At 42.0% G+C, this 288,358-nt stretch overlaps 1 protein-coding gene across 2 annotated transcripts; it reads left to right on the forward strand.

Annotated features, from left to right (window-relative positions):
* Positions 1-20,315: 20,315 nt before the first annotated feature.
* On the forward strand, positions 20,316-179,829 carry LOC309814977 (transmembrane protein 132D-like). Of its 2 annotated transcripts, XM_082641333.1 has the most exons (4): positions 20,316-20,448; positions 42,156-42,325; positions 53,338-53,481; positions 179,569-179,829. In XM_082641333.1, the coding sequence occupies exons 2-4, from the start codon at positions 42,161-42,163 to the stop codon at positions 179,623-179,625; spliced, it is 366 nt and encodes a 121-aa protein (XP_082497459.1). In that variant the 5' UTR covers positions 20,316-20,448; positions 42,156-42,160; the 3' UTR covers positions 179,626-179,829. The 2 variants fall into 2 exon arrangements, with proteins under 2 accessions (XP_082497459.1, XP_082497458.1); XM_082641332.1 differs by lacking the exon at positions 179,569-179,829 and having other exon boundaries at positions 53,338-54,065.
* Positions 179,830-288,358: the final 108,529 nt, after the last annotated feature.

The raw sequence follows: 288,358 nt of genomic DNA on the forward strand, positions 1-288,358 counted from the left end.
GCCAGAAAGCAATATTTGGAGGATGCTGCGGGGAGCACGCTAATACACGTTTACACAGAAGCCTTTGGATGGGATGTTGGGCGACAGATGAAAGACTGAGCTGTCATCACTGGTCTTCTTTGGCAGATCAGAGATCTGACAAATGTGCTGAAAATAGCCGTTCAGTGCGCTGGTTCCGTCAGGGTGTGGGGAGGGTGATTTCATGAACTATGGATCCCAAGATTCTCTCGAAGATGGGCCGCTTTCGACCGGAAGGATGATTGCTCGGTTACTGGCCTCCTTTTCTTGTAACTTTCTGCCACTCCATTTTTTTTTTTTTAACTTGGATGGATTTCCATCTTGACGGCTGTCTTTAGAGTTCTCTTTTTAGTCCGACCCTGTTTCACAGAAAAAGATGTTTCTCTTTTCATTTCTACCCCTTTAATGTGATCTTCTTGAAGTATTATGCTGTTTCATCCAAGGTGGGCTCAGAGAAAAAAACATCCCTCCACTTTGGGGCAATTGTGGAGCATTTTCAATTCTTCAAGGATTCAGCCCCCATCGACACCAGAATAATAAAGTGTTATTTAGCCAAATTCCCCATAAATCCCTGAGAGCAAATTACTGTTATATTCACTTTCAAAGCAAGCAAATTAAAAATCCAGAATGCCCGGATGATTACGTTTGAATTTCCACCCAATGCTCAGTAGTTGATCGATATTAACTCACACTAATAAGAAAATTTAAGACACCCCCTATCAAATAAATCTTGCCTCAAAAAGGAAAAGATAAATTCAGGTTCTGTTAGAAAAAATACATGGACTTTACTGAGAAAGATAAAGCAAGTGGAGTAAAGAGTTACTTATTTTAGCTAAATACTTTTCCAGAATTCTCCCTCTCAGAAGGCAAGACAGTGGATTAAGAAAGACAGAATATGCACCATAAATCAGAATAATTGCATTATTTCACTACCTTGTTGGCTCAGTTTTCTCCTGACAAAATGTTTAAATTAGGAGGGGGATCCTCTTTTGCATTTAAATCTTTTTTAATACACTCAGCCAGTTCTGAATCGTCGTAAAATATGTATCATTCTAAAAAGAAGGATGGGAATTCAGGTTTGATTCCAAACTCAATGGTCAGTAGTTCAGACCATTAGGACATAAATTATCATTTGCATGTGGTTGAAGAGGGAGCAGTTCTGGCAGAGATGGTAGTAAATCTGAATTAGAATAATGGCTTCTTGAGTCTGACTGTAAGCAGGCAGCCCCTTCTGAAATACACTCAGCTTTCCATATACGGTAAGTTCCCATCCACCAACAAGTATAAATTTGGGTGAAGAGGAAGATTACATTTTATGACGTTCCAGACAAATCATTTCCAAGTCCTAAAACGGTGCATGTAATTAGATTGAATTCTCAGATACTTTCTAATCAACTGGGGCTGTTTATGAGAAAATCAAGCTTTTAACAGCAGGGGAGCCTAAGAAGTAGGCTTCAACTGGCCTGTACATTAAGCTATCGATTTTTATAACTATTTTCAAACATTATTCCTTTTTGTCTTTTACATTTAAAAAAGCCAAATAGGCTCATATTATCATACTTTTAAATTCCATTTTTATTACCACTCTGTCCAAATCTTAACTCAAATGCATTGTGCTTGAAATATAAGATAGGCAGATAGATGGCATTTTTAAGATATCAGTCTAAAAAGAGTCTAAAAACTAGAGCTATGTCCATTTGCAGCTATTTTACTCAAGATTTATGAAAGCAATATTGGATAAAGTTTAATTAATGATGCAAATGACAACATAATGCTTTGGAGATCTTTAATTCCAACCATCTGCTTGGCACTAAAAAAAATTAATTTTCATCATCACAAAGGAAGGTACGGGGATCATTAAGATATTTCTTCAGTCTTTCTTCTTGGTCCAACATCTCTTTTAAAAATATGGACTGTTGGCAATTGGAACTAATTAAGATAAAAAGAACTAACATTTAATAGACATAGAAAACAAACTTATGGTTACCAAAGGGGAAGGGGGGGAGGGATAAATTAGGAGTTTCAAATTAACAGATACACACTACTATATATAAAATAGATGAACAACAAGGACCTACTGTATAGCACAGGGAACTATACTCAATATCTTGTAATAACCCATGATGGAAAAGAATCTGAAAAATGGTATATACATATGTATAACTGAATTACTTTGCCCTATACCTGAAACTAACACAACATTGTAAATCAACTATATTTAAATTAAAAATAAAGAATTAACATTTATTAATTGCTAGCTATGGATGTTCTATATACTTATTTAATGAACCTTTCCTCCATACATATTAGACAGGTATGGAGGACATCTCTCAGCATCCCCATGCCCCCGCCCCATCCTCTTGCTTACAACAGGGGGACGGATTGCATCATTAACCTCAGTCTTCATACCTGTTGCCATGGGATGATGTCAGTTCATCCCCCTGAAAGGTCCTTTTGACTTGGAGTTCAACCACAAGCCTTGCTTTGGCCAACAGAAGGAGACAGAAGTGTCAGTGTTCCACTTCTGAGCCTCGGATTTAAAAGGTAGTGGGTTTCAACTGCTCCCGGGGCCTCTGCTGTCTCCATGAAAAGAGCATGACAGGGCTAGCCTGCTGGTGCCAGAGGAACACAAGGGACACAGCTGGAGGGGTCACCTTTAGCAAGAGCACAGCCCGCACCAACGGGACCCAGCCAACACACAGACATTTGAGGGATAGTACATTAATAATTTAAATATTTTTTCTAGTTTGAAATATTCACAAAGTTATATAACAGGTTTTTTTTAAATAAATAAATTTACTTATTTATTTATTTTTGGGTGCATTGGGTCTTCATTGCTGCATGCAGCCTCTCTAGTTGAGGTGAGCAGGGGCTACTCTTCATTGTGGTACGTGGGCTTCTCATCGCGGTGGTGTCTCTTGTTGTGGAGCATGGGCTCTAGGTGCATGGGCTTCAGTAGTTGTGGCTCACAGGCTCAGTAGTTGTGGCTCGCGGGCTCTAGAGCGCAGGCTCAGTATTTGTGGCGCACGGGCTGCGTTGCTCCGCGGCATGTGGGATCTTCCCAGACCAGGGCTCGAACCCGTGTCCCCTGCTTTGTCAGGAGGATTCCTAACCACTGTGCCCCAAGGGAAGTCCCCTATAACACTTTTAAGTATAGTATAAGGAACTCTCTTCTCCCCTGAACCACCTGAGAGGAAATTGCCAATCTAATGCCTGATCACTTTGAATTACTGAAGTGCCTTCCTACAACAAGAATAAAACCTACAAACCCTCAGAACAGACATAAAATCAACAAATTCACATTGATATATTACTAATATTTAATTATGAAACCTCACTCAACTTTCACCCCATGTCCCAAGACTGCTTTATACAGCAAAGGGCCCAAGTCTGCATTATGGCTGTTCACAGGAGCCCTCGAAGTGTCTCTTTCTATCAGAGTTGCTAAGCTGGAAGGGAAACCTATAGATGCTGATGGTCATCTCTGTCAACACATGGGGAAAACCTGGAGAGGAAGAGTCTGGCACAGACAGTAGCAGAGCTCAAAGATGGAAAGAAGGAGAATGGAGTCCTACTGCCCATTCCCTGAACATCCAGATCCAAAGACACCCACAGGCGCTGGAGCCAGTGGCCACCAACTACCCTACTCAAGACCAGCTTCTCACCATATGATCCAGCAATCCTACTCCTGGGCATATATATGGAGAAAAACATAATTTGAAAAGATACATGCACCCCAATGTTCATAGCAGCACTATTTACAACAGCCAGGATATGGAAGCAACCTAAGTGTCCATCAACAGATGAATGGATAAAGAAGATGTGGTAAATATATATAATGGAATATTACTCAGCCATAAAAAAGAACAAAATAATGTCCTTTGCAGCAACATGGATGGACCTAGAGATTGTCATACTGAGTGAAATAAGTCAGACAGAGAAAGACAAGTGTCATATGATATCGCTTATATGTGGAACCTAAAAAAAAGGGTACAAATGAACTTATCTATAAAACAGAAATAGAGTTACAGATGTAGAAAACAAACTTATGGTTATCAGGGGGTAAGGGGCGGAGAGGGAGGGATAAAATGGGAGATTGGGATTGACATATACACACTACTATATAGAAGACAGATAACTAATAAGGACCTACTGTATAGCACAGGGAACTCTACTCAATACTTTGTAATGACCTATACGGGAAAAGAATCTAAAAAAGAGTGGATATATGTATATATAAAACTGATTCACTTTGCTGTACACCTGAAACTAACACAATGTTGTAAATCAGTCATATTCCAATAAAAATTTTAAAAATTAAAAAAAGAAAAAGACCAGCTTCTCCCTGGAATCGTAGAGCTGTTCCCTGGAGGATGGACCTGGATAGAACAATGTTCCTTTCTATTCTACTCAGGGAGTTTGAGTTTGCTGCTTGGGGTTTTATCCATTCTCTATCCTTACCAGGCCTATCTACTTATTTACCTATCAGGAAATGTTTCAAACTTAAAGTTACAGATACAAACCCTAGCTCAGCCTATGAGGTGGTAACTTCACTTTTCAGTGCCTCTGTTTACTCATCCATAAGATGGATGCTGGAAGGACTGAATAGCTATATGAAGCCCTCAGCAGAGTTACAACCCACCATAAATGTTCTCTGATGTTGCATGTTATATGGAACATGATGTGTCCCATATAATTACTGGTATTATTATCCCTACCCCTCCTCAGGTCATCCAAGAAAACCACAGGCTCATGGAGCCTTGCTGTGCAGGACAGGATAGAAAACAAACAAACAAAAAGAGTAGGGCTTCCCTGGTGGCACAGTGGTTGAGAGTCCGCCTGCCCATGCAGGGGACACAGGTTCGTGCCCCGGTCCGGGAGGATCCCACATGCCGCGGAGCGGCTGGGCCCGTGAGCCATGGCTGCTGAGCCTGCACGTCTGGAGCCTGTGCTCCACAACGGGAGAGGCCACAACAGTGAGAGGCCCGCGTACAGCAAAAAAAAAAAAAAAAAAAAAAAAAAAAAAGAGTAAAATTAGCTTCCAAATATGCGGATATTTACTGTAAATTAAAACTGATCAGGGAATTCCCTGGTGGTCCAGTGGTTAGGAATCCGAGCTTTCACTGCCAAGGACCTGGGTTTGAGGAACAAGCTGAGCAGCTCAGCTAAAAGAAGATCAAATCAGACATTTCTGAAAGAGAAGGGAAGGCTAAATCTGGACTTTAATCATCAAGAAGGGAGTCTCCCATGACTTATTCATTACATGTTGCTAGAGGGAATTGTTTTATGATTAACTCTGTTTTCCGTTAAAACAATATTGGTCTGCAGAAGGATCATTAAGCCAGTCATACTTTTGATGCACATAACAGAAATAAACAAGTGTGTTAGGTCCTATTCCCTTCCGTTACTCCATGAAAATATTACATTTGCTTAAGTTAATTAAGCTTATTTAATTTTTGTTGCATTTTAATAAGTTCATTTATAAGAAAATAAACAAGAGGACAGTATATTTCATGTATCAAAACAAGGAAAACAAAAGACTTCCAGATTAGAATCCAGTCAGGTAACAATCAGCAAATTCTTATTAAATTCATCATCTTATTATTTTTAAATTGCTTGGTATTTCAACTAATTTCAAGGATTAGGATCCAGATTAGTGATTCACATGCCATGTCTTCCAAAGCCATGAAATGATGCTTCAATTCACCATTGCCTGATCTTCCTTTTCCACTTTCAATAATGATTTATCAGCCCTTGAGTGGGATAAGCTATTCTAGCTGTTTCCTCACATCCTCCTTCTCATGGAAGAGAGGAGGTTCATAACCCCACAAAACCTAGATCTCTCCTGCTGGTGTCTACTAGGTTTCTGTTTAATCTGAGCTCAGCAGAGAAAAAGAAGGTGGTAGAATTCCCTGATGTCACATGATGGCATGTAATAATGTAATATGGTCTATCTATAATCCTTAGCATATCAGAAGGACTTGATTTTTACAAAGCTCAACCTGGTCTTGGTCCATGAAATGGCAGCCTAAAACAGTGATCCAAATTCTTTTCCAGCTCATTCTCCAACTGTGAATAGGCCAAGAAGAGATAAAAATTGTCTGCATCATCCATCTAAGTCGGCCACTGGTCAGTCCCTATAACTCAACTTCAGCCTCCTGGCATAACAGACTGTGATAATGTTGATTTGTTTGATCCACATATATTTATTAAGCACCAGCTATATGCCACACACTTATCTAGACATGGACGATCCTGCAGGGAGGAAAGCTAGACTTTGATGATAAAGAAGTTGTTTTATTTTTTTCCCCAGAGTGAAACAGACCACAATAAATAAATATACAACATGTCAAATGGTAATAAATGCAAAGAAGCCAAATAAAGCAGGATGAGGGAATCGAGAGTGAAGAGTTGTTTTTTTTCTTAAATTTGTTTTACTGAAGTATAGTTGATTTACAATGTTGTGTTAATTTCCACTGTACAGCAAAGTGATTCAGTTATACATAGATAGATTCTTTTTCATATTCTTTTCCATTATGGTTTATCACAGGATACTGAATAGAGTTCCGTGTGCTATACAATAGGACCTTGTTGTTTACTCATTCTGTATATAATAGTTTGCATCTGCTAACCCCAAACTCCCAGTCCACCCCTCCCCCACCCTCCCTCCCCCTTGGCAACCACAAGTCTGTTCTCTATGTCTGTGAGTCTGTTTCTGTTTCGTAGATATGTTCATTTGTGTCATATATTAGATTCCACATATAGGTGATATCGTATGGTATTAGTCTTTCTCTTTCTGACTGACTTCACTTAGTATGATTATCTCCAGGTCCATCCATGTTGCTGCAAATGGCTTTATTTCATTCTTTTTCGTGGCTGAGAGTTGTTATTTTAAATTGGGTGTTCACAGAAAGCTTTAACTGAAAATGTGACAACGAAGGATGAGGATGATGAAGAAAATTGATAATAACCATATGGGTCCTTCATTGGGATTATATTCACCTAAGCCTTAGGATTCTGCAAAGTAGATTGTTATTACCTCCTATTTTAAGGGGAATGCAAAAGTTGAGTTGTCTTTTTCACAAGGTCACCTCCACAAGTAACTAGCTATCATGTTGCTGAAGCATTTTCTTTCTGAATCATGGATTGAAAGGAGGAGCACATTTCCTGGCTCCAAGGTGTGGGGTGATAGCAACCAGACTCTGACTCTTTCTTGTTGACTATTTTGGAATGGGCTGAGTTGAACCAGCCATTGTTACAGATTGATGTATTTCTAGATAACAGGTGGACCCATCATAGCATCATGCATCCCTTCACAGACTCAGTGCCTTATCTGATCAATGTGTGAAATATGTATTAGCTGCCTTATTCTAATCATCTCTATCAATGTTGATTTTATCAATGCTATCTAGAAGTGCTGGGACATTTCTTCATCATACCTTGCTGTATATACTAGATGAATGACAAATTTAAATTTGATAAACTTTCTGGGCAATTGCTGGTAACCGGGAAGGAATCGGGACACCAGGATCTACAAGGATTGAGCAGCAGGGTTTTCTTGTTCTTCTATGCTTTTGTATCAGCTGGCTAATCACACTAGGAAACTGGCAAGGAAGGTGGTATGTGCTAGATTGGGAATGGTGGAAACAAATTCCAGGAATCTGGGGAGGAGTCATAGGCACATTTAATTAATTAGATGCAGTCAATTCATAAGGAGATCATTTGAATGAAAGTTCAGTCCAGATAAGGACGATTAAGTCCAACCCATGACAATGGAGAACCCAGGATGCTACAGGTGGGACACTGTTTTGAAATTTCTGCAAGAGGAGATATCCCTGAAATTTATAATTGAAGATATTTTAAGAAATCAATACATTCCCATCTCAAGGATCTTTGTACCATTCTGTCTGCCTGGAATGTTCTCACTCCAAATTTTCTTTTTTTTAAAAATTAATTGATTAATTAATTTATTTATTTTTGGCTGCGTTGGGTCTTTGCTGCTGCGTGGGCATTTTTTAGTTGCGGAGAGTGGAGCCACCCTCCACCGTGGTGCGTGGATTTCAGTAGATGTGGCTCGCGGGCTCTAGAGTGCAGCTGTGGTGCACGGGCTCAGTTGCTCCGTGGCATGTGGGATCTTCCCAGACCAGGGCTCGAACCCGCGTCCGCTGCCTTGGCAGGCAGATTCCCAACTGCTGTGCCACCAGGGAAGCCCTCACTCCAAATTTTCTAGAGCTGACTCATTATTCAAATTGCCACTCCAATGTTACCATTCTCCGAGGGGCTTTCCTCCCAAAGCCACAAGCCCCACCTCAACTATATCATCTGATTGTATTTGCATCAAATTAACCTTTGTTTTATTATTCATTTATTCATTCATCTATGTGTTTTTTGTCTTTGCTGCTAAAATATAGCTCCAAGAAATTAAGAATCTAGTCTACCCCCATGGGCTGCTCTTGTCCTAATGCCTAGAAAAATGCTTGCACATAGGAGTTACCCAATAAATGAATGGCTCACTTATTTTATAAGTGAGCAAGTGGGAGAAAAGGAATGTTAAATAATTTGTCTAAGGTCATGTTGTAATAGGGAAGAACAAATCTGACTCCATATTAGATCAGTTTCTTTTACTTTAACCTTTGTATTCCATCGTTTTGCTACAAGTTAAGAATGTTGCCTGTAGCCCAAAATATACAGGATAGCCCATCCTCAAGGCTGACCTTAAAGGTATAACACCTTTCCATTCACATAGAGATAAAAAGTTGCAGAACAGAGAATAACATGTGTCTTGTTGGAGGCTTACAGGAACGTGGTGCACAGCTGACCTGACCTAGGTGCACAGCTGCGAGAACAAAGGATTCCTGCACCAAGAAGTTAGCAACGACCAACCACACCTGCTCCTCACCTGGTCTTTAAAAATGCTTTGCTAAAACCCTTCGGGGAGTTCAGGGGGGTTTCAGGCACAAGTCACGTGTCTCCTTGCATGGCCCTGCAATAAGCCTTTCTCTGCTCCAAACTCCAATGTTCTGGTAGGGTTGGGCATTTGGTAACAATGCCTGATACCCAGAGGCAGAGTTAGGACTCAAATGTAAGACCCTTGACTGTTGGTGGATTCAGCTTTCCAGACTCCTAATGAAAAAATTCCTCAGAGTTGAATGTTTAATGGTGGATATTAAACTGAATGCTCATGCTTTGGAGATACACGAACATTGGAAAGACCATACTTGTTTTTTGTTTTCTTTTTTGGGCAGTCAAGCCTTGTCACCCATGAAAGTTTAGTGTGGAGACTTTTCTGAAGCCCATACATTTCACCTCCAGAAGGAAAACTGGAAATGTTTTTTTTTCCACAGACAACATGAGCAATTTAGAAAATAACTTGCTACATAAAGGCATTTTACAGTAATGCCAATAAGATTGAGCAAATCTCGTTAATGTAAAATATACTCACTTGGAAATCATCCCAATTCTATTTCACAGTGCAACTATTGTAATTAAGTCACAGTGTGTCTCCGTTATTTAGGGAAATAAGCAATTACACTATGCGTCCTTGCGACCTATTGCTAATTGAGTGCATTGAGCTTATACTCTTGCAGTCTTGTCTGGAACTAAATCTGATAATCTAATTCTGAGGACCCCGCTCAGGGCAACGGACTGCCTCATACAAAAGCATTATTAGTGTCTCAGCAACACTGCCTGATCCACTGCAGGTCACGCAGCAAAATGACCGCGGACATAGACTCAAGTTGTCTTTGATTATGAAACACACAAGTATACTCATTCAACAGAGAGTGACTGAGGAACTCCTACATGCTAGGCCTGTGAGGAACACAGGCCACACTGTGGAGCTTGCTACATAAGGGATTATAAAGAACCCCAAAAAATCAACTCAAAGATATAACAGCGTCACAAAATAGGGTATCTGAGGGCTGAAAAAAGAATTTCACTCTGTTATTCAAGGCAGACATGGCACACAAAGGGCAAGCATGTTAGAGATCTACAGAGCTAATGCACAGCATGATGACTATACTTGACACTACTGGATTGAATAATGGAAATTTGCTAATAGAGGAGATTTCAGATGCTCTCGTCACACACACGTCAAAAAATGTTAACTGTGTGGGGAGATGATACATGAATTACCTTGACTATAGTAATCATTTTACTATATATCTGTATCTATCAATAGATAGATAATTATCAGGTTGTACACCTTACATATGTAAGCAGCTTTTGGCAGGAAAGAGCTCTCTGCAGGAGGCCCCTTTTTTTCTCAACACTAACCTTCAACCAGGCACCCCCATGCTCCACTCATCTCCCACACAAGCACACTTTTCCAATATTTTGATCACACAATACCTTGCCTAACCTGTTGGTTCTTTCTGTAGATCAAAGTAGAAATGAAGAATAAGTAATTAACAGTTGACCAGATTTCTTTCCTCGCTTCCCTTTCAGTAATCTCATGAACAAACTGTGTGAACAAGAGAGCATCTAAAGAAAGATCACAAGAAGTCAACAAGCCTGCCCACAGTGGGGGATGGAGATGACTCTGACCCCCATCTCAATGATTAACTGAGATGACTTCCCTGTTTCCCTTTAAAAACTTTCATGGCTGAGCAGAATCTTCAGAGATGGTTTTTGGGGGACACTGAGTCCACCGTCTCCCCAGATGGCTGGCATTCTGATTAAAAGCATCTTTCCTTTCTACCAACATTTGTCTCTCTCTCTTGAGTATTGATTTTTGAGCAGCAAGCAGCCGGACCTGAGTTCGGTAACACATATATACAATTTTTATTTCTTAAAAAAAGAGGAAGGTGACCTGGCCAAGGATCTAAAAGACAGTCAACCTGTTGAACCAGTCAAAGAAAAGTTCAGACTCAAACTAACACTACCAGCTCTTGTCTCACTTCTGTCCAAGGCTTTCTAAGGTCTTGTGTCCCAGAGGAGATGATCCCTGGGGGTAGAAGAAGTTCAGCTTGTTTCTGGTTGATATGATTCACCACTAACATTGGGACAACCTTTCAATGAATGGGTATTAAGAGCTTTTGTCTGTGACTAAAGGGGAAAGAGGTAAACAGGCTTGTGTTCACCAGCCCTTCTAATTATACTCCTCCAGACGTTTTGGGCAGGTCATGGCTAGAAATCTTCTTTTTCAACAAGGAAAAGATGAGATTTCAGTGTCTCTGCCTACATGGAGCCAGATCTTTCTCATATTAGTTTTCCTATGAATTCATAGCCATGGAATGACTAGGCATCTCAATTACATACAGAGAAAATTGATTTCATAAATACGAAGAAAAATGTCCTATGATATGGGACAAATATCATATGAAAGACAAATATCATATGCTATCACTTATATGTGGAATCTAAAAGAATGGTTCAAAGGAACCTATTTACAAAGCAGAAACAGAGTCACAGATGTAGAAAACAAACTTACAGTTACCAAGGGGGAAAGGGGGGGAAGGATAAATTGGAAGATTGGGATTAACATATACATGCTACTATGTATAAAATAAGTAACTGATAAGGACCTACTGTATAGCACAGGGAACTCTACCCAATACTTTGTAATGACCTATACGGGAAAAGAGTATAAAAAAGAGTAGACATATGTAAAACTGATTCACTTTGCTATACACCTGAAACTAATACAACATTGTAAATCAACTATACTCCAATAAGAATTAATTTAAAAAAAAAGAAATATGAAAAGGGCTCAAATGGAAGAAAGGGATATCTATATCTATAAACAATCAGGAGTTCTTATTTTAAAGAAGAGGAAATGACATTCTGAAATGTCCATAATAGTGTAAACATTACCATCTATCCCTATTATGATAATATTAATGAGGGGGTGTAGACTATAATGTGAGTTCTCTTGCCAGCATCATGAATACTGGCAGATTACGAATATGCATTGAAAAAATATTCTTCCATCAACGAAAACCCACTTGTTTCCCAAGTAAGATGTGAGTTAACTACTGTGGATCAGGATGGGATTGGAAGAGTTATCAAATGGAAGCTTTATTGAACTCATCATAATAACGTTCTTCCTTTTTACAATTACTCAACATATAAGAGCTAAATTCTTACCTTGTTGTCTTTAAGCCAGGTGGAGCATGACACTCCTGAGACCAAGGTTTAAAATTTCAATCACCATGATGAGCAGTGAGCTTTATAGAGGAAAAGTTCAATCCTGAAGCACAAATTCCATTCCTAACCTTGGCTAGTTCGTTCACTAACAAGGGACATTGGATCTTAGGCAAGAAGATGTAGACAGTCCCACAGAAGAATCACCACCATCCATGGGAGGCCCAGTTTGAAGTACACAAGCTGCTGATGGTGAGGTATTTAAGCTTTTCATGCAGAGAAAGAAAGCACAATCGTACTGGTGGTACTCATATTCAGGAGTTCTCTAGAGTCATGTAACTCCTTTATTTATATATTACATATATTAATGTGTTATGTTATTATAATATACATGTTAAATATATATGTAGATATATGTAACATTTGATACATAAAATGATCTTTTTGGATAGTTTCTTTTGCTATGCATTCAAGTTCAACATTCTGCCATTAATCCCATCCAGTGTATTTTTCACTTGTAGTTTTCATCTTTAGAAGTTTGATTTGAGATCTTTTTTTATATCTTTCATGTCTTTAATTAACTTTTGAACATATGGAATACAGTTATAACTACTTCAATCTCCTTGTCTGCTAATTCTCACATCCATGCCAATTCTGGCTTGGAATTGATTGATTGCTTTTTCTCATATTGGGTTGTATTGTCTTGCTTCTTGGCATATCTGGTAATTTTTTTTTTAATCCAGTAATTTTTCACTGGATGCCAGACATTGTGCATTTTATCTTATTGGGTGCTGGGTATTTTTGTAATCCTATAAATATTCTTGAGGTTTGTTTTGGGACACGATTAAGTTACTTGGAAATAGTTTGGTCCTTTGAGGTCTCACTCTTGATAGTTTGTCAGGAGTGGAGCAGTGTTCAATCTAATTATTCACCACTACTGGGACATGACCCTTCTGTGTGCATTATTCAATCTCCATGGGTCAGGAGGTTTTCCAGACTGGCTGGTAGAAACAAGAACTATTCCCAGCCCTGTGTGTCACCACTGTTCTCATTAATCCATTGTGCTGGTTCTTTCTCCAGACTTAGGTAGCTTTCTCACACCTTGGTGCTGATACCTACTCTTAAGAATATGCAAAGGAACCTTCTGCAGATCTCTGGAATTTTATCTTTGCGCTTCTTTCTTCTCCCCCATACTCTGAAAAATGTAGTTGCCTTTGTCTTCCTTGACTTCAAACTCTATTTCTTCAACTCAGGCAGTCCACCAGGCTCTGTGTGGCTTCTCCTCTCCCATGCTGTGGTCTTGGAATGCTCTCAAGTCAGCATCCCGGGGCAACTGAGGTTTTACCTCCTTTGTTTTTTCTCAGGGATGAACTTGCAATAATGACCGGTACCCAGGGTCTTGAAAACTATTATTTCATATATATTTTGGTTTTGAGTGTTTCAGGTAGAGGGTAAATTCATCTATATATTCCACCCTAGCTTGAAGGAGAAGCCTTCTTATCATAATTGTAGTTAATTATTTATGTCTTTAAGAACTTCTTTTTCTACTAGAATTATCCTGAATACAGGAACCATAGCTGGATTGTTCAGCAACATACATTATAATTCAGTGGAGGGGCCGGCACACAGTAGGTACTCAAGTTTTAAAAAATGGAATAAATAATGAATAAGAGACTAAATGATTACATATCTCTTTGGGAATTTAAATGATTAGATTAAACATAGCAGTTTATAGACTCTAACCTAGCATTACTAATTTAGATGATGATTCAAGTGGACAAAGGTCTATAGTTTTAGCCCACCTGGCAACCCATTTACTTTCTTCTGACAGCAGCATATTAAACTTCCCATGGCAAATGGCCCCTTCCCCATTCTCAGTCCAGGAAGCTAAAATGGGAGGGACACCACTGCCAGCTTTGGGGTTAGGCTGGAAACCCCGGATACGCCAATCAGTGGGTCCCATTCTATCATCACAGTTCAAAGAGAGACATAGGGTTCACCTGGATCCATAAAATTAAACCTGATCTTTTAAGTAATTATTGAAAAAGAAAAGCTTTGCTTCATTCTGACTATACTAACCTGGTTGAAAGAAAGCTTGGAGCTTCTGGGGGCTCACCTTCCCACAGTAAGGAAAAATAATAAACCCCCAGAAAGCTGAGCAAAAGAAGATTCTAATAATATTATCTCAACATCTTGATCCACATGAATTTCTTATCATGTGAGTTAATGAATTGCCCCTCTGCATTAAGCCAGTTTTAACTGGGTTTCTACCATTTGCAGTCTTAAATAATATATTAATGAAGCTAGAAAATAATATGAGTTAACATATAAACTGTTTCTAAAACATGTTGTATACATAGTGAAGGGTAAAATATTGAAGAGACAGTAGAGATCAATGTGGGTGTATCAGTTAGCTGTGGCTGAATAACAAATCACCCCCGACAAGTTGGCATAAATAATAAGCATCTATTATCATGATCACTGGTCTTCATAATAGCTAGAGCAGCTCTTCAGACTACAGATCTATGCATCTGTGGGTCAACTGAAGATGCACATATATTGATACTTTGACCCAGTAATTTCATTCCTGGGAATACTCAGGCATATCCAAGGCAACAGGGGCAACAATGTTCATGTAAGGAACAACCCCATTGCCAAGCTCTCTGGAGGTATCTAGTCCCCAGGCAAGAAGTCTGTTAGCTCAACTCCCACTTCCTTTGGCGTGGCATTAGCTGTTAGAACACTTTCAAATGAGCTCATTCTTCTAATCTCTTCTGTCCTCCTCTGTAATCAGGTGGTTTTCAAGTTCATTTACTCACATGGTCTCACAATGAATGTTCATTACAATACTATTTAAAAATCAAGATTTTTCTGCCTTTCTAACCCAATGCACTGGGTTTTTGCATTGAACAGCTTTTAGAATTCTTATCACAGTATTTCAGGCGGTTTCTATGTTATATTCTATTAAGATGATTCCACCCAAGGTTGTCACAATTCAGAGATTACAGCTTTTGCAGGCTGTTTTGTTAGGAATATATTCATATACTCACTCTGTCAGACACATCCCATGAGCCTGCGTTTAACATCTCATCCGATAGCATAATTCAACAAAAAGGATAAAATAAGCAATATTTATTAATATTATGGAATAGATTTTGCAGGAATGTTAGATAGGCACACACTGTCTTCCCAAAGCAAACGTTTCTGCATTTCTAGCAGCACAAGCAAGGACAAAGAGGAAAAGAGAAGGAATAGAGGTAGGGAGGAAGAGGCATGAAATGTGAGGACTTCTCCTAATTGTATAACTCTGGTTATAGATTTACTTTTTCTCGTGCACTCTTTCTTATCTCTTCTAAAAAGAATGCAAAATTTATTCTCACAGAAGTAATAAACACCATCTGGGTTGTCCTCTGAGTTTGACAACATCACTACTTGATCAAATAGTGTAAGAAAATATATCCCCTACGCAAAGTCCACAGATATCACGATTTTGTACCCAGACAGTATTTTCTGAGGGTGTGGAGTTGGAAAATCACATTTGGACTTCTCAGGCCCAATACCTGGATCAGTAAGACCACAGTGACCGCCTGGCCCCCTCTTGTTTCTGACCTCCTAGTATCTTCCCAACTAGAACACCTCTGCTGATTTCTAAGCCCAGGCAGGGTCCATCTACCCCCCGCCCACCTCCCTCCACTTCCAAGGCTGGCTACAGAGATTGGTTCTGGGTGCGCCCATAAGCCAAGTTACTCCAAGCAGAGCAACTAATAAGCAGCCCCAGGACTTGTGCTGGACCTGATGAAGCAGAGCAGTGATCTCCCTGAAGTGACCAGGCTGGTCGGATGGACGCTGGGAGCTGCTAGTGACCAACTTGCCACCAGGAGGGAAGAGCCTGCAGGAGATGATGCCAACCCAGAGAAAAGACAAGGAGACCGGTCGCTAAGGATACTGCATCCAGACACCCCTGGTACCAATCCGCCCTTTCTGTTTGGGTTTTATTCGTGCAGTACCTAAGGCGTCAGTCGGACAAAGCCCACAGGATAAACACCGCAACAACCAAGAGGAAGTGTGGAAACAAACACCGAGGGCCTTTGTGAAAAACAGAGAATCAAACAGATACAACCTTTGGAGAGAGAGGAAGATTAGTGGCTACCTATCTAGCAGTCGATTCTTTCATTGACAACAGGGTCTGCTCCCAGCTACAAATCCTGCAAAGGTCCAATATTCACCTTACTAAACTCCTTTTAATCCAGGACAGTGGGATCCGAAGACTAGTGGAAGGCTTCGTGGAGAGGTTTTCTTTCCTGATAAAGAGATATACATGAGGAGAAACATCCTTCTTCCTGCCTTTGGATACAGCTGGGTGAGTGTGTGATGTCCAGAAGAGCTGCAGCTATCTTGTGATCATGAGGAAACACACTGGAGAATGACAGCCAGTGCACTGGGTATCATGGAGTGGAAAAACAAAAACATTTGGTGGATGCTGGTGTGCTACTGGATTAACAAACCACAGAACCAACCACCTCTGAACTTCTGGGTATGAAATATAATAAACTCCTACCATTTTAGACACTTTGGGGTGGTATTATACTAACTGTGTCTGACATCATGGTAAGTAATACACATATCTCAAGCCCTCTCCATATGTTTGCAACCGAGACTCGGGGAATGCTCATCAGATACATGCAGGTTTCCAAAAACCCCGTGGCATAACAAAGATGCTCAATGATCTTACTAGTTGAAAGAGATCTTCTAAAGCAGACAGAAAACTGTCCCAGACAAGATTCAGTGGAGTCAGCCAGGACATAGCCCTGCTGTATAATTCCACCGGGAAAGGAAGCTCCAGCCAGTCTCGCATGCTCTCATTCACTTACCACTCACAAATTCCTTCATAAGACAAGTACCTGCCAGTACTTCTTTGTGCTTTACCTCGTACAACTCAAATATTTTAAGGATGGAAGATGAAAAAGCGAAGTTTAAGGCTCTGTCACAACTACACAGCTCTTGTTGGAGCAGGAAATCAGCCAGAGAGAATGAATAAATGAAAATGTGCAGCTGTATTCTAAAAGTTGATCTACAAAACAGATGATGGGCTGGATTTGGCCCCTAACTGTCGTTTTCTGACTCCTGATCTCAGAAAAAGGAGGTTTCTGCACTTCTTACATGAAGATCCCTGGACAGGTAAGGTTGTGATGAGGGAAGTCTGTATGTGGATGGTGACACCTGGGGCCTCTGTTCCCAAAGGGGAAAGGAGGAAGTGAAATTCTATTCAGAATTATGAATAGGAATCTTGGAAACTGAGTTAGGTCCACAAGTAGTTTACAAATGAGCACTATAAATTCTGAACTCCATTTGGTTTGAAATGTCATATTCCTCTTGGGAACTGCCAACAAATGACTCTACAAGATCCAAGGGCCTATCAGAGTTTGGATGGGGCCATTCTTTTTTTTATTTTTTTGCGGCACGCCGGCCTCTCACTGTTGTGGCCTCTCTCGTTGCGGAGCACAGGCTCCAGACGCGCAGGCTCAGTGGCCATGGCTCACGGGCCCAGCCGCTCCGCGGCATGTGGGATCTTCCCGGACTGGGGCACGAACCCGTGTCCCCTGCATGGGCAGGCGGACTCTCAACCACTGCGCCACCAAGGAGGCCCCTGGATGGGGCCATTCTTGCCCATCTTCCTGATCCCACCTCCCTGGACTCCTCCTTCCTCTGCTCCAGCCACTTGTTCTTGCAATTTCTCCAACAGAGCAAGCTTAGTCCATCTCCACTTGCCCTGCTGTCCTGCCTGGACAGCTCCTGCCCAGTATTCACAGCTCGCCTCCCTCACCTCATTCATGCTTCCCTTCCAAAGTCTGCTTTCTCAAGGAAGCCTTCCAAACCACCGAATCTAAAAGAGCCAGATCTGGGAATTCCCTGGCGGTCCAGTGTTTAGGACTCTTAGCATCCACTGCCGGGGGCCTGGGTTCAATCCCTGGTCGGGGAACTAAGATTCCACAGCCTCGTAGCACGGCCAAAAACAAACAAATAAAAATAAAATAAAATAGGGATTTCCCTGGTGGTCCATTGGTTAAGACTCTGCGCTCCCAATGCAGGGGTCCCGGGTTCAATCCCTGGTCAGGGAACTAGATCCTGCATGCCGCAATGAAGAGCCCAAGCCACGTGCCACGACTAAGACCCAGTGCAGTCAAATAAATAAATTAATGTTTTTAAAAATTAAAAATAAAACTAATAAAACAAAATAAAATAGCCGGGTCCTTCGCTATTCATTCTCCTTCCTTCCTCTGCACCCTGATCCTGGAGATCTTTGCCTTTCAAGTTAACAGAAAAAAATTGCCTTCTCCTCACCTCCCCGGCCGGCCCCCAACCCACTCCTGCATACCTGGAGTTCCAGGTATTTAAATTTTCAACTTAAAAACGGTAGTGAGGATGTTTCCAAAAAGTGGGTCTAGTCACGATGTCTGAGAACCTGCAGCTTCAAAGAAGCTGGATTTCCAGGTTATTCCCGGCTGTGCCTAGTGACCTTGGGAAAGCAAAAGCAACTTTTTCATTTCACTTGGCAATGCCCCTTCCAATGCGTTTATAGGCCAGCTTTAGGCAGAAAGGCCCCCGGGAGAGAGGCCGTGATTCTCACGATGTGCTCTAGGCTTACAGCAATCAGCCCATCCTAGGACGGGGGCGGAACCTGCAGCTGCCCCGAAGAGGGCGCAGGGCGCAGGCGGTAACCAAGTGGGTTGAGCCTCCAGGGCCCCCCGCGCACTCGGAGTCCAGACCCGCAGGCCCTTCACCTCGGCGTGGCCATTAATCTCCCTTTTTCTGCACTTGGCCGGAACCCTGAGATCCCGGACAGGCGCCTGCATCCTAGGGGAAGGGCGCCCTCGGCTGACTGCTCCCGGGGCTCAGAGGGTGAACCCCTCCCCGCATCGTCTCGCCGCCGGCCCTGGTGCCCCCGAATCTACGCGGCCACCCCCGCCGCACGTGCCCATGATACAAACAGCAACAGTCACGCCACCAGCTGGCCTGCTAGTGGACGCTCCAGGCGCTGTGCTGTGTGCCCGACGTGCCCATCAAAATCCCTCTACTACACTTGGTCCATTTGCGCCGTGGAGTCCGGTTCCGGAGATTCGCACCCACCTCCTCCCAGCACAAACCACCTGGGAGCCCCCCAGTCTCCACCTGCACCCCCAAACTGCTTTGATCTCAATCTCAGATACCTCCGGGCGGTCCCAGATTTCTGGCAAGAGACTAGCGCTGTGATCGTGCCTTCCTCCGTGGGCCAACATCGGCTCTTGGGACCCCAGGGTTGGGGAGAAGGGGGCGCAAAACATTGGATTTCCAAGGGGCGATGGAGTGAGACCCCACGGCTGTAGGAATGGAGGCGCACAGATTGGCTCCATCCCCCGTGCTGACAGGTGGACTGAGCTGGGAGCAGGGCAGGGACCCCTCGTCTGGGATGAAGATGAGCAAGAAGCCAGGACACTCCTACCCCAGAACCGCAGTTTGACTGACCCAGGGGTAGGCAGCTGGGAGACGATCCACAGAGCCTTCCCCTTGGCCACACCCCCTCATCGACCCTGGGGCACCACTTAGAGATGCGGGAGCAGCCATAGTGGCCCCCAAAAGCCGCAAGACTCCGGACAGGACCCGTCCATCCAGGGAGGAGGAGCTGTCCCTGCACAGGCGCTCCCGGGGCGACCAGCCAGCTTCGCCAGATTCCCGCGTACAAACTCCCGGTTCAGGTGCCCTCCACCTGGAAGCACCCGGAGATCGGAGGGAGCTTCCCGAGCCGAGAGCGCCACCGCGACGGCCGCCCGCCCTCGCCTTACCTCTGCCCGGGGGCGACCTCAGAGAGCGTCCTGCGTCCCCCGCCGCTTCCCCGGACTCCGGGGCGCCACCCGCAGCCGAGTCACCGGCCCGGCAGCATCTCGGATGGGCGCGCCCGGCCCCGCTCCCCTCGGAAGACCCCCCTCCCCTCAGAGTATCTGCGCGCGCCCCTCCTGGCCCACTGCTTCTGGGAGGCTAGGCTTCGCGCGCTTTGGACCGGACCGCCCCGACCACGCCCATACCACGCCCCGGGCACGCCCACCGGCTCCGCCCCCCGCCTACCCCGCCTCTCCGGTCAGCCTTGTCTCAGTTCCAACGGACCTATGACTCTCCGTCCTCACCGCCTCCGGACCCCACCCCTCTCCCCACCTCCCGTCCCGCTCCGTCTCCGGAACCGTCCCTCCCCACCTCCCTCTGCCCAGTCTGTTACTTCCGGTCCCGCCCACCCGCCAGCCACCTGGTCCGGCGGTGAGCGCCAGGGCGCATGAGGTGAAGCAAGCAGAAAGGAGCATCCTCCCAGAGTCTGAGGTAACGATGCCTACAGGGGAGGACGCGGTGCTCCAGTAGGACGGGCTCCTCCGACAGAGGGACTTCATGTGGCCACTCCCTTCCTTCCCGCTCTGGGTCGCAGCCCTAGAGAGTTCTACCCAGATACCCAGGGACTCAGACCTGGAGATGGCCCTTCCACCTTCCCGCGGCCCTTCAGGGCGAGTGATCAGCACCTCGTAACCCCCAAATTTTGGGTGACACCCTGGGAGCGGGAAAAGTGTGGGATTAAAAGCCCCATGCAGGGACTTACCTGGTGGTCCAGTGGTTAGGGCTCTGCCCTTCCAATGCAGGGGGCACAGGTTCTGTCCCTGGTCGGGAAACTAAGATCCCACAAGCTGGGCAGCGTGGCCAAAAAAAAAAAAAAAAGGTCCCATGGGGCTTAAAATGAAAAGAGTTATAATTGCATTTTTTCACATTCTGCTTTTTAACAAATTATCATTATTGGGCATAATTGTATACAACATTATGTTTAGTTACAAGTGTACAACACAAAGATTTGGTATTTGTATACATTGTGAAATGATCACTGCAATGTCTGGTTGGCATCTGTCACCATACATAGTTAGAATTATGTGTGTGAGAATTATGTGTGTGTGTGTGTGTGTGTGTGTGTGTGATAAGAACTTTTAGGATTTACTCTCTAACAGTTGCATTTTTTTAAATAAGTTTAATTAATTAATTAATTAATTAATTGGCTGCGTTGGGTCTTTGTTGCTGCACGTGGGCTTTCTCTAGTTGCGGCGAATGGGGGCTACTCTTCCTCGCACTGAGCAGGCTTCTCATTGCAGTGGCTTCTCTTGTTGCGGAGCACGGGTTCTCGGCATGTGGGCTTCAGTAGTTGTGACATGTGGGCTCAGTAGTTGTGGCTCACAGGCTTAGTTGCTCCGCGGCATGTGGGATCTTCCCGGACCAGGGCTCAAACCCGTGTCCCCTGCATTGGCAGGCGGATTCTCAACCACTGCGCCACCAGGCAACATTCTTAACTGGGAGCAAAAGCAATAGAATACAAAGGTTAAAGTAAGCAACTAAGGCCGCGAGCCACAGCTACTGAGCCCACGTGCCACAACTACTGAAGCCCGTGCGCCTAGAGCCCATGGTCCACAACAAGAGAAGCCACCGCAATGAGAAGCCCGCACACCGCAACAAAGACCCAATGCAGCCAAAACTAAATAAATAAATAAATATATTTATTTTAAAAAAAGATTAAAGTAAAAGAAACAAATCCAATATGGTGTCAGATTTGTTCTTCCCTATTACATTGTTAGAGGTAGAAGGAGCAGATGGGAAGGCAGAAACCTGCCAAGAGAGGCTTAGACCCAAGTTGCTGCCACCTCCCCAAACCAGCAACACCTGGCCGTCCCCCACCCAGGGTCCCTGCTTCTCACCCACAGGGCTCGGGTGGCCCCGCTCCCACTGAGTTGGCTCAGTGGAATATCAGAAAGGTAGAAAGGAAGGCTGATTTTTGCATGTGTCATCCTTCCTGGTTACTAGAGAACCCCCAGGCATCCTGATTTCAATTGCTTTAAAAACAAAACAAAAAACAAACAAAAAACCCAAGAAGAAACAATAAAGAGATCCAGAACAACTGCAGATCCATTTCTTTTCCCCCAGACAGGTCCTCCTAGAGAACCAGGGGCCAAGCCTGGGAGGAGGGATGGATTTGAAGAGCTCTCCCCAGCATCAGTGGCCTCTCTCAGCTCCGCGGGGCTGGGATTCTAGACCCAGGCTGGGCGAGGAAGACAGGGCTGCTACTGTGCCCTTATCACTTTAAACCTTGGCAGTTCAGACAGAATCCAGCCACTGGGGATTTCAGAGTAATCTGGGAAGCAGGCTTCTGGGCTAGTCCTCAGTTTGTCTCAAATAAAACTCTTTTCTATGCTTATTATAGATTGTTTATTGATTATTTTCATTGACATTGCAGTGTCCAGGGAGTCCAGAGCTCCGTAGGCTGTATTTTGACAGCAAGAAGGAATGTTAATCTAGTCCTGAGACCACACTGTCATTTCATATTTTTGTCCATCCACATGAATATAAAGATTTGCATGCGTGTGCACGGGTGCATATGTGTGCATTCTGAGTTGTCATGCAAAATCTTTTTAACAATGTGAGTTACAGTAGAAAAGGTGATGCCAAGACTTTAGTGTCCGTACATAGCAGTAGAATCCCTGCATCCTTAGGTATACATGCATTTAACTTTCTGCGTTGCCAGATTGCTCCCCCAAATGCTTGTACCAGTTGGCAAGTTGTATTTGAAGTTAGAAGGTTTCTTTACTCTCTGAAATGAGAGAGTTTTCCGGAAGCAAGGGCATGTGTGTCTTATTTTGGGGTGATGCACATCTGGCTGGGTTTTATAGTTCTGCAGTTGTTGTTTTATTTTCCAGAGTAACACTCATGTTTATGGCTCACCGTTTAATTTCCCTACTGTCAAGAGGCAGAATGAATTTATTCCTCTTTTTAAAAGAATGATATAAGTAGGGAATAATGAATGCAAAATGCTGTAGTTAAACATCAGCAGATAAGCTGATGGATCGGCTCTCACTTAGATGATGCTATAAACAGAAAGAAAGTAATATTTACTCGTTTGCAAAATAACAAGAACGGGTGATGGATTTGGTGTTCTTTGACTCTGAGTGACTCATTACAGCAAATTGTTATTTTCCAGTTAATAGAGGGAATAAAAAGTACAAAGCAGAGAAAAGGCATTGCTTTCAAGAGCACGCCGGGTCTCTTGCACTGTTGAATCACGTGAACTATTGCAAAGTTAACTGTTATGGGCGGACCTGTGTTCTCGCCAAATTCACCTGCTGAAGTCTTAACTCCCAGGACCCTCAGGATATGTCTATTTTTGGAGATAGGGTCTTCAAAGAGGGAATTAAGGTAAAATGAGGCCATGTGAGTGGGCCCTGAGCCAATCTGACTGATGCTTTTAAAAGAGGAAGACATACGACACAGATACACACAGAGCGAAGACCATGTGAGGACACAGGGGAAAGCCAAGAGGGGAAAGTCCTGCCCACAGGAATCTTTCCTTTTCCAGTTTCTGGTGGCTCCTGGCATTGTGTGCTGTGTCAGCATACTTCAGTCTCTGCCTCTATCTCTATGTGGTCCTGCCCTCTTCTCTGTTTTTTTTTTCTCGTCTTCTTATAAGGACACTTGCTGTTGGATTGAAGGCCCACCTGGCTAATCCAGGGTGAGTGCATCTCAAGATCTGTCACTTAGTTACATCTGTAAAGACTCTATTTCCAAATACGGTCACATTCATAGGTTCCAAGTGGTCATATCTTTTAAAAAGACCATCCAACCCACTACAGGACCCACCTGGATAATCCAGAGCAGTCTTCTCATCGGCAAAGATTTGATTGCATCTGCAAAGACCCTATTTCCAGAGAAGGTCACATTCACAGGTTCTTGGGATTAGGAAATGCATGTGCCATTGGGAGCCATGCCCATCACATCCCCCAATAGATGTGCTGGGTGGATTAAACTATTTTATCCATGTAAAGTGCTTGCACCAGTGCCTGGCACAGAGTGAGGGACTTATATGTATTGACTAAATTAACATTTTTATTATCCACACTGTATCAAAAGTGGGGGAAGGCTAGACAGGAGAGCAATGCATTTCAAGATAAATGAGAAAGCACATTTCTTAGTCACAAAGAAGCATATCCCTATATGATTAATATGCAAATGCCGAATAAAATGTTGAAAGAATCGATTTATAAACCCATTAGAAATAAACCTTCGCACCACTGTGATAAATACTCAGAAAAGATAGTTGATGAAAAATGTAATGAACCAATAAAAAGGCTGGGATTTCAACAGGGCTGTTTTCTAAATGCAAATAAGTTGAGTGCTGTTTTCGAGACCCACACTTGTGTGTTGTATATGCAGGGGTCTCACCCTCTGAGGGTGTCTGCTGGCCCTTCTGGCCTTGAGACCCCCTGCACACCACCCAGCATCCTGCTGTGACAGAAGCAAACCCCAGTGGGATCTGGAAAGAATCTCTCAGATCCACGGAAATGGGGGCTTTTTAGAGGCAGGTGTAGCCTGGGGTTTGAAGGTAGAGAGCTGGGTTCCTTGGTGACACCCCTGTCTCTGAACAGCTGTGTGATATTAAATGACAAACTCTCTGAATATCTTCTATGAAGTGGCAATTTCCTTGCAGGCTCACTGTGGGGATTAAATGAATTAAAATAAAAAGAGCGGCCCAGCCTTCAAAACATTGTTCTTAAAGCTTTCTTCTTTCAGCGGAAATGGACCCTAAAGAATTGACTCCAAATGCAGTGTTTTTTGTTTGTTTGTTTGTCTGTTTAATTTCTTTTTCAACCATGAAGAAAGAAATTACCAAAAAGCTGATTTTGTAATGAAAGCACACAATTAGGTAAATGAAAATAGAGCCTCAAAGATAACTGCATGCTGTATTTTGTTTTTCTTCCCAGAAACCCCTTTGGGTTCTCATTTTACCTGCTTCAAGGCAACAAATAAAATAATTGCTTTGTCAGAGCCCAGACCACAGTAGAGTCAGCCCTTTTTAAAAATTTCATTGAAAAGGTAAAAGCAGTTTGGGTTAAGAGCAGAGACAGTGTCTGATGAGGGGCTTCACCCCCGTGAGCTGAGACCCTTGGAGGGTGTTTCTCTGTGGCAGCTTTTGATCATCATGTGTAAGATCATAGTGTGTCCTGTAACAGTGAAGTTTCTGACCAATAGAAATGCATAGCTTCATATGACATCTATAATTTTGACTTTGACAAATGCTAAGTAGGCTGAATGAAGAAGATCTGGGGGCCAGAGTTGGCCTCTGGTCTTCATTTGTCATTTCTTAGACACTGGCCAATTCCTATGTGTCCTTGACAGGGAGGAACAGATTTTCCTCTGCCCTTCTGGGTTCTTCTGGCTGGTCTAAGAATTAAACCGACATAAGACAGATTAACAGGAGAACATCAAAGTTTAAAAACATGTATGTATACATGGGAGAGACCCAGGAAAACTGAGCGACTCGCCAAAATGGCTGAAACCCTCACCTTAAATACCATCTGCAGCTAAAGGCAAAAGAGGATATTAAGGTAGGGGTTTGGGACCTCACAGGGGAGGAAGGCAATTCACGTGGAGATGGGAAAGCAAATGTTTGGTAAACAAATGTTTGCTGGGCCAGGCAGCAGTGACAAGGGGGCACAGAGTGGACTCTGAACTCTAGCCCCTGCTGAGTTTGTCACCCATGCTAAGCAGCCCGTGCCCCAGGCAAAGAAACTGTTTTTACTTATACCAGCTAGTGGTGTTTTATCAACAGGATGCCCAGAAGGCCTGCGGCAAAACCAGACTGAAGCAGCTAGATCTGAGATAGAGAGAGAGAGAGAGAGAGAGAGAGAGAGAGAGAGAGAGAGAGGAAGGGAGGGAGGGAGGGAGAGAGATAGACAGACAGAGAGAGAGAGACAGAGAGGGGGAGAGAGAGAGGGAGAGGGAGGGAGGGGGAGAGAGAGAGAGAGAGGGAGAGAGAGCGCACGAGAGAGAGCAAAGTAAGCTAGAGATCACCGCTTTCCTTGCCTTGATTTACCTCTGCGTTTGTTTCAAAAGTACATGGTGTTTGGCAAAGACGCTTTGCAGCTGTCCTTAGAGAGACGCAGTGGCTCGGGCTTGACCTCAGGAACGCACCTGCGCAGATGCAACCTGGAGGTGTCCTAAAGTCACCTTTGCTTCGTCACCATGCTGAGGTCTCTGCCCAAAGCGGGGTTTACACTCTGCACAATTTGTGCCATGTGGAAAGGAGCGTGCAAGGCTGTGCATGCCCCAACTGCCTGCTGGAAATCTCCACCCCTTTCCTAGAGCCCTGATGACCTGACTGCCTTGCACTCCTTAAATTCCCTTACTCCCCTTCTGATAGGGACCAGGGCTCTTGGCCTCCTTAATCAATAGAAATGGACTAGAGGCCAGGTAAGAAATTCAGGCAAGGCTTTGTTGGGGCCCCTGCTGCAGCAGTGGGGAGTGAGAACAAACAACAGCTTCCCGTGCTCACCTCAGGGGGGTGAGTTTATTCCTTATATGGATTGAGGGTAAGGGTGTGTCCAGGGGTTGGGCTGGAGGCGTGGCTTAGGTGGTCTGCCCACCCCTTTGGTTGAGTTGAGTGCAGGGGGCATGTGCAGGGCCCTGCTTTGGCTCCTGCCCCCCAGCTTTTGCTCCCTGGCTCTTCAGAAGTGGCAGCTGAGTTTTTTGGTCTTTCGTATCTTTTCGTCCATAATTTGCCCCAACTGCAGATGCACACAGTTATTTTTAGTCCCATATACTTTCTTTGTATGTTGTGGCTCAAGGAGAGATTTGTCCAGGTGCAAGCCCTGCAGCAAAGGGTCCCACGTCCCAGGCCCCAGCCTGCCTCCTTCCCTCCCGGGAGCTGGTGCCTTTAGAGCATCAATTCCCCTTCTTCATCCTCTGGCCATTGAGTAAAAACCCACCTTGCCTGTGGCAAACTCAGTTTCCTTCTTGGCAGCATAAATCTGAGCAGGAAAGAATCCCTGACTGACCAGGGGGGATTCAGTTCAGCTGGGGCCCCAAGAGGTAACCAGTTTCCCTCACCACACCAAGCCCATATTCTTTGCAGGTATCTCTGGGGATAGCTCTCTTCCAGGAATAGGTTCTTTATCTAAATTCTTTAGCCAGCTAAGGGGGAGGTAAAAAGAAAGGCTTCCTGAGTCTTCTCTTTCTTAAAAATAATCAGCCTAAAATAATCCTTATTCCAAGTGTTGCAGGAAAAAAAAAAAACAGTGCAAAAGGATGGTCACACCCCATGTCTCAGGCGAGTCCCTGGGAAGGCCACCAAGTGTGGGTTCTTGGCTTTGTGCAGGAAAGAATTCAAGAGCCAACTATACTAAAGTGAAGGCAGGTATATTCAGGGAGACACATACTCCATAGACAGAGTGTGAGCCATCTCGGAAAGCAAGAGGCCCCAAAATATGGGGTGGTTAATTTTTATAGGCTGGGTAGTCAGTGGGAGGATTATTCCAGCTATTTTGGGGGAAGGGGCGGGGCTTTCCAGGAATTGGGCCACCACCCACTTTTTGCCCTTTTATGTTGGCCTCAGAACTGTCATGGCGCCTGTGAGTGTATAATGAGGTTCAAGGTCTAGTGGAAGCCAATCATCTGCCATCTTGAACCTAGTTTGTTCTAACCAGTTTATGTCGTGTCCTCAATGGCTATGTTATTCTTTTAAAGGTTGTGCCCTGCCCACTTCCTGTCTCACAAAGAGACAAAATTTGGTGGCAAATTTTGCTGCCTCTATAGGGCTGAGCTAGTACTTACACCCAGATTTCATCATTATCCAGACATCATTCTCATTCCTTTGTGATGCACTAATGAATCTGTTTCCTCAAAATGAGGTTTTCCAGTTCTGCTAATGTGAGCTGAGCATCAGGGCTGGTTCACAAGCACTGGTCCCTGAACCCTTCTCTGGACCCTGCTTCCCTTTCCTGGAGCCTAGAGAAGTAACTGCTCTAATGATGAACACCGGGGTCATTTCCGATCCTGAGCCACCTCATTTTGGCTTTCTTTCACTGGCTTGAACAGGTTTGGCAAGACAAAAGAGAAACACACTTTTCTTTAATATGGTTTACCATGTCCTCCTGCATGATTCTAGCTGATACTTGATGAGCCAGACAAAACAATATCATAATCAACACATTCTAGATAAGACCACGTTTCCATCAAAAGAATGTTGGGAGCATTCGCATAGCTATAATTAGCAAAGAAGAAGTTAGAGAAATCAAATGCACGCAATCCTTTTAAGTATGGTTGACTTAAGACCTAATTACTTTGGAGTAATTGGCCTATACTACCAAACATAAAATAGATAGCTAGTGGGAAGCAGCCGCATAGCACAGGGAGATCAGCTCGGTGCTTTGTGACCACCTAGAGGGGTGGGATAGGGATGGTGGGAGGGAGGGAGACGCAAGAGGGAGGGGATATGGGGATGTATGTATATGCATAGCTGATTCACTTTGTTACACAGCAGAAACTAACACACCATTGTAAAGCAATTATACTCCAATAAAGATGTAAAAAAACAAAAAAATAAGGTAATAATAGAAAAAAAAAAAGAAAGCTTTGGAGGCTGTTGCAGTGAATACAATGGGCCAAGTAGGGGACGGGATGGAATCATTGAGTTTTAATTAATTGGATACCAGGGAATGCACACTTCCTGACAGAGAGCTCTTCACTTATGCAGATTTATACAGTTTGGGATTTCAGGAGCCTATAAAAGTTTCTTCCATTGAATTCCTGCCCAACTGAGAGGTATTGAAAACCAGCAGATGGGTTGAAAGTTACAAAAATAACTTCTGGTTTCTTACTGGTGACACTCAGCATGTAAGTGTGCTCCCAAAGTTCTCGCTCTCTCTCCCTTTGTGTCTCTCAATTTTTTTTTTATTGTGGTAAAGTAAAAATGTGATAAACTTTTAACCATTTTAAGTGTACATTTCAGTGATATTAAATACATTTATAATTTTGTGCAACCATTATCATGCTCCATCTTGATAACTCTTTTCATTTTGTAAAACTGAAACTCTATACATATTAAATAATGTCACCTTCTCCACCCCATCACTCCAACCTTTGGCAATCACCATTCTAAGTATCTCATATAAGTGGAATCATATAGTATTTGTCTTTTTGTGACTGGCTTATTTCATTCTGCATTATGGCCTCGAGGTTCATACATGTTGTAGCAGATGCCAGAATTCCCTTCCTTTTTTTTTAAATTTAACATCTTTAATGGAATATAATTGCTCTACAATGTTGTGTTAGTTGCTGCTTTATAACAAAGTGAATCAGTTATACATATGTTCCCATATCTCTTCCTTCTTGGGTCTCCCTCCCTCCCACCCTCCCTATCCCACCCCTCTAGGTGGTCACAAAGCACGGAGCTGATCTCCCTGTGCTATGCATCTGCTTCCCACTAGCTATCTATTTTACATTTGGTGTGTATATATGTCCATGCCACTCTCTCACTTCATCCCAGCTTACCCTTCCCCCTCCCCGTGTCCTCAAGTCCATTCTATATGTCTGAGTCTTTATTCCTGTCCTGCCCCTAGGTTCTTCAGAAGCTTTTTTTTTTTTTTTTTTTGGATTCCATATATATGTGTTAGCATACAGTATTTGTTTTTCTCTTTTGGACTTACTTCACTCTGTATGACAGACTCTAGGTCTATCCACCTCACTACAAATAACTCAGTTTCATTCCTTTTTATGGCTGAGTAATATTCCATTGTATATATGTGCCACATCTTCTTTATCCATCCACCTGTCGATAGACACTTAGGTTGCTTCCATGTCCTGACTATTCTAAATAGAGCTGCAATGAACATTGTGGTCCATGACTCTTTTTGAATTATGGTTTTCTCAGGGTATATGACCAGTGGTGGGATTACTGGGTTGTATGATAGTTCTATTTTTAGTTTTTTAAGGAACTTCCATACTGTTGTCCATAGTGGCTGTATCAATTTACATTCCCACCAACAGTGCAAGAGGGTTCCCTTTTCTCCACACCCTCTCCAGCATTTATTGTTTATAGATTCTTTGATGATGGCCATTCTGACTGGTGTGAGGTGATAACTCATTGTAGTTTTGATTTGCATTTCTTTAATGATTAGTGATGTTGAGCATCCTTTCCTGTGTTTGTTGGCAATCTGTATGTCTTCTTGGGAGAAATGTCTATTTAGGTCTTCTGCCCATTTTCGGATTGGGTTGTTTGTTTTTTGAATATTGAGCTGCATGAGCAGCTTGTATATTTTGGAGACTAATCCTTTGTGAGTTGCTTCGTTTACAAATATTTTCTCCCATTCTGAGGGTTGTCTTTTCATCATGTTTATGGTTTCCTTTGCTGTGCAAAAGCTGTTAAGTTTCATTAGGTTCCATTTGTTTATTTTTGTTTTTATTTCCATTTCTCTGGGAGGTGGGTCAAAAAGGATCTTGCTGTGATTTATGTCATGGAGTGTTCTGCCTATGTTTTCCTCTAAGAGTTGTATAGTGTCTGGCCTTACATTTAGGTCTTTAATCCATTTTGAGTTTATTTTTGTGTATGGTGTTAGGGAGTGTTCTAATTTCATTCTTTTACATTTAGCTGTCCAGTTTTCCCAGCACCACTTATTGAAGGGGCTGTCTTTTCTCCATTGTATATTCTTGCCTCCTTTATCAAAAATAAGTTGACCATATGTGTATGGGTTTATCTCTGGGTTTTCTATCCTGTTCCATTGATTTATATTTCTGTTTTTGTGCCAGTACCACACTGTCTTGATTACTGTAGCTTTGTAGTATAGTCTGAAGTCAGGGAGACTGATTCCTCCAGCTCCGTTTTTCTTTCTCAAGATTGCTTTGGCTATTTGGGGTCTTTTGTGTTTCCATACAAATTGTGAAGTTTTTTGTTCTAGTTCTGTGAAAAATGCCATTGGTAGTTTGATAGGGATTGCATTGAATCTGTAGATTGCTTTGGGTAGTAGAGTCATTTTCACAATGTTGATTCTTCCAATCCAAGAACGTGGTTTATCTCTGCATCTCTTTGTATCATCTTTAATTTATTTCATCAGTGTCTTACAGGTTTCTGCATACAGGTCTTTTTTTCTCCTTAGGTAGGTTTATTCCTAGGTATTTTATTCTTTTTGTTGCAATGGTAAATGGGAGTGATTCCTTAATTTCTCTTTCAGATTTTTCATCATTAGTGTATAGGAATGCAAGAGATTTCTGCGCATTATTTTTGTATCCTGCTACTTTACCAAATTCATTGATTAGCCCTAGTAGTTTTCTGGTAGCATCTTTAGAATTCTCTATGTATAGTATCATGTCATATGCAAACAGTGACAGCTTTACTTCTTCTTTTCCAATTAATATTCCTTGTATTTCTTTTTCTTCTCTGATTGCTGTGGCTAAAACTTCCAAAACTATGTCAAATAATAGTAGTGAGAGTGGGTAACCTTGTCTTGTTCCTGATCTTAGTGAAATGTTTTCAGTTTTTCACCATTGAGGATGACGTTGGCTGTGGGTTTGTCATATATGGCCTTTATTATGTTGAGGTAGGTTCCCTCTATGCCTACTTCCTGGAGAGGTTTTATCATAAATGGGTGTTGAATTTTGTTGAAAGCTTTTTCTGTGTCCATTGAGATGAGCATATGGTTTTTCTTCTTCAAGTTGTTAATATGGTTTATCACATTGATTGATTTGCGTATATTGAAGAATCCTTGCATTCCTGGAATAAACCCCACTTGATCATGGTGTATGATCCTTTTAATGTGCTGCTGGATTCTGTTTGCTAGCATTTTGTTGAGGATTTTTGCACCTATGTTCATCAATGATATTGGCCTGTAGTTTTCCATTTTTGTGACATCTTTGTCTGGTTTTGGTATCAGGGTGATGGTGGCCTTGTAGAATGAGTTTGGCTTGTTCCTCCCTCTGCTATATTTTGGAAGATTTTGAGAAGGATAGGTGTTAAGTCTTCTATAAATATTTGGTAGAATTCGCCTGTGAAGCCATCTGGTCCTGGGCTTTTGTTTGTTGGAAGATTTTTAATCACAGTTTCAATTTCAGTGTTTGTGATTGGTCTGTTTATATTTTCTATTTCTTCCTGGTTCAGTCTTGGAAGGTTGTGCTTTCCTAAGAATTTGTCCATTTCTTCCAAGTTGTCCATTTTATTGGCATATAGTTGCTTGTAGTAATCTCTCATGATCCTTTGTATTTCTGCAGTGTCAGTTGTTACTTCTCCTTTTTCATTTCTAATTCTGTTGATTTGATTCTTCCCCCTTTTTTTCTTGATGAGTCTGGCTAATGGTTTATCAATTTTGTTTATCTTCTCAAAGAACCAGCTTTTAATTTTATTGATCTTTGCTATTGTTTCCTTCTTTTTTATTTATTTCTGATCTGATCTTTATGGTTTCTTTCCTTCTGCTAACTTTGGGCTTTTTTTGTTCTTCTTTCTCTAATTGCTTTAGGTGTAAGGTTAGGTTGTTTATTTGAGGTGTTTCTTGTTTCTTGAGGTAGGATTGTATTGCTCTAAACTTCCGTCTTAGAACTGCTTTTGCTGCATCCCATAGATTTTGGGTTGTTGTGTTTTCATTGCCATTTGTTTCTAGGTATTTTTTAATTTTCTCTTTGATTTCTTCAGTGAGCTCTTTGTTATGTAGTAATATATTGTTTAGCCTTCATATGTTTGTATTTTTTACAGATTTTTTCCTGTAATTGATATCTAGTCTCATAGTGTTGTGGTTGATAAAGAGTCTTGATATGATTTCAATATTCTTAAATTTACCAAGGCTTGATTTGTGACCCAAGATATCCTTTATCCTGGAGAATGTTCCATGAGCCCTTGAGAAGAAAGTGTATTCTGTTGTTTTTGGATGGAATGTCCTGTAAATATCAATTAAGTCCATCTTGTTTAATGTATCATTTAAACCTGTGTTTCCTTATTTATTTCCATTTTGGATGATCTGTCCATTGGTGAAAGTGGGGTGTTAAAGTCCCCTACTATGATTGTGTTACTGTCAATTTCCCCTTTTACAGCTGTTAGCATTTCCCTTATGTATTGAGGTGCTCCTATGTTGGGTGCATAAATATTTCCAATTGTTATATCTTCTTGGATTGATCCTTTGATCATTGTGCATTGTCCTTCTTTCTCTCTTTTAATAGTCCTTATTTTGAAGTCTATTTTGTCTGATATGAGAATTGCGACTCCAGCTTTCTTTTGATTTCCATTTGCATGGAATATCTTTTTCCATCCCCTCACTTTCAATCTGTATGTGTCCCTAGGTCTGAAGTGGGTCTCTTGTAGATAGCATATATATGGGTCTTGTTTTTATTTCCATTCAGCCAGTCTATGTCTTTTGGTTGGAGCATTTAATCCATTTACATTTAAAGTAATTATCTATATGTATGTTCCTATTACCATTTTCTTAATTGTTTTGGGTTTGTTTTTGTAGGTCTCTTCCTTCTCTTGTGTTTCCTGCCTAGAGAATTCCTTTAGCATTTGTGGTAAAGCTGGTTTGGTGGTGCTGAATTCTCTTAGCTTTTGCTTGTCTGTAAAGCTTTTAATTTCTCTGTCGAATCAGATGAGATCCTTGCTGGGTAGAGTAATCTTGGTTGTAGGCTTTTCCCTTTCATCACTTTAAATATGTCCTGCCACTCCCTTCTGGCTTACAGAATTTCTGCTGAAAGATCAGCTGTTAACCTTATGGGGATTCCCTTGTATGTTATTTGTTGCTTTTCCCTTGCTGCTTTTAATATTTTTTCTTTGTATTTAATTTTTGATAGTTTGATTAATATGTGTCTCGGCGTGTTTCTCCTTGGATTTATCCTGTATGGGACTCTCTGCACTTCCTGGACTTGATTATTTCTTTTCCCATATTAGGAAAGTTTTCAACTATAGTCTCTTCAAATATTTTCTCAGTCCCTTTCTTTTTCACTTCTTCTGCTGGGACCCCTATAATTCAAATACTGGTGCATTTAATGGTGTCCCAGATGTCTCTGAGATTGTCCTCAATTCTTTTCATTCTTTTTTCTTTATTCTGCTCTGCAGTAGTTATTTCCACTATTTTATCTTCCAGGTCTCTTATCCGTTCTTCTGCCTCAGTTATTCTGCTATTGATTCCTTGTAGAGAATTTTTAATTTCAGTTATTGTGTTGTTCATCATTGTTTGTTTGCTTTTTAGTTCTTCTAGGTCCTTGTTAAATGTTTCTTGTATTTTCTCCATTCTATTTCCAAGATTTTGGATCATCTTTACTATCATTACTCTGAATTCTTTTTCAGGATGACTGCCTATTTCCTCTTCATTTGTTTAGTCTGGTGGGTTTTTACCTAGCTCCTTCATCTGCTGTGTTGTTCTCTGTCTTGTCATTTTGCTTAACTTACTGTGTTTGGGGTCTCCTTTTTGCAGGCTGTAGATTCGTAGTTCCCGTTGTTTTTGGTTTCTGCCCCCAGTGGGTAAAGTTGGTTCAGTGCATTGTGTAGGCTTCCTGGTGGAGGGGACCGATGCCTGTGTTCTGGTGGATGAGGCTGGATCTTGTCTTTCTGGTGGGCAGGACTGTATCTGGTGGTGTGTTTTGGGGTGTCTGTGACCTTATGATTTTAGGCAGCCTTTCTGCTAATGGGTGGGGTTGTGTTCCTGTCTTGCTAGTTGTTTGGCGTAAGGTGTCCAGCCCTGTAGCTTGCCGGTCGCTGAGTGGAGCTGGGTCTTAGAGTTGAGATGGAGATCTCTGGGAGAGCTTTCACCATTTGATATTACGTGTGCCTTCGAGGTCTCTGGTGGACCAATGTCCTGAACGGGGTCTCCCACCTCAGAGGCTCAGGCGGAGCATCAAGACCCTGTCAGCCACACGGTTGGGCAACAGCGGTCTGGTACTTCAGTACACAGCATTCCTCTCCCTGCTAGTGTTGCAGGGTCTCCTGCAGAGACGGGGGGGCGGTGGCTCACCGTGGTGACAAGGACACTGGCAGCAGAAGTTCTGGGAAGTACCCCTTGGCGTGAACTCTCCCAGAGCCCACCATTGGCCCCACCAAAGAGACCACCCTCCTTTTTTTTTTTTTTTTTTTTTTTTGCTGTACGCGGGCCTCTCACTGCTGTGGCCTCTCCCGTTGCGGAGCACAGGCTCCGGACACACAGGCTCCGCGGCCATGGCTCGCGGGCCCAGCCGCTCCGCGGCATGTGGGATCTTCCGGGATCGGGGCACGAACCCGTGTCCCCTGCATCGGCAGGCGGACTCTCAACCACTGCGCCACCAGGGAAGCCCCACCCTCCTTTTTAAGGCTAATAATATTCCATTGTATGGACAGACCACATTTTGCTAATCCATTCCTTGGTCTCCGAGGACGCTTGGGTTGCATCCATGTTTTATCTCTTGTGAATAATGCTGCTATTGTTCCTGGTGAATTTAAGTTTCTTGCTTTGTCGAGAAAGAATTGGGAGACTAAGTGATAGGTAAGAAGTGGATTTACTTAGAGAGAAACACACTCCACAGGCAGAGTGTGGGCCATCTCAGAAAGTGAGAGAGCCCAGAAATATGGTGTGGTTAGTTTTTATTGGCTGGTAATTTCATTGGCTGAGTGGGAGGATTATTCCAATTATTTTGGGGAAGGGGTGGAGATTTCCAGGAATTGGGCCACCGCCCACTTTTTGGCCTTTCATGGTCGGCCTCAGAACTGTCATGGCGCTGGTGGGTGTGTCATATAGTTGCTGATGCATTACAGTGAGCATATAATGAGGCTCAAGGTCCACCGGAAGTAGGATCATCTGCCATCTTGGACCTAGTTGGTTCTCACCAGTTTTTGGCTTGTCCTATGGCTATATCATTCTTTTAAAGGTTGTGCCCTGCCCCGTTCCCTCCTGTTTCACTATGGATATGAGTCCACATGTATTTCTTTGAGACCTTGCTTTCAATTCCTTTGGGTATCGAACCAGAAGTGGAATTTTGCTGGGTCCGATGGTCATTCTAATTTTTTGTGGAATCACTATAATGTTTTCTATAGCGGCTGTACCATTTTACGTTCTCACCAATAGTGAACAACAGTTCTAGAAGGGAACAGAATTTACCACTCCAAAATATTTCTTTGGCATGCAAATTATTTTGAGCTGAAAACAATCAAGGCCCATAAGACTCACACAAAGAAACTTTGATCTTCCCTCTAACTGCCTAAAAAATTTAGACAGAGGTTCTAGTCCCAGAATAGAGCTATCACTGGAGATGTCTGCAAAGAATATGGACTAGGTGTGGTGGTGGGGAAACAGGACCTCGAGATCAGAGTCCACTCTGTGTCCCATTGTCTCTGTCTGGCCCAGCAAACATTTAGTTACTAAACATTTGCTTTTGAATCTCCATGTGAATTGCCTTCCTCCCCTTTAAAGTCCTAAACCTCTACCTGCAACTTCTTTTGTCTTTAGCTGAAGATGGTATTTAAGGTGAGGGTTTTAGCCATTTTGGCAAGTTGCTCAGTTTTTCTGGATCTCCCTCATATATATAGGTTATTAAAGTTTGATTTTCTCCTGTTCATCTGTCTCATGTCAATTTAATTCTTAGACCAGCCAGAGAACCTGTAGTGTAGAGGAAATGTTATCCTCCCGGACAGTTCCTGCCTCAGCCAGGGCTGCCTTGTTCCCAAGTCCTGAGCGTGGCTCACCCCCTCCCCTCTGGACTCACAGAAGGATGGTCCTTGCTGGAGCCCGTGGTCAGATGGGGCCATGTGACTTGTTCTGACCTCACTTCCAGACCATAGCACTTCATTGCCAGGGAGAGAATGACCAGAGCTCTCCTTTCCCTTTGGGTGAGAGATCAGATGTTCTAGAGGCAGAACAGAGTGTGCAGTGTACACCGCTTCTGTAAAAACAAGGCAAAAAGAATCACTCATGTTCAGGCTTGTAGGTGCCCAGACTATCTGTGGAGGACCAATGAGAAAATGAATAAAAATTCTGTTTGGCTGATGGTTTGGAGTGTAGCAATGAAAGGGAGCGTTTTCAGTTATCTTCTTTTAGGCTTTTGGATTTTGAATCCTGAGAGTGTATTATTTTTATTCAAAAAGTGATACTACAGTATACAATTAAAAATACAAATCCCCAGCTCTGCTCTAAGACAAACCCCCAGACCCATGAATAGTCACCCCCAAATTTTTAGCCCAGGATCCTTAAGGAGAGTTAACAAGATCTGAAAGCCCTTTCCCTGTGCATGTTGCCAGCTTGTGCTACATCATTGCTTAAGTCACCCAGCCTAGGATGTTTTTCTGACTTAGGGAGATTCATTCAGAAATGGATTCCGTAAGTCTTTCTACATAATAAGTATTTTTTAATCAAGAGCAATAACAGGAGGAAACAAAAAGAAAGAGAGCTTCCAAAAATTGTATTTAGTGAGTTCATTTTCAATAATTTTGAACCATCACTTTCTGGGGAGGTTTGGGATATTGTCAGAAAGATAGAGGCAAAGAAAAAAATAATTACAGCAGTTGTCTTAGCTGTGTCAGGACTTGGTCCTGATGCTGCTGATAAAATCAGCTAGGCTGGAAGTGAGTGTGAGTTGTTATCATGAGAAATAGCTGTGGATCTGGCAGCCAAGAAAGCAGAAGAAAGCAGAGTGTTTGTTCATTATCAAGATTTATTGTTTTCAGCTCTGGGAAGTGTTGGCAAAGCAAAAATAAAGTCACAAGGTAAAGTTTACTTAAAGAAAAAAAAAGAGCGTGAGAGAGAAAGGAAAAAGATTATTTTCCTGTGGTTGGAAAGTAGGGCAAGGGGATGGATTACTTGTTAGGAGATAATTAAAGAGTCAGATGGGAAATTTCGTAGAGTACACATGCTGGAAAACTGTATTTGAGATTAAAATAATAACAGCAGAATCCACCAAACAAGAGAGATTTGGCGATGCAAGCTTTCCCTGTAACTACACATGGCAGAAGGGGCTTGGGAGCTCTCTGGGGTCTTTGTAAGGGCACTAATGCTACTCATGGGGGCTGCACCCTCATGACCAGGTCACCTCCCAAAGACCCCACCTCCTAACACCATCACCTTGGGGGTTAGGATTCAACACAGGAATCTGTGAGAGACTCAAACATTCAGGCCATAGCACCTGGCAGCCATGAATCTGTTCTTTACCTCTACAATGGTGTAATTTCCAGGGTGTTATATAAAGAGAACCACCCTGTATGTAACCTTTTAAGATTGGCTTTAAAATTTTCTTTTAGTCATCCTAATTCCCTTGATATCCATCCAAGCTGTTGCTTGTATCAATGCTGCTCCTTTTTGTTTCTTGGTGTTCCCTGGTATGAATGTACATACTACAGTTTTTATAACCATTGTATTTGAGCAACGTTCTAGTTTGGGGCTGTTTCAAATAAAGCTGCTATGAACCTTTGTATATAGGTTTATAAGTGATTCATTTTCTTTGAGCCCTTGACAGCATTTGGTTCTATCTATCTATCTGTCTATCTATCTATCTGTCCATCTATCTATCTTTAATTTTAACCATTCTGACAGGTGTGTTATGGTATCTCCTTGTGGTTTTAATTTGCTATTTAACTTTTTAATACAAATTAAACTCCTCTGTTTGATTTTAATGATAACAGTTACTGCTATTTGTGATTAATTTACATGATTGCTAAGGCAGGGACTACATCTCTTTTGCAGCTGCATCTGTATTTCCATTTTCTGGCACTTAGCAGGTGCTCAGTAAATATTACTGAGCAGGGAATTCCCTGGAGGTCCAGTGGTTAGGACTCCACGCTTTCACTGCCAAGGACCTGGGTTCAATCCCTAGTCGGGGGACTAAGATCACACAAGCCGCGGTGCGGCCAAAAAAAAAAAAATTACTGACCAAATAAATATACCAGTTACTAAGCTAACCCTGGAGTGACGAAGGTGTTCATAACAGGCTCTGACCTTTGAAAAACACAGTTCAGTGTAGGGTTGCTCAACCCTGGCACCATTAACATTTTGAGCCAGAACATGATCACGGAGGGTGTGATGCAGCTGTCTTGTTCTTCCTAAGATATTTAGCAGCATCTCCGGTCTCTACCCACCAGTAGTGTTACCCAAACTGTGACTCCCAAACTCATCTCCGCACATGGCCAGATATTCCAAAACTGCCTGCAGTTGACAGCTAATGTTCTTTTTTTCCCCTTTATTGTAATTTTTGTAGTGCTTTTATTTTTTTTTAAACTTTTTATTTCATGTTGGAGTATAGTTGATTAACAATGTGTTAGTTTCAGATGTACAACAAAGTGATTCAGTTACACATATACATGTATCCATTCTTTTTCAAATTCTTTTCCATTTAGGTTGTTACATAATATTGAGCAGAGTTCCCTGTGCTGTACAGTAAGTCCTTATTAGTTATCCATTTTAAACATAGCAGGGTGTACGTGTCAGTCCTAAACTCCCTACTGTCCCTTCCCCCACCAGAGAACTAATGTTCTAATAGGAGAGACAGGAGTCTCTCCTGGGAAGGAAAGTGTATCTAAATATACTTACCAGCCAAGCACAAGGATAGAGTTCAAGACTCAGTTGGCTGGTAGTTCTTTGCCTCCCAGAATGTAAATTACATCCCCAGAATTTTGCAGGATGTTCTGCCAGAACTTTGAGGATATTTAATTAATTAAACAAATACTGAATGAATTCCTGCAATCGCCAGGCACCATGCCAGCCCTTGAAGATGGAACCGGGAACCACACAGACACACTTTTGTTCTCATAAAGTTACTGTCTACAGACAAAGTCAGAGGTTGAACAAGTTACCTTGAGGATGAGGATCATTTGGGACATGAAGTCAAGGATGCTCTGGGTTCGTTCGATGTAAGTCATCATTCAGTATTTACCTTGCTCTTGGTCAGCTCTTAAGTTTAATGCTCAGGGAAAAACACTAAAGAAAAAGATATTAAGAAAAAAAATAGTCCTAGATACCAGAAGCAACCTCTCTTGTCCCATTTCCAGGACTATGCAAAGTAGGAGAACCTTTGTCATCTCAGCCTCAGCATGTCCTGAAATCCATCAGAGTGAAATAATCTATTAGAGGACGTAATCATTAGATCATTAGAGATCAAGGAACGTTTCTCTCTCTCTGTATCTCTCTCCCTTTTCCTTTACAAAACAACCTTTCTTGTCACTGTGAGTGATAAGCTGAGTAATGATGGCTGGAAGGGGTCCCTGAAGACAAGCTGGTGGGTTCGGCTGTGGTACCCACATCTTTTATTTTCTGTGTCTTCATGCTTTGACATCTGGGCCCTTGCTGACATGGAAGGGACCGCCCTTCCCAAGATCAGCCAATTTCTAAGATAGTAGGAAGCCCCGAAGGGTGCTTTGCAAATAAAACCCAGTCCCTCTGGAGCCTCTACCCCAACCACTTCCCTTATTGAGCTCTCACACTCAGGGCCACTCTCCACCCGCCTTCGTCACCCCAGGGCCAGGTGCCAGGCAACCTGGACAGTCTTTCTGTCCCAGGTCCTCTGAAATCGTTCGAATTAGTGGAACCTAAGCCTGCTTACTCTGCGTCACCCATTCCTTCCCATAGAAACCAGAGTAAAGGTCCTTGCTGTCATATTCCTTGGATCTGGGTAAAGCTAGAAACACGGTGATGGGCACAGACTTACGCAACAGAAGTCATTCACAAATCCTGTGCTGGGTGGATTTTTGTTTGAATTGTCTGTTCAGTGCAAGAGTCAGCCTACAATTTACAAGTCCATGTCCATGATGAGCGGCTCTCCCTGTGTAGAAAGGTGCTGAGAAGGACACTGGCCCTTTTCACATACACGTGCCCCGTCTGCCTCCTTCCCCCTCCTCCAAGCACACGTACAGTGTTGTCACTCCATGAATGAAGGCAGGCAGGGGTTATTTTTATTTATTTATTTTTGTGAAGTATAGTTGATTTACAATGTTGTGTTAATTTCTGCTGTACAGCAGTCATTCAGATATACATATATATACATTTTTAAAAATGTTCTTTTCCATGATGGTTTATCACAGGATATTGAATATAATTCCCTGTGCTCTACAGTAGAACCTTGTTGTTTATCCATCCTATATAGAACAGCTTACATCTGCTGACCCCAAACTCCCACTCCATCCCTCCCCCAACCCGGTCCCCTTGGCAACCATCAGTCTGTTCTCTATGTCCGTGATTCTGTTTCTGTTTCATAGATAAGTTCGTTTGTGTCATTTTTTTAGATTCTACATTTAAGTGATATCATATTGTATTTGTCTTTCTCTTTCTGACTTACTTCATTTAATATGATAATCTCTAGGTTCATCCATGTTGCTGCAAATGGCATTATTTCATTCTTTTTTATGGCTGAGTAATATTCCATTGTATATATGTACCATGTCTTCTTTATCCATTTCTCTGTTGATGGACATTTAGATTGTTTCCATGTCTTGGCTATTATAAACAGTGCTGCTATGAACATAGGGGTGCATGTATCATTTTGAATTACTAGTTTTGTCCAGATACATGCCCAGGAGTGGGATTGCTGGATGATATGGTAGTTCTATTTTTAGTTTTCTGAGGAACCTCCATACTGTTTTCCACAGTGGCTGCACCAACTTACATTCCAGGTGGGGTTTTCTTCCATTACATCCCATCCCACTGCAGGCTGAGGACAGGAAGTATCCAGCAGAGCTCCTTATTCATGTAGCTCATAGTTGATGTCACGGACTAGGCACCTTATGGGGTCCTTTCCCATCCTTGGTCTCACGATGCTTTCACAAGCCCACGTAGGCACCAATATTCTCCCCAAATTCTAAAACTCAGAGTTTGCACCACGGGTCCACAGCCACACAGGTAAGTTGAAGTAGAAACAGCCAGAATCCAGGCTGTGCCTCACGATTGGAGTAATGGTGGCCCTAGATGAAGGTGTCGGGCCATGTCCCGTGTGTGGTTCTTGGATCGTGGCGTCCGCAGGCGTGGGGTTGGGGAGGACTGAGCTGTGACAGTGACAGTGCCCAGAGAAGCAGTGCTGTCTGAGCTGCTCATTCAGGGAAGGACAGGGCCCTGAAGACGGATGGTCTGTCCACTCGGAGGTGTGGGCCGTCTGTGGGCAGCCTGTGAATCAGGCTCTATCGACACCGCCTTGTGACCTGTTGAACTTGGCGAGCCTTCTTTGGGTTGACAAAGAAGAATGTGGCAATTGATCGCATTCTTGACATTTTGCTGAGTCTCAGGTTTTAAACTGCACTTTACTGTGTGTTTGTTTTGCAGAACAAATGGCTCCTTCTATGAGATCTTGCAAGTGGACTTTGGAATTGACAACAGCAGTGGCCTGGCTGGCGCCCCGCAGATCACCTGGCAGGTGGAGTACCCGGTGGAGGACGTACAGAATGCATCTCTGGCAACAGCCCAAAGATGCACTAAGCTGTGAGCTGGTGCAGGTAACGGCCTTGGGAAGTGACAGAAGAGCAGGTGTTGAGGGGAAGGGCGTGTGGCTCTGAGCAGCCTGAAGAAGGCCAAGTGGGAGAGTTGGGGTCCTGCTCGAGGCAAGTGAGTCTCATCCAGCTGGCCAGCGAGGGTTCTGCTTGTAGACAGACCGTTCACTGAGCGCCAGCTGTGTCCGAGGCACCGCACTAGGTGCTGGAGAAACACCTGCTGAGCAAACAAGCAAAGTGCTTGTGATCCAATAGGGAAGCAAACAGGTAAGCATGCATTACAGACTGTGATGTGATCTATGAGAGGGGATTACAAGTGAGCGAGAAAAGGAGGAAATAATTTAGCCAGGTGGTCAGGAGAGGCCTCTCTAAAAGCTGGCCTTTGAGGTGAAAAGAGACAAAAAATTCAGCCAAGCACAAAAAATTCAGGGCCAAGGGGCTTATATATTGGGTTGGCCAAAAAGTTCGTTCGGGTTTTGTTCTGTAACTTTTCTGAACTTTTTGGCCAACCCAATATAAAGAACTCACAAAACTCAGCAGAAGAACAACAATGACAACAAATCCTTTTAGAATATGGGTGAAAGACATAGATATTTTCCCAAGGAGGGGATATGGATGAGAAATGAACACATGAAAAGATGTTCAACATCGCTCGCCATTAGGGAAATGCAAATTAAAACCACAATGATATACCCCTTCACACTTATTAGAATGGGCTAAACTAGAGAACACTGATACCACCAAATGCCGGTGAGGGTGCAGAGAAACCGCTTCTCTCTTACGTCACCAGAGGGAATGTAAAATGGTGTAGCTACTCTGGAAAACAATTTGAGAGTTTCTCACAAAACTACACATTCACTCACCAGACAACCCAGTAATCATCACACTCTTTGGCATTTAACACATAGAAATGAAAATCTATGTTCACACGAAAACCTGAATATAAACGTTTATACATAGATTTATTTGTACTGGAAAAATATAGGAAAATAACCCAAGTGTCCTTTAGTAGTTGAATGGAACATAGGCTGGTACATCCATACAGTGGAGTACCAATTTGTGAGGCAAAGGCATAACTAGGGACAAAGAAATGCCTTGATGGACATGCAGGAACCCTGCTTAGTGAAAAACAAATACCAATCTAAAAGTGTTACATACCCTAAGCTTCCTTTTATGTAACATTTTTAAGGGGGATTTAATATTATTATATTTTATTTTAAATTATTTTTATTTTAATTTTACTTTATATTATTTTATTGACCATGCCACACAGCATGTGGGATCTTAGTTCCCCAACAAAGGATCAAACCCTTGCCCCCTGTGTTGGAAGCATGGAGTCTTACCCACTGGACCACCAGGGAAGTCTCTATGTACCATTCTTGAAATGAAAAAACAACAGACGTGGAGGAGGGATGAGTCGTAGCCAGGGGAAATGGGCAGAAGGTCGGGTGGTTGGTGGGTGTGGCTACAAAGGGGCAACGTCACAGAGATCCTTTGTAATGATGACAGAGTTCTGCATCTAATTTACTGTTGGGTACACAGATCTGTACACAGGATTGAATTGCATAGAAATGCACACGTATACACACCAATGAACACAGGTTAAAAAATGTTGGAAGTTGAATAAGGTCTGTAGTCAAGTTAACAGTAATGTTACCAATGTCAGTTACCAAAATGAAAGGGGTGAAAGAATAAATTAGGAGGGTGGGCTTAACATATACCATATACCACTGTACAGCAGAGGGAACTATACTCAATATTTTGTAATAACCTATAAACGAAAAAATTCTGAAAAAGAGTGGGTATATATCTATTTCTATTTTTTTTTACATCTTTATTGGAGTATAATTGCTTTACAATGGTGTGTTAGTTTCTGCTTTATAACAAAGTGAATCAGTTATACATATACATATGTTCCCATATCTCTTCCCTCTTGCGTCTCCCTCCCTCCCACCCTCCCTATCCCACCCCTCCAGGCGGTCACAAAGCACCGACCTGATTCTGTATCCATCTATTTATAAACTGAATCACTGTGCTGTACACCTGAAACTAACACAACATTGTAAGTCAACTATACTCCAATAAAAACAAACAAACAAACAGTAATGTTACCGAAGTCAGTTTTCTGGCTTTATGTATTGTACTTTGGCTGCGTAAGATGTCACCGTTGGGGGCAGTGTACACAAGATTCTTTTTCCCATCTTTCAACTTTCCATGCGTCTATAGTTACTTCAACATAAGAAGATTAATTGTAAAAAGTAAAACAAGGGTACAGGGCTTCCCTGGTGGCGCAGTGGTTGAGAGTCCGCCTGCTGATGCAGGGGACACGGGTTCGTGCCCCGGTCCGGGAAGATCCCACATGCCGTGGAGCGGCTAGGCCCGTGGCCATGGCCGCTGAGCCTGTGTGTCCGGAGCCTGTGCTCCACAACGGGAGAGGCCACAACAGTGAGAGGCCCACGTACTGCAAAAAAAACCACAAAAAAACAAGGGTACAGAAGTCACTTAACTCTAGCTACAGTAGGCAGCATCTTCCAGAAGGCTACCATTCAGCAGTTTATGGGATTTGGAGACAGCCAAAAGAGCTGATTAAAAATTAACCAAGTTAAGAAGCAACACTACCTACTCTGGTCTCACTTTATTGAATAGCTCCATTGACTTGCAGCCATGTCACAGCCAGTTTTCACAGTGAACCCAGCAATGCAATGTAACACACATCGCCACCCCAGCACTGGGTAATTCAAACCACACGCAAGCCCGTGCTCTCGCTAGAGAGCCTCCCTAAGTAAAACTCGGCCCTGAAATGCGACAGAAATGCAGTGTGCACAGCACACATGAAACTGGCCTCCCCAGAGAAGCAAGAAACCCAGACAACACTGAAGCAGGAGGAATCATGCCTGAAGGGTAGAGGCAGCCTGTGGCTAGGGCAGTGCGGTTGTAAGTGATTCACTGTCAGGTCCTTTTTAAAAATTCTGTTCTATTCTATTCTATTTTTTTTTTTTTTTTGCCCCACTGCGCAGCATTCGGGATTTTAGTTCCCCAACCACCAGGGATCAAACCTGTGCCCCCTGCACTGGGAACTCGGAGTCTTAAGCCCTGGACTGCCAGGGAAGTCCCCACTATCTTGTGGTTTTTAATCTGCAAACTTACGTTAGGCATTCAGGCTGCTGGACCAGCAACTTGAGCCATCCCATTTGACATACTGGAAATTGTCTTCTATCATCAGGTTTGTTTCTTCCCTCCCTGAGCCCAAGTCATCCAGTGAATACTCTGTGCAAATAACCAGCATTAACTAACATTCTTGGATGATCTTGAAACCCTGCACTTTGTAAATGCTGCTGTAGAACCTCTGCACTTGGAGGTGTCCAGGGCGATTCAGCTACCCACAGCTAATGACCCAGCACGTGGACACCAGTGAACACATTCAGCAAAACTGTTACTCCAGTGTTCACTTAACGGGGGGTGGGGAGAGGGTGAGGAATGGGGGGTGGGGAGAGGGCAAGGTTATGCCATATACTAGCCCACAATCAAAAACTGAGGAGTACAAAGGGCTGCAGAGCAGAATGCAGGCAAAAGTCAGCTAAATCAAAAAGAAAAAGGAAAAACCCATTGAGATGTTGAATTCAGGTGACCTGTGTCCACTCCGGAAAACCTTTGCTGATGGAGAGTTTCTGAAGGTGATGGGAAAAACACAGACCCAGCTAAACGAGTTCAGGAAAGAAAGTGGTGGCTGTCAGTCGGAGGAGCAAAGTGACAGAATTCTGGGTGTTTCTGTTGCAGGAATGTGACATGAGAAATTTCTAAGGCTTTGTCAATACTATTAATATTTATGACGTATCTCACAAAAAAGTCCGTCAGGCGGCACATACATCAAAGACTCCTCTCAGGAATTGTTCTGTTGTTGGGTGATGAGCCCTGAATGACAAAATTGAGAGCGTTTATGTGAAGGGTTTTATGTTTCTCTTTGACTCGCCCTCAAAGGTGGTAAAATCATCAGGAGGCTGTATTCTGAGAAAATAATTTTCCTTTTGAAAAAAAAAATCACCTTGACTGTTGAGGGAGAAACTGAGTTATTTATCACAAGGTGGAGTCATAAATATGCAAATGTTTATGAGCGCTGAGAGACATCAACTCTCTCCCAAATCCACCTCGTTCTCCTTTAATTTAGGGATTCTGCTTAGAAATGCCAAACCTGGGCGCTGCCTGCAAAGTTTCTTTGCCCCTCTGTGCTCATCAGTAGAGGAACTGTCCCTCCTTCTCCTCAGCTGGGAAAATGAGGCTGCCTGTGTGGCCAAGTGAGGACATTTACCGATGCCATGGGATCTAAGACAGATCATCCTTCTGGAGCCCTGCTTTCCTTCTCTGTCAAGGGGGTAATAGGACAACCTCAACAGGTTACTTTGAGGATGAAATAAGGCAACATATGTACACTTCTTGTTACAATGTAAGAATATCATAGATGTCATCAACTTTGTTTTTTATTAGTATGCCAGCACGATTAAACGGGAGACACTTAAGAATAGTGGTGAAATTAAAAATATAACGGGGTGGCATTGTCACGTGACCCATGGGACTAGATGCAGCTTGTAATTGTCGAAGTCCCTCCCCTCCCCCCAGGGCACACCAGCTATACATCGGCGCCACCTGAGAGAAACGGCAAATAAATGTTGCAATGCTTTTTTATTTTTTTGCATAGCTTATCGCAGAGTCCAGCACATCTTTTTCTAGATAACTTTAATTTTGCAAACTGCCAAGATGGCGTTTTTGATGGGCTTGAACTCTTTCCGAGGAGAGGGGACCACAGGCGGCAGTCCCCAGGGTGCCCACTAGATGGCGCTCACAGACCGACCAGCTCGTGGCCGCGCTGGGCCTGCGCTCCCCTCCCCCAGAAGGCTCCCGAACACACCTGCCCCCCGGGCCCAGTCTTCTCCCCAGTCAGCTGACTGCTTCATCCAGCCCTTTGCTCACTTGCGAGTCCCGGTCGCCTCAAGTGTGAGAAATGAAGGCCCCTCCCGCAGCCCCACCCAGCGCTCAGCACAGCACCTGAGACGCACCTGGCCCGCACCTGGCCCGCGGCCTCCGGCCCCTTGGACAGGTGCTGCCTCTCCGCCAGCATCACCGCCCGCCCTGCTGCTGGATGGAGCCTGCGAGTAGCTGCTTTTCTCGAAAGGCTTTACCATTTTAATGTGAAATAATACATATTCATTATAAAAATGTTAAACATAATAAAAAAACCCAAATCCCAACACCCCCCCATATGACATTAGTTATATTGGAGAATCATCATTCGGGGCGGTCTACATCCATGAATCCACAGCGAGAGGAGTGGCTGGCTGGATAAGTAGACGGTGGTTGGACACCGTATTTTATAGCAACGAAATCCTACTCTAAAGCTGTATTTTATTCGTGAAGGTGTTAAATTCCTTTTTATTTATAGATAAAGAGGACAAAGAATCCAAAGCAGGGTTGTCGTATTTCATAAAAGAAATGAGCAAAAATAGAAAACTTAGCTGACCAGAAGAGATTTTGATTTTTAACACAGCTTGGTACATTTAAGAAAGAAACGTTTGTAGAAAACATCGTACCAAGGTTTGGAACGATTGTTGTCATTACTGTTCCTCTTATTACTGTGACTATAGCTGCTGTCGTCGCCTCCACGTCCATCGCCACACCGTCTCCAGTTCTTCCATGACACAATGTTAGCCGGTGACGTCGGCTCCTTGATTTGAAAGTAGAAGAAACGGCACGCTGAGATTTCTTGCCATTTCCCCCGTCCGGATATTTATTGGTTTTGCAAGTTTTACATTGTTAAAGTCTGTAACGTCGATACGCTCCGTGGAGCCTAGTTGCTACATTCCTTCATTGTCAACTCTCTGACTATGGGAAGCCGGTCTTGCTTGCTTCATCTGCTTCATCGGTTACCCCCCCGCCATCTGCTGCTTTCCATCCTCAGAGACGGTGCATGTCTTTTATCTGCCGATGGCCCTTTCTTCTTGTTGTTGGGGGATTACATTTTAATGCATTTATTGCCGCTGTAATGCGATCTAGAGGATAAATGAGGTTAGTCCAGTGGTTCATCCACCATAATCCCAACCTTCTTTAGAAACCGTAGCGTGCGGTTCCGGTTTAAGGGGTAGGTTGTCGGTCACTCCTTCTCACACCTGCCTGTGTGCCAGGCACGGGTGGGGTGGGGGGGAACCAGGACGGATGGAGGACACAGTTCTTGGCATCAGTGGTGTCAACAAGGACTTTGTGCCCAGGAACAGAATTCTGTGAGTGTGTGTGTGTGTGTGTGTGTGTGTGTGTGTGTGTGGAATTGCTTTAAAGGATGAAATAAAACGAGGACGACCCTGCCACGTCCTCCGCGGGGGTGTGATGCGCTGCCGCTTGGGGGGGGTGATGCGCTGCCGCTGGGGGGGGGGTGATGCGCTGCCGCTTGGGGTGGTCACACGTCAGAGCCGAAGCGAAGCTGCTGGTAATGAGGAGGCATCGTCCCCAGGGAGGAGGCCATCAGTCTGCATCTCCCAGGTGGAAAGGGTAAAGAGCCAGGGAAACAGCAGGAGGCGCAGCACGTGGCCAGGTGCCCCCGCCCAGCGGCTCCTCAGGGTTCTTGTCTTTGGGATCCTAAGCCTCCTGAGGACAGGCACACAGTCACACGTTTATAAAACGCTGCGGTGCCTGCAACGGCACTGCCGGCAGTGCAGGTCATGGGGCTTAACATCAGATCCTCCAGCACCCGGTTCCCACGTGGTTGGCTGGGCGGTGGGCATGAGAGCGCAGAGCGCGGATGGGGACAGAAGAACAGGGCTTATTCCCACCGAAAGCGGGCGCCGCCACTCAGCTCCACTCTCTTCACGTGAGAGTCGGAGCCCAGGGTGGCCCGACATTCCTGATGTCCATGACCAGCCAGAAACCTGAAGATGAAAAATGTTTCCAAGTTTTAACTGTTATCTAAAACTTTTAAAAAGAAGTCCAGTGTGGCCAAGTGGCAACATGTCCAGGCAGGTGGTTGACAATGGATGGTGCCCTCACTGAGGACAGGGACTATCCAGTTCTTCATTCTGTATCCTTCCTTCTCCTTCATTGGGAAAGGAAGGAGGGAGCTAGAGAGGGATTGATTGATTTCATCCCTGGCTGTTTCCATGAGATATAGGCAGAGGGAGGAACAGAGGTGGGGGGTCCAGTCCAGCTGCTGTCTTGGCCACTTTGAGCAGAAGAGGTGAAAGACGGGATCTATCAGAGAGACAGTAGATGGCAAAGCACTAAATTACAGCGATTAAGAGCGTCGGGACCTGGGGTCAGACCAAAACACAGGTTCAAATCTTGCCTTGACACTTTCTGGCTGTGTGACCTGGGGCAAGACCCTGGATGTCCCTGAGCCTCAATGTCCCCGTCTGCAAATGGAGATGATAAATCAATAAGGCACAATTACTCCAGCCAAGGATGTCCCCAGAGGCTGCTGGGAGGGTCCAAGGCAGCTTGGCTCCAGAATCCATGCTCCACCCCTGCCGCCCCAATTTTCTGGTTCTCTGCCCGGCCAACCCCACCCCATCCCTACCGGGCCTGCTTCACCCACTTTCACACACAGCTCTTGCTGACAATGGAATTTATATCTGTGTCTCAGTCAGGTGTATTTCAATAGCTGCAGGTTGACAGATGTTATTTGATCTGGATGTGGCATCATCGGAGACCATCTGATAAGCTCAACCTCCCACAGAAACTGAGGCATGGGGGGGTGACTTTTCCTGGTCACTTATTTGTTCTTCTCCAGATTCAGAGAGTATTTGTTTATGATACTCAGCTAGGCAGAGCTGAACTGACCCCAAAATTCCTATCTCCCAAGTCCCAGATCTTTCCTGGGATGAGGAGTAGCCACATGGAGTCCTGTGTGAAGAGGACCATGGCTCTGCTGGGTGGTTGTCCCTCCTTTTAGAGGTGCAGCTCCTGGACGCCACTGTCCCAGGCAAGGCACACAGACCTTCATCACATCAGACCAGCCAATGCCTCACAAGTCATTCATTGTTAAGACAGTCATTTGGACAGAGGCGATTTGTGTTTCCCCCAAAGTGCATTCTCTTTCCACTGCCAATTGATTATGTGTTTTATTCCCGGTCCGTGAGTGATTACTCTGTGATGCTGATGTGAGTTCCAGTTCAAAGGGCTTCATTTGTAACTCAGAGAACAAGCCTCTAATAGAGTGAAATTCCTGTTAATCAACTCTTTCAGTAGCATTGAGTTTTGGAAATCTAATTTGTAAAGGGTTTACTAAGCTTTTGGTCATTCCAGTGTTGACAGCGTTCTTCAAGTCCTATTCTTTGTGTTGACAGACAGAATTTTCCCACCAGTTTTCCCTGTCTCAGGAAATGGCGCCTCCCATGTGCTTGGAATAAAATTGAGTCACAGAAGTAGAAAACAAACTTATGGTTACCAAGGCGGGTGGGGGGGATAAATTGGGAGATTGGAATTGACATATATGCATGACTGTATACAAAAGATAACTAATAGGAACTTACTGTATACACAGGGAACTCTTATTTTTTGCTCTGTAATGACCTATATGGGAATGGAGTCTAGAAGAGATTGGATATATGTATAGGTGTAACTGATTCACTTTGCTGTACTAACACAACATTGTAAATCAACTATACTCCAATTTAAAAAATTAATTTTAAAAAAAAGGACTCAAAAATCAAGGAGACATCCATGACGGTTCTCCATTTTTAACCATCATGTGGAACCTCAAAGATCTATCCAGAATCCAACCATTTCACTCCATCTCACCTGGCAACACCTGAGCCCAATGGCATCATCTCTTGCCAGGGTGACCACAGTGACCCCCTGGCCAGTCTCCTTGCCAGTTCTATGACACCCATCCTTTTAATTTTCTTCATAGCACAACACTCCAAAATCATCTCGTGACCTTGTTGGCGAACTTATCTCTCTCCTCATGGGAATGTTTAGTCCCTAAGGGAAGGTCATGTTTGTCTTTATATACTTCTGTCTTCTCACTACCTGGAAGACAACTTGACATCTGGTCAGTGTTCAATTAATATTTGTTGAAAAAGAAGCATCAGAGAGAAGGACAGAAATAACTATTTGAGCCACTTTGGCTTCCTAAATGGATATGGTCTTCTGAGGAGTGTCCACCTCCAACTGTCTCCTTTTCTACATCTTCCCACTGCTTTTCTTCCCTTCTTTCTTTTGCTTTCCCCCCTTTCCCTCCTCTTTATGTTCTCTGCTCCCTCATCGGTTTTTTTGTTTGTTTGTTTGTTTTTATGACAGTGCATTTTGGTTTGTTCCATGGGTGGTAAAAGGAGCAAAAAGAATGTTCTCTTACAAAGATGCACACGGGACTCGGACGCAGAGAGTGCGTGAAGGGACATCATTATATCGTCATCTCAGTAAACATACGATCATAAACAGACTTGATGTCCTGCAGATGGCTGTTGAATTAATAAATGGAAACAGGACAACTAGACAAAGGGGATGTGGGGCGAGTATTCAAGGCCAGTGAGGATAAAGGCGAAGGTAGAGAGAGAGACGGGGAAAGACTGTGTCGGGCCTGGTAGGTCCTGTGATGGGCTCTTGACTTTTTTACTTATTTTATCAGTATTTTTAAAAATTGAAGTATAGTTGATTTACAACGTTGTGTTAGTTTCTGCTGTACAGCAAAGTGATTCAGAGATGTATATACATCTATATATACATACATTGTTTTTTTGGTTTTTTGTTTTTTGTTTTTTTGGCCTCACAGCACCACATATGGGATGTTAGTTCCCTGAACAGGTATTGAACCCGTGTCCCCTGCAATGGAAGCGCAGAGTTTTAACCGCTGGACCGCCAGGGGAGTCCCTACATTCTTTTTGAAATATTCTTTTCCATGATGGTTTATCACAGGATATTGAATATAGTTCCCTGTGCTCTACAGTTGGACCTTGTTGTTTATCCATTCTGTATATAAACGCTTACATCTGCTGACCCCAACCTCCCACTCCATCCCTCCTCCGACCCCCTCCTTCTTGGCAACCACCAGTCTGTTCTCTATGTCCATGATTCTGTTTCTGTTTCATAGATACATTCATTTATGTCATATTAGAGATTCTACATATAAGAGGTATCATATGGTATTTATCTTTCTCTTGACTTTTGATAAAGACCTTATGTTTGTGTGAGATGGGGTTTGAGGAGAGCAAGGTCTGACAGGTATCTTAATGGTCTTACTCTGACTGCCGTGTTGAGCAAAGACTGAAGGGGAATAAGGGCAAAAGCCAGATTCCCTAGGACTGTGCTGCAGTAAATGGTAGCTTCGGCCAAGGATGTAGTTCTGGAGGTGGAGTTGGTGAGGTCGGTCCTATTCTGGATGTGCAAAGGGAGATCTGAGAAGATTCACTGAAGAATTTCATGTGGGATGTGAAAGAATGATAGCAGCAAGATTTAGAACTCAGAAACAACAGAAAGGGTCGTCCATGGGCGGATGAATGGATAAAGAAGATGTGGGATATATATATATATATATATATATATATATATATATATATATATATATATATATATATATACACACATACAATGGAATATTACTCAGCCATCAAAAAGAATGAAATCATGCCATTTGCAGCAACATGGATGAACTTAGAGATGATCACACTAAGTGAAGTAAGTCAGACAGAGAAAGATAAATATCATAAGATATCACTTTTATGTGGAATCTAAAAGAAAGAAGAAAAAAGATACAAATGAACTTATTTCCAAAACAGAAAGAGACTCACAGACATGGAAAACAAACTTATGGTTACCAAAGGGGGTGGCAGAAAAATTAGGAGTTGGGATTAACATATACACACTACCATATATAAAATAGATAACCAGTAAGGACCTACTGTATAGCACAGGGAACTCAATATTTTATAACAACCTATAAGGCAAGAGAATCTGAAATATATATATATACCCCTGGTGACCCCTCCCGGGGCTCACGGGTGTGCCTGTGGCTGACACGCGCCCTCTTTTCTCCCGCGCAGGACACGGAGGTTCTGAACACGGCCATTCTCACCGGAAAGGTTGTTTCGGTTCCCGTCAAGGTCGTGGCCGTTCAAGAGGATGGTTCCGTGGTGGACATGTCGGAGGCTGTGGAATGCAGGTCTGCGGATGAAGATGTCGTCAAGGTACCGCGGGCGTTACCTCCAGATTCCCAGGTGTTCAGTCCTTTCCCTCCCCTTCTGTCCCGGGGCTGCCCTGAGCATCCCAGGCTCGAAGGGCTGAGACCGGGATGAGGATGCTGAGGACGGAGGGAGTGATGCCAGGGACTCGCCTGGAATCAGAGGAGGCTGCACGCGCCGTGCTGCTTCCTTCCCCCGGTCTTAATCGTGAGCGGAAACAATTCTCTTCCCCTTCTTTTGCTCAAAGGACAATATTTCCTGAATTTTAGCCAGCTACCTGCCATCTTCGCAATTTTTGCCAACTTCCTGTGCCAAATAATATAATTTACTCATTATATTTTCTTTAAATGCCTCACTTTTCAACCTTAAATATCTTAAATGTCTCATTAGAGGACAATAAAATCCATGAGCTTGATGTACTAATTTTTTCTTAATACACATGAAAATAAACGACTATTAACTTTTTAAAAAGTCCATCCATGTGCCCCCTAACTTCATTTGGGTGCCAGTGGGACACAGCTCACAGTCTGGGGAAATCTGGCCATGGCACATTTCTGCTGCATCCTCCATCCTAATTAGCTGGATTTAGGACTCCATATTCAGCCAGGAACCAGCCCATGATGTTTTCTCATATCTTTGCAGGGGTCTGTTTGAATCACTGAATTTAGAGTTTCTGCCCGTTTTTTCTTGGCGCCCTGATTGGCAGTTTCCTCTTGCAGCAGAGACCCTGAGAGAAAGACTTACATCTTTAGAATGATCCTTTCTCTTTAAGCTGCTAAGAGAGCTCCCAGGTCCTATGTCTTCATTCATTTTAGAAAAACACTGTAATGCTGAGTTCTGCCTTCTTTCTGCTCTGCTGGCTCCTGTTCAGAGGTGAAATGAAACTTGGTCCCCGTCTGAAGAACTTTGTGGTGGACAGAAAATCCTGCAGGGTTTTCCCTGTGGTGGAAAAGATCTGGAAGGGATTCCTTCCTTCTTACAGTGACCTGCAGGAGGCTGTGCCTTAAGCCGGAGATGGTTTTGATAAGGAAGAATTGATGTGTCTGTGAGGCCTAATTTAAAAAAAAAATTAATCCTTAGGAAACCCCAATTTGGCATCGCCTGCTTTCTGGGTGGAATGCTAATTCTCCCCTCGAGACCGAAGGTGGACTGGCTTCAAAGTACACACAGCCTTGCCCTGGGGCTCCTGGCAGCCTCGGACTCTGTGGGCAAGTTTGATTAAACAAATCTAAAGCCTTCGACATTCTGAGTCTAGAAAGATCTGAGCCAAGTCATACAAACTCATCTGCACAGAATGAAAAATATTGATTCATTGCCCTTGGTTGCCTTTGAAAATACATGTTATTTACCATCCCAGGAGGGAGACACTGGTGTGGCCCACGGAGGTGGCATCTGTGTGATTATGCCACCCTGGGCTCAAACAGATGGCTCAGCTCTGTAGACCCCTCAGCCTTGTTCCCTCCCGCGAGCCTGGCGTGGAGCCGCCCAGGGCGGGACCTCCACTGTCCTGCCTGGAGAGCTCTACCCACAGAGGCAAGCCCAAGTTCATGGGTCCCATTGCTGCCGTGTACTTGGTTGTCTTCCCTTCGCAGAAATATACTAAAAGTATCCTCCCCTGAGCCCGAGAGAGAAATTGCTTTGGAGGACAGTAGTTTCTGGCTCAGCGGTCGCGTTCGTGGCCTCATGAAGCTGGGGCTGTCTTCTAGCGAACGGTGGCCTGATCTTAGCAAACGAGAGCCTGCAGACCCCCAAGCGCAGAGCTGCTGTAAGACGTTTCTAGGGGAGCCCAGGCTCTGTTGCAGATCCCGGCGCCTGGGTCAATTGAGGGGGATTCACTAAATGGCTGTGATGTATTTGTCATTGCTTTCGTGTCAATATTTGTCATAAATTTTGTCATAACGCTAAGATGTACAGCGTCATCCTCAGAGCTGTCCGCTGGCCTGGGCGTCACCCCAGGGGCACCTAAACACGTGGATGCTCATTAGCACCCCAGGGAGAGACCCCCCTTGGTCTGTGGATTTGTCACCCGGTCACTTCCTCATGGTGCAGGAAACGCTGTGTGATTCCCCAGTGAGGGTCTTGCAGGTTTCACCAAAGGTCGTCATGCAATGGAAATTCTGAGCGTTGGGATTGTGACTTAGGTAAGGGACAAAGTATAAATTTAGGATGGTGTAAATTGTAGTGATACACAAATTGGCTTCTTTGACTTGGGACCGTATGACGTCAGGGGGAATAAATCTGAGGACATAAAGGATTTTGAAGGGCTGGAGCCTTGGCAAGATTGGAAGTGATCTGTGTCACATTTTTTTTTTTTTTGCTGTACGCGGGCCTCTCACTGCTGTGGCCTCTCCCGTCGCGGAGCACAGGCTCCGGACGCACAGGCCCAGCGGCCATGGCTCACGGGCCCAGCCGCTCCGCGGCATATGGGATCCTCCCAGACCGGGGCACGAACCCGTCTCCCCTGCATCGGCAGGCGGACTCTCAACCACTGCGCCACCAGGGAGGCCCTGTGTCACATTTTAAGTGGACAACTACTTCTACGTTAAAAAAAAAAAAAACATACATAGAAGATGCATATTAATTGCATGTGTGTGTGTGCAAGAAACCTTGGCAGTTTTGTTCACAGTGAGATCTGATGAACCAGCTGTGTTTTTTATTTGAAGTATAGTGAATTTACAATATTGTATTAATTTTAGGTGTACAACATGGCGATTCCATATTTTTACAGCTTATACTCCATTAAAAGTTGTTACAAGATCATGGCTCTAATTCCCTGTGGAACCACCTGTCTGAAGCAGCTGCCACAGGCTGATATGATTTTTGTTGGCATTAATGGGTGTGTGACCCCAGAAGAGAGGTCACAGGTAGGCAGACTGCAGGCTGCATCTGGTTCAGAGGAGTGTGTGTGTGTGTGTGTGTGTGTGTGAGTGTGTGTGTGTATTTAATTTGCTGCCATCCTGTAAAAGTTGGCAAATCACATAGAAATCTGGATTTCCAGCTTCTGAAATTCACAAGGTCGAGTAGCCCTGGGCCCACACTGCTTCCTGTGACCCTCAACCTGGAAGTGACCAGCGGACGCCACTGTGCGTAAGGCTGATGCATCCAGATCACCGCAGTCTCCACCCTTTCCTCTTGCCTCCCACATGGAGGTGGAAGGATATTTGTGATTTCTCGTCACACTTGTGCTGCTGGTTTTTTGATAGTAGTTTTCAGAGGAAAGGGAGCTATTTCTTGTCCCCTGGTCTCTATAAGTCAAAGATGGTACATGTCACTCGTTCCTCTGATGGAGAATTTTGTATCTTTCTAGGCATAAGAGGAAGGCTGGAAATTGGATCGTATTGGATCAAAGAGTGTCTGAGGGGCTGAGGGCCCTTGAAATCAAATCACAGGAGAAATGATTGAAGGAAGTGTGAGTGTTGAGCCTGGTGATGAGAAGAAAAGGCCCAGGGAGAAGTGAAGAGGGAAACATGACAGCTCTTTTGAAGTCTTTCAAGGGCCATCCTTTGGAATGCGGAGTAGATTTGTGCTTTTTAGGTTCCAACAGTGAAAGTTAAAGAGGAACTTTTGGTTCCCTATAAAGAAAAAGAATGCAGGGGGAGTGAATTCCTTGGTTAAGCTTTCAGGCAAATGATGTTGGTTCCAATCCTGGTTCCATCTTCTTTTCTGTTTGACCTGGGGAAAATGACTGAATCTCCTTGAGCGCAGTTTTCTTCTCTATAAAATGGAATGATAATAGGACAGTGGAAAGATCTGCAGAGACTTGTTAGCACATGTAAGGCAGAACTACCCATAATCAAAGTAATCCTTGAAAATCCTTTAAAGAACACCTGAGCCTTTACAAGTTCAAAAGACATTTGGGGTTTGTTTGTTTGCTTGATTTTGTTTTCAATTTCTTGCATTTGAGCCTTGCAAACTTCCTGTGGCAATGTATGGTGAGGTCTACTTTTACAGGTGGTGTTGAGGGGAATCTTAGATAAGATTTGGGAGAAGTTGAAGATAACTCGAATTTTTCCTTCTTTATTCTAGTCTTCTCTTCTTCATATCTTCTGATGGATGTGTTGTCAGATGGAAATCTACTCTTATTCTTATTTATTCTTATTTATTACTCTTATTCTTATTTATTAACACAAATAATTGAATTTTCATTAAATGGTTGAAATGGTGTGTGATACAATCTCAATGTGGAATTTTGGAAGAGGATAAATTATTATACTTTTTTTTTAATTTTTAAAAAATTTTATTGAAGTATAGTTGACTTATAATGTTATGTTAATTTCTGCTGTACAGCAAAGTGACTCAGGTATACACATATTCATTTTCATATTCTTTTCCATTATGGTTTATCATAGGATATTAAATATAGTTCCCTGTGCTATACAATAGGACTTTGTTGTTTATCCATCCTATATATACTAGTTTGCATCTGCTCATCCCAAATTCACAGTCCTTCCCTCCCTCACCCCCCTCCCCCTTGGCAACCACAAGTCTGTTTTCTATGTCTGTGAGTCTGTTTCTGTTTGATATGACAGATAAATTCATTTGTAGTATTTTAGATTAAACTCATAAATGATATCATATGGGGAAAATACCATTTTAGAGCGTGACTATATTGTAATTTTTAAGCATTTTATTTATCGATATTTATTTATTTATATTGAAGTATAGCTGATTTACAATGTTGTGTTAGTTTTAGGTATACAGCAAAGTGATATATATATATATTTTCTTTTTCAGATTCTTTACCCTTATAGGTTATTACACAATATTGAGTATAGTTCTCTGGGCTATAGAGTAGGTCCTTGTTGGTTATCTATTTTATATTATATTGTAATGTTTGAGTGCCTTTCTTGTTAGCTCATGCTGGTGGGCTCTTGTTTTTCTGCGATTAATAACTGTATTGTTGGTCAATGAACTGTAGTTCCCAGAACCCCAGAAGCCAGTCATGCATCACTGATAGGGGATGAACTCTTTACTCTTGGAGAGAAATAAAAATACAATCATGTGTACTGGTGGGGTGGGTGTACCGTCTCAAGGATGCTGCCCTCCGTCTTATCCCTGCAACAGTTCAGTTTCCCAGCTTCCAGCATCAACTGGACTAGCAGCAAAGAGAAGCAAAAGGACTAACAAAAGGGCATTCACATCCTAAAGCCCTCCCATCCCCTGGGAGGCATCGTATGTTCAAACTTGGCCTGCTAACGTTGAAGGCAGAATCTTCTGATGGATGGGCTGTCAGAGGGAAATCAAAATTTCCCTGCTGCTTACATACACTGTGCGGTTACTAGCGTCCCATGTCACCTCTGGAAGAAATATCAGCTTTGATAAATCAGCAGAATTTCCTGGGCTAATTTTCAGCAGCTGCCAAAGGGCTGTGGGACTAAGTCTTCCTCAAATTTGAATCTGGAGAGTTATAATATTATAGGGAATATATTTCTTGGAATCGGTGCTCTAGAGAGACATGATTGAACTACGCTCATTGCGTGAAACATAGCGTTATCCAGTGGGTGGGATTGCACAGCTGTGATAGCCCATGGGGTCTGGCAGTTATAACTTGAATTCCCTCCCTAGTTATATCTGGGCATTTTGTTTGTGGATAAGGAACAGAAACCCAAATCTCACTTACTTGAACCAGTAAAGAAAGTATATTGGTTCATGTAACTAAAAGTGGCCATAATGACCTCAGGCAAAATGGATCAGAAGCTCGTTAGGTTTTGGTTTCTCTCCATCCCTTAGTTCTGTTATCTTCTATCTTGTATTTATTCTCAGATGGACTCTTTCTATACATTTATTTTTTTCTTGAAATATAGTTGATTTACAATGTGTTCATTTCTGCTGTACAGCAAAATGAGTCAATTATACATATACATATATATATACACATATTCTTCTCATATTCTTTTCCACTATAGTTTATCGCAGGATACTGAATATAGTTCCCTGTGCTGTACAGTACGACCTTGTTTTTTATCTATCCTGTAGATACTACTTTGCATCTGCTAATCCCAAACTGCCACTCCATCCCTCCCCACCCCCCTCCCCCTTGGCAACCACAAGTCTCTTCTCCATATGTGTGAGTCTGTTTCTTTTTTGCAGACAGGTTCATTCGTGTTGTACTTTAGATTCCATCCATAAGTGATATCATATGATATTTGTCTTTCTCTTCCTGACTGACTTCACTTAGATGATCATCTCTAGTTGCATTCCCGTTGCTGGGACTCTTTCTATATATGGCCTCCGACGCCCAGAGGTTTATGTCATTTCATATTCAAGTCCAGAGAAACGAAGCTTCTCTTCCCTGATGCTTCCAACAAGATCCCAGAAGTGAATGGAACTGACTCTTGCGTCCATTCTTGATCCTGTAGTTCTGTGGCCATAGAAGAGAATATACGCCTTGGTCTTGCTTGGGTCAAACGCCCACCTGTGGGTCTAGAGGTGGCACCACTTTAGCCAAAAGCACCTGGTCTAAGCATGAGAGAGCGAGGGAGGGTTTATTCACCAGGGATATCCCTGTATCCCAAGAACACTGGACCCCTACCTAGGTCCCCAAACAGGTGGAGGCTTTGCGCATCTTTTTCCTGGGCCCGTGCTACTTCCTGGGCCCAGTATCCCTCCCCGACTCCCTGCATCTGGACACGCCCCAGCTGTGTCCTCTGGACTCTGGCTCAGGTGCCCCTGCTCTGTGCAGCCACCTCCTTCCTGCCGTTCTGCATCCCGCCTCCCACACCGGGGTCCTCACCTCTGTGCTTCTGTGCCCTGTAGATGCACGTATTAGGGACTCAGCATGTCGTGTGCCCCCGTACAGGTGGTAGGTTTGCCCCTTGAGGGCAGGTCCGTGTCTCACTTCTCTTCCTGCCCTGAAGGGTCTGTTAGAAGGAGCAGCGAGAACAGCCACAGCCCACGGTGACACCGTGCCAGACTCTGGTCCACTGGTTCTTTACACATTGAAGCCTCCGACCCGCCCAGCACCCCGACAGAGTAGGTACCACTCTTATGCCCATTTTACAGCCCAGGAAACTGAGGCGGGAGAGGTTTAAGTGTCTGGGCTCAGTGGGTGGTGAGTAAGCATTAATCCACTGCATGTGCAAATTCATGGTACCGAAAAGTGGACAAACAGTCCCTTCCTATTTCCTCTCTCCTGTGAAGACAGAATTAAAGACAGGTGTTTCTGAAAGTCCACATTTTATGTAAGACTTTTGGTTGTTGGCAAGTCATCCAGTTGAAAGAGATGTGCAGACGCGTTTTGCCCGGGGGCTGTGGTTCTCACCTTCCACGTGTCCTGCACTGTAGGAGATAAACCTAATGGAAGGTGAGGCCCAGGCACCTGGGGGGTGGGATTGAGGACCTCGTGGGGATCTCGCAGTGTTGATGAAATAAGTTCAGAACAGTCTCTCTGCACTGACTTCTCTCCAAAGGGTCCTTGTCTGCTGTGGGCTCCAACGGGCTTCCAGAGAAACTCTCAGATGGATCCTAATGTTCTTAGAAGGAGATGGAGAAAAATCCAGAAGTGGTTTAAGCCCATTTCTTTCTCTTTTGGCAAAGGTTTGGCACACATTCCTGCAGAAAACACTACTCTTCTGTTTCTCGGCATGAATTCCCTCCCCTTCGCCCATCGCCAGGAGCCAGGCAGCTAAGAATAAGTTGTCAGGCAGTTTGGATGTTATTGCCTAATTTTGTCCTTCTTGATGCTGGTAATTTGGACTTTCATTGTTCCATTCTAATGGGAGATGTGTCATATATTTCCTGTTGGCCAGAGGATAGATATTGCTCCATCCCCAACCTTTTGTTCCTGTCAGCATTGTTCAGATTTCAATATTAATGAGATCTTTTGTTCCTTTCTGTCTTTAGCATCTCTAATGAAGAACTAACATTCTGGAATTGTTTGGGCATCATGTGGAGAGACCTTGGGACTAGCCAGTGTAGATCTGCAGGCGCCGGGCTTTGAGCCCTCAGTTATCAGAGCTGCAAGCTCCCTCCTCCTCTCCTGGCTGCCTCTCCCCTGCTCTTCTCCATCAGGCCTGCTCAGGGAAAGGCCAGGGGCGGGCGGTTACTGGGGTCCTGGTCTGTGACTATCTCAAATATCAGGCAGGGTCAGCTACAGACACTACGCCTGTGTCCCCTGGAGACACATTTATCCTTTTTTTAAAAAAAATTGAAGTATAATTGATTTAAAATATTGTGTTAGTTTCAGGTATACAGCAAAGTGATTCAGTTATTATGTAATATAATATTAGTATAATATAATATAAAATGAATCTATTCTTTTTCAGAGTCTTTTCCATTACAGGTTATTACAAGATATTGAATATAGCTCCCTGTGCTATACAGTAGGACCTTGTTGTTTATCTATAGTAGTGTGTATCTGTTAATTACAAATTCCTACTTTATCCCTCCCCCTCCTTTCCCCTTTGGTAACCATATGTTTGTTTTCTGTCTGTGAGTCTATTTCTATTTTGTAAATAAGTTCATCTGTATCCTTTTTTTTAGATTCTACATATAAGCGATATCATATGGTATTTGTCTTTCTCTGCCTGACTTATTTCAGTTAGTGTGATAATCTCTAGGTCCATGCAAGTTGCTGCAAATGGCATTGTTTCGCCCCTTTATATGGCTGAGTAATATTCCAATATATATATATATATATATATATATATATATATATATATATATATATATATATATATATATACACACATATATATGCCACATCTCCTTTATCCATTCTTCTATTGATGGACACTTAGATTTCTTCTCTGTCTTGGCTATCGTAAATAGTGCTGCTGTGAACATTGGGGTGCAGAGATACATTTATCCTTAATGCTTTGGAGCTTGGTTCACAATTTCAACTCCTGACCTTCAGCTTTGATGGTGGGTATCAGTTCTCCTGATTAGGGAGTAGAAGAAAGCAACACCAGGACTGAAGCATCCGAACCTGGGCCCAGCGAGAGGGCAGGGCGGGGGAGTGCTCCATGGGTGATGTTTGTGCCATCAGTTTGGAGAATCAGCACCCTCATTTTCCAGTGGAGGAAACTGAGGCTCAGAGGTTAGGCCATCACATCAGCATTGCACAGCTAGAGAGGGATGGACTTGGACAGGAACCCACTCTTAGGTTATTCAGAGTCCTTCCAGAGGGCACTGTGACCTTGCTCAGCTGGAGACGGGCTCCATGAAGGAAGGTGGACTTGCCTTTGACCAGAGCCTGAGGTCAATCAGTGCCGGGCACTTTTTCCTTCGTAACATGGTCCCTGGGGACCTTGGGCTCCAGCTGATGGACACCTCTGGCCACCTCCCTCTCTGCAGGGCTTCCGGCTGGGACTCCAGCTGAAAGTGAAGGTTGAAGTTCACGTGTCCTACCCTGAATGTCACCACATGCTGACCCTTGCGGGAGGAATAAGGAGTAACTTGCCAAGGTCATGTGTAGGCAGTGGCTGAACTTAGGTCCAACAGAGGACTTTGTGAATCCATGTCCCCCCATTGAGGCTGGCAATGGCCGGTTTCTCCTTCCTCGGACCCATGAAAATACCAGACTCTTCTAACAGGTAAGGGAAAACCAGGAGCCAGGTCATCACAGCTGCAGGAACCAAAAGGATGTGAATCCACTGACCTCCTTGTCTCCAGCTGAGCACACATTCAGAGACGGAGCACCCCACTGAAGTCACACGGGCAGAACCAGAATCGGAACCCAGGCCGCCTGCCTCCCAGCCTGGGGCCTTTGGGCCACATGGTCTTTGGGGTTACCCTTGAGGAGGCTGGCTTTTCTTTCTCTTTCCTGCAAGAAGCCGGCAGGAGTCTTTCAAACCAGCAATCCTGAGTCTTCATCTGATTGCTCTGCCCACAGAGGTGTTCTAGCCAGATCGATTTAACTGGGGTGAAGTTCTGTGGCATGGGAGTACATTGCACAAAACCAGAAACACTTTAGGCCCTTGGATAACTTTTAAGAATGGAAAAGATTAAAAAGTTTTAGAACTACGTGTTCTAACCAAAGGAACAGGTCTTTTGAGACAGATATCTAGAATGGCCAAACTGCAGCCCAGTGTATAAATACAAAAATATAGTAATACAGTAATAGTAATCAGATAGTAGTAATACTGTAGTAACAATGATAGGTAATAAGAGTAACACTAATAATAGTTAAAGAGTAGTTCGAGGATTTACCCTGTACCAGATGCCCTGCTATGTGGGCGCCTGCAGGCACAGGGTCTCATTTAATTCTCGCCCCGGCTGTACCATCTGGGCACCTCATTATCCCCATTTTAGGGGCGGAGGGAACCGAGGCTCAGAGAGGTGGATTCCTTGTCCAAGGTAACACAGCGAAGGGAGGAGTTGAGATCCTAATCCAGGATTAGGATCTGCCTCCGAGACACCCCGAGACGATTTTGCAAAGGTCACTGGACTCAGTGCAAAGCTCCCACCAGCGACCCCAAAGGAAAAGGCGACCTCGGGATTTGGAAGAAGTGGGGTCTCTTCCCCTGGTGCGCGGGTCGCGGGGGGGGGGGGACCTCCCTCCGGCCCTCCGGCCCCGCCCACCGGCCCCAGGGCCGCGGAGCCTCCCTCCACCGGGAAGGTGGCCGGGCTCAGAGTCTCCGGGTTGGGCTCCGTCCGTCCTTATATAGCGCCCCCTGTCGGCCCCTTGGAGCGTCTCCGAGGTCCGCGCGGGGCGGGCTGTGCGCGGGCACGCCCTCTAGCGTCGGCGGGCGGTAGTGCACCGCGCGGCGCCAGGACCCGCAGGTGGGCGCACACCTGGGGCCGCAGCATCCGGATGCAAATTCCCGCCTGACCTCACAGCGCTGCCTTCTCTCACCATGCATGCGCCTCTTTCTTTCCTGTTCTGCCCTTTCCAGCCACTTCCCATGATCTAATTAAAGCAATGGAAGTTTCCCCAGGAAAAGGCACAAAATCATACAGAATTCAGCCTGTAATTTCAGGATTTCATAGGCCCTTCTTTATCTCAGCCATAAATGTCCTCACTCAGTACCTTAGCAGAGCTTCTTGGATGTAACAAAAGAACGAGGGCATTTTAAATACTGCTATTTCCCCCCCAAAGTCCAGTTTCAATAAATAAATGGAGAATAGACAAAATCAGGTTTCAGGATATTGGTATAGCATGACTGCCCACAATGAACAAGTGAATGCTCTTAAATGCAAACGTTACAATGAAAAGATGTGTTGGAGATACAGTTGACCCTTGAACAACACAGGTTTAACTGCGCGAGTCTACTTATACATGTTTTTTTTTTTTTTCAATAGTAAATACTATAATACTGCACCGTCTTCCCTTGGTTGAATCCAGGGGTGTGGATACAGATAAACCATTTATACCAGGGCCGACTATAAATTCTATGCAGATTTTCGACTGCGTGGAGGGTCAGTGCCTCTAATCCCCAAATTGTTCAAGAGTCAACTGTTCCAGTTTCAAGGGGAAATTGGGTCTCGTGATGGGTGCGAGTTTTAAGTAGCACGATGAAAGGATTTTGCAGCAATCCACCCTGTGTGATCTGTCACTGGGCTTGCAGCCTTTGGAGACAGATTCAAAAGTGTAATTCTGCCATCTTTCATGAATGTGAGGCACAAACCCAAACTTCTTGACGTCTCCAAGCAATGTGGTCACAGGATGAAGGAGTCTGGGTCTTGACTCCTGTTGCTAGCGGGGACCCAGCACGGGCTTATGGGAAGCTCCCTAGAAAATACGAGTGACCTCAGTGGAGCTTGGGGAGCCTTTGCTATGGGTCAGGTGAGCCCTCGAGTGTTTCACCTGTGTGACACCCTGTAACCTTCACAACAGGAGGTGTTATTGATGAGGAAGCCGAGGGGCTGAGAGATATAGAAAACTGCATCACCCCCCATCGCAGGGGCCACAGTGGGGTGAGGACTCGGACCCGCCTCTCTCTTACCCAAGGGTCACCCCGTGAGTCTTCAGGAGGAGGGGAGAGGGAAACACAGCACCTCACTGAGCTGCAATCTGAGCCACAGGAGGTGGGCAGGGGGCAGCTCCCCATCCTAGAGCCCAGAGGCAGACAGGTAATTAACAGAAGGACCCTGCTGGCTACTCTACTGGCCTGAAGAATATGCCTCCACTTTCTCCCTGGGATGCAGGGTCCTGGGAATAAACTACTAACTGCCCTGGGATGCAGGGTCGTGGGAGTAAACTACCAATTGCCCTGGGATGCAGGCTCGTGGGAATAAACTAAAACTGAGGCATAGGGAGTGGGGCTGGCTGATCTCACGGCAGACAGAGAATCGGCACCACCAGCAGCCATAGGCCCCTCGCTGGGGTGTGACTGGCGAGACTGTCAGTCTTGTTAGCGCTCCCAATGCAGTACTGATGACCACGCGTTTTTTCTGTGTTGTTATTTTTCTAACATAATCTCTACTGAAAACATCTGTTGTTGAACTCGGCACTGGGTGCAGAGCCTCGCTTGATTGGTCTATTAATTTCATCCATAAATTATGCATTAAAGTGGTTGCAGAAGCAAAGAGGAGTGGGGCAGGAGCTGGGGGAAAGTAAGTCAGCCACGGCCCCGGTAAGTTGCGGGAACCATGCTTCTGTTGGCTGATGGCTTTCCCTTAACTTGCATTTTCCTCCCAACTCAGGACTGATAAAAATCACAGACAACTAATGATCCATTAGGAGTCCAGGAAACACCAGGTCCCGGGAGGCTACTTCCCCAGCCTGCACTGTGCTCTGTGAAGATCCACCCAGATGCTGGGTCCTGAACCCCATGGGGAGGGCCCCTCCCAGCTGAGCTCTGAGCTACAGACATCACACTCAGTATCTCAGTTCATCCTCCTGATGCTACTGGGAAGGACCAGTCAACTCCATAGAATCAGCCACAGACTCTTCCTTCCTATTGGTCAAGGCCGAGGACCGGGCTCCCTGCCTGGGTGATGCCAACCTCTGCTGCATCCTGCAGCCTGCAGATCCAGCCTTGCCTCAGGACACAGACGCCTTCATTCAGGGAGTCTCCTTACTTGCACTTTCCAAGGCCTTACCCCGCTCACGCCTCCTCCACTGCCTGCTCTGGCCCCTGCAGCCTCTGAAGTCCGAGTTATCAGGCCCCCTCGGCGTTCTGCGGTTCATTTCTGGAAGAAATTCCGCACAGAGCAGAGCTGGGGGCCACGTGCAAAACCAAAGCACCCATTAGGCAGCACGTTATGGAAAACTAGGTGTATGGTATCGTCCTCAACTCTATACGGAGCTCCTAATTTATTTATTTATGGTACCTTTGTACAGTTGATGAACATACATGGACACATTCTTATCTCCCAAAGTCTATAGGAGCGTCTTTAGACTGTGATGGAGTAGCAGCCATGGGACACGAACCCCGCAGCCCCTTGGGTCTGAAGCAGCGATGAACAGCGTCCTGGGATCTGCACAGTTCTTTTAGCACTGTCTTTTGCATGGGGCATTACTCTTGTTGATGTATCTTCATTTTTCAAAGTGTGGGGTGACAGCCCAGGAGAGAATGAGAAGACAGATGTCCAGCCTGAGGGTCCCATCATGGGAAGGGCTTTGTCCTTGGGAATGAAACTATTAGCTGTGTTTCACTAATTATTAATGGAAATGTTAACTAGCACAAAACAGGGAAACTGCTGCTGTCTGGGAAGCAAACTGTCTTTACTGTTGTCAGAGCAGCAATTCTTTTTAGTTTACTGCAAAAGTATATATCTATATACATATACATACACATACACTTATCTCTACAGGAATAGACAGATAGATATAGTGTACAGGAATATGTATATCTATATGAATGTATATATAGGAGTATATATATATATTTATATAGACAGATAATAGGAATATATATTAGGTACATATTTAGGAATATATATATGCATACATATGTACACATGTATGATACACACATATGTGTATGATATAGGTCTCCCAGACACTGTACATATGACATTATCCTGAGGAAGCTGTGACATGGCAGCCAGGCACTCGTGGAGATGAGTGATGCCTGGGCAGAGGGAACCTTGACCATGAGGCAACCTGGCCAAGGGACCACAGTCTAAGGTCCCTAGGGAAGCCTTAATGAGCCTTAATGGAAATCCATCCTAATGATGCTTCCCTCTCTGTGAATGAGTGTGGGAATCTCCCACCACATGTCAGTAGGCAGATAGCATTTAGGCAGCTGATATGTGATCAGCATTTACTGATCGTCTAACACTTGGACCATCTTCCCCCAGGACCCCCATCCCTGCTGCTCTTAAAAATGAGTGATAGTGGGTGACCTGAGGTTTGACGTGGGCAGACGTGGGTGCGTGGCATGGCCTGCAATCTATCTGGTAAACAGTGTGAGATCCTTTCACCGTCCTGTGTAGAAAAGAACATTGTTTTCATTTTTAAAAAAAAACGGTTTAAATGGATTTTTCCTTATTACAAGGAATGCCTCCACACAGATGGATACAAACATTAAAATTGAACATTTTCATTGAAACAGTTTCAGTAGGAAAGTTCTAAAGGTAATATAAAATATTAAAATTAAACCGGAATCTAATATAAATAATTCAACTTGATGTGTCTCTACCTTATCCTAGCGCCCAACTGAGAGATAACCATTGTTGGCATTTTTGTGTGGATTATTCCAAATCTTTATCTGGGCATTTCTGCACATATATGGGCCTGTAGAAAACACAGATCATCGCTGTGCACCTCTGCTGGCCTTGTTTTTACATAAAACACACAGAGAGCATCCGTCTGTGTTTCTCTCCACCTGGCTCTCTCCACGTGGCGTTAGGGACAGAATTGGTGTCCTCATTCATGGCTGGTTATTACTCTACGCTCATTACTTGCCCCAGCTCTGCTGTTTCTATGAGCGCCTGACATCAGGAGGTGTGTCTTTCCTCCCTGAGTCTTATTCCAGGGCAGGGAACAACAGAGAGGTTTCTCTCTGGAGCAGGATGGTGGAATCACTGGGGAGGATGCCAAGTGCCCTCCAGGCCTGGCCCTGACCCAGCCAATCAGCTTCATCTTCACTCCATCATCCATCTGCTCCCTCCAGGGGAAGAGGCTGCCCCTGAAGCAAATTCACTAAGGAAGGCTTGGGTTAAACATTCAAGATCAAAGCACCCTTCTTAGTGACCAAGCAGGTTGCAGAGAAAAGAAACACACACACACACACACACACACGCACATTATAGTTATATTTGCCTCTGGGAAGCATATAGGGGTCCAGGATTGAGAGCTCTGGTAAGAAGCATGTGTGGACCATCTGTCGCGTTTCCTTTTCTGTGGTTTGCTTGTATAAATTGTCCTTGTGACGTCATGTGTCATATTGCAATGAAAAATTAAAATGCGCTTTCACGGTTGAATCCTGCCCAGTAAAGAACAGCATCTTGATCCTGTGTACCTGCAGCTACCTCACCAGTAAAGCAAGAATTGTTTTACTAAAGACTCAGGCGAATCAAGTTTGAACTTTTTATTTTATATTACTTTATTTTATTTTTTTTTGGCCTCGCCGCACGGCATGTGGGATCTTAGTGCCCCGACCAGAGATGGAACCCATGCCCCCTGTGGTGTAAAGGCAGAGTCTTAGCCACTGGACCACAGGGAAGTCCCCATTTTGCACTTCTTAAAGTGAAAGGCAAACTATTTGGGGTAATGAATGGATTGAAAAATCACAAGAAACGTTTTTAGATTCTTCATCTTTTCTCCTGCCTGGGGAAGTTTTCTGTGATGCCACAGGCTCCCTGACCTCAAGGTCCTATTCATCGTGTGATGTCACCTGCCTGGTTCTGAAAGCCACTTAGGTTCCTGGCCTGGCCCTAGGTGTGAGGGGGCATGAAAGTCGCTTCCCTCAAAGTAAGGGGCTAAAAGCAACAGGGCTGTTCAGGTGCATTAGGGCCACAGAATCAGACCCGGGACAGGTCAGATTTCATGACCTTAGCCTTGAGGTCTTTCCGATTTAATTTAATTAAAGTCTATATGAATTCATTCAATGAAGTGCAATTCATAATTGAAACAAACTTTGAATGAGTGCTTGCTCTGTGCCAGGCCCCATGTCCCCAGCACAGAGATGAATAAGGCTCCATCTCTGCCCCTAAAGTCCTTCCAGTCCGGGGAAAGCAGTGGCCACACAGATGGAGAGCCTCTGAATGTGCAAATTCCACACCATTTGCAAATCACCACTGGCTTTCCTACTCTCTGGAATAAATGCATAACCTTCTCCTGAGCAGGGTGACCCACTGTCCTGGCTTTCCCACGACGGCAGTGTTCCCCAGGTCTCAGGAATTTCCGTGCAAAAAAAGAGGAAAGTCGCAGGCAAACAGGAATAAGTTTTGCTCTATTCCTGAGGCTGTATTATAGTTCTAGTAATTTTTCCAGTAGGGGCTGGTTTGTAAGACATATGGCCTGATCAGTCAGCCTCATTAAATCATCCTTATTGTGAAACAGTTTCCTCGATCACAGCAAACTGTCAACCATGGGGCCAAGGCCATTGGCTTTCCCTTGGTCATTTGTCCTTCTTCATGATTAATTTCTCTTTCAACCAAGGAATCTATTATAGAAACAAATAAGAAGAGAGACCTATTATGTTGCTCTCTCTGTCCATTTGATTGTGAATTTTCTTCCCCTCCGCTACCCCAGTTCACATCCTCAGAGAGCCCACATCGTGGGCACTTTTGAGCAAAATCCTAATTATTGTTCCCAGGCTTGCAAGCCACTTTTTCCTCCTACGCTGTGCCACAAGGCTAATTTTCTGATTATTATGTATTATTCCAGAACACAAAGGAGACAATTAGGTGAACACGGGACGTGGCATGAGCAACATTTAATTATTACTGGGATAAATTCCCAGTAATAAGAGCCTCTTATTTATTTAATTTTTTTATTTATTATTTTATTTATTTATTTATTTAAAGAGCCTCTTCGAAAACCATCACAGAAATGGTGCAAAAGCGGATACACATTGAAAAGAAGAAAGAGAAGTCCCCATCTGTGAATCTTAGCTCGAGAATATGGCTTTCTTACCCACACTGTTCTCTTTAGGTTGGGGTAAAAGCATGGGTGTAATCTTTCTACAAACACAGTGGTATGGAATCATAATAATTTAAATAATTGTCATAATAGGTGAGACCTGTGAAGCATCTTCCTTTGTGCTAGGAGTTTTTTAAATATTTTAAGGTGTAATAATCATACCTAATAAAAGTCATGGCTCATATGTGTCACCTGCTGTCCAGCCAAGAGGACTCAGGTGAGAAATGACCATGGCAGAAGAATCCTGGGACCCTGGATGACCTCAGGGGGCAGTCACTGACCATATTGGACCCTGATATGAATGAGAAATGAACCTTTCTGGCGTTCAGCCATTAGCTTGAAGGCTTGTTATAGCAATTCATCTAGGTTGATTGAGATCATTATTATAGTCAATTTCCAGATGAGAAAATTGAATATTGAATAGGGTGAAATTTATTGAACCAAGGATATTTATATAGTAAGTGGACGCGTTAGAATTTAAATTTAGGCTCACTTCAATCCAGAGTCCACACTCTACCAAAATTTGAATCTGGTTTCTGTGCCAATGAGTGGCCTGTTTCATTTAATCTTTCACCTTTGGGTTATACTACGGTTGCAGATTTGGCCAGTAAAACTACTAGATGCTAAAGTAAATTTGAATTTCAGATAAACAATGCTTTTTAGTATAAGTATGTCCTATGTGATGTTTGGGACACATTTATACTGAAAATGCATTTGCCATTTAACTGAAATTGAAATTTTACTGTGTTATCTTATATTGTATCCAACGATCCTGGTACCATGTCCCATTAATTCTGGTTTCTATATCCCAGAAACTTGCTGAATCCAATATTTGCCAACATTCCTTCCCTGTGGGTGGAAGTGTTGCCAGAAGCTGTGGAATGGAAACATGGGGTTTCAACAGTTGTGTACTTCTGTTTCCACCTCGAAACCTACTGCTGAGACCTCACTGCCATGTGGACTTTTTTGTTTTGTTTTATTTCCTGCACTGCAAATCCTCCACATCTGCCTAGGGCAGGAAAGAGGGAAACTCCTTTGACTTACTGTATCCATATCCTAAGTACCGCCAAAAAATTCCCTTTTGAAAACGATGCCCGCTATAAACACTCGGATGTTGTTCTTATTATTTTAGATAAACAGCATTCTTAGGCTACCCATGAGTTCTGTGCCGTAAATAGGCTAGTGAAGGCACTTTATTTGTGGTGTTCATTATAGAGGATGTCTGATGCAGATGGTGGCTCTTTGGTACTTAAGTCTTGATGCCCCTAATTGAGACGGAACTTGGGGACAATGTGGACTTTTCATGCAGTGTGGTCCAGCCTAGGATTGCAGCTGCTCTGGTTATTAATAGACAACAGTCACGTGGGACAGACCCGGGGCACCTATTTGATCAGGAAGAGAGTATGATCATCAGTTTGTCATTGGTCTTGTCTGTATAACATCTACACACACTCCACTAATGACAAGCATTTGAACTTGGATTTCAAGAGGTAAAAGATGAGCAACAGATGGTGTTTAATAGCATCCTGCAGGGGTCAGAGAGGCTGTTTCCTCTCTACCTACTATCTTTTCCCCCAGCCTCAACCCCCCTCCCCCAACTGCTGCTGAGTGGGTTTCCCATCCAAAGACAGTTTAGGAGGGTTTGACTGTGGGAAGGGGCATCTCTGGGCAGAAGTGCAGTGGGAAGTTAGGGAAGCTGCCCACAGCTGAGACAGTATTTCCTTGTAATGCTGCTGTAATGCACCACCCAGACCCTCTCTTAAAGATGGAAGGAATTATTGCCCCAGATACTGGGTGTGCATCTCTTCCTGGGGAAGCCTGCCTCAGAGCTCCCCATGGGATTAACTGAGGCCAGTATTGATGTTACAAGGTAGCACATCTCTGCCTCTTCCAAATAATGCCACCATCCTTCTGCAGGTGTTCATCCTGGGGGCACTTGCAGGTAGACTTCCTCTGTGCTGATCTCCACCTGAGAGTTAACTTCCCATGAAACACAACCTTAACAGCTCGTTACTATTTTCTTCAAGCAAAGCTTTTATCCTCTTGTTATCTTTCACTTTTAGGTATTTTATTCTTCTTGATGCGACTGTAAATGGGATTGTTTTCTTAATTTTTCTTTCAGAAGTTTGTGATTTGTGTATAGACATGCAACAAATATCTGCATATTAATTTTGTGTCCTGCAACTTATAGAATTTGTTGATGAGTTCTAATAGTTTTTGATGCATCTTTAGGATTTCCTATATATTGTATCATGTCATCCTAAGCAGTGACAGATTTACTTCTTCCATGCCAATTTGAATGCCTTTTATTTCTTTTTCTTGTCTTGTTGCTGTGGCCAGGACTTCTAATACTATGTTGAATAAAAATGGTGAGAGTGGGCATCCTTGCCTTTTTCCTGATTTTAGAGAAAATGTTTTCAGTTTTTTACCATTGAGTATGATGTTGGCTGTGGGTTTGTCATATGTGGCTTTTATTATTTTGAGGTCTATTCCCTCTATACCCACTTTGTTGAGAGTTTTTACCATAAATTGATGTTGAATTTTGTCAAAAGTGTTTTCTGCATCTATTGAGATGATCATATGATTTCTATTTTTCATTTTGGAGAAATTTTGCTTCTAAGGATGAACATATTAGATGAAAAAAAATTAAGATTTGCAAATGTGTTGGGGTCATTCAGCTTGACACTTAGCACAAACACTTAAGAGGGGCAGTAATTAAATCACAGTGTTGTATATTTATATTGAACATCTCACACTTTCAAAATCATTTCATATCAATTATCTCATTCGCTGGCACATCAAGGGCAGCCTCTTTATGTCTAAGGATGACTCCCTTTCAGGTCTCTCATAGCTGCTTTTATGCTGCCTTCCCGATTTCATTACCTGATTTTTACCTGGCTGAAGTAAACAGCAAAGGTATCATTACCTTCGTTATAAGATGAGGAAAGTGAGACTCAGAGGCTGACTTACTCAGATCAGAGTCCAGCAAGGATTGAACCTGTTTCCTGTTCCCTACTCAACTGCTTGCCTTCCATCCTGTGCCACCTTCATGCAGATTCCTGACCCTCACACTACAAGGACTTGGCCAAGGATTGTCTTATTTTTTGTTCCCACCTCAGTCTTATGAGCTGAACAAGTATCTATTTGTGGTGGAGGTTTCAGAGGAGAAGAGGCAGGAGGAGATCATATACTCTTCTGAAAAAGACTATGGGAGTCAGGGCTTTGGATTCACATCCTCACCGCTCCACACACAATGTTGGGTGAGACATTTAACCTCTCTGAGCATCTGTGTCTTCTCTTGTAGCTATAGACTGTGACAACCACATCCAGTTCAAAGTGCTGTTGGTGAGGACCTGAGTGCAATCAGAAAATGAACCCCACCATTTAAAATACATCCCACAGTTTTTGAAGCAATGGAATACAAATCACAAAGTATATTGTATAGGAAATCTCTGAAGCATGAACTACAAATGGTCAAAGGATGCATTATTTAAAGTTCAAATTCAATAATCATTAATTAAATATAAATGAAAGCAATTACTAGATCTCAATTTATGCTAACCAGATTGCCAATAACTTTACAAAAATGCAGAAGTGCATTTCAAACCTTTTTGTTGGAAGTGCAAATTTCAGGAAAGAATTGTGACAATCTTTGTACCTATAAGTGAGCATGCCTTTTAACCAAGTAATTTTGTTTCTCTGGAATTATGCTAAGAAAATAGAGATGTGTAAAGACATGGACAGAAAGCTTATTTGTAGTGCTTTCTTATAATTTTGTACGACAGTACAAAATTTTAAGCAACATAAATGTCTCAAAATAGAGGTTTAGTTAAATATTATATTATTGATGTACATACATATCAATCAAGAAAAATAAAGATCTATCTAAATATATCTGGATAAATAGATAGGTGGATAAACTGATAAGTAGATAGAAAGATGATAGATAATAGATTGATAGGTAGATAAATAGATAATAGGTAGGTAGATAGATAACAGATAAGAAGATAGAGAGACGATAGATGGATGATAGGTAATACACAGATGGATGATAGATAGACAGATAATAGATGGATAGATAGATATGATGGATGGGTAGATAGATAGATGATAGATAGATAGATGATAGATAGATATGGAAAATGATGCCACCACCACAAACAACAGCATGGACTGTCAGGTTGTCTTCTAACCTGTGCCCCCATGGCATGACTGTCCCCCAGTGCATCCTCTGGCTGAGTCACCCAGTCTAAGACCCTTTCCAGAAGCTGCACCAAATAAGTCCACATATTCCTGTGGGCAGCTCTCAGCCCCAAACCTAGCTGTAATGGAGACTGGGAAATGAAGTCTATTAACTCAGCACATCTCCCTTCTCACCAAATAACTTTAATCTCAGTTACAAACGTAGAAGAGGAGAAGGGAAATTGTGGGACCAGCCAGCAGGCTCTGGCCACTCCTCTTTTCTCTGTTCTCCTGGACAATCAACGTTTTCTCCACCACAGAGACCACCCTTTGTTGTAATGTTCTAGGTTTCTGAGGAGTTGCATTTAAATCAATCATTTTGTTAATCAAATTAGGCTTTACAGATACCCAAAAGGCTTTAATGAATAAGGATATTTGGCCAAATATCTTCTAATTCAAATTCTCAAATTGAAATCCACAAGTACATTCCCCATAGCCCATTGTTTCTATGATGATTTTTAGTCACACTGCCATTATTAATTTTTCCCAGTAATACAAGCACATTTTGGATCACTTTGTTAATCTTTGTGGCAGATTCTTCTGGTGCCCTTTTCTGAGTACATAGCAGATTGATTTCTCCATTTTCCCTACACTCACCAGAGCCCTATCATTAGTTCTTACCAATGGGATGTGAGTAGAGGTCATGTGTGACACCTTGGGCTCAAGTAATTAAGAGCAGGTCTGACCTTTCCATATTCTCTCTCTCCCATCCATTGGCTGATTGTAAAAGAGGGTGAGTCCTAAGGACACAGCAGATGTACAAGATAAAAGGTGCCTGGGTCTGTGAATGATGCTCTGCAGCAGGAAACCCCACTGCCCTGCGCTGGACAGTGATGTGCTGAGAAACAGACCTGTACTGTGCTACGCCCCCAAGGCAATACAACCCCATATAACTGAGTACTGATGTGTGATTTCAGCACCCAAATTGGTATTTTATTCTACTAAGCATGTGGCTAGACCCAAGCAGTGGACTCTTGGGCTAACAAAATGTTAAAAAAAACTTTTGAATAGTTGTCAATAATTAAAAATTCAGAATTTTACATAAAATGTAGATGGCATTGGGTTTCTCAGAAGTTTGGTTCCTATGACTTTTTCCCCTGATGTCTCACCTGGGACTATGTTACCTTACACGCAAGAAAGACTTTGCAGCTATAATTCAGGTTACTAACCAGTCGCTCTGAAAATAGGGCAAACAGCCTGGAGGTGCCAGGTGGGTCCCGTGTAATCACTGAGCCCTTAAAAGCAGAGCTTGCTTGGGACTTCCCTGACGGTCCGGTGGTTAGGACTCGGTGCTTTCACTGCCGAGGGTCCAGGTTTGATCCCTGGTTGGGGGACTAAGATCCCACAAGCTGTGTGGCTTGGCTGAAGAAAAAAACAAAAAGCAGAGTTTTCTCTAGCCTGAAAGAGAAAGAAGTCGTAGGACTCGGAAACACGAGAAGGATTTGATGTGTGTGTGGTTGCTGGCTTGGAGACACAGAGGTCATGTGGAAAAGCCCAAGAGGGAAATTAACTCAGCCAACGTTGCAGATGAGCTGGTGAGCCGATTCTCCAGTAAGGAGAACCCCGCTGCCGACATCTTGACTTTTGCCTTGTAAGATGCACAGCAGAAAACCCAGGTGACCTGCCTGAGCTTCTGACCCAGGGAAGCCATGAGATGATAAAGAGGGCATTTTAACCCAGGTTTGCAGTAGAAAACTAATACATTTGTGAAAACACCTGGCACACCTGGAAAATACTCACGGGTGCTAAGTAGTGGTCTGACTTAAGGTGAGTCCTGAGATCCCCGGATTATCACTTTCCCTGGCCAACCTCATCGCTCATGCTACCTGCCTGCTCTTCTGACTTGCTGGTATCCACCCTAAAATAGCACGGAGCTACGATGCATTCAGTGTTTCCAAACTGTGCCTCTGAAAAGTGATCCTGGGTTCCATTTTTTCTCAGCTCATAAAAGAGGGTAAAAAAATAATTCCTAGGGGTTTCCCTGGTGGCGCAGTGGTTGAGAGTCCGCCTGCTGATGCAGGGGACACGGGTTCGTGCCCCGGTCTGGGAAGATCCCACATGCCGCGGAGCAGCTGGGCCCATGAGCCATGGCTGCCGAGCCTGCGCGTCCGGAGCCTGTGCTCCACAACGGGAGAGGCCCGCGTACCTCAAAGAAAAAAAAATTCCCAAATTTGTAAAACTGGTCTTCATTCTCCTCTTTTCCATGTCTGCCTTTCCCCACCTTACCTCTTTCAAAAATCAGGGATGCCCAGACATTTCTAATTTTCTAAAAGAAGTTTTGCTTGAATACAGACCCAGAATCCTTCATTTCATTTTGCTCTGTGTGGTCATACAGAACTGAAATTTTAGGATCAGTGAGTTAGCAGTGGGTTGCCTGTGCTGAGGTTATAAATATCTCCCACCTGGGTCCCCTATGAGACCTCCACGGAGGGTTCTCTTGATGCATGAATAAAGCAATTCATTTTTAATTGTTCTTAGAAATGGTTTTTCTGGTGTATCAGTTTAGAACAAGCTTGTTTATCAAAATCCACTGATCCAAATAATTCACAATCCAACTAAAATTACTTTTTGAAACAATAATGAGATTTTAAAAGAAGAGGTTTAGGGCTTCCCTGGTGGCGCAGTGGTTGAGAGTCCTCCTGCCGGTGTGGGGGACGCGGGTTCGGGCCCTGGTCCGGGAGGATCCCACATGCCGCAGAGCGGCTGGGCTCGTGAACCATGGCCGCTGAGCCTGCGTGTCTGGAGCCTGTGCTCCGCAACGGGAGAGGCCACAACAGTGGGAGGCCTGCGTACCACAAAAAATAAATAAATAAATAAAGAAGAGGTTTAGATGTAAAACACCCATAGGACTGTGATATAAAGCTTATAAACAGTGCCTTTTATTTCATGGGCAGCATCTCTTGGGGTTGAACAAGTGTTTTTGGAGATTATCAGGCTGCTAGCTTATATCCTTTCTATTTCTTAGTTTGCCTGTTCAATTAAAATCTAAAAATCACTTGCTACACCTTCCTTCCTTTTTTTCTCTTTTCTTCATCATTCCCTTCTTTCTTCAGTATTTTCTCATGTTTTAAAAGCCAGAGAGACCAAGATAAATATGTGGTCCTGACTTTATGGTATCATGTAACTATTTTGTAAGTGACACACAAAAATGGATATGGCTTTTAAAAAGGAGGATTTTTAGCTCAGGTCCTGGAACATCTGTTGGCAACCTGGATTGCAGGCACAGCTGTATCCAGGGGCTAATGAGACATGGTTTCTCTTGTTCTGTCTCCCAGGTCTTCCTTCTGCTGTGTTGGCTCCATTGTCAGACAGACTCCTCCAACATGTGGTAATCTGGGCTGTATGCAGATCCAGAATGACCTCTCTCCAGGCCTATGTCCAGTGGAAAAGAAGCTATTTTTCTTCCCTTTCACTAGCACCCATCAAATTCTGGGTTTCACTCTGATTGCAGTATGGGTCCGGCCTTCCTGGGCTTAGCCCTTCTTAGGTCTTGAGGTGGTGGTGTCTGTCCACAGACTGGGTATTGGAATTAGTTGCAAATCATCTGGGAAGATGTGCTGTCAATTAATCAGTGTCCATCACATGTGGGCCATTTAGAAAGATGGTACAGGAAGGGTAGTAAGAAATGGAGGGCTTCCCTGGTGGCGCAGTGGTTGAGAATCTGCCTGCTAATGCAAGGGACATGGGTTCGAGCCCTGGTCTGGGAGGATCCCACATGCCGCAGAGCAACTAGCCCCGTGTGCCACAACTACTGAGCCTGTGCTCTAGAGCCCGCGAGCCACAACTGCTGAGCCCGCGTGCTGCAACTACTGAAGCCCACACGCCTAGAGCCCATGCTCCGCAACCAGAGAAGCCACCGCAATAAGAAGCCCGCACTCCAAAACGAAGAGTAGCCCCCGCTCACCCCAACTAGAGAAAGCCCGCGGGCAGCAACGAAGACGCAACGCAGCCAAAAATAAATAAATTTATTCAAAGAAAAAAAACAGTTTATTTCTATCCTTCAAGTGGCAGCGATTTTACTTTGTTGTGTCTTGTTGTTTATACAGCTTATGAACATAACTTAGCATCCTTCCAATAAGAGTCATTTCCTTCTCACTGAGGATCTTTTTGCTGTTGTTGTCTTCCGTTTTGTTCAATGCTGGAGCCTTATAGTTTGAAGAAATTTTCTGCTTGTTAATAAATTCGTGCCCATTCTGCTTCTTGGTCCCCCCAGCTGTGCCCAGGCCAGGTTCTGCCGCAGGGCAGCACCATCATTCAAGAAAGATTTCCGTGACACTACCACAAACTGCTGGCTTCAGAAATAGTTTCGAAAAGTCCTCTGTGTAGAAACTTCCTTTGAAACAAACAATTCAGTTTATGACTTTAAATCAACTGTGGAAAACATCAAAACAAGCCGTAGAAATATTCCTTTTAATGGCTACATTTTCTTGCAGTGCAGCAGAGAATAATTTCACTACTTTGCCTCTCTTTACATCTCATCATTCCTAGTAAAGAGATTTCTTTGAAGTTTTTGCTGCATTTGTATGTGGAATCAAGAACAGTTTTCTCATTCCTAATATGGAATGATTCTTCATGACTGTATCATCAACTCTTTTGAGATCCACATGACTATTGGTCTTTGTGCAATTAATTTTATATCTTGATATGAAACCATATATTTTTAAGATAGTTTTGAAGTTGATTTTGTTGAAAAGAGTCCAGGTTATGAGCTCACACCCATGGATTGATGACTCAGTTGTCTGATTCACTTTTTCATCTTTGAGTCAACTGTGTTCTGACAGACCTTCAGTTACCTTAGTGGAGATTCCACCTGAGAAGGGAAAGAGATTAAGAGAGACAGATGAGTTCGTCTGACCCATACAGGGCTTTTCTGGGAGACTGTTCACATTAAACCCTAATCAACACTAGGAAACATCTTTCATATGATCATGTATGTGAATAGAGCCTTCTTAGTTAAGCAGTGCATGACCTGTACAACTGTTTATGTACAGTTACAACACCTCAATTTCAGACCCTTCCTCATCATGCTCTTATTATTTCCTCAGTGATAAGGTGCTTGGGCATTAAATTCATAAGCAGTTACTGAGAACCTGCCTTGCGGTCATCTCTGTGTTGGAACCTAGTGACACAGCCATGAATACAATATCGCCTCTGACTTTAAAGATTCCCAATCTGTTGGGAGAGGTGGACTAGTCAACAGAAATTTTCTATGAATTATGGTAACAGAATGGTTTATTGGGAGCTTGGACCAAGGTACCCAGAAGGGATAGATACCAGATCGCCCGGTGAATTTTGAGACAGGCCACCATGTGGATGTCTCAGAGTCGCTTACTGATGACCAGTGAGATGACTCTCCCTTGTTGGAAGTGGTAGTGGGCCAGGATGGGGTGATGGAGGAGAGGTGGGGAAGGTTCATTTGGACAAAGCTGGACTGTAACCCTAACCCTAACCCCAACCCTAACCTGGCCTGGTGAGAGCATCTCGACTAGGCCACTTGCAGAGCTGGAGGTGTATTCCCTGTGGGGAGGCGGGCATAGTGGACAGGGGTCCTACACACTGAGAAACCTAAAGCAGCCTTTGCTGGCAGCACAGAGAGCTGTTCCTGAGGAAGCAGAGGAGAGAGGGTGCCTCTCTCTGATGGGGGCTAAAGTTGTGCAGGTCCTGGGACCCATAATAGGTCCCACATAAGGGTAGGGATACTAGCCTGGGAATATTTCATATGAGACCCTGCCCAAGGGGGCAGCATGCCCAGGTGAGAGGAGTCCATTATTCTTCCTGGGACAGAGCTGAGCGGGGTTAGGTTTGAAGCGATCCGCAGAGAAAAGACCTTATCTGGTCCAGCGGGTACATGGCCATCTCCCACTGGACCAAAGGAGTAAGGGGCTGACTTACCTGCCTCACCTCTCTGAGTCATTCTGGTTAGCAAGCTGGGCCAGGAGGGGTTTGCTTAGTGGGTCTGTGATTTGTAGAGCCCTGGAGGGACCTGGTTTGTTGTTTATTTCTTCTTAGGGTCTCCATGAAATAAACTGGGTTTCTTCTTGGACTGCCTCACATTTGGCATTTGCTTTAGTTTCCCAACTGTGTCCCTCTTAATCCCCTTCTGTCCTTATATATTATATTTGGCCCTAAAAGAAAAATAAGATTAACGTATGTTCCCCTTAATCTTCATTTGGGGAGAAAGTGAAAATCCTGATTCCCTAAAGTCTTCACATTTTTGTTTGAATGATTTCAGTTATGTAGGTGATCTGAAAACAGCACCAAAAATGTGAATATCTAAATGACAGTTTGACTCACTGGTAGTTTCAAGCCTCTTCTTTCAGCTTGTCAAATTTCTTAGATTTTAGTGCCTACGCATCAGTATAAAGTAAAAACAAAAGAAAAAGAAAAGAGGAACAGAAATAACAAAAATTCAAGCCATGGATAAAAAGGAAAAAAAAAGGAAAAGAAGGAGGAAAAACAGAGCTAGCAAGGAAATAAACTCGGGTGCACTTATTAATTTTCTGTCTAGGCTTGCTAGAGTGTGTTCCCTATACACTCCAATCTGCTAAATAGACAGGCAAATCCGTGTCCAGCAAGCTACTCACGTGACTTTGCTCCCTGGAGGCTGCAGAACAGGGGCAAGGGGTAACTGCCTATACAGATTGCATTTTCCACCTAAAGCTCAGTTGGCTGGATGAACTTCTGTGTCAAATAACAATTAATCCCAAAGTCTTCAATTGCTAACACCACACAATGATGAATGACCCCATGTTAAATAGCAAATATTTGCATGGTCTGTAGAGATTCATCTTAACAGGGAAAGGAGATCACATTTGAATATGGAAACTGTCCAGGGAATAAACTGTTCATTTTACTTGAATAATTCAAATGATTAATTCTCTTGGCATCTTTTAAAGATTTTATTTCACTGTTATTACCCTATTAGTGTACTCAATCCCTACAAATTGATACATTCCATGTAAGATGGTGGGTTTGTGTATATTTCACAAGTTTAATACTACATTATTTCAATTATTTACAGGATTATTGGCTTTTTATTGACAAGATTAAAAGCAAAACATCAAAGGCGATGCATATATTTCTCCCTTATTTCCTCCCACACTCCTCTGCCACCACCTTCTTACCAAACACTTAGGTATTTGGTCTTTTTCCATGAAAAAAGTAGAAGTAGATGAGAGAGGGTCTAAGGAACCCTGATTACCGTTTTTTATGACTAGTTGACCTTGTGTCCTCTAACCCAGCTCTCACCTTTAATTTCAATTTCTATTTGAATTTTGGAAGGTCACACACTTTCTCACTCCATCTACTTTACCCTTTGAATACAGCCAGGATCTGAAATTCATTTTCATAAGAGTCACCTCTTTTTCCTCTACTTGACTTATTTGTGCAGTGATTGCTTTCTGCTTCCCTGGATAACAGAGGAGCTAATGCAATCTCACACAGTTAGGACTAATTGGTACCAATCTGGAGGATGCGGGTGAAAGTGAGATGAACCATCCCCCAGAATGCAGTTAGCCATGTGTCTGTGATGTCAAGAATCTGGGGTTTTAAACATCCTCATCCTGGGATTGGTAATACGTCGACCAATCATCTGAACACTGTGCTGACATCTGTACATTTCACATGGATGTCTGGAGTATTACAGAGACAGATTTTAGTCCTGCTCACATTTCTGGGTCAGGGTAGCTAGCAATGAATGTTTCAGAAAATTCAACGATATTCTACACATTGCAACAGTGGGCTTCTGCCTACCTTATAGCTAGGTGTAGTTCATCATTTTAGAACTCTTTTCTGGATAGCAATGTTGGCACTTAGCTTACCCCAGCCTGAAGATCTGTCCCCAGGTAGCCATGCAGGAATGGTTCTGCTTTTAAAAATAAGTTTAGTGATTTTAATTCCTAAAGGGAATATGCCTGACTGCCATCTGTTTAATTAAGTTTCCAATTCTTCTTCAGTTATAAACCTATTCCTGGAAACAAGTCCTCAGTTCCTAGGATTTGTTTTCTATTTATACACTTTCTCTGAAATGCCATTATGTCCTTTCAGTCATCTGCAGCATCGGGGCAGGGTGTGTGCGGGGTGCCTTCACATGCATGTTCCTCTGGTCTCAGCATGCAGGTTTGTGCTTATAGAACAAACATGGGGCTGTGGAAGGGTCTTCCAACCCTCATCTCAATCTTCCCATCCTTGATGTGGTGAATCAGTGGACACGATGGTATATCAGAGCCACTGGCCAAGTTGGATGGACAATAAAAAGTGTTCTAGGTAAAAATAGCCATGGACCTGGCATGCCATGATGACAAAAAGAACTAGACTCTTGTCAGATAATGATGAGAAATCTCCTGTTCCCAGCCATGTTAAAGCTGAGTGATCCTACCATGAACTCATTTACGAAACAGAAACACTCACAGACATAGAGGACAAACTTATGGTTACCAAAGGGGAAAGGGGTGAGGGAGATAAATTAGGAGTTTGGGATTAGCAGATACATACCACTACATATAAAACAGATAAACAACAAGGTTCTACTGTATAGCACAGGGAACTATATTCCATATCCTGTAATAAACCATAATGGAAAAGAATATGAAAAAGAATATGTATATATATGTATAACTGAATCACTTTGCTGTACACCAGAAACGAACACAACATTATAAATCAACTATACTTTAATAAAAAACTGAGTGATTCTATACATATTATAACAAAAGTGACTGCCTTTAAATATTAATCATGTTTCATGGAGAGTCAACCGACTTAAAAGCATTCCACTTCCTTGCCGTCTTAATGGAGGGAGGATTTAAGCTAAATTCAGGTGCAGGACTGAGGGTCACCCCGTGGGCACTGGTTATTGCTGTGACCCATGCAGAAAACACTGACTGTCACTGGAGCCATTGGTCTAAGCCAGCTTGTTGCCTTATAAATGACCCAAAGGATGAGCTCTTTGGAATTTCACCTTTGCTGTTTATGGTGTTGCTGCCCTCCACTGTCTGCTATCACTTCTCCCTACTCCTGTTTGTTTCTTCCCCACATCAGGTCCTATACTGACTGTCTAATTTATAAACCACTTTTGCCTAGGAAACCACACGACCTCTATCTAGACTGTAAGCTCCCCAAGGAAGAATCTGTGTCCAACTTGTTCAGCCAGCACCCAGTTAGTACAGCACCAGGGCATTTTTAATTCATCAATAAATGTTTGTTGAATGAATAGTCCAATGTGTCCCAACTGTGTGTGAAGTAAGAATACAAGGGTCTCAAGAATTCAAAGGAATGCCCTTTGTTCAAAGTTCAGGGGTTTAAGACACAAATTTCTTTTAAGAGGTTTTAAAAATGCTTGTTGATTTTTAGTTCTTTCCGGGGGGCGGGGGATGTGATATTGCACAGCATGGGTACCACAACTTTGCTGCACCCTTCTCCTTTCCACATCTCTTGGGAAATTATTTTTCCCTCTCCATCTATGCAATTCAGTACACATCTTCTGCGTCAATATCCCCAGACAACAATTACACTTTCCTCTGTGTGTTGTTTTGTATTCAGACTAGGGAGAAGCCCTTACAGAAAAATAATCACCCAAGCTTCATGTTTTTTTTTTCCTCCACAAAACATGACCTTCGTAACCATTCTCATATTTTAAAGTTTAAAGTATTTTAGTGTCTTATTTGCTGCCAGTTACATCAATTCAAATTTCTCCAAATCAACAGAACCCTCTTGCTTTCTTGCCAGTAATTTTCTGAAAAATTTGAAACTGATAACAGCATCAGAACCCGAATTAAAACTTTCTTGTGTTCTCTTTCAGAATGTCCATTTTCAGCACAAATGTTTTCTGCTAAAAACAAGGCCCTAGAGATAATGGGAAAGTTGCAGACTTGAAAATTGGCATGAAATCCAGCCAGTGTTGCTTTGACACATTGGGCTGAGAGTCTGCTGGGGAAAAAAATGGACATTATATTTTGCTGAATAGGTTCAGGTTCTGTACTAAAAGATATAAACCTGGAAAACGTTTATTTTTTCCAGAGCTGTTCTTTTTTTTTTTTTTTTTTTTTTGTGGTATGTGGGCCTCTCACTGTTGTGGCCTCTCCCGTTGCGGAGCACAGGCTCCAGACGCACAGGCTCAGTGGCCATGGCTCACGGGCCCAGCCACTCCGCGGCATGTGGGATCTTCCCGGACCGGGGCACGAACCCGTGTCCCCTGCATCGGCAGGCGGACTCTCAACCACTGCGCCACCATGGAAGCCCCAGAGCTGTTATTTTAACCACAAATAGAGACACTTTTCAGCAAGTTCTTTCTTGGGGGTGGGGCTGAGTAGCAAAATCCTGGAAGGGACAACGTTCAAAATTCGAGAAAGCCGTAAATTAAGCCACTTAACGTTACTGCCGGTGGTTGATGCCAAGCAAACGAAATCACACGAAAGGGTGGAAGAAAAATGGCCAGTCAAGATATTCAATTATCTTAAAATCATGTGCCATCATCAAACTAAAATATCTACCATGTGTCCCTAATTCACATTTTCAAATGTCATGGTTATCTTGCGAAGAGCATATTTACAAAAAAAAAATCTCTATGTGTTGAATTATTTTGGGAAATGTGTATATTTAAAATGTACCACGGTTTCTTAAACCATCGATTGCCATTTCTTCATTGAAACATTACAATATTTTCTGTCTTTAAATTATTGAAAATATTACTGCATCTTCAAAATGGGATTGTCCAGACCTCTCTAGACCCTGATATAGAACACAGCTGCTCACTGTGATATAATGTATGTGTGTAGATGATGTGGATGTCATGCTAGGAGAAGGTCACCATGAGGATGGATGAATCCAGTTGCCAGCAACAACTTGACCAATCAACAAGCAGGGTAGGCCCATGTTCATAGCAGCACTATTTACAAAAGCCAAGATATGGAAATAACCTAAATGTCCACTGACAGATGAATGGATAAAGAAGATGTGGTATATATATATATATATATATATATATATATATATATACACACAATGGAATATTACTCAGCCATATAAAAGAAGGAAATAATGCCATTTGCATCAACAGGGATGGACCTAGAGATGATCATACTAAGTGAAGTAAGTCAGACAGAGAAAGACAAATAACATATGATATCACTTATATGTGGAATCTAAAAAAAATGTTACAAATGAACTTATCTACTAAACAGACTCACAGACATAGACAACAGACTTGTGGTTGCCAAGGGGGAGAGGGGTGGGGGAGGGATGGATTGGGAGTTTGGGATTAGCAGATGCAAATTATTATATATAGAATGGATAAACAACTAGGTCCTCCTGTATAACATAGGGAAGTATACTCAATATCCTGTGATAAACTACAATGGAAAAGAATATGAAAAAAGACTATATATGTATAACTGAATCACTTTGCTGTACAGAAGAAATTAACACAACATTGTAAATCAACTATATTTCTATAAAATTAAAAAAAAGAAGCAGCACAGTGGTCAGGGTTCTATTCTTCCCACTCAGCAGTGAACTAAGGACACCTTCCCTCCAAGCACACCATGAAGCACAGCTGGGCAGCCCCTGTGTCCATCAGGCTCAGAGATGCCTGCTGGACCTCGATCCATAGACACAGGCAACCCTGGTCAGAGTCCACTGGTCCCTATACCACATTCACTTGTTGATTCCTGAAATATCTCTCTCGCAGAAATCAACATATGTTGTGAATTCCATTTGCGTTAAGAAGAAGACTTTGCCTATCTTGGAAATGTGGACCATTTCCAATGAATAGAATACTGACCACAGAAGCTTTTCAGTGTAAACTTTTAGCCTGGTTGAGGCTGAACAGGTTGGAAAGTGACTAGTGAGTATTGGTAACACTCTTATTGTTTTTTAAAGAATATTATTTCTAAGATCTGAAGAATTAATTGGGAGTTGATCCAATGGCTTCTGAACATGAAATGTCTAAGTGTAGAGTTGTTTGATCTAGATTTTGCCACTTTAAAGCATTTTCGGGCTGTTTCTATATAGCTCTCAAGTACTGAATAACAATGTCTCTAGAGAGAAACTATCCTAGCCATCACATCCCATCCTCCAAAGAGGAATATATTGGTTTTATGATCACATTTTTAATGAGAAAGTACTTGTTATTGTCTCTGAGGCTTAAATGTGTTGTTTCCTTTGAGTTCACAAAATAGTCAAATATTTTTAAAGGTATTTTTCACATATTTTCAAGGAGGTTAAGTGCTCCAAGGGGGATAACATACATATGTGGTCTCTGTCAACATTGAACAGGTCCCTGGATTGCTACTTCCCATGCCTAGGCTCAATAAATAATTCTTGGGTTAGAAAGAAAGAATGAAGTCAATACAGCCCTATTTATTCCAAAGCTGCAGCAGTAATTCATGGTGCTAAAAATTCCCAGAGCTTTCAATTTACCTATCTGAATACCTGAAATAAATTGCAATTTTTGACAAAAAAAAGTTACTCTGGGTCACATACCACCAACAATCATAAAGCTGAAACTAACATCTTTTTGCTGAAATAAGCAATGGGAATTCTCCTTGTAGCTTCCTGTTACTCAGACATGTTTTAATTTTTTTCCTCTAAAAGTTGTTTTTATTTCCCCTGGAGTATTTTTATCTATTTATTTTTATAAATTTATTTATTTATTCATTTATTTAATTTTTGGCTGCGTTGGGTCTTCGTTGCTGCACGCAGGCTTTCTCTAGTTGTGGCGAGCGGGGGCTACTTTTCGTTGCAGTGCGTGGGCTTCTCATTGTGGTGGTTTCTCTTGTTGCGGAACACGGGCTCTAGGCATGCGGCCTTCAGTAGTTGTGGCTCGCGGGCTCAGTAGTTGTGGCTCACGGGCTCTAGAGCACAGGCTCAGTAGCTGTGGCTCACGGGCTCAGTTGCTCTGCAGCATGTGGGATTTTCCCAGACCAGGGCTCGAACCCGTGTCCCCTGCATTGGCAGGAGGATTCTTAGCCACTGCGCCACCAGGGAAGCCCCTTCCCCTAGAGTATTTTTAAAAGAGTGGCTGGCAATGGCCTGTCCTTGGAGAACACCTACCCTCCCCCCTTTATTTTTGATGGAAGTGTGTGTGTGTGTGTGTGTGTGTGTGTTTGCGTGTGTGAGTGGTCAGCAAATGTTGCCATTTTACAGAATCAAATACCTGTCACGTTTGAAGGAAACAGTAATTATGAATTATGGATCATTTGCAAGAAGCGATACAAAATTAGCTTCTGGGCCTGTTTCCAAAGTTGGAGTGAATTTATGACAAACTGGATATTGATGAACGGTTTCTAAAATCTGTTGAATTTGTCAGCCTAGCCTGTGAATGAGGATTTTTTAGGTCAAATAAATGAAATGGTAATGAAATAGATTGTTTCTTTATGAAAAATGAAAATGCATGAGATCTGTCCATTGTTAATTCTGTATTTGAAATTTCAACTTTATGGGTACTTTTTTTTTTTTCAAATTGTGAGAGATGTGTTTAAGCTCTCATGCCAAGAAGCCCACCAAACCCTGAAGTTAAAAGAGCTACGAAAAATGACAAATATCAAATTCAGGATGGTGATGGACAGACAAAGCATATTCAAGTGGCTGTATTTGTATCGTTTTATTTATGAGTCACTATGGAAAGTCGCTACGTTATTCTGACACGTCTAATAGAATATTATAAAGGGATGCTTCAGGATTCAACAAAGCAATGGGGACGTGAGAACCCCAACTTTCCAAAGAGAGATGCTAGACCATCTTTGTAAAGATGGCGCGTACAAATCTTGAGGGTGCACAAAGAGTGACAGTCCAGGAAGCCAAACATTAGAGGGGATTCCTCTGGAGAACATCGTGTTGTAATCCCTGCTTCTCCCTGCGCTACCAGCAGGGGGCACCTGCCTTTCACCTTAAACTGGGAGTCAGATGGATTTTTGCCTCAATTTGCCCTCCCTCAAAATCAAACCTTGAAACAAGTATTCCAATACAAGTAATTTATGTGGGAGGTGTTCCCAGGAAACATCGGTGGAGAGAGGAGTGACTCAGGGAAGGGAAAGAAGACAAGCAGGGATGCTTTAATAACTTCTTTTTTAAAAACTGAGATAAAATCACCATTTCATAGGATTCACCTTTTGAAGTGGACCATTCCATGTGTTTAGTATATACCTAAGGTTGCCACCATCACCACTATGTAATTCCAGGACATTTTCATCACCCCCCACAAAAGGAACCTCACACCCATTAGCAGTCCCTCCCCTCTTCCTCACCCCCTCTGGAAACCACTCGTCGGTTTTCTGTGTCTCTGGATTTGCCCATTGTGGTCATTTCATATGCATGGAATCACATAACATGTGGCCTTTTCTGACTGGCATCTTTCACATAGCATCATGTTTTTAAGGTCCATTCATGTTATAATATGTATCACTAATTCATTCCTTTTTATGACTGTCTACAATTCCATTGCAGGGATACAAACCTTTGGTTTATTTTTCAGTTAATGGACATTTGGGTTGTTTCCACATTTTAACAATTATGAATAATTCTGTCATGAACATTTATGCACAAGTTGTAGTGGACATCCATTTTAAAATATCTTGGGTAATTACTTAGGGGTGGAATTTCTGGATAATAGGATAACTATGTTTAACTTTAAAAAATTTTAAATATAGTTTAAAAAACAAAAAATAAATATAGTTGATGTACAATATTGTGTGAGTCTCAGGTATACAGCAGTGATTCAGTTACATATATATATTTTTCAGATTCTTTTCCATTATAATTTATTGCAAGATATTGTCCTGTGCTACACAGTAGGTCCTTGTTGCTTATCTCTTTTATGTACAGTAGTTTGTATGTAAACCAAAATCTGTGCTATTTCTACCACTGAACTCTCCTACTGATCTCTGCACCCCACGAGGCTTTAATCATGATGGGCTTATGACAAAAACCCTAATGAAAGCGACAGCTTAAAACATGTCTCAAATGTCAACAAAAATGACTCCTTCCTCTATAGGTACAAGTAGACAACACATCACCTGGGAGCAAAGGTGTACTTTTCCCTTCCACATGGTACAGTTGAGGCACAAATCCCCAAACAGCTCTCTGTTTTGGTGTCACTGTAAACACAAGGTTTCTGGAAGATTCAGATTAGAGAAAAACCAACCTTCGCTGAAAATAGAGAGACATCGATAAAATGGCAAGTGACTGTTTTAATATTCCATATAGTCCAACATTTCTCTCTAATCCTTTATAAAAATGTGTTGGAGGAGGGGACACCCAAAAGATACAGGAAAAGCCTGGTGTCTATAGGCTATCTTAAAACACACATTAACATCTGAAAATTCAACACTGGAGAATTTTTCCAATGTCCTCAGCCTGATATCTGCTTTTCCACAGAGAGTGTATTTTATGATGGAACTACCTACAACACACAGTAACAGAGTCAGTTATGGACCAAAGTGAACTCAATTTATTAATTATGTATTTAGCATACTGTTCAAAATTGACTTGCTGTAATCTCATGATGAAGTCCCTTAGAATAAAATTTTATTTACTCCTTTGTATTCTAATTAAAGAAAACCTGAATTCCCAGGGTCTTAGTCTTGGTTTTCACAAAGCTATTAATTTGAGAATGGATTCCAACAAAGTACTAAAGGTAGAATTCAGTACCATTATTGGAAATTTTACTGAAAAAGAGTATCATCAATCATGTATCTAACATTTTCTCAACTATTATAATATATATATGTATATATATACACATACATATCCAAATTAGGATATGTATGGTCAAATATATGTTATTACCGATTTGGATACGTATGGTCAAAATTTTATATATATATATACATATATCTGTATATATTTAATATGTAATATATATTGTAATAGTTAGTTGAGAAAATACTCTTTTTCACTTTAGGGTTAAGTGTTAAGGGCCAAATGTCAAGTCCAGACCTCTTTTCAGGAAAATTAGTGGTATTCTGGGTATTCCCTCTTGGTATTTAATTTAGCTGTTTACTTGAGCCTATTGGCAGACATTCATTCCTGGGCTAGAATTGCTTGCTGATTCCATTCCATAAAAGGCCATCAGAAGCATCTTTTAAAATAAAAAGGACCAGGAAACTTTCAATGCGAGTAATCAAATCTTATCAGAAGTCTCTGTATCAGTGTCTCACCCACTCCCCAGAAGGCCCAATTGAACATTCATGAACAGCTGTCCAAAAAGGTTTAGAGATTAGTTTGCAGGCAACATGAGGGATTTTCTCCCACGAGGCTCTGTGTGTGTCTACATACAAGACCAAACACCTGGGCAACTGCCAATCCCAGCCATTCTAGAAACCTTCCTCTTGCTCGCTTAAAAAAAATAGTAATGATCCAACCTATAGCAGACATACCGTCTAATTCAGAGTCTGGGCTGCCAGGATGACACAGGGTATGTATTAGTACAAAGAGGTAGTAGGTGTGTTTTTCAGCTTTATGTTTGCAGAAAGGAAACCCACTTTTATTCTCATTTATGAGAGTAGAGAAAGGGTGTGCCACACCCCAACTTGATTGGAACCAAATGTGTATGGAAAGTATAGTCCCTATTCATGAGCAAAGCAAAGGCATCACGGTAGGGAAAGTTGTCCGTGCACAGAGAAAAAATAAGTAACCTTGGTCCTCTCTACTTTTATTTTATCACATATGGCCCTTGGCCAAATTCTTCTGACATCTAAGTATCAATTCTCTGATTGCAAGGGGTGAGCAGTGATGCTGTCTGTCTGTGCAGGAGTCATTATGGGGAGGAATGAGAGGAAAATGTTGTTTATTACCTGTCATACTGTTGGACTCTGAGATCCTTACTTGTTACTCAGGAGTTTAAAGCTCTTTTCAGCCCTGATGGATTATCTCACCACCCTCTACATTAAATCCTTTGCTTGTTAGAATGGTATAAGGGCTCTCACAGGAAATTTGCCTTTGTTAGCTTTTAAAACTCTTCTCTTTCCCTGTCACCACCTTATCAAATGCCCTAGTTGGAAAATCTGACTTCCAGGTCTGATGTTTAACTCAACAGGTACCTTTTTTTTTTTTTTCAAACATTTGAAAATCAAAGTATAGTTAATTTACAATGTTGTGTTAGTTTCAGCTATACAGCAAAGTGATTCATTTATATATATCACTTTCATATTCTTTTCCATTATAGGTTATTAGTGTGTAAGATATTGAATATAATTCCCTGTGCTCTAAGTAGGTCCTTTTATCTCTCTTTTTTTCTTTTATCTCTACAGCAAAGTGATTCATTTATATATATCACTTTCATATTCTTTTCCATTATAGGTTATTAGTGTGTAAGATATTGAATATAATTCCCTGTGCTCTACAGTAGGTCCTTTTATCTCTCTTTTTTTTCTTTTATCTCTTTTATATATAGTTGTGTGTATCTGTTCATCCCAAACTCCTAATTTATCCCTCCCTCCCCACTATCCCCTTTGGAAACCCTAAGTTTGATTTCTATGTTTGTGAGTGACTTTCTGTTTTGTAAATAAGTTCATTGGTATCATTTTTTTAGATTCCACATATAAGTGATATCGTATGATTATTTGTCTTTCTCTATCTGACTTACTTCACTTAGTATGATCATCTCTAAGTCCGTCCATGTTGCTGCAAATGGCATTATCAACGTGTATCTTTCTGATTGCCAGATTCTACAGCTTTCAAACAGTGATGATGATACTTTTCCTCGTGTGTAGACTGGTGATCATTTCATACTTATCTGAGTCTCTGGAAACATTAAGCATTCTTTAAGAAATGTTCACGTGAGAGCACGTTCTCTTTTACTGCTTATCTCTTAAGGATTGTCATTAACTAAATGCTTCAGTAAGATGCACCTTCACATCCTATTACAGCTGGTGGAGGGAGAGGAGATGATGGAAGTGGAAGATATGTCCTCTCCTTTTAAAGCTATGACCCAGAAGATGTGTGCATTGCTTTCCGTATCCAGAGGACCAGAATTTCATCACATGACTACATATAGCTGCAAGGGAGGTGGGTGAATGCAGTGTTTGTTCTGCACAGCCAGCTAAAATTGGGGATATTGTTAGTGAAAAAGAGAAGACCAAGGATGTGTGTATGATGGGGTGGCAACAAGCAGGCTACCACAACAATACATCAGCGTTGAGAGCATAGGTGATTGCTGGGTAAATACATGCTGAATGAGATAAATTATTATTATTAATATTATTTTATTACTATTATTATCTGATACTGGCAGACAATCTCTAGTGTTAAACAAACCAGGAACATTTTTCAAGCCACCCATTAGGACTGCTTACATCTACTATAAACCTGTGGATTTCACTGCACAAGAAGTTATTTTCTACATACTGAGAAAGCTACTATTTTCTATTTTCCAATGGTTGGCAGAAATGAAAGGTAGTTTTCCAGCTCATGATTAATAGAAAGTAGGAAAATTAAATGTGAGTTAATAAGATACAAATTTCAAAATAAGCTGTAGCCTCATTATTTTTTATACACTTTCAACACCACTGCTCTGTCACTGAGGAAGTGATAGGATTTCGAGAATGAGCTGAGTTCTACTGATTCTCATGATTAGAAATGCTTTCCTCAAGCTGCAAAATTGCAAGAACGGATAAAGCTAAACATGGAAGATGATGCATAACAGAACAAATGGACCAGATGTGTGCTTCCTGGACTTATATTTAGAAATAAGACTCTTGTATCAATTCTCCCATCTTAAAAAGAGACCCCTCTCCCCACCAAATAAAAAATTCCATGTTCTGTCATTGTTTGTATGCTCATACACACTAGTCCTTTTCTCCTTTGAGCGTAAGTGCAAAATTTAATTTGTGTGCCAAATTTAAATCTATTTCTATAAATTTAAGTAATATCACTGGAGTGAAAAACAGATATTTTAAAAGAGGGCTTAACATCATTTAAACGCAGAAATAGATTATTATTTAGGAATTTTAGAATTATTATATTTTTAGTATATTAATTAATTTATTATATTATTATATATGTAATATATATTATATATAATTATTATATAATTAATTATATTAATTTAGGAATTATAGGAATTTTCTGACAAACATGTGACCCTATTTAAAATAAGAAAACAGAGTAACTGATTTGCTTAATTTAACTTACTTTGTAGTTTATCAGATTAATATTTTCCATAGGCTACTTGTTTCCTTTTTTTAAAAATATTTATTTATTTATTTTTATTTTGGCTGCACTGGGTCTTAGTTGCTGCATGCAGGATCTTTAGTTGCAGACTCTTAGCTGTGGCATGTGGGATCTAGTTCCCTGACCAGGGATCGAATGCTGGCCCCCTGCATTAGGAGCGCCCAGTCTTACCCACTGGGCCACCAGGGAAGTCACTACTTGTTTCTTAAAAGAAAGACAATCAAATAATTTTCAGCTTAGGGTTGGGTTGACAAGTTTACCTTTCCGATGAGTTACCAAGGAACATGATTTTCATCTATGAACAGCTATGCAATTACATTGATAATATTACAGTCAGGGTTATTAACTGGTGTAGAAACACATCATTAACTTCTCAAAACATGCAGCCTTTGGCAAATATCAGTTAGAACAGCAGTCTCTCAGCTGTATGAATGCCATCATAGTATTCCTTTTTTTTTAGTATTTTATTTATTTTTTTAAAAATTTACTTTATTGAAGTATCGTTGATTTACAATGTTGTATTAATTTCTACTGTACCACCAAGTGATTCAGTTGTACATATATATACACATTCTTTTTCATATCCTTTTTCCATTGTGGTTTATCACAGGATATTGAATATAGTTCCCTGTGCTCTACAGTAGGACCTTGTTGTTTATCCATTTTATATAATATATACTAGTTTGCATCTGCTCATCCTAAACTCCCAATCCATCCCTCCCTCATCCACCTCCCCCTTGGCAAGTACATGTCTGTTCTCTATGTCTGTGAGTTTGTTTCTGTTTCATAGATAAGTTCCTTTGTGTCATATTTTAGATTCATAGAAGTGATATCACATGATAGTTGTCTTTCTCTGACTGACTTCACTTAGTGTGATCATCTCTAGGTCCATCCATGTTGCTGCAAATGTGAATGCCATCATAGTATTCTAAACTGGAGTTGAGAAGTCATAGGGTGAAGGCTCTTGTTCAGCCCTCCCTTGGGCCCGAGAGTCACCACCAGTCAATCACACACTCTTTGAGATCAAACCTGCTCTCAGAACCCCTCTCATCACCTAGCCTTAGGACAAGTGGACCAGAATGTGCCCAGGAACTTGTCCTGACTGCCCGTCCTAGATGATTCTGCTCAGGTTGCCTGCTCTGCCTGTATGCTTCTTGGTGTGAAAGATGTGACATCTCCTAGATCATTAGGACACTTAGTGAGAAAAGCATTGATGACAGAGTTCCTTCAACAGAAATCCTTTCTTGAATACAACAGTCACATATATCATCTTTGGAGAAGAAAATATTCATTGCTTTTAATCCCACCACTAACCTGCTGTTTCCGTCTCGGTGTCCTGGCTTCCAGTGGGACATGGTGGTGAGGGATGATTACTGTGCTCGTTTCGGTGAGGAGGGGCTGTGTTATGAATCTCACATTTCCTTGGGAGAGGTCACCTGTGAGGAAGTAAGTAAAGAAATAAACCAGATGGTTTCAGGGAATAATATACATGGGAAAACAGTAACATAGGGTCATGTGATGGAAAGCGGCTGAAGCAATGGGGCTGCTCTTATGTGGGGTTCTCAGTGAAGGCCTCTCTGAGGAGGGCATTGGAGCAGAGACCTGAAGGATGTGAAAGTCAAATATGCTAAATTCAGGGGAAGAGCGTTTAGACACAGGGAATAGCAAAGGCAACAGCCCTGAGTCAGCCACAGCCTGATGTGTTTTAGAAAGATGAAGTAGCCTGTTTTTCTGGCCCCAGAAGATGGTCAGGGTAGACAGGAGAGGTTGGCTAGAGTTGATACTTTAAAAGTGTATTGCGAAGCTGTTGATGGTTTCCCAGCAAGAGAGTGAAGTTAAAGACACTTTACAATTTACAAAGATCCCTGTGACCCCTGTGTGGAGAATGGTTTGATGGGACCAGAGTGGACTGTGATAGAACAGTTGGGAGGCTACTGCACTAGTCCAAGCATAAGAAGATGAGAGCAAAGAGTAGATGGAGAGAGGAGGACCTTTCACTGGTTCAAATGATAAAACTTGCTGCTGCCTTGGATGTGAGGGATGCAGGACTCAAGAATGACCCACAGACAGACAGGAAAGTGGCACAACAGAGCTAGAGGGACCTTAGGACGTGCTGTGGGTGTATAGAGGAAGGAGCATGGAAGATTCCATGCCAGGGAATTCCAACAAGGTTTCCCAAAACTTCATGCTGTGAATTAGGCTGAAAAGAAGACCAACAGAGACACTGACACACCCATCACAGCACTGATGTTCACATTTTAGCCACACATGATACTGGTCAGTGTAGGAAGCAAAACTGGGATTTGAAGTAGAATCCCTGTGTGAGAGAAAGGAAGAGCCCTGAACTCTGGGCCACAATGTCTTATCAGCTCCTTATTGTAGGCTGGCCTGTCCAGCCGTCTTCTCTTTGGGCTCCACAGTCTTTTTATCCTGCTAGGGCCTGGAGGAAAGCCTGTTGGCATGTACCAGCTGAGAGCCTGCTCTGGGATCCTGGGAAAGATGGTGGGATGACGCTTTAGGATGTCATTCATCTCAGAGGGGGGACCCCAGAGCAGAAGAGTAGGGCAGGTTCCAAGTAAACACCTACAGCCCCCAAGGAGGAGATGAGCCAGGTGTGACAATAGGGAGGAGTGGGGACTGTGGCATCAGAAAAGCAAATTCCCATCTGACTGTGGCCGCTGCTCGCAGCTCAGGATTATCCTGGGAACGTGAGCCCAGAGCACCAGATTTTCCTTCTTTTTAAGAGAGGCCTGAAATGTAGATTTTTATGTTAAACAGTGTGGTTTTCCAATGTTGGCTAATAATTGTCTAAATTAATACTCATAATGGAGTGGAAAACACATGTCACTGGATGACTGAGGACCCCTGAACAGTCTTTTTTTTTGCAGGTAATGTCATGATCACTCGGGGACCGTATGGCCTGGTGGGTGGAGGGCAGCCCCAGTGTACGGCCACCATCCTGCCGTGGTTACTCAGTGTGGCCCTTTCATTTTCACAAGTGTCCCAGTTTGGATGATGAAGCATTTGGTCATCCTAATTATAAAGTTCTTTCTGAGTCTACCTTCCTCAGTGGGTTTAGCATCATTTGACGAAAGAGGCTTTTCAGAAATGGGGTTTTAGTCTGTTTGGGCTGCTATAACAAAACACCATCAAGTGGGTGGCTTCTAAACAAAAGACATTTATTTCTCATAATTCTGGAGGCTGGAAGTCCAAGATCAAGATGCCCAGATGTTCCGTGTCTGGTGAGAGCCTGTTTCCTGGTTGATAGATGCCATCTTCTCGCTGTGTCCTCAGTGGGGAAGGGGGCAAGGGAGCTCTCTGGGATCTCTTCTATAAGGTCACTGAGTCCCATAAGGCGTGGGCTGTGCTGTCACTTGCTGGAGGTGGGATTGGAATCAAGGAAGTCTCGCAGGTGAGGGTGGAGACTAACAGTTCGGGGGAGTGGCGTTAGCTCTGGGGGCTGGCGTATTTATGCCGGGGTTGGTGTTATCCCTAAAGATGCAGTGGCTTAGCCAGGCCACTGGGAGCACCTGCGGAGAAAGCGGTGATGATGGTGGTGGTAGTAGCGTGGGGTCATGCTTCTGCCTTGAAAATAGAAGCTACGCCAATCCGTCCCACTCGCACTGGGGAGGAGAAGATGCTCGTTCCTGCTGTCTACAGAAGTGTAGACGAAGTGGCTGCTTCTGCTCAACTCATGCCACGGCTTTTACCAACAGCAACTCAGGCCCTTCAGTATCTCTGCAAGAGGATGAGTCATAAAGTTACCAGACAATGGAAGATCTCCTTACCTTTTGTAACCTTTTAGTCAGTGTCATCTACCCATCTAAAATTTCCAGGGAATTCCCTGACGGTCCAGTGGTTAGGACGCGGCACTTTCACTGCCCGGGGTCCCGGGTTCAGTCCCTAGTGAGGGAACTGAAATCCCACAAGCTGCGCGGGGCGGCCAAAAAAAAATTTTTTTTCCATGAAATTATGCATTTCTTACTATCTGCCTCCATCCTGCACTCCTTAGAAATTTAGAAATTTCATCTTGGTTTTTGAAGAAGAAGAATTTCGATTATAAGAAAACACAGGGCCTGGCAGAAGAAAGAATCACACAATTCCACAATGAAGAATCATAATCTGTCCTTGTTCGTAATTTTCCACAAGTGATCTATTTATATATATGTATTTTTTTCTTTCGAAAAAGGACATAGTTTTGTTATTTTGCTTGTTGGGTTTTCCAGTAGACTGTGCTTACATTTCTGATGAAAACTTTCCAGGATGGAGGCAAAGAAGCACATGGACATGGAAAAAAACAAACAGCATAACTACTTGTATATTAGCAATTTGTTAAAAAGCTGTCAGCCAGGGAGAAAAAGGGAAAAAAGCAGGGAAAACTGAATGGATATAAATTGCAGCCACCTGCTTACCCATTTCCAAACCGTTTGTGAAATACAGATCAATTTCTTAGAAGCAATGTTGTTGAAGCTTTGCTGTTTAAGCCCCATTGCTCACCTCTAACCTGACCCAGCCACGTCACTCTGTGAACAGCAAGTGGCCGTCTGTAAGTGGTCAGCTTTTAGGGCCAAAAGGCGTCTGGCTGAGACCATTTAAAATAGCATCACATTGCCCAGATGTAGAGAAACCAGACAATGCATTGTGTTAATGGGTTACTGATTTCAATCCTGGGGACACATTTATAAGATGTTGATTTGGCCTGTGACTAATTACAGAATGGCTTATAAAGCTGAGTTAAAGATGCGTAAAGCTGCAGAGAGTCATGCCTTTTAAAGCTGCTTCCAGAGATGTGGTTGAGCTCACACAGAAAAGGCAGAGTCGGTCTGTAAAATATGCATTTGTCACATCGACTCCAGCCCAGAACCCATCAGTAGGAAAAGTGAGAAACCACATCTGATTATTTTGTATTTGTGATATTATTCTTGAAATGCTATTTGTACACACCCTTATTTTAGTCACTGAAGGCACCCTGCGGTTAAAACACACATTTTATATATTTTATATCCATCCACATATCAGTGAAAAAGATTACTGGCATATAAACATCTTTTCCCCTGGATGGTTGGAATTTAATGATTTTCATTATCTTTTCTAATCTGTGTTTAATGTTATTTTTAAAATAAATGTGTATTTATGTATTAAATATTTTTTAAGTAAAATAAAAATATTTTTCAAAGTAAGGATAGAGGTCACTAATTTGCAGAAGGGAAGTTGGAGGCCTGTCTCTGTGGATGTTCACATCTAAGGTCTCCCCTGGAACTGAGGCTCATGGGCAAACAATGCTTGCCATGACCGTGATCCATTCAGGTCAATTTCCACCACCCTCCCCTGGACTCATGCTTCCTGTGACCTCGCTTAAAAAAAAAAAAAACTCCCTTATGGGCTTCCCTGGTGGCGCAGTAGTTACAAATCCACCTGCCAATGCAGGGGACACGGGTTCGAGTCCTGGTCCGGGAAGATCCCACATGGAGCGCCACAACTGCTGAGCCTGTGCTCTAGAGCTGGCGAGCCACAACTACTGAGTCTGCGTGCCACAAGTGCAGAAGCCCACGTGCCTAGAGCCTGTGCTTCACAACAAGAGAAGCCACTGCAATGAGATGCCCGCGCACCACAACGAAGAGCAGCCCCCGCTTGCTGCAACTAGAGAAAGCCCACTTGCAGCAACAAAGACCCAACACAGCCAAAAATAAATAAAAATAAAATAAATAAATTTATTTTTTTAAATCCCTTAAAAGTTGCAGATACATGAATCACTGACTTCACAACTGTTGCAGAAAGATCTGAATGAGTGTGATGATTATTTCCTGATGTCTCTCATCAGTGATTTAGCTATCCCCGTAACCACAATAAGCTCATCAAGGCTCAATCCACGTGGGTGAATTCCACATCCCATCTGAGTCATCCAGGAAAAATGAATGTGATCCTCCAAAATTAGGACCACCACAATGCATGAATTTTGCATATTATTTGTCAGGATATATTTGACTTAATTGCGAAGTTTATCATCATGGTTGTGTTTCCACTTCACAATGAACCACCCTGAACTCCTTACATGACTATGCTATATTCTTTGTCATGGAGTGATCAGAATTAATCTGGAAAACTCAACTGATAATGTAATTACAAATCATATCTCTTTATTTGAATACAAAATAAAATTTCCCCCTCTGCCTAAAAGTGCTTCATAGTTTCTTGGTTTGCTCAGGAAATCATGAAAGAATTTTATTTGTCCACACTTCAAAATCAAACTTTATTTTTAAAAAAATTTTATCATTTCACTCCCCCAAATCTCTCTGACTACTACTATAGACTGAATGTCCAAATTCACGTTTTGAAGCCCTATTCCTCAAGTTGATGGTTTTGGGATGTGGGGCCTTTGGAAGGTGATTAGGCCATGAGAGTGGAGCCCTCAGAAATGGGATTAGTGCCCTTATAAAAGAGACCCCAGAGAGCTCCCTCACCCCTTCCACCAAGTAAGGACACAGAGGGAAGGCAGCTCTCTATGAACCAGGAAGCAGGTTGTCACCAGACACCAAATCTGTGGGCATCTTCATCTCGGACTTTCGGCCCCCAGGAGTGTGAAAAATAAGGCACCCGGTCCATGGTTTTCTATTATAATGGCACAAGGGGACTAAGACAGATGTTAATGGATTGATGTAACTTTGGTGATCACATTTAATTTGAACAAAGAGCTCAGTTTTTTTAGATGAGACATGGCCAGAAAGGGAACTTCTATGAAAATGCAGGCTTAAATTAAGAAAGCAGTTCATTACCACCTGTATTGTTTTTCTCTTTGAGGGCAAAGAATGACTACAGGCAATGTTTTATCTTAATTGGTGATCGTGAATGGCCCTTTGGATAGTTAACACTCCTAAACATCTTTCTTCATCACCTCCCCATCCATCTGGAAACGAAATTGTGTTTAAAATTATTCAAAGCTACTATCCACCTGTGGCCAACTCCCAGAAGCCATTCTTACCTTCTCCCAGTTTACCAAACCTGATCAAATAAATTTTGACATGCTGCATTTCATTGTCATTCAGTTCAAAACACTAATGTCTGGTTTGAGTTCGTCTTTAAAATTGTGTTATTTAATTCCCAAATATCTGGGAATTTTTCATAGATCTGGTATTGATTTCTAATTTAGTTCCATTTTGGTCAGGGAATAGAAATCATATTATTTTAAAGCTTTAAAATTACTTGAATCTTCTATTAGGATCCAGAATATGATCTATATCCATAAATCCATGAATACTTGAGAATACGTTTTCCACTTGTGTCAATCATCAAAAGAGTTACTGAAGCATCTCTCTCTCTTTTTTCATCTCTCTCTCTCCTGAACCCAGTCCACAGATAGATCTAAATGAGGCCAAAGGGAGCACCGTGTTTAATAGTCTTCTTGTGCAACAGAGATAACTCTTATGATGAAGCCCAGACTCATCAGACGCCAGGCCTCTAGACTCTCAGCTCTTTCTTAAACCCATCCTGATCTTCTGAGTCTCAGTCCCCCCTTTTATCTCATTTTCTTCCTAATTTACCATAATGGAGAGTCAAAATAAAAGATTAAATTATTTATCATTATATTATTGAGCAGATTTATGTTCCTTGCTCTTCATTATGAAAACTAATGAGTAGGACATTTTCTAATTCCCTAAGCGTATCAAACTAATTTGATTTTTACTTTTATGAAGTCTATAATTATTCTCTTCATGGTTAATTGTCCACGGTAGGAAAAAAAATGATTTCTCACACCATTACTAAGTTGCAAAATCTCATTTATCAATAATCATTTACATTAATATTAATTCCTAGCTTAAATATGCCAGCTCTTACCAGTCTTATGCTAGACTTCAGTAAGCCTATTGCTTCCCAGGACCAGCCACAGGGTAGGGATTCATCAAATGAACTGAATCTAATTTCCTTTATGGATTCTGGTTCTTAGGAGACTTCTTTTATACTCTGATGGGCACTGAAGCACATTTGTAAATATTAAGCAAAGATAAGAAGATGGCTATTCTTGGATCAGCTCTTGCCTTTACTTAGAAATGTCTCATCTATTGTCTTGGTGCACAGCTGAAACTTCCATTTTTGGAATCCTGTATCATTTACACCATTATTTAGAACGGTTCATTTTCCTGCTGCCAAAAGACCCATACATGTAGTTTCCTTGACTTACTGTGGCCACATCTGCCCCTGATGGAAGGTGGGATTGAGTTCCCAGTATGTCAATGTGTCAACATCAAGGCTGTTACATCTCCCACCAGAGGTCAGCCTCTGAGTCAGGATTTCCGGGACAGTAAATTCTATGCAAGGCACACAGTGTCTTCTCTGAATTCTCAGAGAAGGAGCCTTCCCAGCAGCTCTACGAGGAGTGCAAGGATCGATGCCTTTGCTTTTATCTGTCTGTTCTTTCTGGAAGGATTTTCATGCACAACCCTCAGACTGGGGGGAAAAAAGCCATTCTAGTAATCAGATATCAGCACGCACGGATACATAGAAACAGAAAAAAGGTACAATTTTCATAAAAGTTCCAGGGGATGGAGTGAAATTCCTTAATCAGGTAAATTTGCAGTGGAAAAGGTTGACAGAAGCTGAAAGGCATTGTCAGTTTCACGTGGTCTGTGGGTGTCTGCTGGTGGCCTGGGACTCCGTGTCCTATACCATCATCTCCCCAACAGCAGCGAACTTTTGCCTTATAAAAGGCATCACTTTTCTTGGACAGGATATCAAGACGACTTTCTTTACTTTGCTTCCTTTCTTTCTTTCTCTCTCTCTTTCTTTTTTGCCGTGAGGTGCGGGATCCTAATTCCCCAACCAGGGATGGAACCCCTGCCCCCTGCATCGGGAGGGCAGAGTCTCAACCACTGGACCACCAGGAAGTCCCCAGGGTGAATTGCTTAACTGACCAACGAAGAGGGAAGTAACCTTTGTGAGACTACTCACTATCATTACATTCAATTAAATTTAATAACACAGTTGCTTCCTTGAACGATTTAACACAAAGAGACACAAAACACATGGGTGCTTAGAGATGAGGTTATTCACCCGCAAGCTGATCATGGCTTCATTGTCTCAGCCGTGCTATGATTTCCATGTTACTGCCCTGAAAGGTGATGATCACACCTGACAGATAGCCAGTGCATTCCCTGAAGATCGTGCACCTTGAATGTCTTGTCACTGAGAAAAAATGATCGCTGTGCCGATTTCACCGTGGCAAGGTTTACACAGGCTTGCTGTAAAACCAGCGGCATGTGCACCTTTAGGTAATTAGCTAAATGCTGCTTCCAGTCCTCCGTCCATTTATTCTTCAGAATCAGCCCCTGTCCAGTGCCGGGTACCATGTGATTCCCAATTGATACCATGTGTACGGGATAGGCATGGGACATGCTTAGACTAAAAATATATTCTCTGTTTACCTGAGATTCAAATTGAGCTGGATGTACTGCACTCTTATGTACGAAAGCCTGCAACCCTAGCCTTCCGTCAGTATGCAATCTATCGGGGACGGTCAAATACACAATCGAAGTGCCGTGCAATCACCAGTATGATGGCAGCTGCAGGTACAAACGGAAGTAGAAATGACAATGAGAACTTGTCCAGACAGAGGCAGTGAAGCTGGATCTTTAGGCAGAGGGAGAAGGTATAACAGACCCCGTAGGTCATCGGTCCATCTGCACTTCACATCACTCCTGGACCTTTCAGCCTGTACCATCCACTCTTGCCCTCGACTTTCACATTCTGGTACATGCCCCTCTGTGCCCAAGGGCTCTCCCTCCTACCCACAGCTGTGAAAACGTTTGCCATGTGACTGTGGGCTGGGCTGGGAGAGCCGGGCAGTAATTGCAGCCCCCGCCCAGGAGCATCCCTTCACCAGTGAATCTTAGGAGTGGAATATAAATACCCCCGCCCCCTAACACCGCAGATTGGATCATTCTGAGGGGAGTGTGTGTGTGTGTGTGTGTGTGTGTGTGTGTGTGTGTTGTGTTGCAGTTTTCCCCAACATGTCACCACCCGATTAAGGTCCAGTAACGCCCCGGGGCAGCTGGCTCGAGGGAGCACCCTTAGTGCCTGCCTTTCCTTCAAGCCCTCAGTTTTCCACTTCTCATCTGCTGCTTCCGGAACTTCCCGAAGAAGCCCTCTTCACTTGAATCCACAGTGTTGGATTTTATAGCCTAGGTGGAGAGCGTGAGGAAGAGAGCGGCCCCATCAGTGAGTTCCTTCCGTCTGTTTATCATCCATCTCTGGGCCAGGGAGGAGCATCCGTGTCACCTGCGGAAGCAGACCCTCCACTGCCCTGGAGTCTGGAGAAAAGACGACGCCAGGATGAAAGTCCTGGAGACTCTTTCATCTCCCCGCGCTCGCTGCTTAATCAGCATCGCGGCCTCGCTGCCAAGATGGATGAGATGCTTAGAAGCGTCCCAGCTCCTGCGCTCTATGTGCTGTCTGCGCTGGCAGCTGCCACCTCGTCCTACCTGTGACCCACGCGTGTCTTCCCGGAACGGCCAAAAACAAACTTTCTCCACCCATTTGGCTTTTTACACAGAGTTGCTCAAGACAATCAGTCATGAATCTCTGGAGGCCTAGTGAGGTGTTTAGCCTTTCTCATATAAAAGCATCCGAAACCAAGATTCTCTTTCTGAAAAGGTCAATGTTGCTTTGCATCCAGGAATTAACACCAGGTAACTGTGGTCAGTGAGGAAGAGGGAGGCGACAGGAGAGAGAGTGAGTGGGGTCGAGTCACTCAGAGCCTCAGAGACCACTTGGGATTTTTAAAAATTCTAAGTGGAATGGTACGTCCTTGAAGGCTGGGAAGAGGGATCGTGGCATGCTGCCATTTCCCATTTAAAGGTATGTTTCCAATGAACCTATCTACAAAACAGAACTACGGACATTTAGAGCAGAAGGGTGGTTGCCAAGGTTGGGGGGAGGCGTTCAGGGCATGGAAGGATTGGGGGTTTGAGATGAGCAGATGCAAACTATTCTATATAGAATGGATCTACAACAAGGTCCTTCTGTACAACACAGGGAACTATATTCAACATCCTGTGATAAACCAGAATGGAGAAGAATACGAAAAAGCATGTATATATATGTATAACTGAATCACTTTGCTGTACAGCAGAAATTAACACAACATTGTAAATGAACTATACTTCAATAAAAAAAGAAATTTTAAAATTAAAGTGATGTCTCTGTCAAAGGGCAAAAAAGGAATCATGGAAACAGATTGGGGGTTCTTATAAATGTCCCAGAAGGGATGATAGCGGTGTGGGTCTGGATGGTGGCAATGCCCATGGTGACATGTAGTCTGATTTGCCAACTATTTTTGAGATGGAACTGATAGGATTTAGTATTTTATTATATATAAGGAAGGATTTAAAGCCTACTTAATGTTTATACATTTAAATAAAATCAACATATCGTTGCTATTGTACGATGTGACATTATCAGGCTTCGGAATCTCAGCAGATGCTGACCGGTGACCTGAGGGGACTGTTAGTTGGTTGACCAGTGACACCTGCACACCGTTATTCCCTGACAACCACGGTTTATGATTTTGTCTCATTAAGTCTGCTACTCAGAGGTCACCAGGAGGAGCCCCAGCTTTGTCCCTCCTGAAGGTGGCTGCCATGCATCCAAGGTCCATGGCAACAGTGCTGTTCTCTGCTGTTACCAAGACAGGGATCGCCAGGGTAGGTCACAGAGGCGGAGTCCTAAGCCCTTGCCCTTCTGGGCTCCATCCCACACTTGGACATCTGAGTCCTGGGCAGTCAATCCCATGTCAGCTGTCCTTGCAGTTTTTCATTGAAAAACCTCAAACTCACATTTCCTTGTTTGTATGATTTAGTCTAAAATACATTATATAATGTTATTTTCAATATAAAAGTATATCGAGGCGCTGGGGGAGGGAAGGATTGGGAGGTTGGGATTAGCAGATGCAAAGCTATTATACATAGAATGGAGAAACAAGAAAGTCCTACTGTATAGCATAGGGGACTCTATTCAATATCCTGTGATAAACCATCATGGAAAAGAATATGAAAATGAATATATATGTGTATAACTGAGTCACTTTGCTGTACAGCAGAAATTAACACATCATTGTAAATCAACTAAACTTCAATAAATTTTTTTTTTTTTTTTTTGCTGTACGCGGGCCTCTCACTGTTGTGGCTTCTCCCGTTGCGGAGCACAGGCTCCGGACATGCAGGCTCAGCGGCCATGGCTCACGGGCCTAGCCGCTCCACTGCAAGTGGGATCTTCCCAGACCGCGGCACGAACCCGTGTCCCCTGCATCGGCAGGCGGACTCTCAACCACTGCGCCACCAGGGAAGCCCTCAATAAAATTTTTAAAAGTGTATTAAATTAACAATTTAAATGTTTTCAGTAATAACAGATAAACAAAGTGGGAGATAGAAGAAGCAAAGCTTTCATTTTTCTGGGGGGTAGTAGCCCCATTCTTCCTGCACCCCATAAACACATCCATAGGCCGAATTCTTTTCAAAATTCCTCTAAGGAATATTATATCTTTATTATCTTTGTTTCTCCATTGTTTTATTGTGGTAAATACACATAACATAAATTTTACCCTCTTAACCACTTTAGGTGGACAGTTCAGTGGTATGAAATACATTCACAATGTGTCTAGAACTCTTTTCACCTTATAAAACTGAACGTCTGTTCCCATTAAACACTAACTCCCCTTCCACCCTCCCCCCAGTTCCTGGCAACCACCATTCTACATTCTGCCTCTATGATTTTGACTACTGGAGGGACCTCATGTAACTGGAATCATACAGTATTTGTCTTTTTGTAATTAGTTAATTTCACATAATGCCCTCAAGGTTCATCTAAGTTGTAGCCTGTGTCAGAATTCCCTTCCATTTAAGGCTGAATATCATTCCACTGTATGGCTAGACCAAACTTTGCTTATCCACTCATCATCCATCCATGGACACTTGAGTCCTCCCACCATCTAGACGATCATGCTTGTTGTTACCATTTTTGTGACTGTTGATAAAATTCTCACCAGCACAGCCCGCCTTACATTCCCCAAATTTCCCTTTAAAATGGAACTCTGACTCCTGAATTCAATCAATCTGCTAACAGTTACTGAATAGGCTATTCCAAATAAATTGCCCTGTTACCAACTTGCCATCTTGGGAATGGAAAAGGGATATTGAGATGATACAATGAATGGATGAGTTTTGATGTGGGAAGTCACTGGGTAGAAAGTTGCAAATACCTCAACTCATTTCTTTTGAAGCTGTCAATATTTTGACTTCCCAGTAAAGTTTTGCTCTGGTTAACATGAAAGTGTGCATGTTCATAAGTGATATTTTGCAAATGAAGGGAATGTCAAAGTACTGGAGGAACCCCATCCTGTGATTTCTACTGCACGATATGGTGAGTTCTAACCTATGACTGACCCCCTCAGAGTGTCTGTGTTTGATGGTGGAAGAATTTACACTTGGGTTTCCTCATAATACAATAGCAATTAAGAGTCCTAGCTTGCAACTGTAAAACTAAAATTGAACAGGAAGGATTGATATTTTACCTTTGCATATGGAGGGTCTCAAGTGTGTGACTATGTCTTTAACTTTGAACATGAGGTAAGAAATTCCTTACATTTGGTGTTGACTTCGGTTTCTTACATGGGCCTTGGGCAAAATTTTACTAACACATAATGCTCTTCATGAAGCAACAGCTGGAATATACTTGGCAACAGCTGTTCATATAAATAATTCACCACTAATTGGTTCGAGGGGCACTCCTGAAATGGGGTGCCAAATTGGATAATAGGTGGATGGTGCAATGGAAAGTGATAATATTATGATTATTCCCATCTGCCCTCATTGGTTGCAACAAAGAGAAGGGTAACACTCTATTTCATACGTCTGTGAACCTGGCATATTCACAGGTTCTGGGGTTTAGGAAGTGGAAATACTTGGGGGACTTTGTTCAACTCAACTAAATGTCGCCACGTGGAAATGCAGGGTGGGTATTGATGAGACTTCTGATTTTTCAAGAGAAGCCAGGGATCTGGATTTTTGCATAGAACATTCTGATGTTTCAAATGTTATCAAGTTTTCTTTTTTGGCAGTAAGACATGGCCCAACAACAGGACACAAAACCAGACCTCATAGCACCATGTTGCTTCCTCTAATTTATAATCTCAGATTATTCTGTTTTGTTCTGGGGAATGAATCTTATCTTCTTTAGCAGAAATTGGGTTCCCTGAAGGCTGGAACTGGCTGGGATGCCCTCTGTGTGTTTTCCTCTTATCCTGACTCTTAATGGGCTTTGCTTGGGGGTTGGGGAGTGGTTATGGAGGGTCTAAAACATTGCTGAACTCCCTCCTGGAGGGGTCCCATGGTAACCTTAGAGGGAAGAGAAGTCCATCCTGATTGACAGGCACCCCTGGAAAAATTGATAAGACAGATGATCTTGTTTTCAAAACTGAAATCAAACCACCCAGCAATATCCCACAGGACTCCTGTTTGCTTTGAAATATCATGAGGAAGAGGGAACCTTCGAAGATGCTCTCCCAAATTATTGTTTATTTTTATGACAATAGGTGAAAATGTGACTTTTGCAAATACCAGTTGTGGGATTTATAAATATCAGTGAGTCTCAATGTATGCATATACTGTGAAATGATGCTTACACAAAAAGCAGTCTTTTTTATAATTGCACAAATTCAAAGTGTGCAGGTAAAACTAGTTGTAGAATGTGGTTAAGCCATCACTGCAGGGCAACACCACTTGGGCTGAAAAACAGAAACATCAGCTATTCCTGCACAGAATTGAGAGGTTGGTCGTTCTCCCAGGTGATTTCAATGTGTACCCAAAGGTAAGAACCAGTGTCCTGGGATATTTCTAATCAGCCTATCCCCTCATAATTCATTCTTATACCTAATAATCACATTATATTTATATAGGGAGATTTTTTAAGAACAGATCTTGTTTAAGATGGTCAATATAAAAGCAGTGGTTAAGAACAGGGACTCTGGAACAAGGCTGCTTGGGTTCAAAGCCAACATTTGCTCCTAACATGTTAACTAATAATAATATATGTATTAGGAACAATATATTATGTAGCATATTATATAATATATTATTATTTATTCATTAGGATTATAATATAATTATATGCATAAGGATATATATTATATAAATATTAGGATATATATATGTCCTATATATATTAATATGTATCTGTTCTATATATTATATATAATCACATAATTTGTCAAGTGTAATCTTGACAAATTTACCTCTTAGGGTTTCTGATTCCTTCCTGTAAGACAATGATTCTACTAGTGCCTATTTGTTGAACTATTAAAAGAATTGTTTAAAGTAATGCTTTTAGGACAGTGCTTGGTACCCTGATCTCTGACTTCCAGCCCCCAGAACTGTGGGAGATAAATGTCTCAGATCCCTCAGAACAGCAGACTGAATGGACATGGAGTGGTCGGCTGTGCTCCCCTAGTAATGGAGAGCTGAAAGAGAAAGGCACTCAGAAATCCTGGAAAATGTAGGAGAGTTTTTTCAGACAGCCGGGCACCTGACAGAGATCAAAACCATAAAGAATGTTAGATGGTACCTCCTCTCTCTCTCAGCATGTTATTTATTTTTATTATTAGAGTAGAGTTGATTTACAATGTTGTGTCAATCTCTGTTGTACAGCAAAGCGATTCCATTATACGTATATATACATTCTTTTTCATATTCTTTCCATTATGGTTTATCACAGGATTTTGAATATAGTTTCCTGTGCTCTACAGTAGGACGTTGTTGTTTATCCATTTTATGTACAATAGTTTGTATCTGCTAACCCCAAACTCCCAATCCTTCCCTCCCCTACCTCCCCTCCCCCTTGGCAACTGCAAGTCTGTTCTCTATGTCCCTGAGTCCATTTCTGTTTTCATAGATAAGTTCATTTGTGTCATATTGTAGATTCCACATATAAGTGATATCATATGGTATTCATCTTTCTCTGTCTGACTTACTTTACTTAGTATGAAAATCTCTAGGTCCATCCATGTTGATGCAAATGGAATTATTTCATTCTTTTTGATGGCTGAGTAATATTCCAGCGTGTGTGTGTGTGTGTGTGTGTGTGTGTATTTATATATCACATCATCTTTATTCATGCATCTGTCGATGGATATTTAGGTAGTTTCCATGTCTTGGCTATTGTGAATAGTCAGCATGTTACTGAGTTATTTTGTGGCCAGCCCTGTTCTGGAGGCTGCAGAAATTAAGGGGGCACAGACACCCTCTCTATCTTCTGTCACTCATAGTCCACTGGGATAGATCAAAGGCTTATGAGCCATAAAGAGGGCCTGTCAGCCCATCATGGGAGAATAGGAGAAGAGGTGGTGTTTACTTGAACCCCTGCTGCAATGTTTCCAGACTGAAAAAAGGGAAAAGCATCCTGGGGATCTTGGAAGTAGGAAGCAGTGCTTTCAAGGTACAGAAGCAGGAGAGAGTTGGTTGAGGGTAGTTAAGGCACAGGGTCTGCCCTGCGTGTATTTGTCAGGACTTCTCTATGCAAGTGAGCAAGACCTAACTCAACCATGAGTAAGCAAAAATCAAAATTAAATACATAAAAATGAAGCTGCATTGCTTGCTGTTGCTGAAAAGTGCAGGAGAGAACCAAGCTCTCAAAAATTGTTTTCAGGTAATGGGACTTCCATCTTTCTGGCTCTATTTTATGCTGGAATTCTCAGGTAGACCCTTCCCAAGTGAAAACAAGATAGGCCCATGCAATTCCAAACTATCCACCTATCAGATGAGAAACTTGAGTGAAATAAGAACAACTTCCTCTCAATAGACCCATTTATATAGTCTCTATGGGGTGTGATGCACTGATTGGCCAGGTTTGGGTCAGGTGACCTCTTGCATCCTGAGGTTGAGATCAGCCCCCCACTCTGAACCAGATCCAGGGAGATGCAGTGGATGGGGAAGGTGCATCCCCAAAAGAAATCAGGTGCTAATACCAAAAGGGGGATTGGCTATGGGAAGAGAGAAAAACTAGGAACACAAAACCAAACCAAATAAAGACTCCAGGGCCATGTCTTTATTTTAATGGAAGGGTGATTTAATACGGTCTTCAAAGATAGTATTAACACTTCAGGAAAGGACAGTGTGAATACAGTGAAACGTAATAGGCTACAAAATACAGGACATTGGAGACAAAAATGGATACATAGGATTACTCATTAGAGGAGTCTTTCTCCCTCCTTCAACAGGGACTATCAAGTAAAACAGGTTCTTATTGAGGAAAAAAAGCATATTTATTGATCATAAAATGTTTCATGAGCCTGGTCTGATCAGAAGGTTTAGGGGTAAGGAAAAAATAATAAAAAAGAAAAAAAAGCTTTAGTATTAAATTTCAAGGACTTTTCCTGATCACAGCAAAGAGGAGAATTTACACCTGTGACCTGTCCCATCACTCCATCCTCAAATTCTCTCTCTCTGACTCAGGCAGGGCTGGGCTGTGCAGAGACCGGGATGATCACTAGCCTGATGTACCACCCTAGTTAATTCACATGGGGACTGGCTCTCCTGGTTGGCTTTGTAAATGTAGACTCAATGGACCTGGAGACTGGAGTTTTACCCCAGAAGAAAAAGGGAAAAAAAAACACCCTATGTTTTTCTCTTTTGATATTTTATTTGCTCTTGTATTCTGATTGGTTTCTGGGCTGAGAAAAGGGAAGTTGCTTTTAATTGCCTCTGTTCTTAAATGACTAAAGTCACACTGTTATGCTTTAGATTGGGGGAATAAAAGCATTTAAAAATGGTTAATAACAGAAAAGAAGCAGACAGAGACACAGAGAAGAAACTAGTGGTTACCAGTGGGGAGAGAGAGGGAGGGGCAAGATAGGGGTGGGAGGTGGGAGCTACAATCTACTGGGTGTAAGGTGGGCTCAAGGATATATGTACATCATGGGGAATAGAACCAATATTTTGTAATAGCTGTCAATGGAAAGTAACCTTTAATGTTGTATAAAAAATTTTTAAAATAAAGTGACCACGAAAATAACCTTTAATAATGTAAAAAAGAATGAATAATGTTTACTTATTTTAAGGGAAACATTATTTTAGTCCTATTACTCTATTGCCTTCTAAGAAATCATAAATATAGATTCAATTTTAATCAGAAAAATGGATCCAGAAACTATTTAGGCCAGCAGCAAATAGCTCTTTTTTGCTCTGTTGCTCTGGGTTAACACACAGTAGGTGACTAATTCACCATTCCAGGCAGATCCATTCTCTACCTTAGTTTCAGGAGCAGAAATAGCCTTTATTTGTCTGCTTCGGGGGGCTGTTACATAAAGCTGCTGTTTATGCTCATTCTTGCTTACCTGCAAATATGCCTGTGGATGTTTTGTGCTTCACAAGGCTTTGGAAGAATAATTCCCATCCTTGAAAGTGAGCTTCTGTTTTAGCCCTATTGTGAGCCTTCAGGGTCTTGGGTGCACAGTGGGTTTATACGGGGAATCATTATGGGGGGGGCTGGTCTTAATTTTCTTTCCTTTCTCTATTTTCTCTCTTCCTTCCTTCCTCCCTCCTTCCCTCCTTCTTTCTTTCTTTTTCTTTCTTTCTTTCTTTCTTTCTTTCTTTCTTTCTTTCTTTCTTTCTTTCTTTCTTTTCTTTCTTTCTTTCTTTCTCTCTTTCTCTCTTTCTTTCTTCATTCATTCACATTTAGTTCTGATTCATTTAGAAGTTTTTCTCGTGCAGTGTGAGGAATGGATTATATGGTCTCTGACTGAATGCCTCTTCCCTTATTCTGACACCATTTATTTTAAAGACTATTTTTTGCCCTCATGTTTTGAAAGACAATGTTAACCATGGACTAGCTAATTACATGCAGTTAGGTCTATTCTTCACTTCCTATTCCATTCCACTCACCTGGCTATCATGTGTCAATGCCAGCCCCTCACTGCTCTTATTTATTTATTTATTTTGACTTGGTATGTCTAATTCCCCCTCAGACTTACTTCTCAGTAGTATTTTCCTGGTTATTCTTATGTGTTTACTTTCTATATAAAATTTAATGTCAGTCTGTGTCACTCCATGAAATGTATTAAAATTCTGATGAATTAAAATATTGATGATCTTGAGATGTCCTACTGAGAACAAGAGAGACGGTATCTATTCAAGTCTACTTTTGTCTTGAGTGGTTTTTTTTTCTTTTTTCATATTGGCTTTGCACATTTCTGCTTACGTTTATCCAGAAATATTTACCTACTTTGTTGCTATTACAAATGAGATTCACGGATTCATTTTATCTTCTAACTAGTTATTACAGATGCATATCAATGCTATTGATTTTTGTAAGTTAATTTTGTGTGTTGCTGTTTTGCTGGATTCTTACAGCCTTTGACTTAGTTTTAGCATTGATTCTCTAGGTATATGGTTAGGTCCTCTACAAATAAAGATGGCTTTGCTTTTTCTTCCCAATTTGTATACTCTTAACTGTTTCATTTGGTCTAATTGCCTTGACTATTACCTCAGGGGTATGATTAAATAATAGGGGAAATGGTGGACCCTCTTGCCTTGTTCATGATCTCAGTGGGAATCCTTCTAAGGTTCCCCCATGTTATAAATTATTGGCTATAATATCGAGGTCTACATAAACCACTTTTATTTTCTTGACATTTTATATTAGGAATGTGTGTTGAATTGGGTCAATATTTTGTGAAGCATCTGTGAAGATAACCACTCTATTTTTTCTCCTCTCCTTCTCCGCACTGCCCAGAAGGGATGAAGGGCAAGGGGATTCTGGGGAAAGGAGCCTGTGTGTCTAGGTGGGATGGGAGTCTCTGGGTCTGAGAGCTCCAAAGGGCAGAAGTGACCTCTGGACTTTCCATGCTGAGGGACTTCCCAGAATGCAACTTGTCAAAGTGCCATCGAAATAAAGGTGTACTACTGCTACCTTGGGATCTCTGTTCCTTGATCAACCCAGAAGTCCTTCCAACTCACCACCTCCTCCCTCCTCCTGCATCTTTTATGTTCCTGAAATCGTTGAAAGGCTTTAAGAACTATTGAACAAGTTCACAGTTGCACCTTTGAAAATCTGCATTCTGGTGTGTGGCCTTATTTTGGAAATCTTGATGTTTTGGTCGACACGTCCTGCTTCACAGATGTTGAGCATCTTCTATAGACAGTGGTATAACATCATAGGACACTTGTTTTACAGGATTAGTCCCTGATGCACAGGTGAGGTGTGACCCTAAATAACCTCACTGAATCTTCCCAACAAGGAAATGTACTAACATGTGCTGAGATTATAGAGGCTAAGCATTAAGATGGAAAGGAAGAAACCTCAGGGCAGGTTGGAATGCTTGGAAATTCTCCACCATCACTCACTGACAGCTAAGGACTTGATAGTTATCCTAAAAGAACAATTATCTGCACCTTTAAATGTCTGCTTACAGTCTTTGGTTTTATTTCTTTCTTTGTTGCGTCTCAGTGATTTCCACCTTTTATGAGCTTCATTACTACAAAGAACAATGTTATGTATACACCAAAACCTATGTACTGCATACTATAAGGATATTTAAAGGGATTTTCGAGGGCCATTTTCTACAGGAGGTTTCTACTTGAGTTCTGAATTTACAAACCACGCACCAGTGTACGATATGACCCGGTTGTGCCAGTGTGTAGGAAGCATCATGGAAGAAACAGAACTATATCAAGTGCTGTTTCTGCACCCAAAGGGCTTTTATGTTAACAGGGGAGCTGAGTTGTCATCGTAGAGGGCTTTATGCTGATAATTTGTCTACAGTGACCCAGTGGGGTTGATGCATATGAAGAAGTCGCTGTGGCTAAAGGCGGTGAGCAGAGGGTGAAGACGGAGATGCAGGTACAGGACGGGAGGCAAGAGTGAGGTCACCCCAGGCAGCCTGGTGGGTGGTGGCCAGGTCTTTGCATTTTACTGTAAGTGAAAATGATAAATCCGTGGAGTTTTAATCATGGAAAGACAGTACCTGACTTATGTTTCAAATAGATCACTTCAGCTGCTCCATGGAGAATGGATGGTGTGATATATATTAGTGAACAGGTTGGTATGTTGAAAGCCTTGGAAGACAGGTTACAGATCCGGCCTGAATTCAAGTCAAATGTGTGCTTCTTTTTTTTTTTTTGAGGTACTCGGGCCTCTCACTGTTGTGGCCTCTCCCGTTGCGGAGCACAGGCTCCGGATGTGCAGGCTCAGCGGCCATGGCTCACGGGCCCAGCCACTCTGTGGCATGTGGGATCTTCCCGGACTGGGGCATGAACCCGTGTCCCCTGTATCGGCAGGCAGACTCTCAACCACTGCGCCACCAGGGAAGCCCTGTTGGAAGATTTTTAATCACAGTTTCAATTTCAGTGCTTGTGATTTATCTGTTTATAGTTTCTATTTCTTCCTGGTTCAGTCTCAGAAGGTCATGCCTTTCTAAGAATTTGTCCATTTCTTCCAGGTTGTCCATTTTATTGGCATATAGTTGTTTTTAGTAATCTCTCATGATCCTTTGTATTTCTGCAGTGTCAGTTGTTACTTCTCCTTTTTCATTTCTAATTCTGTTGATTTGAGTCTTCCCCCCTTTTTTTCTTGATGTGTCTGGCTAATGGTTTATCAATTTTGTTTATCTTCTCAAAGAACAAGCTTATAGTTTTATTGATCTTTGCTATTGTTTCCTTCATTTCTTTTTCATTTATTTCTGATCTGATCTTTATGATTTCTTTCCTTCTCCTAACTTTGGGGTTTTTTTTTTTTTTCTTCTTTCTCTAATTGCTTAGGTTTAAGCTTTGGTTGTTTATTTGAGATTTTTCTTGTTTCTTGAGGTGGATTTTATTGCTCTAAACTTCCCTCTTAGAACAGATTTTGCTTCATGCCATAGGTTTTGGGTCGTGTGTTTTCATTGTCGTTTGTTTCTAGGTATTTTTTGATTTCCTCTTTGATTTCTCCAGTGATCTCTTGGTTATTTAGTAGCATATTATTTAGCCTCCATGTGTTTGTATTTTTTACAGATTTTGTCCCGTAATTGATATCTAGTCTCACAGCACTGTGGTCGGAAAAGATACTTGATAAGATTTCAATTTTCTTAAATTTACCAAGGCTTGATTTGTGACCCAAGATATGATCTATCCTGGAGAATATTCCATGAGCACTTGAGAAGAAAGTGTATTCTGTTGTTTTTGGATGGAATGTCCTATAAATATCAGTGAAGTCCATCTTGTCTAATGTGTCATTTAAAGCTTGTGTTTCCTTATTTATTTTCATTTTGGATGATCTGTCCATTGGTGCAAGTGGGGTGTTAAAGTCCCCTACTATTATTGTGTTACTGTCAATTTCCCCTTTTATGGCTGTTAGCATTTGCCTTATGTATTGAGGTGCTCCTATGTTGGGTGCATAAATATTTACAATTGTATATCTTCTTCTTGGATTGATCCCTTTATCACTATGTAGTGTCCTTCTTTGTCTCTTGTAATAATCTTTATTTTAAAGTCTATTTTGTCTGATATGAGAATTGCTACTCCAGCTTTCTTTTGATTTCCATTTGCATGGAATAAGTTTTTCGATCCCCTCACTTTCAATCTGTATGTGTCCCTAGGTCTGAAGTTGGTCTCTTGTAGACAGCATATATATGGGTCTTGTTTTTTATCCATTTAGTCAGTCTATGTCTTTTGGTTGGAGCATTTAATCCATTTACATTTAAGGTAATTATCGATATGTATGTTCCTATTACCATTTTCTTAATTCTTTTGGGTTTGTTTTTGTAGGTGTTTTCCTTCTCTTGTGTTTCCTGCCTAGAGAAGTTCCTGTAGCATTTGTTGTAGAGCTGGTTTGGTGGTGCTGAATTCTCTTAGCTTTTGCTTGTCTGTAAAGCTTTTAATTTCTCTGTTGAATCTGATGAGATCCTTGCTGGGTAGAGTAATCTTTGTAGTAGGTGTTTCCCTTTCCTCACTTTAAATATGTCCTGCCACTCCCTGTGGCTTGCAGAGTTTCTGCTGAAAGATCAGCTGTTAACCTTATGGGGATTCCCTTGTATGTTATTTGTTGCTTTTCCCTTGCTGCTTTTAATATTTTTTCTTTGTATTTTATTTTTGATAGTTTGAGTAATATGTGTCTTGGCATGTTTCTCCTTGGATTTATCCTGTATGGGACTCTCTGCACTTCCTAGACTTGATTGACTATTTCCTTTCCCATATTAGGGAAGTTTTCAACTATAATCTCTTCATATATTTTCTCAGAGTCTTTCTTCTTCTCTTCTTCTTCTGAGACCCCTATAATTTGAATGTTGGTGTGTTTAATGTTGTCCCAGAAGTCTCTGAGACTGTCCTGAATTCTTTTCATTCTTTTATCCTTATTCTGCTCTGTGGTAGTTATTTCCACTGTCTTATCTTCCAGGTCACTTATCCGTCCGTCTGCCTCAGTTATTCTGCTACTGATTTCTTCCAGAAAATTTTTAATTTCGTTTATTGTGTTGTTCATCAGTTTGTTTGCTCTTTAGTTCTTCTAGGTCCTTGTTAAACGTTTCTTGTATTTCCTCCATTCTATTTCCAAGATTTTGTATCATCTTTACTATCATTACTCTGAATTCTTTTTTAGGTAGACTGCCTATTTCCTCTTCATTTGTTTGGTCTGGTAGGTTTTTACCTTGCTCTTTCATCTGCTGCATATTTCTCCATCTTCTCATTTTGTTTAACTTACTGTGTTTGGGGTCTCCTTTTCGCAGGCTGCAGGTTCATAGTTCCCATTGTTTTTGGTGTCTGCCCCCAGTGAGTGAGGTTGGTTCAGTGTCTTGTGTAGGTTCCTGGTGGAGGGGACTGGTGCCTGTGTTTTGGTGGGTGGGGCTGGATCTTGTCTTTCTGGTGGGCAGGGCTGTGTCCAGTGGTGTGTTTTGGGGTGTCTGTGACCTTAGTATTATTTTAGGCAGCCTCTCTGCTAATGGGTAGGGTTGTGTTCCTGTCTTGCTAGTTGTTTGTCATGGGGTGTCCAACACTGGAGCTTGCTGGCTGTTTGGTGGAGCTGGACCTTAGCATTGAGATGGAGATCTCTGGGAGAGCTTTCGCCTATTGATGTTACGTGGGGCAGGGAGGTCTCTGGTCATCCAATGTCCTGAACTTTCCTACCTCGGAGGCTCCAGCCTGACACCAGGCCGGAGCACCAAGACCCTGTCAGCCACAAAGCTTTTGGGAAGTCTGAGGTCTTCTGCCAGTGTTCAGTAGGTGTTCTCTAGGAGTTGTTCCACTTGTACATGTATTTTTGATGTATTTGTGGGGAGAAAGGTGATCTCCACGTCTGCCATCTTGAACATCCCCCTCAAAGGTGAGTCACTGAATCACTGCAGAAACATTCTGGAAATGAAGCATGCTAATATCCTAAGCCCATTTAGAAATACCTTGGAGAAGAATCATGGAGTCCCCCCAGTCTGGTTTTCCTTTCTCCTTCTGTCTTACGGTGCTCTGGCCAGTTTGCCCATCTACCTCTCACTCAATTTATTGTTACGTGAAAAGGGTGGGCTCTAATTTTACATATACAGCATGATAAAGAAATGTATGCATTTATACAAATACTATAAGCATACAAGAATATACAATCAATACAGTTATTCTTGGTGGGTGTATGATTGATATCACAAGTTATTTACATTTCCTAAATTTTCTGCAATGAATATATTTTTCTTTTGTAGCCATTAAAAAAGTGTATGAAGGCTATTATTTCTGTAACAAAGTTTTTGAAACTGTTAATCTGAGGCTACAATTAAATTGTATCAGTGGTAGCAATTATAAAACCCCTTCTTAGCTTAAAATGTCCATGTTTGTTTGTTTGCTGTTTGGTTTGTTTTGCTTTTAGATGACTGCCCTTTCGTATATGACCGATCTGAAAGAAACAGTATAGATTTCACACCATATTAGTTATATCTCAATTTTATTTTTGCTGTGCATAAATCATTTTACACAGTTGGACTAAGATATACAGGTGGTTAGATTAATTTACCATGGTAGTGATAAATCACTTAAAATATAAGAAGAACCCTTCTTTTCTAGTTGCCATGTGCTGGTAGAACGCTGGATAAGAGTCTCTGAATGAATTTACGAAGCTGTTTTCTAAAATTCAGAAATCCTTCTGGGGCCATTGCCTCGTTCAGAACCCAGTTTGGTCCCAATGAGTCATATAAAAAGAAGGAGTCTTAATCTGGCTCTTTCCGCCAAACCTCAACATTGTAATTTAGTTCTTCCATGAACAGAGAATACAAATCGACACTTTCATCATGTTGCAAATATGATGTCATTTGAAACTAAAATACATTCTTTCCATTGCTAGAGTGAGGGTAATGAATACAATGGCCAGATGGCGTTGATGAATGTCACTTTTCTGGAATCCTGGGGCTGCCTCTTGTGGCTGGCTCAAGTTTTATAAAATCCCAACTCGGACTATTCAATTGACTCACACTGTCTGGCCAGTGGGAAGGTCAAGCCTCATCTCTAGATTTTGGCTTTCCTTCCTGTTAATCTCCATCCCAGAGAGCACTCTTTTTTTTTTTTTTTTTCCTGAACATTGAGACCTCTGCAAAAAGTCACCTGAATAGAATTCTCCTGGGCTGGAGCCTCGCGGGAGAGCAGCGCTGCTAGCGAGCGTGGAACACAATGGATCGACAGGTCACACCCAAAACTCTTGCCTTTTGCTGTCAGGTGGCAAGTAACAAGCTCTGAACACAATAACTGCTTTTTATTTTCTTCCCAGAGTTTCAATAGTGTTTTTTTTTTCTATTATAGAAAGTTGGTGGAAACTGACATGCTACTTTGAGATTTTTCTCTAAAGGGTCACCTGTCCAGAGCCAAGTGAATAGGGAAGGAAGAGTCCATAATTACCTTCAAACTCTGCAGCCTCCTGTGGTTGTATGAGGCCAACACATGCTTCACGCCCTTGAAATTCAAGGCACAGAGATAAAATGGGGCTTCTGAATTCCTTAGCCTAATTTCTTGACTTACTTTTAAACCTGGGTAGGGGAAAGTGGGTATTTAGTCTTGTTACATGTGGAATCTTTATCCTGGACATGCTGTCAGAAAAATGTTACTATTTTCCTCCAGCTGTGGTGCTCATTTGTTGAGTCAGCAAAGTGTTTTGGAGGGAATAATAGACATAAATCCCCAGGCATCTGAAGACAAGGAATTCAGGTGGCTTTTCTTAAGCAAGGTAGGTTAAATCTGAACATGGACAAGGTTTCCTAAAAAGTGACCTTGACTTTGGCCATGGCTCTTGGGCCCAACTGCTCCGCGGCATGTGGGATCTTCCCGGACCGGGGCACGAACCCGTGTCCCCTGCATCGGCAGGCAGACTCTCAACCACTGCGCCACCAGGGAAGCCCATATACATATTCTTTTTCATATTCTTTTCCTTGATGATTTATCACAGGTTGCTGAATATAGTTTCCTGTGCTCTATAGTGGGACCTTGTTGTTTATCCATTCTCTGTATCATATTTTGCTTCTGCTCATCCCAAACTCCCAAACCTTTCCTCTCCCACCTCTCCCTCCCTCTTGGCAACCACAAGTCTGTTCTCTATGTCTGTGAGTCTGTTCCTATTTCATAGATAGGTTCATTTGTGTCACATTTTAGATTCCACATATAAGTGGTATCACATGGTATTTGTCTTTGTCTGACTGACATCACAGTATGATCATCTCTAGTTGCATCCATGTTGCAGCAAATGGCATTCTTTTGTTCCTTTTTATGGCTGAGAAGTATGCGGAATCTCCAGCATTGATGAGGTGCTGTACAGGGAAGCTTGAGACCTGAGTGCTGCCTGGGTAAACTTAACCTCTCTGGGCTTCATTTCTATCATCTGTACATACGGCATCACAGCTTTTGATAATCGTGTCATTAAACACAGAGGGAAACACAGATCCATTTGGGTCACCTGCTTGATTTGTTAAGGACAGAATGAGGGGCACAAGGAGGTTATTGAAAGTAGACGTCCCTGGGCTTCCCTGGTGGCGCAGTGGTTGAGAGTCCGCCTGCCGATGCAGGGGACACAGGTTCGTGCCCCGGTCCGGGAAGGTCCCGCATGCTGCGGAGTGGCTGGGCCCGTGAGCCATGGCCGCTGAGCCTGCGCGTCCGGAACCTGTGCTCCGCGACAGGAGAGGCCACAGCAGTGAGAGGCCCGTGTACAGCAAAAACAAAACCAAAAAAAGGGAAAGTAGACATCCCAAATGTATTACACTACCCTACAGGCAAACTGCCCTCAGACACACTGGGCAGTTTCCTCTCCCTGCAACATGACAGGCTTTCTGTGCCTTTGCTTATATTCTTAGCTCAGCCATATTTCCCTGGGCCCTCCTTACCTGCTTGTAGAATTTCTGCTCTGTTTCTAAAATGAATTTTCAGATTCATTTCCGTAATGAATCTTCCTTGTCGGTCTGCATTCTGTCCTTCAGGTTTAACTTATCTTTCTTTCTGCTAGCACTTTGCCTTACGGTATTAAGAATTGTCTTTATATCCCCACCTCTGATTTAGTTGTGGGTGGTGTGGTAGCAAAGAGTAGCTTAAATACTTCCATGAATCACCACTGCCCAGCCCAAGACCTGGCACACAGTAGGTGCTCAGTAAGCACATGCTGATGTAACAGGAAACCCTTCTCAGCAGGGATGAAAACATGTGCTCAGCTTCTTGGCTCTACCCCAAGCAACCTTTCAATAGAACTCTTCCTGCATAAGTTCTGGTACTTTCTAACCTTCACTGAATCTTTCTCTCTCAGCGATAGCCATTTTACACAAAGAAACCAGAGTTTACTTTAGAGCACTTAAAGTAAAATCATTTCTGGAGAATCCTTGTCTGCTCAGCGGTGAGCAGAGAGAGGAGACTCAGTGAAAGGCAGTGGAGGAGAGTGGGGTCAGGCTGGACCACTGCCAAGGGATTTATTCCTGTATTCAATGCCTGCAGCAGGAGACCCAAAAGTATGTCCTAGCAAAATCCCAAATTACTCTTTCTCACAGTTCTGTGGGGTGACTCAAGAACAGTCTAACTGCAAATAAGTATATTTCATCTGTGAGTACAGAAGTACTAACACCTGTTTCACTGCAGATCACATTACTGAGAGCAGAGCTGAATTCATGGAAAGGTCTTAGAAATGCGTGATTGCTGTTTCATCTTGACAACAGCATTGTACTCCACAGAAACAAGCAGTCCATGTGATGCTGGTGGGTTCACTTTTTACACTTGTAGGTGTAAAGAAAAAATGCTTTTTCTCTTTCATTTACTTTATTTTTAAACAGCGTTATGGAGATCTAAATGACATATCAACATTGCATATGTTTACAAATGCATAACTTCTCTGCACAGCCAAGAGCAATGAAAACAGTCCCCTAGGTCGTAGGCTAATTCCTACAGAGTGGAAGGCAATCACTGCTGTAGTTCCCATAAAATAGTGGGCTGCACGCTGCAGAGAGGGGTGACAAAAGAGAGATGCAGGCCAGAGCCTGTAAAACTGGGGTCTGCATCCTTAAAAGGAACTCTGCATTCTCCTTATCAGCTTAAATAAAAAGTTGTCTTGTGGGCTTCCCTGGTGGCGCAGTGGTTGAGAGTCCGCCTGCCGATGCAGGGGACACGGGTTCGTGCCCCGGTCTGGGAAGATCCCACGTGCCATGGAGTGGCTGGGCCCGTGAGCCATGGCCACTGAGCCTACGCATCCGGATCCTGTGCTCCGCAACGGGAGAGGCCACAACAGTGAGAGGCCAGCGTACCGGGAAAAAAAAAAGTTGTCTTGTGACTTTCCAGAAACCTGGAAAGTTTTCTTATAAACTTGTATTTAAGTGTTTTAAGTTTTCTTATAAACTTATATTTGTATGTAATAAATATATAATCATGTATTTATTACATATAATAGAATCAAAACAAGATGATTAGCAATTTAAGGCATTTCTTCATTTTCACAATGAGAGGATAAGAAAACCTTGAAGGCGTCAACTTTAACCATATAGAAAAAAAGTCAAATATCTATTTCTAACAATTACTTTAGCAAGTGAATCACATAGATGTATTGTAAATTAGTACATGTGGAAATATTGTCTTTTCTGCTGCCAGCTTCCGTCCATGTTTTTGACATCATGTCAGTCTAGAGCACTTTAATGCAGTTTTGAGGAACACAATCATTTTCACGTTTCGCTAGATTGTTTGCAAGAGAGAACATTGGAAATCGGTATCTGAGTCGTCAAGGTGTCTCAAGCTATGCACACCTGTTTGTGTATGTAGACACATTTTTCATGCCCAGGAGGCATGCACATATGATTGTACTGCCATCACTTGCCTATTTCTTTCTCTCAATAATCTTTTTATTTTTATTTTTTGGCCTTGCCGCGTGGCTTGTGGGATCTTATTTCCCCCACCAGGGATCGAACCCGTACCCTCGACAGTGAAAGCTTGGAGTCCTAACTACCGGACTGCCAGGAAAGTCTCAATAATCTTTTTAAAGCTTGTGGATAGCAATAGCGTTGAATACTTCACAGTTGTGAAGTCATATCCCCAGAAAGTGCAAACTCTGTAAAATTGCAATCTCTCTCTCTCTCCTCCATCCGTCATCCCTTTCCCCTTCCTGTCTTTCCATCTTTCCTCGCTTTCTTCTCCTCCCTCTTCTCTCTCATCCCTCTCCTCTTCTTATTTGGCCAATTATATTATACGATCTCTAAGCATCTAAACCCCGCATTTAGGTCATTTCAGGTTGAATCTTCTTTCTCCACACAGTATTTTTTATTGCTGTCAACTAAGATAAAGTGTCAGAGAACTCAGCCATGTAAGGAGCTTTACAAAGAACTCTAATGTCAGATGCTTCCCTCTTTCTGGAGAGAAATATGGTTTTAGGAAGTAAAATCCCTCAGCATTTATTTTGGCTTATGCTGTAGTTATCCCATGTCAACAAGTTTTGAATCAATAAGGTGAGAAAGGCAGATGGAAGGCTGATGTGTCCATCCAGTGGGTCCCAAACCTGACTGATTTCAGTTACTTGGGAAGAGTGTGCAACATACAGATTTATATGAACTAAATCAGAATCCCCCAGAAACTGTTATTTCAGAAAATCCTCCATAGATGATTTCAGTGCTTAGCCAGAGTGAGGGTCCACTGGTCTGTGCTATAAAGGACTCAATTTTCCCAGCAGGGGCTACTATTTTCCCTGACTGATGCTCCTGGCTATCTGTCACCTTGAAACTCTCCAAAAGGGTTTCCTACTAGTGCTCAAGTCAGTCCCTCCTTCAGATGAATTATACTTTCCTGGAAATAGATCCTAGAACGATTACTTCAAGCTGGTTGCTCACCATGTGAAAAAAATGGGGATCCAAAGAATGAAGCAAAGACAGCAAGGTATTTATGTTGAAAATAAGCAATTAACAGCTCAAGGTAATTCCAGCAGTCAAAACTCAAATCAAATAAGCTTGAGAAAACTGAGGATATGCCTGTGAAAAACATTTTCTCTCATCCCTTTTATCCCAAGTTATTTCCGGATATATCTTGATGGAAATCCCGAGTGCTTAAAGTACAGCTGGTACCCCTGGGTTCTGCATCCCCAGAGCATATTCATCTTGTATCTGGAAGTTTTCACATCTTGCCATCTTCACCTATTATCATTAATCATTATCTACCTTTAGTCTGGGCATAAAGTAAACTTTAAAAATACCATTTGTTGCTTTATCATTCCTGTTCTCCATTCACCTGGTGACTTAGAGAAATATTTTTTTAGACGACAACATCTGTTCCTCTTTCTTTCGTTAACAGACACCTAGGTTTTTGTTTTGTTTTGAAATAAAACTCTCTCCACACTGAATTTTCTCTTGGTGGAAAAGGCCAATAGAGATGTATGTTAGCCAAGACACATCACAGGATTCTGTCCCCTGGAGCACAGAAACTTGAACAAAGTTGTGCAAAAATGGGAAAAAAAATGTAAAAAGACTCATTCCTTTAACATCAACCACAGTCCCAGCTCCACTTTTCCCCATAATGTTATCAAGCTTCAGATTCTGTTACATTAAAAATAAAGAAAAAGGACAAAATGCTTTAAAGAAGACTCTCTGGGTGGCCTGGGGCTGTGGTTGGAAGTAAATGAGATTTTCCAGAAATTGAGAGTAAAACGAAGTCTTTTTAAAAAAAAAATAAATTTTATTTATTTATTTTTGGTTGTGTTGGGTTTTCGTTGCTGCGTGTGGGCTTTCTCTAGTTGCGGTGAGTGGGGGCTACTGTTTGTTGCGGTGTGTGGGCTTCTCATTGCGGTGGCTTCCCTTGTTGTGGAGCACGGGCTCTAGGCGCACGGGCTTCAGTAGTTGTGGTGCATGGGCTCAGTAGTTGTGGCTCGCAGGCTCTAGAGTGCAGGCTCAGTAGTTGTGGCGCCCGGGCTCAGTTGCTCTGCAGCATGTGGGATCTTCCTGGACCAGGGCTCGAACCTGTGTCCCCTGCACTGACTGGCGAATTCCTAACCACTGCGCCACGAGGGAATTCCTAAAATGAAGTGTTGAACGACCGAACTGAGCATTGCTCTGTAAACATGATCATAAGATTTCACCATTTATAATTTTCTGGTTTTGGAAATGTTTTTGACTGTCCATTGTCATCGTTAGCACCCTCTGGTGGACATAGCTGCAAAGTGACTGGCGGGGGTTTAGGGGTCCATTTGTCTTCTTCACGTGGGGCTAAACCAAGGAGCTGGAGACTGTGATCCTTTCTCAGCCCAGCATCGAGCAGACCACAGAGAGGAAAGGTCATGGCCAAACATCTGTGCTCACTTGCACTGGGCCAGTGAAATGTCCTTCCGTGCTGATTCTTTACTGAAGTTTGATTTCTGTTGATAATTAAAAGCATACAGAGAGAGCAAAAAACAAACGCCACACTTAGGATAGATTTTACCTCTGGAGGAGAAGCAGCAGAATGAAATTTGGAAAGCGTATACAGAAGGTTTAATAGCACTTGTACTTTTTATTTTTATATTCTTTGAGGTCAGTGAAAAATAACTTTTCTGTTATATTCTTCTTTTTAAAACTTTCATTGAAGTATAATTTATTTACAGTGTTGTGTTAATTTCTGCTGTACAGCAAAGTGACGCAGTTATACATATATATACATTCTTTTTCGTATTCTTTTCCATGATGGTTTATCACAGGATACTGAATATAGTTCCCTGTGCTCTACAGTAAGACCTTGTTGTTTATCCATTCTATATATAATAGTTTGCATCTGCTGACCCCAAACTCCCAATCCATCCCCCACCCCATCTTCTATTATTTTTTATGTCTTTTTGTACACTGGATATTTTTCACAGTAACTTCTTAAAAAGGAATTTGGGGAACAAAGAGATAAACTTGGTTTGGCTAAGTAGTCAGTAAAACAATATTTTTAGATGGATGATCTTTGCAGGTTCCATTAAATGAATAAGGTGTTTCTGATGAACATAATTTTATTAGAGCAAAATCCTTCAGTCTCTGGAAACACATCCTTTACACTACTCCCCACATATTCAGGAGCTTTGAGTAGGGTTGGAACTTAATGGATGCTTCTGATTTTTCTCAGCAGTTTTCGCTTGATCGGAAGCACAGCGCTGTCAAAGGCAATGTGTTTCCCACACATCTCTTGAAAACATGAATAGGCAGGAAGTCAAAGACATCAATACACTTGATTGCTCTTCCCAACCACCTGTGAGAGTGCCGGGGAGAGACATGACTCATCCCTGCTGGTGGAAATTGGATTCTAAGTGTTGCTGAAGCCAAAAGATAATTTTAAAAGCCAAGTCCATTCCTCCCTTTACAGCTGGATGACCTACAGAGGATTTGTAATCACATGTGCCACAGTTTTTAGAGATGGGGTTTTAATTCTAAGGTGTGCTACTGTGTTCTTACATCTCTGAGTTTTCAGTTGTTTCCATAATTACCTAAACTTTCATTTAAAAATACCTTAAGCAACTATACTTCAATTAAAAAAATAAATTAATAAAATACACCCCCAAAATACTTAACATCATCTTTCTCACAGATACATCTCTTCAGCCTGAATGGAAAATGCTTGAAGAAGAAATTTGCATTAAATGAATGGAAAGATATATATTTGTCATCCGTTTGCAAAATGCAGAGTCCACCTGGTTATGTTTGGGTTTGCCTGGCCTCCAAAGGTCTTGGGGATCCCATCTCACTCTTGTTAAGGAATTAAGAGTAATGAGTTGGTAACAGTGAATAAAATGTGGAACAATATCTACATTAGCTTTGGAATAAAGTGATCAATAACAGTGGTCCAGGTGGCTGGGACATCCATCAGTGACATAGATCAATCCGAATTCAGTATCTAGTACCTTCACCCACTGGGAAGCAAAATCTACTCTACGCTGGGTGCCTTAGATATAGTAATCAACCTCCTGGTTGCCACTTGGAGACCTTTCACTTTGGTTGGGAAGACAAGACACAAGCACATAGATAGTGTAGACAGAACTCAGAAACAAGACCAGTGTAGACGGTGTGTGCCATTTGGAGTCACAAGGTTAATGGGGTCCTTTAAGAGTGGACGGTCCATAGATTCCTAGAGCGAACATTTCAGGTGGAAGAAGTGACAAGAGGAGAGGGATGGAGATGCTTTGGTGCAGAGGGCAGCATGAGGAAGCAGCTCACCCAGATGGGTCATGTGTGCTGGGCACAGAGAGAGGGGCAGAGAGACAGGGCAGCCCAGGTGGAATCAGGCACATAGGGCTGCCCAGCCTGGCATGAGTAAGAGGCTTAACCTCTAGTGCCCAGGCTATTACAACTTGACAACCTATATACTATCTCAATGATATTCACAAGTTAAACAGTGTTATCCCATGATACATAAGGATATTTTTAAGATTCAAGGTCACTTGGGAATTCCCTGGTGGTCCAGTGGTAAGGACTCTGCACTTTCACTGCCTGGGACACGGGTTTGATCCCTGGCTGAGGTACTAAGATCCCAGAAGCCACGCGGCAAGGCCCAAAAAAACCAGATCCAAGGTCACCTGGGTGCTGGCTAGCCCAGCAGGCCCCCAAGTCAGAATGTGGGCAGGAGCTCAGACTCCAGAGCCAGACTGCTGGGGTCTGATCCCAGGTCTTGCTCCTCCCGGCCCCGTGGACCGCCCTAAGCCTCTCTGCACCTCAGTGTTCTTGTCTGTAAAATGGGGGTGATAACAGCTCCACGTCGTTCCATGACATCTGGGGTTGTGGGACTTTGCCCTGGAAATTCCATAGACCCAGACAAAATTATTGTCCATTTCTCCCCTGTGGTTGTAATCCTTACCTTTGCTGGAGTAGCTGGAAACTTTGTGTTCAGTTCTATTGTGATGAAAGTTGATTTTACTTCTTCCAGTCAATACTTGAATTTTCCATAAGGATGGTGACAAAAAGCTTTTAGACAAAACCAAGCGTTGTTTTCTCTGTTGAGCTATTTAGATTAACTCCAGCTACAAACTAAGCTCTGTCAGAACAAGCAGCCATGAGCAGTTTAGAGAAAAATAATCTAATCCCAAGATTTGTTGAGTTTAAAGAAAACAAGCCTGACATTAATTTGGGTGGGGGGCAAACCCATATTATCAACTTACGATATAACTAAATTTGGGGTATTTTTTATATTTACAAGAAATTTGTAATACTAAGAAGTATTCATTTTCTTTTTTTATTGAAGTACAGTTGATTTACCATATTGTGTTAATTTCTGCTGTACAGCAAAGTGATTCAGATATATATATATATATATATATATATATATATATATATATATATATATATATATATTCTTTTTAAATATTCTTTTCCATGATGGTTTATCATAGGATATTGAATATAGTTCCCTTTGCTATACAGTAGGACCTTGTTGTTTATCCATTCTGTATAGAATAATTTGCATCTGCTAATCCCAAGCTCCCAATCCATCCCTCTCCCAACCCCTTGGCAACCACAAGTCTGTTCTCTATGTCTGTGAGTCTGTTTCTCTTTTGTAGATAAGTTCATTTGTGTCATATTTTAGATTCCACACATATCAGTGATATCATATGGTATTTGTCTTTCACTTTGAGAAGAATTCATTTTAAATGAGATAATTATATTGTGGTTATTTTCAGGTGTCCTTAACTTATAAGTCCTTGAAAGTATGCTTATGTGAATAGTTATATCAAATAACTATTCAAAAGATTTTCAGAGCTCATAAGAACCCATGGTCTCAGCTTATCACCAAGGTTTTCCTTTCTCTGGTAAGACTTATGCTGACCTGACAACTATATTGGGAGTTTAATGCAATATTTCAATTCTGCTACCACCCAGACCACAACCTTTAAGTGTTGAATTTAAACTTTGAGCTTCTCTTCTTCTTCAGAAACTGGTTCCTCCTTAAAGCCTTGAGCCACCATTTGGTTTCTGAATACACAGCACCCTAACATTTACAGCAGGCTCAGACTCCCATGTCCAGCTTCCAAATGGGTTTCAGCCATCGTGAGACCCCTTACAGAAAAGTCCTCTGAATGAAATAACTGAATAGACACAATTCCAGGGCTCTGTGCCATGTGAAATTGTAAGTAGCACTGACAATTTAATTTGCACTCATTTATGACACAGCAGCTCATAATGGCTTCACTTTTCATCCCCTTTATGAGCAAGCTCATTTGTTTCTCTGATAGAAGCCCATTTTGTATGAAATGTAGCTCTTTGCTCATAGAGATGCTGGGGAATGTAGATTGATGAGAAGTGGGCACGTGTGGTGGGATGGTGGGATGCATGGCAGAAGGGTACCCCAAAAGCGTGTTTCCACCCCATCCAGGTAGAAGCAGATATTATAGGACATGGTGTAAATCTTGTACACTGATTCATGTGCACTATGTTTGTTTCAATTGTGGGGAACTTGTATAATAGATAAATGATTAAATTAGCCACTTCCCTGATCTGCGTGCATCCTCTTGCAGAGGTAAAAGGGAGAGATTAGCCACTGTCCGGGTTTCTCACCAGACAGCAGGTGGGAAACGGCCAAGGAAGTCCATTACTGTGAAGAGACCCTCTTGGTCACTTTTACCTGGAGAAGGCAGGGAGATACACTGAGTCTTCTGCAATCATGTGGCGGGTGGAATTATAACAACTTTACCCTCTGCCACACCTCATTCCAAAATATCTACAATTGATAAGCTGAATCAGGTGGTCATGAGGGTGAAAATGGGCAAGCGATGCGGGAAGTGCCAGCTCTCTGAGCATCTCCACAGCACAGCACTCCAAGCCCCCCTGAACCACATCCCGGCCCTGTTTCTTGCCACTTTCAAGCACATTTACTGGAACGGGGTGGGGGGAGATCAGGGACGGGATTTTAAGACAGATAAGAGCTCAAATTCCCTCTGCCTGGCAGTTCTAACCCATGCCCTGCAGCTCAAGGTATTTAATTAGAGTTCTGGGAACTTGGGCGAGATCTGTAGCAACAGACGCATCTCAGGCATCCCTGCCGTCCTCTTTAGCAAACCCAAGGGTGCACAGAGTATAACCAAACAAGGTTTTATTGTGGCACTGGTTAATAATAAAATGCAAAGGGAATGCAACAGACTCAGCTGACTCAGTTTGTTCCATGTTTTATTGGCACAGAAATCTCCCTTGTTTACTGCTGAGGAGCCATATCTCAGCCATTGAGGATCTGCTCCCTGGTGAAGGTATTTTGGATGAACCTGGAGATTCAGGATCCCCCGAATTCCTGTTATTCTTCTTAGATTTTCTCGGCCAATGTCCCTACATGAAAATACATGGTTAGGTAAGGGTGTGTGTGTGTGTGTGTGTGTGTGTGTGTGTGTGTGTGTGTGTGTGTGTGTTACAGAGAGAGATTAAGGGGTAGGAAGACCAAGGCAGAGAGACAGACATAGAGAAATATTTAGGAAAATGAATTTCCCAAAATATTTTCTATGATTTTGTTTTTCTCTTATTTTTTTTAAAAGTCCGGTGTTTTTAAAAGTCCGGTGTTTAAATGCAGCACCAGGGGCATAGAGCTTGAGTGGGTGGAGGTCGCTGCCTACCCCTCCTTATATGATTTTCATATAAAGAAATGAGTAATTTAAAGTTCAACCAGTGCATTTTCGTGGTTATAAATACTCATCCCCTTGCAGTACCTGCATCCTAGGAGATAGCACATAACCACTAAAATTTCTGTCATTTTGTTTTTTTTGTTTTTTCCCCACCGTGATCTTGATGTCAGTTTTGGCTTCGACTGTTCCAGGCCTGAGATTTTCATTCTTCAGAGAATGATTTCTGCACTATTTTATGAACAGAATTTGGGGCCAAAGCTCTCTTCACTGGGTCATGGGTATTGCATGTTTGTTGCATGCCAGCCTTACAGAGTAGTGTAGCATCCGTTAGGTAGTATCCATAACTTGGTGCAGACGCCTCATACGAAGAAATAAGGTACTTGATGTCACTGTTAAACTGGATCAAAATCTCACTCACCAATTTAGGAAAATATGTTTATTTCCAAAGTGATTTAATCTTTACAGGTTCTTAGATCACACATCCTGTACTGGTTTTCTGGTGCTGTAGCAAATGGCCACAATCTTAGTGGCTTAAAATAACACAAGTTTATGATCTTATGGCTCTGTGGGTGACAGGTCCTACACAGGCCTCTCTGGGTTAAAAGCAAGGTGCCAGAAGCCTGCATCACTTCTGGAGGTTCTAGGGGAGAATCTGTTTTCTTGCCTCTTCCAGGTGCTAGAAGTTTCCCGCCTTCCTGGGCTCATGGTCCCTTCTTCCATCTTTGAAGCCACGGCCAGTTGAAACTTTATCATATTGCGTCTCTTGTCCACATTACTTAAATTCCTTTATCTTTATGATTACACGAGACCCACCCAAATAATTCTGGACAAGCTCCCTGCTTTAAGGTCAGCTAATTGACAACCTTAATTCCATCTACTCCCTTAATCCCCCCTTGTCGTGTAACATAACACGTGTATGCAGGTTCTGGGGATTAAGACATGGACGTCTTTGGGGAGGGGTTGTTATTTTGTCAACATTATTTTGTCACACTCTCCTTTTTCATCTCTAAAACAATACAATTTGTATTTCTCAGCCCAATTTCTCAGCTCCTCTATTGAATATTAGCTCTTGCTACAAATAGTAAGAAGTTTCCCCAGACCCTATAATTGAAGTAAAGCAGAAATCATTGCCATAGTTAAAAACAGTGGAGGATGGGACTTCCCTGGTGGCACAGTGGTTAAGAACCTGCCTGCCAATGCAGGGGACATGGGTTCGAGCCCTGATCCAGGAAGATCCCACATGCCGAGGAGCAACTAAGCCAGTGCGCCACAACTACTGAGCCTGCCCTCTAAAGCCCGTGAGCCACAACTACTGACCCACGTGCCACAACTACTGAAGCCTGCACGCCGCAATGAGAAGCCCGCACACAGCAACTAGAGAAAGCCGGTGTGCAGCAATGAAGACCCAATACAGCCAAAAAAAAAGAAAAAAAAAAAAGCAGTGGAGGTTTTTCTATGACTATTAAAAAATATGTTTTTGTGTTTGCACACTTTGTATTTGCAAAACCGTCCCTGACCTTTCCGACTAATCATGGAACCTTCACCATTGGAAATTAATGGTCTTAGAGTTTTACTGCTATAAAAATAATTCCTTTTAAATCACTCTAAACACAACGTCTTTTGTGAAGGTCTCATGAAGATGGTATAATCTCTGCTTTTTAGTTTTTCCTTTTTACATTTACATATAAGGCTCCCTTTGGCTTTTGCGATACAAATTAATGAGTTATAGTAAGTTCGGTTGTAAAGTGAAATTCCTTATGTTGAATTCTGTTTCCCCATTGAGTGCCCCTTTATAAGGACAGACGGGTTACAAAGGGCTCTTTTCTTCAGCCCCTACAGTAATACAGGGATGTAAACAAAGCCCCAGTGAAAGTTTATTCCTGGAACCCAGATTATGGTGCATATAACGAGTCCCTTTCAAGGCAATATGAAAAGAGTCTGTCTCTTTATTCATAAAGCCTTGCCCGCATCCTAAATTGCTGCTGATGGGGAATAACTTCATTGACTAATATACTTCTGAAACAACTTAGTTATTTTGTGTTACAAAATAATGATAATTTATGGAAAACGTCAGATAAAAGTGAGGTCTTATGTAAAATAATTGAATCAATTTTATCAGACAAAAAATTTCAGAAGGCAGACGTTTTGTTTAACAACTCATTTTGTAAGCTACACAAAACAGTTCAAAACTTTTCGACAATTTTTGTGGTAATGAGTTATTTGGAAACCTCCAGTTTAAAAAAAATAATCGAACAATCCATACTTTTTTTTTTTTTTTTAGATGTTGGGGTAGGAGTTTATTAATTAATTATCTTTTTTTTTGCTGTGTTGGGTCTTTGTTTCTGTGTGAGGGCTTTCTCTAGTTGTGGCAAGCGGGGGCCACTCTTCATCGCGGTGCACGGGCCTCTGACTATCGCGGCCTCTCTTGTTGTGGAGCACAGGCTCCAGACGCACAGGCTCAGTAGTTGTGGCTCACGGACCTAGTTGCTCCGCGGCATGTGGGATCTTCCCGGACCAGGGCTCGAACCCGTGTCCCCTGCATTAGCAGGCAGACTCTCAACCACCACGCCACCAGGGAAGCCCAATCCATACTTTTTTATTTTAAAAAATGGATTTTTTAAAATAATTGACATAGAACTGCACATATTTAATGTGTACAATTTGATGAATGTAAACATATGCAAACACCTGTGATACCATCTCCGCAATCAAGGTAACACTCATAATCAACACCTTGATGAGTTTCCTTTGTCCCTTTGTGTTTGTTTGTTTGGAGCCATAACTTTTTATTTGAATATCTTCTTTGTCTGAAGTACACTATGTTTCTCTACAACATAGGGGAGGAAATTCTATTAATCTCCGTAACAACATTGCTCGGTAGTAGTGAGCACCTCTATTTTACACATAATGCATCTGACATATCAAAAGATTAAAAGAAGTGTCCAAAATCATTTGGCCAGTATCTGCTGAACAGGGACTCAGAATCCTTTTACAGGAGGATTTAAACAGAATCAAAACAGAATCCTTTTAATTTGGTGGATTAGTTTCCACATATGTCTCGCTAATTTTTCATGCCTTCTGATACAATTCCCAAATCAGAAACAATATCCACAGCTGTGACTTTTGTCTAATTAAACCTGAGGATATTTGAGGCAAATTGTGCCTGAGTCAGTGTCTGATACATCTCCCTGGTGGGGAGTTCTAATTACTATTTGTTCTAGTTTTGAAAAAAATATATTATCCATGCCCAAGAATTGAAATTTTTCTGTAGGAGTGTAAAAAAGACAATTTGAATATTAGAATATATCAGGAGGAATACTCACAGACCCAGGAACACAATTTTTTTAAAAGGGAATATGCATTTTGCTATTAAAATTGCCTAGGTGAAACCTAAATTGTGTTTAAAATTTTAAGATTAACCACTAAGCTAATATAAATAAAACATAATTTGAAACCAGTGGGAAAAATAAAATTGAATACAGAAACTGTGGTGAAGCCATTAGAAATCAGAGAATAAGGAAAAGTAAATATACAGTACGCTTTGTGGCTCTAAGAGCCCAGATCCCCTTCTAGGGTAGGTGTCTGTCAAACCACAGTCCACAGCACAGTAGTGGTGTAAAATAAGTTAATGCGTTGGGACCAACATTGATTCTTCAAATCAGATAGAAGATCCTAGGTTAGAATAGAATAGAGCTGAATAGAATAGGATGTACTTGACAACCTTGCAACTAGTAAGGATAAAAACAGTTTTGCGAGATTTTGTTTTACTATGTGCATGTATACATTGTTGTGCAGACATGTGTTGCTCAAAGTATAAAATGTAGGGCTTCCCTGGTGGCGCAGTGGTTGAGAGTCCACCTGCCGATGCAGGGGACATGGGTTCATGCCCCGGTCCAGGAAGAAGCCATGTGCCGCGGAGCGGCTGGGCCCGTGAGCCATGGCTGCTGAGCCTGCGCATCCGGAGCCTGTGCTCTGCAATGGGAGGGGCCACAACAGTGAGAGGCCCGCGTACCGAAAAAAAAAAAAAAAAAAAAGTATAAAATGTATTTCTTTAGTGAGCTGTGGCCAAAATATTTGAAATCCACCTCTTTAGAACTTATAATCGGCGATATTCATACTAAAAGCACAGAAAAACTATGTGTTGAGTGATGGTGATAACACAGGTTCTTACTGAATGTTAAAATAATAATAACAACCTATAATGATAATAACAAATATATAAAATTCTCATGTACCAGATTTCTAACTGCTCTACATATATTAGCATTGAATTCTACAACTCAACTCTGAGGGGTAAGTCTATTACTATCCCAATTTTAGGGTCAAAAAATATCAGTATAAAGAAGGTAGCAAGTTGGGAAAACAGAATTCAAAAACAGGTAGAGGGTCTGTTTATCTTGTGATGTGGCTGTTCGTGCTGTCTCCTTGGCAGTGTTTCCTTCTGACCCAATGGAGACTGAAGGTTCATTCACTTGTTTTAGGTCTCGTTTATTTTTCATTTATTTATTTATTTTATTTTTTTGCAGTACGCAGGCCTCTCACTGTTGTGGCCTCTCCCGTTGCGGAGCACAGGCTCCGGACGCGCAAGCTCAGCGGCCATGGCTCACGGGCCCAGCCGCTCCGTGGCATGTGGGATCTTCCCGGACCGGGGCACGAACCCGTGTCCCCTTCATTGGCAGGTGGACTCTCAACCACTGCGCCACCAGGGAAGCCCTCATTTTTCACTGTTGAAAGTAGTGATCAGGAAGGACTAGGAATGACTTTAACATTCATACTAGCATCTGATCCATTGACGTTCTGCAGTTCTCAGTCACAGATATTAGACCTGAGACCAGCAAGGATGGTGTTTTCTGGTCATTAGCAGTTCCAGTGCCTTTGTGGTAGCTTCTGGGAGCACCAGGTGGGGAAGAGTTTTCAAATGATAAGCCGACCTAATGGGAAAATGGAATCATGCAAGTGATTAGACATGACTGCTCTGAGCACAGGTAGGAGAGAAGAGATACACATAGCATTCTTCCATTTTTCATTGGCTTAACAAACGTGTGTATCAAGGTCCCAGCCTGTGTCTGGCGTAGTGATGCTGTGATACACTGTGACTCAGAGGGACAAAGTCTCTGTCCTCATAAGGCTTATGTTCAAGTAGGAGAAGATGGTCAATAAAACAAATACACAGACAAATATGTAATAACCCCCAGAGGGTGATCGTGCTGTAAAGAAACATAAAGCAGAGGAAAGGTAGAGATGCCTGGAGAGGGAGTGGTCGCTATTTCAGTTAGGGTGGTCAGCAAAGTCTTTGTGAATGCAATATCGTTACCGAGTCCAAGCACGTACTGCTTGCCACACGACAGGCCGATAAATCGAGAGATGATGTGTTGAGGCAGGGAATAGAGACTTTATTCAGAAAACCAGCAGACTGAGAAGATGGTGGCCTCGTGACCCAATGGCCCATCTTCCCCGAGTTAGAATTCAGGCTTCTTTTATACTAAAAGGGGAGAGCATGTGGCTAGTTGTTGAAAACTTATGGTGTCAGAATCCTTTGTTCTCGCAGCTGTCCAGGTAGGTCTGGTCACTATGTTCCTATAAACCTCCAACAAGACAAACGTTATTCTCTGTTCTGCAACTTTTGATCTCTATGTGAGTGGGAAAGTGTTACACCTTTAAAGGTCAGAGCCTTGAGAATGAGCTCTCCTGTGTATTTCAGGCTCTAGGCAACATCCTTAACTTATAGCAAAAGCATTAGAATACAAAGGTCAAAGTAAACAAAACGGATCCAATATGGAGTCAGATTTGTTCTTCACTATTACAATAGTTTAGCAAAAACTTGAATGAAATGCAGGCGTGGGAGAATAATATATTTCAGGCAGAGGGAAGATCAATCACAAATATCTTTAGAGTATCTGACATAACACCATATAAATAAAACTTACCTAGCTCTGTTAATCATCTGCTTTTTTCTGAGTGAATTTGGGCTACAAGGATGCACACTGGAATGCCAGCAGTAGTTATTTTGGGGGGATAAGATGGTGGGGGAAAGAGGGACATCTTTTATTTTCTTTACTGTGCATTTGAAAATTGTTAGAATCTTTTCCAAAAATCACATCAGACTCTATAATAAAAACATTAAATTACTTACTTTATTTATGCATCACATACACTCTACCTCAGACTTAATGCAATTGGTCTTGAGATTGGACGAACAGATATTTGCCTGACTAGTTTTCCTATGACCAATAGGAAAGCTTCCAGGCAATTTTTTTTTTTAAGGAAAGGAAGCTAGTGGTTGTTTGCCAACTCAAATACTTGTGTTCCCACATTTCAGTGACCTGTGTAAAATTATTATGCCCTGAATTCCTTGCTCCCTGGCCCTGATCTTCTGATGCAGTTGCCATGGAAACACATACAGATTCAGTAGATGTGCAGAAGTTCTAAGGTCTGAGATAAGAGAAATAAGACAGATAGCAAATGGACTGGCACAAATGATGCTTGCAGACTGGGTCCTCAGGTGTAAGGATTTTGTCCATCACTTTGGAGGAGGTGCCAGGTGAAGCCTCATTTAAGCATCAGAAATTCTGAGTTAGCAGCTGCAAATCAGAGGATGAGAATCCATCCAGAAGAACCCATATTTTCTCCTTTGGACTCAAGTTCAAAGAAGACACAGTGCATGAGGGAGCTTAGTCCAGAGTCGACGTTAAGTGACCACAGTCGTCATAAACAGGGCTGTTAAAAAGCACAGATGACTCTGGCTGGGTGGAACTGTGTTTCCTGAGAAATCCATACAAACTGGAGACTTTGGTATTTTGATAACAAGAACTTTGAATCACATATCATTTTGGTAAATCTGCCATAGAGCCAATCTCTGTTGATTGTTCTGTCTGCTTCTAGGATCATTTTTCTATTTAAGTCTATCATTTCTTTTAAAAATTGATATTGATCTTTCCACCAGTAAAAGAGAGGAGCGTCATCATTTTCAGGGGTAGTTAATAATGCTTCAAAATGCTAGAATGAGAGAGTGGAGCAGTCTGATTATGTAGCATCAAAGTGTTAAATCTCCTCCGAAAAAGAAGAGCTAATGCACAGGTATAATTTTAGTGATGATTGAAATCTGAACTAACAGGCACTTGTAGGTTAATTCATATAATGAAAGGTCTTTAAGTATCAGGGACTCAAATCGATATTCATTATCTATTTTATATTTAAATTCCTTATAAAATTATTTTTAGATCTTTTATCTTCTCCATTTTAAAAGAAATGATACAGGGGTAGAAGAAAAATAAATTTGCATTATTAAACCATTAGAATCTAGAATAAAGGAAGCTTAGTGTAGGGTATATATAGAATCTCTTACTATCCTCTCAGTTTTCTTTAAATCTAAATTTAAACTGAACTCAAATCGAAACTAAAATTTTGAATTTGTTTTCATTGATAAGGTCCATTTTTAAAAATAAGGTAATTATCAACATGTATCAAAAGATTTTCAAATTCCATTTTCCAAAAATTTCCCTTACTGATATTTCTAGTTTCCCATTCTCTCCAGAACCTCATGACTCCTCCATCCAGAGGTGGACTCTGTTTTCCTTTCCCCTGAAACTGGGCTGAATTTGTGATTATCTCAAGGAAGAGAAAGCAGGGGACATGACAGTGTGTGACTTCCAAGGCTGGGCTGGGAAAGGAGATATGGCTTCCCCTCGGCTCTTGCTTAGCTCGCTTGCTTACCCTTGGGACACAGACCTCATGGTGTGAGGAAGCCAAGTAGCTTCTTGTCTGTGATCCCCACCATCAACGACCAGCATGTGAGAGAGTTACCCTCAGCCTCAGCTGATCTGAGCCCCAGCTGGGACCAAGTGAGCAGATACAAAGCTTCTCTTCTGAGCCCTGCCCAAATTGCAGGGGACTGCAGGAAATGGTTATGTAGATATATATACCACATCTTTTTTTAACGTTGTCTTTTATTGTGGTAAAAGTCATATCATATAAAACATATTATTTTAACTATATTTATCTGTACAATTCAGCGGCACTAATATGGCAGGCCTGGGAACAACTGCCTTACAACAGCTAAATAATCAAATACTGTAATGGCTTAGCATCTTAAAGTTGAAATATCAGGATTTACATCATTCTCAGCCACAGGCACATTGTTTCAACAGCTTTAAAACCCTTCAGAATAACTAGAACGTCCCAATCAGCCTGGTGCACACAACTTCTGATGCATATTAGCTCATGGAAATAAATGTATTTAGACAGAATAATATGTACATCACCAAGCAAAGATGAATCCCAATTTAATGGGGCTTGAAGTTCCTTCTCTGTGTCAAACACAGTGGGAAGTTTCACCTGCCAGCCGTGTCCATTGTTTATACCTTCAACCTGACTTCGTGGAATTACCAGGGGTTGAAACTGACCCAGGTAAGGTCCATCTTTTATATAACATGCTGTGCAAACTCCCTGTTGTTTTTTGTTTTTGTTTTCCCCTTTGTAGCACGGATCATGGGTGCAAATAATACACTATTTGTGGAGTTTTCTAAGGGTCCCCATCAGCCAAGAAGTGGCTTCAATGAATGAATGAACCAGGTAGACTGCAGTCAACTGGAAGATTGTGCAAACAATACAAGGTGTCTTATAAACATCACTTGAAGATGTGACATGTGCCTGTTTTATAGATAAATAGAAGTTCCAGAAAGAATAACTCCTACTCTCAGAATATTAATACCATATTTCACATGTATGCTCTGTCAAGCAACTCTCTATCTTAAATCATAGTTGGTAATTTCCTAAAGTAGAAAACATATTTTAAGGTATAAATACTCATGGCATGCCATACCTATACTCCATTAGACAGCTAAAGGAGCTTCAACATTCTCTACCTCCTCATTCACCTAATAAGCAAGGCTATCTATGAAATTCTGATACCATGTATTCATACCCATTAAAATACATATTTGTTACTTATTTGTAATTATTCATATATTTAAATAAGGTACCAGTAACTCAATATATCCTACCTTAGTAAACAACGGTACAAAGAAATGCCTATATTTTTCAGGAATTTACTACCTAGGAGAAGGGAAGTAGGTAATTCTACTACAAGGGAAAGAAGTTGCTATAAAAGGTCTTAATAAAATTATCCAGGAGCATAAATAATGGAAGACTCCCTGTTAAGTTGGAATCTTCAATGAAAGTGCCACGAAGTAAGAAACAAATGTACAGGGCTCTGAAAATCAAAGATAGGGAATAGCATCCTGGAGGTAAGGAACAGTCTATGCAAAGGTGCGGAGGTAAGAAGATCATGAGTATACTAATAGCCATGAAAAAAAGAAGATTTTTGAAAACATCTCTAATCCACTAAATACCAAGCCACAATAAACTCACATAAAATAATCATCGTTATTAAATATACTAAGCAAGACAATCAGTTCTTTCTAAAAATTGAATTATATTAATATTAACTACCGTTTTGAGTATCCATCCTAGACCAGAATCTCCTTCTGGCCAAAATTTACTTCTGATATTTAGAACACCTCAGCAAGATTTATATTGTAATATCCTGTTCACAAATGGAAAACAAAACACAAACAATCAAAAAACAAAAAGAAAAAACAAAAATGAGATTCAGGTTAAGAAACTTGTTCAAAGCCACTCTTATTCTGGTACCTTTGAAATTCAAACCCAAGTCTCCTTAGTACCAAAGCATTTAACCATTTTTAATGCTTCATGTTATTTTATGGTATAAGGGGAAGGAGAAATGAATGACCTACTTAAGAAAAGAAACTTTCTGATGACGCTTTGAAGCAATACTTGACATCAAATTGAAAGAACATTCTATTTGTATTGTTAATCTATGGATTTTCATTACCCTCCCTATGTCAATCGTCCAACCGTAGCAACAACTGAGAAATATCTGTTCTGCTGGGAATTAGCCAGTCCACTCTGGAAATAGGTAGCATCTGTAGGGACCTAGGAACAATATGTTTAAGACAGAGGGCTGGAGGATCTGATCATTATTCATATAATTTCTAAAATGAGCTTGGCTTTAGATTTAACAATCATCACTTACTGTCATGGCCAAAGTACAGCATCTTTATCTGCACTGTCCCAGTGGTGAGAATAGAGGTCGTTAGAAATACTTCTGGATTGATTAATTCCCATGGGTAGGATATTCAAAAATATAATTATCAGAAAATAGATAAAATGGCTACTAAGCCTATGGATAATTATCAATTTTATAAGAAATCATGATACGCTAAATAAAAAAGCAACGTGTACTCTGTATTTATGACTCTGGGAAGGCCATCCTCTCAGTGAAGACAGTTAGAAATAGATGAACAAAAGTAAACAAAGGAATAATTGAAAAATTTCTGTGAATGCAATAGGGCACTAAGACATTAATAATGAACTCCAGGCCTGGCTCTAGGGAACTACAGAGACCCCAGGAGGTAAGCACAGCTTTTCAGCTGTGGCTGGTGACTTTGCCTATCAAAATGCCAGCCCCAGTATTTATTATACTATTTTGTTTCATTAGTCACCATTAATTGTCTAGAGTGTTTTTCCAAAGTCATTAGCTGAGATCCTCCAGCTCACTCAATGATGCTTTCAACTAATGCACTAGAAGAGCTCTTTGTACAACTAATATGTGCTTGCAGATGGGCGATTAGTGAGTAGCGTCCAATTTTCTCCTTTCCAAACAGTACAACTAAGTAGGAACAGGGATGATTTATACACAACCAGAGAGGATTTTGTGAACTCCTTTTCAAAGCAGTGGGAAGAATAAGAGATTTAACAGCTATTTTTACATCTAAACCTTCCCGTGGTTTTTAGGGGGGAGAGAAGTCGGTATTGATATGGTACAGATATTAATTTTCAAATCTCTCTGCAGTCTTCATGCATGAAGTTGAGGAGGACCATAATAAAACATTGAACAGAAAAGCAGAAAGAGCCCTGTTTACCACCTTGCAATATTCTTGCATAAATGTGAGATGCGTCTTCTAATGAATTCTGGGCCTGCCACTGATTCATTCTCAGTAGCAGGCCCTTGGCTCTCCAAAGTTATTCTGGTAGAGATCAGAACTGGTAAATTTCCTTAGGGTGGCCAGACATAGAGCAAGACAGTCTGAAGTAGACAAGGGAAGGGCTGAGCTGACCATGTGCCAGTCAGACGGGGACACCAACCTGGCAGCAAATCAGCAGGTAGCTAAATGGGAAGCAGATCTGTGTAGCTGAGTCACTGAGCTCCCGGATTCTGGTAGGAAAACTCACAAATCTAAATTGAATTCCTGCTTCCTTTACTTATTAACCTCCCTAAACTTCAATTTCTTTCTTTCTTCTTTTTTTTTTAGTTAAGATTTTGTTTTAGAGTACTTTTAGATTCACAGCAAAATTGAGGGGAAAGTGCAAAGGTTCCCATATAGAAGAACCAGAGGGGCTTCCCTGGTGGCGCAGTGGTTAAGAATCCACCTGCCAATGCAGGGGGCACGGGTTCGAGCCCTGGTCCAGGAAGATCCCACATGCCGCGGAGCAGTTAAGCCCGTGTGCCACAACTACTGAGCCTGTGCTCTAGAGCCCGCAAGCCACAACTGCTGAAGCCCACACGCCTAGAGCCCGTGCTCCGCAACAAGAGAAGCCACGCAATGAGAAGCCCGTGCGCCCCTACGTAGAATAGCCCCCGCTCGCCGCAACTAGAGAAAGCCCGTGCGCAGCAACGAAGACCCAACGCAGCCAAAAAAAAATTTAAAAAAAAATTTCCTTGTGATGAGATCTCTTAGGATTTACTCTCTTGTATCTAACTTACAGCAGTGCTAATTATGTCTATCACGTTGTACATCACATCCTCAGTACTTATTTATCTTAGAACTGGGAGGTGCAATCTCTGCGTTTTAAGATAAATAAGTATTGGGGAGTACTTGACCAACTTCACCCAATTCCCCCTCCCCCACCCCTCCTTCTGGTAACCACAATTCTGATCTCTTTTTCTATGAGTGAGTTTGTTTGTTTTTGAAGTATAATTGACTTACGATACTATGTTAGTTCCTATTCCACGTCCTAGTGATTCTATATTTCTGTACATTTCAAAGGATCACCATGATTAAGTCTAGTGACATTAAATATGTCACCATACGAAGATATTACACAGTTATTGACCATATTCCCCACACAGTGCATTTTATTACCGTAACTCACTTATTTTGCAACTGGAAGTTTGTACCTCCTACTCTCCCTCACCTATGTCCCTCCCCCCACCACACCTCTCCCCTCTTGAACAACCACCTGCTTGTTCTCTGTATCTATAACTCTGTTTCTGTTTGGTTATGTTTGTTCATTTGCTTTGTTTTTTAGATTCCGCATGTAAGTCATATCATACAGTATTTGTCTTTCTCTCTCTGACTTATTTCACTTAGCATAATGCCCTCTAGGTCCATACATGTTGCCACAAATGGCAAGATGTCATTCTTTTTTATGGCTGAGTAATATTCCATATCCACTCATCTATTGATGGGCACTTAGGTGGCCCATCTTGGCAATTGTAAATAATGCTGCAATTAACATAGGGGTGTATATATCTTTTCTAATTAGTGTTTTCTTTTAATCTTCAGATAAATACCCAGGAGTGGGATTGCTGGATCATATGATAGTTCTATTTTTAATTTTTTGAGGAACCTCCATACTGTTTTCCACAGTGGCTGCACCAATTTACATTCCCATCAACAGTGCACAAGGGCTCCCTTTTCTCCACACCCTCACCAACAGTTTTGTCATCATTTGTTGAGGACTGTTCTGACAGGTGTGGGGTGATATCTCATTTTACTCTGGATTTGCATTTCTCTGATGATTAGTGACGTTGAGCATCTTTTCATTCACCTGTTGGCCATCTGTATGTCTTCTATGGAAAAATGTCTGTTCCGATCCTCTGTCCATTTCTAAAATTCTTTTTTTTTTTTTTTGCTGTTGAGTTGTATGAGTTCTTTGTATGGGTTTGCTCTATTTTCACTCCTGCCTTCAACCTTTCTCATGAGCATGAAGAGGAGGGTCTGTACAAAAGATTCTGCAGTTGCGTGCAAATTCCCCCATATCCAGGGCAGTTAGAGGTTCCATAATGTCACAGTAGCCCAACTCCCAGCTTTGAGCAATTTGTTAAAATTGCTGTTACACAGTTCAGGTAGCCATCCCTCCCCCTCAAGCTCTGCTACAATAGAAACAGATCGTGCCATCCAATTGTCCTTAGCTGAAGGGCTGACCCTGAGCGGACTTTAGGATGTATAACTACCCAACGATATCAGTTCTCTGATAGGTTAGATAAAAGTCGTGATTTTTGGTGTAGTTGACCTTTTTCATTGCCAAGTTGAAAGCAGTGCTCTTTCCAGTGAAGCAAAACCTCTTTCATGCTTTGAAAGGAATGAAACAGATGAGTGAAGGAAGAGCCCCAGCAAGGGTGAATATAAATTGTTGGAAACTAATTGTAGCCATGTAAACAGTCATTTTCGATTAGACTAAAATGCAACAGCAAGGAAGATACATAGGAAATATGTCATTGCTGTTTGACAAGCCTGCAGTTTTCTCCTTTCCAAATTAATGAAAAGCCTCTCTCCTTTAGAAAAAAAAAATGCTTTAAAATATTTTTGAAATTTAAAGCATTTCAATTAGATAACATATTTTAGAAAGAAATTGAAAATGAAAATTAGAAAATAAAAACAAAATTAAAATGATTAAAATCCTACCTCCCAAAGGGGAAACTGTATTAGTAATTGGCCAGTCTTCCCGTTCAGTAGTAAATGGTTATCTAGAGTTTTATGAACGTGAATGTTGGCTTCAGTTTCTAAATAATTTGGTTTCAAATAGCTTTTCCAAAATAATGGCATGCATACAAAAAGGTACACTTTCAGGCAAAATGTCACATGGGAAAATAAGAAAGTCAGACATTTCTTGGACTTATTACTGATGAGTACTGGACCTGAGTTTACAGGATAGATATCTATATATACATATATGTGTATGTATATAACATGACTACAGCATAGTTTGCTATTCCTTATGTACCTGCATGAAATCATATCCAAATTTAAAACTTGTAGCTCTCTGAACCTGTATCCCTCTTAACCCAGCTCTATTATAAGTCATACTGTAGTTTTCACAAGCCAGTCTAAGACCTTTTGGGCTTTTTTTTTAATCATTCTTTATTTTTTATTAAAGTATAGTTAATTTACAATGTTTCAGGTGGAGAGCAAAGTGAATACATATATATATTCGCTTTGCTTTTTCAGATTCTTTTCCATTATAGGTTATTACAAGACACTGAATATACTTCCCTGTGCTATACAGTTGGTCCTTGTTGTTTACCTTGTTGATATCTAGTAGTGTGTATCTGTTAAACCTACGTTCCCAATTTATCTCTCCTCCCCGCCCCCGCTTTTTCCCTTTGGTAACTGTACATTTGTTTTCAATCCAAGACCCTTTGAATCTGTCCTCCTATTTAAAATCAATAGCTAATTACCCAATGGCTTCTCTAGCTCCTCATGGCCTGGGGAGTGGATTGCCCTTTGAAATGGGGTTGCTGTTTTGACTTCTAAGTCAGTCCCAGATGCTCACATGCTGGTCAGATGGTGAAGGAGCCAAGTGGGCTGGATTCAGGAGATTTAAATAAACGCCTAAGCAACAAAGATGGCCAAGTGACTTTTCTTTCTTACAAAGAAATTAGTCCATTGCACACACAAAATCCTTTCCCTCGGAAATAAGATAAGCAGGTGGCTGCAATTTATATCAATTAAATTGTGACTTTGTTTCTGTAATTTGAATTTTTTCTTTCTTAATGATAGCTTTTTATCAAAACTGCTGATGGATAAGCACTTACAAGGTTGGATTTTTCTATGTCTGTCTTCTTTTTTGCACTACTTAGAAAAGTTTTAATAAGAAATATAACCACGCTCCAATTGAAACTTAATGAATGAAAGACTAATGCATTTTCTTTTGATTAAAAAAATTGCAAAGCCAAGTAGAGCACTTTTGGAAATGATGAATATGGAAATTAGGATTCTGCATGTTGGGCTTGAAAAAGTTTTGTCTGAGTGATCATTACAAATCAATGTATTTCTCTTGAAAAAAATTTCAAAACTTGAAATAGAGCATAAGGCAAGTTAGATAGCAGTGAATGCAAGGAGTTAATGCAAAATTGGATGAGTTGATTGAGTGACTAGTTACAAATAATCATGCGAGTTGTTTTTGTTAGGAACTAATTTTCCATGATTTTATTTTATTCTACTTTTCCTGCTGTAGTTATATTGATGTGTCCCAGTACCCTGGGCAACAACTTGGTTTGTGGAAGTCATTAAGGCAACAGGAGGATGGAATGAAAAGCTTGATTTGCAGTTTTGTAGGCATCTGGGATTCATATCGCCCTCCTCTCAGCCATGCAACGCTCCATTTTGCATCTAACAGTTTCACAGTTTACAATTTCAATCAACTCCACCATTAGCATCATCGCCATCAACATGACTTCTTTTTCCTCAAGTCCTGCCTAAATCTTCAAAAACCACCAGACAAACAAAGGTAGCCTAACTTTATCGCTAATACAATTCCTGAAAGCATTTTAACAACTGTATATACGTGTATACACATATGTACTTACACACATATAATATGCACGTGTATATACAAACATACCTATATGCACATGTAATATTCATATTTTAAGTATATAATACATGTTATAAATAGACACTCCATAATATGCATACACAACATATCTTTGTACTTTCTTTGAGAGTTCTAAGACTTATGTTCATCCACTCAGACAACAAATATGTCCTGGGGACTATCTATCTGCTGGCCACATTGTCACATGGTGTGAGGTGTTATAAAAAAAGGCAAAATCCCATCCCTTATGTCACTTGCAGTCACTGACAATTTAGTGCAATTGGATTTTGAGGGGCAAGTGAGGACCATGAGGCAGATAATGAGGGTGTTCCGATGGGAAGGAGGAATAGTATTACTAATGAGAGCAGTGAATAATAGTGACAGACAGTGATAGTGATTGTGATTATAATGGTGACATCATTCATGAGGAAGATCGTTCAGCAGAGAGCTCTTAGGGCCTCCCCCAAACACATGGGATAGGTATGCTTTCTGCCCCAGTGATGTCCAGCTTGACCGTAGATTTACTTTGGCCAGTGCAACGTGGACAGGAGTGGTAGGGTGCCAGTTAAAAAGTATGCCAAGTTTCTGCCAGTCCTGCTTTTAAAAAAGTCATTGACAACAGAGCTTTTCATCATATTTTGATGGGCAGAAAACTGCTGACTTTAAGGCACGTCGAATGTATTTGCTTATTGTCAATGATGAACAGGAAAGACCCACAGCAGGGTATCATTAAAAAAATGTTTGCATGTAAAGAAAATCGTTGGCCCACATATTGATTCCACATTTTCAAAATAAAGCCATCCCCTGGTACTGAAATTTGCAAGGTTCAATATAAAATAGTGAATAAATAGAGTTCATGTATAAGGAGATAGACTAAGAACAGTTTTCCTCTATTTCAGAGTTTCACAGTTTTGTTCAGCGTTCATTCCCTGGTGCCCGGTATACTGTCTGGTACAGAGTAAGTTGTTGATAAGTATTTCTCAGTAAGTGAATCAAGTTCGGAAACAGCACTCAGTATTTGATCAATTTGTTCATTCAGCAAGTATATATTTGTTGAGTATATAAGCAAACCTTAGAACTATTCACAGGTACCATTTCCGGTGTCCTTCTAAGAACATAGCTGGTCATCTGATTGCCCTTTTTTGCAGGGAGGTGGGACCATGTGAATTGTTTGAGCTGATGCAAAATGGAAAATGAAAAATGGAAGCACTTTCTTGCTTGGTCTTGACTCTCTACCTCACTTCTTTGCCTCCATGATTATGAAATCTTGGTGTGTTTTTTTTAATTTATTGAAGTATAGTTGATTTACAATGTTGTGTTAATTTCTACTGTTCAGCAAAGTGTCTCAGTGATACATATATATACATTCTTTTTCATGTCATTTTCCATTATGGTTCATCACAGGATACTGAATATAGTTCCCTGTGCTCTACAGTAGGACCTTGTTGTTTATCTACTCTCTATATAATAGTGTGCATCTGCTCATCCCAAACTCCTAATCCATCCCTCCCCACCCCCTTCTCCCTTGGCAGCTACCAGTCTCTTCTCTATGTCCCTGAGTCTGTTTCTGTTTCATAGATAAGTTCATTTGTGTCATATTTTAGATGTCACATATAGTGATATCATTTCATGTTTCTTTTTTAAAAAACTTTTATTGGAGTATAGTGGATTTACAATGTTGTGTTAGTTTCAGGTGTACAGCAAAGTGAATCAATTAAACATATGCATATATGCACTCTTTTTTAGATTCTTTTCCCATATAAGTCATTACAGAGTATTGAGTAGAGTTCCCTGTGCTATACAGTAGGTCATTATTTGTTATCTGTTTTGTTTATATTAGTGTGTATATGTCAGTCCTAATCTCCCAATTTATCCCTGGCCCCCTTTCCACCCTGGTAAACATAAGTTTGTGTTCTACATCTGTGACTCTATTTCTGTTTTGTAAATAAATTCATTTGTACCTTTTTTTTTTTTTAGGTTCCACATATAAGTGATATCATATGGCATTTGTCTTTCTCTGTCTGACTTACTTCACTCAGTATGACAATTTCTAGGCCCATCCATGTTGCTGCAAGTGGCATTATTTCATTCTTCTTTATGGCTGAGTAGTATCCCCTTGTATATATGTACCACATCTTCTTTATCCATTCATCTCTCGATGGACACTTAGGTTGCTTCCATGTCTTGGCTATAAATAGTGCTGCTATGAATATAGGGGAGCATGTATCTTTTCAAATTATAGTTTTGTTCAGATATATGCCCAGAAGTGGGATTGCTGGATCCTATGACAACTCTATTTTTGTGATATCTTGTTTTTTAATTGAGCCTTCACCACCCTGGGTCCATGAGCAACTACAGTGACAGAACCTCTCACCCCATTGATCCATGTTAGTCATTCAACACATTGGATAAGTATTCTTTTGTTGTTATATACTGGTGAGATTTTGATTTGGGGGCACAATCTGGTTCACTCTGACTGATAGGGGCTCTTCTCTCTGCTAAACGTTATATTAGATGCAATAAATAAGACAGGCTCCACCCTACAGGTGTTAACACCCAATAAAAATGCCTAGTAGAAAGTAAGCAAGAGATACGGTACAGTTGGCAGATGGATGTAGTTGATATCAATCTACCTGTGTATGTATGTATGTGTATATATATAGATACACACACACACATATATCATCTACTTTATATATGTATATAAAGTAAAGCTTATATATATATATATATATATATATATATATATACTTTATATTTATATAGAGAGTTGAAGTTTACCATTTTCTCTTCCCCAGCTGTGATCTTTTGCTGTAAGATAACCGCTATCCTGAATTTGATGTTTGTCATTCTCAGAAGCTTTTTATTTAACAGTTTGGGTGCTCCCGGTCATAAGAGCTTAAAGCACCATCTGCAGCTTGACTTAAGAGTATCCACAAAGGGGAGATTACAAATGTAGACTTACCATGACCAGAGTTAATGAATATTAATATTTCATAAGAAGTCAATCTATTTCATTACATTTTACATTGGTTCTAATAAATCTTTTCCCACCAGCAGTCCTGACAAATTTAATAGACTTTATAAATAATCAGCTAATACCAAATGTGTCATAAGTTCACCCCAACTTTGGAAAGAGTCCCAGTAACTACTTTTATGCTGTATTCTTGCAAACAAGCCATAATTCACAATTAACTCTGGTTTAAAATGTGACAGCTATTTGATGCTGTCAAACGACGAGTTTTGCTTAAGTGCAAAAAACCAGTTAAATTCCCTATAATGATAGGTCTGAAGAATGCTAATTTCAGTGTCCTCTAGCCCCTGTCACAGGACTTTGCTAAGAATGATTATAATGAAAGGTACTCTATGGGCAGGTGGGAGGGTGGGGATCCAAGTTCAGAGAAACAGCTGAAATGTCAATCAGAGTCACAGAAAGCTGCAGCTCTGTAATCGGTTGTACTACTTTTTCTTCCGTCAGAAATTTGGTAATGTCACCTCTGCAAAGTATTATATGCGTTTCACCTATTGTGTGCAGCTCTTCCATAAATGCAATATGGTGATGTATCCTTCAGATGCAGCCATGTCTTTTTTTCTTCTAATATGAACAAAAGCACCAATTAAGTTTTGACTTTTAATAAGCACACAGCATCTACATTAAAAAGGTTCAATTCCCTCTTCTTTAGACTCTGAAAGATGACAAAATCTGCCACCATATTATTATTTGAGATTTTCTAGGGAATAAGACAACCAATTAACTCTTATAAAGCTAAAGGAAAGATAGATTTTGTCATGTTTTGTTTCTCATTTAAAGGTCAAGCTAGATTTTTTTTAGTAGATTTGTTCCTTTCATGAGATAGAAAACTAGCTCCTAAGTCAGTTTCAAGTTTTTCAGCATTTTTATGCAGATTTTAAAGCTTTAGATTGAAAAAAGCAAATATTCAAATCTCCATTTCGAAATCCAACTATTCAACTTTAAATATAAGAAAACTATCTTATAAATAATATTCTGACATGTTAAAAGAAAATATTATTGAATCATAAAATCACTTTTCAGAAAAGACTTTTTGGAAAGAATTAATATATTGTTTCAAAATAAGGCAGCAGTGCATTTCTTGTCTTTTCTTACAGGTTCCAGGAAAAGTTTGTGTTTTCACAATAATGTTTTATTGAATGAAAGGGAAGTTGCAAAGATTTAGCTGGTAGAGCTAAAGATACATAGTACAAGCCCAGTGAGAGTACTGAAAATAAACAAAGTTATTCTCTGGAAATGTGCATACCTTTGCTCCGAATTGTCTACTTTAGAACATTTTAGAAAGCACAGGAACACACGGAGACATCCCATTAGTCTTGACAGTGGTGATGTCATCACACATCACGTAGCCTCTAGAAAATTCCACTGTATTATTATAAACATTTTTCTGATCTCACTATCTTCCTAAAGTGGTTTTCTGAGACCCTCAAGGGTTTCCCTAATCACATTTGGAGAAGTACTGTCCCAGCACATACAGTTTAGAGGGTTTGAATAATTAAAAATGCTTCCTTCCATTTATATGATCTTTGTCCATGTTTTGTCACATCCGATAACTTATTTGCTTCTCACGCTATTTCTGTAAATATGTAAGGCAGAGATCATAAACCAATTTCTAGGTGTGAAAAGTGAGGTCCCAAAACTTGCCCCAGTTTGCCTAGTAAGTCTCTTCCAAGACAAAGCTCCCAAGTTTCAGAGTTCTCTTTGCAACATTTATCACATCCATGATAGATGCCACATATGTGCACATGATGTCAGAATCTCAAAATCAGAACAGAAGTATCACAGGAAGAGCCCGCTAAACATACTAAAGCACACATAAAAATGCAAACAGAAAAGTTAGACATGAGTTCTCTTTTTACCTGACTTGAATAAACCCCTCATTCCTTTTCTAACTTCTCTCAGAGCTAATTCACAGTCTCTCAAATTGTAAAATATTTTAAGTGGTAAAATATTATAAAATATTTCAAAATTTTCCTAGTGTGTCATTCCTACCCCTGTAGCCCAAAGCATCACCTACCCATGAAACACCTGCCCCTTCCTACCACTTTTTCTAGCAAATATGCCAACAAGTCCTGCAAAATTATTTCCATCTTAGCTTATGCCTTTCTGGCGTCTTAGAAATGTCAGCCTACAGAGAATGAGATGCCTGGGAAAGGTAATTTAAATAACCTACTTCCATATCTGTTGTCTGCCAGCTTTATTCTCAAAGAATAAAAAAACCAAACAGGAAGAAAACATATAATCCATAACCCAAGGCAAATGTATTTCCTTTGACAAGAAATGGTTTAGAAAACTATAATTTATGAGACAATGTTTTAAAAATGATAACACACATATGTTCGACTTCCGGGTAAGATGGCGGAAGAGTAAGACGCGGAGATCACCTTCCTCCCCACGGATACACCAGAAATACAGCTACACGTGGAACAACTCCTACAGAACACCTACTGAACGCTGGCAGAAGACCCCAGACCTCCCAAAAGGCAAGAAACTCCCCACATACCTGGGTAGGGCAAAGCGGAGAGATTCCCGCACAGAGGATCGGTGCCGAGCGGCACTCACCAGCCCGAGAGGCTTGTCTGCTCGCCCGCCGGGGCACGCAGTGCTGGAAGCTGAGGCTCGGGCTTCGGTCAGAGCGCAGGGAGAGGACTGGGGCTGGTGGCGAGAACTCAGCCTGAAGGGGGCTAATGTGCCACAGCTAGCCGGGAGGGAGTCCGGGAAAACTCTAGAGCTGCCGAAGAGGCAAGAGACTTTTTCTTCCCTCTTGGTTTCCTAGTGCGCGAGGAGAGGGGATTAAGAGCGCTGCTTAAAGGGGCTCCACGGACGGGCGCGAGTCGCGACTGAAAGCGCGGAGCCCAGTGACAGGCGTGGGACGCTGGGGCTGCTGCTGCCGCCGCCAAGAAGCCTGTGTGCGAGCGCAGGTCACTGCCCACACCGCCCTTCCGGGATCCTGTGCAGCCCGCCACTGCCGGAGTCCCGGGATCCAGGGGCGGCTTCCCTGGGAGAACGCACGGTGCGCCTCGGGCTGGTGCAACGTCACGCCGACCTCTGCCGCTGCAGGCTCGCCCCGCACTCCGTGCCCCTCCCTCCCTCCTGGCCTGAGTGAGCCAGAGTCCCCGAAGAGGCTGCTCCTTTAACCCTGTCCTATCTGAGCGAAGAACAGACGCCCTCCGGCGACCTACATGCAGAGGCGGGGCCAAATCCAAAGCTGAGACCTAGGAGCTGTGAGAACAAAGAAGAGAAAGGGAAACCTCTCCCAGCAGCCTCAGAAGCAGCGGATTAAAGCTCCACAATCAACTTGATGTACCCTGCATCTGTGGAATACATGAATAGACAACACATCATCCCAAATTGAGGAGCCAGGAGTCAGTGCTGTGCCTCTGAGGTGGGAGAGCCAACTTCAGGACACTGGTCCACAAGAGACCTCCCAGCTCCACATAATATCAAACGGCGAAAATCTTCCAGAGATCTCCATCTCAACACCAGCACCCAGCTTCACTCAACGACCAGCAGGCTACAGTGCTGGACACCCTAAGCCAAACAACTAGCAAGACAGGAACACAACGCCACCCATTAGCAGAGAGGTGGCCTAAAATCATAAAAAGTCCACAGACACCCCAAAACACACCACCAGACGTGGACCTGCCCACCAGAAAGACAAGATCCAGCCTCATCCACCAGAACACAGGCACTAGTCCCCTCCACCAGGAAGCCTACACAACCCACTAAACCAACCTTAGCCACTGGGGACAGACACCAAAAACAACAGGAACTACGAACCTGCAGCCTGCAAAAAGGAGACCCCAAACACAGTAACATAAGCAAAATGAGAAGACAGAAAAACACACAGCAGGAGAAGGAGCAAGATAAAAACCCACCAGACCTAACAAATGAAGAGGTAATAGGCACTCTACCTGAAAAAGAATTCAGAATAATGATGGTAAAGATGATCCAAGATTCTATTTCCCAGATACAAAATCTCGGAAATAGAATAGACAAAATGCAAGAAACAGTTAACAAGGACCTAGAAGAACTAAAGATGAATCAAGCATCGATTAAAAACACAATACATGAAATAAAAAATACTCTAGATGGGATCAATAGCAGAATAACTGAGGCAGAAGAACGGATAAGTGAGGTGGAAGATAAAATAGTGGAAATAACTGCTGCAGAGCAAAATAAAGAAAAAAGAATGAAAAGAACAGAGGACAGTCTCAGAGACCTCTGGGACAACATTAAACGCACCAACATTCGAATTATAGGGGTTCCAGAAGAAGAAGAGAAAAAGAAAGGGACTGAGAAAATATTTGAAGAGATTATAGTTGAAAACTTCCCTAATATGGGAAAGGAAATAGTTAATCAAGTCCAGGAGGCACAGAGAGTCCCATACAGAATAAATCCAAGGAGAAATACGCCAAGACACATATTAATCAAACTGTCAAAAATTAAACACAAAGAAATCATATTAAAAGCAGCAAGGCAAAAACAACAAATAACACACAAGGGAATCCCCATCAGGATAACAGCTGATCTCTCAGCAGAAACTCTACAAGCCAGAAGGGAGTGGCAGGACATACTTAAAGTGATGAAGGAGAAAAACCTGCAACCAAGATTACTCTACCCAGCAAGGATCTCATTCAGATTTGATGGAGAAATTAAAACGTTTACAGACAAGCAAAAGCTGAGAGAGTTCAGCACCACCAAACCAGCTTTACAACAAATGCTAAAGGAACTTCTCTAGGCAAGAAACACAACAGAAGGAAAAGACCTACAATAACGAACCCAAAACAATTAAGAAAATGGGAATAGGAACATACATATCGATAATTACCTTAAATGTAAATGGACTAAATGCTCCCACCAAAAGACACAGAGTGGCTGAATGGATAAAAAACAAGACCCATCTATATGCTGTCTACAAGAGACCCACTTCAGACCTAGAGACACATACAGACTGAAAGTAAGGGGATGGAAAAAGATATTCCATGCAAATGGAAACCAAAAGAAAGCTGGAGTAGCAATTCTCATATCAGACAAAATAGACTTTAAAATAAGGACTACTAGAAGAGACAAAGAAGGACACTACATAATGATCAAGGGATCGATCCAAGAAGAAGATATAACAATTGTAAATATTTATGCACCCCACATAGGAGCCCCTCAATACATAAGGCAAATACTAACAGCCATAAAAGGAGAAATCGACAGTAACACACTCATAGTAGGGGACTTTAACACCCCACTTTCACCAATGGACAGATCATCCAAAATGAAAATAAATAAGGAAACACAAGCTTTAAATGATACATTAAACAAGATGGACTTAATTGATATTTATAGGACATTCCATCCAAAAACAACAGAATACACATTTTTCTCAAGTGCTCATGGAACATTCTCCAGGATAGATTATATCTTGGGTCACAAATCAAGCCTTGGTAAATTTAAGAAAATTGAAATTGTATCAAGTATCTTTTCTGACCACAATGCTATGAGACTAGATATCAATTACAGGAAAAGAGCTGTAAAAAATACAAACACATGGAGGCTAAACAATACACTACTTAATAACGAAGTGATCACTGAAGAAATCAAAGAGGAAATTAAAAAATACCTAGAAACAAATGACAATGGAGACACGACGACCCAAAACCTATGGGATGCAGCAAAAGCAGTTCTAAGAGGGAAGTTTATAGCAATACAATCCCACCTTAAGAAACAGGAAACATCTCGAATAAACAACCTAACCTTGCACCTAAAGCAATTAGAGAAAGAAGAACAAAAACATCCCAAAGTTAGCAGAAGGAAAGAAATCATAAAAATCAGATCAGAAATAAATGAAAAAGAAATGAAGGAAACGATAGCAAAGATCAATAAAACTAAAAGCTGGTTCTTTGAGAAGATAAACAAAATTGATAAACCATTAGCCAGACTCATCAAGAAAAAAAGGGAGAAGACTCAAATCAATAGAATTAGAAATGAAAAAGGAGAAGTAACAACTGACACTGCAGAAATACAAAAGATCATGAGAGATTACTATAAGCAACTCTATGCCAATAAAATGGACAACCTGGAAGAAATGGACAAATTCTTAGAAAAGCACAACCTGCCGAGACTGAATCAGGAAGAAATAGAAAATATGAACAGACCAATCACAAGCACTGAAATTGAAACTGTGATAAAAAATCTTCCAACAAACAAAAGCCCAGGACCAGATGGCTTCACAGGCGAATTCTATCAAGCATTTAGAGAAGAGCTAACACCTGTCCTTCTGAAACTCTTCCAAAATATAGCAGAGGGAGGAACACTCCCAAACTCATTCTACGAGGCCACCATCACCTTGATACCAAAACCAGGCAAGGATGTCACAAAGAAAGAAAACTACAGGCCAATATCACTGATGAACATAGATGCAAAAATCCTCAACAAAATCCTAGCAAACAGAATCCAACAGCACATTAAAAGGATCATACACCATGATCAAGTGGGGTTTATTCCAGGAATGCAAGGATTCTTCAATATACGCAAATCAATCAACGTGATACACCATATTAACAAACTGAAGGAGAAAAACCATATGATCATCTCAATAGATGCAGAGAAAGCTTTCGACAAAATTCAACACCCATTTATGATAAAAACCCTGCAGAAAGTAGGCATAGAGGGAACTTTCCTCAACATAATAAAGGCCATATATGACAAACCCACAGCCAGCATCGTCCTCAATGGTGAAAAACTGAAACCATTTCCACTAAGATCAGGAACTAGACAAGGTTGCCCACTTTCACCACTCTTATTCAACCTAGTTTTGGAAGTTTTAGCCACAGCAATCAGAGAAGAAAAGGAAATAAAAGGAATCCAAATTGGAAAAGAAGAAGTAAAGCTGTCACTGTTTGCAGATGACATGATACTATACATAGAGAATCCTAAAGATGCTACCAGAAAACTACTAGAGTTAATCAATGAATTTGGTAAAGTTGCAGGATACAAAATTAATGCACAGAAATCTCTGGCATTCCTATATACTGATGATGAAAAATCTGAAAGAGAAATCAAGGAAACACTCCCATTTACCATTGCAACAAAAAGAATAAAATATCTAGGAATAAACCTACCTAAGGAGACAAAAGACCTGTATGCAGAAAATTATAAGACACTGATGAAAGAAATTAAAGATGATACAAATAGATGGAGAGATGTACCATGTTCTTGGATTGGAAGAATCAACATTGTGAAAATGACTCTACTACCCAAAGCAATCTACAGATTCAATGCAATCCCTATCAAACTACCACTGGCATTTTTCACAGAACTAGAACAAAAAATTTCACAATTTGTATGGAAACACAAAAGACCCCGAATAGCCAAAGCAATCTTGAGAACGAAAAATGGAGCTGGAGGAATCAGGCTCCCTGACTTCAGACTATACTACAAAGCTACAGTAATCAAGACAGTATGGTACTGGCACAAAAACAGAAAGATAGATCAATGGAACAGGATAGAAAGCCCAGAGTTAAACCCACGGACATATGGTCACCTTATCTTTGATAAAGGAGGCAGGAATGTACAGTGGAGAAAGGACAGTCTCTTCAATAAGTGGTGCTGGGAAAACTGGATAGGGACATGTAAAAGTATGAGATTAGATCATTCCCTAACACCATACACAAAAATAAGCTCAAAATGGATTAAAGACCTAAATGTAAGGCCAGACACTATCAAACTCTTAGAGGAAAACATAGGCAGAACACTCTATGACATAAATCACAGCAAGATCCTTTTTGACCCACCTCCTAGAGAAATGGAAATAAAGACAAAAATAAACACATGGGACCTAATGAAACTTAAAAGCTTTTGCACAGCAAAGGAAACCATAAACAAGACCAAAAGACAACCCTCAGAATGGGAGAAAATATTTGCAAATGAAGCAACTGACAAAGGATTAATCTCCAAAATTTATAAGCAGCTCATGCAGCTCAATAACAAAAAAACAAACAACCCAATCCAAAAATGGGCAGAAGACCTAAATAGACATTTCTCCACAGAAGATATACAGACTGCCAACAAACACATGAAAGGATGCTCAACATCTTTACTCATTAGAGAAATGCAAATCAAAACTACAATGAGATATCATCTCACACCAGTCAGAATGGCCATCATCAAAAAATCTAGAAACAATAAATGCTGGAGAGGGTGTGGAAAAAAGGGAACACTCTTGCACTGCTGGTGGGAATGTGAATTGGTACAGCCGCTATGGAGAACAGTATGGAGGTTCCTTAAAAAACTACAAATAGAACTACCATATGACCCAGCAATCCCACTACTGGGCATATACCCTGAGAAAACCATAATTCAAAAAGAGACATGTACCAAAATGTTCATAGCAGCCCTATTTACAATAGCCCGGAGATGGAAACAACCTAAGTGTCCATCATCGGATGAATGGATAAAGAAGATGTGGCACATATATACAATGGAATATTACTCAGCCATAAAAAGAAATGAAATTGAGCTATTTGTAATGAGGTGGATAGACCTAGAGTCTGTCATACAGAGTGAAGTAAGTCAGAAAGAGAAAGACAAATACTGTATGCTAACACATATATATGGAATTTAAGAAAAAAAAATGTCATGAAGAACATAGGGGTAAGACAGGAATAAAGACACAGACCTACTAGAGAATGGACTTGAGGATATGGGGAGGGGGAAGGGTAAGCTGTGACAAAGTGAAAGAGCGGCATGGACATATATACACTACCAAACGTGAGGTAAATAGCTAGTGGGAAGCAGCCGCATAGCACAGGGAGATCAGCTTGGTACTTTGTGACCGCCTGGAGGGGTGGGATAGGGAGGGTGGGAGGGAGACGCAAAAGGGAGGGGATATGGAAACATATGTATATGTATAACTGATTAAATTTGTTATAAAGCAAAAAAATAAAATAAAATAAAATTAGAACATATGTTCACATGCAAAAAAAAAAAAAAAAAAAAAAAAAATGATAACACTGAATTATTTGACATTTACCATTTTTGAAGTGAATTTCTCATGGGGTAAGACAAATATAATATATTTAGGGGAACCATCTTAGCAATAACAATTGTTAGTAAAGCTCATTATCAAATAAAATATACTAAGATGCTTACTGTACATTTTTAAAGGGACAAATAACTTTATAGAAGACATGGAGTTGGAATCATCTTCAGTCTAATAGAACTTTAAGAAGACTTCTGAAATTGAAACATTAAATTGAACAAAGTAGATAATTATAATTGGATTGGACAAAACGATTGAAAGATAATCTTCCTTTTAACAATAAGAATCATCATCACATTACATCATTGCATTCAAGGTGAGAAATCTCCATCAGTAATATGAAAGGAAAATTCTCCAATAAAATGGAAAGTGTTGGCAAAAGAACCTATCAACTGTCCCCCCATAATGTGAGCTCCCCATGTTTTCTGTAGAAGAATTGATACACAGCGTAGAAAAGAAAAAATGCCAGACCTTGGAGTAACTTGCAAAAAATCTGCAAGCAGTAACATCTGGGCCGGTAAATTACCCGGACAAAATAAGTGGCTTTGTTGATGTGGAGAGATTTAAAATGGAATTAAACAGCTGTAAATAAGCCAGGAGGGCACTCAGAGAGTTTGGAGAAGTGCAAGGGAATTAAAGTCAAGTGGAGTAGGAAACAGATGCAAGAGGGAATGAGTGTTCAGATCTCTTGGAGGATCAATCCCCCAGTGAAGTCCCTGACTGGGAATCTCTCACAGGTCAAGCATTACAGACTTTTCTAAAACCACTTGGATGGAGAGGAGGAAGGAGAATTCCCCAGAAGTGGGCAAGGATATTTGGATAAAAATAAATACATAAAATAATAATAACAATGATGATAATGTTAGGAGAATTTGTGACAAGAAAACACACTTCCCAGTGGCATAACCCAAAACTGAGATTTTTCAAAAACCCCTTAGAGGCCAATATCGACCCACCAGGTTTGTGTTTAAACTCCTAAACTGTGAGCAAAGTAAAGCCACTTGGACAGTCAGAACTATTTATTCTTACTTTGCACACAAGTACAATGGAATTGGTTATCTGTGAAAGGAATATTAAAGGGCTCTCAGTATAGCCTAGCTATGTGTCAGGTCCTAGATGAGCAAGAGAAAAGAGATCCTTCTTTTTTGGAACTCGTAGAAAATAAATATTCTGAGGCCAAAGTCGTTTACAAGAAGCAGATTTGTATGGGTCGAACTTTTAAGAAAGCATGTTAAAAGCAATGAAAAGGGACAGCACATGGTAGTAAGACTGGGAGGTGAAACTATAAAAATCAAAGAGAAGAATCTGTAAGGCTTGTTTGTCCAAGACAATGGAATAAAGGAACAAGCAGGATTAGAGAATTAGCTCCAGAGGTAATCGCTGCATCCAAGTGATTATCCAGACTGCCAGTGTGTATAGTGATGATTCTCAGTGACACACACACACAGTCACATACACAAACACAAACCTTATCCTATAGTCATAAAATTCTGCTTAAAGAGCATGAAAGGAGAACACATTTTGGAAGGATACCCATGAAAGTGATTGAAATAGAGTTTGGTTGCTTAAAGGGTGTATGAATCCCTGAGGTTTAATGAATTATGTGTTTTTAATAATGATGGATGCATGGGTTGTCCTGCCTTTAATTTGACCTCTGTTTTGCTCTCTTGGCTGCTATGGCATTCCACATATGGCATTCCTATCTGACTCAGGTGTACAAAGATATCGAATAGGACTCACCATGCAGGCTGGTTGGCACGTCAGAAATAAGATCCAGAGGGGAGTTTGGCAGGAGGGCTAACACATGAAATCAACTTCACTGTTACTGTGGATTTAGGAAATAAAACTGCAAATCCCTGGGCAGAATACAGTGCCATCAATGCCAAGAAACCGTAATCCAGCCATTGGTTCCTGACTCCATCACACAAGGTCTGCCTTGATGTTCCCTGGGCTCTCCTAGGACCAGAGGAAATGCATTTGGAAGGATGGCATGAAAGGGCTAATGTCTTCTCAGAACATAGTTTTAGATGTAAAATGAATTCTGGTAACTGAAGGATGCATTTACAGAAATAAACTTCCAAAAAAGAGTGAATTGGACATTTTATTATGAGTCTATGGTAGAGAGATGCCATTTGGAATCTGAAGATGCTAGTAAGGGTTCCCCTTCCCACCACTGCAAATTACCAAATACGTCTAGTTCTCCATATCATTTATTGATGCTCCTAAAATCAAGAAAGGTGAGCTGAGTTAGCTACTCTCTTCATGAGACTCTTAAAAATCCATATGAAGAGAACATGTTCCCATCCCAATGTGAGGATAAATGCTCAGATGTTTAACAGCTCAGATGCTTCCTGCCCAGGTTCCCTCTGGTTCTGAGGATTGCTGTCCTTAGCCCAGCGCCTTCAGGTAGATGAAATCAGTCTCCTATGTGTGGGATTTCATCAGCTTCTCTTAACTCCTTTTTAATAAGGGAGGTATATAGCAATCATTGTAAAATTAAAATAGAGATTTGACTTCCTAGTAAATTATAAAACGTGACTCCTAAGACAGTAAAGGAAAGGAAGGCTTTAGGGAAAGGATAAAGTTGATGGAGGAAAACAAAGTGTGGCTAAGAATTTCAAATACTGGATACAAAATTAAAATCATGGCTGATTCATAAAACACAAGAATGAGTTAATTTGAGCAATTGAGTAGTTTTTCCTTTGGCCATTTCTTTTTTCTCTCTCTTTGTTCATTAAAAAAAATACTAAGGTGTATGTGAAGAAAGAGAGAAAGAGAAAAGGGGGTGGGGGAGGGAGGGGAAGGAAAGAAGGAAGGAAGAACCTTCCCTATGACATTGCACTCATAGGGGATTTTGCCAATAAAAAGCGTATAAGTCTTTAATCATTTAATATGAATCTTGCAAATCATAATAAAATGTCTTTATCCTGTAGAGAATGTATCACTTTCTTTGAAGCTAGTGACAGCTAATAGGATGAAAATAGTAATAAAGAGAAAAATGAGAAAAGAGTCAAGTATACAGACATTATTTTAATTTACAAGCTACAGTGGTGCTTTCATTCACTGGGTGAGCTGAATATCAAAAAACATTCTCTTATTTCCCTGTTGGGTTGGTGGTATATAGAAAATGAAAACGTTACTTATTCTTTGCAAGCTCATTAATCATGGCGTAGCATTAACATGATAAGACTTAGGGATTAGGTCTAGTTATATCATTACTTGGCATAAAATCCATTCAAGAAATATATCTTTAGAATGAAAATGTGCATTATGAATACATTTTGACCTTTTGCCTGTGCTCCACAGGACTTCAGGGAGTAAAGTTATGGAGGTACCTTGATTAAAATGGACTTTTTAGGGGTTCAGAGCATTGAAGGGCACAAGGAATTATGAATCAAGCAAGTGCAGGCAGGAAAAATATGTTAATATGTTTTTACATTCTTGTTCTTTTTCTCCCTCCCGCTCCATAACAGCTTGTTTTACAAACAAATTGTACCTACTAGGAGAAAAAAAAATGGATTTTGTCATCATGAACACTCAGTGCTTAATTTTTATGTTTTTTATTGGCAATTAAAAGGCACTAAAAGCTGAGAATGTGCCATAATGGAATAATCAAGAAATTGATAGTAATCAGAGGGGGCAGAAAATACATTAAAAGTTGCCTTGTGCAACCCATTATAATGTGGTCTGCACAATATTAAATTATTCAGATAAAAATACTTAATACTCAGTGAATCAGCTTTCAGTAAAACGTGAAAGTTAACAGTTTTTCTTCTCCCACACCTTCCCAAACACCACTAAAATAAGAGTATTGGTTTCACCTTTAAGGCATAAATCCAAGGGACAAATGGAAAGGGAGAAGATGTAACAGAAAAAAACAGCAACAATTATTGAAAGTTGATGATAGTAAGAAAGCAGAATCCTATCCTAATGGGGAAAGAGAAGGGAGCTACACAGAAATCTAATTTATTCCACAGAGTTCTACCTCCTTCCAAGTCCCATGCATCTGGGTACTTGCCCCTCCCTGATGCTGGGATTTTCACTGCAGACAGTCAAATAGAGTCTAGGGCACAGTGAGCATCCCATAGGGAACACAAGCTTGGGCATTGCCTCATGGAGTCATCCGAGTGGAGTCACAAAATGTGTACTTAATTCCTCCAGCAACATGTAACAATACAACTGAACTGTTGTCTACCAGGGAAGCTCATTAGTGACTCATTGCCCAGGTGTTTTTATCGGGGAGCTGGTCATGTAGGCATCCTCTGCTTGGCATATACCAAAATCCCAGACTCCCTTAAGGAAAGCAGGTTGTCAACATAAACTATATTGTCTACATAAATCATTTTGACAAAGTGAGCCATTCTTACCAGGGAATGGGGGGAACCCTCCTGAAATCCAACTTTCGACATACCATCCAAGGGCTAACCTTGTAAACTGGCCTTTCAAAGGACAGCACTCTCAGGACTGTGATGTTATTTTTTACTTCACCCAAGATATGTTCAAGCTCAGGGAAGAAAAATAACTTTCATTTCCACTAGACATTATGGCTGGAGGAGTGTGAGCCTGGAACTTTAGGCAGCCCATATTGCCTTTACTAAAAAGTGTATCTCTCCTGGGAATTGACACAACAGAAGAAAAAATTGAGAGATGGAAAAAGAGAAACCACATTCTGCTAAGCCACTAGGTACAGCCATACCTGCACCTCAAAGCCTCCCTGGATGCTTGTTTTGCAAGCCTATATATTCCCTTGTTTTGTGTAGACCAAATGAATTTTTTTTCAATTGAAAATGAGACAAAGTTTATTTATCCCATCGAGTCAGGACCTATTAGAATTAATCATGGGATACTGTTTTCTTAGAAAATAGGAGAAGACATTGAAGAAAGGTTTGAAGGAAAGGAGGGAGGAATAAGATGAGTGGTAGAGATGAGAGTGAGAATAAAGCTTGTTTTAGCTGAATAGACGATCTGACAACCAGGAGGGTTTAAACAGGAAGCCTGAAATTCTCCATAGAAATCTTATTCTTCTGCCCCAAAATATGCCACCCATTAAATAAAATGCACAGTCAAATACATTAATATATCTGAAACTAAAACACCACCCTCAAAGCATCACACTTATGAAAAAGTAAATTTTAATTGGATTATGAATAATACAAAGCAGTAGGTTTGGGTAAAGAAGCTTGTTCTAGTCTGATACCCTAGGGAAATAATTTCTAAAAACAATAATGAATTAGATTTCATGCTTCAGGAGAACCCTTAATCAAAGTCTCATATTGAATCTGAGATAGTGGATATTTATAACCTTAATACAAATGACCTATTCATTGGACATTGGTCCTGGATTTTTTTTAAATTAATTTATTTTAATTATTTTAGTTTTGGCTGCGTTGGGTCTTCGTTGCTATGTGCGGGCTTTCTCTAGTTGTGGCGAGTGGAGACTAATCTTTGTTGCAGTGCCCAGGCTTCCCACTGCAGTGGCCTCTCTTGTTGTGGAGCATGGGCTCTAGGCACGCGGGCTTCAGTAGTTGTGGTGCATGGGCTCAGCAGTTGTGGCTCGCGAGGTCTAGAGTGCAGGCTCAGTAGTTGTGGTGCATGGGCTTATTTGCTCCACAGCATGTGGGATCTTCCCAGAACAGAGATAGAACCCATGTCCCTTGCATTGGCAGGCAGATTCTTAACCACTGTGCCACCAGGAAAGCCCTCCCCTTTTTTTTTGGTCTTGCCACACAAGAGGAAAAGAGAGAAGAGTTACGGGTCTGGATTTCAACAAAACTTCTTTTAGGAAAGAAATTAAATGGTTAAGTCATCCCTTGCTTTTGAGTGAGCCAACTTTTAGAAGTGCAGACGTGGAAAAGAGATGAATGAAGCTTCTGTGTCCTAAAGTTAAGAAGCATTTAGGCTCCCTTTAAAGGGTAGAATAGAATTTTGATATCGCAGGAATAATTTTCTAATTACAAGTAGAGAAAAACCTGAATTACTAGTTATTCACTGTCAGTTTGTGGCAGGTGTCACAAAGTCAGGAGAGAGAACAGGGAATGGAATTGCGTGAGGGTGACCCTGAGTGGGTGAATGCGAAATTTAGTGTATTACAAGGCACTTGCTATTCACCTCCCATCATTATATGATCCTGATAGCGGCAAACTTTCCACAGAGTACTAGAAATCCATATTATGTATAAAATCTCTGGACTTTAAAAAATTTGTAGCTAATTCAACATTGTGCTGACTGAAGAGAACAGCTCTGAGGTCCAACCTGCTTCTGAGAGGTTGCAAAATTTATTTTAGGGCATATTTGGTACTAACATGACTCCAAATAAGATGCCAGGTGGGACACTGAGGTCACATAGGATTATTCAGTTATTGGGGACTGTATGATCTCACTGGATTCAATCAATGAGGTTGGGTTTTTGCTTACACTATAGCTCAGTGTGGGATGGTGGGCATTTCTGCTCCATTGAGTCACTCAGGGACCCAGGTTCCTTCCCTCTTGTGGCTCTGTCATATCTTGGGCTTCATCTTCCTCTGTAATCAACTGATGGAAAGAATAAAGGGAAAGACTATGGAATAGACTCAACTCTGTTACCCCAAGGGTGATATAATTTGTTATCACACTATTTAATTTCCATTTCATCATTTACTAGTGAATTTACATTTTTAAAATTAATTTTACTGGCCATGTGCAGTTCACCTTTCATGAGTTACTTATACAATGTACTTTATAATCTGTATTCAGTTTTTCAAATGTGGAATTCATTTATTTTTTCTTTTGAACAATTGGAATAAACTAGCTTGATTGCCTTCAAATCCTCACAAACTGCTTTATGAGTTACACTTGATCATCACCATCTGCTTTCACAGATGAGGGAAGTGGGGCTCAGATAGGGGACTGTCTTACCCAGATCATGTAGCTGAATGGGGAGGAGAGGGGAATGGAGCCCAGGACCCTAAATCCAGACTTTTCCACAGAATTTGATGTGTCTTTCCTTTCCTTCTCCATCTGCAATGCCCACCACAGAAGAGGGTAGGAGGGGGAGAGGAAAATAGTAAAACCAAGAACTCTTGATGGCCCTGTAGCGTGGGAAAAGGGAATGTGTGTGAAGACAGCAAAACGCCTCCAGAGAATTTGAGGAGTGTGTGACTTCAAATCTTGGTCCTATGGCATCATCATAGACGTAACCCTCCCCTCAAAAAAACTTAGTTCTTAAACCAGAGGTTCTTAACGAGAGAGTGCTTTTTCTCACAGGAGAATTTGGTAATGTCTGGAGAAATTTGGGTTGTTATAGCTGAATGGAGAGTGTTTGTGGCATCTGGTGAGTAGAGGTTAGGGCTACTTGTAAGCATCCTACAGTGCACAGGGCAGCCCCTACCACAAGAATCCTTCCCGAAAGCCAATCTTCTCAAGATTGAGAAACCTGCTTTATACCAGATATACACAACCCAGAGCCCTCTGAACATTAATATTTTTGTGCTTTGTATTAAACACATTTACTTAGCCTCAGGAAATTCTCCTTCAACTCAGCCATAAAAAAGAACAAAATAATACCATTTGCAGCAACATGGATGGACCTCGAAACTGTCATACTAAGTGAAGTACATCAGACAGAAAGATATAGATCATATGATATCACTTATATGTGGAATCTAAAAAAAGTGGTACAAATGAACTTATTTACAAAACAGCAATAGAGTCAAAGATGTAGAAAACAATTTTATGGTTACCAGGAGAGAAGCGGGGGGTAGGGATAAATGGGAGATTGGGCTTCACATATACACACTACTATATGTAAAATAGAGAACTAATAAGGACCTACTGTAGAGCACAGGGAACTCTACTCAATACTCTGTAATGACCTAAATGGGAAAATAATCTAAAAAAGAGTGAATATATGTATATTTATAACTGATTCACTTTGCTGTACAGCAGAAAGTAACACGACATTGTAAATCAACTATACGCCAATAAAAAATTTTTTTAAATATGAGCAAAATGAGACTTGTGTCATCAAGAACTTTAATAACCAAGTACACCCCCCTTCTACCTGCCCCAGTGATTAAGATCTTTGGGGCCCCAATAATTCCCAAAGGTCAAGAGCAATCCAGTCTCCATAAAGCCATTTTGTGGAGGTCCATACTTTGGTCCATTGAAAATGACCAGGAATGAAACACAAATCTGAATGCTGCTGATTCAGTTTCGGGAAGGATAACAACTCACGTGATTGTGGGAATGTGTACCTGTGCCTGCAAAACACAGTCTTGCATTTTGAAATCTATCTGGGTAATAAGGGTCAGGAATCCATTCACTGAGCTCCATCTTCATTAAAGAAAACGGAAATAGGTTCTTTGAGACATTATTGACTATCGCACAAGAGATAATACATACATCTGCATCAGATGACACAATTTGACCACAAGAAAATGACTTGAAATTTTATTTCTTTTGCCAACATTTGGTAAATTATAGGCATTAACTACATGATTGATGAATAAAGGAATGAAGTGTCCCCTATATTCACTCTCAAATATGGCAAATATTTCCATTTTTTAAAAGTGAAGCCAGATACCAGGGTTTAGAGATGAAACTTTACGATTTAAAAATTATAATTAAATAAATTATTTAGCAATAATATGTTGTGTGGCTTAAAAAAACCCAAATTCTTCTGATGGTCTAAGACGGAGTGACCCACCAGTATTAAGACATGTGTATTTGCTATGTTTGTATTTATTTTCCTCAAAACAAAGGACTATTATACTTCAGCATCATTAGTTGCAGAGAAGAGTCACTCTACTTAATTTAATCAGGAAAGGACTTATTAAGGAATACTAGGAGGCTTAAGAATGGTTCCAAGCAAGGGGAAACAAGATGAGGTTCTTGTTTAAGCTTCCAGCAACAACTTTCAGAGATACTCCGTAGAGCCAGAATGGCAAAGAAAGAATGAAGAGGGGCCAAGCCATGAGATGGGAGGGACCATGGGATAGGCGAGCCACCTTATTGGAGGAGCCCTAAGATGGAGGGGGCAATGGGATAGGGGGAGCCATCCTATTGGAGGAACCATGGGATGGGGGAGCCATTTTATTGGAGGAGCCATGGAACAGGGGAGCCATCTTATTGGAGGAGCCATAAGATGGGAGAAACCATGGGATGGGAGGACCCTCCAAATAGGAGGGAACCATCACAGCTATGACACTTGGAAAGCCACCACCACCACTGACCCAAGAAATGTGCTGCACATTCACCATGCCTGCATCACACCTGTCTATCCTAATATACCTCTCATATCAGAATCTCACAGAAAATTGTCTAATTAACAAAGCTCAAGTCACATGCTACACATTCTGGACAGTGAGGCTGGAAAATAGAGGGTTTTTTTTTTTCTATTTTAGGGAGCTAGATTCACAATGAACAGGTCAATCAAAATGTACAATGAATGTGTATCCTATATGTCTACAATATCGGGTTTTTTTCTTCCTGGGTACACAGGTAAACTACATTTCACAGCCTCTATTGCAGTAAGTGGAGTATGTGACCTGGTTCTAATTAGCTAAATGTGAGCAGAATCCGTATGTGGCATTATCTCTAGTAGCCTCCCAAATAATTATCTTACCACTCTCTTTCCTCATCCATTGGCCAAAGGCAAGGAAGGCAGCCAATGTCTTTGAGATCAGAGAAGATGCTGTAGTCACAAGATGGCAGAAACCTAGATCCCCAAGGAACCATATGGCACAGAGCCCCTCACACCCCAGCAGCTAATTAGAGTCTAAATATGCTTCCTTGGGTTGACAATGAATTTATCTGTTACTGCTGCTAGATTGCTTTAATTAATACAGAGTACAATGATTTAATCTAGTAATACACAATTAAACCTTGAAAGAATTAGGATAAACTATGACAGCACTGAAAAGACAATCTCCATCATCCCTCAAGTTTAATCACTAAAGTTTCATATAGCCGGTGGGGTTCAGTCTTTGTCTTAACACCCCATAACATTCATGATACTGTTCGTACTGCAGTGGTGAGAATCATCAGAAACGCAGATCACAGAATATAATACAACAAAGTCTTAAGCAGTCTCAGTAACCCAACTGCCTCTAAAAGCTTCATACAATTTCCATTAAGAAAATGCCATAAACTTCTTATTTTTGCATGCTCTACTAGATATTATATCGTTTGTATATTTATAACATTTTACTGAAAAATAATATTTCTTTTTTTTTTCTTTATGGGTCATTTACTTTACTGTGTTAAACTAAGGAGTGAAACAAATGTCTAAGATGCCATTCACCCTAATATGTCACCTGATACAAATATGCATGAGCTGCAGTGGTTTGGTGAAGTAGGCATGAATTCCAAAATGTGTCTCTCCTTAAGATTCAGAAAAGGTTCTTGGGATATCATGGTTATTGACCTTTTCCTGTGATTGACATTCTAGTTCAATTGTTCTTTTGTTCTCTAGATACTAATCACTCACCACCTTTTATTCATTAAAGAAATGTCACAGGAGGTTGCAAAACTGTAAAATGTCACCCATGCGGATGATAATGACCTTTCCTGGAATGTAAACCTCTACAACAAAACCATTAAATCTGAATGTCCCTAAACTTTGATTCCTTGATCTATTTGTATTTGTGGTAAGGTTGATGCAAGGTGGCAAGTTGGATTTACAGTATGTTAATGGATATCTATCTTTGACATAGCTGAGTAGTTAACAGTCAAGTTCTGGATTTAGAGGGCTTGGATGTGACTTGGGGTTCCAACACTTGCTTACTTTGTGACCTTTGTCAACTAATCATAGAACTGGTTCATGCTCCAGAGGATGTAATATGGACCCACACCCGTCTCTGGGAAGAGTGGCAAAGATTATGTGACCGTCTTTAATCTAACACAGAGTGTGAGAGCTAAATACCATCATCCCCCCCTTACTCCTTCTCCAGGATGCCTATATTCAGTGATCAACCTGAACCACTGTTCATTACAGCCCTGTCCATGAAAATCTCATGAATGAACATCTCCTCTCCTTCTCAAAATATTTATTCTTTGCAAGTGATTTCCCCCTGACTGATCAGGAAGGAGAGCTGAAAATCACAATATTCTAATCTCAAGTGTGGCCAGATCAAGAGACATTTGTTATTATCTAAATAGATTTATACAAGGAACATATTTTGGCTTCTAGAAAATCATTTTGGGTAATGACATCTAATGAACTTGATGAAATAATGAAGTCCCAGTTGCTGGCCATCCCAATCCATCTTCCCCCCTGGTTTAAGAGCAATTTTTACTTTAAATCAGCTGAATGAAACTAATGAGAAACTTACACATAGATAAAATTATACAATAGAAAATATGTTATGTCTGTGCTAAACAGTTCAAGAATAGAAATCTAATACCAGTCAGGTACAGAGTGTGTATGTGTGCTTCTCCTGGGTGGACCCTAGATGGTCTGGTCTCTACTGGCTCACTCCGAATTTGTGGGGTTTTATAATTCTTGATATTCTCTCTTTACCTACCATGGAAGCCAATGTTTTTTCACCAGGCAATGATCGACATGTTGGATTTCTGACATACAAGCATTGAGAAATTGCCTTAGAATTAATGCCTTTTGGTGACAGCCACAGTGGAGATGGTCAGGACCATGGATAGAGTCCTTTTAATTGTATCTGATACATACAATTTGGTAGTCATATCTCTGAGTATAAACACCCATTTAGACATCATGTTCTCACCTAGATGAGTGAAACTTTCAGCAAAGCTTGGTCCCTGTTGCTTCAGGGTACAGGGTGACTCTCTCAAGGGTTCTTTGTGACCCGAGAAACCAAAGGAGTATCCCAATGGATTAGAGCCCCATAGCAAACAGTACAGGAGCCATAATGCTTGAGTGGGTTGAGTGCAGCCCCAATATCAAGGCTGGAATGTCAATCAACATGACTCCATTCTCACCTGGTCTCCATGGCTGGTTGAGGCAGATAACCCAAGGTCATCCTTGCATAGCACTGCTCCGGCCATGGGACTAGGGTAGGCAAGTAACCTACCCTACCCTAGGGTCAGTCAGTGATGTCAATATTTTTCCTGTACTGAGGGAGGGGACTTCAGGGCAATGTGGTTCAGTGATGCTGGAACTGAAGCAGTAATGTGGACCAAGGCGGCAGAGCTAAGAGAATAACAGAGAAACTGAGCCAAACCTCTGATCAAGCATCACCTCTGGCAGCCTTTATTTTTCCTCATCTGGAAAATGGGCATCATAATTATGTCAGTTAAAATAGGATGACTGAGTCAACAAACAACCACAGACTCTCAATGGTTTTATGCAAGAAAGATTCACTTTTTTTTTTTTTTTTTGCGGTACACAGGCCTCTCACTGTTGTGGCCTCTCCCGTTGCGGAGCACAGGCTCTGGACGTGCAGGCTCAGCAGCCATGGCTCACGGGCCCAGCCGCTCCGCGGCATGTGGGATCTTCCCGGACCGGGACACGAACCCGTGTCCCCTGCATCGGCAGGCAGACTCCCAACCACTGAGCCACCAGGGAAGCCTGAAGATTCACTTCTTACTCGTGGTCCAGTGTGAATCGGCGAGGGGGTTCTACTCCATGCAGCCATTCAGGGGCCCAGACTCCTGCCATGTTTGGGCTCCTCTATCTCTTATGGGCTACTCAGGGCCGTCCCCTGGGTCAGTTGCAGCTGGCCAATCAATAGGGGAAGAGAGAGAACAGGATGGACTGAGCAGGAGGTTTTATAAATCCAAAATGGAGGTGACATCACTTGCACCTGCACTTCATTGGTCAGAAATAAGTCCTATGGCTTCTGAGAAATATTCTCTGCATGTGGCCCAGGAGGAAAAGGGAAATGGTTTGGTGACCTTGAAACCAGCCTGAGCCACAATAATATTACCTGCCCCATGGGAGTAAGGGGTGAGAAGATTAGAAGGAGAGAATGCAGGCCAGGGTTTCTTAACCACTATTGGCCTTTGGGACCAAATAGTTCTTTATTGAGAGGAAATATGCTATGCGTTGTACCATATCTAACAGCATCCCTGGACTCTACCCACTTGATGCCAGAAGCATCTCTCCAGTTGTAACGACCACAACTGTCTCCAGACTTTTGCAAATATCCCCTTGGGGACAAACTAGACCTCAGTTGAGAACCACCTATGGGTGACGTGCTTAGCACTGTGCCCGGCATATAGCCTAATAGATATTGTTATAGTCCTTAAGTGTGAGAATTAGATTTGAACATCTTTGTAGGAGGACTTATAATAAAAGACGATGCTTATCAGTATTAATTATTATTATGTTGTTGTGGTTGCTATAGACCCACTGTTGCTGTATTTACACCATGTCTGATTCAGAAACTTTTTATATAAACCACTTCCTGCAGGGTCAGGAAACCATAAGTAGCAAGAATAAACCCCTTTCTCCCTTCCTTCCTTCCTTCTTCCCTCTCTCTCTCTCTCCCTTGTTTTCTGAAATACTTTGATGCTAAGTAGTTTGATATTATTATTTTCTAGAGAGATTATTTAACACAGATAAAGAAATATTTCATTGCAATGAAGGCTCTTCCTTTATCATAATGCCAATTCTCTGATCATTTAACAGGTCCCAGAGCCAAGATTTTCTATTTTCCTCAAAGCCCAAAATTCTCCATGTAGAGCTAATGTATATATAAATAGATAATAGACAGATAGAGAGAGAGGCTAATAGACATTTCTATATTCCAGTGTAACTAACAGACCCAATATACTGAGATAGTAAAGAGGACTCATTTCAATTACTGCATGATCTCACTTGTGTGTGAAATCTAAAATAGTCAAACTCCTAGAAGGAGAGAGTAATATCATGCTACCAGGGGCTGGGAGGAAATGGGGTGATGTTCCTTAAAGGGTATAAAATTTCAGTGACGCAAGTTGAATAAATTCCAGAGATCTCATGTACAGCATGGTGACTATAGTTAACAGTACTGTATTGCATACTTGAAACTTGCTAGGAGTGCAGATCTTAAGTGTTCTTACCATACACACACACACACAAACACGCACACACATGCACACACTCAAACTATGAGAGCTGATGGATGTTAATTATTTTGATTGTCGTGATTATTCCACAATGTATATATTTAAATGTATTCCAAAACGTCAAGTTGTACCTGAAATGAGACAATTTTTATTTGTCGATTATACATCAGTAAACCTGAAAAATAATAAAAGTTTCCTTCTTCTCCAACAAAAGCATCCCATTTACGAAAAGATGCTGTTTCCTTCCCCAGGGGAGAATAACTACTATTAGAAATACAAACACTGATCTAAAAGTGTCCCCCACTGTCCTTCACGTGTCATAGTTATGCATAACAAGGTGAAATGTATGTTACTTAACTGGATTTGTTAGTGGTACTTTGGCACCTTAATTATTGTAAAATTGTATTCGGAGCCAACAGTGACTGAAATTGGATGTCAAGTTTGATTGTGGCTTAAAAATGAAATGTCATGTCCTAGGAGGCACTGTGTCCTAGAAGAGGTACCTGAATGTCAAGCTCCTCACATGGGCGGAGTTCTTCTGCAGGTCTGGGAAAACATGTTTTATGGTTGGTGTCGTTTACATATAAACAATGGAAAATTGGGCCGCTCCCCAAAGATCTGACCTAGCCAGACCATAGCATTCACACTTGAGAATCGGAGACGTCCTCTTCTGCCTGCCATGAAGAGACAGCACATCTACAGCATCACAGGGCAGTGCCAAGAGGGAAGAGGCAAAGATGAAAACTGCTGGGGTTCCTGCGCGCTTCCCAGTTCCCTGCTTCTGGGGCCACGTTTCAGCTTCACCTGCGTATCCCATGGGACACCCTGTTTCTTATAACTCATTCTGCTTCTGAGCTTTGCTAACTCGCTATGGTCTCTTTTACATGCAAATACAGAACTTTAAGTGGCCAGTGGGTCTCGGATTGGTAATGGCTAAAACCAGATAGCCTGGTCAATTAAACCCAGAGCCATAATCATTTGCCATAAATCAGCATAGTTTGCTTTTCCTTGCAAATTAGAGAGATTGTACACACTTCTCCTATAGATTCTAGCTTTAAATACTTTTTGCTTATAAACTTAGGAAGACATTTTGAAGATTATCTATTCTATAAAGTATCCAATTCAGAAGTGCTTTCTGTAACACCTCTCCCATTCAGGGATGTTTGGCTAGTTTGGGAAGGAAGGCTGCCTTGCATCTCATCAGACTTTCTTTGCAGGGTGAATCCCACCGCCTGAGTTTTGATAAGGACAGGGCTCTGCTTCTCTTTGAAGGGGTCCAAAGAGGCCAGCAATTCTCTTCCTCCTTTCTGTCAGCTCAGGAACAGAAAGGGGAATGAGACCTGACTCACCGAACATCCTGCCCTGATATTTGAATCCAGAAGGAGGAATATCAGTGTGGGACAAAGAGTGAGTGCCCAGTGGTGGCAGCTCTATAGTCAGGTGATGCCATGTTGCAGGTGTGATAGAACTAGGCTACATCATCTAACTACCCTCCAGCCCATGGGTCCCTCTGGTTTCCTGAGTCATGGTGTCTTCTACTCTTGTGGATTCTGAAAGCCGCCCATTAATTTCAATACATTCATTTTCTATTTAAGTTACACCAGCCCTGCTGCCATTGTCTGCCACCAACTACTCAGGCTGATACGATAGCAGGGGGTCATTCAGCCTCCCTGGGTCCTGCCAGAGACTCACAGGGAAGTCCAGGTCATCTTTAGGTAGCTCTTAAGAAGTTCTTTCCCTAACACTCTTTTTTTTTTTTTTTGACTTTCACAAACATAAAATAAATCTGTGGCTTTATTCATAGGCTGAGGTATGGGGGAAGGAGCATGGAACTTCCATGCCCTATCTGGACTTACCATCCTCCCAGCATCTCCACACGTTCAGCAACCAGGAAGCTCATCAAATCTCATTGTTCAAGAGTTTTTATAGAGCTAAATCTTCCTCTCTCCAACCTTCCCCTTCCCAGAGGTCAAAGCCCTAACCCTCTAATCACTTGGTATTTCTGGTGATCAGCTCCAACCCGAGGAGCTGATCAGTTCCAAGAACTATAGGTATCTTGGAATTACATAGTCATATATGTATAAGAGAGTGAGAGAGAAAGAGATAGAAAACAAGAACAACAACAGAGAAAGGGAAGCCATGGAAGGAGGAATCCATAAAGAGAAAGATGATCATCTAGGTGGTTTAGACAATGCTACCCACTCACTACGCAGTGAGCAAGTGCCCCCAGCTGAGCACAGAGTACGTGAAGGGATCCTGCTGCCCCTCTGTTTTGTTTCCTCGACATCTCTTAGCCTGATCATGGCATGTTCATACAACATGGTCCTGAGGTATCAGCCATCCTGTGCATTTGGGACTCGGCTGTAGATACAGAAATCTGCTCCAATATGGGAGGGGAAACTGGCTGCACTGGACTTGCAAAGAGATTCTCTCGTCTTGTCCTTTTTTTGAGATGCCCAAGGAAAATTCTGATTTTTAGCATCAATGCTGAAACAGTATTTTTCTGCAGATGGTCGCATGACTCACTCCCTTTTTCTCCTTCAAGTCTTTGTTCAAATGACACCTTACCAAAGGGTGTGTGTTGACAATTACTTTGAAATAATAATCCCTGCCCTGGCCGCCAGCTTTTCATATGCCTTTTTCTTGGTTAATTTTCTCAAAAGCACATTTTACTATCTGCCCTATCCATACATATTTACTTGCGAATTTTTATGTGTTTTTTTCCTCTACAAGAATACAAGCTCCCAGAGACCAGACATCTTTTCTGTCTGTTCTGTTTACTTTATATCCCCAGCACCTAAGCAATGGCGGTCAAAGGGCAGGTGTTCAATAAGCATTTATCATCGGACACATAAATATCTACCTCACAAACCCAACTCACCTGCAGTTTGGGAGATATGCCCTCCCCTTCTCTCTCCTGCTTCCAAAAAGGTCCCAATTCGGTATTATTTCTTCCTGTGAATTCTATTACATTTTCCAGCTGACTCATGAAAAGCTTTGATGCAGACTAAAGAAATTGCAGCTTCCATGAGGAAGAAGGGTTGAGGGGGCTGGCTTGAGAAAGCGGTTAGTGGGTGACCACAAACAAAAATATTCTACTAAGTCACAATGGCTAAAGAGATAGCAGCTTGACTTTCGACACAGAGCTGCATCTTTAAGAACCTCAAAGAAGTTGAGCAAATCTCCAGGCTGGCTTTCAAGGGTTGTTTTGATGGAAATATCACCATTGGTTCAAATCCCAACTCTTTCACTTACTGGTTACGTGATCATAGGCAAGTTAATCATTGCCCTGTGTCTCAGTATTCCTATCTGTAAAGTAGGAGTGAGAGTCTACTTCATAGTGTTAGTATGAGATTATATGCCTTCCTATATTCTGCAAATATTTATTTAGAAACTGCCATGTTCCAAACACCGTTTCGGTAATCAGAGGCACAGCTGTGAATAAGACAGTCTTTGCCCTTAAAGAGCACAGATAAATAAATGACAAGGGTTTTTCAGGTAGTAAGAAGGTAACTGGGGATTTCTTCAAATTGATGGTGATTTCTCTTGGGAAAATACCTAGAAGTTAAATTGCTAAGTCATAGAATATGTGTATGTGGTATAATAAGAAATATGTTTGGTCTTTGTGCCCACGTCCTGGCACAGAGCTCCCCAAACCCTAGGAATTTCCCAAGTGATAGAAGTATTTTTGGTAATTCATAAGAAGCTCCTTTTGAGCACCCCTGAGACTTTGCTAATGAGGTGACTTAGGGTGGGGCATCTAGGTAACCTCAGGTTGGAGCTGATCACCAGAAAGACCAAGTGATTAGAGGGTTAGAGCTTTCAGCTCCATCCACTGAGCTCTGGGAAGGGGAAGGTTGGAGAGCTGAAGATTGAACTCTGAAATCTCTTGAACAATGAGGTTTGATCAGCTTCCTGGTTGGGGAACGTGTGAAGATGCTGGGAGGATGGTAAGTCAAGATAGGGCATGGAAGTTCCATGCTCCTTCCCCCATACCTTAGCCTCTGCATCTCTTCCATCTGAACACTCCTGAGGGGTGTTCTTTTATAATAAATCAGTAAACGTAAGGAAATGTTCCTTGAGTTCTGTGAGCCACTGTAGAAATTATCAAACCTGAGAAGGGGATTCTGAGATTTATAGTCAGTGGGTCAGAAGTACAGGTGACAACTTGAACTTGCAATGGAGTCTGAAAGTGGGGGGAGACCTTGACTTGTGGAGTCTGATGCTGTCCCTAGGTAAATATTGTCAGAATTGAGTTAGATAGCAACACACCCAGTTGGGCTCTAGAGCATCAGAGAATTGTTTGGTGGTGTTGGAAACACTCCAGAGTATATGATTAACTTAAAAAGAAACTGCCAACAAATTTTCACCAGCAATAAAAGAGAGCTTCCTTTGATCCACATTTTCACTAACGTTTCTTGCCAGGCTTTTTAACTTTGGTTATTCTAGAAGATATGTTCGGGTATCTTATTGTAGTTTTAATCTGAATTCCCTTGGTGACTGATGTTAAACTCTTCTTTCTTGTGATTTGTGGCCACTTACATAACTTTCTTGATGGAAGATCTGTTCAAGTCTTTTGCTCATTTTTATATTTGCTTGTCTTTGATTATTGACCTGTAGGAGTATTTAAGAGAATCTGTATGAAATTTGTCTGATAGATGTATTGCAAATATTTTCTCCCAGTTTGAGTTTTGCCTGTTCATTGCTATGATTACATCTTTAATCAGCAGAAATTTTTAATTTTTTTAAAGGTCAACCATTCTATTCTTTTATCATTAGCAATTTTGAGTCCTGATTAGGAAACTTTTGCTAAACCCAAGGTAACAAAGATTTTCTCTTCTGTTTTCTCTTAGAAGCTTTATTCTTTTAATTTTAACTTTTGGGTCTATGACCTCTCTCAAATGAAGTAGTGGGTCATTTCAGTTCCAACTTTAACAATAAAAAGTAGAAAGCTGAAAATTACCTCTCTCCCTATAGTTTCACATTATCTTTGTGCAAAGACAGCAAAGGGAAATGTATCATGTAAAATGTGACTTAAACCATCTAATGAAGCAAAAATTCATAATCACATGGACAACAAAATTAAAAGCATTGTCCATTTTACTGTTTGAAAAGTGCTTTATTCCTATGGGTAATGCAAATGTATAAGAAGTTTTTTTTTTCCTCTCAGCCTTTGCAGGACCTAAAGAGACAGGCTCGTATTTTGAAAAAAATTTTTTTAATATGTATGTACATATATAAATATTTATATATAAACACACATATATATATATTTCATCTGAAAAACTGACCTAGTGTAGCAACGACATTTTGAAGGCATCTCATAGAACATGAAGATGGTCCAGTAATATGAATTGAAAACGCTATTGCTTTCTTGTACCGGGAGGATAATTTCCCTAATGGACTACAAAGCCCTTGGATCTTTATTTTCCATCTGGAAGATAGTAGTGACCTGACCATCTTGAGTCAGAGTGCCCTATAAAAACACTGAAGCCCAGGTCATATTGTTCTGTGAACTTTCCCTTGTATTTAAAAAATCTAAACTGTAAATATACCAGAATAACTTAAATAAATTTTATAAATTCATAGATATCATTGGTGGGTACTAACAATTCGTCCATAAGAAATCTAAAATGTAGTGTTTGCACTTTGTAAACAAGAAACCCTCAAAATAAAAGGTGTTCATTTTTTCCTGAATGCCATTTTCAAATTTCCACTTTCCCTTCTCTTTTTGGATCCACATTTACTTACAAGCATAGAGACACCTGTGAGGACTCACTGGTGTCTGTGGCTCAGGCCTCCAATATCCCAGGACCAAAAGGACGGGATAAAGCTGTTAGTAGGAGACAATTATATAAAGTGCTGAGGGCTTCCCTGTGCAGTGGTTGAGAATCCGCCTGCCAATGCAGGGGACACGGGTTCGAGCCCTGCTCCATGAAGGTCCCACATGCCACAGAGCAACTAAGCCCATGAGCCACAACTACTGAGCCCGCAAGCCACAACTACTGAAGCCTGTGTGCCTAGAGCCCGTGCTCTGCAACAAGAGAAGCCACCGCAGTGAGAAGCCCGCGCACCGCAAGCAAGACCCAACATAGCCATAAATAAATAAATAAATAAAGTGCTGAGCAAAAAGGTGGATGGGAGAGAGAGTGGATTTGCAAAATTGGGAGAGCAATTTGGTTCCTTTCCTGCCAGCTTTTTAGAAGCATGAAAGCATGCTGCTTCACAGATGAGTGTCACAAAGGCAATTTTTATGTTGTATGTCCATTATTATAGGATACCCGCAAGGTCTGGGCAAAGAGCCGAGCTTGGTAAGCAGCGATAATGAAGACGTATGAAGCTATCCAAACGCTGGATTGCCAGAGAGGCTCCCTTTCCATCATAACGACAAGGGACGGCATTGACCACGTGGCAGAGATGATGCTGTGATGCTGCCAGGCTCCTGAAGCGCACACATGGACAAAAATAGCCCGAGAAGAATTTGCTCAGTAACGTACCATGATCTTTCCGTTGAAATGTCTGCAGCAATCTTTGGGGATCCAAGCAGAACCCCCAGTAGTCTTGAGCTTTTCATATCCCTCCAGAGCTCTGCATGTCTGAACCACCAGCACCTTGTCACTCCCGGCCCCATACGAATTCCCTCGCCCTCCTCTTCCCACCAACAGACAAAACCAAACCAGTAACTCAAAGCAAGAGGGAAAAGGGGGCCATGACCTCATCTATCACTACACCTGAGTGGTAAGGTAGTTTGGTCCCTGGCCTGGAAAGTGAGAAACACTGGGCCTCTTTCTCTTATCGCCACGTTGGAACATCTGGAAACATTTTTACCCAGGCTGCTAGGGAAAAAAATGAAAGATCAGTTTTTAGAGGTGACATTTCTTTTTAAAATCTGCGTCTGTTATCTCAGGTTCTGAAACACAGGCGCTGAACTCTCTGGAAGGAAAGAAACGCATGCCTAGAAAAGTAGTGTCCAATCATATGGAGATTTGCTTTTCCTCATTTCAGGCAGCTGGAAAACGAGGAGCAAAAGCCCAGCTTCGTGATCTCTGGGCGTCTGGATGAAACAAAGTTCCCCTCCTGTCTCCCAAACCTTGAACGTGAGTACCCACATGTTACCCGTATTTCAGTGACATCTGGAGGGGTGTTCAGTGTTGGATGTAGACCTCAGCACTCCCCACAGCAGGGACGGTTCCTTTCTGTCTGAACTTCTGAGCCTCTCCCCTGCGTCCCAGGCTTGTGTGTGCCTCAGGCGTTGGGAGATCAGAGGGGTTTCTCCCTGTCGTGATGTGCTGGTGAATGGCTGCATTTGAAAAGCAAAAATATATGTGGATGGGATTCAATAGAAGAATGTTGAAATGTACATTTTCATGTTAAAAATGATGATTTACCCTGTGGTGAGAAGAAACATTTATCCTGGAAAATGAAGTCATTTGCCAGTTCCATCTACAACCCCGACACAGGCCACACCCTTTCCAGGTGAGAATCCCTGGAATCGGTGCCTTTTGTGATGTCCTCATCCAGTACGTGTCTTTCCCCCATCGGTTGAAGTACTGCAGAGTGGGATGTTGAAGGTTTAAAACACATAGCTTTATGGATACCGGGGGAGAAGGGACGAGGGGTGGGATGAATTGGGAGATTGGGACTGACATTATACACTACTATGTAGGAAATAGATAACTAATGAGAACCTACTGTATGGCACAGGGAACTCTACTCAGTTCTCTGTGGTGACCTAAATGGGAAGGAAATCCAAAGAAGAGGGGGTATATTTATACGTATAACTGATTCACTTTGCTGTACAGCAGAAACTAACACCACACTGTAAAGCAAATATACTCTAATAAAAATTAATTAAAAATAAAATGTATAGCTTTGCATGATATAATACAAAAATGTAATTATTCCAAGACATACACCTTTCAGTGTTTCTGTTTACTGCATACAAGCAATTCCATCATCGACATTTTGCCCTAACTTTTCCACCACCCATTTAATGCGCTGCTCTTTTGTACAAGGAATGACATGTATTTCATTCTACAAGGTGATTTTCCCAGAGGAATCGTCCCTTAGTTTAAAAACCTTTTACCCTGTGTCAACACAGAGACTGAAGGCAGGGATGTGATGAAATGATTGAAGTGGCTGAAATGAAGAAAAAACATAACCTTACGGGTTCAAAACTGTGTGAGGTGTGTGAGTGTGTGTGTGTGTGTGTGTGTGTGTATAGGTGTGTGTGTGCACACGTGCATGCAGAGTAGTTCTAACAGCTACAGCTTACCCTGGAATTCCCAAAATCTGCACATAAAACAGAACAACACCTTTACAAAAGGGTTAAATAAGAATTATGATAAGAATCTGCAATAGCTGGTTTTCAAATAAAGGTTAAAATTTTTTTAAATGTACATAGTCTAAAGATGTGGTAACAAGACAAAACATACATTTTTCTATCTGTGTTGATGTTCTCGATTTCCCAAATATTCTGTCTATATGGCATATGGACCTGTGATTCACATAAAAAGCATAGAAGAGGAAGCCTCACCACGTCATGGAATGCTGCTCTCAAAGACGTGCCAGTCTCAGCTGTGAGTCTATGCTGCCCCCCGACCTTGTGGGATATTAGAGTTGAAGGATTAGTTACCCATTATCCAAGGTCTCAGGATGTCTGGGAATCACACCTCTTTAGAAACTTGAAGATAATCCCAGGAAACCACTGTTGTCTTCTAGCCAAAACTCCGTCTCTGTACCCCGAATTGAATCTCAGAGACAGATTTTTGGGTAAAGTAGAAAAGAATGGCTTTATTGCTTTGCCAGGCAAAGGGGGCCACGGTGGGCTAATGCCCTCAAAACTGTGTGTTCTCCCCACCAGCGGATAGTGAGGAGTTTTATAGCAATGGTTCAAAGAGGAGGGCGTGGTCAGCCCGTGGACCTTCTTCTGATTGGTTGGTGGAGATGTAATTGGGAGTCAGCATCATCAACCTTCTGGTTCCTATTGGTCTGGGGTCTAGATGCTTGTGGGCAGCATGCAGTTAACTTCTCCCACCTGGTGGGGGTTTCAGCATCTGCACAACAGCTCAAGATATTGTTCTGTGTATCCCTTGAGGCTGAACCAGGACCCTGCCCCAAGGCTGCACTCTTGTCTCTTGACTGCTCCTCCCTTGTCTCTGCATCCCCTCCCTCCCCTGATTAGCAACTGTTTGAACGTGTGCTTTGGAACTCAGGGAAGATCTTGAAGGCTGAATGAAGCCTATTTCCTGTAATCAGAAAATGCAAGACACAGAAAGACTTTTGTGCCCAGGAGCCCCACAGGATCCTGCTTGGTTTCAGACGGCTTGGTGGAGATTCAAGGAGAGAGGTAAACCAGCTTCCAGCTATGTACCCAGGTCTGTGATGGTTACAGGTTTGTCAGGAAAATCACTGCATCTCAGCCACGATGGAGCTGGAGAGGGAGAGGGAACATTCAAGGTTGAGGAGGAAAGTGTCTGCTTCACATCGTCCTACAAACAAAAACTCCTGAAGCTGAAATTCAACGTGTAAGAAAATCAACCATTATAATCCCATGGATGTTTTATTTTTAATCACAGCTTTATTATAACCATTTCCAACTTTCTAACTGATATTTATACCAAAACAGTTTCCTAATTGACTGCCAAAAGAACACATTTGCTGAACTGGTTTATTAAAGCATTTCATAATTATCTGATTTCACCTGCCAAATAAAGGATTTCTAAAAAGAACAACCTACTTCATTTTTGGTCTTTGATTCAAACTATAATAACAGTGTCTTCTTTATAAAAGTTTTGGATTATTTTAGTGGCAGTAATTTAAAATTTCAAAAATAATACACATCTTGGCACAGGGTATTCAAAGTACATGAATCATTACATTAAAAAATGAATATGTATGCTCAGAGAATGATACAAGTGTAATAAATGTGTTTAAAGGATGGTGTTTAGCCATTGCCTTCTGCTTCTGTTTGGCTCAGATATTTATGAAACAATGATGGGCAAGCCCTGATGACATTCTTGAGTGCCCCAGGAAATCACAGCGGAGACGAAATCTTAATCACCTAAAGACATCAGTCCTTTCAGTTAAACATCTATTTGCAAATTAATTCTGGAGAAGAAGGCATCACCACTAAACTAGCTTTGGGTAAAACAGACGTTAGAAAACAGTTCAGTTGTGGACTAACATTTTGCAATATCTTTTTACTGTTTTATTAAGAATATCTAATATTCAATCTCCAAACTATTATCCTATCAATATTAGCCAGAAAAGATTTTCAGTAGTATAACAGAAAAGATAGAACATAAGACTCTGGTAATTTTTTAAAAATTTATTTTATTGATGTATAGTTGATTTACAATGTTGTGTTAATTTCTGCTCTACAGCAAAGTGATTCAGTTATACATATATATTATTTTTCATATTCTTTTCCATGATGGTTTATCACAGGATACTGAATAGAGTTCCCTGTGCTCTACAGTAGGACCTTGTTTTTTATCCATCCTATAGATGCAAGTTTGCATCTGCTCATCCCAAATTCCCAGTCCATCCCTCCACCACACCCCTGCCCCTTGTCAACCACAAGTCTGTGCTCTGTGTCTGTTAAGACTCTGGTAATTTTATATTTTGTGTGAAAAATGGAATCTTAAACTTTCAAAAAGTGGGCTCCACTGCCCAAGTCCAAGTACAGCAAAATGGTTCAGCTTCAAGGTTAGACAGTAAAAACATTCAGGGGTTCCCTATCTTTATTCGTAATACACAGATAGTAGAGAGTCATATTGGTGGGAACGTGCTGGTTTCATCTATGTTGTAACTTAGTTTTTCCTGAAAAATGAGGTCCCATCACCAGTGTTAGTTTACTGTTTCTAACCACAATCCAGTGGGATGGTACTGGCTCGTGTTATTACTCTCATTTCATTGCTGATGAAGGACTCAGAGAGGTTAAGGGTTTTGCCTAAATCACCCATCTGACCCATGACCTTGGAGCAACATAAACTTCCCAATTTTTTGAGCCCAAATCTTAAGTCTGCCCATGTCTCCACGTGGCCATATTATGAATCGAGTTCTTTAAAGCTGTTTGTTTCCTGAAAGTCAGTGATTTCCTTTGAGTCAATAACAAGCCTGAACTGTGAACCTGTCTGAAGGGCACAATCCACATTTTCTGAGCAGCCAAGTGCAACCAATGTCTTATACTGACAGCTGCATTCAAGATACTCTGTCTCTTTCTCAAATAAATGGTTTCCCTGACTAGAAAGGCTCAAGACCCCAGGACACAGAGTTGCTACTTTTTCTTCTCTGCTGCAAAGAGAAGCCTCTCTAATCAATCTCTAACTGTGCAGTAAGCCTACTTATATCACCAACGTAAAACACACCCATGATAAGATAGGTGGTGAATCAGTTTTCTATTCCTGCTGTAAAAAATTTCCAAAAAGTAGGGGGCATACATTAACCCCAGTTTATTCCCCTAGAGTTCTGGAAATCACAAGTCTGTCATGGGTCTCACTGGGCTAAAGTCAAGGTGTCAGCAGGCTGCGTTCCTTTGTGATATCTGTAGAGGACAATCTGTTTGTTTGCTGGTTCCAGTACCCAGAGGCCCCCACGTTCCTCCATAGAGGCCACTTCCTCCATATTTTAAAGCCAGTGATGTCTCATCTCTACAGCTGGACCCGCCATCACATCTCTTTCTTTGACCCTCCACCTCTGCCTCCCTGTTCTAATTTTAAGGGCCCTTGTGACTAGACTGGGCTCCCCTGGATAATCCAGGATACTCTCCTGACTCTAACATCAGTTTATTAGCAATCTTAATCCCATCTGCAACCTTAATTCCCTTTTGCCATGTAAAGTAACATAGTCACCCATTCTCCGAGTTTGGACCTGGGCGTGTTTGGGGGCTCTTATTCTGCCTACCAAGGAGGGAACTAAAACTTTGGATAAGTCATCTCACTTGGCTGAGATAGCAGTGGATGCTGCTCATTTGACCTAGAGCCCCAGCCCCTCTTCTGTCATCCAATAACAGGCTCTGCATACTGAAAGGAGTGGGCACAGGGCAGACCAATCATCGTGTCCACCCCCCTAGCCACCGTGTTGGGTGAAAGTGTTACCAAAAGTGGGGTCTGGCTGCTCACCACTCAAAAGCCAATGCTCAAGAGGCAAGGTTGGTGGAAAGGAAAGTTTGCTTTATCTTGGAAGCTGACAACTGGGGGAGAGGATGGACCCGTGTTCAAAGGCTGACTTCCCCCTCTGACAATCAGTGGGCAGGAGCTTTTAAAGGGGCGTTTCAGGGGTGCACAGGCAGAGGGAGGGGCCTGCGTGCAGAAACAGCAGAGGCAGCTCCGACAGGCCTCGTGAAGTTGGTCACGTGGTGGGCTGATCGGCGTCCTCTGGATTGTTTCCGGTACAGTTAATCTTTAGCTCCAGGGTCCATTTGAGGCCAGTTCTCGGAATTGCGGCAGCTTATGTCATGGCTACAGCCTGGTCATCATGTAGTTAACTCCTCCACCTGATGGGGGTTTCAGCATCTGCAAAACAGCTCACAGGACACGGCTCAGAATATGATCTATAGCCCTTGAGGAGGAACGAAAGGGCTTTGACTTTGCGTAATGACTAAACTATTATTACTTGGTCTTGTTGGACTGTTTACCTTGCCTTCTGCATTTTCTAACTTCTCTGATTAAACATATTCTTTGGCTAAAGTTTTTCTACAGACAAAAGGCAGGCGGAAGTCATGAGGGGAAGGACTGTAGGGTCCTGCTCTGTTTCAGAAGGATAGGCAGGGGACCCATGCTGGCTCACTCACTGTCCTTCTCTAGGATTTTCCAACCTGAAGCTGATAGAAATGACCCCCTTGCCCCCCACCCCCCGAATCCTGAAGGTTCTGCTACTATTTGAACAAAGGGCTTCATGCAGTCACATTTTCCTTAGGTTGGAAAGGGCATGTTTGCAGCACAGAGAATGAAACCAGTTTGTAGAAACGAGGAACGGAAGAGAGACAAGAGGGAGAGATGAGAAGAACAATTTCTAGCGTTGTTTAAGTCCTAGAATCTGAGGGAGTGTTATCAAGGCCAGCCCACCTCCACATAGAACAGCTTTATGAGGCAAGAAATTACCCAGTTTTGCTTAAGTTGACCTAGTCTAAGCTTTCCTCCTTTGCTACCAGAGTCCTGAGAAACCCAGACAGAATGCCAAGATGATTTCTTGAGGAACATCAGGGTTCCTAGAAAAAGTTGGAGAAATGCTGGCCTGAGGTGTGAAGGCAAAACAGGTCTCAGTAGGGGATTCCGTGATCTTCTAAGAGGAGGAGATAGACGTGAAATCCTTCCCACTCACAATCCTGAGGAAAAACTTAGGTAAAAGAAGCAAATATTATCTTCATCTGGGTTTTGGAAATCAAGGTCAGAGGCAAAGCATTGGAAAGAAAGACATTTAAACCAGACCTAGGAGGGGTCACTAGTTAATCTCAATCCATGAACCCACAAAGTAGCCTCTGCTCCCTGGAAAGGATAGTTACTAAGAGATTGATGCGTTGAGATGCTCAGAGTGTGAGTTCTGGACCACAAGTTCACGGTTTCAAATCCCAGCCTTTCCTGGAATAGGACAGCAGTGCACCTAAACTTCCTGGGCCTCCGTTTCCACACCTGAGAAATGGTGATAATGCCAGAACCTCAACTGAGGAGATTATTGGGAAGATTAACTGAGCTAATTCATACAAAATGCTGCTTAGAACAACCAAGCTAGAGCTGACACATCTTCAGAGCTCAGTAATGCATTCGTTTTATCATCCTTATCACCTAAACATCCCCAATGACTGGGCTGATCACAAAGCATGTGTCTGTTCTCTGCTATCCTTTTTATTGTTATTACTATTTTTAATCTGACCAGCTGCTTGAAGGGAGATGAGCAGGCCAGCCATCAACAGCAAGCCAGGCATTCTTAGACTGTATCATCCACATCAGGAGCTAAAGACCTTCACTGACACTTTCTTTTCCACTCACCCACTCTCTGTTTACCCAAAAGGTAGATACATTCATGCCTTCACTTAAGCTTTTCTCCTGCCTTAAAATTAGATATTCAGCCCCAGCAATCATTGTCTCCATATCTCTCATCTCACTCACCTGCTGGCGAATCCATTGATGCAAAACTGTTTGATTTCTTAAGCCAATAACTATTTCTAAAGCCAAAGCAAAAACAGCAACAAAAAACCACTAATCACATATTTCTTTATGGGATTTGGGGAAGTTTTCTTTTTCTTTTCTTTTTTCCCCTCCAATGTGTTGACATGAAGCTACCTGTCTTTAATAAGCTCCTTGAAATAATAGCTAAGGAAATACTATGAGCGAAGTGAATTGCTGTTACTGGAAAAAATTTTATGGCAAAGTTAGGAAGCAAGAAGTCACAAATGCACTTCAAAGCAATGAGCAAACTCTGCTATATAAGCAGCTGTGCTGTATTTTAGTTTTATAGCCAAGGTGATCGTGTGCCACACCAGCCTTCAGGTCAAAGGAGCATCGGGGACCATGCTTGGGTGCATTTCTTTTTTTAAGTTCTTTTTCAACTGAAGTATATTTGGTGTACAATATTATATGTTACAGGTGTACAATATAGTGATTCACAAGTTTTAATGGTTATACTCCATTTATAGTCATTATAAAATATTGACTCTATCTCCTATGTTGTACAATATATCCTTGTAATTTATTTTATACATAATAGTTTGTGCCCACTTCCCTCTCCCCGCTGGTAACCCCTAGTTTGTTCTCTATATTTGTGAGTCTGTTTCTTTTTTGTTATATTCACTAGTTTGTTGTCTTTTTTTAGATCCCCCATATAAATAATACGGTATTTGTTTGTCTCTGTCTGACTTATTTCACTTAGCATAATATCTTCCAAGTCCATCCATGTTTTTGCAAATGGCAAAGTTTCATTCTTTTTTTTGTGGCTGAGTAATATTCCATTTTATGTATGTGTGTGTGTGTGTGTGTGTGTGTGTGTGTGTGTGTGTGTGTATAAAACATCTTCTTTATCTCTTCATCTGTGGATGGATGCTTCCATGACTTGGCTATTGTAAATAGTGCTGCTATGAACATTAGGGTGCATGTATCTTTTTGAGTCAGAGTTTTGTTTTGTTTTGTTTTTTCAGATAGGAATGGGATTGCTGGGTTATATGGTAGTTTTATTTTTAGTTTTTTGAGAAATGTCCATACTGTTTTCCACATTGGCTGCACCAATTCACATTCCCATCAACAGTGTACGAGGGATTTGGTGTGTTTCTTGCCCTCGCCTAGTGGCAGATGGTTTTTGCTTTGTGCTGGATAAGGATCCAAGGTGTGCGTGTGTTCTGTGCCTGTCACCCAGCAGCATCTGTTCACCACCTGTCTCCGTGGACATTCTGGAACATGAGTCAGCTGCTCCAGGTGCTACTTCTTCATTCTTAAACCTTGGTACCTGAACCACCAAGTGGTCTCCCAGGCACCCTGCCTGGTCCCCAGTCTTTTTCATGAGCACCAGATGGAGACCTTTGAGAAAGAGATGGTCACTACATGCAAACTTCCCTTGTATCTGGGGCTCCAAGGACTTCTTAGGTATGATGTTATTCCACAGTTGGCCTTTAAGAATCAAGACTTCTCTTGTTGTCTACTTAGAAGCTTTCCCATCAACCTTTCCTCTGTGCTCTGACTGACTGTGGAGTCTGCAATGATGGCGTCCAGTTATCTCATATGGCAGGAAGTGTGGAGAAACGTGGTTCCAATGGGTTCAGCAGCTCTGGGATGTCACTTCCTGCCTTTGCATTCTGCCATTTTCAGAAAATGTCTTTGTGATATGGAGCTTCTTGTCTGGTGGTTGTAAGCTCCTGCTACAGTCCTATGATACTGACCTCAGCAGATGGATAAAGGGCTCTTTCTGACCAAGATTCTCCCTGTCCAGGAAGAAGATATTTCCCAGAAACCTCCCAGAGCTTCCCCTTGTATTTCATGGGCTAGAAATAGATTGCATGCCAATCTCTAGACCCATGGAGAAAGGAATGATTAGGACCAGTTAAATGTACAGATCCACGAACCTCAGTGAACCAAACAAGATAAACTTAAAGAAAACCACACCCAGACATATCATAATGAAAATGCTGAACACCAGAGATAAACCTTTTAAATCTTGAAAGTAGCTAGGGAAAAATCACGTTACATACTGGAGGTGGGGGAAGGGGGAAGGGGGATTTTAATTATTGTAGCTTTCTTATCAGAAACTATGGAGTCCATATATGTATAACTGAATCACTTTGCTGTATACCTGAAACGAACACAACATTGTAAATCAACTATATTTCAATTAAAAAATTAGAAAAAAAAAACCCAGAAACTATGGAGTCTAGAAGACATTGGAATTATGTTTTTTGAAATACATGTTATTTTATTTTAAAAACAAAATCTGAGGATTGGACCAGGGAGGGATGCTTCCTTCCTTGAGAACAAGATTCTCTACCTACAACTAAGCAAAATCAGAATTTGGTGGGCAAGAGAGAAGTGGAGTAAAATAATATAACAACAGGCACATGTATATCCTACGAAGGTCAAGAGACAGAACATTACAGATACGTGGAAAACTCCCGTGTGCCCTTTCTAACCTCGACTCCCACTCTCCTCTCCCAAGCAGTCAGTGATGACTGTCACAACACAGCTAAGATTTTATTAGGAATTTAAAACAGAATCTATGTTAGAGGTAATAAAGAGCTATTTCCCAAGCTTCAGATTCACCAAAGCTATTCTTGGTCCAGCTGCTGATTCTGAAGATCTCTCAGGTAAGATGCACCAAAAGAAAGTCCACTCAGCTAAACTTGACCACTTTCTTGGGTGTAGGAATCTTAAGTCCCTCTTTGGAAATTTCCAGCATGGAGTAGAGAGTGAGACTAAAGTTATAGGTTTTACACTCTGTTCTTTTTTCTTTTTTCCCAGTCTTTTTTCTCTCTGTGTTTCATCTTGAATTACTTGTACTGCCATGTCTTCAAGTTTACTGGTCTTTGCTATTCTGTATTATCTGTTCTGCTGTTAATCCCACTCAGTGTCATTTTCATTCCTGTTAATGTCATATTCATCTCTGATAGTTCAACTTGACTCTTTTTTACATTTTTCATGCCTCTACTCAATCTTTACCTTAAACATATGGACTATATTAATAATGTTTTAATATCTTAGTCTACTAATCCTATCATCCATTTCATTCTTTTTTGACAGATACTGAAATTTACATACTTTAAAATAGATTTTTTTCTATAATTATTCTTGAGTTGTGTTATGAGACACACTTAAGCTTATTCAAAACAATGTGATCCTTTCAATGCTTGCTTTTTAGCTTTGTTAGTCAGGACACAATTATCCTTTAGTCTACTCTTTTTCTGCATTTTCCCATAATGTGAGGTTTTTACCTCACATTTATGCACCGTTCAGGACTTTGCTGAAAGTTTGAAGAGGACCCCCTGCAGATCCCTGGGGAGTTCTCTCCTCCTGTACTCTGTTCTATGAGCTCTAGCTTCTTTCTCCTCCTCAGACCTCTATCTCTAACTCCTCAGCTCTGGAAACTACCAGGCTCTGCTTGGAGTGCCCTCTCTGTGCTGGGAACACAGCAACAAGGTAAGGCCATCACAGGACCCAATTAATTTGCATCCCTATATCAGAGATCAAAACCCTGTGTTGCTTTGTCACCAATGTCTGAAAACCATTGTTTCCTGTATTTTTCCCACTTTTTCATTGTTTCAAGTAGGAGGTCTAATCCAGTTCCTGTTATTGCATCTTGGCCAGAAATGGACTATCCCATTGCTCTTATAGTTATAGCATTTTATCCCTGGATTTGGACATTAAAACACCATCAACACGTGTTAGCTAAGGAAAGGATCCAAGCACTTCTTATGCATCAAATGATATCCTCAAAAGGGATTAAGACCCGTTTGCCTGGTTGAAACCCAGCATATGGTACCATGAAGCTTCTTGCACCACTCATATTGCTGTAAACATTAAACCTGTTTATAGAAACACTTTTAATTACGTGCTGTTGGCACATGTGCTGAAACCACAACCTTAGGGTTCAGAGTTTGCACATAAATTTATCACAGGAAAAAGAGAGAAAGATCTGTAGGTTTCATGTTTTCACACTTCTACCAAAGAGATGCTTTTAAGGGAGCACATCAGAAACACTTGACAAAGAGGCATAGTAAACCTGACTGCAGCCAGGAAAAAGTTGGACACCCAGCTATTTTTCTCTGAGCACCCCAAGAATTATCCTCTCATAGCACCCAGAATTTCCCAGCATAGTATTTCCACAATTTGCAATTATAAACTTAGTTTTGTTTTTATAAATCCATTCTTAGTGGCAATGATTATGTCTATGAAGACTCAGTCCCATAGCTTTCAATACCAGCATTGTGGCAACCCCTCAGATGCCATCTTCTCCCATTATCTGTGCACATATCCTGGGTAAGACAGAGCCCAGGGCATCCACTCACAGATTTGAGTTTGGACACATAACTCAAGTCTAAAGAATCACGGTATTCTAGTCCCTGATTGATGGGTTCAGGTGTGATCATGTGGCCTGAGTCAGATTAATGACATTAAGTCCTATGATTTGGGCTGGAACTATTTTGGAGAAAAACAAATAAGCAGTTATCTTTCAATGAGGCTTTCTAAACTCTAAGGGTACAGGTTGGGATATGCTAGAAGCCTTTCAAGGTAAAGATCTTGCTTGAATTCCAAATGAAGGAAGTCATATTCAAGGGGTGGAGACAGTCATATTCTTGGGAACAATGTCTGAGATGCTGGATCAATCTGTGTCTGAAGCCCTTATCTCTGGAATGTCAGCTGTGTGAGCTGCCTTGTATAAGTAGGTCTGAATTAAATTTTCTGTCATTTTCTACTAAAAGTATCCAGCCTAATGAAAGCTATGTGAAAGCATCATGCTAGGTATCAGGAAACAGAAAAATATAAACATTGATTTTTTTTCCAAATAAAAGTCTCCATCCAAGAGAACCTATATTAATGATCATTAACTACGATTCAAGTTAATGACTGATTCATGGGGCATATGACAGAAAACTCAGAAGTTTCTTGCCTCAGTGGTGGGGAATAATTATCCCATGATCTGTGCTTCCTTATCTATACTAGGGATTATAATATTCAATGACCTAAAAACTCAGGGCAATCTTAAATGTTTCAATTTTACTTCCAAAGGGTATATCCCAGGTAATGATACTTGTCTATTTTCATGAAAGGAGAGGACTCTTAACTTCTGTGTCTTCACAGAATAGCACTGTTCTCTCAAATGCTGTCAATTACACACACTTCTCTGAAAAAAAAATTCACACCTGGGATTCAGAGGTCAAAAACAACTGCCGGTTGGAGAAACCTGTTTTATAACATCCTCTCAGTGCCATACAGAGGGAAACGATTACTAACCTGTATTTAATAATAGGAATATTAACTCTGCTAAACTCCTGGGGAAAAGGAAAATGAAAGTATTTATGGTTACACGAGGGCCGGTCACCAAATGCAGCTCAGCAATTCCCTGTCCATTAAATCTGCCACCTCCTAGAGAAATGGAAATAAAAACAAAAATAAAAAAATGGGACCTAATGAAACTTAAAAGCTTTTGCACAGCAAAGGAAACCATAAACAAAACCAAAAGAAAACCCTCAGAATGGGAGAAAATATTTGCAAAAGAAGCAACTGACAAAGGATTAATCTCCAAAATTTACAAGCAGCTCATGCAGCTCAATAACAAAAAAACAAACAACCCAATCCAAAAATGGGTAGAAAACCTAAATAGACATTTCTCCAAAGAAGATATACAGATTGCCAACAAACACATGAGAAAACGTTCAACATCATTAATCATTAGAGAAATGCAAATCAAAACTACAATGAGATATCACCTCATACCAGTCAGAATGGCCATCATCAAAAAATCTAGAAACAATAAATGTTGGAGAGGGTGTGCAGAAAAGGGAACACTCTTGCACTGTTGGTGGGAATGTAAATTGATACAGCCACTATGGAGAACAGTACAGAGGGTCCTTAAAAAACTAAAAATAGAACTACCATATGACCCAGCAATCCCACTACTGGGCATATACCCTGAGAAAACCATAATTCAAAAAGAGTCATGTACCAAAATGTTCATAGCAGCTCTATTTACAATAGCCAGGACATGGAAGCAACCTAAGTGTCCATCAACAGATGAATGGATAAAGAAGATGTGGCACATATATACAGTGGAATATTAGCCATAAAAAGAAACGAAGTTGAGTTATTTGTGGTGAGATGGATGGACCTAGAGTCTGTCATACAGAGCGAAGTAAGTCAGAAAGAGAAAAACAAGTACCATATGCCAACACATAAATATGGAATCTAAGAAAAAAAAAAGGTCATAAAGAATCTAGGGGTAAGACGGGAATAAAGACAGAGACCTACTAGAGCATGGACTTGAGGATATGGGGAGGGGGAAGGGTAAGCTGTGACGACGTGAGAGAGTGGCATGGACATATATACACTACCAAGCGTAAAGTGGATAGCTAGCAGGAAGCAGCCGCATAGCACAGGGAGATCAGCTCAGTGGTTTGTGATCACCTAGAGGGGTGGGATAGGGAGGGTGGGAGGGAGGGAGACGCAGGAGGGAAGAGATATGGGAACATGTATATATGTATAACTGATTCACTTTTTTATAAAGCAGAAACTAGCACACCATTGTAAAGCAATTATATTCCAATAAAGATGTTAAAATATATATATATATATATATATATATATATATATATATATATATATATATATATATGAGATACTTTTCTAAGGCAAGGTTTGAGGCTCACAGACATGAACTCTAAATTCCATTTGACAGGGGAGGGGCAGACAAGCAGATATAGATATCTGCTCTAAGCTTATCTGGCTACCAGAAAGGAAGAAAAAAATCCATGCCCTCACTCAATACTTCAATTTAAGGAGTTGGTTTGTGCATTGAGAAGGTATGTGGACTGTGACCAAAGAAAAGAAATGAAGATACCGTGTCAAGTAATTGAGACCGTGTGACGTTCTGGAATCTCACAGACTCCCTTAGTGAATATAATCTCTATTTTAATTTGTGAAGATGGAAATTGGAAATGGATTTCAACAGTGCTGCTGAAAGTGTTGTGTTATAAACTCCACAGAGAGGAAGAAGGCAGGTGACATTATTTCAGGAGAAGGGGCAATGTCCCCATTTAGATGAGTGTGGGTAGGTCAGAGAAGCACTGTCCCCCAGTTTACCCTGATTTCCTTCAGCCTCAAGGACTTGGTCACCATGGACCCAGCTCCAAAAGTGAGGTTTGGGATCCAGATCCCAAATCAATTAGAGCCTGGAATTATTCTGGCCCTTTGTGATTGGTTCAAAACAGCATGTGGCTCCATTTATCCAATCAGAATGGGTTTCTTATTGTAACAGAGAAGAGAAATCCTGATCCATATGGGATCTATTCCTTTAGCTCTAACCCTTGTGTCCTGTTGCCTGTGCTGAGTCATGCTGGCTCTGCACATTTTGTAAAAGAATGTTGCCTAGAGCCTGAAATATACAGGATAACCCACTCTCAAGGCTTTGCCTCCCAGGCTTGATTGGTAAAAGTATAGCACTTTCCATTCATATAGAGATAAAAAGTTTCAGAACAGAGAATAACACTTGTCTTGTTGGAGATTTACAAGAACATCTATCTTGACCTGACCTACATGGACAGCTGCGAGAACAAAGGATTATCACATCCCCTCCAGGTCTGGCCGGCACCGGGAAGTTAGCAACAACCAGCCACACCCCGTTCCCTTTTAGTATAAAAGAAGCCTGAATTCTAAGTCACTGAAGAAGGTTCTTTGGGACACTAGTCCACCATCTTCTCTGTCTGCTGGCTTTCCAAATAAAGTCACTATTCCTTGCCCCCAACACCTCATCTCTTGATTTATTGGCCTGTTGTGTGGTGAACAGTATGAGCTTGGACTTGGTAATACCATCATTTGCCACCCAAAACTTTCTGCCCAAAGACAGGCCTTTAACCGACACTGCATCACCACCACCCCCATGCCCCACCAGAGATCTCACTATCTGATTTCCTATGGGGGTGCTGAAGATAGATCTGCTGGGTGTGCTGCCCAAAGCCACAAAGTCAGAGAGTGACAGGGCTGGAATTCACCGTCCGAGCTTCTGACTGGCTCCAAAGTGTTGTCAATTGTTCCAAATGTCAGCAGAACCAAATATGTCAGCCTCTGATCCAATTTGCCAGCAAACACAGGGAAACCCTCTTAACAAGTACTGGCACCCATTCAGTCACTGCCTAATTGAAAATGGAATCTTCATTTAGAGAGTCAGTTTCATTTAGAGGCAAGAGCCCTTCTCTTGGTTTTCTGTGAGTCCACACCACTGGACCTGCATGAACAAACAGCTACCACCCATTCCCTGACCTATTTGTACCTCCACTCACCTCCCACCTTCTAATAAGAGCCATGCCTTCATTTCCACATGTCACACCTGTCGAGCTACCTTCACATCTATGGGTCCAACAACAACCCTGGGAGGCAGGTCGGGAAAGTGCTATTGTAATTACCAGGTGAGCACATTGAGGATCAGAGACGTTGCCTGGTTTATTCAAAGTCACACAGCTTGTTAAGTATAATCCTGCCGAGGCAAGAACACCCCTATCTACATACAGTCATACCTCTGCAACCACCTGGGACTCTTTATCCCATCATTTGCTTCTGGAAAGACACTGTCACTTGCTCATCCTTGGATCTACCCTGGATAAGTCCACATGTCCTCTCCCACCATAGCTACTGTGGGCAGACATCCGTGTTAGCCTCTGAAACATGGAATGCAGAGCCCTGAGGTCAAATTTGTCCTCATGTTTCCTCTGACTCAAGAAATGAGTTTCTGCAGCACCTTTCCCTTTGAAGATGGGCTTATCCAGGGCTGGTCATGATGATCACAACAGAGACTGGCTGTGCTCTGTTGTCCCAGCCAGGGCTCAGCTGTTAGTATTTGAAAACATCATAGATTTTCATAAGAAGAACAGGTCTTATATTCAGGGTTGGAATGTGCGCTCATTGAGTATTTTTGCTCGTACCCCTGCGAATTAGTACTGGCATCACTGCCCTCGTTCTAGGCGACAACAGTACATGCACATGTGTACACACTCTCATGCCCCTATTTGTTCTGCTGGACAAGGGTGTCATGTAGAAAAGGGTGAAGGAATTTTTAGGCTCTCCATGAGGCTGCTCCCCAGATGCTCCTTTTGCTTAGAGTAAATCTACATTCATGACCACAGCCCACAAGGTCTCTGTCATCTGCTCCCTGCCCAGCACACTGTCCACACTCATGCCCTCCCTCCCTCTGCTTCAGCCACCTTGGCTTTCCGTTGTCCTCATGTAATGTGAGTGTACATGAGGCAGGGTGTTTGCCTTGGCTGTTTCCACTCTCTGCAAGATTCTCCCCCAGGTTATAGCATGACTGTCTTCATTTTAGTCTTGATTCAAAGGCCACCTGCCAGAGAAGCTGTGCCTGACCACTCACCTGACTTCCCTTGGCAAACTGTCATTTTCCTAGACATAACTTGTTTCCTTTTGCTTTTTCAGCATATCTATCAGTATCTGATGTCTCCACTGGCCTCAGGTTTTAGGCACTAGTTTCAACTAAGGATCTACTTCTCTTTCAAAGTACGGCAAGAAAAACCCCCAACATCCTCAGCATCAAACCTTTTTTTTTTTTTTTTTTTTTTTTGCCGTACGCGGGCCTCTCACCGTTGTGGCCTCTCCCGTTGCCGAGCACAGTCTCCGGACGCGCAGGCTCAGCGGCCATGGCTCACGGGCCCAGCCACTCCGCGGCATGTGGGATCTTCCTGGACTGGGGCACGAACCCGTGTCCCCTGCATTGGCAGGCGGACTCTCAACCACTGCACCACAAGGGAAGCCCAGCATCAAACCTTTTAATACAAAATGTGCAGCGCCTGGCATGTAAGACTGGTGTGATGCATGCATGTTCATTAAGAAGCTCTTATTTTCTTAATGAAAATACTGCTGGTCTCCTCTGCACTTCTCATAAGCTTCTCACATTGTGAATGCATGTTCCCTTGCCCCCTCTTCTTTCATTCAGATCAAATACTAAATGCTTCAAACTCTGTCCTTAAAGAGTTGAATGCACAAGAACTGTCTCTTAGAACTGGAACTAAGGCTGAATCTCTTTTTTTCAAAGGAAACAGTCCTTCTGTAATGCAAACAATGAACCCTAATTTGGAATTGTAAAATCTAAACTTTTCATAGTAAGCCAATGAAAACTGGAGCTGCTAAGCGTCTAAGATTGCAGTTGTTTTGTTTTTAAGCCATCAAGTTAAAAAAAATTCAGATTGCAATATCAGGAAGTGTTGATGTTACGGAACCAAATTTGGATCTGCTTGCCTAAGTGCAGTAAAGCCAAACTACTGACACTTGGTTGTCGTGAAGGAAGGAGCAGCGTTTACTGCAGGTATGAAATAAGGAGTTTAGGCAGCTAGTGCTCAAAAGACCCAAACTCCCTGATGGGTTTCAGGAAGCACTGTTTTTTGTTTTTTTGTTGTTGTTTTTTTTTTGCGGTACGTGGGCCTCTCACTGTCGTGGCCTCTCCCATTGTGGAGCACAGATTCCGGACGCGCAGGCTCAGCAGCCATGGCTCACGGGCCCAGCCGCTCCGCGGCATGTGAGATCTTCCCAGACCAGGACACGAACCCGTGTCCCCTGCATGGGCAGGCGGACTCTCAACCACTGCGCCACCAGGGAAGCCCTCAGGGAGCATTTTTAAAGGCTAGGTGACGGAAGGGGAGTCCCAGGGTATGTGATCAGCTCATGCACAATTCTCTGATTGGGTGATGGCGAGGTAACAGGGGTTAATATTATCAATCTTTAGGCACCAGTAGATTGTGGGCCACTTCTTATTCTGCGGATCCTTACCCTATAATTGACAGAACTCTGCTCTGTATGAGACGATTTGCTAAATGGTTAGTTGATAAACTTGGTAGAAATTCAGTTTCTCACGGAGGAAATGAAAACTGTGAGGTTGAGGAATGTGCCCCCAGCCATATACCAATTCAGCCAAGGAGAGAAACATAAAATGCATCTCCCGGCACAGTGCTTAGTGCCCTCCATCCTGTTTGCCTTTCCCATGATCCTTTAGATGAGGGTGATGAATGATCAGTGTCTCTGGAAGATTCAGAAGCTTTGTGCCACTTTTCTCCAGAGCATGGAGTGTGGAATATGGGGCAAGGAGGGGGTTGCTAGCATCCTTTTCCAACTTCTCTCTTCAATGGGGCAAAAACCCATAACCCTCCCTCCTAAACACTGTGAATAAGCAACTTGACAATGAAATCCTTAACTCACACAGCAGGGTCTGAAAGGAAGACTGATCTCAAGTTCAGATGGGCACAGGACACTGAACTTCCTCATCTCTAGTGCCATAGACCCAGGGAGGCAGGCACTCAGAGATGCATTCATCTTCATTAATAAAGGAGACTAACCTTAAAATTTCCTGGCAGCTGTTCCAACAGACTGTCTGTTATCACAGCGAGCATTTTTGTAAAGACCCACAATGATACCCAATATGTCACAACAGCTGCCAAAATGTCTCTCATGTAGTGACTTTCTGTGCACGTCTCAGAAGGGTTTCTTCTTAGAATCTTCCATGGGGCTCTTCATTTTCTGTTGGTTGAAGACAACTTTAAAGGGGATGCCCTGAACATAAACGTGACTGACCATTGGTGCTTTATTTCTACATAGTCCAGTCCAGAACACATAGGTGCTTGACTTTCATGTCAACTCAGGTCACAGAGACACCTGAGCTAGTGGTCAGGGTCTCCCCTTGAGAAGGGGTCTTGTCATAGGGAAAAACAAATCTGACTCCATATTGGATTCATTTCTTTTACTTTAACTTTTGTATTCTATTGCTTTTGCTACAAGAATGTTGCCTAGAGCTTGAAATACTCAGGATAGCCCATTCTCAAGGCTCTGACCTTTAAAGGCATAACACTTTTCCATTCATATTGAGGTAAAAGTTGCAGAACAGAGAATAACATTTGTCTTGTTGGAGGTTTACAAGAACATCTATCTTGACCTGACCTACGTGTGCACAGCTACAAGAACAAAGGATTCCTGCACCAAGAAGTTAGCAACAACCAGCCACAGCCCTGCTCCTAAGTATAAAAGAAGCCTTTCTTACAACCCCCAAGAGCTGAATTCTGCAACTACCTGAATGAAAGGGAAGCAGATGAGCCCCTAGAACCTCCAGAAACACAGCCTTGTCACCACCTTGGTTTTAGCCTGTTAAGACCCATTTTCAAATCTTTGACCTGAAAAACAGCAAAATGATATAGTCATGTTGTTTTAATCCACAAAGTTTTGGTAAATGTGGTAGAGTTTAAAAACTAATGCACTAGAGGACCTAACTGTCTCAGCCACCCTTGGCCTTTTGTTGTACATGATTTTATAAATAGCTTAGCAGGGCGATGCAGCAGTGGCCCGAGGTCTTTGCCAGAAAATCACAGTGATATCAACATGGTCCCTCACACCAAGCATCATGATAGGTGATGTGCAGGTACAGAAATGGAAAAAACAACCACACTTAACAGTTTGCAAAACTGGCCACTCATGGATGTTTGTGTTTGTTTGCTGGCTGAAGTCACATTTAATAATGGGAATGTTTCACATTAAAAACAATAGCTCGGGACGTCCCTGGTGGTCCAGTGGTAAAGAATCCGCCTTCTAATTCAGGGGATGTGGGTTTGATCCCTGGTCTAGGAATTAAGATCCCACGTGCCGCGGGGCAACTAAGCCCACGTGCTGTAACAACTGAGCTTGCGGGCCTCAACAAGAGAGCCCACGTGCCTCAAACTACAGCACTCACGCCCTCTGGAGCCCACGTGCCACAACTAGAGAGAAGCCCACATGCCACAACAAAGGGACACCCTGCTGCAACTAAGACCAGATGCAGCCCCCAAAATAAATATATAAATAAAATTAATAAATAAAATAAATATTTTTAAAAAGAAAAAAAGGATTATTAAAAATATAAAAATGAAAACAATAGCTCAATAATAGATTTCAGGTTTGTTTTGAAAGCCCTTGAAGGAACCAACAATCTTGGGCCACACATGGAAACAAGTGGTTATGTTCTCCAGGTCTCTGTCTCCTTACTTCCTATTTCCTCTCAAACCCATACTTGTCCTTCACTGAGATTACAAGCCTGGTTGCCTGGAGAAATGTTATTTTAAGCCCTGACCTATGGCACTCTCAGCACAGAAGGCAAAATGGAAACGCCAGTGAACAAGAGGAACTAGCCAGCCCCCGTGTTTGCCTATTTGAGTTTTCCTGTTCTTTTATACTTTAAGAAATCAGATTGATGTCATTCTCCTTGGTAAATGATGCATTTGAACTTTGACATCTCGTTATACAGTGCAGTCAACACCTTGTAGCAAAGATGGATGCATTTCAGAACACCTTGAGGGACACTGTTCTGAGCACCTGCCCCTCATGTCCCCAGCAGAGACCAAGCTAACAGGAAACAGGAGTCTCTTCTATAACCAGACCCAACTCATCTCCCTGCAGAAGCCAGCCTGGTTTTACATGACTGTCTCTCAACTGGGAATTTTGAGCAGCCCTAGAGGGGACCCCACAGGGCAAGTCAAATGTGGCTGTAAAATCCCAGAGTGGCTGCACAGATCTCCCAGGAATCAGACTGTGTTCTGTTCCATTAGGTTTCGTTGTGCTGAGTTACTGCCTCTCTCTCCAACCTCCCCTCCCCAAGAGAGAGAAGAGAACTTTACTTCTGTGTTTTTATTGAAGAACAGATGATTTACAATGTCTTGTTCATTACAGTTGTACAGCAAAGTGATTCAGTTATACGTATATATACACTAGTTTCTCTTTTTAATATTCTTTTCCATTATGGCTTATCACAGGATATTGAATATACTTCCCTATGCTCTACAGTAGGACCTTGTTGTTCATCCATTCTATATATAAAAGCTTACATCTGCTAACCCCAAACTCCCACACCATCCCTCTCCCAACCCCCTCCCCCTTAGCAACAACCAGTGAGAACAGAAGTTTATAATCATCATCTATAAATAGGCTGCCTCATCAGCCAAAGGTAACAATTTTTCAGAAGAAGAGATGTTTCTGGGGAGACTGAAAAGACTGGCAGATCAGCCCTGAGGTCCACAGCAATACCTGTTTCTTCTCCTCCCCCTCCCCCTCCCCTCTCCCCTCCCCCTCCCCTCTCCCCCTCCCCCTCCTCATCTCCTTCTCCTTGCTCTTCTTACTCTTTTTTCCTAAATATCCCTCATCCTTCCTTCTTCTGTACTCTGAAAAGAACCCAGCACTTCTCCACCAGATTCTGAATAAATGAAGTCACAGTTACTTCCCCTGGGGGGATCAGTGTTTCAGGCTCAGACTTTAATTATGGGATAATCCTTCATTTCTGATTAGAGAAATTTCCTCCAGATAGGAGGAGAAGTCTGTTATTGGGCAGGAAACACTTCTCAGTGCACTCATGGATGCCGACAACTGAGTAATAAACGTTGCCCTAGGCTCAGCCTGGCACACAGGCCACTAAGCAATGGTTATTGAACAGATGATTGAACGGAAATACCTTATCATTATATAGCATCTTACTTTTTAGACACCTTTTGAGATTTCCAATCCAACGCAGTGGATTGAACCCATGGTTTGATCTCCTTTTTGCCACATAAAAATGATGGTGAAGGGAAGAAATGATGAAATCCCCCTCTGCAAGTTATTTGAGGGGACTTGGTGAGGAGTCACAGTAGATAAAGAAAACACCTAAAACACCTCTGGCAGATGGAAAGCAGAGGAAGCCAAGGTCAGTGATGGAAGAGTCAGGATAATCTTCATATAGGACTAAGATTTCAGGAATGGGGCAATTGGAAATACAATACGGTATATAAAGATTATAAACTTTAACAAGTAATGCAGATCATAATGATTAGTAATAGAGGGAAGAAAGAAGAGGCTGGTCATCCCTTCACCTTCTAAAAATGGGACTCAGTTTATTAGCTACAGTGAGCTCAAGACATTGAAGACAGTAACAGAACCAACACTTTCAATGATGGCTCTAAACATTAATTTCACCATAAGCTTTCCCCGCCTCAGGCTTAGCAGAATGTTTTCAACACCAGTATCTCTGGGTTCAACTAACATTTACTTGAAGTTGAGCAATTTCATTTTGGATACTCTGTCTTCTGTGAGATACAAGCGATGCTGAATTTAGCACATTTTATCAAGCACACACAGAATATAATTTTTAAAACATATATTATGTCCTTCCCTCTATGCATTCATATCTATCTCCTTGTAGCCCTATGTAGCCAAATTATGGAAATGATAACTTGCTCATACTACTAATGGTTTTAGGGTGCTTTCATCTGAGAGAATTTTTGGTCTCACCTTGTGATGTTATTTAGAATTTTTTATAATAAAGCAATATTTTAATATAAGTGCTAACACGCCAGTGAAAAGTGTGTAAGTCCCCATCTATCCACAAGCTAGAAATGGGATAAAGCAAGCACAGTTAAAACAGTCATCTGTACAGTTTGTAAAATTGTTAGGGAACCAAGCTAGGGTCCGCTCACCCACGCACAGTAAAGCCAATCTACCATCACAGGGTTGTGGTGAAGGAAAGCACAGCGATTATTTCAGGGTGTCCAACATGAGGCCAAGCAAGGAGCACAGGCAGCTCATGCTCAAAAGACCCAAACGCCCGATGGCTTTCAGGGAAGGTTTTTTTTGTTTGTTTGTTTTTGTTTTTAATTGCTTCTTTTTTTCTTTCTTAAATTGAAGTCTAGTTGATTTATAATGTTTCAGATGTTCAGCAAAGTCATTCAGTTATACATATACATATATACATGCTTTTTCAGATTCTTTTCCATTATAGGTTATTACAAGATATTGAATACAGTGCCCTGTGCTGTACAGTAGGTCCTTGTTGTTTATCTAGGGAAAGGTTTTTAAAGACAGTGTGAGGAAGAGGGTTGCCGGGTACCTGATCAGCTCATAGACACTCTTCTGATTGGTCAGTGCTGAGGTTATCAGGAGTGAACATCATCAACCTTCTGGTTCCACCCGGTCTGGGGTCTCCATGCTTGTGGGCAGCATAAAGTTAACTTCTTCCGCCTGGTGCGGGTTTCAGTACCTGCAAAACAACTTGAGGATACGGCTGAGAATAGTATCTATAGCCCTTGAGGAGGAACTAAATGTCCTTGACTTTGTTTTATGGCTAAACCATTATTATTTTGTCTTGCTTGACTGTTTTCCTTCATTTCTGCACTTTCTCATTTCTCGGATTAAATTTTCTCTTTGGAACTAGGGGAAGCCTTAAGGAGGCTAAAGGTTTTCTACAAACAATAGGCAGACAGGAGACACAGGGGGCTGTCCCGGGAAGGCCCCATGGGGTCCTGCTCCGTTTCAAAATTAAGACCATGAAAGAAGTTTACCAGGCTCTGGAGTGCACTGTGATTGAAAGTGTTTTGCAGTCTTTCTCTGCGTCTCTTCTGGGCAGGGCTGATGCACAACCAGCAGCCGTGGTCACAGCTGTGCCACAGGCTGTGGGCTGGGGCCATTTCTGATTGGTCCAAGCTCTGGTATCTTTGCTGATAAATATCTTGGCAGGCCCTCCTCTTTTATAAGCACACAGAATTAATGATGAAAGTAATTTCATTATAAATTAACCGTGTTCCTCCTGCATATTGGGCATTTTGCCAAGAGCTATGCCTGAATTACCACATTTAATCCCCCAAATACACCAGTGGGGATATTCTAGTACGAATTATCTTACCCTGTTTAGAAACCAAGACTCCAGAGCTTGTGTAGATTCCCTAAGGTCATGGAGCTAGTAAATGGAGAGCTGGGATTGAATCTAGGCAGCTGAGTACAGTAAGTCCCCTACACACAAACAAGTTCCATTCTGAGAGGACATTCATAAGTCCAATTAGTTCGTAAGTCCAACAAAGTCAGCCTAGGTACCCAACTAACACAGTCGGCTACGTAGTACTGCACTGTAATAGGTTTATAATACTTTTCACACAAATAATACGTAAAAAACAAACACAAGAAATAAAGAAAACATTTTTGATCTTACAGTACAGGACCTTGAAAAGTACAGTAGTACAAGCTACATCACCACTGCCTTTATATTTGCTTCAGACATCCTGGGCTTGAAATAAAGGTACTGTACTCCTGTACTCTCTACAGCACTGCATCGTAAAGTACACAAAAGCACAGCCACTTGTAGAGGATGCAGGCACGTGACATGTACGCCAGACACGTGGACTAGCTTACGTGATTGGACATGCGCACGCACGTACGCATCTTTGAAAGTTCACAACTCGAAGGTTCGGATATAGGGACTTACTGTACAGGTTATCAGAGGTCAGCAAACTTTTCTCCATAATGAGCCAGTTAGAAAATAATTTAGACTTGGGGCCCCACCATCTCTCTCTCAACTACTCTGTGTTGTAGTGTAAAAGTAGCATAGAGAATAAATGGTCGTGGCTGTATGTCAATAAAACTCCATTTACAAACACAAATGTTGAAAGGATGTGGCACTCAATAGCGGTTTTTTGAACATATAAATATTTTTATTGGAATGTAGTCAATTTACAGTGTTGTGTTACTTTCTGCTGTCCAGCAAAGTGATTCAGTTATACATATACATACCTTGTTTTTTATATTATTTTCCATGATGTTTTATCTCAGGATATTGAATAGAGTTCCCCATCAGTATTAATATATAGTATCAATAAAAGCTCTAAAAATGTGTCACATCACATTCCTGCCATAGAAATACCCAGAATCTATCACTGACTAAGACAGACCAACAATAACCAATTTCTTTCCTCAACGTTTGAAACTGGCTTTGTTTTCCCTCTTCCACCTTGAAAAAATATGTGTTAGCAAAGGTTTGTCTGAATACAGGCAGATCAGTACGACCCACACCTTCATGGTTTTTGTCTGTCTTTGCTGAATCCAGTTCATTCTCTGGGAAAAATCCTTTTATGCTTTTATATTTTGATGTGTGCTAGGAAATTGCAAAACATCTAAACCTTATTATGTGCACATTGACATAATAAGTTTACTGAATACAATCATTAGGGCTCATATACTGAGGCAATGCTTAGCTGTAGAGAGTTGGATACTATGGGAAGATTTGAAGTGTAGCCACCCACTCTTGAGCACACGCATAAAAGAACACTTAGAAAGTGCACAGTGTTTGGGGCTTCCCTGGTGGCGCAGTGGTTGGGGGTCCACCTGCCGATGCGGGGGACGCGGGTTCGTGCCCCGGTCTGGGAGGATCCCGCGTACCGCGGAGTGGCTGGGCCCGTGAGCCGTGGCCGCTGAGCCTGCGCGTCCGGAGACTGTGCTCCGCAGCGGGAGAGGCCACAACAGTGAGAGGCCTGCATACCGCAAAAAAAAAAGAAAGTGCACAGTGTTTAATCTTGTCGGACAAAGGTGGTTATATCTGGTCATGTGTTCGGTGTACCCAGCGGACATCCACTCTCCTTGACATTTTACAATTGCTCCTTTCAGCTGTGAAATCATTTTTATATAACTGAGATAACAGCTGTTTGTGGAGCACCTCACTCATTCTGGTTTATAGGAGAACATAAAAGCACCACCTGCTTGAAGTTTATTCTGGAAACCCTCCCCCAAACAGCAGATAGACCACTAGCTGCTAGACGGCCTCAAAAAAATCACTGACCAGCTTGCTTTGCAGCAAAGAGAGATGCAGGCAGTATCTCAGTGGTCTTATGGAGTGAGAGTTAAAGTAAAATAAATTCCAAATATATAAAAACCTATTTCTTGTTTGACACACAGAATTCAGCCACACCACTAAAGGTAAGACTTTCTTATGGTTGTTGATGATCACTGGCTGCCTTTGGAGTCATGATTCTGAACGTTCATTGAGGGACAGGGAAGTGGGTCGATCCCAGAAGCAGATGCAGAAACAGCATGGCAGACACACGGTGCCAGAAGCATCATGGCTCACTTCCTGCAGACGAGGTCAGGATTGCTTATCAATCCTAGAGTTCTCTCCGTTGAACCCAGCGTAGACCTGAGAATCCTTCCAGCCCAAGTGTCAAAGTGCCACCCTTCAGCCAATTTTCTCCCCCCATCAGATAGGGCTTAACAAGACTGCACTGTAGCAGCCAAAAAATTGAAAACAGAAACAACCTAAATGATTATCAATAGGAGAAATCCGAATACATGTTGGTACAACTATACTCTAAAATACTATGCAGCAGGTGAAAAAAAAAAAGGGAGAGACAGATCTATTTATACTAGTAAGGAAATTCATCAGAAACATATCATTGTACCAAGACAAAAAAAGACAAAAATCTTTTTTAAATTAAAAAGAGGAAATTAAAGCAAAAATATCATATCATTGTACGCAAAGATTAATTCACATAGAGTGACTTATTTTAAAAATGTACATTACTTTAAAATGTATATTTTAAATAATATACATAATGTATTATTTCCAGCCTTTACACAGACAGCTCACTCCTCAGAGAGGGCTTTGCTGCCCCTTATTTACAGCAGTAACTCCTACCCCTTCCCTCTCAAGCCTCTCTCTCTCTGCTATTTGTTTCAGAGCTCTTACCACTATGAGAACCACATTTTCTATCCATTCATCTGTTGATGGTTCACGAACTAAAAAAAATAGGCTCTCCGGGCTTCCCTGGTGGCGCGGTGGTTGAAAGTCCGCCTGCCGAGGCAGGGGACGCGGGTTAGTGCTCCGGTCCCGGGAAGATCCCACATGCCACGGAGCGGCTGGGCCCGTGAGCCATGTCCGCTGAGCCTGCGCGTTCGGATCCTGTGCTCCGCAACGGGAGAGGCCACAACAGTGAGAGGCCCGAGTACCGCAAAATAAATAAATAAATAAATAAATAAATAGATAGATAGATAGATAGATAAATAAATAAATAAATAAATAAATAAAAAATAGGCTCTCCGCGAGAGTAGGGACTTTGTTTTGTTCATCTTTAACTCCTTCGCACCTAGATGCTTCCTGGTACATAGTAAGTGCTCAAGAAACATCGGTTGAGGAACTTCCCTGGTGGCGCAGTGGTTAAGACTCTGCGCTTCCAATGTAGGGGGCCCGGGTTCAATCCCTGGTCAGGGAACTAGATCCCACATTCATGCCGCAACTAAGGAGCCTGCCTGTTGCAACTAAGACCCCGCACAACCAAATAAATAAGTAAATATTTTTAAAAAATCCATTGAAGGGATGCATACACAGAAATGCACCCAGAGAAGGGAAGTCACAGGACAAGATCCCTCAGCTTGTCAATGGTCAAGGCACAATTAGAACTGGGTTGTGTCGAGAGCCCGAGGTCCTCCCTTAGGTCCTGGTCCCACGGCCCTGGCCGTAAGCTCGCATACTTCCCGTTTCCTCTGGGTGCTCTTAACTGCCAGTTGAGAGGCACGATGCTCTCCTTTAAAATTCCCCCTCAGCAATATTGGGGGGCTTCAGGACCCACAGTGAGTGGAGGCTACAGGTGAAGCGTGGAAAATTCTTCCATCTACTTAGGATTCATTCGTGGGAGTTTAGCTTAAGGAGATGACACGTGTCTCAGTCCAAACCACGTTCTTCCAGAGAATTTACAGAAGAGCTCCAAGGGGCAAAAATGCAGGACAGCATCATTCTGCCTTAAAATCCACAACCATCCATCTCTGCCCTTTACCAAGTTCGTTTCCTGCTGTGCCATGAAGTCAACAAAATCAAAACACAGATCCTGCTGATGGGGACATCTTCCCTCAGTCCCCAAGAACTAGGTGTCCCTGGAAGCTTGAATTAAAGCATGAGGTCCTCTCATTCATTCATTCATTCATTCATTCATTCAACGAATATTTACAGCATGCCTACCTGTGCCAGGTATTGTCGGAGGTGCTGAGACAATGGGGACAGCGCCCCACTGTGGGTACAAAACAGCCAAGTCCTTTTCCTAATTGATTTTACATCTAGGATGAGGACACACCAGGAACAAATCTCTTAAAAGACTCATGCAGAAAATAAAAAGTGTAATAAACTGAATAGAGCGATGAGTGAGGAGAGGCAGACAGAGCTATTTTAGCTGAGCAGGTTGGGGATGGCATGTCTAAGGAGATGGCATTTCTGCTGAGAGCTTATTAAAGAGAAGGGGCCAAGTCTGGGGAAATTTCGGGAAGCAAGTCTCTGGAAGAGAAAAGAATCAAGTACAACAGCCTGAGAATCGCTTTTGCAGAAGCAAGTCTTTATTTTTTAAAAAATTAATTAATTTATTTATTTTTGGCCGTGCTGTGTGGCTTGTGAGATCTTAGTTCCCCTGACCAGCGATCGAACCCGCACCCTCGGCAGTGAAAGCGCAGAGTCCTAACCCCTGGACAAGGGAATTCCCTGCAGAGGCAAGTCTTGAAACGTTACTTGATCAGTTTTGACTAGAATGCAAAATGGATCTCGATTCTGGCGTCTGACACCTGAGTGATGGTGTATTCATTTCCTAGAGCTGTCAAAACAAGGTGCCACCAACTTGGTGGCTTAAAACAAACAAAATGTACTCTCTCACCACCTGGAGTCCAGGAGCTTCAAATCAAGGGGTCGGCAAGACCATGCTTTCCAAGAAAGAATCCTTCCTGCCTCTTCCAGCTTCTGGTGGCCCCAGGCATCCTTAGCTGTGGCAGCATCCCTCCAACCTCTGCCCTGTGGTCACCCGCCTTCTCCTCCCTGTGTGTCTCTAACTGTTCTCGCCTCTTCCTGTAAGGACATCAGTTATCTGATTTAGGTACCTCCTTAAATCCAGAACAATTTCATCTCAAGATCCTGAACTAATGATATCAGCAAAGATCCTATTTCCAAATAAAGTCACATCGGAACTTCCAGACGGATGTGCATCTGGGGGGACACTATTAACTCTGTCTGAGTAGTAAATATTCTTGCTGATTCCGCTAGGATCATTTAGGTTTGTGACCTCATTCTTTGGTCTCATCCAGGCAGGGCAAGACAGGCTAGAATACATTTGGACACTTCTTAAAAGTCACAAAAGGCATTGAGCATGGAGCATTCCCATGGGTTTATTGTCTTTGTGACCCATCAGCCCCTTAGGTTTCAGGTTCTGGAACCTCATGCATCACTTTGTTCTCAGATGTGGCCTCTGAGCCTTGTTGTATAGGGAGCTTCAACCATGCTTGGGAGAAGAAATCTGGTCACACCCAGGCCAATGAAACAGAAACACAAGATGAACTCTGGGACCCTCTCCATACTCAGCTGGTCAGCTCCCCACAAGGCTCTTAAACTGCATTTGCATTTCAGACTTTTCCATTCCCTGAGAGGCTAGGAGATTCTCAGAGCAAAGCTGATTGCCTAGGGGCTGGTTTCTTGACTTATAAAACTGTTGTGTCTGCCCTGCGTCCCAAATACCTTTCAATGAAACCATCTTCAGTAATTGTAGACCTTCGTCTTGATGTACGTGAAGATGAAGGTCAAACAATAGGTTCTCTACAGGAGCCAGTTCTGTAGTATCTACAAATGAAAAAGGATTTAAACTGAAGAGCTGTATGGTTCCCAAAGTGCACTCATGGCATAAGTGGTAAATGAAATGCTACTGGAATGTATTTTTCTCGTTTAGACAACTTGCATCACCTACTTGGGGAAATAGGAACTATAAAAGATTTCATATTTCTTTTAATAATAAAAGAAGGCAAAAGAATTATTGTTATGACACATGCTTTTCAAAGCAAGGATGCATGTCCACGAATGTTATCTGATGCAAAATGCATAACAGTTGGTTCAATCATCAGACAATTCCCCTGCCTCCTATCCCGTGGGGTCCAGGCCAGGCCACTGCTGCTGTCAATTCCTAAGCCCACCATTCTGATCCTCTGGAAAGGGTCAGCTGTTCTGTGTCAGGATATCAGGTGCTGTAGACATTCTGCCCATATTCAAAAGGATTGTTATAACTGGTGTCCCCTGAATAAATGGAGAGAAAACAGAACTCATAACCCAAGACGCTAAATGACCTCATTCCACCCTAAATATATGTGCCTTTGCTCATGCCGAACACAAGGAATCCAGTCCCCAAGTAGCCAGGGGGTGCAGATCATACATACCAGGGCCCTGTAAAGCCAACAGGAGCATCAGCTCTTCCCAGGATTTTGGGTACCACGTCAGCTGTACAATTCAGCATCCATAGAGTCAGGTGTCAAAGCAAATACTTTCTCAGCACAGATGGACTCAGAGATTTCAGAGCTAAACTCTACAGTTAAGAGCCCCATGGGTCTTGAACAAATGTCTTCCAAGAACTCTCCCATCCCCAGCGTAATCATACTCTGAACCCTCGGTGGTAACTTCTGAATTCCTCTACCACAGAATTAGCTTGGTAAATTTTTAAAACTATAGTAACAAGACATTGCATAATTACCACCTAATTGCAGCCATTTCTTTGCCAGGAAGTCATATATTGTTTTCCTAAGACATTCTGATAAGCCTATTCACACAAGATTAAATACTTCTAGCGCCAAATGGCTATTATGCTTGACAGCCTGATTAGTAAGTGTAGGGAAATGCAAAGTACAATCTGAGTAAATTGGATGCTTTAAAATTCACTAGAAGGATGCTTTTCATTACACTGGCATATCTAGAGTCTATATATATGGTTTTTTTCTCAGTAAAATAGATTGTGGCACCATATGCGGTGCAATTCCTGACTAATAATGCTTAATGGAGGCATGTCAAGCCAACAAATTGTAATATTCTCATTGATGTTAAATCATCCCTTACTGGTTTTCTAATTGTTCTCCCAGCTCTATGGCCGGGACACTCTCCTATACCACAACAGAACTTCTGTGTCCAAACGAGCTGAAAATACATGGGTTCTTAAGAATTCAAAACCATGAGGTTAGGGGAACAAGCGAAGGGGTTTCTGATGGGGCCTGACTTCTGGCTTTTCCATTTTAATACTGACAAAGACTCCCTCCTTGATCAAACTTCAGCCAGACTACTTGGTAAAGGAGTTTTTTTCTCTACACGTTCTGAACGTTGGCCTCCCATGTCCTGAGGCTGCTAAATCAGTTCGTCAAGGATCTTCACACCCTCGATTTCTGTCTTAGTCTGTTAGGGTTGCCATAATGAAAATACAGTAGACTGGGGGGCTTAAACAACAGAAATATGTCTCTCACAGTTCTGGGGCTGGAAAGTCTAAGATCCAAGATCAAGGCTCTGGCAGATTTGGCACCTAGTGAAGGTCTGCTTTCTGGGTCACAGATGGCCATCTCCTCACTGTGTCCTCACATGGAGGAAAGAGGTGAGGGGGCTTTTGAGGGTCTCCTTTTATAAAGGCACTAATCCCATTCACAAGGACTCCACCCCCATGACCTAATGACCTCCCACCAACGCCACCTCCTACACCATCACATTGGGGCTTAGGATTTCAACATATGACTTTTTTTAGGTGGTGGGAGAGACAAACATTCATTTTCTGATCACATTCCTCTTCCCCCATCTTTGACATCTAGGTCTTTGGCTTGTCTTTAGCAAGAATCTTGTTAAGACAGTTTAGCCAGAAGACCCCTTCCCTTGACTTCCGATTTCCCACCCACTGATCCCCCTCAGCCTGTCCTTCAGCTATAAATCCCCACTTGCCCTTGGTGTGTTCAGTATTGATTTCAGTCTCTCTTCCCTATTGCCATAAGCTTTTTTTTTTAATTTTTAAAAATGTATTTGTTTACTTATTTGTATTGAAGTATAGTTGATTTACAATGTTGTGTTAGTTTCAGGTGTACGGCAAAGTGATTCAGTCATACATAGAGAGATAGATATATAGATTTTTTTTCAGATTCTTTTCCATTATAGGTTATTACAAGATACTGAATATGATTCCCTGTGCTATACAGTAGGTCCTTGTGGGTTATCTTTTTTATATATAGTAGTGTGTATCTTTCTCTTTGGACTGGGGTAGAAACCTGGGCGCTGAAAGCAGACCTTGTGCCCCACTGAGAATGAGTTTAACCCACAGGTCCCACCGAGATCAGAGCCAGGAACCTGCAGACCTTTCGCCCGGTGGCGAGGGAAGTGTTTTTCTCACCTCATGCCCGCGCCCAGGCGTCCCGGGACCCCTGAAGACCCACTGTGAGCGCAGCCTCAATCCGGATGGAGGCGAGCCTCTCTCCTCCCCAGCCCCGCGCTCACCCGAGCCTGAGCGGGGCGCGGAGGGCACAAGTGGTCAGCTGCTCCTGGGCGTGGAAGCCGCCTCCTTCCCTACTGATCTGGGTCTGCTCGGCTCCATCCTGGTGCCACGTGTGCATCATAAAAACAGCAAAGGTAATAAGCTCGCCTCTGATCTAGAGATGCACCCACTGCTCCCAGAGAGCAGCGCCACTGAGCCCCACAGTCCAGACGAGCGACCTCCCAACCGCCTTGGACCCGGGGAGTTGCCCGCGGGGATGATCCCACACCTCGGCCAAGAGGGGGGCTCCCCGCGAGCTGCGCTGGGAGCGCGAGTCATCTCCGAGGGCCTAGGCCGGCTCTCGCGACCAGAAGGCTGGGGAAAGACGGGTTCAGAGACCGGCTCACCCCTTGGATTCCCAGTCCCAGTTTGACATAACTGAGGTGAGAGACGGATGGGGCCCCGGGATTTGGGGAAAGAGTGCAAAACACTCGGCTCCCCATTCCGAGTCCCACAGTCCCTCGGGGTATTGGAGTGCGGGGCAAACCGTGTTCAGCACCCCTTCCTTCGCTGCCTTGTACACCCATGGATCAGGAACCGACCTGCAGGTGGTCTCAGGTGGGGGAGGCCGGGTACGCAGAGCCCAATGGAGTCTTCCAGGGATGGGGCCCCCCCGCCGAGGTGCTCCAAATGGGACCAACGCCCTTGCTGGAACCCGGAGACTGAACTCAAGTTCAGGTTCTCTCCGGTGCCCCTGGAAGCCCGGAGGAAATTGCCCAGCGCTGGGGGCGGGGGTGTGTGGGGAGAGACAGCCGCGCTCCTGCCTTGCCTTTCCGGCGCGCCAGCATCCAGCTCAGCGGCCGGCACGGCCTCGGGGCGCATCCTGAGGTCCCGCCATTCGCATCCCGCCGCTGACCCGCGCGAGTGGAGGACCCCGCGGCTGAGCCCCAAGCACGGCAGCCCGGTCTCGGATGCCTGCGCCCCGGTCCCGCGGTGCCCTCGCCGCTGCCCGCACTCCGCCACCAGCAACTTTTCTACTGCCGCCGCCCCCCGGTCCCACCCCCGTTTCTGTCCCCGCCTGGGGCCTCCAGGACTATCCCCGGCCCAGGGGCGGGGCCCAGCACCCGCACCATCCCGCGCGGATGTTGGGCTGGAGGTGAGCGGGGCGCAGGGGGAGAAGCGCGCGGGCGGGGATGCAGGGGGGCTTGTACGCTGGGGAAGTGGCACCGCCGGAGGCAGGTGGACGTGCCAGGGCGGCTCTCACCGGTGACCTGCACAGCTCGTCCGCGCAAACCGGCTCCACCCGCGAGGAAACTGCGAGTTCGCAGACTCGGTCCTTCGCCCCTGCGGCGCCGGAATTCTGCGCCGGGTACCTGCTACTCTGATGCGGATCCTTTCCCCACCGGCCGGCCGTCCCTTGGGGCAGGCGGTGGGCGCCTCCCACTTGTAAATTGCTCCGCTGTCTTGGGAGCTCGCGATTTCAGGAATTAAAAATCCCATTCGTCTGATGCGTAACCATCTTCGGGCCACTAAGAGAATACACAACAGTGAACAAGGGATCTATGCTTATATAGATGGACATGTACCTGTATTTTAGGTGTGCGTATGTAAAGACTCAAAACATACGTGTAGAAATACACCGTTAACTTCTAATGGAAGAAAGGTTAATTGTTCACTAGTGACCCTTATTTACTCATGGAGTTTTAACGCAATGTGCTTCAGTTAACTATTCAGGAGGGAAGAGCCCCCTCTCCTGCAGAATTGTTCCCGCAATAGCATTTTCAGCCCAACTTCCCACTGCCCCTCATCCCCTCTTCCTTCCCCCAGCTTTTCACCAGCGCCCTGAGCTTCTCCCCTCGCGGTGGCCTCAGGTGCCGCCCGATCAGGTGCTTCCTGTTCCTGTCGGTCTGGGGGTGAGTGGGAGGTAGAGCGACCCCCCCCCCCGACACTACAGCAGCGCACAGACAGCACTCAGACCCCTGCTGCCACTCCTTCCCCGCGCCCCTGGCCCAGCGCTGGGACAGCCACCTTCGTCTCCTGTTCTAGGACAGGGCTCAGGCCACCCTTCTCTCTCCCGGGAGGCTCAGTCCAGCCTCAGAAAGGAAGCCAAGCTGACTGTGCCGTGTCACCATCTTTCTGCAACGGAGGGCAGCCTGAGCCTAGGAAGCTTTTCAAAAGAAAAGAAAACTTAAAATCCCGTGAGTGGATGAGAATTAAACAGAGAGATTGAGCAACTGAAAATTCATCTGTGTCCCCAGACTCAGGCGCATGGAGGTGCCGGGCCTCGGAGGAGCTGGGGGTGGGCTGGGGAATGCGCTCAGCATGGAGCAGGTCCCCCAGGAGATCACCTTTGGAAATCCGGACCCAGGCTGGGGTGAAGGCAGCTCACTGGGTTTCCACGTTGATCCACTTGGTGGCGGTAGGAGAAGACAGCCTGGAAAACAGGACACAGGCCAGAGGGGTCATAGTTTAATGCCAGCTCTAAATGCCAGATTAATGCCATCTAAATGCCATTTAAATGCCAGCTCTAATAGGTCTGGGGAGCACAGACTTGCAGCTTTTATTGCTTGCTTGTCTTTGTTTTAAAAAAAAAAAGAGAAAGAAAACTCTTGCTGATAATTTCCCAAGATTCCTTCAATTTGGCTAGCCTAGATGTGACCTCAGAAGCAGATGCTGCTATAAAACACATGTGGGCTGTCTGGTGCTCCTAAAACAGCAGGGCTATCTTCTTCTGTATCTGCTTCTGCTACTCCTCTCTCTCTCTCTCTCTCTCCAGCCCAAACACACACACACACATGTTTCTCACCTTCTGAATTCATCCAGGAGTGCATTACACCTGGCTAGTGAATCAGGCTGTTCACCTTTCCGCCTCCTATGAACAACAAACCATAAAAATAGCCCTAAAAGTGTACCCAGCTTTCCCTCCTGCCTTTCCCTCTTCTTTGTAGGCTTACAATCTGCAGTTCCTGCTTCCCTGTCATCTCTAACCTTCCAGCGCTGAATATTACTCTCTCCAAGTTGTAGAATTAATGCAGTTCCCAGTCCAAAATACCACGGGCAAAATAACAAAACCCCTTTCCGACTGTCTGATACCCACGTTTAGCTTCCTCCTTCCATATCCTCACACCCTCTGTTTCTCTCTCTCTCTCTTTCTGGATAAAGATTTAGTACATCCTATGCCCCATCCAGTTGTAACTACGATTTACTGAGCACTTGTTATGGGCCTTCCTTGCTTCGTTATGTTGTTCATTTATTTGTTTACTTGCTTATTATCTGTCCCCAGGGCCACCCCTCCAGCCCTCAATGGAAGCTCCGTGGAGCATGACTCGATTCAACCCTGCTTTCCCATCTCCTGGAACCATGCCTGGCATCGTGTGTAACTCTTGACCATTTGTTGGGTGAATTATTCTTGTAAAGCTCTGCATATTATCCATTTTACCACTGAAGAAACTGGGATTCAGAAATATTAAATGAAAATGGCCTAGCTTGCAATGACAATAGGAGCACATAAGTTAGATGCTCTTCTGAGCATACTGAGTGAGTTGGCTCATTGAATCTTTATTCTACAAGTATATGCTCCCCTTAGAGCCATTTACAGGCAAGGAAACAAATGCTTAAAGACGTCCAGTCGTTTGTCCAGGGTCACACAGATGGCGGGGGCTGAGGCTGAATCCATCCCAGGCAGTAGGCTTCTGAGTTCACATTCACCAGGCAGCTCGGTGCCCGGGTGTTTCCAGAAGTTGTGTCCCACCCTTACTGCATGACACACCGATGGCTTTGTTACCCACCAGGCTCCTTGGACTCTTTAATAACTAGAAATTGATAAGAGGCCAGAAGAGAAATTCAGGCAAGGCTTTATAGGGATCCTGCTGCCGCATGAGGGAGTGAAAACAATAGCAGGCTCCCTTGGAGCACTCCCTGAGCAGAAGGGTGGGTCCAGGAGTCGGGCTGGAGGGGCAGCTTGGGTGGTCTGTGCACCCCCTTGGTGATGCTGTGTGCAGGGGGCATGCGCAGTATCCTGCTTTTGTTCCAGACATTTCAGAAGTGGCAGCTGGGTTTTGGCCTTTTTGTATCTTGTTCATAATTTGCCCCAACTGCGCCTGTGTGCGGTTACTTTTAGCCCCTTACAGTTTCTTTGTATCTGTTGCTTGCAGAGGTGGTTTGTCCAGGTGCAAGTCCTCCAGTAAAGGGTCCCAGGTCCCAGCCTGTCTCAGGTTCTGTTGCCTCCTATTTGCTTGCTCATCTCTGGGTCAGATTTTACGTGCTAGAACTTTCTACATCAAACAAAACTTTTTTGGGGTAACTTCTGCTTCTTTTCACACTCCTAGAACCAGCCTCATCACAAGCTTAGGAGACACCAGCCCACCGTGGGCAGGGCCACCTCCTCAGAAGTCTGGGTCTCAGCCCCAGAGGGGTTCCGTTTTGCACCCTCTGGAGGCAGCAGCAGCAGCCGGGTTGTGGTCTTTCTTCTGAGGTCCACACTCGTAGGTACCAACATATCCTCAGGGTTTGGGAAATTAAATAAAATATTTCATGCAAAGAGGCGTGTGTGTCCAGCAAACCCTGGTTCCATGTCACTCACTGAGGGCCCCTTTAAGAAGAAGTCACAAGTACTATATTTCCCAACATTTAAAGCACACCAGAGTGTAAAACATTCTGATTTAATGTGAAATAGTTGTAGGAGGATCTGAGTGATTTTTACGGTGAATTCGCTGAAAGAGCTATTAAAGAATTTTGTAGAGAAAACCCATGTAAATACATCATAATCTATTTTGGAATGTAGCAGGGAATTGATTGGAATGTAAAATAACAGTCCATTAGCTCTGATTTTTAAAAAGGTGTAAAATTACATAAAGAAAAGAAATATGTTGGCTTAAGTGGATATGGGTACAAATCAGGGGGAGAAATGCCACAAAATAATGCTGGTAAATGGATTCTTATATTTTATTTGTGGTATTATAAAAGTGAACGGCAGCACCGTGATTCAGAAAATATGGGTGCCTGAAAAGCAAGTCACAATATAAAATTGGATGGGATAAAAATGAATGGCTCTGTTGGCAAGCGAAGAAATTAAGCAAAACGAAAACATACTTTGGACTGAATTCCCACACAGGTTTGCTGGAGGAAATGTTGACAAGCCAATGTTTCTGTATAAATCAGTGCAAGACATACAGTAAAAAATCGAGTTGAGGAAAACCCAAGGTCATTCTTATGCATGCAGTAAAAGCCAATATTTGTTTGGCTATTATTCACACACTAACAAGTGGCAGGGCAGAAAAAAAAGAATTGTAATAGCAACTAGCTTGAAACCTAGCATCAAGAACATCCTAGAAATTCCATTCTTCTTGGAACCTTGGCTTGTAGTAGTGAGAAATTTAAATTTAAATCTCGTAAGGAAATAACCCAAATTTTAGCTCTGATTCGTTGGGTGGGTAACGGGGTGTTACCTATATAGAAAATCATGCTAGGATGGGAATCTGTCTCCAATCTTTGCTGTGATGTTTGTGTTTCCATTTTTTGCCACTAGAGGTAACGAGGTTACCATAGTCTGTAAACCCACTATTCCTGTCTCCTTCCCTGCTGGGTTTTCAACATGCTATCTTGGTTCACTAGACATGGGGTAAAGATGTTGCTTTTGGATAAAGATGGATCTTGCTTACTGGCAAGTAGAGTAGCTCTTTACAAAATGAGTGATACATACACTCCATTCAAAAGGGTGATCAGAGACACTGTAAGCAGGTAGTCAACAGATTGTTGTACCTCGCTAATTACTAGAGAAATGCAAATCAAAACTACAATGGGGCTTCCCTGGTGGCACAGTGGTTGAGAATCTGCCTGCCAATGCAGGGGACATGGGTTCAAGCCCTGGTCTGGGAAGATCCCACATGCCGTGGAGCAACTAGGCCTGTGAGCCACAACTACTGAGCCTGCATGTCTGGAGCTTGTGCTCCACAACAAGAGAGGCCACGACAGTGAGAGACCCGCACACCGTGATGAAGAGTGGCCCCTGCTCACTGCAACTAGAGAAAGCCCACACACAGAAACAAAGACCCAACACAGCCAAAAGTAAGTAAGTAAATAAATAAATAAATAAAATTAAAAAGAAAAAAACTACAATGAAGTACCACCTCACACCCATCAGGATGGGCATCATTAAAAAGTCTACAAATAACAAATGCTGGAGCAGGTGTGGAGAAAAGGGAACCCTCCTACACTGTTGGTGGGAATGTAAGTTGGTGCAGCTACTATGGAAAACAATATGGAGGTTCCTCAGAAAACTAAAAATAGAACTACCATATGATCCAGCAATCCCAATCCTGGGCCTATACCCAGACAAAACTATAATTCAAAAAGATACATGCACCCCTATGTTCATTGCAACACTATTCACAATAGCCAAGACATGGAAACAACCTAAATGTCCATCGACAGATGAATGGATAAAGAAGTTGTGGTACATATATACAATGGGATACTATGCAGCAATAAAAAAGAATGAAATAATGCCATTTGCAGCAAAATTGATGCACCTAAAGATTATCATACTAAGTGAAGGAAGTCTGACAGAGAAAGACAAGTATCATATGATATCATTTATATTTGGAATTTAAAATATGGCACAGATGAACCTATCTACAAAACAGAAACAGACTCACAGAGATAGAGAACAGACTTGTGGTTGCCAAGGGGGTGGAAGGTAGGGGAGGGATGGACTGGGAGTTTGGGGTTAGCAGAGGTATACTATTATATATAGGATGGATAAATGACACGGTCCTACTGTAGAGCACATGGAACTCTATTCAATATCCTGTGATAAACCATCGTGGAAAAGAATATGAAAAAAAAGCATATCTACGTGTGTATAACTGAGTCACTTTGCTGTACAGCAGAGATTGGTATGACATTGTAAATCAACCATACTTCAATAAAAAAACTAAATTAAAAAAATAAAAATAAATAGATTGTTGTAAACTAACCCAAATTTCTTTGATTCAGTCTGGGTTGAACATTAAATATAATACCAGCGGCTCAAATGTTTGTTTATTTTGTTTTGTTTTGGTGTTTCTTGAGTAAGCAACCTTGGGGACAACTCCAAGAAGCTATTGCCACAATTTTTTCAAGCATGCTATTCATTGGATTGATAATTAGCAAATTGAGGGATAGATAAAACAACACAAGTCACAGGAGTTTAAAACATTCAGGGCTCTTGATTCCTGGTGAACAATTTTTTGTTTGAGCCTGGAGGATTTATAGGGAAACAGTAAGAAATGCAAAATCATAAAGAGAGAATGGGTTTTGTAAGACGAAGTGTATTACAGTGATTTGCTGTGCCTTCTTGTGGCCTTTTTCTGAGCGGCTGCCTCTCCACATGTAAAAAGCAAAGTGATCTTGACTTCAAGCCAGTTTCCTCTCAAGCGTGGACTTGGGATGATCCCTAATTTAAGATGCTTCCTTCGCTGTCATCCTTTACCAACTTTCTTTAGGTGATTGTGATCCATCTGAGAGCTTAGAGGCCCCTTCATGTATCAGGGATACAAAGAGCACACACGGATACAGGCTACAGACATGGAAACAGCCTCTGTCCCAGCCACAGGCCTGAGACAGCTCAGAAGGTGGCCAGCCCATCCCAACTTACTACCACCATCCTCGCTACTCATGAAAGAACAGCTCAATATTTAGCACGCCTGTGCCTTTCCTGGGCATGTTAATAACATGGAGATTCTGATTGGGTAGGTTTGCACTGGGACCTGAGAGGCTGCATTTCTCATTAATTTCCTGATGGAGCTGATACCTGCATCCCATGCGGTGACCTCTCTTAGCTTGAGGCGGGAAATGAAACATTCTAGCCAGCTAGACGTCAAGCACTGAAATGCAGGCATTTTCTGCTCATGAACTGTAACCGCTAGTACAATACTGATAAGAGCCACCATTTGTAGACTCTGCATATTGTGTGGATATGTAACATGAATGCTGTGAACCCCACCCCACCCCTGCATATGATGTTGCAGATAACTAAGTACTAATACTTACTGACCTTTCCCATGAGCCAGGTACTTTTCTAAACATTTCATGTGCATGAGTCATTCTGACCTTCACAACAAGCCTACGAGGTGAAGGGTATTACTGTCACCGTTTCCATGGTAGTACTTTGAGACACAGATGTGCACATGGCTAAATCTCTCCTTTTCTTCAGGTTTTTGCTCAAATATATTCTTTTTTTTTTTTTTGAAGATGTTGGTGGTAGTTGTTTATTAATTAATTAATTTATTTTTGCTGTGTTGGATCTTCGTTTCTGTGCGAGGGCTTTCTCTAGTTGCGGCAAGTGGGGGCCACTCTTCATCGCGGTGCGCGGGCCTCTCATTATTGCGGCTTCTCTTGTTGCGGAGCACAGGCTCCAGACGCGCAGGCTCAGTAGTTGTGGCTCATGGGCCTAGCCGCTCCGCGGCATGTGGGATCCTCCCAGACCAGGGCTCGAACCCACGTCCCCTGCATTAGCAGGCAGATTCTCAACCACTGTGCCACCAGGGAAGCCCTCAAATATATTCTTAAAGGCTCTTGTCACCTCCTGTTTCAGATTGTCACCCACTCCCATCACTAGCAACCCCAGTGGCCACTATCTGTTCCCTTTTGATTCCCCACTGTACTTATGACCTTTCAGAATTTAACACCACTTAATTACTTCTAGGTTTATATTTTGTTGTTTACCCTTTTATGAAATGTAAGATCTCTGAGCAAGTTTCCTCTTTTTTTCCACTGATGTATCTTCAGCACCAAGGAGAGCGCTCTCAATACAGTGGACAATCCAGAAACTATATGCTTGTGGAAGGTTGAATGAAGCGGTGAGGAATGTGAGTGAGGGGAGGGTACATCTGGGAACGGCTGTCAGCCGTGGCTGCTGTGGTGGGCGTGGTGATGTGGGACTCGTTTGGGGAGCACTACTTACCTGGGTGGAAGCTAGGCTTGGGAAAGACTGAGAGTCCCTAGTCCCCCTGAGTGCCACTGGCAATTCTCTCTACATCACATGCTAACATGAAGAAGGTTGATTCCACCAATCCCCTGCAGGGAGAGAGGAAATCATTTAACTGAGTGGTTTAGCAACATGTAGATCAAAGAAATCAACCATAACATAAATTCCAACCCATTCAGATGGACAAATAACGGAATGCTCCCTGTTTCGGCCGTTTGTTTTGTAGCTACTTGTAGATCAAAGTGACTTCAAGATATACGGTAAGACCTCCCTGCCAAATAGTTTAACAGTCAAAGGAAAGAGACTGTTGAGTGCCCCCGCCCGTGGCCTAATGTACTGACTCTTGCAAAAATTCATGGTTGGGGGGAAATTTTCATCATCTTCACTCATTAGGGGCTGAGGATCTAAGCTGTTGAAGAAGTCTGCTTGGGTGGTTACACTGTGCTTGGATACCTGATTGAGCATCCAGGATCAAAGCACTTGACTAGTGACTGAACATCACAGAGTGTGAGCATCAATAAACCCTGCACGTTATTTGTGCTGATAAAAATAAGAAGCGTCTGATCTGTGCATCAGTGTTGCTAATGGAGAAGGACCCCTGGGAGTGAATATCACAGAAGAGGTACTGTATCCGTGAGCCAGAGGCGGGCTTATTATCAGGGTCAACATGAGCACACCCAGAAGGATGCCGGCATCCTTCTTGTAGCCCAGAGAGGGAGTATCTCTGACAGCACCTCCTAAATGCACAGAACAGGGACAGTGACAGCACCAGCAAATGTGTCCCCGTTGCGGGGGATCCTGGACACACCTGATTTCAGACCTGGGCGTGGTGTTTTTGTTTATGGAAATTTGAAATGCCAGAAGGTGAGTCAGTTGAGGTGAGGGGTTCAGACAGAGATGGAACTCAGACAGTATGAAGCCTCACGTGAGAAGGACAAGCCAACAAAGGCACACTCAGTAAATATCTAGTGAATGAATCAATGGATGGATGAAACTGGCTAAATACAACACTTATTCCACCTTTTAAGACAAACCCCAGGTGGTCAGCATCCTGAGTACAAGAAGGGGGCCCCCATGCTGCAAATCCTTCAGGCTACTTGCCTGACTATTTGAGCAACACAGAACATCTAATTCAAAATGGCATAGGTACAAAAGGGAGTTTACTGGTGTAACTGCCTGTGAGGAGCATTGCATTTAGACAGGGCAGGGACTGGGGCTCAAGCAAGGGCACCAGGGCTCATCTTCTCCTGGCTCTTCTCTCCTCCACGTTGATGTAACTGTCAAGCTTCACACGGCAGCAAGATGCAACAGGGAAGGGCTCTGTTTTTCAGCTCAAGTCCTGATAAAGGCATGTCTTCCTTCGCAAAACTAGCCAATAACTAACTAAATAAAACAAAATAAAATAGATTGCTTTGCTTCCTCATCTCATGGGGTCAAAGCCCACCCCTGGCCTTCTGGGGCCATGCCAATAAGATGCTTTGACAGCCTTCATATAAGGCACGTGTTTACTTCCAGAAAAGAATGTGGTTATTCTCTGTAATATAATTAGATATTATAACTACTGAGTGATTACTGAGTGATTTTTTTCAAATCTACTAAAATTAGTGAATGTAAAAAAAAAAAAAAGCCTGAATCTAGAATAACAGAACAAACATGAGTGAAATCACATTTGGAAAGGAATTATGCTCTGGCGCTGGAATAACCAATAAGTAGTTCTTATTAGGCTGGGCCTCATTATTAGTCAGTCTGATACTTTTCCTTCTAACTCCAGATGCCCCTTCAGAAAAATCTCAATACATCTCTGGGCACTGGACCATGCTTTTGGATTTGATATATGAACTGAAGTATCATTGTCACTCTTTATGGAAAGGATTGGAACTTGAGAGTTCAGTGGTTCTGAGTTAAAACACCAGCTGCCCCTGTCACCTGCTATCCAGGTGAATGTACACAGTACGACTCCTGTAAGTCTCAATTTTGTCCTTTGGAAAATAGGGACAATAAATCATTCAAGATTAAATGAATATAAATAGCCACGCTCATAACCCATGCAGTGCTAAAATACAAGCTATTTTCCCTTCCCTCTCCCTAAGAGGTCCTATCTGCACTGAGCGGGAACTCTCTTTTGGAAACTGTAGCCAAACAAACCCCAGCCTATGACCAAGTGACTGTAACTCTTCCTCTGCAATCCAAGTTTGAGGGTTTCAGCTCTTGCAAATCTATTCATTCTGTGCAAAGAGTCTTGGGACAAATGATAGACTTGGAAGAGCCAATGTGGTTTGGGATACTCAGTCCATGGTTGGAAAGATGCTGGCCAATTCAGTGCAAATAGTCGTCAGATTTCAGTGGAAAACACCAACAATGGTACTATTGATGCTGGTTTTCCGAATGCTTTAGAGGACATGGCAGCCTGCAGAGTACTGCCTGTCTTAGGGACCAGCCTTGCCCCTGGGACACGTAGAGAAAATCAGTACCTCCTTGATAAGTTTCTCCTTTAGAGCCAATTTGTAACTTACCTCTGAAAACACACAATCAATAAAACATGAGCAATTGCTGAAGTCTGAACTGGGCACCGGTTTCTTATACATCAAAAGTTTGGAGGAATAATTTCAATTCCAAGATGTACTTCCCGTAGCTTGTTCACCTGGAAGGTGCCTGTTGCCTTTGAGTTGAAATGTAGCCTGCCCCGGAATTTGGTAACAATGTTCAATGTTTAATAGAAGTGTGAAATAACATTTCTTTGGCTCATCCAACTTTTATTTGACAGATATTTTTGAGTATCAACAATTTTATCAGGCCCTCCATTATGTGTCAGGGGCTGCGCAAAACAATTGATTCCTGCCCCCTTGGTGAAATCTCCTATCAAGTAAAAAGCCAGATATGAAACAATGAATTTCAAAATTAATCATTTAATTACATTGGAGGTAAGACATCAACTAGAAGTGCATGATGCTTTTTTCTTTAATTAATTAATGTATTTTTGGCTGCGTTGGGTCTTCATGGCTGCACGAGGGCTTTCTCTAGTTGCGGCGAGCGGGGGCTTCTCTTTGTTGCAGTGTGCGGGCTTGTCATTGCAGTGGCTTCTCTCATTGCAGAGCATGGGCTCTAGATGCACTGGCTTCAATGGTTGTGGCATGCGGGCTCAGTAGTTGTGGTGCACAGGCTTAGTTGCTCCGCGGCATGTGGGATCTTCCCGGACCAGGGCTCAAACCCGTGTCCCCTGCATTAGCAGGTGGATTCTTAACCACTGTGCCACCAGGGAAGTCCCTCAGTTGGTTTTTGAATAAAGTTTGGACATTGTTAGCATGAAAGAAGCAAGCAGTCTGACTCTTCTCATAAAGATGAGAAACATGAGTTGCCATACCTCACCACTACCAGCACCAAGTAATTCCTCAAGAAATACAAGCTTCATTAGTAAAGATAACAATTCCTGTCTTTATTTCCTCCCATACTAAAGCCTTCAGTATCCATGGTTGCTTTTATAGTTCAGAAACAATCGTCTTGTAAGTATCAAGCAGAAAAGGAACTGCTGTCATTACTCCACAGGGCCACAGGTGGCAGTGTTGAAGAGAGGTTCTGTGAGGATCTGCAAACTAATTTGCTGCTGCTCAGATACCAAGGTTCAGGCCACGGTTGGGTGCCACGGTACCGGTCTTTTTAGTTCATGTGCAGTTTTAGCCATTCTTCTCTAGATCACCATTGTTGTTGAAACTCGGCCTCTGTTCACTGGTGCCAAATAGAAACGCAGAGACAGAGTTTTGGGTGAAGCAGAAAAGAGTAGCTTTTGCCAGGCAAAAGGGGCCACAGCAGGCTAATGCCCTCAAAACTGTGTGTCCCCCGCCCCTGGAGGGGGTAGTGAGGAGTTTTTTAGCAATGGTTCAAAGGGGAGGGCGTGGTCAGCTTGTGAACAGTTTTCTGATTGGTTGGTGGTGAGGTCATCGGGAGTCGGCATCATCAACCTTCTGGTTCCAACCTGTCTCATGTCTACATGCTTGTGAACAGCATACAGGTAACTTCTCCCACCTGGTGGGACTTTCAAGTATCTGCAGAACAGCTCGAAGGACATGGCTCAGAATATTACCTATAGCCCTTGAGGAGGAACTAAGTGTCCTTGACTTTGTTTAATAGCTAAAGTATTATTCTTTTGTCTTGCTTGACAATTTTCCTTTCTGCATGTTCTCACTTCTCTGATTAAATTTCTTCTTTGACTAAAGTTTTTCTACAGACAAAAGGCAGGTGGAGGACATGGGTGGGAGTCTATTCTGGGAAGGCCTCCTAGGGTCCTTCTAGGTTATACTATCTCTGATGAATACTCCCAGAATCAGCTGTGTGTTATTTTGAAAACAACTCTCTGAATGAATCTGTATGACCTTTAGCTGAGCCGGGTCACTGGCTGAGACTTGCATTTTCCATGAGTTGATTTTATTTTAGGTAAATGTACCCCTCAGAGTAGAGGAATGAGGGTATTCACTTCTACCTGACCAGGAGGTCCTGGATTCCTTATGAAAACTGAGCCCTTTACTTTCCAGAATTAACTTTGTAAACCAAGAGAGTGACGCCATTTTTGCTCAGCCATTGGACTAGAAGCTTTATGAGGGAATACACTCTGCCCTTTCATAACCCCTTTTACTGATTCAAGTAGAAGCCCAACCTTTCGATGAAATCAATGGATGATGAATGAAGTGACTTAGACATTTGTTATATGAGGATGTTAAGCAAATAGATATTTACATAACTAAGAGGGATGGTTGAGTGACCCTTGTTGAGTCTTCATTCCCATGGCTGGGTGAAGTAGGGCCAGTATCATTTTAAATACGCTGTCAGGAGAACGAACCCCTATAATCTCAGTCTAAGAGACATCCTGGTTGGTACTATAACAGTCTCCTAAAGATGCCACGGGCCCCTATTAAAAAAAGAAAGACATTTTCTCCTTTTAAAATACAAAACACAAAACCTAAAAACATCTCAGCCTGAAGCTTGTCATGTGGACTAGCTTACTATCTGCCCAGTAACAATGCTTAAGTCTGCGCCTTACATATGTACGTGTAAAACATTCTTGACAACACTCCAGACTCCCTGGCCCTTCTGTTTACAACCTTGAATAAAAATTATGATCTAATTTCTCTGCCTGGATCTAAGTGGCCAAACTCCACTGGGTAAAGTCATGCAAGGGGGCACATCTTCATCACTTGAAGTCAATGTCCTCAACGAGGTGCAGAAAGCCCGCCACGTTTTCTGCTCCCTCTCATGCTGAAAATACATTCCACGTCCCCCTCTATGCCCTTCTATCCTCACATACCATCTTATTTTCATCAGAGGAGTGTGTCTCTTATTTCACAGAGGTAATTAAGCACTTCAGAATGTTCTCCCAGCTTCCTTTTACTGAACTTAGAGTTCTGCTTATAAATGCTCCCATCCATCCTTCTTTCTGTTAAAATGAAGGGACTGCACTTCCCTGGTGGTGCAGTGGTTGAGAGTCTGCCTGCCAATGCAGGGGACACGGGTTCGTGCCCTGGTCTGGGAAGACCCCACACGCCGCAGAGTGGCTGGGCCCGTGAGCCATGGCCGCTGAGCCTGTGCTCCGCAATGGGAGAGGCCACAACAGTGAGAGGTCCGTGTACCGCAAAAAAATAAAATAAAAATAAAATAAAATAAAATGAGGGCTATAATGAATGCAACGCAGATACAAAGATTTTTTCAGGCAAGTCGTTACACACGCAAGCTGTGATATTGTTTACGCTGATGGGATTCTCCTCTCATTAATAATCTTATAGGAAGGATCCTGGTTAATGAGGAATGGGGCTGAAAAGGAGGCAATGAATGGAATAAAGAAATAAACAAAAATGCACGGTGTACATAACATCTTAAAAGCCAACTGGGTTGCACAGCTAGAAGGTCAGAAGGAATTTTGGCTGCAGTAACTGGATCTGGTCATACACTGAAGTCACATGAAGTCTCCAATTTTCCAGTCCTTTTCTGAATCTGGATGCTGGTGAGTAACCCAGGCAAAAGCTGACAGCCCTGTGTCCTCTGGTGATTTCCATAGCGCTGAGCCCTGTAAACATGCTGGGACCACCTGGGCTTTAGTCTGCATCTTGTGGTTTAAAAAGACAGAAAGCTTCCCCCAACTGCGACCTCTCTCTGGGCTCAGATCTCCCAGTGTGTGCCAAATTGTTTCATAATTTCTTATTAAGTAGCAGTGAAATAAAAACACACAATTAGGACCAATTTTAATTATATGCTGCTCTCCCAAAGAGGACTTAAATTACAGTTAAAACTTAGACAGTCAAATAAAACCCAGGGAAGTAACAAGGAACAAAGAGAAATCTCCAAAGATCCTGGCACGGAGAGCAGGTTTCAGATAATTAGAGATAAACTCGGAGATTTGACTGCTTGGCTTTACTTCTAAGAAGGTGATGTTCAATTTAGAACGTAAGTCTGATTTTTTTAAAAGAATCAATAAATCCTTGTAGTGATGGGAAGATATTAAAATAATTCATTATATTTAAATATCAAAATGGAAATTATAGCTTCATGCTAGCAAAAGTAGCATATGATAGCAACATTTACATTCAGGTATGAATCTTTCAAACCTGCTATCAAAAAGTCTCATGACCAGGCTTCCCTGGTGGCGCAGTGGTTGGGAGTCCTCCTGCCGATGCAGAGGACACAGGTTCGTGCCCTGCTCCGGGAGGATCCCACATGCCACAGAGCGGCTGGGCCTGTGAGCCATGGCCGCTGAGCCTGCGCGTCCGGAGCCTGTGCTCCGCAATGGGAGAGGCCACAACAGTGAGAGACCGGCGTACCGCAAAAAAAAAAAAAAAAAAAAAAAAGTCTCACAATCCATAACAGAACTTTATTAATTTTAACTTTATGAAATAGGCAATATTACAGTATTGTAAAAAAAAAAAAAAGTAGACAAAGGAATCCAACATTTGCATATAGATAGAAAAGAATTCAGCTTCAGATGACTCGTAGAAAATAATGATTTTCAATATTTCCAGCTAATTTTCAGTAAATTATCATTTAGGAATGTCACTGTCATGTTCTTTAAATATGTAGATTGATTCTCTCTTAGCTTATCATGTAAAAAATAAAAATGAGATTGCTTTCTCCAAGAAACTGCTACATGATGTGGTTGAACCCCAGGAGAACGTCTTTGGGTTTGCCACGTTTTAACCAAAACCAGACAAAATCTATAAAGTATGTATTTTCCCTTCACTTCATTTCACTACTTTTGACTCAAATTCATAGATTTTTTTTTAAGATTTCACTGTATATTTTATTAGTACATAAGCACAATTAATAACAAGTATAACAGGTACTACGTGCCAAATGCCAAGAAATCCTGCTTATGGAGGCATCATTGTACTTCATCCAAAGTCATGGGGTCGCTGAGTAGTGGGGGACAGAATCTGAACCCGGCTGGAGCTGGTTTCAAAGGCCTAGCTCTTTTTTGTTTGTTTGTTCATTTCTTTATTTTTTATTGAAGTACAGTTGAATTACAGTGTTGTGTTAATTACTGCTATACAGGTAAGTGACTCAGTTATACATATATACATACATATATATATATATATATATATTCTTTTTCATATTCTTTTCCATGATGGTTTATCACAGGATATTGAATATAGTTTCCTGTGCTATACAGTAGGACCTTGTTGCTTATCCATTCTATTTATAATAGTTGGCATCTGCTAAACTCAAACTCCCACTCCTACCCTCTAAGTTAGTTTCTGCTGTACAGCAAAGTGAATCAGTTATACATATACATATAACCACTCTTTTAGATTCTTTTCCCATTAGGCCATTACAGAGTATTGAGTAGAGTTCCCCGTGCTATACAAAAGGTCCTTATTAGCTATCAATTTTATATACAGCAGTGTGTAAATGTTAATCCCAATCTCCCAATTTACCCCTCTCTTCCCTCACCCCCAGTAACCATAAGTTTGTTTTCTACATCTGTAACTCTATTTGTTTTGTAGATAAGTTCATTTGTACCCTTTTTTTAGATTCCACATATAAGCAATATCTTATGATATTGAGAGACAAAAGTTTTTGACAATGGGAGTTCATATTTTCTAATCATAGGACATATTTAACTATAAAAAGAGGGCATCACTGGTATCATTTATTGCACAGACATTTAAGGAGCCCCTGGTACCAGGGTTAGGCTTGTGACCTTTGAACCTGCTGAAAATGACATGTGCCTGAATACACACTGTTGGCTTCTTGCTTTGTTCTGTTACAGATTTCTGCGTTCTTGACATTCTACTGAGATTCTATTAAATGATGGGAAAAAAGCACACAGACTGCCTGGTACTTTTTCCTCAAGAGCAAAGGTATTAAATACAACATCTGGGTATTCTCCAAGTATCATATGAGGGGCTGTGGAGGCCTCCAGCTGTGGCAGTCTAGACTTCCCTTGGGAGCCTTCTCAGGATCTTCGGAGCATGCCTCCCAGGGGTGGTGGGAAGTTTTCCACTTGGAGCTGTGCTTAATGTTTATGTGTCTGATTCTGGGCAGGCGGCTGGCTGGGACTGCTGTGCGGACCAGGAAGGGTTTCTGCAGGAACACGACTCAGGTGGCTCTGAGGACCCGATTCCCTGTGTGTCAGAGGCTCAAGCCCGTGGTGATCAGGTACAGGAGATGGTCAGCAGACCCGGAAACTGGCATCATCACTCTAAACATTCTGTGCCGTGAGTAAGTAGCACAGACACCACAGCACATGTGGAATAAGCCCGGCTCCTTCTCTCTGACTCGTGGAAATGTCAATATTGGGTACTGTACTCGACCAAGCAATGCAGTGCAAAGCCATCGAACTAGGCCCCTCAATACAAGGAGAAAAAGATATATTTGAAAACCAACGAAACCACTGAAATGAAATATGGGACGGAGCAGGACTGCTCTGATATCTCACACGTGCTTCCCAGGCCCCCGGCTACTTGGGCTGTCCTGCATATTAGAAGTGGTGCTAGGAGAGAATGAATTGAATTTGTTTCCTCTGAGCTGATGACTTGTGTTCTACAATATGCACTACCTACAAAATCAACTGAATCTAAAAATAAAATGAATGAATACTCTAATTTGAAGCACAAAATGGATGTAAACAATATGACTATCTTTTAGGCCAAAGAAGGCAAAATCCCTCCCCCCTTCCCCCTCCCACCTCCCCTCCCTCTCCCCCTCTCCCTCCCCCTCCCCCTCCTCCTCCTCTTTCCCTTTCCCCTTCCCCTTCTCCCTCCGTTTCCCCTTCCACTTCTCCTTCTTCTTCTTCTCTCTCTCTGCCAATCCACTGGTAAGCCACGATTCATTCATAAAGGTAGCCTCATTTAATGTCTTAGAAAATGCAGTTTATTTGGCCTTGTTATTTCTAACTTGGGGGAAAGGTTTGACAAATTACAAGTCCCTGTACTCATTTTCTGTAGAATAGGGAAATGAGTTTATTGCCTCCATGATGGATCATCCATAGGTCTCAAACATAAGCAAATTAACCCTATATTTATACATAGAGGTTCTGGCAATTTTTGTGCTATGTAGAGTGGAATACAAAGTACATCCATTTTGGAAGATGTGCATTGTATATTTTAATACCTGACAATATTATTCCATGATCTTCCTCGTTTTGCCTAGAGAGTTTGACTCAATTGTGCTCCAGTACACTGGGAAGGAAATACTAGTATTAAATATGTGCAACGTAATCCAGACTGACAGACCCTCTAATCTCAGGATTACTGACTGGAAGGGGCCGTGCCACCACCATCTCTCCCCAGAACTCATTTAGATTTAAATTATCAACATGTATTTATTTAAAAATTCACTGATTTCTTCAAACCCTTGCTTCTCAAGCAAAGCTTTTCTTCTCTAAAGGGTTTTCACAATTGGATTTGGCTTCATCAGCTCCAGGCAGCGCAGAGGATGGTGTACACTTAATCATAAATTAATGCATTTACAGCTGCTTTAACGGGATTACCGGGACTCTGTCTCAAATGCCTCACAGGTGTTCTCATATTCTCATAATTACCTGGAAGGGTTTTTTAGGTGGCTTGTGCCTTTTATGGGCCATAAAAACTTGATATAACCTAAACTTTATCTGCCACATTCCATTTATTTCTGTGGTAAATGCAAACTATCAGAGTAATTTAAGTTCTTAAGCAACACGTGAGAAAATGAGAAGACAAAAATGGGAACGGCCTGATTTCTGCCTTTTAAAATTCTAACGATATAAAATTAACATCTCAAGTGCACAATATAACACATGCAATGAGAACCAATGCTACATGAGAAAAACATAAGAACGTGCATTACTGAAAACCAAAGTAGGTAAGGAAGAATACCAACAAGGCTGTACTGATCTGGGTCTGATTACACTCGATCGGTCATGAGACCAGGTCTGGAAGGAGAGGAGTCTTGGGGGAGCAACCTCTGAGTTAGAAAGACTTGGATGGAACTTTGTCTTTTGGACGAAGGTGTCTGGATCCTGGACGCTGGGTGAGAGAGTGGAGGAACCCCAGCGCCGGAACCTTAACCTGCCCTTCTCCTGCCTTCCCATCAGCCTCCTGTGCAGAGGTGGGTACTTTGCAGATTCCTGGCCTTTGTCTACCCTCCAGTACTGTCAAAGGAAGAGAACCATCCTTATCACACACTGGCTTTCAATACTCAGAAGAACACCATGAAACAGGTGGTCCCTCAGTTTATGTACGATTAACCCCTGCAGGGGTGAACCTATGGGAAATGACCCATAATCACACAGCTGGCAAGACACCTTGTATTTTCATTTTGGGAGAAGTCAAAGAAAAGGAGGGCTTTGCCACAAGGGCCAACGGAAAGGCAGTGGGAGGCTCTTACCCTGACTTTTCCATCAGGCTTCTTGGTGGGGCATGAAGAGGGGGGTCTCATCAAGAGTGAGACCCCCTCCTTTGAATCCCACCTCTGCCTCGGGCTGGCTGTGTGATCTCACTCACGGTGCTTGACTCCCCTGTGTCTCGTCAGTAAAATGGGAACAGTAACAGCTCCTAGTCTATAAGTGTGCAAGGATTAAATTTAATGATATGGCATAGGGGAGGGGTCTCCTTCAAGGTGGGCTCTGAACACATGGTGTGCAGAGAAAAGTTATCATAGGGGGCCCGAGACTGTTATCCTTAGAACAGGATAATGCCTTGCAAGGTTGGCTGGCATCAGAGAGCTAAGCTGACTCTCAATGTCGAATGGCTCCTGGCCGATAGTTAATAAAAGGCTCACTGTGCCTAGGCTGTCTGTGCAAATGATATGGTTCGTGCTAAACACCTGCTTTCCTTGCCATTGTCTGGAATTTTGGGCCAAGCCAGGCAGACGTTGCCCTAAGTCACCAGCCCCCGATAAAAGCCCTGAGTCTGAGTCTGGGCAGAAACCCAGTGTGCATGCTGCTGCATTCTTAGAGCCGGGAGCAAGTGTGTCTGTGTGGCCCTCATTGGAGGGAGAGCACAAGGGGGCTGCACGTGGACACCCCCAGATCCACCACTGTCCCTTACCACCCCCCTGAATATCCTATCTACGTCACTGAGATACACCTCAGCTGTGCGAACATCTCTCTGCCGATTCCTGTGAGTCTTTCTAGAGGATCTCTGAACATGGGGCTGGTCTTGGGAACCCCTGAAACACATGGGGACCAGCATTACTTCCTTATTTTATTCTTTTATGAATCTCTCACAATTTTCTAATGGAAAAAAAAAGCTTTTGTAATTGAGCTGAATTTACTTTTTTTTTTTTTTTTTTTTTTTTTTTTTTTTGCAGTACGTGGGCCTCTCACTGTCGTGGCCTCTCCCATTGCGGAGCACAGGCTCCGGACACGCAGGCTCAGCAGCCATGGCTCATGGGCCCAGCCGCTCCATGGCATGTGGAATCTTCCTGGACTGGGGCATGAACCCATGTCCCCTGCATTGGCAGGCGGACTCTCAACCACTGCACCACCAAGGAAGCCCTGAATTTACTTTTTTTTAAAAAAAAATTTGAAGTATAGTTGATTTACAATGCTTCAGGTGTACAACAAAGTGATTCAGTTATACATATATATATATTCTTTTTCAGATTCATTTCCCTTATACGTTATTGCAAGGTATTGAATATAGGCTCCTATGCCATACAGTAGGTCCTTGCTGTTTAGTTTATATATAGTAGTGTGTATCTGTTAATCCTTCCTAATTTATCCCCCCCTTTCCCCTTTGGTAACCATAAGTTTGTTTTATAGGTCTGTGAGTCTGTTTCTGTTTTGTATATAGATTCATTTGTATTAGTCTTTGGATTCCACATATAAGTGATATTATATGGTATTTGTCTTTCTCTGTCTGACTTACTTCACTTAGTATGATAATCTCTAGGTCCATCCATTTTGCTGCAAATGGCATTATTTCATTTTTTTAATGGCTGAGTAATATTCCACTGTATGTATGTACCACATCTTCTTTAACCATTCATCTCTTGATGGACATTTAGGTTGTTTCCATGTCTTGGCTATCGTAAGTAGTGCCGCTATGAACACTGGGGTGCATGTAGCTTTTCAAACTAGAGTTTTCATCTTTTCCAGATGTATACCCAGGAGAGGAATTCCTGGATCATATGGTAGCTCTGTTTTCAGTTTTTAAAGTGACCTCCATACTGTTTTCCACAGTGGCTGCACCAATTTACATTCCCCTCAACAGTGTAGGAGTGTTCCATAAAACCAGTATTTTTAATCCTTATTTTACAGACAAGGAAACCAAGGTACAGAGACATTAAATTCAACTTGAATACCCCAGTTGGAAAGTGACACAGCCGGCACTCACTCCCAGGGCTAGGTCTGACTGCACACTGCTTGCTCTTCACTTCTATAGGGTCTTTTATCCAGTGATTTTAAAATACAAACACAGATTATAGATGGAACGATTATGTTCTCTTGTTGGAGAAGTAAAGCAGCAACACCAGTTTTCTCACACGTGTAGACATATACAACACTATTAGGAGAATAGCTCTCATAACCAGGGGTAAATATTCTAAAATACAAACCTTGGGAAAGCTGCCTCATGTTATACGTTGAGGCTCTTCCAGTGATCTTTGAGGTGACCTGCTTTATTAGTCCAGCTTCTGCAAAACCTTTGAGACAGAACTATGTCTTCTTGAGTTCAGAGCAAGGAATTGGAGAGAAATTATTTTTATCCTCATACATTGGCCATATCTTTGAAACTCAATATATATGGTGGTGATATTTTTTACAGCTCTGTAAATACATTTGAGTCTGGTGAAACACCAGCCACATTTTAAAAAATTTCTGTAGCTTTTTATGATAAGCATTTTTATTGTTAGCATTTTTCATATGATGTATTTCATTTTTTTTTGAAAGGGCAAGAGGAAAAGCCAGGGTCACCAGAACTCAGGGCTGGAGCCTTGGAGGAGGGATAATCTTCCTCTAGGGGCTGTAATCTTGGAGTGGTGGGATTACTGTCAGAGTCTTGTCACCAAATCAGAGAAGAAGGAAAGAAATACCCTGATATGTCTCTCCTCCTGCCGTCTGTGGTCTGGTTGGTGCTTCCCATTGGCCAAACCCAATTGGAAGGCAGAAGATAAAGGTTAACTTTCTAAGGTTCAGAAAGGCTGTACACTTCATCGTACAGCAGAACCTAACACAACATTGTAAAGCAATTATACTCCAATAAAAAAAAGAAGTATGTCATAGTTGCAGTGTAATAGAGTACATCTGGATTGGTAAATGCTAAATAATCAGGATTAAAAATCTGACATACAAAAAAAAAAAAAAAGGCCAGAAAATAGATCTTGGTAAGAATGTTTGGGAAAGGGAGACTGAGCTTTCCACGGGGTGTTTCCCACTTGGGGGCAGGGACACCAGTTCTGAAAAGCTTCTGAGTCACTTCTGTCTGCTTTCTGGTATTTGCTGGCTGAGAATCTCCACCGTTATTCAACTTCTCTGAGGTCCTGAATACTGGAGATGCTCACCCCAGCCTTGCTCAGTTATGGGTGTGAAATGCCTTATATACTAAAAGGGCTGTCTGTTCTAAGAAGATCACCGCCCTCACACAAACCGCTTTCCCCTGGGTTCAAGTCAAACAGACTCAGAAATTAGCAAGTCACTCCCACTGCTGATTGTGCATTGCTCATCTCTTAAATGTGGTTTAATGAGTCGATTTAACTTTAACTGAAAAGTCATTAAAATGTATTTGCTCTAAATAAATATTTAAGTGAATATAACACACACTAGGGAAGGAAGAAGCTTGTTTAATCCCGTCTGTCTTCTCTCTGGGAGTAATCTTGGTTTTCCCCTTATAGGCTGATTTTTCTATTAACCACAGCATCTCCTGCCCTGGGGGAGCCACACTGAAATTAACCAGGCCCCACCCAGATAGAGAGCATCTGGGTTTGGGATACAGAACTCTGTTGGAATTGGCTGCCTTCCAAGCATTTGTGGTCCTTCTGTCATCACACAACTACATCTGTGTCTGGATGATATGAAATATTAAACCAGGTATGCATTTTCCCCACATTCCTTTGCGCTTTTGTTCACAACCAGGCAGCTGGGACATTTCTGGCTTATTGCCCAAATGACAGCCGTTATGGAAGAGATGCAAATAAAAGGTAAAAAAAAAAAGTCTATGGCCAATTTTTGAGATTCATCACAGAAATTTTAAACTCAAGACAGAGCCAATGCTCTCCAGACAGCACAAAGTCAGAGGATGGGGAGAGGGGTGGGCGTTGAGTCAGAAGAATCTTGTTCTCTTGAATTTCAGATTTTAGGTTCTGATCTAAGCAGTAGGGAAAGAAGAAAATGTGATTTGTCAGAATGAGTTTCTCTTGTTCACCTGGAATAAACAATCCAGATGCCTGGGGGAGGGTGAGAGAGAGTCTGAGAGAAAAGCAAGCAAGATTAGGAGGTGTTCTAAGCTGATGGTAGTTGGGTGATGCATCCCCTAAATAGTTTGGGAGCCTGAAAACGGAAGCAGCCTGTTACCCATCCTGTTTGCTCTCCATTCCTACGTGGAGTCTCTCATGCCTCCTTGATACTGAAGGGTAGTAATGGCCACATGTGGGTCTCTGGCAGAGGGGCCTGGTGTAACCCTCCAGCCCTCTTGTTTCCCACCCAGAAGAAGGCACTAAATACTCTTTTGTGTGGCTGAGATTTGCCCACACGCATTAGCAAGAGCTGGAAGAGAAGCCTGGGTCTCCTTGCTGGGACTGGGTCCAGCACCATTGGCGAGGGGTGGTTGTCCTTCCCAATTATCAGGCAAGGAATATTGAAAGTAGAGGATTCACACGGACATAGAGAACAGATTCGGTTGCCAAGGGGGAAGGTGTTGGGGGAGGGATTGAGTGGGAGGTTGGGGTTAGCGAATGTGAGCTTTTATATGAGAATGGATAAACAACAAGGTCTTACTATAGAGCGCAGAGAACTATATTCAGTATCCTACAATACACAATAATGGAAAAGAATATATTAAAAAAGAATGCATATAACTGAATCACTTTGCTGTACAGCGGTAATTAACACAGCATTGTAAATCAACTATATTTCAGTTAAAAAATTAAAATATTAAAAAAGTGGAGGATTCAAACCTCTTTGACATCTAGTCAAAATGGAAATTCTCTATTATAAGAGTTTACCTGACTACGCAGCATGTACTAGGATAACACATCATATATTTTTTCTTCTTTTATGAAAATTGCACAAAATAAACTTTATCAGAAAATGCAAAGCCATACAGCAAATAGCAGACATGTCACATGTATTAGACATCATAAATATCAATGTTAAAAAATGTAGAGGAATGCTTGATTTGTATATCATTATACAAAAATTGTATTTCAAAATCATTGTCATGTAAAGAAGCTCTCAAGGAGTACTCAACAAAATATGTGTAAGAACAGTATGACAGAGGTGTGTCAGGCCATTACTTAACAATATTGCATTCATTTCCTGAAATTTTGTGATATTTGTGGCATTGATCAACTTTTTAAAATATTTAACCTGCTGTGATTTAGGTTCTCTTCCTAAGTAAATACGCACATCCATTCCTGATTTTTATTTGTAATTTTAATTTTTTCCTTAGAGATGGGCCCTAAAATTGTATACTCTCAAGACTTAAATGAGAAAGTCAATGGGATTAAAGTAGATTCCATTTCTTTTTCTAAGATTCTATTTTCTATACATCTTGGTCTTTAGATTCATATTTGCACCCCTCCTTTCCCAAAGTGTGGTCCTCTCCATAAGCAAAGGAGCCTTACAGTTTCACTTACAGAATTTGGAGATCACTTCAAATGAGACCACACTCTACAAAGTCTGGCTGCTGTATATGAATCTGTTTACTTCTTACCTCCTGGTAATCAGAGCCACAGAGTTGAGATTAGTTAGAGGGACATCCACAATATGTGAGAAATTGGCCTTTTCTGGTGTGTGTTAGGCTGCAGTGATTTGTGGGTTATTTGTTACTCTGTATATGCTTGCCTTTGCTGACTGCTACACTCCCTAAACTCACTTAACACACAAAGTAAACATAACTAACCTTTGCAGCTACTTAGAGTCAAGCAATTACTCAGCTATTATATAGAATAATAAGTTTGCTGTGAAATAATTAGGATGTGCAGAAATAAATATTGTTAATAGAGCCGTGTTACCTATAATAGTGTAATGAACTAATTGCAGAGTTTAGAAGCCTCGTTTGTTTTGAAGTAGTTAAGGTGACGATTTTTAACGTTGTCACTGCCCTGGTATAGTCTAGAGATGAAGCAATTTCTACCTCTGGTGTGGGTGTATCCTGGCCAATGTGCCTCTCTCCATTCTAACTCTATTTTCTAAAATGCCTGTCAAGGCATTTTAAAAAATAAATAGCCTCCATCCTTATGGAGACAGATTTACATACCTAAAAATTCAGCAAGGCACATACATAAACATCACAAAACTCAACAAAAGTACCTTTCAAGCTTTTGTCAAGCGCAGCCACATTTTTATAACAGTGCTTAAATCAAAGGTTTACGTGGCTTATTTTAGCCTTGGGTTTCCAAGCAGTTGACATTAACAGTGGTCATAGAATCAGCGTCTGTATTTTCGCATTCTAGATTATTTTTCTTTTTAAAGTCAAATATTCAAAACTGCATCAGTGAACATACAAACTTTCCGAAAAGGCCACTTAATTATCACCCTCATTGATTGAGAGTCCTCCCTTATGGCACCAAGACTGTTTCCTTTGTGTGGCCAGTGAGGTTTCCTGAAAGAGTTGTGCCTTGTTCATCAATTGCTATTCAGAACCAAATCTTTAGTGTCTGGTGATTTTTGCCTTTCTGAAGAGCTACCTGTCATTGTACAAGATTCTCTCGCTGTTAAAATGGGATCACCTAAGCATGCTAATCTTCCAAAGAGACTTGCGCCTGAAAGAAGGCCAATGAGTGACTTTCTTTATGTGTCAATTAGCAAGTGTCCGCTTCTCAGCTGGAAAGATGAGAAAGATGGGGAATCCAATATGGTCCTTATTCATCCAGAGAACAGCTACTGGGTGACTTTTACGTGCCAGGAACTACGGGACAAGGGTCCTTGCAGAAGGCTACTCAGGAAAGAGGAATTTTAAAGCTAAGTTTTGCATTTATTTAATGTTTCCATTTTTCTCCTTTGGAACTTGAAGGATCAGGGGGAAGCCTGAGGGGAGAGACAGCACGATGATGTGTGTTTCTTGCTTTGATCCAGAGAAAGGGAATTTAGAGAGATGAGAATATCAGGCATGCAAGCACAGGAAGCCTTATCATCTCAACGTCATAGGTGATTGTTTTCCTTTCCTACTTTGTTGTTTTTCTTAAATTTTCAGGAATAAAGATGTTTTACCTCTGTCAACTACAAATTGGCACTCACCATTGGCACTTGCCATCTACCTCTACAAGGATTTAATCATGTGATGCTGCATCTGTTGACTTTCAGCACCTGCTGAAAGGAATTCAGGGTGGAGAGCAGGAAGGAGGCCCTCTGTGCTCTGGGGAAAACTGGCAGAACAGGTCTTCAGAGAGTTAGAGATTTTCAGTAGCCAATTTTATGAGCCCAATTCTTGTGTCTCCTCGTATCTAGAAAAGCCCTAAAATCCTTCACAGTGATGACCGCTCCTCGAGACTAGAAGAAACCTTCTGCAAAAGAATATGTGCTCAGTTGCATGTACTCCCCCTTCACCAAAATCCCATATATTCTGACCTTCTCCCCGCCTCTTTGAGCAGGTCCTCAGAGCTACCTGGAACGTTGTCTCCCGGGCTGCAGTCCTCCTTTTCCCCCAAATAAAACTTAACTCACAGCTCTCACGTTGTGCTTTTTTTTTTTAAGTCGACACATCCAAGGTTAAGAAAAAAAGAAAAACAAAATCCCATCTGTATCCTGTAGGATGTTTCACCTATAACAATAGAACAACTTAAAGCAGTGGTGATTAAGCAATAGACCAAGAAATGTTCCCTTTGCAGGGAGTGCAGAGGGTGGTGGTTTTGTGACTGTTCAGCCTCTCTGTGATGTCACGTGGCCTGTTTCCTTCCTTTCTTGCTGTCATACTTACCCAGCTGGCCTTTCATCCTCATGCTGTCGCCCCACGGTAACAAGATGCTGGAAGCAGGTCCACACGTAACTTCCTGACACTTGTGTCTCCTGGAGAAGGAAACCTGAAGACAAAGCGTGGCCTCAGTTTTATCAAGTAGGGGCTGGGTCTCGGCCACTTCCTGCTATATCTTCTCAGGTCACCTGACCACTGCAAGGAAGGACAAGAAAATGTCCAGCAAAGCCATCTGGAGTGCCATGACTAACCACAGCCAATCAGAATCCACACCCTGAGACTGGACACGTCATTGCTCAGAGGCAGTTAAAGAGGGAGATAGATAATGGATGGGTTGACCACCCAGGGTCAGCTCCGTCTTCACCCTCCCTTTATCCAGAGACCTGAGAAGACCGCCAGTCCCTGAGTCCAGCCTGTGGCTCTGTCTTATGTGTGTGCTGCATCCACATGGCACATGAAGCCTTTGGTCTTGAGTCCATTGGCTCAGCTTTGCGACTCCACACCAATGCTCCCTCCCGGTCCCCATCACAGTGGCCTGGATAGACGGGCCATGGGCTGTGACTCCTGTGTCCTGCTGACCCCTCTGCTGTGTCTCTGCCACCTGAATACCTGTGGGTGGACCTTGAAGGTTTAGACAAGTGCCACCCTCCTCCCCCCATTATGGTCTTTGCATTCTTTAGTAAAAGAAAGCAATTCTCCTGGGCAAGCATGGGGGGCCTTCCCCAGGGGAAATGAGAAATTATGTCTCTTACCCACAACGTCCACCAGGAAATGCTCTGCTTTCCAAGAACCGAGGGAGAGAGAAATAGCATTCCCAGCCCCTTCCTGAAGATGAACCATTGTCTTTTCAAGTCTTCTCTCTTGAAAGCAAAAGCACTTCTTATTGGGATTTGGAAGAATAAATCATGCAGGAATTCCCTAACATATTTCAAGGGTGGAGATGAAAGAGGTTTGATTCCTCGTGGAAGAAATGGGCAGAAAGAGCATTCTGGACACAGTGAGAGGATGGATAAAGCTGCATCCTGTGACAGGTCTGGGTTCTAAAGAGGAAAATAAGGTAAACACCATGTCTAGTCAAAATAACTCCATAAGCCCAGCAGAACCAGGGTTACTGCTAAGGTGCAAATAGATCATTATTGTCATTGTTAAGGGATTATGTCGTATAAAAAATGCAGGCCTTTTCACTATCAAAAATGCACTCAGTGCAAAAAGTGCCTCCTTTCATGATACCCACTTCTGCTGCCTTTTAGTGGACACATCTACAGAAACTCATGGCCCAGGGAAAGTGGGTGAATGCAGAAATGTGGGGACCCATCTATCCTGGCACCAAACGCTGTCTGTGTGTGTGCTAATTGGTTAGAAATAATATCCCCAAACTAGGGAAATTCACAAACCTTAGATCCCTCTGCAGTACAGACTCCAAATTTATTTATTTTTTAAATAAAAAGAGCCACTTGTTCATGAAATAGATCGCATTTGGGAGAGTAGCTTCTCGTGATGTGATAACTACAGCATAATAGCAGTAATTATACTTCCTATTAACTGGCTTTCATTTGATTGTGGAACAGACCTATTAAGTCCAAAAAAGGCGCGCCATGATTTAATAACATACAAGAAAATCTGAACTGTTCTGTAATGAAGTTTTCAGGGCAAAGATGACTTCAGTAAGTGACCTAAATATTTCTTTTTGACAGAGGAGAATTTTTTTCTCAGCAAACAATTTGGGAAGAAATAGGAGGATTAAAAGACAGAGTAAATTGAATAACCCTGGCAGCAAACAGAGAAGTTGGATTTATTCAACCTGTTGAACAAATGTGATCTTAAGTGGTGCTCACAGAATGCATCTTGGGATTAAAAAAAAAATAAAGCCTAGGGCTTCCCTGGTGGGGCAGTGGTTGAGAGTTTGCCTGCCGATGCAGGGAACATGGGTTCGTGCCCTGGTCCGGGAAGATCCCACATGCCGCGGAGCGGCTGGGCCCGTGAGCCATGGTCGCTGAGCCTGCGCGTCTGGAGCCTGTGCTCCGCAACGGGAGAGGCCACAACAGTGAGAGACCCGCGTACCGCAAAATAAATAAATAAATAAAATAAATAAATCCTCTCCTTTAGCCCCATATGATTTAAAGAAATTCCTGCTATAAATTAAAGATTAGTCTATGTATTTGTTTTGACTCAAAATACAAGGTGACAGCCAATGGATTAACTTGACAGATGTGCAAGGAAATTGTGTTAGGTTTCCCCAGGTAACATAAAAGTGGTTATTAAGAAAAGTGGTAACATTCTAGGCAACGGTGTTCCCCCCAAAAAGCATTGATGTGACAGAATATAACCAACAAGCACACAGAGCACAGTCATAAAATAGCCCCTTCCAAGAGAAGCTGTCTTTTTACCCCACTGAAGCTGCTGCCATGCTCTGCGTCTGGGAAAAACCACATGGAATGAGAATTACAAGAGCCTCCAGAATCGGAAGCACCAAGTAACTGTAACAAGCCATTCTATACATGCCTTTTTCTCGGGGGACTCAAATGCCTGGAGGATCCAGACCCAAAATATAAGTAAATGATCCCCACGAAGTGACGAGTGTGAAACCAAGTCCCCCTAAAGCTGAGCTCCTCTGCTGAGTTCATGATTAAGCACTCTTCCCAAAATGTCACTCCCTTTCTCATCCAACACGGTTCCCCTCAAGACTGAGGCGTATCAGAGAAAAGAGGGGATGGAAATTGCACACAAGCCCCTGTGTCCCTGTGTCTAAAGTAAAGGCTTTTGCTTTAGTCTCCCAGGCCTCCCCTGAGTCTCAAAACACTGGCTCAGGAGTGAGTGATTAGGAGATGTGAAGATGGGAAAACAAAGAATGCCTGTTGGCCCAGGAAACTGGTAACAATTTAGACCACAAACCAGCCCCATAGTAGAGCCACTGAGCTCCCAGTTTCCTAAAAGATGGAGATAAAGGTCTAACACACATTCCTAAGTTGTTTTTTTTTTGTACCTCCACCAGCTGAAAACTTCTGACCGCAAGCACGTAGACCCCAGACCAGCTGAAACCAGAAAATTGGCGATGCTCAAAGCTTCACCTTGATGCCAGCCCATCCAAGAACTGAGCACGAGCTGATCATGCCGCCTGCAGCCCTCTCCCCCTCCCTCCCACTGCCTTTAAAACCTTTGTCTCCCAACCCGTAACTTGGAGGTGGTCTTAGGACATTAGTCCAACATCTTCCCGGGTTGCTGGTCTCCTGGATAAAGCAACTTTCCCTTTTCTACCAACACTTGCCTTCAAGCAGCGAGCATCTAAACTTGGGTTTGTTACCGGCCTCACCAGGTTACAAGTTTATCAAGTAGGGACCATGAACCATCTATAGGGGAGAGAGACTTGAGACCCAGTCCTGGGTCCCACTGTCAGGTGAGAAGATGGACACGGGGCACCAGATCCTATGATTTCAACAAAATCTAGAAACCTCGATTTTTATGTGACACCTCCCACCCTTATTTTTATTAACTAATTTAAAAATATTTTACCCTGCCCATTGGATCCAGACTATGGGAACCTCTCTCCATCGCCTTATGGCAGAAGACGTTTTCCATAGGAGTTGAGAAAGAGGACTTCCCTGGTGGCACAGTTGTTAAGAATCCACCTGCCAATGTAGGGGACACGGGTTTGACCCCTGGTCCGGGAAGATCCCACATGCCGTGGAACAACTAAGCCCATGTGCCACAACTACTGAAGCCCACACGCTCGCCTAGACCCTGTGCTCTGCAACAAGAGAAGCCACTGCAATGAGAAGCCCTCACACCACAACGAAGGGTAGCCCCCACTCGTCACAGCTAGAGAAAGCCCGCGTGCGGCAATGAAGACCCAATGCAGCCATAAATAAATTTATTAGAACAGGACAACCAGGTATTAAAAAAAAGAGTTGAGAAAGAAAGGCTGTGCTTTCAACTTCACAAGGATGTTGAGGATATCCTAATTCACCCTAATTCACCCCATTCTAGATAGCTCTGCTTTTTGACTCAGTTGATGAATATCAAGAGTGTTATTTTTGCCCCCAATTATCTATGGATTCTGTTCCACAGGAAGACAAAGGTTCCAGGTCGCCTTCCTTGTCCCCTGAAGCAGCCCTGTCTTCTAACTTCTGCCCTGTGTCCCCAGGAAGTGTGACCTTGGGTCGGCTGCCCAGCTTCTGTGTCTCCTTGGATGTCCCTTGGAAAGAGGACAGACGTCTGTCCTCTGAAGATATTTGCCATATTTGTGTGTCTGAGAAACATAGCAGATATTTGCTTAAGCCACTCAAAATAACTGGATTCCGTTCACCTTTGAAAAACCACATAAAATGAGTTTCTCTAAACACTTCTCATGAACAATGTGTAGAATTCACCATCCTTTGTTTGGTGGTACTGTTGACAGTTCAATGTCTGCCATTAGGGCTGAGACTAAACCACCCTGTACATTCAAGACAATGTTGACCGAAATTAGGAAAAAGCAAAAAACATTTCCTCTCTGCCACCTGCCACCTTCAACTTATATTCACTCTCGCTTCACCTCCTGGCCCTAGAAGAGTCTGCCTCATCTACTTTAAGAATAGTGCATTTAAGGAAGTGCATTTTCCACTAAGCTCTGACCAGGGCTATCAGGGTAATCCTCTCAATTTCAGCAATTGCACAAGTTCTCTTAAGTGCCTGCCTGTGTAAGAGGGTCCTGTAATTACAGATGTTATGCCAATCAGCTTTCAATTTTGAACACAAGGGGCGGGGGGGAGGATAAGTTTTCCACGGGGTCTAGTAGAAGTTTATCTGCTTGTTTATTTTGCTAATGCATTTCTATCCCTAACCACCATAACTTGTTGGGGAGCTCACTCTTAATTAAGGGAAAAGCTGGTTGGGCAGCATTAGAAATATTGCTGGATTTTTTTTTTTCTTTTTCCAGAAACAAGCTTACTTAGAGGATCATCAATGGATGACAATATTCCCAGACCCCAGCTTCTTGGTACCTAAGAGAACAGAAAAAAAGTATATCAATTAAAAAGCCTTATGAAGTAAATTAACGTCCAGAAACTTTAGGAAAATAAACTATTCATGGGGGTCTCCTGGGAGGCCCCAATGGGGGTTGAGTGTGTTGGAAAACGGCAAACTTTCTGCAGTTGATAAGAAATGGAATGAATGAAGCTGGTGAATATTGGCACAAACGACACAAGATGTTACAAAACATTTTCAGAGAAAAGACTTCCCTGTCCAATGTAAATCTTCTTCTGTGTTAGAGTCCATGGGGGTTTTATACTCTAGAAAGAATGGTTATACTATGGACAAAAATAGTAACAGTAGCCAATGTTACTTGAGCAGCATGTGAAAAGTACATTTCTACTAATTTTCATGGACAATCTCATTTAATTTTCTCATCCCTGTGTGAAGGAGATAACAATCACCTGGACTTTAGAGATTAGTTACTCCGTGATGTCAGATCACTCAAGGTCTCGGCTAATGAGTTAATGTGAGAATTCGAATCCGGGTATCCTTAATATCCCAAGACTCTTGTAGGTCATTGCCTCCCCAGAGTTCATGTAAATCCATGTCCCTTTCCCGTGTGATCTGTAAGGATTTATGGATGAACCAACCACCGGTCTTCCAGATCCACATCCCATCAGGGTGGGTCTGGGTTATGGTTCCCAAGCAGTTGCTATTATAAATATGCTTTCAACTTCCATTCATTTGTGTGTGTGTGTGTGTGTGTGACATTTGTTAGCAGGTGCATTTACGCATCTAGCCTACTCAAGCCTGATTGCCTGGGTCCAAAATTAATCATGCACTTTGACTGCAAACAGAGAGATGATATTGAGTAATTATAATAGATTCTTTCCTTAGGTTCTTCATTTTCTGTAAACACCTCTTCACTCAAATTGGGAAGTTTACTCACCCTTTACTCCCGAAATCTGTCTGGGCGAATAAATGTTAATATTAACGACTTGCACCAGATGACAACAAAAATAACTGCTATGACTTAGATGAGAATGAAGCCCTCACTGACCAGAAAGTCCTAGGATCTTGAGGTTATTGAGAAGATATCCACTTTGCAGAAATTAAAGCTAAAACCACAAATAGCCAACATGCCTAATATGTGATTTCTATACTGGAGTTTTCTCAAGTACATTCAAGTACATTTATTTTCTGGGTTTTCCACCCTGTCATGGTACTTGCAGTCATTTCTATAAGTGCCCTCAGGGAAGTTAAATTAGCATGGTTAATAAAGGCGTAATGAGCATTCTCAAGCTTGCTCTCAACCACAGACCCTCCACGACAGTACGTGAGCATCCAGAAATGAAAACTATCTTGATACAAGCCAACTCCACTCCCCAGGACCCTACTCCAGGCAAAATGAAAGAGGAAGGGTCATAGTCTCGACAACTCATGCCTCCTGCCTTTCCCTTGTTTTAGATCTGCAGATAACTTCTCTTGTTGAGATGCTTCTGTTGAGATGCTTGCAAGCTCCTTCCTGCTGCCTTGTAACAAGGACAGAAATGCTTGTTCCAGGGCCTTGTGGAGAAAGGAGCCTCCTTCCAGTTCCAGCCTATGCCTCTCCATCCTATACGTCCTATAGCTCCCAGTCACTCCAAGCCCCCAGACCTCTCCCTACTCCCAGCTCCTAGTGCATCAAGAGTCTGAAAACATTGTATTGAATCCTTCTGAGCATCTGGGGTGTATTGGGAATGCAACAGCAGTTCCATGAACATTTGTGGAATTATCTTATAAAACACCCGTTGTTTTCTTTTCAGTTTGGATGCTAGCTCCTTTATCAGATCGATGGTTTACAAATATATTTTCCCATCCTGTAGGTTGCCTTTTCATTCTGTTGATGGTTTCCTTGGCTGTGCGGAAGCCTTTTCATTTTATGGAGTCCCACGTCTCTATTTTTGCCTTTGTTGCCTGTGATTTTGGTGTCATGTTATTGCCAGGACAGCTGTGCCATGACAAGGTTTATTATGTGACACCACTTCCAAGCCTTGGGAACAAAGCACAGCAGGAGCTGAGGGGGATCCCTATCCAGCTGCCTGGGCTGAGTCAGGACCTCAATTACACCCAGACTCTTGAAATTCCTGAGAACGTTGGAATAGTTACCCCAGTCCCTGCCCCCCAGAACACAGACCCGGTCCCCCCATCAGTGACAAGGGGGCCACACGGTCAGATTTGTGGGTACTCTTGCTTCCAAGTGAGCACTTCCTGTGTGTCGTTGGATGCTAGGTCCTGCTGAAATTCACCTGCTCCAGAAAAACCACTAGGAAAGAAAATCTAAATCTAAAAAATAATTTTAACGTTTTCTGAAGTGTAGTGCAAGGGCATAGAGCATTCATTTTAATTTTGAAAAGCTTCTGTTTATAGGATAATATTGCATCACATGGAAAATTTGAGAAACTCAAAGCTTTTGTGAAATACCCTCTGTTTAAGATTCTTAGTTTTCTGAGACTCAGTTTCCCACACTGAGGTCATTCATGTGTCATACTCTGCTCTGTACAAGGACCACATGTTCTATTATTTACCTTGTTCTTATTTTTTTTACTATAAATTGACTTTTTTAAACTTTAATACTTATGTTCCCTTTGTAATAGGCCAAAAATCTAAACAGTTATGCATCTGATGTCCCAATTATGCTTCTTTTTATATAGAACAAGAATGAACGTGACCATAATGATGAAATCAAATGTTTATCCTTATACCTTAATACCTCTCACACCTCGTGGTCTAAATGTCACACTGGGCTAAATATTCTTTTAAGTTTATGCATGTCTGTAGAAGTCGGGGTTTTATCGGAGAAGAAGAGATAAAGCAAATGATACAAAATATAAGATGGATTGTAGGGATGAGATCACGTGAGTCCTAGGAACTGCCTAAGAATCCTATGTAAGGATTCAGTCCCTGCTTCTTGAGTTTGACCAGAAGTTGGGAGGAGAAGACACACAAGCACCTGGGGAGACTCAGGACAGACTAGCACTTCTCCTGGCTTCCTCTGTTGATTCATCTGAATTCCTTCTTTTTACATTCTCCAGGGTGATGCTTCAAAGTTGAATTCTGACCTCGACCATCTATTTTTCAAAAAATCTTTGAAGGCTCCTCATCACTCTTGGCTAGAGTCCAAACGCCTTCATTGTTTATAGGTCCCTGAAAGATCCAGCCCCTCTTTCCCGTCCTGTCTGGTGATACACAACTGTTTTCTTTGGAGCCCAGCCTCAAGCCACATTGAAATCTCTGCAGGTCCTGAGCTAAGCAACTCCCATCTTTGAAGAACGAACATGTCCTTTTCCTTCTGTCTGGTCCATGCTTCACTATTCAAATACATCCCCATCTGTTTCTTCTCCAACCTTAATTTTCTATTATTCAACCTAGAGGCATCCTCCTTAGAGGAATGCTCCCTTGACCCTTCCTAAATTTTTTTTAAAGAAATGTCAAAGTTAAAAATGCTTCTGGGCTGAATAATTTCATTTGTTTGGTCCCCAGGAAATGGAGACAGAAAGTGGTCCAACGGTGTTACCTTCCACTCATTTGCTGTCACATGCAGCACCCAGACTGCTACCTTCTCCATGGAAGGAGAAACTTCCAGTTGTCGGTCCTGAATCTCTGAGCTGGCTTTGCTTACAGCTGTGGGTGGGAGACGGGGGACACTGAAGCCCACTACCTAAGTGCCGTGGGGGACCCTCTGCCCTGTTGGGAAATAAAGGAACTTCTTCTTCCAGGGAAGAAGCTGTACCTCAGAGAAATTTGTTAACATCCTCTATCTAAGCCCAAATCCATTATTTCCTGCATCCATAAAACCCAGCTTCAACTTTCTTTTGCGTCATTTGAGACACAAAGAGGTATGTCCCTCTCTGATTTATTCAGGGCCACTTTTCTGCCAAAAGTGCTTGAACACATCAAAGGTGATTTAAGAAATGAATCGCATCTTATCCATGTGCCCTGTGTGTTGTAATATAGATATTTTATAGGAATGAGTGTGATGAGTTTGACACCATCTATTACCCTCATCTCTCCCCTTGGAGGGGTAAAAAAACATAAATAAAAGGTAGATGGGAGTCCAATTTGGGAACTGAGATTTTCCTGAGAAGCCTCCAAATTACATTCCTAGGGCTTCCTGAGATACCATGTTCAGGGTCTGGATAAAGTACTCACCGTGTAATAGAACCATCTCTTCACTAGTCTTCGCCCCCAGGAGCTTATGAATCAGGAAACCTAACCAGCAGGTAATATTAGACACTCAGTAAATGCTTAGAGAATGAATGATTGCATGAGATTGTTTAAATTCTTTGTTCTGATCAAAGACATAATTTTGTTTTAAGAATGGATGGTAGCTCTAGTTTTAGCTGTTTGAGGAACCTCCATACTGTTCTTCATAGTGGCTGTATCAATTTACATTCCCACCAACAGTGTAGGAGGGTTCCCTTTTCTCCACACCCTCTCCAGCATTTATCATTTGTAGATTTTTTGATGATGGCCATTCTGACCAGTGTGAGGTGATACTGTAATTTTGATTTGCATTTCTCTGATAATTAGTGATGTTGGGCATCTTTTCATGTGCTTTTTAGCCATAAAAGAATCTAAAAAAGAGTGGATATATGTATATGTATAACTGATTCACTTTGCTGTACACCTGAAACAAACACAACATTGTAAAACAACTATACTCCAATAAAAAAATTTTTTAAAAAGAATGGATGATCTGTGAGTCTCTTGCCTACCCTTAGTTCAAGACCACAGTTAGGCAACTCTTGGGTGTATTGTTTTTCCTAGTAATACCCCAAACATTTTATTCTTCCATATATATATATTTTTTAATAGCAGGAAGATTTCAGTAGTGGCTTCTGTTTATGTGAGAGATGTGCGGGCAGGAGCTCAAAGCATAGGCATCAAAAACGAGTAAAAAAAAACAAACAAGTTTTCATAGCCTATGAAGTCCCGTGGAATAAGGAACATTCCACCCATCCTGCTGGGTTGCCTGATTAGCGTTGGAGTCTGATCTAAAAGACAAAGAATCTAAATAAGAGGTTCCTTTGAAAGGGATGTACAAGCTCAGGAACTAGTTTAAAACCCTTGAAAAATGTGCTTCTGAGCTGTATGTAAGGGGGCTGGAGGGCACCAGGCCACCCCCATTGCACCATTGAGTTGGAGGCATAGGAAGTAATTTCCATTCTTTTTGTCTAATAACAAGGTTCTTGATGAATATGAGGATAAAATTGCAATATTTGGCAATCCCTTTCCTTCAAGAAGCCTGGATCCCTTAGCTGGACCTTAACTTGTTAGGAGCTAATGGGAAATCTGAGGGTGAATTTGACCTACGATGGACTAACTTTTGACACCTAATAAAATCCGAGTTCATAGAGTCTGTGGATGTGAGAAGTGTATCATTTTCATCATCAAACACCTTTCCATTTAATCGATTGCATTCCCTAAATACAATTGCAAATGAATGGCTTCAACCCAGCACATCCATCACCTGGAAACTGGGAGGAGGTGAGGAAGGGCAAGATCTCCTTGTTATATGTGGACCAGAAGAAAATCCTCAGTCAGTTTCCACGTCAAAGAGCTTCCATTTGGCTTTGCAGAAACAAGTCATAGCAAGCCTGTGATGGGGTCTGGAAATGTTCAAAATTGTCCTGCAGAAGCAGTCGTTTGGGGAAAATCCTAATTCTCTGAAGTCATTTATGCCACTTAAAGCCCCCAACATGCTTGTGGCTTCTTTGAAACACATAGATAATTTGCGTGATTTTAATTATAAAGGTACTTTTCAAATTTATTGCATTTTAACTGATTTTTATTGTTTGTAATTGCAGAAGTCATACCCAGTTGATTCATAGATATATAAGGAGAAAGTCACCCAAGGATCATTGGACCCAGAGCTCAACAATTGGGCCCAGAGCTCAACCAGAGCTTCCAACTCTAGTTGGAAGTACTGTTAAGAATTTCTTACATGTTCTTCCAAATCTCACTCTTTCACTCACTCTGCAGCCCACCCGGCCATTTCTAATAAAGCTCCCTTTCCCTAAATATTTACATCAATGTAATTTGATTTCTCATATACAACTCCATAGCTCACCCAAGTGGTACTTTTAAAGGGTGGATTAGAAAAAAAAAAAAAGACAAACAAATAGAAAAACGCCTTTCTCAAGAAAGTTTGCCACAGTCTGCCAGAATATTGTCCTGAGTATTTTGAAAATCTAAGATCACTGTGAATATGAACTATGACCCCCCAAAGTTGCTTGCAACCTGCACAACTGTACGTGGTGACCCTCGGCCAGAACATGTGATGCTCCCATCCCTGCACCCACAAACACCCCTCCCCAACTCACACACCCCATCTGAAAATACCTGAGGGCCTCACTTCCCCATGGTCACTTCTGTGCAATTCTTCTGTCCAGTGTTTCTTTCTCTTTTCCCTGTGTCAATCCAGACACCAAACTGAGCCCGATTTTCTGGTTTAATAATGTCCCATCCTAACAAGGATTTCAGAGGTTTAGTTCAGTGGTTCCCAAACGGGGTAAATTCTGCACCCTTGGCCAGAGAATATTTCGCACTCTCTGGAGACATTTTTGGTTGTCATGACCTGGAAGGGGATGACTGTAGGTAGATGGAGGCCAGGTATGCTGTTAAACAGCCTACAAGGCCCAGGACAGCCTTCCCACAACAAAGAGTCATCCAACCCCAGATGTCAATAGTGCCAAAGTGGACACACTCTTATTTAGTCCCTTTACTGAGGGCATCCAGGGCTGTGGGAAAAAGGTCCATCACTCTGCCTCCTGCCACGCCCCTGGTTCCCACCCCACCTGTCTCCACCCTCACATCCCTCTGCCCTCAGAGCTCTCCATTCCCCTTGACCTCAGGACAAAGGGGCTCTTTGCCAGAGCTCCCCACTGAGCATCACCTGGCCCTACATGAATCTTTATAGCCGGTCACTTAGTTACTGGTCCCACAGAGACGTCCCCAGCCCAAGGGGACTTGCCAAGACATTTTCCTGGGAAAGGTCTCATGTAAACCAATAAGGGAGCAGAAAACTTCCAGCTTTGCAAATACACATGGAAGTTATATTTTATTCAAATTTGAAACATAGTTTAACCAGTGTGTGATAGGAAATGCTAAATAGAACTGTATTTGAATAATTGGAAATAACGGGTATCACACAAATTAGTAAGAAATCTTCAAGAATCAAGTTATTTCACAGCTGATTGGCTGAATAGATTGTAAACTTAGCTAATGATACTGCTCCATTATGGTACCAATTTCGCCAGGAAAATAAAAACACCAGCAATTTTCAACTAATTCTCTTTGACGTCAGGGCTTGGGATCTGAACCAGAGAAGGGAGACATTATGTATGAGTCTTTTTAACAATATGATCTCAGTTTATCTTTATGCTACTCAGTGATGTGGGTGTTATGATGATCTTTATTTTATAGACCATTTAACCCAAATTCAGAGTAGTAAGATCACAGTTTCTAAATCAGTTCATATGATCTCATCTATATAAAATTAAATATTTTAAAATATATAAACATGTGAAAAGAAAATATTTCACCTGAGAGGATCATTCCTGGAAAAAAAACCCCAAAAACCTACAATTCAGAACATGAGTAAATCCGAAGTCATCCAGGAATGACTGGCATGTTTTCTTTTTACTGGCTAAATGGGCACCTCGCTGACACATTTAGCCTCGGGAGGGAGACAAGGAACCCCTTAGGCAAGGCGCGGAGATGAACTCAGAACCTCACCCCAGCCTGGCGTGTCCCTGGGAAGCCTACAGAATCCTACGGATCACATGTCAGACTTGAACCCTGTCCCACCTGCGCAGACCCTCACTGAGATGCTGTAACAGTGAACCCTCATCCCAAGTCACACCCACTCTAGGCAGCACCACTCTCGTGCACTCCTTCATTATATCTGCCCTTAAACCTCACAAAGCCCCATTCTCTTTCAACCCTTCCCTGTTTTTCCTGTGTGTTACATCCCTTCTTGATGAACTTTCTGTCCTGTGTGGATCTCACGAGCAATCCTCTTAATTATCCTTGTACAAAGACCATCCATGACCTGGTCCTCTCGTCTTTCCACTATGCTTACCCAGCCAATTAAAAACTCCTGAGGACTTCAAACACCTACCTAGGCCACACCCTGCCCAGGCCATCAGAGGCTAGAGGACAATCTCTCAAGATATTCTTGATTTCTCTACTAGTTCCTGGTCTCCAGCCCTGAGCTGACCCCCAAGGCCACTGAACTCTCCTAGGACATGAATCCAGGCATCTTCCTCACCAAGTCCCTTTCCCAATCTCTGAATCATTTCCCACACTCCCAGCTCTCAGGGAAACTCCTGCCTCCCAATTCTCGGAAGCAACAGAGACTATTAGGTGGAATGCCCTTCATTTCCTGACTCACTCCTTGTCCTTATCTGCTATCACATTTGGGAAATTATCACCTTGTTGGTTTCAATGGACCAGGTCTCACCTCAACATCCTGTCTTCTCATTTATTCTCCATTCTTCGCATTCTCATTCTCATGCTTACCATCCAGACATTCTTCTGAAATTGCCCCTAGAAGATCACTGATGACCTTCTGGTGGCCAAAGCGATGTGCCCTTCTTTTCTCTCTTCTCACATATCTTGCTCCTGCTTTATTCTGATTCCTTTCCCTCTCCCCTTCAGACACGTCACTTTGAGAAGTTGAGGGCTCAGACTCTGAGATCAGACTTCTTGGGTTCAAATCCCAGCTCTACTATTTTCTCACCTGGGGACTTTGGGCAAGTTATTTATTGTCTCAATGCCCCAGTTAGCTCATCCTGGAAAGAGTGGATAATAAGCAGTATCACAGGTCATGAGGTCGATGTGAATGTTGAATTCTTGGCTTTGATGGCTCTAGCCAAGATTTCTTTATCGAACACTTAGCCCCTGGGAATCCTGATGTGAACAACTGGTTCCATAAGTCAAAAGAATTTCCTGTCATTAATTTGTTTAAAAACCCAATTAATTAAAAAACATATCTTTACTCTTGTTCTCCATCAAACAGCCATCATGGCTCCTTTATAGATCTTCAAAGGTCACTCCTTTTTCTTCTTCTGCACAAGTACTGGGACTCCTTTTATTTTCAAAGGTATATTTGATCTCTTTTAAAAAAATACATTGACCTCCTTTCAAATGCGTATTAAATTTCATTGCAAAGCCAGCTTGTTGATGAATGAAAAGCTCTTTCTCCCCTGAAGATCACAAAGAATCTTTGGAATGAGTCAAGGAATGGGTGACATTTGGGGCAAATTCAGGTGGAAAAGAAAGTCTGCAATTTTGACGTCTTGGGATGTAGATTATAATGGACTCAACCTGTGGGTGGTGGGGACACCTCTCCTTTCTTACTGTTCAGTCTTTATCAATCAAAAGTATGTGTTTTAAATTCTGCACTTCCACCATCTATTCTCCCACAAGAATATAAATACAGTCGTTATATTGTAATATTTGATGTCTCTTAGTGTGTGACAGTCTTGAGGGCATCCTGTCTGTTGTCACATTTCTTTCTCGCCTTGGTTCTCCTCCAACTTTCCAAAGCCCCCCGCCTTTTTTTCTACCTGTATTTATCAAGGAGAAAGTTGAGAGGAGAGGAGAGAAGCACCGTGATCAAAGACATTTAACGGTGCTTGTCAAGGCCAAGTCTGAATCAAGTCTTCTCCATGCCAAAGACCGTGCTTGTGTTCTGACTCTGAACAAGGCATCAGGGGCAGCGGGGGCAGTGAGTAGCTCTATCGTCTAATTTCAAACCAAACTTTGACCCCAGGTCATGAAGATACAGGACGCACATCCTATTCCAGCAAAGATCATGGAAAGGAAATTCCATTACATCACATAGTTCAAGCCTGTGGTGTTCCCACTCTGTTGGCATGAGTGGGATGCCAGTGGTCAGTGACAAAGGTGGTCCGTGTCTCCCCTCTGTCTCCTGTCCTCCACCTCCAGCTGTGTCTGCCGTAGGCAGCACTGGGGGGACCCTGGAAACAGAACCCCCAAAGCATACAGCGACCTTTCAATCCAGTGACTGCGACTAGACTTTTCACGGTTTCCAATCTAGATAAATTTGACTTTCTTTTTTTTTAATCCTATTATATTCTCCAATATTTTGTTAATTTTCTAGGCTATTCTCTTATATTTTCCAGATCTGCCTTAATAGTCCAGGCCCTCAATCTGTAGACTTCTACAAATGTGTTTAACTACACACTCAAATGTTACTGATTTCATTCACAAAGGCCAATTATAGCCCAGAAGAGAACTGTTCCTAAAGACTTTGAAAACAAACAGGGAAACAGCTAACGTGGATTTCACTGAGGTCTTATATGGCATGCTTGAATTTATGCCAGTTGCATTTACTAGACAAAAAATATCAGATTTCTTTGAAGTAAAACACCTTTTATCTCTGGGGTTTAGTTGAAAGCTTAATAGAAAAGAATGTGCCAAACGTAGGGCTGGTAAGTCTCATTAAATTGGAAACTAGAGAATTATTGACTGTGTTAAATAATTCACCTTCATTAAGAGGAGAGGGGAAAACATCAGAAAAAAGATGTGCATCTTTTCACCCTTGAAATGCATGTGTTTGATTGTTTTTTCCAGGTTAACTTTTGTACTAAGGCACTTCTCCATCACTTCTGCAAATCATTCCTGACAAGTCTTTTCCTTCTTTCCACTGTTCTGAAGTGAACTGCAAGGGGCATGGCAATGGAAACATCTGAAGCTTTCTTAGAGGGTGACTGGGACTCCAGGAGCTCCACATCTCCTCCTTTCTCTGCAAATTGTGGGCCATCCTACAAGACTCACTCCCAAGAGCATCTTCACTATGTAACCTTTCCTGTCTCCTTCTGGATATACACACACAGGCAGAGCCGATGTCTCCCATATTTGTGTGCCTATAGACTTTTTGACATACCAACATTTACAGATGTGTTATATTTCATAATTTATACTGGGGCCCACCAGCTGAATCCAGCTTACAGCCTTCAAGTTTAAACTGGTAAAACAGCTTCTAAGGAACTCCTACAACTCAATAACAGAAAAAATAAATACACACTTAAAAATGACAATTAAAAAACGGGCAAAGGACCTGAATAAACGTTTCTCCAAAGACGATATACAAATGGCCACCAGGTTTATGAAAAGGTTCTCAACATCACTAAACCCTAGGGAAAAGCAAATCAAAACCAAAATGAGATATCACCTCGCATGTGTTAGGCTGGCTATTATCAAAAAAACAAAGATAACAAGTGTTGGTGAGGAGGTGGAGAAATTGTAACCCTTGTGCTCTGTTGGTGGCAGTGTCAAATGGTGTATCCACTATAGAAAACAGTGTGGAGTTTCCTCAATAAATTAAAAACAGAGTTACTGTATGACCCAGCAATTCCACTTCTGGGTATATATTCAAAAGAACTGAAGGGGATCTCAAAGAGATATTTTACACCTATTTTCATTGCAGGATTATTCACAATAGTCAAGACATGGAAACAGCCCAAATGTCCATTGACAGATGAATGGGTAAAGAAACATGATACATCCATACAATGGAATATTATTCAGTATTTAAAAAGAAGGAAGTCCAGCCATATGTGACAACATGGGATGGACCTGGAGGACATTATTCTAAGTGAAATAAGCCAGACACAGAAGGATGAATACTGCATAATCCCATTTATATGATGTATCTAAAATAGACAAGCTCATAGATGGAGGTGGGGAGAGGGGAGGGAAAAAATAGTGACTTATTGTCCAATGGGCAAAAAGCCACAGTTATACAAGAGGAATAAATTCTAGAAAGCTGCTGTACAATGTAGGTTCTATGGTTAAAAATACAATGTTGTGTACTTAAAATATTTTTAAGGGGGTAGATCTCATGCTGACACAAAACAAAACAAAACCAAATAAAAGGGACAAGAGGAAACTTTTGGAGGTGATGGACATGTTTAATACCTTGATGGTAGTGATAGTATCGTGGGTATATACAGTAAGTCTCCTACATACGAACAAGTTCTGTTCCGAGAGTGCATGTGGAGGCCCAATTTGTTTGTAAGTCCAACAAAGTTAGCCTAGGTACCCAACTAACACAATTGGCTGTATAGTACAGTACTCTACTAGGTTTATAATATTTTTCACACAAATAATACACTGTACATAAAAACAAACACCAAAAATAAAGAAAACATTTTTAATCTTACATTACCGTCCCTTGAAATGTACAGTAGTGCAGTACAAGAGCTGGCACACAGGGGCTGGCATCGAGTGAACAGGCAGGAAGAGTTACTGACTGGAGGAGGGAGAGGAGGAGGGAGATGGTAGAGCTGAAGGGTCGTCAGCAATAGGGGACGACGGCGAGCTGCAGTTGCACTCATGCCTGAACACACGTTCGCATGTTTGAAAGTTCTCAACTTGAAGGTTCGTATGTAGGGGACTTACCGTACATATGTCCAAACTCATCAAATCATATGCGCGACTCATGCACAGCTTCTTTTGTGCATCAATTACACTCAAGAGTTCTGCATGTAAAGAAGTTGTCCTTCCCTCCTAACAAGTAAAAACCGGAACAGACTGAAAAATCAACAACTCTCCTTGAATCCATAAGAAAGGGGAGGACACAGGTCAAACTGCTGTGGCCATTAGGACCACAATGAGGCCATGATCTTTCACCCTGACAAGTGTTCAACACATTCTTGTTAAACATTTCAGTCGTGTGTCATCAATCACTCCAAAAAAAGGGCGGAAAAGATAGAAATGACAATCCCTATTAAAATATAAAATAAAACTTCTAAAATTCAACCCTGGTGGCACAGTGGTTGGGAGTCCGCCTGCCAATGCAGGGGACACGGGTTCGAGCCCTGGTCCAGGAAGATCCCACATACCGCGGAGCAACTAAGCCCGTGCGCCACAACAACTGAGCCTGCGCTCTAGAGTCCACGAGCCACAACTACTGAGCCTGCATGCCACAACTATGGAAGCCCTGGCACCTAGAACCCATGCTCCACAACAAGAGAAGCTACCGCAATGAGAAGCCCACGCACCACAACGAAGAGTAGCTCCCGCTCGCCACAACTAGAGAAAGCCTGCGCGCAGCAACGAAGACCCAACGCAGCCAAAAATAAATAAATAAATAAATAAAATTCAACACAAGGAAATTAAGATTTGTAAATAGAAAATAATAACCTGAAAATGTAACATCCAAGTACTTTATTCCACCGTATTTTATAGCAGAAAGGATTTCACTCTCTGAACTATGTCCCTGCTTGGTTACTTCAACTCGTGATGCAACTCTAAGAAAATTAGGAATTATACCAGAAGCACAAGAGAGTCTCCACTGTGAAAATAAAAATTCTAAAACCATGATTTACAAGCCTGTTTGTGATAGTAAAGATTACTCAGCCATCCCTAATTCCAGATAATGTAATAAAAATGCCGGTAAGTTAACCATCAGTGAAGATGCCTATGTATAATTAAATTCATTTGATACAGATATGCATTGCAATAATGCCTGTCTAGGGGAAGCAGGCCTATTTTCAAATTCTTTTTCTTTAAGCCAGCTTCATGAAGGTACAAACTCTTGAAAAGCAGCACACTATTTGCAATCTTAAAATTAAATACGCCAAATAAGTAATTTTATTCACAGTTTTCCAGAAAGCCCCTTCACCCCGCATCTGATTGTAACCATGAATGCAAAATAGCATTTTACAATTTTATTGGCTGAATGAGCAGAACAGATTTAAATACATGTGTAATTCTTCTACATGGTACATACATATTGTAGCTCTGATTTCTCACACTGGATTTACTTAATTTTCTAACACAAAGTGTGGTTTCTGATAGAAATTGAATTTCCCCATATAACTACGTCTAGCCATATAAACATTTTTAAAAGTTGAGTACAAAGTACGTTGGAATCATTATATCAACTTCATGGGATGGAAGGGGAACTTTAATCTAATGATACCATAGTCTCTAAAAGAAGCTTTGGCTTTTTGAAAGAGTGAAAATATGGAGGTCAGAGATTGAAAACTGGCAATTTTCAGATAAATTATAGGTGCTCTATAAAGCACCGTTTAGGTGCACTGTGTTTAAACTTGATCTTAACTAGTTCCCAATTTTTTTTAAGAGTGAGATTTTAGATAAACAACCATATTTCAGCCCTCTCTCCTTCTGTTAGATTTCCTTAATCCTGGCCTGAATTCCTATGTGGCAACAATCAGCTGGATCTGAGAATAAGGACCCCCAGTTCACCCCAGTCCCGATGGTTTCCCATGCCTCCCACCCCTTGCTTCTCACTCAGGTATAAGTGTTCACTGCCCCAATAAGATTTTAAATTGTTTGTGGCAGTCTAGGAGTTAGGTGCACTTAGAATCAAACCCAATACAAAATTTGCCTGTAAACGGATGCCTATATAAGCCTTAGAGTGTATCAGAAGGAGAAATTAAGAAAACAATTCTATTTACCATCACATCAAAAAGAATGAAATACCTAGGAAGACACCTACCTAAGGAGGCAAAAGACCTGGACTCTGAAAACTATAAGACAGTGATGAAGGAAATTGAAGACAATCAAATGCATATTTTAAAATATTACATGAGCATGGTTCGTGCTGTCAGTTCACTGGAAAACTAGTGGGAGAGACAAACTAAACAGATAAACGGGGACATTAACAAACTAAGAACAAACTGTGAAAACTTTAGGAAAGATCTAAACGTGGTCGCTTGGGAATAGTGGTGTGCTATGTGGGAGGGCTTCCCTGAGGAGGTGACATTTGGATGGAGACCTGAATGGTAAGAGGGAGACACTGGTTGAAGACTGAGAAGAACTTTCCGGGAGAAAGAGGAGCACATTCAACTGGTTTTCAATTCCCATCACGAGCACCCATTCTCCTGCGCTTAACATGTCCTAGGGCTCCATTTTTCTTTCAGTGCAAATATCCTTCTCTTGTTGACCAAGGAAGATGAAGGCAACAGTGACAGAAGATTCAAAGGAACCTGACAGGTCAGCATGGGAACACACCACTTCAAGCTTCAGAAGACCTTGATTGATACTGCCAATTGGAGTCAAACAGCTTCTTTTAGAATACAGCTGGTGCTTTTCCAGAAACTCACAAATCATTTGTTCCTGGTCCTCACCTCCTGTTAATTATCATCCCTTTAAGCCATTCTACTGAGCACAAAAATACCTCCACAAAACAAAGATAGATGGTTGACCTTCAAAAGCAAAAGTGTAGAAGTTACCATCTGATTGCAAAATAAACAGAGTTCGTTCCACAGAAGCATCCCATCATGTTGGGGTGTATGACAGACTCTCTCAGAAAGCAGACTGTATTTAAATGCTGTAACACACTCAGGTCTCCACTGGATGGCAAAACATCATCCCACTGTTAGCTGCATTAGCTCTCCACACGTTATTCATTTATTTTTGAGTGGCGTTGAAGTGCTACATACCTAGTAATTAATGCCAGCAATTCTTTTTGCTATTTCTCTTTGGGCAGTGATTTCACATTTCGCAGTAATTCTTCATTTCTGTCTTCTGATTGTCTTCTCCCCCCACACACTCATTTTAATGGATGTGTGCCTCCCAAAACAATCAATTGCTTTTGGTTAATGGAATGCTGATAAAGGAAGCTGTCAAGATAGAGTTCCATCAGTATTCACGATCATTTCTAAGATAAGATGAAATCAAATTCACTGAAAGTAGAGATTAAAATTTTTGTTCACTCTTTCATGGTCTGGGAGCATTCCTTATTTTACTGTAGGACTCAGTTCAGTGGTAAACACTTAGAGTTGGCCACCTTACAGCCATCCTGTTCCTTCCCTGCAGTTCTATACCACAGAGTCCGGAAAGCAAAAATATTTTCTGGATTCTCTTGTAACTAGGCGTCATGTGACCCAGTTTGAATCAAGGTCACATACTTGAAATTTTTTAGGGAAAGCAAACCTATTCAAATAAAAAGCAAAGACCTGTGAGAAGAAGTCTATTGGCACCACCCCCTTTTCTCTCCCTGGAATATAGATGTAAAGGATGGAGATATAGCAGTCATTTTGTGACCATGTGGCAGGAATCACCTGTTGAATTGGGGGGAAAATGAGGGAAGGATCTGGACTCTTGATGACAACATGAACAACTACTTCATCTATAAACTGCCCATATCCAGGCTTCTTATTACACGAAAACCTAAGTTCTTTATATATTTATAAACTGTAACAGGGATTTATGTTACCCAGAGCTGAAAACATCATCTTACCATACCTCCCCCTCATTAAGAGCCTTGGACTTAATTTTCTATGTTCTCTCAATATAGAATCTCCCCAAAGCATACCTTTTCTTATTATCCTTCTCTATGGTTACTAGAAAACTCCATTTCCTACCCATCAACACACGTGCATGAGGTACAGTGGAAAGAGGACGATAAGTGAAGGTTGAAGTTTCCTATCTGCGTCTCCCTTGCAGTATCTGCCAAGTTTGTGCCAATTGCTTTATATCTTGGTTGTTCTGTGTTTGTGAAGTCTTATGCAGTGTACAGATCAAGGATAATTAAAATATTCCAGTTCTCTAAGCATTCAGTGTTGCCCTTCTAATCTGCAGGCATTCAAGAAGCCTTTTTTTATGTGATTTAGCTCAGAAAATATGAGCTTTCATGTTTGGGGGGGACACATCCCAGGAAGCCCTGTGGTCAGTTCCCCATGTCGTAGCTTTTTGTTCTCTTCCTACTCAGAGGATCCTAGTGGAAATTAACGAGTATTACATGGGAGATAGTAACACACCATGACTGCATGTCAATTACTGGCTTGTGACAACTGCCTCACAGAGGGTCTGTGCTTAAGAAATTAAGAAAACACCCATGTGAACTTGGCTTATCTAAGCTCCTGCAAAACGAGAGTTTTGGAAAACAGTATTAAATTGTCATGGGCCAATTTTCCCCACAATTTCATAAAATAATGGTTTCTATATTAGCCTGACTTAATAAAAATAGTCTCCTGATGAAAAATGTATGTGATGAATAAAAGATGAGCATTTTTAAATCAGTTCTTGCTCTTCCAAGCTCTAATTACAATTATTTTTTGTATTCACGCAAAGATTTTTATTTTCAGAAAAGTAATCATGGTTTAGTCAACTCAACAATGTTGAACAGTGATGCGGATCATTTTTTTTCAGTTTTGGTTTGCAAAGCATTTCATTAAAATGCCTTTTGCTCCAGGTTCCACCCAGTGAATGGAATCTGTGAAAACAGAATAAATGTGACACCTCCTCATCACCTATTTTAAAAAGTACCCTTGCATAGCTTCTAGGTGATCATTAAGCTACTTTCTGACTCTGTAGATTTACCTGTTCTAGACATTTCACACAAATGAAATCATACAATATGCGAACTTTTGTGAATAGCTTATTTCGCTTGGCATCACATTTTTAAGTTTCATCCATGGTGTAGCACATACTTCTTTCCTTTTTTTTTTTTTTTTTTTTTGCGGTACACGGGCCTCTCACTGTTGTGGCCTCTCCCATTGCAGAACACAGGCTCCGGATGCGCAGGCTCCGTGGCCATGGCTCATGGGCCCAGCCGCTCCGCGGCATGTGGGATCCTCCCGGACCAGGGCATGAACCCGTGTCCCTTGCATCAGCAGGCGGGCTCTCAACCACTGCGCCACCAGGGAAGCCCCTTCTTTCCTTTTAATAGCTGAATATTATTCCACTGTATTTTCATTATCTATTCATCACTGGTGGACATTGAGTTGTTTCCATTTTTGGCTATTATTAATAATACTATTATAAGCATTAAGGCCCAAGTCTTTGTGTGGATATGTGTCTTCACTTCTCTTGGGTAAATACTAGGTCATGTTGTAATGCTATACTTATTATTTTCAAGAATTGCCAAACTATTTTCCAAAGCAGCTGTACCACTTGGCATTCCTATCAACGGTGAACCCGTGTTGAAATTCTACCAATGGCTCATCAACACTTGCTGTTATCGGTCTTCTATTCCATTTATCTGTAAGTTCGTCCCTTGCTTCTGTCCTGTTGTTTTGTATTAAGTCTTGAAATTGAGAAATGTGAATCCTCCAACTTTGTTCTCCTATTTTCAAGATTGTTTGGCTATTCTGGGTCCTTTGTGTTTCTATCTGAAACTTACAGTGAGCTTGTCAATTTCCACAAAGAAGTCAGCTAAAATTTTGGTTGTGTTTAATCTTTAGATCAATTTGGGAGTATTATCATCTTAACAGTTGAACTCATTTACTATTTCTAAGAGTTTTTATATGGAATTCTTAGGATTTTCTATGTATAAGATTATGACATCTGCATGTAGGTATAGTTTTACTTTTTCTTTTCCAATTTTGATGTCTTGTGTTGTATTTTCTTGACTGTATGCCTGAGCTAGAAAATTAATTTCTTTCAACACTTTTTTTTTTCAACATCTTTATTGGAGTATAATTGCTCTACGGTGATGCATTAGCTTCTGTTGTATAAAAAAGTGAGTCAGCCATACATATACACATATCCCCGTATCCCCTCCCTCTTGCATCTCCCTCCCACCCTCCCTATCCCACCCCTCTAGGTGGTCACAAAGCACTGACCTGATATCCCTGGGCTATGCAGCTGCTTCCCACCAGCCATCCATTCTATATTTGATAGTGTATATATGTCCATGCCACTCTCTCACTTCGTCCCAGCTTACCCTTCCCCCTCCCCATGTCCTCAAGTCCATTCTCTACATCTGTGTCTTTATTCCTGTCCTGCCCCTAGGTTCTTCAGAACCTTTCTTTTTTTTTTTAAATTCCATTTATATGTGTTAGCATATGGTATTTGTTTTTCTCTTTCTGACTTACTTCACTCTGTATGACAGTCTCTAGGTCCATCCACCTCACTACAAATAACTCAGTTTTGTTTCTTTTTATGGCTGAGTAATATTCCATTGTATACATGTGCCACATCTTCTTTATCCATTCATCTGTTGATGGACATTTAGGTTGCTTCCACATCCTGGCTATTGTAAATAGAGCTGCAATGAACATTGTGGTACATGACTCTTTTTGAATTATGGTTTTCTCAGGGTATATGCCCAGTAGTGGGATTGCTGGGTTGTATGGTAGTTCTATTTTTAGTTTTTTAAGGAACCTCCATACTGTTCTCCATAGTGGCTGTATCAATTTACATTCCCACCAACAGTGCAAGAGGGTTCCCTTTTCTCCACACCCTCTCCAGCATTTATTGTTTCAACACTGTTTTGTAGCTTTCAGAATACAAGTTTCGTGATTCTTTTGTCACATTTCTCTTAAGCATTTTTTTTTCTTATGAAGCTGTTGCAAATTGAATTGTTTGCTTGATTTAATTTATATTATTCATTCCTAGTGTATAGAAATACAGTTGATTTTTTTGTATATGTATCTTATCTCCTGCAAGCTTGCTGCATTACTGAACTCTTTCATTGGTTCTAAAACGTTTTTAAAAATGAATTTCTAAGCAGTTTCTAAATACAAAATCTTGCCATCAGCAAATTGCACCATTTCACGCCTGGTGAAATCTGGATACCTTACATTTTTATTTTCTTGCCTAATTGCCTTGGCTAAAACCTCCAGTACAGTGTTGAAAGGAACCTGCAGGAGGAAACTTCTGTGTCTTTCATGATTAAGAAGAAACATTCAGAACCATCAAGTTTGATGTTAACTGTGGAATGTTTGTAGATGATATTTTCAGTTTCAAGGAAACTCTGTTACGTTCTTATTTTGTTTAGCTTTTTATTATGATAGGGTACTGAATTTCATAGAATATTTTCTGAGTCTATTGAGATAATCATTGGGTCACTGACATTTATTCTGTCGGTAGAGTGTACTACATTAATTGGTTTCCAGATGTTAAAATGACTTTCCTTTGCTGAGAGAAATCCCAATTGGCCATGGTATATATTATTTTCCATATGTCACTGGATTAGTTTACTACTACTTTGTTGAGGATTTTTGCATCTATACTGAAGAGATATTGGTCTGTAGTTTTCTTTTCTGGTGAGGTGCTTGCAGGATTTGGTATCAGGTAATCTGGGCCTCAAGAATAAACAGAGAAGTGTTCCTTCCACTTTAAATTTTGGGAAAGATTTTGTGAAGAATTAGTATTAATTCTTCTGAAATATTTGGAATCTACCAGTGAAGCTCTGTGTCTGGGCCTGGGCTCTACTTTATGAGAAGGTTTTAAATGTATAATTCAATCTACATAATCTATTCTCTTCCCTTATCTGCCTTCTCTCCTCAAGCTCTGTGTCCTGGTGACTCAGCACCCTCTCTGGGCTCAGCCATTGCCTTTTCCCAGTGCAGAGTAGGAAGGAGATCATTCTAAAAGTTCCCTTTTCCTCTGACTGTGTATGTTTTTATGACACCACCTTCCTTTTTATTTTATTTTATTATTATTATTATTTTTTGTGGTACGTGGGCCTCTCACTGTTGTGGCCTCTCCCATTGTGGAGCATAGGCTCCAGACGCGCAGGCTCAGCAGCCATGGCTCATGGGCCCAGCCGCTCCGCGGCACGTGGGATCCTCCCGGACCGGGGCACGAACCGGTGTCCCCTGAATTGGCAGGCGGACTCTCAACCACTGCGCCACCAGGGAAGCCCCACCACCTTCCTTTTTAATCTGGATACCTACATTTTTACTTTCTTGCATAATTACCTTGTCTAAAACCTCCAGCCCCTGAACCAACCAGCCATGGAACACTTTGCCTATTGTACACTGGACTCATTATGTGAAAAGACAAATTTCCTTCTTGCTTCAGGCAGTTTGAATTCAAATTTCTGTTAGTTCTATTTTTTTTTATATGTGAAATAACCTAAACTTATCAAAGCCAGCATTCTTCCACATACATAGGAAACAAAACAAAACAAAAGTTGTGTGTCTAGTACAACAGAGTAGATCTAGGAATTGAACTTAATTCTGCAGGTGAACTCAGATCAGAAGGAATACCCTTATATAAAATGGTTGAGCATATGGACTCAAATGTGCATTATATGCTGGTAGAATGGTCAGAAAATGCAGTAATTTCAGGCTCATGTTTCTCCATGGCAACAATTGCCTAGAACTAGGCCCAGCCCTCTTTCAGAAAGGAGCAAATACCTTTAGTTCAACATGGTGTCCACAATTCCCTAATTATGGATAATAACCCCATTTCCCTTCCTTGCATTGCCTTCCCTGGGACCTACTGGCATTTGAGTTTCCACAAGTAGGAGCTATTTCAAGTCAGCATCCTAATCTCTTTCCCTACTTGGTGGGATAACTAAACCCCCGATGTCCTGGATGGACTCTTCCTCACTGTGAGCCTGGGATGCCAGCACACCACATAAGGCAAGGCCGAGGTGAAGGCCAGACAGGTTGCAGTGATAAAGACACAGAAGCTGCATTTAGATTCAGACGGTGTATCACTCACATAGATGGAAAAGGACAAATAGATATAGTGAAACAAAGCAGGACCCTATGGTCCTTCCCCCCGATGTCCTCTGCCTGCCTTTTGTCTCTGGAAAAACATTAGCCAAAGAATAAGTTTAATCAGAGAAGTAAGAAAATGTGGAAACAAAGGAAAACAGTCAAGGAGACCAAATAATAATAGTTTAGTCACTAAGCATAGTCAAGGACCTTTAGTTCCTCCTCAAGGGCTAGAGATAATATTCTGAGCCATGTCCTGTGAGCTGTTTTGCAGATACTGAAACCCTACCAGGTGGAAGAAGTTAACTGCATGACGACCAGACTGCAGCCGTGACAACATCTGCCACAATTCTGAGAACTGGTCTCAAAGGAATGGGAACGAACCAACCAACTGTGCCTAAAACAATCAAGATGACACTGGTCAGACCACCGATGATCAGTTTCAAGATGCCTGTCAGAGCTGCCCGTGATGGTTCTGCATGCAGCCCCTTCCCTCCATCTATAAAAGCTCTGGCCCCCAATTGTCAGCGGCGGGGGAGTCGGCCTTTGGACGGGCGTCCCCCTCCCCAGGTTGCCCGCATCCAAAATAAAGCAAACTTTCCTTTCCACCAACCTGGCCTCTTTAGTAGCTTTCGAGCAGTGAGCAGCCAGTGCCCACTTCTGGTGACAGTAAGAGCTAGTTCCTCATAAGCCTTGTCCTGCACCTCAAGGGGCCAGGTGACTGCCACCCTGTTCCTGAGGCCTCCGCTCCATTTTGACGGAGGTAGGACAAAATGCCATGGGCGGTGGTCTCAGACCAGACCCTACAGGCATCCCACCCTCTTATGTTCTGGGCAGATAATCAGGGGTCCTCCCAAGCTCTTCCTTATGTGGCCTCTGGGGATAAATTCACGGATATTCACACTCTGGGGCTGTCCGCCTGTTTGGGAATATGGTCAAAATATCCATGAGTGTCCAATTAAACTATGATAGCGAGAAGAGTCCGAACAGTTCTTTCACTGTTTCACGCTAATAGAAAATTTAGGGAACTAAAATCAATAGTCGCCTGTCCCTTCTGTGAACTGACATTTTTCACCGAACTATCTCATGGTTGAAAAAAATATTAATATTTGGGCAGGAGCGTACAGGTTTCCTTATAACGTTTAATCATCTTTAGCTTTTCGTTCTCTGAAAATATCTGGTACTCGTGATGCCAAGGTTTGGTTTCTTAAGAGTTGAATTAGGTTTTTGCAAAATTTTTCCAGGGTCACGTATGGATATATTTTTTCTCCTTAATACATACATTTATGGAAGCAAAGAACATTGATTTGCAATTGGGAGCCCTTAGTGAAAGCTGTCAATTATTGAACCCTCCTTATTACCCAGACTAATCTTTAAAACCCAGTCTCAACATGGTCTACAGAGTAACTTGGAGCTTTTGATTACAAGTCCCTATACAAGTCGGTCACCCACTGCTAATTCTTGCTGCCAAGAAGGTGCTGAGAACTTAAACTCTTTGCAAAGAGGAGCACTTCACCTTTCTCTCGGGGAATGAACAGAAATTCGGTCATCGTCTCCTGGGAGGGCTTGGAGCAGCGATGACCACTGACAAGAACATGTTTTTAAAATAGTTTTCACCTCATGGAAAGAGAGTGGCTTCCTGATTCTCACATGGTCATGTCTCCCTCAAGTGAAAAATCTCTAACATTTAGATCGTTTAGGGTTTCCCAACACGAGCACTGGACACTGGGCTAGATGGTTCTTTGTTGGGGGCCGTCCTGTACATTGTAGGATGTTGCCAACATCCCTGCGCTCTACCCTGTACTCCAAACCCCACATGGGCACGACCAAAAATGTCTTCAAGTTGCCAGATTTTCTCAAGGGGACCAACTTTCCAGCCCCCAGGTGAGAAGCACTGGTTTCGATGCTTAGTGGTAGATAAGGCCACTGATTTTTTTTCCCATTAAATAACAGTGTCGTTGAACCCAGCTTGGGTCCACTCACCCGTGCACAGTAAAGCCAATCTACTGACACCAGGTTGTGGTGAAGGAAACTGCAGTGTTTATTGCAGGTGCCAAGCAAGGAGTCCAGGGCCACGAGTGCTCAAAAGACCCGAACTTCCCACTGGATTTCAGCAAAGCATTTTTAAAGGCTGGGTGAAGGAGGGGGTCCCAAGGTGTGTGATCAGCTCATGCACAGTTCTCTGACTGGCTGACGGTGAGGTAACAGGGTGGTGTCACAGGGGTTCACGTTATCGATCCTCAGGCTCCAGTAGATCTGGGGGCTGCATGCTCGTGGTCATCAAGTGGTTAACATCTTCCATTTGGTGGGGGTTTTAGCATCTGTAAGACAACTCAGGAATGTGCATCAGATACTATTATCTGCGTACTTCAGAGAGGAGTTAAAGCTCAGGATATGGGGGAGGGTCTGTCCCCAGAAGATCCCAGAGGGTCCTGCTCAGTTACAATAGCTGATACAGATTTGGGGTTCTGGTCGTTGTAAAGTTTAGAGACAGACAATGAGCAAGGTTCACCTTTTTTTCAGGCAGCAAGTCCCTCTGGTTTAGCAATTGGAATATCAAAGTGAAGCACTCAGGGTTTTTCTGCAAATAAATAGTACTTCTCACCAAATTGTGAAAGAAAAAGGGAAAACAAAAGTTCTCAATATTATTTACTGGAAATGGAGAGTTTAAAGGTGAAGCTGAAAGGTGGAGATGCAACAATGGTAAACAGTTTGTGCATGCTTTAAATTAGGAAAGTGAGGGAGAGTTATGAGCCACAGACTTAGAACACAGTGAGTATGAGAGTTAGAGTTGCATATACTAACAACATAGAACAGGAGAGGCTTAAATTAAATAAGACAGACCTGTTTTTTCTTCCTTTTATCTAACATGGAATCCTGCAGTGGGGAGTCCAGAGCTAGTGCAGAGGAACTTCATTGCCATTATTTTTTAGACTCATTCTATCTTTCCACTTTGCCATCTTTATCACCTGCTTTTATCCTCACAGTTGTCTCATTGTGGCAACAGGCTTCTATTGCACCAGCCATTGCATCAGCATCCCAAGGAATGGGCAGACTATAAAAGGCTAAGTGCCAAACGGAGTCAGCATTCTTTTTTTTTTTTTTTTTTTTTTTTTGCGGTACACAGGCCTCTCACTTTTTTTTTTGTGGTATGTGGGTCTCTCACTGTTGTGGCCTCTCCCGTCGCGGAGCACAAGCTCCGGACACGCAGGTTCAGCAGCCCTGGCCCACGGGTCCAGCTGCTCTGCGGCATGTGGGCTCTTCCCAGACCGGGGCACGAACCCGTGTCCCCTGCATCGGCAGGGGGGACTCTCAACCACTGCGCCACCAGGGAAGCCCAGGAGTCAGCATTCTTTTATGGAGCTTTCCTAGAAGTCCTACTCAATAGCTTCCATTTAAATCTCACTGTCCAAAAATAGTCACCTGGCCGTTTCTGTCTGTAAGCAAGACTGTGAACACTAGTCTTTATTTTTACCTTGGCCTATGGCTACCCCGACCTGTCAGAGCACCTTAACTATGACACCCAGGATGAATGGACATTGCTTAGGTAACATTGGAGCATTGGCCTCAAAAAGACTGAATGTTAAGGTAAGACTGGGAGGAATGTTAGAGTTAATTTTAATATTTCACAAGCATGTTAATTATGCACGACTTACAGATTTTTGACATTTTTTGAGTACCACGTCTCTCTTCCTTTTCTTAGTATTTGCCTTTGAATGTACTCATTTGTTTAACTTGATTTTGTTTGCAAAAAGAATTTTATATTACACAGTAAATGGAAAACCGCTTTGCCCCTAGGGCAGAATCACAGCCCTTTACAGATGTTTCCACACTTTACCAGCTACTCTCACAACTCTATCAGGCATAGTTTTTCTGGCAGTATTTTCAATATTTGAGAGCAGATAATCTTTGCTGTGATGATCTGTCCTAGACAAGGTAGGATGTTTAGCAGCATCCCTGGCCTCCACCATGAGATGCTAAATGCAGGTACTACAAGCAAAAATGTCTCCTGGGGGAGCAGCCGACGTTTCCCTGATGGAAACACTGGTATCACCTCTTATTCCTATAATTGATTCTTATTCTACAATACTCATTTTAGCTATGCTTCTCTGATGGGATTCTGATGGATAGAGAAGATAATCGTAAAATACAATAAAATTATTCAATAATATAAAATTCTTGTGGGACTCTTACATAGAAAAGATTCCAAGCCTGAAGTGCATCTCTCTTTGCTAAATAGGGAGATTAAAAAGTGTAAAAATCCTGCCAGGACCAAAGACACTCTCCTCTTAATGGAACCAAAATCAAAAGGTAATTGAAATGGAGATAATTTCTCTCTAAGTGATTTAATGTTATTTTATGCCTTGCCAAGTGCCACCTAACAGTAGCTTGTATGGTGACTGAGCCACGCTCCTCCATGCTAGGAAACACTGATCTGATCTAACAAGTGGAAAGGAAGCCCAGGAAGGGAAGGAGATTTATCCAAGATTTGGGTGGAGGCGTAACACATTTCCATAATTTCTGTATTTTCTAAATCTCGGACATCTCTAAATTCACGAACATCCCAATATGTGTTTAAGAGTGTCAAAGTGTTCAGGTATGCATGATGCTTGGACCCTAGAACACAAGCTAAGAGGTCCCAAGCAACCACAGCACGACATCACTTGAGTTTGGAAACCAGCTACATTCCTAGCATTCTGCAAGGTGATTTGCATTAGACTTTGGTTTATCAAATGGTTTTTGGTACCTGCCCTTGTGGAATGTAAAACCTAATGGTTGATTTCTTTAAAAAGTACAGTGAAACAAGATTAATAATAACCTAGCAACCACACAACACAAATTCTTATTCCACATCAAAGTAAAAGCACGTAGTTTACTTCAAATAAAAAAAAAAATTGCACTGACATTATTTTTTTTTCTTTTTGTGGACATTTATTGATGGATTTCAGTTCCTAAAAAAAAGACCATGACCCTCAATTCAACTCAGTCTTTCACTGAGATACGGAATCATTTTTCTTCTTTGGACATTCAATTGGAATTGGCAGAGAACAGTATTTCTTTGAGTTAAAAAAAACATGAGGGCCTCCCTGGTGGCGCAGTGGTTGACAGTCCGCCTGCCGATGCAGGGGATACGGGTTCGTGTCCCGGTCTGGGAGGATCCCATATGCCGCGGAGCGGCTGGGCCCGTGAGCCATGGCCGCTGGGCCTGCGCATCCGGAGCCTGTGCTCCGCAACGGGAGAGGCCACAACAGTGAGAGGCCCGCATACTGCAAAAAGAAAAAAAAAAAAAAAAACATGATATTACTTTATTTCTTTCCACAGGAAAAAAAATCAATAGACTTTCAAGTCAAACTTGATTTTATTTTCAGTGTTTTGCTAAAACATATGCCATGGTTCTATTTAGGATTACAGGAGAGCAGTGAAAGGTTAAATGGGGACAAGCTGAGGTCAGTGGCCTCATACAAGGGCAGCATCAGACTTTTGGACCTCATTTGTTTATGGACCTCATTCGCATAAGGACCGCAGTGGCACTTGCAAATCTTTTTCGTTTAATAGGAACTATGCCCGCTCATAGGCAAGGAAACTTGCCCTGAATCTAACCCAGGAGAAACTTGTGTACTTACTTAAACTTACTTTTCCCCATCAGTGGTATTCTTATGAAAATTTTAATTCAAAGCTGAGGTTTAAATTCCTCGCAGAGCTGAGACATTAGTGGAGAATGGAAAGACATCCATCCATCTTCAACTGATAATGCCCTTAATATGCTGGGAGGCTTTGTGCTCTGTGGCTAATGATCAATTATGCAAGTTCATTCTTCCACGCCTCTGGGCTCAGATGTGAAGTCCATGTCTTAAGTAGCTGGAGCCCGTCTCTATGGCTTTGAGTTAGGAGGAAGCCACCCAGAACCCACAGCCCCTGGGCCCATCCGGCTGTGCTCACAGCATGCAGACCACTCGTCTGAAACTATTCCCTGCAGCTCACATCCCAAACCAGACACCGTATCTGGAGGTTTTAAACTGATCTCCACAGGCTGTAATTTCTCTAAGGGCCGCTTTCTCTTTCTCATAACCCCTTCAGTGTTAACCTGTGCCATGTTAAAAGCCAAAAGAGAGTTGGATAGTCTGAATTTGAGACTGGGAGATTTCACATTCAACTCTGCTTCTCTTGGAGAAACGATTTTACCTGATAACCCTGGGAGTTCATATCTACAGAGCAACAAACCTGAGAAGTAAAGAGACAGTGTCTGTGTCTAGATGGCCGTGGGATGTGCCTCCCCAGGGGCCTTGCTGCTTTCTCTTTCGTCTGGTCAATTTACTTTTACTTGTCTTGTCCTAGCAAGCATGTGGGTTCAAAGTTCTTAATTCTCTATATACCACCCAGATGCAGAGTTTCATATTCACCTGTCTTATTTGAGTCCTGTTGGGCAGGAAGAAATTTTCCTCTCCCCTTCGAGGTCCTTCTGGCTGGTTTAAGAATGAAATTGACATGAGACAGATGAACAGGAGAAAAATCAAACACAAGTTTAATCCCATGTATACATAGGACAGACCCAGAGAAACTGAGTAAGTTGCCAGTATGCCCGAGACCCTCACCTTAAATACCATCGTCAGCTAAAGACCAAAGAAGATGTTGAGGGTAGGGGTTTGGGACCTCCGAGGGGAGGAAGGCAATTCACATGGAGATGGAAAAGCAAATGTCTGGTAAATAGATGTTTGCTGAGCCAAGCAGGGACAGTGGGACACAGAGGAATTTTAACAAACAGACTGCTGGGTGCCCCCCGTCTCCACGGCTAGTTCATACTATGGTTACCTATGGTGATGCTCCCTTCCTGGAACAGGTCTTCAATCTATAGTCTTTTAAGAAGTTAGGGGGAAGGTCAAAGTTTCTTCCTGAGTCTTTTGGGCCTTGCTTGTTTTCGGCTGGAAATCATCCACATGCCAAAACACTTCAGGGTGGCAAATTTTGTTCGCCTGCAGACCGATCACATATTCAATGACGTGATGTACAACCCTCTATTTTATTTTATTTTATTTTTTATTTTTTTAAAGAAGATGTTGGGGGTAGGAGTTTATTAGTTAATTTATTTATTTTTGCTGTATTGCGTCTTCATTTCTGTGCAAGGGCTTTCTCTAGTTGTGACAAGCGGGGGCCACTCTTCATCGTGGTGCGCGGGCCTCTCGCTATGGCAGCCTCTCTTGTTGCGGAGCACAGGCTCCAGATGCGCAGGCTCAGTAGTTGTGGCTCAAGGGCCTAGTTGCTCCGTGGCATGTGGGATCCTCCCAGCCCAGGGCTCGAACCCGTGTCCCCTGCATTAGCAGGCAGATTCTCAACCACTGCGCCACCAGGGAAGCCCCAACAACCCTCTATTTTAGAAAGCAACTACTCTTTGTGGTTAAGAGCAGTTGCTTAACTTTAGCTCAAGATGGTACATAGGCCCCAATTACCTTACAGCCAGGGAGTTTCACATTTTTATGGGGCACCTATACATACAAAATTTGTTTTTCTCCTATTACCGTCTTATGTCAATTTAACTATTAGACCAGCCATAGAACCTAGAAGGGAAGAAGGGAAATTTTTTCCCACCCTATCTGGTTATTCTGGAGCCTTTGCATTTCTGCATGAAATTAAGACTTGGTATAGCGGTATCCACTGCTGCCTAGCACGTTACCAGAGATGTGCAACTTAAAACAATTCATCTATGGTCAGACAGGTTCTGTGGGTCAGGAATCTGGCACAGGTTCCTGGATCCTCAGCTTAGGGTCTCACCAGACCATGATTGAAGGAGGCTGCCAGGGCCGGGTCCTCATCTGGAAGCTTGACTAGTAAAGGGTCCACATCCCTGATTCCTCAGGTTGTTGGCAGATTCATTTCCTTGCAGCTGGATTCACAGGAGCTTGCTCTTCCAAAGCCAGCAAATGAGAGACTGTAGAGCTAATCTAGGAACTACCACTAGCAAGTAGCAGTAATCTAGCAACATCTACTAGCAAGATGGAGTCCTACCTCATATGCAATTCAGAGTGGCGTCCATCACTTTTGTTAGAATCAAGTCACTGATTCGATCCACACTCAAGGGGAGAGAACACACAGAGGCATGAATATGTGGAGGACACAATCATGGGGGTGTCTTGACTCCTGACACCACACTCAGCTTGCAAACACCTCCCAGGATTGTGACTGGATTTCACTGAATGTGTAAATCAGTTTGGGGAAAAATGGCATCTTAACAATATTGAGTCTTCTGATCCCCATAGCACTATGTTTATCATTTCTCTTAGGGATTATTGTAGCTTTCCTTTTGGATCATAAGCTATAAAAATATCAGCAATGATGATCTGTAACCAACTGCATAGGACTTTTTGAACTTAAGATGATTATTTTTTAAATACACATTTTTTTCTCTGTTGGATCAGAAGCTATAAAGATGAAGTTTGGAATTCTCTGAAGACATCATTGCCACTAATTTGAAGGAACTTCATAGATTTGATGCCATCAGACAAAAGAAGGCAGATCTGATGATGTTTTTGCCACACCTCCCTCCCCTGGAATTTAACTTTGCCTGAAGCCTGTATCACACCTGGCTTTTCCAGTTACATGAGACAATTTGCCTTTTTTGATTTTAAAATTTAATAACATAGTTTCAGTACTAAATAGGATCTTAGAGAACTCTCACTTCATGTACAAAGAAACTGAGATCCAGCAAGCTGAATTGGCTGGACTAGAAACTCACTCAGCTGGTCCCCTAACTAGCAGTCCAATAATATTTCTGGTACCACAGGATATTCTTGAACTATCCTGAGGGAGTAATTCAGGGGCAGTGAATTTAGCCCTCCCCGTTTCTGCAGTATTTGACACGCCACATGGGATGTACTTGAAATTCAGGGTCTCTGCCAGTAGCTGCTTCCCGTTACACCTGAGCTGTGTCAAGGAAGAGAGAGAAGAACTTTTACAAGTAGCTTCAGAGGCAAAATGCATGACTAACATTGTCCCATTCTGCCTCTCCCAAAGGCTCAGATTTCTCTCTGTTTTAACCTAGAGTCTTTCTGGAAGACAGAAACTATATGATGAACGTGAATTTCCATAGAGTTTGAAGAAGTGGGTAATGAGGCAAAAAGAACAGACAAGTCCCTTTAGCTAAGAGTGGAAATATATTATTTCAAGGACTGAGTCTCCAGATCCTTCCATGGTGTTCACAGTTCATGTTTCCACAGTGGGAGAAATCACAAAAAGGAAGATAGTCCATTCGTAGTAAGATCTGCCAAAAAAGACACAAACCAGTCAACTACTGTGGTCGCCTCCGTTTATTTTGCTAAAATACTCATGCATATCCCATTGGCTTATGTCCTGGGCTCTGTGAAGGCCGCCATATTGCCACCAGGGCTTGGACAGGCTGATTGGAAAATCATCCCAGGTTAAACACTATTTAACACGGCCAGTTCAAGAGTTCTTCCTCACACCAGCCTACATCACCGCCCTGTCCAACGGTACTTCTGCTACTTTCCAGCATTCTCTTTGATGCTGTCTTCAAATGTACTCTGATCTCTATGATAGCTATGTGCTTCTTGTAAAATCTCCAAAACTGAGGTGTCCTTTGTCCATTTAAACCCATGACTACATTTTCAGCATGAGTTCTGCCTTTTAATGTGTAGTAAGAAAAAATCCTTCCATAGCTATCCATTTCCATTGTGTTTCTGCAGAATTTAAGTATTCTCTACACTCCAAGTGACAATATCCATGTTTGTGTGTGTACATAGATACACGTGTGTGTATGCACACACATACATATACGCATATCCATGTGCACAAACACATACAGAAGAAGCGTGGAGAGGCAGGAAGGCAGTGTAGGAGGGTTCAAGCCTGTTCACACTGGTTTTTCTTTCCTTATTTAGCCATGAATGGCACTGGCTGAAAGCGCATTAAAGAACATCCTCTCTCAATATCCTCCTAATCTCATTTATTTCCTTCAACAGACCTTGAGGTACAACGGAAGCCTCATCTATTGCTTAATTTTTCAAAAGAATTTATATGGTAGCACGGTAAAATAGAAAAAAAGCCCCACAGCCTTTTCATAAATATGCTACTATAAACACACAGTTTTGAGATTTAAACACATATTATAAATCTGCCCAAAGTGAAACTCTATGGTTGATTGCTTCATTTTTTTTTAAAGAAATGAAAACGAATGTGTTTTTAAAAGTTTTTCAAAGGTCACCGATCTGCATAGCACTTGCCAAGCAGAAGCTGGTATCCTACTCTCCCTAATTTTAAGAATAATGGAGATAAAGTAAATAAGTGATTAAAATGTGTTGAACATTTATATCTATGTATACACACAAACATGGAATTATTTCATTAAATCGTGAAAATAATCCTGAGAGATAGGTGCTTTATCCCTATTTTAAAATTAGAAGTTGTAAAGCAGCCATACTCCAATAAAAATTAATTAAAAAATAAATAAAATTAGAAGACTGAGGCAATCAAAGGCAGAAAATGCTGTCACGTGTTACAAAATTCTGATATTGATCCTAATGATCTGAAATTGGCAAGTCTAATTGTCCCACTGGCACCTTCACTTGGAAACTTTCTACTACATTGACACTGATTTTATGTAGCATGTTTTTAAAGAGTATATGATGTAAACATGGTAAGAACTAATGACCTGTGGTATAAAACCCCAGTAGGATAGCAGATTAAATTTACGCAGGAAGTGAAAGTATACCTTGTTTATCCTACCTTTAGTGCATATAGTTCTATTTTATAGTCATTGAAATATAGTGTGCATCTCAGTCAAAAGACTGCAAACAAGAAGAGAGTGCTGATTTTTATCAGTTGCTTATCATGTAGGCAATTCACCGTTTTGTTCTGATGAAATAAAAATTCATCAAAGGCAAGAGAAAAAACATTAAACAAAATTTTTTCTCTGCCCGATGTGGCCTCCTCCCTCCCCTCCAGTGTGCCTTGTGCAGCTGCAGTGTGCATTAACCAGACCTCCCCAATGGCAGAAATACCTGCTCAACCATAAAGATCAATTTTTCTCCTTCTGGCACCAGCCATGTAACTGGTTAGAAGCTAAGATCCCTCTTTCCATCCTATAAAGGCTCATGATGACCCACCATTTGCCTTGTCCATGCAGACACCTTTGGTGAGCTTTATGTATGATGTCAATGTATCATTTCCCTTAAAGATAAAGATTGGTGCAAAGCAGGCTGGTCAGACGACCTGGGGGGATACTGGGGCACACCTAATGGAAGTTCTTAGCTTAAAGACTTACTTATGACATTATTAGTGTCATTAGCTATATTCCTTGTATTCTGCCTATTTTACAGGATTATTGTTTCTGGCATTTAGCCTCCAATAAAAATAATGATGACTATGCAGCTTAGAACAATTGACCAATTATATATTTCTATGAGATCAATGATTGTAATAGTGTAACTCTAAATATGGGAGGAAGCAACAAAAGGGAAGCATTTCCTGGACCATAACAGACCAGTATGACAGGTGGCTCAGAGGCCTTTGATTACTATTAACAGGGGCCTAGTACAGTAAGAGCACACTGAATGGCCGATCAATGAAATCCTCACCTGAACTGGGAATGAGCATTCCTTGCACCGTGAGACAAATAGGTCCTGAAATGCCTCCCAAACCTTGGTTGAAATTAAGACCAAAAGGTGGGGGGGATTGTAACATAAAGAATGTTGCCCACCATCCAGTTTGACAAGAATCAAGTCATTAGTCACTTTGTTTGCTGACATACAAGACACCCTGAAAGGAATTCAGGGTGAAGATCAGGATGAGGCATTTTGTGCTCTGGGAAGATGCAGAACTGGCCATAAGACAATTAGGTATTTTCAAGAGAAAATGCTATGAACCCAGTTTCTTGCATCTCCCCATACCTGGAAAAGCACTAAAACCATGAACTAAAATATCTGTTCCTCATGAACATAGTAACATTTTATCAAGATGTGATTACACATACCCCTTGATTAGAGGTACCCCTTCACCAAAATCACATCTATACTGATCTTCCCCCACCACTTACCTCTTTAGAAATATCCTCAGAGCTTTCTAAAAGGTTGTCTCTCAGGTTATAACCTTCAGGTTGGCTCAGATAAAGTTTTGAATTCCTTTCTTAGATTGGCTCTTGATTTTTTTTTTTTTTTTTTTTTTGTGGTACGTGGGCCTCTCACTGTTGTGGCCTCTCCCGTTGTGGAGCACAGGCTCCGGACGCACAGGCTCAGCGGCCATGGCTCATGGGCCCAGCCACTCCACGGCATGTGGGGTCTTCCCGGACCGGGGCACGAACCCGTGTCTCCTGCATCAGCAGGCGGACTCTCAACCACTGCGCCACCAGGGAAGCCCTCTTGATTAATTTTTGTGTCTACATTTTTCATGCCAGATGCTCACCAAATTCAGTCATTGTTTTTCCCGAGCACAGGAAGATTGTATTCTGTAGCTCTTGTGATTCTTTAAGGTCCATATGACTAAATTCTAGTCAATGAAATATGGGCTGAAGTGATACATGTCACTTTCAGCCTTCAAAAATGCATGGGCTGCTGCCCTATGCTGTCCTGTCTCTTCTGCATGCACGGTTGGACTAAAGGCTGGTGAGATGGTGGAGCCACACAATAGAAAGAGTCTTATCTCTGAGACACCACTTGGAAGGGAGTGCATGGAACAGTCCCCAGCAGTGTTACACCCAAACGTGTGCCTGGCAGAGTTCCAAGGCATCTGCCTCCCTTTGCAAAGGCCACAGCTCCTGACGGGCGTCTCATTGCATTCTGGGAATAACGTTTTCCTGTTGCCCTTTAAGCTTTGGAGGAGTAACTGCTTCCCACTTTTGCTAGGTCTTGGGGACTTCATCATACTTTGGTTACCTTAATCCTGTCCACACCCGTTTAAGGGGTCCTGCATATTAACATTTGATCATCCACTTGAGTATGACATACGGTCTTTCTAGGATCATGACTGTTACATTTCATGTGCAATTGCAATATGGAGGAACAAATCTGACTCCATAATGGATCTGTTTCTTTTATTTTAACCTTTGTGTTCTATTGCTCTCCTTACAAGTTAATCACTAAAGGGATGTTGCCTATTGCTTAAGGTATACATAATGGCCCATCTCCAGTCCCCTGCCTCCCATGCCTGAGTGCTAAGCTAAAATATCTTCCTTTAAGCTCACAGGAAACATCCTGATCAGGCCCAACTGTGAATGGCTGCAGGAAAGAAGAAATGAATGCATCGCCTCTGGAGTCTGATGAGAACCAGGCGATATATGCAGCAATGTATTGCCTTTTTTACTTTACTTCCTTCCTCACTTCCACCTTTTTGTTCTGTAAAAGAAACTAGCATCCAAACCTGGGCAAGATGGTTCTTTGGGACACAAGTCCACCATCTCCTAGGTCTGAGAGCTTTCTGAATAAATTTGCTATTCCTTGCCCCAGCACCTCCTTTCTTGATTGATTGGCCTGTCATGCAGACAGAAGGTTGAGCTTGGACCCAGTAACACAATGATAACTACAGCTGGCACTTGCCTATCACTTACTTCATGCCATGTTGTCAGAAATGCTTGGGAACTATTGATACTACACCCATTTTACAGATGAGGAGACTCAGGCATATAGATTGTAATTTGCCTAAAGTCTAGCAGGTTAAGTAAGTAGCATATCTGGGATTTGACCTGGGACAATTTGGCTTCAGGAAATTGCAGTTTTCTACTTCTAAAATCCGAAATGGGGACTTCTCAGGCTAGTGATTTTTCCAATTGCAATGTCAGTGGTAGAATTTATTACACAATTTACTTTTCATTATCACCATTCACTGTGAGAAGTGCTTGTTCAAAGTCATTTGCTGAGTTCTCCAAGCATCCAGTGATACTTTCAATGAATCCATTAGAAAAGCTTTTGCTGCGCACCAACCAATCTGCTCTTATGAATGAATAATTAGTGTGCAGCGTCTAACTTTCTCCTATCCAGACAATGAAAAAACAGGCAGGAACAGGGATGATTTCTATAGAATCAAAGAGGATTATGTAAACCCCTTCACAAATTAATGGAGGTAATAAAAAAATTCACAGCCATTTTTATGCCTAAGCCTTCCCATATTTCAAAATAAAGGCAACTGAGTTGGTAAGAGTGATATGCTGAAAGCCAGGTCATGCCAGCTTGCAAGAGCTGATTCCCAAGCATTCTGTGAGCTTGTTGTAAATACAACCATCATCAACTAATTTAAAACCAAACTATGATCCAATCCCCTGCAACTATTCCAAAGGCAATAGAGATAGTTAGCGTTACTGCAGTGAGCTGTGCTGAAGCTGAAAGAGGTTTCAGTCTAATGAATCTAAATCATTTGAAGGTGAAAAATCATTTCAGGTAGATCACAGATCAGATACAGTGACAATATGCTTAATGGAAGAGCAGAGTGAGATGCTCCACCATCAGTGAAGTTGTAGTTAAGCTGCAACCATGTTCTGTCTACAGAAACACAAGATCCACAAAAATCCACAAAAATATTAACTGAGTATCAATTAGTTATATGGAATTTACAATAAATAACATCATATGTTTATTATTAATTGTAAATGGTGTTTTACACATATTTTACATCAGAACAACTCATAATAAACTTATATAGGAATACACATATATATGGTTAACAATTATACGTATTTTCTCACTACCCCATAAAAACCCAAAGCATGTTCACTTTATTTTAAAAAATGGCCATGTAGATAACAACAATATAAGAAAATTATAAAAGTCGTCATATCATCACCTGTTCTACTTTACTGTATCTGTGTAACAGAGTCCACCAAAACTTAGTGATCTGATTGTTTACTACAACTCACAGTGAAAAACACATACAGTCACCCCTCTGTATCCGTATCTACAGCTTCCATATCTGTGGATTCTACCAACCACGGATCAAAAATATTTGAGAAAAGAATATCAGCAAGTTCCAAATAGCAAAACTTGAATTTGCCATCCCATTTACATTGTATTAGGTATTATAAGTAACCTGGAGGTGATTTAAAGTATAAGGAGAATGTGCATAGGTTATGTGCAAATACTATGCTATTTTATATAAGGAACTCCAGCATCCATTGTATCTGTTATCCACGGAGGGGTTTCCTGGAATCAATCCCCCAGATCCACAGATCCACAGACAACTGTGGTAAGAAATACATTTCATGTCTCACTACCCATGCAAACACACGCTCTTGTACAATGGAAGCAAAGTTTTACAAATCTTTAATTTCTTTGTTATATGCAATGAGTTTCAATATTTTCTTCTTTCTTTTCTGTTCTATTTTGTTCTGTCTTGTTCTATAATGCTTCATGTAAAATGTTGGTTTCAATAAATAAAGAAATCACATACACATACGTACATAAAATGTTGGTTTCAGCTCTTACTGAATGGCAGCAAGCCACTATGACCTGTAAGAGATCCATGGAAGAGTGTTCCCCAACAAATAGGTGACAAGAAAAAGTCAGATTTTCATTTAAAATAATACATGTACTATTGCAATAATCATTTCACAGTATATGCTAATCAAGCCATCACACTGTACCCCTTAAACTTAGCGACGTATGTCAATTATTTCTCAATAAAACTGGAAAAAATACTCATAGACTAGAATAGAGATTTAAAAAGAAATGTGCTACAGAGCTATGGTGAGACATGGAAGGACCTTAGCCTGTTATGTGAAAGAAGTCAATCTGAAAGGTTACATACTGTATGATTCCAACCCCTGTCATTCTGGGAAAAGCAAAGTTATGGAGACAGTAAGAAGAGCGGTAGTGGCCAGGAGTTGGGGGGAGAGTGACGAAGAGGTGGAGCACAGAGGATTTGGGGGGCAGTGCAACTTACATGTGTGACACTGTAATGGTGGATACAGGGCATTTTGCATTTGTCAAAACCACAGAAATGTACAACACAAAAAGTGAACCCTAAGGTTAACTATGGACTATAGTTAATAATGACACGATATGAGTTCATCCTTTGTGAGAAATGCAACACACTGGTAGTAGAAGAAGCTGTTTAGAGAAAAGGAGCACGTGGAAACTTGCTGTATTTTCTGCACAATTTTTCTATAAACAAAAGGCTGTCTTAAAAAATAAAATTTATTTTTAAAATGTAGACTAAGATGGAGATTAAGTGTGGTATTTCCTACGGCATTTGTGGAAACATTGTTTTTGCAGGACTGGCAAACTCCATCTTTACTAGTGGTGACATTTTAATACACTCCCCACAGTTCTGACTGTGCTGAAAGCCTTTATCTTGACAAGGATGTCTTTCTAGCCATACTTTTAGGTGACACTTTTATATACTGCACAGAGATGTGAAAATTCATTAATGGCTTTCAAACCATCCTCCAGTTTTCTGTGCCTCTGTGCATTTCCTCCTGATCCTCTATCTGTTTATGTTTTGATGGCTTGTTTGGGGAAAGTTCCAGAACATGAGAAGGCTTCATCTCAGTTATCTATGAAAAGGAGATTGGATGACAGAAAACAATGGTGTGCAGAAGGAAGTTGAGTCGAACCTTTAGTAAAAGCAACAAAAACTGATTTTGGCTAATATAACAAAAAGTGGGCAGGGATTCTAGGAAAGACAGGAGTTTTGTTGCCATAGCAGAGTTAAAAACCCAGTGTCCAATGGCACCTAATTTAGCACAGAACACTAACTTGGCTATTTTCTGACAATATCGTGGATCTTTCTTGTTCTGCAAAGAGTGCTGTGGTTTCTCGATGCTTTGCCACTTGAATAAGTTTTGCGATAGAGAAGGGGGTCCAATTTAGAAAAATGAACATCCAGAAAAATGAAAATTAGTGAACAGGTGACTGTGCCTTGAACAAGATGGCAGGAGGAAAACAAATTCTCTCTGGTCGTAAAAACACCATTATTTACTTGTACTTGAAAATGGGCTTTCCGAGCGTCAAATTTAAAACAAAGGAGCTCATTTTTAATGGTTTCTGTCCTAGACAGTTTGACATGAGGTGCGTGTAATGAATTCATCACAGAACAGCAACTACACTTGTAAACATCAGGCAGAGAGGCAGGGGACCTGGCAGCCAAGGTGTGGGAAGGTTAGGGTGGATATTGAAACAAAGGCTCTTAATTTTTCTCTCTAACCTCTAATCCCTCAGGACACATCAGATTGTCTCTTTGATCAGGAGGACATGCCCTCCCATCATTTTCCCAAGAAGATTTGCAAGAGGAAGTGAAACGGTCTATTTATATTGTCTCCTTAAAACTGACTCTTATTTCATTCATTAAGAATGTCTTACTAGTGGCAAACGGTTCATTCCAAGGCTTTTTTGTACCTGTGATTTTGAATAAGCCATGAGAGGATTCCCCATCACATATACAAACACAAAGCTTTTTTTTTTTTTTTTTTTTTTTTTTGGTGGTACGCGGGCCTCTCACTGTTGTGGCCTCTCCTGTTGTGGAGCACAGGTTCCGGACACGCAGGCTCAGCGGCCATGGCTCACGGGCCCAGCCGCTCTGCGGCATGTGGGATCCTACCGGACCGGGGCACGAACCCGTGTCCCCTGCATGGGCAGGCGGACTCTCAATCACTGTGCCACCAGGGAAGCCCAAACACAAAGCTTTAAACTCAATATTGGCATGTTAGGGAAGGGACATTCCAATGTTTCAAGATTACACAAAACTGCTCCAGAATCCAACACTGGCAGATTGCTTGAGCTGCAAATATCAAAATGGTTAGCTCACCATTCTCATCTTAGGGATGGGATGGGAAATGTGAAGGCCAAATGTTAGCTAGCATTTTTTTTTGGCCGCGCAGCATGCGGGATCTTAGTTCCCCGACCAGGGATCGAACCTGTGCCCCCTGCAGTGGACCCGCGAGGTCTTAACTACTGGACTGCCAGGGAAATCCAGACGTTTGCTAGCTTTGAAAGTCCCTTCTGATGTTATTTGTTGTTGTCCGTATCATCCACAAATATGTACTAGGCTACCATGTGTACTTCAGGCTCTAGGCACCATTCTTTTACAAAAGGTGCAGCGCCAGCATGACTCAGCACAGGCAACAGAGCACAAGGGTTAGAGCTAAAGGAATAGGTCCAACATAGAGTCACGTTTGCTCTTCTCTGTTACACTTATAATTGAAAGAGGAAATAGAAGAGGGGTCAATGTCACAGAGGGATTTGAAATGCTACAGGACTTGTTTTCGAGATGGAGGAGGGGCCATGAGCCAAGGAACGCGGGCAGCCTCTAGATGCTGGAAAAGGTGAGACACAGATTCTCCCCTGGAGCCTCTGGGAGAAACTAGCCTTGCCTGACACCTTGATTTTAACCACAAAATGCCCCTTTCATATTTCTGACTTCCGGAACTGTTAGACAATAACTTTGTTGTTTTAAACCACTAAGTGTGTGATAATTTGTCATAGCACCAAAGGACATCTAATGAACTACGCATACTGGGGAAAATCACAGGCACCTGAGTTAGTCTAAGTGCTCTAACTAGCTATGGGTAGTCTGGAGCAAGCCACATACATTTCCATGGTCAGGGTAGGTTCAGGCCTTAGAGACCATCGAAAACAGGGTCAGCAGCTATGGCCTGTGGGCAGCCTCGAGTCCTGCAAAGCCCACATGCTATAAACGTTTTTACCTTTTAAATGAATATAGAAATAATTATATAATGTTCTCGATTTTGCCTTTTTTTGGCCCGCCAATAGATTTCCTATTTGGCCCTTTGCGGAAAAAATAATGTGCTGACCCTTGATCTAGAACAAGCAAACAACAACAAAACAAAGCAAAAACAATGCGTCCCTTTGAGCTCTTTGCATTGTTTAACCGGTGGCAAAAGCTACACTGAAAAGTAGGTCTTCCCATATTTAATTCCAAGCACTTCTCGGGAGTCCACCTGAAGACACTTATGTGTGGGGAAGATGATAGACTGTAAATTTCATAATTGATTTTTCAAAAGGAATAACAACCTAGAAACCACAGACCCAGGATCATCTTGGAATGTGCCACGAATCTTGAAACTGTGGCATATGCAATTAAAGATACCTCCACAGGCCGTTCAGCCATGAAGTTAATGGCATATTTTGCTCTCAAAATTTGCTTTCTGCTTCTCCAATATTTAGAATCCAATTTCCACCAGCACAGATGAATAATGACCCACCCCAACCTATATACTCTATGTGGAGAAGAATGATGATCAGACATATTGATTTTCCTTCCTCCTTCTTCTTGTGTCTAGAGATTGGAGGAAAGATAACCTTGTTTTCCTTGGACCCTGCTGTGCTTCAGATGAAGTAAATAATGTGCAACTCCAAGAAGCAGCCGTTAAGTTCCAAAATTAGTAAATATATTTGGGCAACAGTGTACAGCTCTAGGTTTGGGGGGAGAAACTTGGGAGTTTTCAACTAACAAAATGATGTTCAGGACAGCCCTCTTATGCATTTACAGAAAATTGGAAAGAATATTACCCAGCGTAGAAAAGATGTTTTGTATAACTTGAAGCTGGTTTCATTTACTAGTTGCCAAGAATCTTTATGTGTTATCTCCATTACCTGTTTTAAATCAACTTTGGGGAGTGTAATTAATAGACAATAAGATGAACCCACGTTAAGTACAGTCGGATGAGTTTTGACACCCCTGGGCCTGGGTCTTGGGGTGCAGAACCCCCCTTGTCCCCTCCCCTCCCACTGTAGACTGTAAACGTCCACCTTTATGAGAAAACACAGGGATAACAGAGAGAAACCCCTAAAGCTATAGGTGGTACCTGAGTTCTCTACTGGCCAGATAGTGGGAGCCCCTGAGCCTTGGTTTAATAGCTTGAGTTTGAATTGAATAAAGCTTCAACCAGTGACACCAAAGAGCACACAGTTTCTGGAGAGTGATATTGATTAATGTGGATAAAGCCATTGTACTAATCAAACTTCTTCTAGCACTTAGAGTAATTAGTTTCAAATACCTTCCATTGAGGGGTACAGCACAACAGACACTTTAATATATATTTTCCTTTAAAAACCATAAATTAAAATGTTGATTTGTGTTTGCTTTGGTGGTCAACCTTCAGTGCAATCCATCGGGATAAAATTGGCCGTTAGAAGCCCAGTGAATCCAGTCTGGATACCTGAACTCAATGACAAACAACCATAAATTATTTTAGAAAGTTCTTCAATATCCCATCACCTGATTTCTCTTTTTTTTTTCTTTTTTCCCCTCTTTTTAGTCAGAAATATTAGTTTTCAGAGTAATTCTTTTTGCTGTGACATAACTACAAAGTTGGATTGTTACATGTTTGTGCATATAATTTTATATATAACTAAAATATTATCAGTAGAGATGGTATACTTAATACGTTTTGTATTGGAAAGGTCAAAGTTTATTTTTCAATTCTTTTTCTTCTTGGTTATATTTTCTATCTATATCTTTGTTTTTTCCTTTTCCACTTGTTAGAGTTCTTTATCTATTACACATCAACCAAGGGTTTATAGTCTATACCATATTTGGAAACACATAAAATTCCATTTTAACACAGATTTCATACTTAACACTATGGACATGATATTTCTTACAATGATCTTCTCCTCATTGTAAATGCTCCACAGTTTGAAATATATGACATTACATTCCAAAACACAAGGACACTATTTGAGGATTGGGCCATCTGTGTATGATCAGGGATTTTTTTTTAACATCTTTATTGGAGTATAATTGCTTTACAATGGTGTGTTAGTTTCTGCTTTATAACAAAGTGAATCAGTTATACATATACATATGTTCCCATATCTCTTCCCTCTTGCATCTTCCTCCCTCCCACCCTCCCTATCCCACCCCTCTAGGTGGTCACAAAGCACCGAGCTGATCTCCCTGTGCTATGCGGCTGCTTCCCACTAGCTATCTATTTTACATTTGGTAGTGTATATATGTCCATGCCACTCTCTCACTTTGTCCCAGCTTACCCTTCCCCCTCCCCATGTCCTCAAGTCCATTCTCTAGTAGGTCTGTGTCTTTATTCCTGTCTTAACCCTAGGTTCTTCATGACATTTTTTTTCTTAAATTCCATATATATGTGTTAGCATACGGTATTTGTTTTTCTCTTTCTGACTTCTTCACTCTGTATGACAGACTCTAGGTCCATCCACCTCATTACAAATAGCTCAATTTCATTTCTTTTTATGGCTGAGTAATATTCCATTGTATATATGTGCCACATCTTCTTTATCCATTCATCCGATGATGGACACTTAGGTTGTTTCCATCTCCTGGCTATTGTAAATAGAGCTGCTATGAACATTTTGGTACATGACTATTTTTGTTTTTTTTTTTATTTTTAAATTTATTTATTTATTATTTAATTTTTTGCCTTATAACAAATTTAATCAGTTATACATATACATATGTTTCCATATCCCCTCCCTTTTGCGTCTCCCTCCCACCCTCCCTATCCCACCCCTCCAGGCGGTCACAAAGCACCGAGCTGATCTCCCTGTGCTATGCGGCTGCTTCCCACTAGCTATCTACCTTACGTTTGGTAGTGTATATATGTCCATGCCGCTCTTTCACTTTGTCACAGCTTACCCTTCCCCCTCCCCATATCCTCAAGTCCATTCTCTAGTAGGTCTGTGTCTTTATTCCTGTCTTACCCCTATGTTCTTCATGACTTTTTTTTGCTTAAATTCCATATATATGTGTTAGCATACAGTATTTGTCTTTCTCTTTCTGACTTACTTCACTCTGTATGACAGATTCTAGGTCCATCCACCTCATTACAAATAGCTCAATTTCATTTCTTTTTATGGCTGAGTAATATTCCATTGTATATATGTGCCACATCTTCTTTATCCATTCATCCGATGATGGACACTTAGGTTGTTTCCATCTCCTGGCTATTGTAAATAGAGCTGCTATGAACATTTTGGTACATGACTATTTTTGAATTATGGTTTTCTCAGGGTATATGCCCAGTAGTGGGATTTCTGGGTTGTATGGTAGTTCTATTTGTAGTTTTTTAAGGAACCTCCATATTGTTCTCCATAGTGGCTGTACCAATTCACATTCCCACCAGCAGTGCAAGAGTGTTCCCCTTTCTCCACACCCTCTCCAGCATTTATTGTTTCTAGATTTTTTGATGATGGCCATTCTGACTAGTGTGAGATGATATCTCATTGTAGTTTTGATTTGCATTTCTCTAATGATTAATGATGTTGAGCATTCTTTCATGTGTTTGTTGGCAGTCTGTATATCTTCTTTGGAGAAATATCTATTTAGGTCTTCTGCCCATGTTTGGATTGGATTGTTTGTTTTTTTGATAATGAGCTGCATGAGCTGCTTTTAAATTTTGGAGATTAATCCTTTGTCAGTTGCTTCATTTGCAAATATTTTCTCCCATTCTGAGGGTTGTCTTTTGGTCTTGTTTATGGTTTCCTTTGCTGTGCAAAAGCTTTGAAGTTTCATTAGGTCCCATTTGTTTATTTTTGTTTTTATTTCCATTTCTCTAGGAGGTGGGTCAAAAAGGATCTTGCTGTGATTTATGTCATAGAATAGGGATGCTTTATTCACATACAATCTTGCTACTTGCACAGGGTGAATATATCATGTCTCAGTGATAAGAAAAAGCAAGATGAGAAGCACAAAAACAAAGCACTAGGAAAGTACAAAATCAGATTATGGTCTTTTTCATGCCATGAAACGGCTC

Source organism: Mesoplodon mirus (assembly GCF_964341445.2).
Source record: "Mesoplodon mirus genome assembly, chromosome: 13".
Taxonomy (NCBI): domain Eukaryota; kingdom Metazoa; phylum Chordata; class Mammalia; order Artiodactyla; family Ziphiidae; genus Mesoplodon; species Mesoplodon mirus.

What these genes read in the sequence shown, in the direction of transcription:
- LOC309814977 (XM_082641332.1), top strand. Translation starts at nt 42,161, where the DNA reads ATGGCTCCTTCTATGAGATCTTGCAAGTGGACTTTGGAATTGACAACA. An exon ending in TAAGCTGTGAGCTGGTGCAG is followed by an intron (nt 42,326 to 53,337) that starts GTAACGGCCTTG and finishes TCTCCCGCGCAG; the next exon opens with GACACGGAGGTTCTGAACAC.